Here is a 243,793-nt window from a genome sequence, read left to right on the forward strand (position 1 = left end):
ATAAAAACACCTCTAAACGCTTTTATTTTTATTTTTTTAGCAGCATCAAGTAAATCAAAATTTGATGCTGGAACATCTAACGTGGAAGCCTCAGACCTCTTCCCCAGCGAGATTCCGGTAATCTTAGACCGCGTCCCTTTTTATGTATCCATTTCCAGTTACTTTCTTTACAGCCATTCCAGCAGCTGTTCCAACAGCACCTAATGCGGTTGCTTTTGCTACAGCTGGAGCAGCAGCAGCTATTAACGCTGGAATAGCCGCAAGAAGTGGAAATATGCCACCTATTTTAACCATGTCCTTGATGGTGCTCGGAGAAAGATGGAACTGAACTCCAGTTTTTGATTCTAGGGCTTTATTGAAATGTTTAATCTGATTATTTGTCAACGATAATTTGTTCGGACCACCACCAATCTGATCTCGTTTTAGTGATATTTTAGTTCCACATTTGTTGGCGGTTTTTGATTGAAGCTTTTTGACCTGACCAGGAGTCAGAGTAACATTAACATGACCATACGACATTTTTATATAAAATATATTTTTCTAAATAACATGATTAAAGATTTTCCACTGGTGCATCAACGACTCTCATTCGACCACTACCACCTTCAAGTAACATCGCTTTATCGCTGAGTATGACCGCGATTGCTCTATAATTAGCACCACCTGTATTTAATGTTGCTTTAAGATGTATATCAACGACAGATTGTTTTGATAGATCAAGATGCTCCAGTGAAAAATAATAAATCGGATACAAAGTTTTGAAATCATCCTGTGATATTTGCAACCCAGTATCAACATTTTGATCACGTTCCATGAATGACATCAATCGATGATATACACGTCCTATACTATTTTGTTCATAATTTAGTTGCATATCTTCAGCTGGTTCTTGTTGTCCGTTTATCCGTAAAGACACCTAGTTTATCAAATATCATATGAGAGCGAGTTTGATCACCTAATCGATTAGTTTCCTGAAAAGCAATACAAATATGCCGTGGTGCAGAAACACCTTGTTGTGATGCTATATGCCATGTAAACTGACCGTTAACGTCAGTCTGTATACTTTGTTTGTTGTTAACCATGACAACAAGGATTAACAACCAGTGTCCATGAAAGAGATCAACTTTTGTTCTTCTGCGATCGTTGGAGTCATTACCTGCATCCACAGTGAAAGTTTCGATAATACTACTTTACCAGTATCACCAGCGGATCTCCACAGAGCATCGTTATCATCACCCTTTCTCACAAGAACCACCGTGTGTCTAGCTCCAATGTAAATCCCAAGTTGAAATCTAGATTAGAACCATGAACTACTGGCCACACATCAGCATCAGCGTTATCGGCAAAATTTCTTGGTCGTCTTATATTATACGGATCATCGTTGGGGTGACCAGAATTATCTTTCACAAACATCATTATGGGACCTGCTGATCTTGTGTAATCATCAGAATATCTTGCTAGACCATGTATTGTCGTAGCAACGTCGACATCATTCTGAATTGATTCAATATTTTTTCCATCGATCATATATGTGGCACTATTAAATAATGCCATGATCCCGTTGTTGACAAAACCAACTTTTACTGCATTTGCGTAATTAGCATTAGTTGTTCTTACAATTGTACCTTCTACCTCAAGAAAAGCCTCAGCGGGTATAAAGTATCTACTTGTGTCATGAACTTGAAGTTCAGTTCTTCCATGTTGATCTGGTACTCGTGCTTCATAAGAATAAAACTGATAATCAAGCACAGATTCATCTTTAAGTACAGGCGCTTCCATGTCAAATGCTGTGTCTGATATACGCTTGAACATTTATTATAATTATTTTCGTCTAACACGAAAACCGGGTTTGGAAACTCCACTTCCTGATATCATACTTGAAATATTATTCCCTGATTCACCGAGTCCTTGATCTGCTAACGCCGCTAGTTTTTGATTTGCAGCCTGATTTATTATTTTACTGACATCTGCAGGCATAATTTCAGTACTTGGTAATTTTACTGGTGGTTGTGATTTTCGTCGCAATAATCGTGCTAGTCTTTCTTTGATTGCCGAGAAAGCCCTACCAGCAACATTAACAATTGCACCTGGAGCTTTTTCACGAACAACATCGATAATTGTTTTGCAATAGGCGCTACTTTTAGGGCTAACCGTCTAAACAACCCCTGAATAACATCATCAAGTCCATCTCCGTAAATTGCTCTATAGGTTTGTAATCGCGAGTTTACCACTCTGACCGATACGGATTTACGATGATTATTGTGTACTATCATCTTATTTTATTTACTATTTATCTAACAACTAGTCATCAACAAGTTCATCGATAAGTTCTCGGTAAACGCCGACATCCATGATACCACCTTGAAATAATCGCCGACAAATATCAGATGCTTCATCAAGTATTTCTGGTGAATTATTTCCAGCTCGTTTTCCTCCTATGAGAACTTCTAACCGTGACACATCATTAATGATATTATCAGGACAAACAAAATTATTTTCTCCCGATGTAGTCAGAAAACCACTTCCTACAGCGCTCGGAGGATCATCACCAGGATCTCTTTCTTTATCCAGAGTAGTAAATGGGGCCACCCTAGGGACAATGGGACTTAGCATTAAAAACACCCCTGGGCCACTCTAGGGACAATGGAAATTTAACATGGAGAAAAACGCTGGGCCACTCTAGGGACAATGGGAATTTAACATAGAGTTTGGGCTTGTCTAGGGACAAGGGGAATTGAACATGGGAATAGAGTTTGGGTTTCTCTAGGGACAAGGGGAATTGAATATGGGATTTTTTTTAAAAAAAGTTTTTTTAAATTTAAATTTAAATTTAAATTTAAAAAAGGGTAGGCAATGGAAAGGCTATCTCTTTTCGAGAAATATGGCTGGCCCTGAAAAGGGCCTTTGGATTTTCTTCTTCTTCTTCTTCTTCTTCTTCTTCTTCTTCTTCTTCTTCTTCTTCTTCTTCTCCTTCTTCTTCTTCTGCTTCTAATTTCTTCTTTTTCTCCACCAAGTTCTTATTTTATCTCCTACACTCTTTCTCTTCTTCTCTTTCTTTTTTTTCTCATGCTCTTCTTTCTTCTTCTCTTCCTCCTCTTCTTTCTTTGTCTTCTCATTTTCTTCTTCTTTTTCAATTTTTTCGTTCCATTTGCTTATTCTTATTCTTTCCTCTTCATCCTCCTTCTCCTCCTTTTTCTCTTTCATGACACCACTAATCTTGTCCTTTACCTTTTTTAAGTTATTAATTTCCATCTTTACACGATGGGGACTATAGGAATAATGGTCTTCAACGAGTCTTACTAACATCTGTTCCATCATTCCTAAGTTGTCTAAAACGTCTTGCAATGTTTGTATTTTGTCCATTTGGTTAGAAGCCATCTTCTTTGTAGAATGGTTTGAACGACGAATACTGTGGATTCTTATAGTGAAAGCGCGGACGTGAAGGAAAACATCCCCTACTTTTCTCATTTCATATAATAAAACCCAAACTATACTCTCCACATACGCTAAGAAACAATAAACAAAATCCATAATCTACTATCCACACAATCGTACGTGATCGGTTACAAAACCCAAACTATACTCTCCACATACGCTAAGAAACAATAAACAAAATCCATAATCTACTATCCACACAATCGTACGTGAGCGGTTACAAAACCCAAACTATACTCTTCACATACGCTAAGAAACAATAAACAAAATCCATAATCTACTATCCACACAATCGTACGTGAGCAGTTACAAACACAAACACACAAACACATACCCTCGCACTATGAAAAAAGAGTTAGTGTTTATAATCACACTACTCTACCTACACACACACACACACACACACACACACGCACACACACACACATTGGCAAATCGATAGTTATTTCTTTTCTAGAGTATTGGGTAGCCCTGAAAAGGGCTGGTTTTTTTTTTTTTTGAACTCCAGATGCACCTATCTAATGGTTGCACCTTCCTGACATGGCGCCACACACGCATCTTCTTCCCCAGTCTCCTTTCACCTTTCTTCTGGGGAGCGCAGAGGGAGGATGATTCGCTTCAACACCCCAATCCTCTGTCTCGGGAATATTGTACGACATCCTCTCTTCTAGTTTCTTTTCCTCCTCTTCCCTCTGTCTTCTCTCCTCCTCTTCGTTCTTCATTCTTTCCTCTTCTACTATAGCCTCCGCGGCCAGTTCATTTAACAGGCGCTTGACATATTCCAGATGTATCTGGAGTTCAAGAAGTTTGCTTATTCTGCTATTCATTCTTGTGTTGATCAATCAACAAGGGTAGCTAGACTGCCCAACGAGTTTCAATTTATAGTGAAAGCGCGGACGTGATGGAAAACATCCCCCTAAAACATAAAATTGATCTTACCTAGATCATAACCAAAAAACAACAATGCGCGGACCTAAAAGAAACACTCACTCACTTTTTTATGCTACCCATCACTATTTTAAAAAATTTTTTATAAATCACTTCAATAGATTATCCACATACGCAAAGCAATCCAATCTAACCCCAAATTTACACCTCAAACACCAAAACAAAAAGACATCATTTTAATCTACTATCCATACCAACTTACTTAACCACTTACAAACACAAACACATACCCTCACATTTTTTTTAAAAAGAGTTAGTGTTTATTTTCACACTACTCTACCTACACACATTGGCAAATGGATTGTTATTTCTTTTCTAGAGTATTGGGTAGCCCTGAAAAGGGCTGTTTTTTTGTTTGCTATGGCATTCTTTTTTAGTTTCTAAGAATGCGATGTCCTCTGAGGATAGACTTTCTGGCGATAGGTCTGCTTCTTCGAAAAGAGAAGAAGAACTCTTTGGTTTCGATACGACAATCGACAAAGCCTCTGTCAGCTTCAGGTTGCTGCTGCTGTTGTTGTTGTTGCTGCTCTTGCTGCTGTCTCTGAAGTCTGTACTTCTTTGTCCATTCTTCTTTTTCCCTGTTCATTTCTTCTCTGAAGAGCTCTTCTATCAGGTCTTCAGTGATTTTTAACATTCTCACATTCTCTATTTCTTCTGGCTTCGGTATCAGACTGTGTCTGACCCTATGCAAATTCACGTAGGCTTCGTTGAGCTTAGCTAGTTTGGAGCACATCTTCTTAGGAGGATGAGTCGACAATGGATGGTTAGACTGGAAACAACCCCGGTTCTTAAAGTCAAAGCGCGGACGTGAAGGAAAACATCCCCCACACGGTTTTTGAGTCGCAACGTTTAGTGAGTGTCATGAGAGGGATAGTAAGAAATGAAAGAGCATCAATCCAACATTCTTATAGATAACCAAACCACAAAGGCATTTTTTTCAAAACACAACATTTTTATTCAAAAATCACTTAACACTAAACAACAACTCTAACATTTTTAACAATAATCCAACAATATAACATCAAACAATTTTTTCAAAACACAGCATTTTTTATTCAAAAATCACTTAACACTAAACAACAACAACTCTAACATTTTTTAACATTAATCCAACATTTCATGTCCAAAGTTTCTCCACTAGGTAAAGAGGGATAACAGTCTTCCATGGTTTCTAGTAATCTAGGATGACTTCTCTCAAACTGTTCATTTCTGTGGTATTATCGAATTCTGCATACAGGATGACGTTCACCGTTTCATCAGGGTCTCGGTCTTTAAACTGAATTTCCACACGAATCTGGCCGGATTTTATAGGGTGGAAATGTCCCTCGTCGCTGCCTTGGTCTGGAGTGAAATCGAAAGCCCACAAAGCGTAGCCTCCTGCATAATCCTCGTACGTAATACCGTGACTGGTATTGGTTCCTAACTGTCCGGTGGCTTCGTACAGGGACAAGTACGATCTTAAGTAATTCTTCTTGGTAAAGTCAGGTTCGAAAGGTCGGGTACACAAGGTCTTGCCATCGCGACTGACTTCGATTTTGGACACGCCAAAGTGTTGAAAGTAGAAAGGATTTTTTTCGGCAGCTCCGTTGAAGGCTGTATTCTCGACGATACCAACGATCAAACGTTTGGGTAACTGTCCTTGGAACAGATGATCTTCGATCATGGATCGCTGTCCCTTGGGAATGGTGAAGGTTTTCACTTCCACGCGTCGTATGGAATACTTGGCAGTCGTTCTGCTCAACGTCTGACTGATGTCGTTTCCCACTTTAGGTAACACTTCCACACGGCGTACGTAGAGTCTGGCTTCTAGGATTTTGGTTTTGTAACCGTCACTATCAGCCATCAAATGGAAAGCGGCACTGCTACGATTCAGTCTCAGGCGGACATCCACCCCGTTCAGCAAATACTTTTCTTGCAACCACATGTCCAAATGCAAACGATCCATCAGTTCTAAACTTGTGTCGGCTCCCGTGATTCTCTTTCTTCGTTCTACAAATCCATCATTGTTGTCTTTCTTTTCATCAGTTTCCAATATTTCAAACTTGGTAGGTTCGTCAGCTTCCCATACCATACAGGCATTGAGATGAGTGTTCTTGGCATCTATTCCGCACGTCAAGAGATTTTCCAGGTAGGCACGATAAGGGTAAGTATCCATGCTGCTACTGACCAGTTTGTTATTCAAGTACAAGTCCACTCCACTGAACAAGGAATGCATGAAATTGTTGACGGGAGCTACTGCTTCATCGTCTATAGCACCTCCAGTCTTATCTAGAATTTTGACTTTCATGTACAAGTAACTGCTATTCAGATCGATGTAATCTTCGGGCTGTCCTTTGATTTCAAACTCGATGGGAGCGGAATCGGTCAATGAGGAGACGGGGTGAAATTCCACCCACTGGGATTCTTGCATCGTCATCATCGTGGGGGGCATGGCAAACAGATCCAGATCCGTCTTGGAACAAGTGCAAGATTCTCGGTGCATCATTTTTTTGTCTCTTTTCTCAATAATCGAAAACGTCTAAGTCTCGAACAGTTCTTCTTTTCTTGGCCTTTCTCTCTTGAAGTCTGGTGAAAGGGTGTTTTCTTCGTCGTCTCTTTCTGCCTTGTCCTTGCTGAATGCCTGACTCGGTAGCATGCAGGGCATTTATAGGTGTTTCTCGTTGGCCTAAAATGCCTTTGCCCGTTTGCAGCAAGACATTTTTGCCTGCCCTCATGAAGGCTTCTTTAGGGTTTTGTTTGTCGATGATGACATTTTGGAGAAATTCTTTGCCTTGCGTCAGTGCCGCATCTTTCAAGGCGTGCAATCCGCGTGTCACCATCGGTTTCAACACCGGGGCCACCGAACGAAAGGCCGATTTTAACATGTCTCCTAAACCGTGTCCTCGCTGTCGAGCAACCCCTCGGTACACTGGATACATGACTTAAGAGTCGTGAGAGAACCGTTTTCGAAAATGGAGTTTCACCGTGACTTTTCCTTTGGTGAATGGAATATTTTGTCCCAAATCTCCTTTTATAGCAATGTTGACCGTGTCCAAATACGACTTGCTGACCGGCAAATAGTGAGGATGGACAAATTCGCGGTGGACGTGGTAAGTGTTTCCACCTTCCTCGTCAGCGTTCGTGGCAAAATCTACTTTGAAAGGAATGACACGCAGTAACGGTACGGAGGTGTGTCCCACCACGTTGTACTCCACCACATCGGAATACACGAACATCAAATTCAGTCCTTGGTTCAGTTCTACCGGGGCACGAAATAACTTGCTAAAAGACTCGTTGTCGTAAACGATGGGTAATTCGTTTTTCTTGATCATGGCCTTTCTCATGTCCATGTCTCCGCCCAACATGTCAAACAATTCAGGACAAAATAAAATGGACATGATTTTACTCCGTTCAAATTTCATCAAGAAGCGACGAGCTGCTTTGTGGTACTCCATGGTGACATTTTTGTTGACATGCTCCAAAGCTTTCAGAAACACGACATTAAACCTGGAGGTTATGGTGCTGACCAAATGTTGACCACTAAAATAATAGCCTGGGGGAATGAACAAGTGATAGGTGGTGTACTTTTGTGTACGGGTTTTCTTGTCATATTTGACATTGCTATCCATCCACTGTTGCATTTGCTCGTCATGAACTTCCACATCAAAAAAATTTTGATTGGGAAGGACATTGAGGACTTGGGTCGGGTGAATCATTTCTACTAAAGCCACTTCCTAATGGGCTTCGTGATCTAACTGGATGGCCTGAGGTAATTTGGCCGTGTAACAGCACAACGTGTTCTTGGGAAACACCTCCATGGAACTGTCACTGGGTAAAGTTAAGTAAAATTGGTTTTGGTGACTCATAATTCCAGAGTTCTGTGGCTGTCCGAGGGGTTACTGGACGTCAGAGGCGTGTCGCCGTCTAAAATGGGGTTCTGGTTGTCATTGAAGTGGTGACTGACACTGGCACTGGACACAAGGTTCCCGGGGTTCCCGTTCGAGGTGAATTTCAGGGAGGGATTAGGAAGCAGGTAACCGATGCAACTGCTCAATAAAATGGTCCACAATTGTTTGTCTCCTTGTTGCAAACTCAAATTGGCGATGGCTGCCCCGATGACACAATACACCACGAAGATTTGGCAGAAAAAGACGATTTGCGTTTTAGGCACACGTTCTCCACACCACACCCACAAGGGTTGTTTTTGTAAATCTTGCACAGAAGAACTAGGTGAAGGAGGAGTGGTCGACGTAGCTGCGTCTGCTGTGTGAAAGGGCATGATGGTCACTTCTTTTTATAGTCGATGACTTGCGAAGCGTCGATCCAAGAATCAAAACTGGGTGGATATCCTTTCCAACGTACTTTCACTTCTTTGACACGTCGTTTGCCCACTTTACGGGTTCTGCGTTCGAGAATGCTTTCGATGTCGTACACGTCGTCTTCTTTTTTGGTGACACGTTGTAACTCGGGCAAATAAAACGTTCCTTTGAGCACTTCTCCGTTCATGTCTTCCAATTTATAGACGGCAGGATGACGGCCATGCACTCGTCCAGTGACGCGAAACAATTCGGTCGTCCAGTTAGGTAAGTAACCTTTGTCGAAAGTGCGTTTGGTTTTGCCAATGCGCACCCAATCTCCTACGGCCAACTCTCCACTTTCTTGGGGACAGCCCTCGTCGGGGACGTACCAAACAGGCGCTCAAACACCAACACTTCGTTGTCGGGAGTCACGTCTTGCGGGGCACGTCCAATGCTTCGATGGTAAGATTGGTTGTACGCTTGCACCAGGTGCGGTAAGATGTCGATGTACTTCAGAGTGTGGTGATGCGTAAAATATTTCCACATGTGTTCTTTCAAAGTGCGTTGAAAACGTTCCACGATGCTGGCTTTGGTTTCGGGATTCTCGGTGGTAAAGTCACGTTTCTTTAATTCTTTTTGGAAAGCTTGGTTCAGAAATTCGGTACCTTTGTCCGTTTGCCATCGAAGAGGGTGACGACCGCTTTGTTTCAACACCCGTTGCAGGGCTCGCACTAACTCGCTGCTCGATTTGGAAGTCAAGGGCACGACCCAGGCAAATTTGGAAAAGACGTCGATGACACAAAATAAATATTTGTAGCCACGATTGTAGCTGGCCAAATGAGAGACATCGGCTAAATCGGCTTGCCATTGATGATCGATGCCTTCCACTCGGGTGCGACTTCTGGCAAACTTGCGTCCAATGGGTTTGTGTAAAGTGTAGGTAGCTTGTTCTTGTAACCATCGTTGCACTTGAGGTAAACGGAGACTTTTCAGTCGCGTTTTGGCATCACGATACAATTTTTGAACTCCTGCGTAACCTGCAGGATGGGAGGGATCGTAGTAAATGCTGGCTAAGACTTTTTCCATTTTTATTTTTTGTGTTAATAAGACACCCACTCTTGGAGGATGCTACTCTTTTTCTCTTGGGGTATTTTCTTGGATTGCAATGCTTTGCGTGTGCGGCCGGCAATAGGTGTCGAAGAGGAGGATGTCTGAGCGGGGGATATCGGTTCTTGTTTCACTTCTGTCTTCACTTCTGTCTTCACTTTCTTTTTCTCTTGTGATGAAGAAGGGGTGGCCATCATCTTTTTAATCCATCCAATTCTGGAGGTAGGTGGTGTTGTTAACTTGCGTACTTTCTCATGTGGAGTTTGAAACCCTTCCTCTTCTTCTTCTCCTTTTTCTGTCTTGGTCTCTGGTACTGGTGGTACTGGTACTGGTACTGGTACTGGTGATGGTGCTGGACTTTTCATCAAGGTCTTAAAATCTTTCAGAGTGGGTAGAGCTGTTTCGTCTAAAGCTTTCTGGTGAAAGAGTTGCAGTCGTTGCAAGAGTTGACCGTACTTTTGCGATTTTTCTGTTTCGGACAAATCTTGGCGATCCATCAAGGACTGCAATTCGTGTTGTAACTGGGACATCTCGCTCAAATTGGCATTGGGAGGTAAATGCGGGGTGCGTTGTTCTTGCCACCGATGGTATTCCATCCATCGTTTGTAAGGCACTAAAGCTAGTTTTCGTCCTTCCATGGGGTTGTCAGGGGTCAATTCTGAGATCTTGGGACTTCCGAGGGCCTTTTTATCTTGCTCCCACCAGTCCTCCCAACATGGTTCCCAAGACTCCTTTCAGTATGGGACCTAACAAGAGAGGCAAAATGCCTCCACGTTGGACCAACATCTTCTTTTTTTGACGAATGGGAATTTTCTTTCGAACCATTTGGCGAAGAACGTGACGATGCTTGCTTAAGCATTGTTTCTGGTGTTTGGACAAAGGGATCGTGCCTTTCAAAACGTTCAAACAACATTCGCACACGGTATCGATGACCTCTTTGGAGGCTATTTGAATGAGTTTTTTTCGTAGGGGTGGAGAAGCTTTGGACAGGACAGATAACATGTCGCCATGTTTGGCTAAACGTCATGGCAGTACTTTCCTTTTCTTTCCTTGGGGTTTTCTGGAGGGTGACATCTTTGAGTCTTCAGGAGCACCAAAAAAACACTGATACCCTACTTGGTCACAGGCCTTTTTTATACTGGAACGCGTCGCCACTGATTGTCTTTACGTCGTATCAGTTTGAGGACAGGCATGACACGTCGTGCAGGGGTACGCAACGGACTAAATCGAGCCAGTTCTTGCTTGGACAAATCCAGTAAACTTTGTAACATGCCCGATCTTTCATGGACTTTGATTTTGGGAGAAGGTACTTTGTGAGCAGCAGCCACTGCCACTAAATTGCAGGGTCCTGCCACTGGGGAAGTTCTTTTGGGGGTCATCAACGGAGAAGTTCTTGGTGTGATCAACGTCTCCAAGTACTCTTCAGTTCCTGGTGTCATCAACGGAGAAGTGGATAAACGTGAGGATGCCTGAGACGCAGTCACCGCCGTGGCAGATCGTGGTTTGCGAGTGTAAGGTTGCGTCCTGGCCGAAGTGCCTCTCTTGCGACTAGTTTTCTGTGGACTTTTCTTTTTCTGGGGACTTTCTCTCTGTTTCTTTTTCTGGGGGCCTCTTTTCTTTTTCCGGGGTGGTGGTGTCTGGTCAGAGGAGGGTCCTGCCACTGGAGAAGTTCTCCTTGGGGACCTGGTCTTTTCTTCTTGGGGCTTCGTTGGACTTTTGTCTTGGGTATAACTTTGGGGGCATTAGGATCCCATCTTAAGAGTGAGCGAATGATGACCCCTCCTAGAGTACCGCTCCCTCCAGGTTTCAAAATGATTTGTTTTTTGGTTTGAGTGTCGATGCGGGGATCGGCCAGTTGGACCAAAGCGACTTTGTTTCGATCGAAAAAGCGTTGGGTTTGATGAGGAATCTGAATGATTCCTTGGAGTAATTGACGTGCCGTCACCGTGAACCATCGTAAGACTTCTTTGAGACTAGCTTCTAAGACACGAGCTCGTGTTTTTGTGGATCTTTTCCTCGACTGATGCCATACAAGGCACGAATCAATTTGACGGGATGATGCGACTGAAGGGACGTCATGTTCACACTGTGTGAGACAGACGAAAAAGGGTCTGAGGTTTTTATAGATTTTTTGATGGGGAGTGAAATGAAGTCGAGGACGGAGACGTGTACAGGACAGGCCCTCTGTCTTGGCACCAGTGGTGAAACAAGTGGGTACGAAATCGCAAATCCTCGGGAGTCGTAGGTTTCAAATCGACGAGTAAATAGGCGTGTGGCGTTTGAGTGGCATCGTCGTACGCCTGAGTCAGCCAAGGCGTTCCTAACTGTTTGGCTAAGACTTGCACTTGCGATTTATCTCGAGGGCTTTTAAACAAGATCACGTAATGCGCATTGAGACTGATCGTGCGATGGGCTTTACTTTGTTGAAACAAATTTTGGGTGATGTAAACGACACTGGCATTACGGTGATGCCCTTTGCGCGTGAACCACAGTTTAATTTCTTCTTCGTCTTCTCCTAACATGTCGTCGAAAATGACCAAATGGGTTTGACGGGAGTCAGAGACGATGCCGTCGTCTTCTTTAGGAATGCCTTCCACAAACACGATGGAATCGCCTTGACTTTCTCGCAAGAGGTTTTACGCCGATTGCCACTCTTTGTAACACCACACGATCCGTTGAGGTGGCCGATCGATCAAATGATGTTTATGTTCGATCAAACGTTTGACGAATTCGGTTTTGCCTGAACCGCTAGGTCCAGCAATGAGCATGTTAAAGGGATGGCGAAGATACAAAGCCTCCCAACTGGCACGATCTAAGTGTTCGTCGATGACTTTGACAGTAGAGGAAGAGGGAGCAGAGACAGCAGAGGTAGCCATGGTGTGAGAAATGTCACTTGTGACACGAAAAACAAACAAGACAAGAGTTTATATACTTTTTCAGAACACGTTTATTGAATGTTTTTTTTTCAAACATGAATACGAAAGACAAAAATACATAAAAGCCAAAGGCTTAAGTACAAGAATAAAAGGCACATGATAACCATGAACGTGGAATAAAAACAAGTGTCTGTACAACAACCACATGTTTTGGGTAAAGTTCTAACCAGTTCTATAGTAGGGGGTAAGGTCACACAAGTGTCCTCCCGAAAGGGTCTTTCAGGCCTATCCACGACAGTCCTGTCCTGGGTGACGGGTTCTTCTGGCACCGTCACTAACACGGGTTGAAAAGTAACTTTTTTCCTTGAACAACTCTCGTGCATACTGGGCTACCTCTTGTGTCCAAGCCTCAAAACCCTGGTCTCGGTGATGTCCAACATTTGACTCCTAACCAGTCTGGTTTCTTCTTCGTCAACGACATGGTAACTTACTTCAATGAACAATGAACTATCGATCTTGCCTAGGGTTCCTTTTTATATACAGACCAATACCGACGTGACCCCTACGGCAACGTAAAGTGATTGGGAAGTCGCCCTCGCTTCTGGTATACAATTTGATAGACTTTTTCCAAGGGTCGACTGTCGATGTGGTGAGTGGGTAAACGTACAATCTTGTTCGGTTGATAGGTGGTCACTTTAAAGTTTCCATCCTCTCCCGATTGCAAGGCTTCCTTCAATACCCCAAAGTTGACCACTCGACTGGTACGATAATTCAGAGTCAGTCCTTTCACTTTGCACGTCGTGTGCACTTCTCCTTGTTTGTCCCGGTATTCGTAGCCGTGATTTTTGGGACCGCCACTGACGAAACTTAGAATCTTGTCGTCGGGATGCTCGTCTGTCCAGGCTCCTAAACGGTCTCCTTCGATGTCAGGGTGCTGTTGACTCGGGTGATGGATGTAAATGCAACTGTCCGTGTCAAAGTACAGGACGCGTTCTTCTAACAGTTCTAAAGTTTCGTACAATTTTAAGCGAGCATGAGCTGTCACGTAAGCCGCAATGATGACATTTCCAAAAGGGTCGTCTTGTACAAAGTCCAGATCTTCTTCGTAATTGACCAAGATCAAATCCTCTCGAACGACGTCCACGTGTTTCATGTATTTGGTTTTGTCGTGAATCATCTGGAAGTAGCGGGAAGGTTCTGTCAAATATTCCGTCTTGGGTAAACACGGTCGTTGTGCCATTTTACCCCACAAGCAATTTAACATCACTTTGGCAAACGATCGCCTGCCTTCGTTTTTTTCGATGTGGTCTAAAGAGATGCCTTCTTGTTCGTAGTATTTCTCTTTGAATTTTATTTGGTCTTCGGGAGTGTGACACCAGGAAGGATAGCCACTGGCTTCTTGTTTCAGTTTCAAAAAGGCATCCACGTAGTCGGCGAAAATGCCTTTCTGAGTAGGGTCACCCTTGTGGTATTGTTGTGTCTTGGGAAAGTGGCAAAATTCGTACACTTCTAACAGTTGGTATCCCATGTCCAGAGCTTTGAACAATTCTACGCTGACCCAGGTTCCCGTCAAGGCACGTTCTTCCTGGCTGTGCTGACAAGGCTGGTCTTGGTTGCACGTTTCGGCACAAGTACGGCACAATGGAAACATCAGTTTGCCTTGACAATGGTGAGGTAAGACGGGATGGTATAGGTTCGTGGGAGGCAAAACTTTACACTTGATCAAGCCTTCGTATTGTCGAATGTTTTTCAGGTCGATGTGTTCCGTTAACAATTGCGAGTGCCCTACAGGAAAGCGACAATATTTGCACACGTAGGGATACAGCGAACACACGTCCAAGTATTTGATTTCTTCTCCTTTCTCTTCGTCGGCTTGGTACATCAAACAGGTGGCATTGGTCCTTCCTCCGTACAAACTATCCCTCGGGTTCAGCGGGTCCATGAACTGGTAACTTTCCACGAGGCGTTTAAACTCGGGATCGGTTTTCATACGGTGATCGTACTCGTGTTCCCACATTTCCACCACTTGGTATCCTTCCTGTTCTAACTTTAGGAGCCGCTGACAAGTGTCCTGGTACAAGTCTTCCATGGTTCGTTGCAAAAACTGATTTTTAGTGCCACGGTCAGGGTAACAGACGGGACATCCGTGAAATAAGCAACCGTTAAACTCGTACACGATTTTGGGGTTTTCTAAGTCCCAGCCATCGACCGAATACGTTCCGATGGTCTTTTCGCCCCCTCCGTTGCGGGCATGCTGAATCCACTTGTCTTCCTTGTCGCACAAGTAATGTAACCAACGTAGGGCTTTGACCGAGTATTGACGTTTGACAAAGTGGGTCGTTTGAGGACTGATGACAGCCACAGTGTTTTCAGGCATGAATCGTTGTCGATACATTAAGGAACACGCTTTGGCAATGGTGCAAGCTTCTTTCAAAGGATCGACCCCTTCGTGTTCCATGAACAGTTCTCGAAATTTTCCACAGCAACGCCGTAAAATGTCCACGTCGGAACGACAATACTTTAGCATTTCTTCCTGAAAGTCGAAAGGGTCCGAGGCGTGAGCTTGGTACCAAGCGTAGAAAGCTTCTCGTTGTTCGGTACGCATGTTGTCGGGGTCGTAATAGTGAGCCTCAGGTAAATGGGGTAGAACGACATGTTGATTGGCTTCCGTATTGAAAAAGTGAGGAAAGTACCCTGTAGCCATTTCTGTCATTCCAAACGTTTTAGGCATTCGACTCAAAGGCATGGCCAAGTAACTCATCGAATCTTTAAACTGCACTTGTCCCACTTGCATGAAAATGATTTTGGCTCCGTTCAAAGTCACTTTAGGACGCTCGGTGCCTTGTTCCGTATAGTATCTGAGAAGAAACTGTCCATCGTATCCGGAGAAATTGTGAGCCATCACTGTGGCATGACGATGACAATCTCCGTAACGTTCGATGTCCTCTTGGCTCCACGTCTTGTCGATGGGATCTAAGACCCATTGGGCAAAATCGGCTAACGTGTTCGGTCCTCGAAAGATGTTTTCACGCCCTCCAGGAATCTTGCTGCAGTGAGGGCAATGACTGAAGATAGGTTCTTGAATGCACTTCTCGCACGCTCGATGAGCCACGCAGAAATTAGGAATGTGAATACCGGTCTCTTGCATGCATTCGAAATCGAAAAAGATGAAATTGCTTTTCTTCTTGTGACCGTCCGCTTTCTCTGGTGGGGGTTGGTATTTTTGCACGTAGCATTGGTGTTCCAAGTCGACGATGTGGTGACAAATGTGACATTTTTTCTTTCCTCGACATACGTGTGCCTTGGTACTGTTGGTACGTATGCCTTGTCTACACGTAGGGCACAATCTCAGGAGTTGACAAGCACATTTCTTCTGTGAACCTTGTGTTTTCAAATGTTGTTGGTAACAGGTAGGGCTGACAAACGTGCGCAGACAAGTCGAACAAGGCACTGGTTCTTCGCTCAGACAGGGTGGAGAGGCCAAACATCCTGGCCATTTCCATCCACAATGCTTGTGTTGCTCTCGATTATTATAACCATAGTCACATTTCTCACAGTAATATCTGTATCCCAGGAATCCGGTGATAGTGGTAATGGTATCGAAATGGTCATCGTGATGATAAACATGAATGTATTTTCCTTCCTTAAAGTCTTGGCCTCGAAACAACAGAGGTCCGCGCATTTCTTGAGGGTGTACTTTCAAGGTGTAGCGTGGAGCTAGGGCATCTTGCAATTTTTGCATCTCAGGAATGCCACAGGGTGTGTCTTTGGACAGGCCAGCTTGTTGCAACAGGAGTTCTGCTTCGTTTCGTTGTTTGGTTCGGTTCGATTTTCGAATGTTCTCCCAGGTTCTTTTCCATTCTACCGTGTCGTTCTTGTTGGCATAGGTTCGTCCCACCACGATGGCACGGGCTAAGCACATCTGGTCTTGAGGGTTGTTAATTCGGACGAGACTTGTTTTGGTGTTGCGAAGGTCGTCCACCAATAACATCTTTTTGCGTCCTGTCCCTTGAGGAAGAGAGACGTGAGCCATTTTCAGTGTGGCTTTTCCATCGGTGATGTCAAACTGGTCATTAGATTGTTGTACGTGTTGAATCTTGTCCATGATTTTGGAAGGGGTTAGTTCTGCGGGTCTGCTAAACTCGATCCAAACAGGGGATTTCAAACCGTCGTGATCTATGGATAGTGTCAAGCGATCGTCTTCTTTGGGTTGACATTGTCGCTTGAGTGAGGTGAGCAAAGAATCCCACATCTCGGTGATAAACCCTTCTGCTTTCTCCAAGGGTACGTCGGCCTTGAAATCTTTAAACTTCACCGTGTAGGTGTAAGCCGTGGTTCTAAATTTTCTAGAGGAGCGCTTTTCCGTCTCTCGAATGGAATAATACTTTTCAGGGTTGACTAAGGGTGGTGAACTTGGTTTAGAGGGTTCGGATTCTGGTTCACTCATGTCCTCTTCAAAATCACTGGCATGAATTTGTGCCAAGATTTCAGCCCTGGTACGAGGCGATAGAGCACGTTTCTGCCTCTTACTTTCTTCTTCTTCTTTCTTCTCGAATGAATAGGATCGTTTCATCTTGAGTGCAAAACGTCAAATGACTCAAGTTTAAACACCATAGACTAATTTATAGTCATGACAAACCAGCTTATATAAAAGGGTGTGTGTCTTGTCCTTTCACTATTCATTTCACTCTCAAACCGAGCACAACGATGGAAGAGACTACCCAGATGGAACGTTTCGTCAGAGCTTTGCGAGGGGTCATTAGAAAATTCTCTTCAGACCAGCCTACGGACTACTCTCCTTCCTTTCGAGATAAAAGTCAGGATACTTGCTATGTCTGTCAGAAGAAAGGGCACTGGTCTTCAGTGTCCAGACCGTCAAAAAAGAAAAAAAACAGGGGCTAAAAAAGACAAAAGTCAAGATACCTGTTATTATTGTAAAGAAAAAGGACATTGGTCTCCAGATTGCCCAAAAAAGAAACAAGAGGAGTCAGAAGAAAAGAAGGATTCTTCAGAAGAAGAGAGGGATTCTTCGGAAGAAGAGAGGGATTCTTCAGAGGAAGAAGAGGAAGAAAGAAGACAATTCTATTTAAAAGAGGCAAAGAAACAGGAGAAGAAAAGAAGAAGGGAAGAAAATGAGGAAAAAACGGTGAAGAAATTCAAAAAACAGAGAGACTAAATAATGAGAAAGAAGTAGTGTACGAACTTTTTAAAGTGTTCTGTTGTGAATTGTGAATTGGATTGTAAAAAATGGATAAAAGAATACATTAATGATATAAGGTAAGTGTCTTTGAGTTTTGATTTTAAAATAAGAAGCTACACTCACGCACTCATACACAGACACGTACTATAAGGATAAAATGGGTGGGGTTTATTTTTGAGTTATTTTCAAATTGAAATTGTATTTCTTTTCGAGAAATGTGGGTGGCCCTGAAAAGGGCCTTTTTTCTTTATGGTGTAGGAGTGAGTTTAACCAATCAACTTTAACTGCCTTAAGCCTCTGCCACGGCCAAGGCCTACTTCTGATGATTGGGTTGAAATCACTAAGGGTGGTACGACAGGCTTAGTCACAGGGTTGGCGTGTTTAGCTCGGGAAGGTCGTATTCTCTTCGGTCGTGATAAAGAAGTCTGATACATTTGTTTCAGACTTCTTAACTCCGCTAAAATGTCCAACAGTACCGTAGCCGTTTGATTTTCACCCTCTTGTTTCTTTGCTGCTACTTCTTCTTGCTGTTGTTGCTGTTGTGTTTTTTTTTCTTACCTCTTCTTGTTGCTGTTGCTGTTGCTGTAGGAGAAAAGCTTGTTCCGCTTCCTTTTGTCGTTGCATAAATTTCTCCAGTTCTTCTTTCTGTCTCTGTCTAAAATTCTCCACTTGCGGTAATGACGAAGGTTCCGGAACAAATTCTTGCGAGGTAAGAAAATCCACAAAATCCCAATGTACCTCTTCTGAAAGTAAGTCCGGGTTCCCTTGGGCGGTCTCCCCTGCTGGTGCACCCCAATGGATCGTTTTCTGAATTTCCGTCATGTTGAATCACTGTCGCATAGATTGACTGCACACAAGCGCTAGCGAATCTATATAGACCAACTGACGTCACAGACTAATCTCTTCGGATTGGATGCGGGCTGACTGAATTTTGTAACGCGTGTTTGGATTGGTGAATGAACTCAATCCGTTTCAATCCTACCTCTACCTATAAATAAGCGCAGTTCAGTGCATTGATTCACTTGTTCTCGTCGCTTCAGGATGTGGACCGATGTGCAATCTTCTACGCTTGTGTCTTCCATGATGTTCCGGACGGACATACCCATCTATGTCCGATCCAAGTGGACCGTTGTCCACAGGACAAACACCAGTCTGTGGATACGTAGGATCTACGTAGAAAGACAAGGATGCCTCAAAAGAGTCCTGATTTACGGTCCTACAGTGAAACGCAGCCTAAGGACAAGAAGAAGACCAATGCGGTGCCCTTTATGTTAATGGATACATTAACATAAACCCAAAGGCCCTTTTCAGGGCCAGCCATATTTCTCGAAAAGAGATAGCCTTTCCATTGCCTACCCTTTTTTAAATTTAAATTTAAATTTAAATTTAAAAAAACTTTTTTTTTTTAAAAAAAATCCCATATTCAATTCCCGTTGTCCCTAGACAAACCCAAACTCTATTCCCATGTTCAATTCCCCTTGTCCCTAGACAAGCCCAAACTCTATGTTAAATTCCCATTGTCCCTAGAGTGGCCCAGCGTTTTTCTCCATGTTAAATTTCCATTGTCCCTAGAGTGGCCCAGGGGTGTTTTTAATGCTAAGTCCCATTGTCCCTAGGGTGGCCCCATTCACTACTATCCAGTGAACGTAATTTTTCCCGTTGTTTAGTTTCTATATCTTTGAATATTTCTTCTTCTTGTTTCCATTTTTCTTCTGCTTTTCGCTTCATTTCTTTTGCAATCTGCTTCCTTTTCTCTCCAGATGGTTTTTGCGGTGAAGAAGATTGCTGTTGTTCTATTTGTTGCAGAGGTGGAGGAAGTTGATACTGGGCGAGTTGTTCTTGTTCTAGTTGTTTTACTTGCTCTCTATAGAGTCTTTTTACTTCTTCATCAAGATTTCTATACTCTAAATCATCATCTCTAGCTTGCTTTTTGTTTGCATATACTCGATATATCCATTTAATAAGATTATCATCATTTACTTTTTTATGACGGGGTTTTAAAATACTAGATTTATTAAATATACTAATTAATACTTTTTCATGTAATTTTTCTTTTTTAGTATTTCTAATATCTTTGACAAAACCTTCCTTAAATTTTGCAATTAATTCTACGTTTTCTTTTGCTGGTTTAGGTTCAGGTGTATGTTTTTTTCTCACGTCGGCGACTTCAGTACGAAGTTTTCCAATACTTTCAAGTATTTCCTCACCAACAGGTGGAGGTTGAGCCGCAGCTATATGAGTTGGAAGATCTCGTAAAATCTTCTTTGTCTGTTTAGTTCTTCTTGCTATTTTTTCAGCTTGTTCTGCTGCTTGTTTTGATACCGGAAGAAGATCTTCCTTGGTGACAGTTGTAACTTTTTCAGTAGCTGCAGTGACGGGTTTAAACAGTTTTTTAGTGTCTTCTTCGTACTCAACTTGTGCTTCTTGCTGCGCTTGTAAGTGCTCTCTAAATGTGTCTCTGATAGGAAGAAATTTTTTAATTGCTTCTAATCGTTCTCGTGATATTCTTGCAGTATGGGATTCTGGATGTATCATTATTTTGATATAACAATTTTTTAATTAATAGCAGCAGAGAGGGCGCGACCTCAATAAAGCGTCCACGTGGTAAAATAACCCCTCCTACGAACCAAAAAAAGACAACGACGGTAAAGTAACACCCCCGAGAAATCCTTTGGAAGATTTTATTTTTGCTTCAATTTGTGTCGACGCTTTTGGTTTAATTCGTGTCGACCCTTATATTTTTTATTTTTTATTTTTTTTTTGTTCGTAGGAAGGGTTAAAGGGTTATTTTTAGTTTTTCGACGCTTTTCGATCTTTGGTCTGTTCGCCCTCTCTACTGCTTACCTTTTGCAGTTATTAAAATAGGGAAATGAATTTTGCTAGACTAGACAATACCCATTTTTTGAAAGTGCAATAAATGTATTATTAATTATTTTATTTATTTTTTACAATTTACAAAATAAATGATTAAGCGGAGATAGCAGCTTTTTATAGATACAGAGCTAAAGGCAAAGTTGTACGCTCAATAAGCCATATAACACCCATTAACCATACACTAAAATAAAGGGAATTAAAAGTTCTTATAAAATACGTAAGATATACGGGTTTTTTTTAAATAATCAGTATAACCAGTGAGGAACGCCGCGGGATATTTTTTTTTCCTTTCAAAATCTATGCAAAATACGAAACTTTAGATCCTTACCATAGATTGCAGTGGAAAAGCTCAAAGATAATCCGATTGCAGTCAACCAAGGTTCAAAGATGCTTCTTTTTTCACGGCCTTGAGAAAAACTAAGCATTTAATTGACCCAGATGAACAGGAAACTAACTTGATCAGCGTTCTTTCTTGCCGGTAAATATTTTTTTATAAAGAAAAATAACAGCAACAAGATAATATGTTGTTAAATTTATGTATCTTAAAATGTTGTTTTTTTTCCAAACCACTCGAGTGGCAAAAGATGAGATTTTATGATTGCTTAGTTTCTAAAATTATTGGTACTGTAGTGACTAAGCGAATAGATTTGGTTCACCTATTTCTCGATAGGTGAGTAAAAAAATTCTCACCACACTGTACTACAGTACTTAATTGCAAATTATTGTGACCTTTCATATATATATATATATATATATATATATATATATATATATATATATATGTAGACACACACACACACACACACACAACAAGCATTAAAAATAACATGTCTTTTAAAGTGTTGGTATAAAGCAATTTTATATACCAACACTATTGGTACAGTGTTATTCGCCCATGACGCAATAATGCACATATATAAATTCTTGCAACTGTGTGCTGTCGATTCTAGACCTGCAGATAAACAATGAATTTCCACTCATTAATCATTAGCGATGTATGAAAATAACGATAAAAGGTGTTAATAATCCCCATTTTCTAAATGAATTCAATATGTTACGCAATTTCATTGCAATCCTTTCTGCTTTTCATTCCACCTCCCGTCTCATGCATATGGGACAAAATACACAGAAATCTGAAGTGACAGAAAAACAACATGGGCAGGATGAAAACCTTGAAACTTAACTTAGACCAAGTATCCTACAAGAATATGTTTCGTCATAAGAGTATGTGTGCACTTTCCTTGGGATTCATGTACAGTGTTTCCATAATAAATGAAACAAAGTTTCAAACCCTGTTGACATTATGTGGGAAAATTCTTGGTTATGTGGCACACATGGTATGACGTATTTAATGCTTTGATGTGGTTGTTTCTTAAACCTATTATCACATTGTAAAAATTTATTATTATTATTAATTAAATATAAAAATGCCCAAAGACCTCACCGTGTCTCCTCTCTCTCTCTCTCTCTCTCTCTCCTGCAAAGACAAAACGTACATGCACATGATACTTGAGTACAGTATCAAACTTTACAGTTTCAAGAGCAACAAGCGACAAAGAAACACAAAAACTATAATTTGCGTCTGTAAGTTTCAGAAACCTGTAGCTTATAGATCACAATTAACCACTCCGGTGGCCCAGTGGTTAGGTCGTCCACCTCGGATGCGGGAGATCATGGGTTTGATCCCCGGCTGAGTCATACCAAAGACTTACAAAAATGGTACTAACAGCTGCCTCGCTTGGTGCTCAGCATTAAGAGGTTAGTGTTAGAACTGGTCAGCCTGGTGTCAGGATAATGTGACTGGGTGGGAAATCATGCTACTTGTCTATGGCATGATGCCCCAATGCTAGACATCACTATAAACTGCTAAATTGCAGACATCCTAGCAATATGACTGAAATATTGTTAAAGCTACATTACAAGTCGAAATCACATACTCTTTCTGGACCATTGTAGCAAGATATTGGCGAAAATCCATGTAAAGATGAGCAAAGAAGAGAGAGAGAGACAGTTTTATGGTTGGTTGTAATGTTATTAAAGCAAAATAATGACTTAGATCAACAGTATATACATTAAAATGTTTTAATTACCGCTTGTTGGTTTGTCATTGATAAGTCAGATTTTCAGGAATATCTCACACTTTGCAATCTATATTATTGCTTTTCTACTAATTAAATTCAATGTTTTTGTAAAACTTTACTTACTCTGATGTTTTTTCTAATAAATTTAAATTCTCATACAAGCAAATTGATATGTTTTCAAGATCTGTTGGCCCACATTTCAGTGGAATGTGATGGAAGCTGGTTAAATGGATGAACAAAAAGAAAGCGATATAAACAATTTCTTTATTAATATATTTGTATTCCTTTTGTTAAGGAAACAAACTTAATAGAATTTTGACATTCCCAGCTTCTGTTTTATTCCAGGCAACAGAAATGTATGACAAGGGAACTTGAAAACAGGTCCATTTGTTTGTGTTAGAATTTAAAATTATAAGAAAAAAGACAAGGAACCAGTTACAGTCATCACCATTTTTTGAGGATTTATAATGCATTTTAAATATGGCCCAATCTCATAAACATGTGACTCTAGCTTAGAAATTTCAACTTAATGTTTGAATATATAAAATAGAAAATTCTTGAAAACTTACAGAAACATAAAGTATCTCAGAAATGAGTCAAGTCTCTCACAGTTACAGAACCTTCTACTGAAACCACTGTTATTCCTTGTTATAAATTGATATGTAGTTTAATTTTAAGATTTTATTGCAGTGCCATAATATCCTGTTTTGCAAAATGATAACTGATTTATGCAGGAAAGTTCTCTTCACACACAATAAGAAGTTGAAGCAAATGATGGTGTACACATCTGTAATGTTGACAGAAGCCAAAATAATGAATCATACATGATGTATTGCAATGATGTGATAAGCTTTCAGTTGGGTTGTCTCAAAATCTTACTTTATTCAAGTGTGGTTTAGATGATATCATACACAGCACATCAAATGATGTAAAATGAGAAATATATAGTTAATGTTTGTCCATAAAACCTTTTTAATGTATCGCCTCTACATCCTAATGATGACAGTGAACACTATTATCTGATGCTGAATAATGTTAGCCAAAGAGACCCCTGATGGATTTTAAATAAGATAAATAGAATAAACTGCTAACCCATTTTTACTGTTTCTTCTCTTGGGGTTTTATGCATCGCTATCTGATGAATTGGGGCTAAGTGGAAAATTAAATTCCACAGCAAGAACAATGTACATTGTAAACCTGGCATTGTCCACATGTCGATATGATTTTCACATGCATATTCAAGAGAAGCATTTTTGCCTGACTTTTATTGGATTGGAATAATTGCGTGATAATTTTGTAGATCATGAAAGCACTTGTCGGCATAAACTCTGGAATTTGGACCCATTATGACAATGGTAGCTGTGATATGATGTAAGTGGTTTTTCTTGTCACCAGTCACATGATTTAGCCACTTGGCTTAGGTATGAAGCTTGACATACAACATACACATACATATATATATATATATATATATATATATATATATATATATATATATATATATATATATATATATGTAAACCTTGTCTATTTGTTTGTTTACCAATGAACTCTATTTATATTATATTTACTTTATAGTATCTGGATCAGGAGGCACTTTGATCCTAGATATTGTTTCCTTGACATCATTGTTATGTTTTCAATGACAATATTGGTTGATTGTCATATTCATTTTGGCATGTCTTTGTTTTCACTTGCAGATCCACATTGCTGGATAAACTGATTATGTTAATTGACTCCACATTTACGACACGATTTAGCACATATTTGTTTTTGTCATGATTTTTCCAACATGATCCATAATCCATTTAATTTTTCAAGGTGGTCTAGATATATGTATGAAAAATTACACATCTTTTGAGCCTCCTTGAAATTGATATGATGCATTCACGATGCACAACTTTTTAGTTTTTTCTATGATGATATATATGCACCATTGATATAGCAGTTTATTTCCTGCTTTAAATGCAGATTCAAATTCTTTCATGATATTAAATGCATCTATTTACAGCATCTAAATGGCATAATATATAATTGTCTTCTACGACATTTTAATAGTGAATCACATGTATGTTTATGCCTATATTGATATGCTGATATCAACAGTACCTCAGCAAACTGGCTAATATACCAGTAGTGAATAATGGAAACATAAATTGACAACTAAAATATTCTATAACTGTCTGTGGATATATGTTGCAAACTGGCTAATATAATAAACTAATAAAGATTTGTCTGTGATATGGGTTTTTCACAGTAAAAACCGAACATATGCATGTGCAAAAATTTATCACTGGGAAATGGGTAATCTAAAAGAAGCTTTGGCCTGGGAACATTAATACTTCAAACAAGTTCAAAGTCCCATAATAAACAGTACTATGAGAAATTATAATGCCAGAAGACTAGCCTTATTGGAAGGATGTGCCAAAATCATACCAAGTGTCACCCGCCACCCCCCCCCCCTTACCCCCAGAATTATTGCTAACCCCAGAGAAGGATGGATAATTAAAAGGTTAAATAACTCCTAGCCCCCAGTCAGCAAGGCCAACAGTCTGGATGTGTAAAATATAAAAATAATAAGGTGAAAGGTATAATAGTTTAATAAACTGTATCACAATGTTACACAATTACAGGACAATTTTTCAATGCAACTGCTTCCAGCCATACAAGACCTAATCAGATTGCCAGTTACTTCATCATGCAAAATTAAAGATGAGAGTGTTTCCTTCCCGTGTCCCTTCAGTGTAATACTAATCTGTAACTTCCTCCTTGTTTTCCTTTGTACTTCTGGTACCCTTGTTTCTGTTCTCCTGGCCCTGCTTGTCAGTAATTCCGGTACCATTGTTTCCTGTAGTCAATGTCTTTGGCCCTGCGCCTTTGCACTACTGCCTATTTTCATAGCCCTTCATGTCTTCTTCTCTCTCTAATCATTGTGTGGCATCCTATCACATCTGGAACTCCTTTCCCACTCTTTTTACAAGTGCCTAGTATCTTAGTTCTGGTTGGATACCGGTGGTCTCTTTGAAAACTGTCAGGGGTAGTAGCACGTTAGTATGTTATAATGTTGGGTTTTCCTGTCTCTAAGCCTAAGTTGACCAGTGACATCACTGCTGATTGCAAAACAAAGTTTCTCACCACCATGGCAAGGTTCTCTTTGAAGTAACTGCAAATTTGACTGTAACACAATAGCTAAGGCATGGGCAGGTAGTTTCTTTTTTTCAGAACTGGTCTAAAGTTGTGATATTATATAACACATATTGACATTACCCAAAGTACTTTGAACTACAAATTCTATCAGAAGACATGTTTAACATGAGGCAGGGATTGTCAGCAAATTTGTTCACACGTGACACCAAGTAACAATACTTGATGTATAAGTATTGTTGACAATACTGGTTTATAAAAATGGTGCATGTCATTACTTAACCACATCAAGAAAGCACATATTCTGTATTGTTTCTACCTAGAAATCAGCAGAAAATGTTGGTAATAATACACTATATATCCTTTATTTTTGAGAGTTTAGAAAGACATATTAATTTGATCAAGTTGTTTTCATTTAAAGATTTCTCTTTTAAGGTGAATTATTCATTTAGACCAGATGGCAGCTGCTGCTCTAAAGCCACATTTGTCAAAGATAAAAGTTCCACTTGGAGGAGAGAAAGTGTACAAAGATGAATGTGCATATTCATTTGACAATCCTGTAAGTTTTAGCATGACCTACCCATGAATGAAATAATTACATTTATACCTTGACAGTGCTGTAAGTTTTAGCATCACTTGCCCGTCTGACAGTTTAATTACATTTGCATCTTGATAATCCTGTAAGTTTTAGCATCACATACCTGTCCAAAGGTTTAATTACATTTGTACTCGGACCATCAAGTAAGTCAGAGTGTAGTTTCCTTATGATGGAACATGGAGAAGCCCTTTCAAAGGCAAAACTGCTTATTTGTGGGCAATAATTGCAATAGGCTGAGGTTTGTATTTTTGACTTTTGCATTGAACAAAATCATAAATTCAGTCTGTAACTTACAAGCATAAATGCACAGTGTGAAAAAAAAACATTGATGCTAATGAAATGTTGATTTGTTCAAGAAAACCAACTTAAAAGTTGAATGGTTTGAATTTTCAAAGATGTATTTTCATTATCAGAGCAACAGGGAGTACTTTCAGTGTAAGAGGATGCACTGTCAGGTAACAGGTACATTATAAGGAGGGCAGGGTACATTTTCATTTCAAACAAGGACAACAAATACTGTTTACTACTGTTTCCTTGTTACAGAATTGTGTTCAGATCTACTTAACAATATAACTGTTTACCCCATCTAGATAAAACCAATTGAGATCTATACAAATTATCTATAATGCTTATTTCCTGAGTACATATTTTATTCTTCTGTTCTTCCAACATAAACTGGCCATGACAATTGCTTTGGCATTAAATGTGTCTCTAAAGCTTAATACAAAACAACACTGCCCTTCATATGGTTACAGGTATTATTGATGTTGTTAATTTATCAGTATGGCAATCACATCACAGCTATACTTAAACTACAGATCCTGGAGTAACTTGCTATATCGAGTTTTTTCTAATGGTTAACTTTTATGTATGTAGATATGTCCAGGAAGAGGGGAATCTTAAGTCTTATTCCTCTGGAGATTGTGCTGTTCTGTCGATATATGGAAATTGAATGGACATTAGAAATCACAATATCATGACATTTACAGAAAATTTTGCCAGCTTTTGTTATATTTAGCTTTTCTTCAGATTCATCTTTAAATTTTTCCTAATATTCTCATCTTTTTTTACAGGAGAGTCAAGACGGGCTGTATGTGTGCATGAACCAATTCATTGGTCTTGGAAGGAAATATGTTGAGCCCTATTCTAAAAAAACTGGAAACTCTGTCTTTTTAAATATTAAGAGAAGACGACGAGAGGTGAGAAGTTTTAAATTCTTAGATCAGTTTTTTAAAAGTTTGATCAATCATATCATTGCTTTTTCACAAAATGGAACAAAACCTGCAGCTACATTTTAGCTGAATTTAATAAATAAAATCTATCTTCATTTTATTTGCTTTTTTAAAAAATGTGGGAAAATTATGTATGTCTACTAATAGGTTCTTCAACTTGTACAGACAGACAGACACGTAAGCACCAATGAGTTTTTTTCGTCTTTTTAATTGCAGTTATGTTGATGTGAGTTTCTTTTTTGAATGAAACTTATTTTACTTTTGTGTCTTTATTTGTTTTGAGTACTTTTGGTAATGTAGACCCTGTCTTTGAGAGAATGTCCTGCCTGATGTATGTCCCTGGCCAGCCTTGTTATCTCTAACTCATCAGAGGAAATTTGTCTTGTTAATCTTTTTCAACTGATCCAGGCATTTCTAACCTCACTTTCTAATTTTATATGTACAGTGGAGCCTCGTTAATCCGGACTCCGTTTATCCGGAAACCTCGCTATCTGGACATAATTCAACGGGAATGGAATTCCTAAACGTTAATTTGCTCTGTTAATCAAGAAATCCGCGTTCCGGATCCGGAAATCAAAATCAGGGACCAAAGTATAAAATTACTTTAAAACTTGTATCGATAATCTGGAAATAATCTGTCCAAATATAAGAAAAATAGAAAAATCATATATGAAAATACAGTCAGTCAGAAAATACAGATTCACCTACGCAAATTTGGAGGTGTGCCAATGTATCAATCTCTGATTGTTAAAATTCTAGTGGTATGTTAAAGTTATCCATTAATCACGTGATCATGTGTGTGGAAAAACTAGGTAGCGTGACCATGTTGTAACCAGCGATTGTATAAACAATGTCTGTTTTAGCTAGTCGCCGACGGGGGTGTTAATAATTAAATAATCACACTGGGATCAAATTGTCCACGCTTTTTGACATAACATATGGTAAATAAATTAAGTGTGTTATTAAGCCTCTTTGTTGTTTACCAATTATATGTAACAATCATAGTTTATTGATGGCTGTACAAATACAGTTAATTGATTTAAGCTGTGGACAGTATAGGGCTTCATATCAGAATAAAATGTTGACGTCAATTATCAGCTCATTAGCAACAATAACAGCTGTAAAATATGACTAATAGAAATGACTGCATTTCATTAGTTTACCGTAACGTGAGATATCAGTTTGTATTCATTGTACATTTTACATATATTATGGCGACACCATCAAGCAAGCGTAGACGAGTAGAGATACTGGCCAGCATAAAAAAGATTTGCCAGCACAAAGATCACCCAAAAGCTACCATTCAAGATATATAAAAGCATATTATGGCTTATTCATCCTTAGTCATTGGCATGTCGACAGTTGCGGACATCATAAAAAAAACACGGGCAAATGATTTTCCATACCTGCCTACTCAGCAGACCTAACTCGCGCTCGCCACGCCAAATATCAACAAGTCGATGATGCCCATCTTCTTGTGGTTCTCAGACATGTGGACCCACCATGCCACCGTCACCGATGAAATGCTCATTGCCAAGGCAAAGATACTCGGAGACCAACTCTGCATCACTGACTTGGCCTATTCTCGTGGTTGGCTACAAAATTCCAAGAATCGGCGGGGCATCAAAGGCAAATTGTATGAGGGAGAAGCAGAGAGTGTCGACATGAACAAAGTGTTCATTGTCTAAACTTATATTTACTGTACATGTATGTACAATCGCTTGTTGTAATGATATGAAATAAACACACGTCAGTAGAAGTATTCATTAATTTATTTCAACCATTATTGAATGTACAGTACAATTACAGCTAGCATATACATGTACATGTAGACGGTGTGATGACATCATAAAATAAAAATGTGCATGATTCAATTGTCCGGAAAACTCGTTAATCCGGACATACTCACTGGGAACGAATGTGTCCAGATTAACGAGGCTCCACTGTATATATATTTAATAATATGGACTTTGTACAGTACCTAAGTTTTAGATAAGTGCTTTACAATAGTAGATAACACATAAAAACATATATAACAAGATTACACCATGAAATTTCAAAAACAAACACATGCTGGCAATAACTATGGAAGTAAACATTAGTGGGTCTTTACGTCTGTTGGGCAATAGAATGTCCATATGTCTTCATTTTAACAGTGGGAACAATGTGCATGCGAGTGTCAGAAGAGGAGATTAAGTTTCTAGATGGGGTGTACACGTAGGTGAGGTCAGATAGATATATTGGACTGGAGCCTGTCGACAAAATGTGGTATTGAGAACAAGTTTTGTATTTGATTCTGGATTGAATGGCTAGCCAGTGAAGTTACAGGGTAGGGGAAAGATATGTTCAGTTCTTCATACTCTAAGGATGATCAGAGCAACCATGTTTTGATGCATCTCACCTCCAGATTTGCAGTGTGTTCATTACATGTTGTTGTAATGAGATAGTAGTCAAGAATGACACCTAGTTTCATAATTTAATGTTGGTATTGCTGGTGCTTATTATTTGCAGTAAAGGTTATGAATATATATGTGTATATGTATATGTATGTGTATATATATATATATATATATATATATATATATATATATATATATATATATATATATATATGAGAGTGAGAGAGAGAGAGAGATGAGGTAAAGGTTATGGTAAAAATAGGAGTCCCACCATCAAAAGTTGCAGTCTCTTCTTTCTTACAGAATCAACACAGACATGAGTGCATCTCATTTTTAGATGGAGAGGTTTTTGTAATGTAATCACTCACTATAAATAATATAGCTTCATTACAACAGTCCATTGACAGGATTGCAAATTTATGGTTTATTTATTTGTATATGTACTTGTAGTAATTTTAGGCAAATAAATAGTATCTGATTTGCTGTTTTTTTCCCCGTATTTTCGCAAATAAGTATCAAGTCAGTAAACAGCATAGACCTTAAAGCGCATCTCGTGAATTCCACAACATAGCATTGTCCCATACGTTTCTATCTACATAAATTGCATTTTAAAGTTAAATCTTTAATAAAAATAATACCTAGGCTTTGGTTTCAATGATTTGTATATTTTTTTCTGAATATATTTGCTCGATGATTTAAGAAAACAGACAATCTAATAAACTGGTACATCCCAGATTAGCGAAGTCCGCCATTATTTCCTGTTAGGCCTACTGGTTCATTTACAGTTTCAAACTAATTTTATGACAAAATAGTGTATAAGAGGCAGTTAATATCTATCCAGATCACCGATTCTGATCTTAAAACACAAGTTTGTATGTTCTATCATCAAAGGATTGCATGCAGGAAATTGATAGTTGCTACCTTACTCGAAAAAGGGTTAATGGTCAATCAGTTTGCAAGAGTTTGTTTGTCAGTGTAATTGATATAAAAACTAGGCCTAGCTACTGATGCCTTGATGAATACATTTCGCTACAACACTAGATCTAACCAGGCTAAGGCGAGGGGCATTTTAAAAAATATGGTATGGTCAGTCAATGTACCTCTTAAATAATCACCAGGTGAAGTGGTTCTCACTTTCCTAACAGAAGAAGGTGAAGTTTACATTTTTAGGTGACTTGTCACCCACTTACAATGGCATTTTGTCTAAGTCTCAACATGTCTTGATTCTGAGGTCATGCACACTGCTTATTCTGCTGCATCTGGAAATGAACACAATAACAAAAGCTAAAGTTGTTTCTTTGATGTACTTTTATAAATGACCACATGTACATCTCTGAGTTTTTCTGCCTTTGAATTAAATCACTGTAAATATCTACATTTTCCCACCCGGCCGCCAGTCAAAGCCTTTGAAATTGCCACCCTGCTATTGCATGGTGTTCTTTTTTTATGTACTCTTATAAAATGGCAACATGTATGTACATCAAGTTGTCTTTCAGTCACTGAATTCTGTCATTGTAAATGTCAGCACAGCTTATTGATCAACACATTTTCCCACAAAGCAGTTGGCCGAAGCAAGACTGGCAAGTCTTTGAATTTTGCTGCACACCTATTACATGCGTATGGAGGACTCCCCACTCAGTGATTTTCTGCGTCCCAAATCAGTAATTGGCATCCAAATACACGTAATTAAGCGTTTCCGAGTTTTTAATGTGTGTGTGTGTGTGTGTATATATATATATATATATATATATATATATATATATATATATATACACACACACATACATACATACATGCCTACAGAGTTCTGTTCTGTTGATTGTGAAAAGTGTACATTGATGGAAGTGGAGGGTACTTAATGTCATTTGATGTAACTTAAGTATCTCAGGGATAATTGATATAGTCGTTAGGAAAAAATAAGATTAAGCTTGAAAGTAGTTGGTTCAGAAGAATCTACATTGTTTTATTGCTTTCATCCTGGACACTGGCAATGGGAAAATTTTCAACTTGACAAATTAAGTAAATGCTTTCCAAATGTTTGCCACAGATGACACAAGCAGTTTCTGAGGAGTAGGAATTTTATTTAATGAAGTACAACCAAATATCCAGGTTATACATCTCTCATCAACAATGTTTACAAATATTATTTTCAGATGAAAACAAGCAGTAGGGCGGAGTATCTTTGTATCATAATGTTATAGTACATAATGTATTTTTGTCACTGCTCTGTTAGTTCCATACTAAAATATTACTTTCCAGTGCTCTATTTGCAAATAACAGCCATAAAACTTTGAAAGGCCACTTCATATGCATTGACTTTGTTCAGATTGTGGGGAAAAGTCAGACTGGATAGTATTGTTTGGGCTTCAAAAAAGATATTGTTTCAGAAAGAGTCAAATTCTAGGCATTTTGCAAACCCAGTGCACAGATTGATCTCAAGACCACTTACAATTCTGCCTTGAAGCTGCAATGTTAGAGGATGTAGTCCTCTACTGTTTGAAGCTTGACATACTTGGATAGGATTTACCTGGTCTCTTTGTAAAATGAAAGCGTGTGGTTTGGAAATAACAAATACTTCTTGGTATTCATTAACCTGGTTGTCCAGTTTTCTTTTTTATTATTAGTGACACACTTTTCTAATGACTTTTTATAGAATAGCTAGATAGAAGTGCTAATGGAGTCACTGGGTTGGCATCTAACAAATTGGTATCCCACAAAGGGTATGGGTCAAGTTAAATTAGGATTGGAAGAAAAGACTGCATGCCTGTTGGCAGATTTTTCTGATATTATTCATGCTTTGCATCAAACTGTAGCAGTGTGCAGGACTATTTAGGATTCCTGGAACCAGAAGAAACACCACTCAGGTCATACTAATTATTGAGTACCTAGCATACAGAGTTTAACAACAGTGTACATTAAACAGTTATCAAGTTATCATCATTTCCTAATATGACACTTCTCCTTTGTCCTGGTTTATACTTGTGTAACATTTCTTACTGATGTTTTACAGATACCAAAATCAGATGAACCTACAGAGGAAAAGAAACCTACCAAAATGGCAATAGGTGTATAAACCTTTTTTTTCATTCACATAATGCAAAAAACTCCAGAAGATATGAGAAATAAAATGACTTGGTTGTGACTTCTGTGTCTTGTTAAATAATGAAAAAGAAAATTATTTTACAATTTTAATAATCACAATAACAAGTCATGTGACAGAAAAGTTATGAAAAGTTTGTGGAACTTTTAAAAATTACAAGTACAGGTTTTGCGGTTGCAAGTGGGAGGGCAGAGTCTGTGATTCACCCATGGGCAGGCATCAAACATCAAATGCAAATTTGGTTGTCAGCAAAGTATTCTATCAGTTTAGAAATGCATACAACTAGCTTAAAATAAAAATAAAAATTCTCCATGTGATTGTAACAACCAAATTTTGCTAACATTTCAGAATTTTTCATGAAATATTAAGATTGTTAAAATATCGCTGCATCATAAGAATCAAGTTACCTGATATGCCCATTTTTGTCAGGTGAAGTTGAATGGTTTATTTGAATTTGGAAAGTTTTGTGTTCTTTTTGACTAGTTTGCAGCAGTTTGTGGATTGATTTGGAAAGTAAAAATTAAACCTATGGAAAATTTCAACAGAATAGATAAAGAAGCAAGATATACCTTTTGTGTAAAATAATTAATTCTGCTTACAGGTGTGGAAGGCGGTTTTCAGGTGGATGACAAGAAGTTCGAGTTTGTGGAGGATAATTCCATCGTTGTTTTGCCTGCGTGGACCCAGATTAAACTGAATGATGCAGAAATCCCAGACATGGTCAGTGTAGATTGACAGTAGGCCTCATATTCACATATTTCTACATGTAAACTTATGCAGTATCAGTTTTGAAAATTATTATAATGGTTAAATGCCAGAATTTGTCAAACTATCAAAAAAAATTACCTGCAGTGCTTTCAAACATTAATATGCTGATCGTTTTATTTAGCATACATAGGTACGTTTCCATTGACAATAGCAGTGGCATCATCATCACTAGTCAAGCTTTGCTGGCAAATTTTGTGTCAAGTGTTTTAAAGATTTTTGTTTATGGATACAGTTGGGATACATCAACATATAGATACAGGAAAGACATTTGATCCTCTGAATTCTGAATTTTACTTTCCTATTTTACATGTATGTAAAAGATACCTTTCTATGTAGGAAAATTGTTGTGGTTCCTTGATTGTCTGTAGATTTCTCTGCACTCACATTAAAACAATTATCAAATCTTATTGCTATTTTTGGGGTAAAAATTAAAATACAAATAATAATTTCATATTTTCTTTTCATTTGTTGAGTTTTGGGTAGTTTATATTATAATGATACTTGTCAGTCTGTCCATCTGTCCAGTTTAGTTTTGACTTGAATCGTCCACTGTCTACCAAACATTTGTGGATGGTATGGAAGAATGATTTGACATGGGTCAAGAGTTCAGAAGTCAATGTCTTTAACTGAATGAAGAAATAATTGTTTCTACACAAGGAATTCTCCACCATCTACAAATATGCAAACTTGTGGATGGCTTGGGGTACAGAAGAACCCTATAGAATTTGAGGTCAAAAGCTTCAAGAAACACTGTCATTGTGTCTGAAAGAAAGAAAATGTTTTTTAGACAATAATTTCATTTCTTCACATTTCTAGTGTGCTGCAAGTGAGATATTCACATTTACATTGCTCTGATGTCCACAGTCAAATATTCATATTCTCCTGTGCCCAGTAGGTACGATATTTCAAACCCCTCTGTCCTGTGCCGTTCGGGTAAATGTTTACAATCCTTTTGTCCCATAATGAGCAAGTAAAAAAATCACATTCCCTTTATTCTGTGTCCTGCAGGTCCAGCTGTCCGTAAAGTGTATTCTGGCTGCAGAAGATGCCTGGAAGGCTGAGGAAGCAGCAGCAATGGCTGGTACTTGGGAGGGAGAACAGAAACAAGTGTCTAGGTTAGTGCAGGCTTGTAGTAGGATCCAATCCACTACTGGTATATATTTCCCTGTAATAGAAAGTGGCTATGTCAATTGATGGATCACCAACTCCACCCACCTGTCTTGTAAATGTTAACAGACTGTAACTAATCAAGGCTCACGGACCACTGTTATCACTGGCTAGGTTTTAGTGTTAGGTAAGCATAGCCAGGCAGAGTCTGTTGTCTGGTGTGTGACAGTAGCTCGGACACCTTCATTATTGCACATATGTAACATATGAAAATTAAACATTATCTAATATTCTTGAGTTTGTCAGTAGATACTGAGATTTCATTTTACTTTCATAGAATGGTTTTATTTTAATTTTTATATTGATTGTTATGAGTAAGAGGAGCTGTTTATGCCATCAATTGTCATGGACATTTAAGCATTTGGAATAATTGGGGGGGGGGGGGTTGATAATCAGGTTTGTATATGAATAAAATAGAATGGTTTTGTGACATGTTTTCATTCATTGGCAATAAACTGACAGATAATCAAGCTTGTGTTTGATTTGAATTATTTGTACCAACCTCTATATGTTTGTTATTTTCAAACTTCATTTTCAGAGCAGATAGATTTTGCTAACTGTATTCTTTACATAGCATATGGAAGAATTGTTGACCAGCTGATGGAAGACCTTTTATCCAGAAACAAACAAATATTGAATCCACCAGTCTGTTGAACAGTCAGTCAATAAATTAAACAGTTCATTGAATAAGTACTTGATTTTGGTAAATGTAATTGAACAATATCATTTATCTTTAACTTACAGTAAGTAATAATGGAATTTGACTGACTTTCATATAGAGGATCTGCTCTGGTTACTGTACATAACCAGTTACTGCACAATCATTATTTACTCCAGACTGTGAGCTGTATATTTTCATTTAGAAGAGGGAAACAATAACACATATTGCAAGGTACATTTGCATCTGTGACAAGCAAAAATACCATATACAGTTTGGAACGCTTGACAGTTATGCTTTGATTGGAAGCAACTGGTTCAAACCCTCTTTCTTAGAATTAATTATTTGTGCATTAGGATGTAACAATTTATTTTGCATTTTATAAAACAAATTGTTGAGTTATACCTGAATTATTTCATGGTAACTATGTATGAAAAGCCATTGCACTTAATTATTTGTAATTATCAAGGTAAATAATGATGGTGATGTTTATCATCAAAATCATCTTTATTCAATATTCTAGACATGCAGCAAAACTGGTCCAGCTAAACAGTGGCAAGAGGATACCTCCCAAAGGCTGGAAATGTGAGAAATGTGATCTTACCACTAACCTTTGGCTGAACCTGACAGATGGTAGCGTTTTGTGTGGACGACGTTTCTTTGATGGCAAAGGGGGCAACAATCATGCAGTGGAGCATTATGAGAAGATGAAATATCCTCTTGCTGTTAAACTTGGAACTATTACACCAGATGGCGCAGGTGACTTGGAAATAAACTGAAACCTTCCTGTGATCACCTGTACATAAAGTTACTCATTATTGCCAGTTTGTATTTCAGATTGAATCCCACTTAAAGACGATGGTTAGGGTCCAGAATGTATCATCATTTAAATGAATTGTACTGTATTGAGACAAGTTAGTTAACTGAATTAATTATGCCAAATGAATTATTTTGGCTGTTCAAGAATGGGGTGGGGATGGCAGGGTGCAAAACAGGCTTTAGTGATGCATCTACCTACTTTAATAGATATATATTAACAAAAGGCTTTAAAAACATTTGGCTGACAATAAAGCCAAGCCACGTGTATGAAAGCAGTTTACATTTCAGGATAGTTGATAAAGCAGCAATGGGTAGTTTCAACAATCATTTGTATAGTTATTTATCTTGCTGAATCAGTTTAGGTGACAAACCTATTTCAGCAGTGAGATTGAAAGTGTCCCAGGTGACTGGTAAAGAAGACATGCAAGATAGAGTGGGTGTTATCTTATTGAATGTGTATTAAGCATATTTTGTATAAAACTGTGGTGAATTAAGGACACTTACTAAGCAACCTAGCTGGTCTGGACCTTGTAACCTTGTAGTCTAGTGGTATTTGCATCTGACTGAGGGAAATATGAACCAGGTTCATGTCTGACTGTGACACTTAGCTTTTGCATCCTCTCCCATTAAACAGTCATGAGGGGCCCCAAGTCCAAAGCTCGGCTAGCATGGGTACGTGGGAAAGCCTGCCAGTAGCTTTTCATGGGTAGGTGGTTCTTCCCTAGGTTTTCCAAGGTTCTTCCTCACCAGTTATACTAGCCGCCATGTATAACCTATCTTGTGCTGAAAATGGCATTAAACCCTTAAACAACAACGGTCATGACCATCTTCAGACATAATCAGAGAATGGTTGACTCCAAATATAATGAAGCCTAAATGTGGTTGTTCCCAAAAACCAAATCAGTATAGCTGAACTATGTTATAACTAAAACAAGAACAAAATGTTATAAAAAAAAATAGAAAAAAATTCTAGTACGTCTCATAATATTTGATAATTCACCCAGTGTTGTTACATATTGAGTTTATTGTAAATTTAGTTTGCTTACAATGAAGCAGTGCTATCCAGCAATGATAATTTGTATTCCTTTGTCCATATTATATAAGCTCTTCCATAACCAGTCATGCCAGTGTGTCATTGGAACATCAGACCTGAAATTATTGTCTACAGTCATTGAGAGAAGGCAGTCATAGTTGAGTAGATGAGTCTTGCATATTAGTAGGTGATAACTGAGAAAGGAAGATAATGCTTGGTATAATTGTTTTGTGAGTTTGAGTAGATGTAAATTGAAGGTTGCAAATATTTGCTTCAGTCCCAAGAGTCTAAAGGTTGATTATTTGTGTTGGTTTTCTTTTCTGTTTTTGATTTTAAGAATGCAAGTATAACCTGTTGTATGGATTACATATATTTTTTTCTCGAAACATTATTCAGTTTCAGCAACAAATGTGTACTTAAATTTTGTTTGTTTCAATGAAAAGGAACTGACAGCTGTTTTTTGCCCTTGCTGCTTGCAGCGGGTACATCTTGTTTGAGTCCCAATCCATTCATACATCCTGAAAAGCTTTTCAGAAAGATTTTGCAAAACCTACTGAATGTAGACAAGTGAAATTTGGCTTGTATCTTTGTATGTTTATGCAGTTGACTTGAAGAGATTTTGAGCCACAATAATTCAGTTTTGATAAAAAAAACCTTTTTGCCCGGAGCCCTATTAGCACAATTAAGAAAAAATTACTTGATGCAGAGCAAAATGAAATTGGATAGTCATATTGCTATTTACATTTATATGACCTGATTAGATGCTTTAGTCTACAGTGCTTTAAAAGTATCATACACACTAATTAGCTTTTTATACTTTCATGTTTTTAAAATAAAACTGCCTTGTTTGCATGATTCAGTAAACCTAATTTGAGGTAAACGAATTAAATTTTGTATAGACAGTTGTATGCATATGTAGATGACCTAAATAGGTTTTCTGGCCTTTATAATGTACAAAAATATGATCTTTTTTGCCTTTGACTATTGTTCTAATTTACAAACATATTAATTTTAAATCTTAGATAAATGTCTATGTGATAAGTTTTAATGTAACATGTGTAAAAAAATGTTGTTCATGTCCATGTTTAATATTTTGTGTGTATGTAATTTTCTCATTTTTTTTTGTATATTTTTAATTAGATGTGTACTCTTATGATGAAGATGATATGGTGTTAGATCCCTACCTGGACAAACACCTTGCACACTTTGGGATCAGCATTACCTCCCTTGAAAAGGTATATTTTTATCTCTAGCAGATATTAATAATAGTGTTTTCGTGGGATTAATTTGTACAGTATATGCATACATGGGATTAATTGGTACAATATATGCCTATGTGGGATTAATTTGTACAATATATGCACTAACTTCCACTGATTTGGACATTCTTTAAAACAAGCTGACATAAATGAACCTGTCAAATAAAAAACCTGGTGAAGTTGATATCTTGCCAGTAAAAACTGAGTTTTCAGTTTCTGTGAGAGTTGTTCCACTGAAACATAACTGAGACCCAGGAAAGGCACATTCATTGTGATGTAGTCACCCAGTGATGCTATTAATATCTTTGTATTATTTTGTTATGAACTCTTTAAGTAATCCGAGTAGCCCAGCATATATATTTAATTTTAAAGAAATTACCTTCACTTGGTAATGTGTGTTTAAATGTAACGGCTCTGATAGACGTCGTAAAATTACTACTTCTGTTTTGTTTGTACTGACTTTCTGAAGAAGTTTCATTGTCATGTAATGTATTTAGATTAGACAATGCTTTCATGAGAACAAGAAATATGACTTTGTTCATGTTATTTGCTTTATGTAAGAAATTATTTTGATAAAAGATCAAGGCTGTTTTAAAATGGCTGTTGTTAACAGGAGTTCATTGAGTAAGGGTAACCATTAGAACAGATTTGACTATAATTTCATGTGTACAAACTACATTATCAACAGTATCGACAGTGTAAACCAGGCATCTGGCCCATGACCTGGTTTTATCTGGTTAAATTTACATCATAGGATGTAGCTTTAAAAATTGCTATCCACCGCACACCCTTTACTAAGTTGCACATACCTTTTGGTATACTGAGAACTACATTTGCACATAGCATGGACCCAGATCTTCAACTGCATGCATCTTAGAACCAGATTTACATTTGTACAAAGTGTACACACAAATCATAGATCCAGAAGTACAGTGTCACTTTGCTTAGATTGATATCTACAGCATCACAGAGCTAGACACAAAAGTACAGCTGCACACAGGATATAATCACATCTACAGTTGCACATAATGTAGACCTGGATCTACAGTGTCATGCATCATACACCCAGATCAACAATGTCACCCATCATACACCCAGATCTACAGTGTCACACATCATACACTCAGATCTACATCTGCACATAGCATGGACCCAGATCTTCAACTGCTTTTATCATAGTTGTTGTTGTTGTTGTTGTAGGGCTTAACGCCATTTTTCAGCACACGATAGGCTATACATGGCAGCCAGTATTAATGGTGGAGGAAGAACCCGGGAAAACCCCGGAAAGAACAACCAACCCTCGAGAAGCTACTGGCAAGCTTTCTTGCATATCCACATTGGCCGAATCCAAGACTCGAACCTATGCAGACAGAGGTGAGATGGCAGTGATCCGTAACAGAGAGCACTTTAGACCACTCAGGGCTCCACTTTCATCATAGAACCAGATCAAAAAATGCACATGGTATAGAACAAGATGTACAACTGCATACAGCATAGATCCACTTCTACAAATGCACACATTATACACCCAGAAAAAAAATGCACATGGTATAGAGCCAGAAGTACAACTGCATACAGGATAAATCCACTTGTACAAATGCACACATTATACACCCAGATCAAAAAATGCACATGGTATAGAGCCAGAAGTACAACTGCATACAGCATAGATCCACTTCTACAAATGCACACATTATACACCCAGATCAAAAAATGCACATGGTATAGAGCCAGAAGTACAACTGCATACAGCATAGATCCACTTGTACAAATGCACACATTATACACCCAGATCAAACAATGCACATGGTATAGAGCCAGAAGTACAACTGCATACAGCATAGATCCACTTCTACAAATGCACACATTATACACCCAGATCAAAAAATGCACATGGTATAGAGCCAGAAGTACAACTGCATACAGCATAGATCCACTTGTACAAATGCACACATTATACACCCAGATCAAAAAATGCCCATGGTATAGAGCCAGAAGTACAACTGCATACAGCATAGATCCACTTGTACAAATGCACACATTATACACCCAGATCAAAAAATGCCCATGGTATAGAGCCAGAAGTACAATTGCATACAGCATAGATCCACTTTTACAAATGCACACATTATACACCCAGATCAAAAAATGCACATGGTATAGAGCCAGAAGTACAATTGCATACAGCATAGATCCACTTGTACAAATGCACACATTATACACCCAGATCAAAAAATGCCCATGGTATAGAGCCAGAAGTACAATTGCATACAGCATAGATCCACTTGTACAAATGCACACATTATACACCCAGATCAAAAAATGCACATATAAACCCAGATCTTAAACTCTACCTATCATACAACCAGATCTGCATGCAACATAGACCCAGAAGTTCAGCTGCACACAGGATTTATCCACATCTAGAGCTGCACATGAATCTACAGCTGTGAAAACTGTACACCTAGATCTACAAATGCACACAGCATAGACCTAAAAGTACAGCTGTACACAGGGTAGATCCAGATATACATCTGCACACAATATGGGCACAGATCTACAACTGCTCACATATTACACCCAGATCTACAACTTCACACACTATAAACCCAGATCCACTAAAGCACACATACTGCAACTGGACACAGCATAGACCCAGATCTACAACTTTACACACACCATAGACCCTGATCCACTAATGCACACATAATGCAACTGGACACAGCATGTATCCAGATCTACAACTGCATACATAAACCCAGATGTTCAGTTTCACACATAATAGACCCACATTTGCAACTGCACACAGTATAAACCCAGAACTACAGATGCACATAGCATATACTCAGATCTACAACTGCACACAGCATATAGGGGACTTGAGTGGTCTAATGTGGTGGGTACATGAGAAAGCTTGCCAGTAGCTTCTTGTGGGTTGGTGGTTCTTCCAGGGGTTTTCCATGGTTCTTCCTCCACTAGTTATACTGGTAGCCATGTATAGCATATCTTGTGCTGAAAAATATTGTTAAACCATACAACAACAGGCACACAGCATATACCTAGAACTACAACTACATACATTATATCCCCAGATCATCAACTACACATCGTGTAGACACAGATCTGCAATTGCACACAGCATGGAGCCAGCTCTATGGTTGTACACAACATAGAGCCACATCTACAGCTGCACACAACATAGAGCCAGCACATTGGCAATTAGTATAGATCATGTCTACAAATCTACACAGAATATATTCACATCTGCAACTCCATGACATAGATCTGCAGCTCTTAACAACAATATAGTTGAAGATCTACATAAAGTGCTGATAGGCCAGGTTCTGCACTGCACTCTGGGATACATAACTTTGAACAGTGTAAACTGATACAGCATTATGTGTTGAATGGTCTGGTTCTGTACTGTTTACAGATGTCTGCCTTGTATGTGTGAGTCAGTATAAAGACAGACTAAAATTAGATAATCAAAACTTGGATATGCTTTTTCTTTTCTTTTTCCAGACAGACAAGACAATGGTGGAGCTTGAAATTGACCTAAACCAAAAGATTGCTGAGTGGGATGTCATTCAAGAGGCTGGCAGCAAACTGGAACCAGTGTATGGCTCTGGCTACACTGGAATACGCAACCTTGGCAACAGTTGCTATATGAACTCAGTGATGCAGACTATATTTACTATACCTGATTTTCAGAGGAAGTGAGTGTAACTATAGAATTGCTCAATCAGTAGTTTCTATTTTTATACCTCACAGGGGTGTGGTAAACATTGTGGTGTTTGTAATTAAGTTCAATTTAGTAAACCATTCATGGCTGAACATAAGAGGAATGTAAACTGAAACAGAAATTTTACTTTGTATCAAATTGATCAGTGTCTCACATTCATACAGGAAAGTCAGACAAACATAACTTTGCAAGAATTTATTTGATTTGTTACTTTTGATTCTCTGAAGCAATCAGACACCTGTATGCATTTTTCTTTTTGAAATAGATGAAGATGTGATATCACAAAAAAATGCAGTTTTGTATTTTTAAAGAAAACAAATTTACAGATTTTTCCTGACTGATTATCCTGATTTTAAAAACACCCCTTGTAATTCTTGTGTGTTGTTAAAATAACTTTTGGGTACCATTATTTTGGTGTATGATTGATGTGTGTCATTTGGGTTATAGAGTATTCAGCTTGGGCTTACTTCAGATGTGCACCTCTCAGATTGCAGCTAGATTATTTTAACTTCCTGAACTTCAAAGGTAAATTAGAAAAAAATGCTAAGAACATTTTCACTTTTTATATATTTATAATTCATTTATTGCACTTTAAGAATCTGGTATTTTCTAATCCTGGAAATTTAATTTTCCCTATTTTTATAACTGTAAAAGTTGGTGTACTTTAGATAAGCTGTTTTAGATTGTGTATAGTTTCATAATGAAATTTCAGATATAGTACATGAAAATAGCATTGAGGTATGCTAACATGTGCATGATCTGGGTGTATAATGTGTGCATTTGTAGAAGTGGATCTATCCTGTATGCATACATCTTCAACTTATAGTGGTCCCTCTCTCAAAAGCATAACTGGAGAGAAGAACAAATACCTGAATTTACATCAGTGGCTTGATTAAACTGAAACTGTGGGATACATTTCCTAAGTTTGTCCCTAATATACTAGTGTTCCTGTCTTGCCTGCATTAAAACAAGTCTATAGCATAGGCACATGATATGTGGCAAGTTTTTGTTTTGTTTGTTCAGAAAAAATGATTAAAAAGTTTAGTTTTTTATTATTATTCAAACTAATAAAGCTACATCAGATTATGTCCTTCATCTGTAATTCAGAAGAACTGTTAAGAAATTTGTGATTACAACTCATCAAAGTCTGAATTAATTTTTGGATTGCATCCATGCAAACAAAGAATATTTTTCTAGGAGTAATGAAATAAAATTAATAAATGTAATTAAAAAAGAGGAAGTTTGATCCAAATCATGGCAAACACATTGGTTTAAGTTACCTTTGGAGATTATTTAATGAGTTATAATTATTTTTGGGGGATGTGGCATGGTAAGAGTGTTGCATTAAATACTTGAAGTAGATTGTCATTAATAAATGTCCCCCCAACACATACACACACATCATATATATGTAATAAATGTAACAACATCATGGTTCAGGCAATATTTACAATTTACACAGGTGTGTCATTGGATTAACACTTTCTTTAGCAAAGGTTTGTTTTAGCTGAAATATGTAAGCAATACTAGAACTTCCTCCTGCTTTACTGTAGATATTAAAATGTATGCATACTGCATGCAAGCAATTGAGAGAGCTCAAAATCTGAACAAGTCTAGTTAGAACATGCATATTTTACAAGAATATATTCATGGTAAGTCATTCAAGTAGGAAATTAAGTATGTAGCCTAAAAATTTAAATTGGGGAGAGTGGGCACTTCTAAAGCTGGTTATGCTTATTTGAGTGTGACAATTTACATTGAAATGTGAATCTTTTTATTGAGTCACCATGTAATTGGTGGTGTTAGGAATTTAGTTGGGGCTATAATATTTACTTTGTTTCCTAGTAAATGTCAATAATTATTTTATAACTACTGTTGTTTACATGTGTTATGTTAATATTTAATGATAGTGTGTACAGGGCAATCAGTCTGTTATAGAAAACGTTAAGTTGTCAATGGCTTTTGTAGATACTTTATTTATTTTGAAAAACATGTCAGGTTACATTGTTAGCTTTGATTCATTTAATTACCTTATAAATTCTAGTTGTTTGATTACAGTTTGAAAAGAAGAAGAAAAAAATAGAAAATTTTCATTGTGATTTTAAAAACATATTTTTAAGACATAATGACTCAATGAAGCACCTTTTCATAAAAAGTTCCCCTCTGGTAAGAAATGTGCTTACTTCCTCCCCTCCCCCACACCAGATGGAACACTGATACTTGTGTCCAACCCATCATGTCATGTCCCATCACTTGCTAAGAGTAAGAAATTCAGATCTCTTTTACACTCAGCAAACTTTGAGGAGTGAAATAGATTATACAGCCATAATTTGCATACATTATTCAGTTCTAATCAAGAATTTTAAACCCTTTGGATCAGTTTTACGTGTGAGAAATAAAAGCTTGTTATGCTTATATTTTACAGGTATCTGCAGGATAGGGAAGAGATCTTCAATAGTTGCTCCCCTTTAGATATTATGTCTAATTTTGATGCCCAAATGTAAGTAGTTTTCTCTTTTCTTTCCTTTCTGTCTTTGTGTTTTTGCTACTTTATTCATTCTCATGATTGAACTTACTAAAAAAAAATTGCGGTTGTAGATCTAGTTTTATCAGGTATTGAGGATCAGAATTCTTGTTAACTCAGTGTATATGTCATTAGAGAAAAATGTCAAAGCAGAGTGGAGTAATTTTCACCCGGGGACGCTTGTGTAATAATGAATGCCTCTTGATTCATGTTAGAAATTTATAAAACTTAATTTCAGGGGAACTGCACTATCAAGTACTTTGTTATGACGTCAATTCAGATATAACATAGTCATATTGTCTTGGATATCCCTTGTTCCCTGACACTGCTCAAAACATCAGCATAGCTAAGAAATGGATAATAATAATTCATTTAAGTTTCAGAAACCTATAGCTTATAGATCATAATTAACCGCTCCGGTGGTCTAGCGGTTAGAGCATCTGCCTTGGATGTGGGAGGTCGTGGGTTCGATCCACAGCCAAGTCATACCAAAGACTTACAAAAATGGTAGTAATGGCATGTCTTTCTTGGCGCTCACCATTAAGAGATTAGTGTTTGGAATGGTTGTCCTGGTGTCAGGATAATGTGACTGGGTGGGACATGATGCTACATGTCTGTGGCATTATGCCCCAGTGCTAGACATCACTATAAACTGCCACACTGCAGACATCATAGCGATATGACTGAAAAATTGTTAAAGCTACGTTAAACAGTCCAAATCATACACACATACAGATTATAATTAATGTTCTTACATAGCAGTAATTAATCGCCATCAAACATGCAACTAGCAATCCTGATTGTTTTTTCAATTGGCAAGTAGAAATAATTGTTACATTCAACTCGACTGGCCTTTTGTCCCCCCCCCATTTATACATCGACATGTTCAATAGTGATCCCACTTTCCATATTCTAGCTTGTACATGTTCATTGCTATATTATTTCCCAAACCTTATAAGCATTATTTTAATTTTGTATCATTATTTCTATACCCCAATTTGGTACCTACTATGGTTGGAAGATATGAACTACAACTGCCAAATTACAGCAGGTTTAGTATGGGGGTATTGGTGTAAATAATAGCACAGATATGTCCACAATATATAAATATTGACTAAAATCATTTAGTTCTCACACTGCTCGCCTGATATCTTCATTTGCATATGTTCTTTTGCTTTTGGACACACTAGGTTAGAGAATTTTTAATTTGTACTCAACATAGATTTGAACCCAGCTCCACAGGTATACGGCACCCATTGCTTTGCCTGCACACACCAGCCCATATTCCATATTGTATTGTTTTATATTTCAGGGCCAAATTTGGACATGGATTGTTGTCAGGGGACTACTCCAAGCCACCTATTGAAGGAGTTGATGCAATCCTACAGGTTGTTTGAGCAAATCACCTCTGGAATTATATTAATTTATCACATTTTTATATATAGTTTGGATTAGGTGTCAGACCAAGCTTATAAATATCTTTTCCCATTGATAAATATATAAAAATTACATAAAGATCAAGGAAAGTAATGATAGCTTGTTGGCAGTGACTTATTTTTTAACATTGAATCAAACTGATGATGCACAATGTTACAATAGCATTTTCTTTTTTTTAATGCTAAATTTATTTTTAGCATGCGATGAAAATTAGATGTGAAATATGGAATATAAACAATGTACAATATGCAATATAAAAATTTACTACAAGTCTTTCCTAACTAGTTTTTACATGGTTATAACACTATGTCATTAGAAATATGCTTATATCATTTGAACCTCTGTGTGGACTGTGACCATCTGTCTAATGATACGACAGCAGCTCATGGTCTTTGTTGTTCATAAAATACTAATAATTTCCACCCAAAAATGTAGGTCCTGATTTTCTGGCTCATTATGCATTGCAAATATGGGACAGCCCCTTTTGCAGTTGAGCTCCTGCTAGACATACATTTCCATTTCATGTTGAGTTACCTCCCTTGCCAGCAAGAGATTCTGCCACACATTATCCTGCTGTCTAAGTGTAGTTTTGTAAGGTCAGAATGATTTTAAAGAATTAGTTATTGATAAATAGATTAAAGATTTTGTATTTATATAAAATGCACAAAAGACTCATTTTTTGTTTCATAATTGTCATCAGTAAAACATGAATTAAAACTTCAAATTTTTCAAGTTTTTACTCTGTGGTGTTAGAAAGTAAGTAATTTCTCAAAATGTTACCTCACATTCAAGGTCAAGATGAGAATGATGTTTTGTATTAGATTTGAAATAATGTAATAAGGAGAAAATGTTGAGTGAAAGAAAACGATTCTAATACATTTCGAAACACCTAACCTCTACTGTTGATGAGTCCAAACAGTTGAAAAATGAGAGTCTTTAATACATTATATCTTATCATAGACTTTTTAATATCGTTGAGAATATAAATTGTGTTTATACTCTAATAGACAAAATCTCATGCCTAAATTTTTAGAGAAAAATGAAATAGATAACAAAAGATGATCCCAGGTATCAAACTCATTCCTCACACCATTTACAGTTTCACACAGTTTAGTTAAACCTGCCAATAGGAAGTCATTTGCTGTTCACCTAAGAGTCTTTGCAATTTTTGATATAGTATCAATGTGTGCATCCATTTGTACATTCAAACTTTGCACTTTCATTATAAGAATCAATATCATGATCCACATCTGTGGATGGTGCATATCTTGAGGGCCATAGTCATTGTTCATTATTTTGAGTTTTCCGTCACATTTTTCCTTTTACTTTATAGCTTTAAAGCCATTTGAGATTAATGGATGAACTTGTACATCATCGTTAGAAAGTATATTGTTTGCCACAATGAGAGTCTACATGGTCAGGTTCGCAGGACAGTATTTTATACTCTCCCTCTTATTTTCTATTCTGCTATATATTTTAGAGCTAATTAAGATTAAAAAGAAAAGGGGGAAAAAACAAAAAACAATCTCTCGCTAAGATTGTGCCAGAGCGGAAAGTTTTCCACAACTGGCTACTGAGCAGTCATACATTTTGAACTTCCGATTGTATGAAGCCCGGATGTAGCAGTGGTTTAAATTTGAATCATTCACATCAACATGGCTGTCTGCCAATTCCAACTTCCATGGCTAGATGAAGAAAAATATAAAGTTTGGATTATGAGATCTTAGAGAGCTTTGCAAAATGCCATGTATGCCAGAATTGGAGAGAGTACTCCTCGTTCACGTGCGGCTGAAAAAAACCAAGCTCTTGTAATTGCGCTTATATAGAGGCAAAACAGAAGCCTTCAGCATGAAATCATTTTTGATGAAAGAGGTATGTCTGTGAACACAGAGATTAAAGTTTTAAAATAGAAACTATGTATAGTCTTAATTTGGACTGAGTGGAAATAGGACAATCGATAATTGCAATGAACACAGTAAATCTAAAAATATAGAATACAGCTAAGTTGAGAGAAATATTAATATGAAATAGTTTAAAATATCCATACACTTTTAAATAAACGATAATTTTAAAAAAAACTGTTTACTTGTTTTTGTTTATGGGGAGGAGTGAAGAAGAAAGGAAGGTACTGAAAAAGATATTGAGACAATGACAGCTGCTGCTGATGGCTATGCATTGAAACCAAAGAAAATTTCCTTTATCTCGACATCAAAATAATTTGAGGAAAAGTTAAAAGGACAGAGTTGCTAAACTTAGAGCTCTTGAGAAACAGCTTAATTACAAGCTACTAGAACTGAAAAATTCACTGTAAAATATTTTAGACTTTGTAAATAGTGTAGTGTAAACAGAGTAAAATGAACTTTGTTCAGTGACTACATTATTCTAATGCCCAGATATAGGATGTTTAATATTAATGGGAAAGATATCAATGATCATACTATTGACTTCTTGTTTTACTTTCGGTGTTTTAAAAAAATGTTTGCAAGAAATGTTCCTCGTATGAAGTAAAAGTAAGTATTAACTTGTGTTTACATACAGTTTCATTTATGTATCCTTTAAAATTAATGTAATAATGCATCTTGAAAAACATGGTTTTGAACCTTGGAAAACCTTGGAAAAAAAACCTTGAAAATTTTGAAAGAAATATGCTACTAACCCTAAGATCTGTAACTTTTGAGCCCTTTCAATATTAGGGGTAAAACTTGGCATGATTGCATATATCATCAAAAAGTGTCTAGTGTACCACATATCGAGTTTTATCTTCAACATCAGATCATGAGTCATGTCATGTGTAAAGCATTCATTTCCTTTGTGCTCTGTTGCAGCTTTGTATGCTTATTCATGATTATTAGCAAGTGATTTGCATACCACATTTGTCTGGTTATGGGTTAGTATATGAAATTTTCCTTAGCACTTGACTTTCTAATCTATAACTTTTGAACCATCTGAGATCGTAGAATGACATTTGATATATTTGTTGTGTTCTACATTGGGATCAAATCACAAACAATATTTTAGGTTTCACTAAAAAATTATTTCCCTTTCAGTAACTTTTGAGAAGTTTAGAATAAGTGGATGCAATTTGGTATACTAATAAATTGTCGCTTGAAATGTGTTGAATTCCATCATTGCAGTTCTTTTTTCAAGGTCAGGGTACCAGATCTCAATTTTATATTTGCTTTTGTTTTTGCTTTACAAAGCTGAGATTTAGAGTTGAACCATTGTACACCTATGTTTCTCTTTTTGATGGCATCTCTTGTATGACAGTCAAGTTTTATCTTCAAGGACGTCTTTTCTTCCCCTTTTTCTGCTTTTTAATGCCTTGTTAGGTTGAGACGTGATTACTTTTCATGTCTGCCCACTAATTCTGTAGCTATGTCACAAGAATAGAATGGGCCCTTATGTTGTAACAGGTGAATAACAAGACAGAAACTGCAGTGCAACAGAGATTAGAACTTGTGAATGAAAGGGTATGGGTTCAGGTCTTGCTACTGAATCAGCAACTGTGGTCTGTCTTTGGGCAAGGCAATTGGCTCCATTTGCCATAGCAGTCAGTAACATATTTGAGTTTTATAAACTTTTTATAACTTCACAATGGTAGAGGACATATATCCTTTAAGTTTGCTTGTTGGTCTACAGAAGTCTACATATTTGTCTGAAAACCTATCTTTCCAACTGAAGGCCTGTTATGTTCTTTTTTATTTTAATAATCGCATTATTTGTGATTCCTAGGTTTCACACACAGAGACTCACAAAGTAATCATTGCATTAGTTTATGTTGATACACACTGAAAAGTACACATTTCACAAAGAAAAATTGTTTAGTATGGTTGGAATAAAGGTCTTTTTGCTCCTTCGAAGCAATAGATGAAAGCTATTAAAGGAAATTTCTGAAATTAGATTCATAATGACATTATTTCTCTTGCAGCCGCCAAATGGAATCCGTCCACAAATGTTCAAGTTGCTGATTGGAAAAGGACATCCTGAATTTTCTACAAAACGACAACAAGATGCGCAGGAGTTCTTTCTTCATCTAGTCAATTTGATAGAGGTAGTTGCATTCCCTTATTGTTATCACTCATATTTCTATGTTCTTCTGCATAAATGTACACACCTTCACAAACATCATTGTACGTGCACAAAGACACCTATGCACAGTTAAATTTGCCTTTATGATGAGCCTCCATAGTAAACATTTTTCTGGGAAGCAAGATAAAGCAATCAATTTTCGGAATTTTGGCAGTACAGCATGAACAGTTTTCAGAATTTCTTTATAGTTTTTTCTTTGCACATAGTTCCAACACATCTAGAGAAACAATTCATCCTGTGGCATGCTGGCTCGTCCCTTTTACTTTTGGGTCAACGTTGCATTTCAAGAAAAGTTGTTATGGTTTCATTTGCCTACATTTTTTACATCCATGATAGTTTCTCACCATTCAAGGCAGGAATCATTATCTAGATAAGACTATTCATTCTGTGTCATACCTGCTTACTCCTTTGATCAGGCTTTTTATTGTGATAATAAATTTATGTTTAGGTTTTGGTTAAAATTTGTATTTATTGCTTTTATTTCTAAATGCTTTGATGGTATTGATTTATATATTTATATTTTGCATAAATTCCAGATTTCAAGATGGGTTATGTAAGTGGAGCAAATGTATTAACTATATATATATATATATATATATATATATATATATATATATATATATATATATATATATTGCAGTTTAACAAGCTTTGTTGGTAGTATATTTAAAATATAGCCCGAAGATTTGAAAAGAAGGATTAATTATGTATAGTGATTAAATTTATGTGGGTTTATCACAAAGCAGTTGTAGTTATTTAAAAGATGTGAGCTTTATCAAATAGTGTTTTAAGTTATCTTAAAATTAATTACTTTTCTAAGATGTTCTTTATGTTACACCTTAAAATTTAAATGGACTTTAATAATACTTAAGGCAGAATTATTACCAGATTCCACTGTTGAGAATTGGACAGGTGCTGTTGAATGTTATTCTTGTACTCAAATATTAATATTGTATTACCCTTGTCAGAGAAATTCAAGAGGGAGTTTCAACCCAGCTGACTGCTTTCGTTTCCAAGTTGAGGATAGAGTAAAATGTTCTCAGTCAGGAAAGGTGAAATATATACACAGAGAAGATTTTCTTCTTGCATTACCTGTGCTCGTAGAGGAGACTGCTGTTAACCAAGGTTTGTAATATGTTATGAAAATAAGCTGCTACAATTTTGTAGTTTTGAATTTAGAGAAATTATGGAACTGGGGGTATTAAGGGACTTTATTTCTCTTGTGCAAACCACACTCTGATGTATGTTTCAGTATTCAGTATAATGGGGACTATATAATAACCACCTTTTACTGAGACCACTTTATAATGCAGTACTTTATGCCTGCAATTTTATTAATGATATAGGATCCTTTATCATGTACACCTTATAAGAAGAACCATGTTACAATGTTATACAGAGGGAATGCTGTATATAGCAAACCAAAAGAACTTTAACATTGAATCATCATCTGGAGGACATGTGTGGCACCATTACCACTGAAACATTATACCTGTGTCACTCTGTCTTCTTATACAGGGAAAATAAATAACATAGGTACACTTCAAATGTCCAAATAAGGTTACTGTCAGATATCATAAATTCAAACTACAATGTTATTATTATGCATGTGTGATCAGTGGGGTGTAGGGTGTGAGGGTTCAAGGCACCCAGAAGCAATGTTCTTTTGTGGAACTCCTTTTATCAGTTGCTTGCTTCTGTCCACCTCTGCCCCACTTCCTCCTAAATATAACTTTAAGAATTTACCCTAACAATAGCACAATCTGAACCCCCTCCCTCTTGCCCTATCACTGCATGTGATTGGAATGATGAATTTGGTTACTGACCAGCAGTCAGCTATAGCAAGGAGAAATATTTGGTTTAAATCCTATTTATTAAGTCTTTGGTTTGTTTACTTTATGTTGTTTGGTGGTGAATTGTTAGCCCTGAAATTACACTGCAGTTCTTTATTAGAAATTAAATTACTGTACCAATTAGACTAATTTTGGAAATCCATGTGATTATAGATTTGGCAATTCAAGTCAGCATACAAACATTATGTCAACATAATCATAAATTATATAATTACCAGACATGAGCATACATCAGCTTGAAGTATCATTCAAATAGGCACCTTTATGCTTGATGTAAGGGACAAAAAACTATATGGCTTACATTTCAGTCTGCATTCATTTACTTCCTCTGATTTAACTTTCACATTGAGGGCAAGAGATTACATCATATCAGTCATCAAAGAAGAATAGTGGATGGTACCTTTACAGGTGCAAATGCAGTATTTCTCCTATGTTTTTCCGACCGCTCTGGAGCCTAGTGGTTCGAATGTCTGCCTCAAATGTGGGAGGTCGCAGGTTCAAACCCTGGCCGAATCATACCAAAACTTATAAAAATGGTACTAACGGGTGTCTCGCTTGGCGCTCATCATTAGAGGTTAGTGTTAAACTGGTTAGCTTGGTGTCAGGATAATGTGACTGGGTGGGACATCATGCTGCATGCCTGCGGCATGATGCACCAGTGCTAGACATCACTATAAACTGCCACACTACTGACATTATAGCGATATAACTGAAATTTTTTCAAGCCATGTTAAAAATCCAAATCACACACACACACACACACTCTATGTGTTCCCCAATCACATTAGCATAGTAATTTAAGTCTGCTATCTCCAGAAATCCAGCCCTACTAAAAGACAAAATATTTGTCTTTCTGTATAGATCATATAGATAAAGGGCAATAACTCTTGCCTTCCCTTGCTGCCACCAGGTGTTGCCGGCTTTTGAGCTTCACTTTTTTCATATAGAAATGTTGTATAAACACCTCCTGCGAATCAAAGCCATATTTGTTGTGAATTTTAACCATCCATGGAGGGTTTTTAATTTATTTTGTGTAATATTCATTCCTAAATGGGTAGTATCTATTATTTCTTAATTTGATGCTTTCTCAGACTTTTTCTTTATGTTAGACAACATGGTACAACACAGCATTGTACATGTATGTTGTGATTCAAGTTTCTGTGCACACTGACCATTGTTTGCTGTTTATTAATAAGAGATGTTGTTTTAAAAACTTGTTAACATGCTGCAGTGTTTATTTATTGCTTTTCTGTTATTTTATTGTTTCAGTAAAACATGGTAAATAAATGCTACAAGAAGTTTAAAGCTAGGATAAACATCCATAAGTTGTGACTTGTGTACCTAATATACACCTTCTTATGTCTGGGCACACTGGGTATTTTTACAGATCATGGGGATCCAGTATGTATCACTGTCTAGAGCTGACCTGGCCATTCAGTACCTGTACTTACAGAAGATACTGCTGTCAATTAGTGATAGTCTCATCCAGTTAGTCATGCCTGTGGCTTCATCTGTATATAATTATGGATATCTTGGTGACAGCTCCATCTTTATAGGCAGGCCTGCAGTGACACATGCCAGTCATGACAAGGATTTTAGTGAAAATGCATCCATCGAGCCATGTTTATGGCTACACTTGCCTATCATGATGGTGACTTTAGTGAAAAATCTGTATGTTGAGCCATGCTTATGGCACAGCCAATACCAGAACCAACCAGACAGCTTCTCCATGGCTAGCAACTGTGCTGACTGTTCTCCCAGCTAACCAGCATCTGTCCCAGTATAATAAAATCTTCTGGCAGAGCCAGCTATTTCAGTGTTAACTGCTTGCCTGAAGGGTATTTGCCACATATTATATAGATGGCATTGCCACCATGAATGGGTTATCCTGACATGGAACCAGACCAAAGATGAGACTTCACACAGTGAGTTTGAGGATATTACTGAGTAACAGACCTGCTCCAGACTGACCAGTTTATTTTAAGGCTGCCATCGAAATAGATATACAATGTGTTGCTTACTTTGGAATGCCCTCTACCCCCATGGATGAAGTCAAAGTTTTGGTTGACATTGACAGTGAGGAATACACCTCATCCTTCCAGCTGCTTCCCAAAGTCAACCAAAATCAGAGAGATTAACATGAGGTTGTCTGGTTGTATCTCTAACCTACTAAATACTAAGGCTTTCTTTTCTGAGAGCCAAGTAGCAGTGATGTTTTTGGTTAATATGTTTGCCCCACATTTTTATAAAGATGATAAGAACATGTTTCACACCACATCAGAGCTGGTTTAGAACATTGTTGCCATATCTTCAGCATTAGATTTAGCTTCATTGGTGATTTTCCAACTGATGGAAAGATTAGGCAACCAACATATGGGTGTCAAAAGCCCAGATTGCTTGGGTCATTAACAGGACAGCTTACCATTTTATGGCAAAGGTGTTGACTACCTCTGCCAGTCTTGATCAGTTACAACAAGACTTGCAAATGGATAGCTCACCCACGCACCACCCCTTCAGAATGGCAAGTCCTGAGTCAACAATATACTTGATATAGCGATAGGTTTTTTTTGCCTGGCTCTTATCTGAAGGTTAGAAAGAAATTGTGGAACTGTGGAGAGAATTTCTAAATTAGAAGGTCCACCACTTGGAGGTAAAGTCTGATTTTTTTTCAGGGACTTGTGCATAGGCAACAATTTCATCCTTTCAAATGCCTTAGTCCCTGAATTGGCATTTTTTTTTCTCTTACAGTTTTAAGAGAAAAGGTTTGAGTCCATTACTACCAAGGGCTACCTTCCCATGATTTCTGACACATTAAAATATCATGGTATTGGGGATATTGGCCATGACAAGGATCTATGAAACACACTGGTCAGCTTTGACCTGAATAGGTCAAAATCACTCACATTGTTTCCTCTGTAGAATCTTTCATGGTGTCTATATGGTTCTACCCAGATAGGATCTGATCTTTAGCCAGGACCTCATTGAATCTACAAAACATTTTATTTGTACATTTTTAGATCGACATTATGGGTGCGTGAGTTGCATTCCTGTGTCAATGGACCTGAATCATCCCCAGTTTAGATTAGATGGTTCCATGGCCCTAATGTGTCAGTGAGGTTTCATAGCTAAGAACCAATCAAAGAATGTTCACCCACTCTTTCTCTTTAATGCAAGATCGATTCTGTGCTTGCAAGCAGTACTTGAAATGCATGGAGAAAAGAAATGAGACCCAACAGTGACTTCTTTTACTGTTAAAGGTCAGAAAAGAGGATATAACCCCTCAAAAAACCTTAGCATCATGTCACTAATGAGTGCTACACTTAGTGTGTGTGATTTGGATTTTTCGTAACTTTAACAATTTTTCAGTCATATCGCTACGATGTCTTCATTGTGGCAGTTTATAGTGATGTCTAGCACTGGGGCATCAAGTTTGCTGCCCTGATGTGACGGGAGTATCTTATTGCTCATATAGGGATTCCATCCATATTTCCCTGAAGGATGTAAAAGGTTGGATGCTCAAGCATTTTCTCCTGCTATTACCTAGTCTTCTGATATTAATGTGATCAGGAAAAATGTTAAATGGAGAAAATACATTATTTGGGTTAACTATGTATATACACTGCATTATAATTAATCTTGTTTACTGTTGACAATAATGGCATAGTACTCATCATTAATCTTGTTTACTGTTGACAATAATGGCATAGTACTCATCATTAATCTTGTTTACTGTTGACAATAATGGCATAGTACTCATCATTAATCTTGTTTACTGTTGACAATAATGGCATAGTACTCATCATTAATCTTGTTTACTGTTGACAATAATGGCATAGTACTCATCATTAATCTTGTTTACTGTTGACAATAATAGCATAGTACTCATCATTAATCTTGTTTACTGTTGACAATAATAGCATAGTACTCATCATTAATCTTGTTTACTGTTGACAATAATGGCATAGTACTCATCATTAATCTTGTTTACTGTTGACAATAATGGCATAGTACTCATCATTAATCTTGTTTACTGTTGACAATAATGGCATAGTACTCATCATTAATCTTGTTTACTGTTGACAATAATAGCATAGTACTCATCATTAATCTTGTTTACTGTTGACAATAATAGCATAGTACTCATCATTAATCTTGTTTACTGTTGACAATAATGGCATAGTACTCATCATTAATCTCATTGTGGTTATGACCTAAATCCAGAAACTTAACCCAGTAAAATGTTAAATTTTGGGCTGTGATCTTTTGTTTGCATGGGAGTTGTACTACAGGAGATGTATACAATCAAATAGTTATCCCAAAATATACAGCATTATCAGGAAAGGTCTCGTGAATATTTTTGCCTCTGGCAAGCCTTGTTTGAGATTAAGTCATAAATGTCACAGTTGTAATGGGTGGCTGTCTTAAAGTAACTGTGGGCACCTGCTTCACAGTCATCAAAGTAATCTTTTCTGGAAAATTAAACATTTTTGATTATGTTTCTCTGACAAAAATTATTAAGTGATATTATAATTTAAGAAATATGCTCTGTAACCTCTTGAATCTAGCCTTCCTGGAATGATGAAATATATTTCATCTTTCCCATCTATATAACATACAAGGTTCTAACTTACTTCCCCTTTCCACTTGTTGGCTACCAGTATACCAGATGTTTACTAGTTTGAGCTACAGCATAACATAAAGAATGGTTCTCAGTGCTGGGAGCTGTGGGAGGCTTAACAACAGTGTCGTTGGGTCCCCTTCTTATACAGCCTCCCCTTCTGCACTGGAAAAGTGGCTTTATAAGATGGGTGGCCTTTCCATAGGAGGACTAAATTTTTGTGAGAAGTATATATAATGTACGTAGTAAAAAGCTACATACTTCAAAGCATTTAATATCTTCATTTAGTATATTCGTTTAAAAGTTACATTAATTATTAAAAAGTTTTTCTTTATGTCTTAAGAATAGACTTATTTCAATTGAATATGCATTAATAGTTCTTATTCTTCATGTAAGCGTGATATGTAAGTAGGTATTGTTGTCATTCACATTGCAAAACCATTCAACATCATTTAAATCTTGGTACATATATAATTCTCTTTCCATTTGCTCTATTTTCCCACTGCTGCTGAATAATCTCCTTATTGGTTATGATGTTCTTTTCAGCATAAAATTTATTATTCAAGTCTTTTCTACATTAAATTGTTGAATAGAATAACCGACTTTCTTCTCAGGTAATATGTATCCGTTTACGTGATGACCTGTTAAAGTTTGGTAATGATTTATTCGGATGTTGCTAACTGTATGCGATTAATTATACAGACAGAACTTCTGTTGAGTGGATAAAATGTCTTTTTGGTAAAGAAAGTGATACATGTCTTTGCCTGGTACCCACTTTTGTTCAATGTTAATTTCTGTATGTATGTTACTCCACAAAATCTATATTTAGCCTATGCTGACCATATTATGATTTTGACAATTATGTCCAGTTGTAATCGTCAAAGAGTAGAACTCAACAGATGTGTGAAGCCCAAAACACTCGCACAACATTGTTGAGCCCATTTCCTGTAAACATCGACTATGTTAGATAATGATATAATATTAATCTTAGTGTTACTTGTACTTTAGTCAACACTTCTTTCAGTAACCTGACATCAGGAGACAAGTATTAACAGTAGAGTTACTCTGATTACTTACCTTACCATATGAATTAATTATTGGTTCTGGACACATTTGAAATAAAATCTGGCCACTTGTGAGGGTAACATTTTACATTTTTGTCCTAAAATGCTGGTCGCATTAGAGGGGTGGCCATTCTTGAGGGGTACTTTTGAACACAAACTTGTGGATGCCAAGGGATTCTGGCTAGTAGAAGCAAGTCGCTGCTGGTCAAAGGGGCCAATCAGAGTGGACCACTGTATATCCTTGGTATGATATTGCAAATAGTGTGTTAAAAGTGCCATTAAAAACCAACAAAACAACCAAACTAGTTCAGGGGCCCCAAGTGGCTGAGTGATCTAAAGTGCTCTCTGTTACGGATCACTGCTATCTCACCTTTGTCTGCGTGGGTTTGAGTCTAGGATTCGGCTAATGTGGGTATGTGAGAAAGCTTGCCAGTAGCTTCTCGTGGGTTGGTGGTTCTTCCTGGAGTTTTTCTGGGTTCTTCCTCCACCATTAATACTGGCTGCCATGCATAGCCTATTGTATGCTGAAAAATGGCATTAAACCCCACAACAACAACAACAACAACAGCAACAGCCAAACTAGTTCAGGTGTGTGCCTGTGGCATGCCACTTGTGTGAATTATTGGTTGCTCAAATTATCAAGTTTTATTCTCTGTAATATCTTAATTCAAAAACGATAGTTATTCTGCCTTTGTTTTTATTTGCTCTAAGGATATTGTTTTGATTTTCTTTGTATTGTGAATTATTAAAATGCATGGATAATTGAAAGGTAAATAAAGTGTCTGCCATTTTGTTTCTCCACAGAGGAAGTACTGGCATATGAAGCCAAGAAAAAAGAGCTGGAAAGTCAAGGACTGAAAATGTAAGCAGCAGTGTTATGAGTTTTTCTTAAAACAATTCCGTTTTACCAGTCAAATTTGTTATATTCATTAATTAAGGTGTATAGAATTCAGCAAACTAGTTGGATTCTAAATACAGATCTCTCATTTACCCCAAAATGTACAATAAATTTGATAGCTGCAACTCATAACTGAAGTAGATTGCACTTAAATTCAATTTTTAACTCTGTTTGGACTGTGACTCTGCCTCACAACATTATTGATTCTGCATTAACAGAGCTGCCTTTCAGTCATACTGGCAATTCCCCCTGATAAATACTACATGCTTCCCTACGATCTAACCTCAACTAACCACAGGCAGAGGTGGGTCAAACACAAGGAATGCCAAGGATATGTATTGTTTGATATTAAACATAATAGCTTGAATTAAAATTGTATGTAAACTACTTCTATTATTTCTTTTTATGCTACACTGTTTCTCATCTGTAGGTTACCTGTCTGTCAGTTCATTTTGCTGTGCATGGGTGTTGTGTTAATGAGTAGTTTTCAAGTCACAGCCCACCTATTCATCATTCCATACATTTTATTATGTAAATAGGTATTTAATGTATTTAAATGATGTTTATACAAAGAATGGACCCTAGCCAAAACCTGTTATGCACTGCAATTTCCGCAGACATAACCAAAATATTGGTATCAGCTAAGAGCCAGCCAGAGATGGAGTCTCTGTGCTGCATTAGCTCAGTTAGCATCCATTCAGTTAGAAGTGATCAGCACTGAGAGTAGAAGTGCTTTGTTTACTTATCCTCCACCACCCAAACACCACCTACAATCTTGTAATATCTGGCTCACCTTCCATTTTCATGTCTTCACATAAAAAACCCACAGGTATACTATTCCATTATCCCTGGAGGCGGCATCTGGAACCCTTATACCAATGAAAACATAGAAGACAACTTTTAATTCCATTATCCCTGGAGGTGGAAACCTGACCCATTATACCAATGAAAACATAAAAGATAACTTTTAATTTCATTATTCCTGGAGGTGGCAAGATAACTTTTAATTCCATTATCCCTGGAGGTGGCAAGATAACTTTTAATTCCATTAATTCCATTATCCCTGGAGGTGGCAACATGACCCCTTATACCAATGAAAACTTAGAAGATAACTTTTAATTTCATTATCCCCGGAGGTGGTAACCTGACTCCTTATACCAAACCTAGAAGATAACTTTTAATTCCATTATCCCTGGAGGTGGAAACCAGACCACTTGTCCTAATGAAAACATAGAAGATAACTTTTAATTCCATTATCCCTGGAGGTGGCAACATGATCCCTTATACCATATACCAATGAAAACATAGAAGATAACTTTTAATTCCATTATCCCTGGAGGTGGAAACCAGACCACTTGTCCTAATGAAAACATAGAAGATAACTTTGAAACTGCATGCACTCATTCAAATCAAGTTATTTCCTGTTAACATTTAACACTGGATCAAGTCTATGATGTAAAAGAAAAATGAGCTGGAGCCCAGAGATGGTACAGATATAATTGATTTATGTGGTACAAATTTGCAAGTTTTATAATCTTGGAATTTTTACAGTTAATTTCATTTTAATGAAATGTGGAAATACATTCATGATACATTTTTTTGTTCAGAGAATAAATAAGGATTTCATTTAATTTAAGAAACCTACAAGAAGAAAAACTGAGTAAATAGCCTATTCAAATGAATGAGCAAATCCAATTCATGTAGTAATGTCTTTCGATTGGTTGAATACAGATAGTTGCATCAAGTTAAACTTATGGATTGTGTCATATACCATTCAAAAATTACAGTCATATTCACTATCACCCATTTTCTCCTTTGAATACATTCCCTAATCACATTAACATTAGGAATATAAGCCTTACAATGTCTTGAATCAAAGACCTCTCAAAAGACACAAATTTGTCATTCCTGTCTGTATTATACCAATGACAATAATAACTCCCACGGCCATCACCATGTGCTGCAAATTTTAAGCTTTTACTGTGAACTGACAATACATCTCTTACATTGCCTCCCAAAATTCATTGGAGATTTGTTCTAAATTTCATCCATCCATTGAGGATTTTGATTTTTTTGGGAATATGGTTATGTGCAGTTTTGCAGGCTCAGTTTCTGCCATCTCTGACCGCATGGTTCTACATGGCACCGCTAAGAACAGGGAGATGGGAGGAAAATGATGTTCTGAGTATTCATCCTAATATGGAAAATGTAATTTCTCAAATATCTACACCATCTTTGGAGTTACAGGTGTGTTGCTTGGTGCAGCTAGCAAACAACATGGTTAATTATTTTGGGCCAATTTTTCACATATTTCATATTTTTCTGTTTCAGTCAATAATTTAGACACTTGGGCATGCCCCTCCAATTCTGTGCAGCCCAGTGGGCATAAGTCCATCCCACATGGCTGAGCATAGTCTGGGTACATTGGGGGTTTTAGGACTTACTTGAGCCATGCTGTCTTGCTGCACATCAGTATGATGCCATATTAGCTTCCATCCATAATGGCTTCTTTAGCATATTGTCCTGTGCCTTGGCTCATAGAGCTATAGAATGTAACATTGCCAAGGATCTTCCTGATGTATCCACTCCTGCCAGCCTAACATTACCATTGCTCTGGTCGTACAGCCATCTATACTACTGTCCATATGCTACCAGACATACTGATTTAGATTTTGGCCATCTATCCATGCTGATTTGACAACTACATACTGTGGATATGGCTAGCCAGATGTTCTTGACTTAACCTTCTTAGATGGTACTGTTGAAATCTTACAGATGATGGTTATGCCTCTTCTATGCCTAATAGGATGTATTATCCAAGCATTGATCATGATACAGATCAGGACGACCCAAACCTCCAAGTATGGGGATAAGCATGTTGATGTCATACTTGGATCCACTATGGAGATGACTGATTACAGTTTTATGGTTGTATTAGAGGAGATATATCAGGTGCAGCCAAATTCAAAATGTCTGCTGTGCCCCTCTTGTATGATGTCCTACAGGGTCAAGGTCTTGGTTGATCTTGACAGCAAGGAAGTCAGCCCTACCTTCCATCTTCACCTGCAGTCTAGGATAATCAAAGACATTTGCCTAGTGGTTATCTACCAAGATCATGACCCAGGCAGTTATTCAGCATTTTTTCTGAGAGCCAGTTCTCAGCATTCTTTGCACCTCACTGCTATAAGACCCATTCCAGCACCTTTTTTCTACTGATCTCCCAGTGCTAGGTAAAAGCTAACTATGGTCAGTCAGGTTTGCACGTGTTTTACAAGATGGATGAAGGTGTTTTCCATGCTGATTCCAAGTTTGCAGTATAGTAGCCACATTATTTTTGGATTTGGCATCTCTGGTGATCTTCAGACTTGTAGAGAAGTGTGGTAATGAGAATGCTTGGAAGTCGGTGGACAGGATAGATAAGATGATCAACAGGGTAGCCATTCGATGGTGAAATTTTTACTGCTGCACCAAAAATGACCTTGAGTGAGTCATGGACTACCTCACTCAAGCCACATCATACACTCACCTTGCGGATCACTCCATAAGTTTACCTTTGCTTTTAAGTGGCAAAATAGTGAACAAATGTAGGCAGACAGCTCAAGAACTGCCCTCCACCAGCCACAATCACCCAATAAACCCTTTCCGACCCATCCTCGATAATGTGATGAGCAGAAATGAAATGATCCAGGATTGTTAACTGCACACTCCCAAAACCAGCCTCAATCTCAACCCTACATACAGAGACAACCTACTAATCAATCTCAGAGGCAGTCTTAAAGAGGGTATAGGAAACAAAGTTTCACCATTCCCACGCCTCTGCCCTCTTACCAAGGATGTGTTCCCGACAGTCCCCAGACAGCCATCGGTTGGGGGCCAGACTCTTGAAATTCAATGAATGTTTGATCATTCTTCTGCAAAGCAAGTGGGCAATCTAAATCATTTAAAAGGAGCTTTGTTTTGCCACCCCCCTCCCCTTTAGCCCTCCACATTCCTGATGGAAATGGTAAAGAATGTACTTTTTCAGCAAGAGATCAGGATGCTCATCTATTGTTAGGAATCCACAATCTCCAGGGTTCTACTCAAGGCTTTTTCTAATCAGGAAGGCCTATATCAAATTATGCGCAATCATCAACCTGAGTTGACTAATAAGATTGCTCTCTGTCTCAACCTGACATTTTCACATTTCCATCCGTCTGTCCTCACAGAAATTCCTTCAGTTTGCATAACAATGAACTTTTGATAAGTTTCACAGATTTTGGCTTTGGGTCTTCACGAAGCTATCCAGCAATGTTATGTTTCTGTTCCATACAACCTCATCTCCTTCACTGGCAGCGTACTTGGTCAACATATTCCAGAAACATATGGTAAATTTGATTCAAGTAAGGGAAGGAATGATCACCTGTCCGTTTTAAATCATTTCACCATCAGTCAGATCTTTGTCCATCCCAGTGGTTTGTCCATCCCAGTGGTTTGTCCATCTGTGTATGGAATTTCTCCCCAGCCACAGCTTTGTATGTCTTCCCCGCCTTCAAGTAGTCCTAATCGAGTCCAAAAAGAAATGGATGACAGTTTTTTAAACTTCTCGTATGTGTCAATACAGCAACAAACATATTCTCTGAGTCACCTCTACATGTGGCCTTGCTGTCTCACTTGTGCCCCTTTTCAGTGCTGCTCAGTTGCAAGATAAGTGTAACAAGTGAGATTGTATCATTCTTGGATCATAGGCTCAAAAAAAGTTGGCTCACAACAGAAATACATCTTGAACAACAGCACCTACATATGACCATATGTATGGCTGCAAGTACCTGTGGTTCAGAAGCCCATTTGTTGATGTGTACATTGCAGCATTGACATCCAGATAATAATAATAATAATGATAATAATAATAATAATAATAATAATAATAATAATAATAATGAGGACTTTGTATAGCTCCTAGAAGCTCTAAGTGCTTCACAACATTAGACAACACCTATAAGATAAAAAAACATATATAATGATAGGAGTACAAAAACAAACACCATGAAATTAGAAAAAACATGCTGAGAATATTTAAGGAGGGAAAGATTATTAGGTCTTTAAGTTTGTTCTTGCAGTCGAAATAAGTGAGTTTTGAGAACCTTCTTGAATGTGATCACTGTGTCTTTGTGTCCAAGTTCAGTGGGCAATTCATTCCACGTTGCTGGGCCATGGTATGCAAAAGAACGCTGTCCATATGACTTTGTTTTCATAGTGGGAATAATGAGTATACGATTATCAGAAAGAAGCGTAAATATCTTGCTGGTGTGTACACATGAGTGAGGTCGAATAGATATGTTGGACTAGAGTCCGTCAGTGAAATGTAGCACAGAGAACAAATTTTATGTTTGATTCTGGATCAAATGGATAGCCAGTGAAAGGTACAGAGCAGCGGGGAGGTGTGCTTTGATCGTGGTACTCTAAGTATGATCCAAGCAGCTGTGTTTTGAACTTTTTGAAGTTTTTGGAGTAGATATTGAGATGAACCAGACAGAATAGAGTTACAATAGTCCAGTCTTGAAAGTACTAATGAACACAAAATTATTTTAGTGGCATCAGCTGAAAGATATTTGCAAATTGAGCTGATGCGTCTCAGCTCAAGATATGCAGCCTTGCATATGTTCATGACATGTTGTTTAGTGAGAGTACTTTCCAGAGTAACACCTAGGTTTTGTACTGATTGTGTGAATTTAATGTTGGTATTCCTGATATTTATTGTTTGAGGTAAATTATATGAATGAGAAAGTCTTTGTGTTGTGATCAGAATGGCCTCAGTTTTATCAACTTTCATCTGCAGCTTGTTACATGTCATCCATGATTTCACATTAGAAATGCACCTCTCTACACCTTGAGTGGTAGCATCAACTTCAGTTGGGTGGCTAGATTTGTATATTTGGGTGTCATCAATATACAATTGGTGAGACACTGGATGATGATCTATGACACTTGAGAGTGACTGAGTGTACATAATGAAGAGAACAGGTCCAAGAACAGACCCCTGTAGAACACCACAACATAGATCAACTGGGCTGGAATGTATTCCATTTGCAGACACAATTTGTTTCCTGTTGACCAAGTAGGACTTGAACGGCAGTAAGGCAGTATCATGAATGCCAAATACATGCTGGAGACGGTGAAGTAATATGTCATGGTCTATGCTGGACGAGGACGAGGACTGTAATCTTTCCGTTATCCAAAGCAGATAGAATGTTATTAACTACTTTTAGAAGAATAGTTTCAGTACTGTGGCAAGGGCAATGTGCAGATTGTACATTGCTAAAAGGACTTTGAATTCAGATGAGATACAAGTGGGGATAGAACAATCTTTTCTAAGATTTTTTATATGAATGGGAGATTAGAAACTGGGCGGTAGTCTAGTGTTGGTTTCTTTAGCAAAGGCTTTACAATGGCAGTTTTGAAAAATGATGGGAATTCCCCTGATGAGAGATAGAGGTATTAATAACATCAGTTAGTGAGGGCAATACTGGATCTAAGCACTCAAGAAGCAGTGATGTTGGAATTGGATCAAGTTCACATGACTTTGGTGCACTCTTTATCAGGATTGTATGTACAAAATCCATAGAGACAGGTTCAAATGCAGCTAATGGTTGTCACTCAAATTCTGTATCCCAACTGTATGGTGACAACAAGTCAGTTGAAATTGTGGTGTCAAGCTTATCTCTAATGGTTTGTACTTTGTCACGGAAGAAATTTGCAAACATGTCAGGAAGGTCGACTTGAGAGAAGGTAGTTGGAAGTGGTGTAGATTTGTTCCTTGACATTATCTTGTTAGTAATCTCGAAGAGCTCTTTGCAGCTGGAACTTTCCATGATCTTAGTAGTGTAGTGGGTAGACCAAACATATTACCAGCAGACACAATGCCTTTTCACCCAGGAAGGACTAGATTCTCCATATAGAATGGTTCTTCCATCCATAGGTCTTTCATCAGATGTGTGTGCTATTGCCGCATCAAGTGTTTAATCTTTTTGTGACCAAGTAGAACCACAAACTTCTCACTCGTGTCGCTCCAGTACTGGATTCTGAGGCTTGGGCCAAAGATGCCTTTTCTGTCATTTTAGAGTGCTTGTAGGTCAAGGTACCAAATATTATAGAGAAACGGGGGGGGGGGGGATTCTGATGGGCCTTCTAATCAAATAAAAGTCTTGGATCAGTGATCTTTTTTCTGGTGATAGATCTGCCCAGGAAGATCCCGGAAAGCTAAATCTTCTCAAATAGCCTGGATCCAAGTGTTAATCCTTGTCCAGACTGATTTCTCTGTCATGTCCTGGCTTTTATGAGCAGAGCCCAGTAGGATAAACAATTTAACCATTTGATCATGGAATGAATCACACAAGCAAGAAGGACCTCTAGTTCTGAGGCTTATGATTGACACTGGTGCAAGGTCAGTAATATTGTCAATCACACAAGTATGTAATTCTTTTTTCTTTCTGTTAATGGAGAAAAATTGACTCTAAGTATTATTAAAAGTTACATCAATAGTATTGTCTTTTTGAGTTAGTCAATCCCACATTCTATTTGTACATGGAGAAAAGTTGGTCTTAATTATTATTAAGGATTACTTCTGCATGATATCTGACACTTTCTGTCATCATGGCAGAGATGGTCCTGGTCATGATGAAAACCTCTCAGACTTGTTGGCCAACTTTGATGGGCCTAAATTACTCACAGACTTGTTGGCCAACTTTGATGGGCCTAAATTACTCACACCATTTCTTAAGTGGAAACTTTGATATGCATGGGCCTAAATTACTCACACCGTTTCTTAAGTGGAAACTTTCATTACCTCTGACTTGGTTGAATTCAAGCCCTTAGCAGGGTCTTCACTGAAGCACCTTTCACACAAAACCTGTTCCTGATAGTAATCGTGTCAGCATGCAGTCATTGAGTTACATGCCCTCTCAGTTGATCAGCATCTTTTCAATTTCTATCTGTTGGTGCAGTGGCCCTAATGATGCAACCTGATTTTGTCACAAAGGATAGATTGCTGTCAGTGGACAATCAGATTGTCATCATACAGCCAAGAGGCATTCAGACAGAATCAAGTAAATGCTCTCAGGTTTCATCTGAACTGAGACAATTTGTGGAGCATCTCCTTCTTCCAGTTCTAGTTAAGCCTGTGAAATAGGATATAACCTGTCAAGACCTCTTATGACAGTTGAAGCTCACCAGAAGAGAGCTCATGAGTTCAGAGCAATCTGTGAGACTTGCATTTGACCACAATGCTTCTATCCTAGATATTGTTGAGACTCACTGTTGACTGGTATGCAGACCTTTATATCTTCAGAATCTAGCGATACACTCTAGACATGGTAGGCCCAACATGATCACTCTCTTGTCCATTTTCTGGCAGTTTGATTAGAACAAAAGAACTAATTGTCTTTATTTTGTGTTTTAAATGTTATGCTCCATAATGTTTTATTCTGTCATCCGTTATGGAATACAATAGTTGTCTCATTATTTTGTGCAGAGAGCTGCATTAAACATTTTTTAATTACATGTAGCTTTAAATTGAATGGACAAATTGTATATTAACATAATCTCTTTTCTATTTTGAGACTACAGAATCCCACAATAACTTATTTTTACATGTAGCAAATCAGGCCAATAGCCAGTAAAAAATAAGTTTACTTGTAGCAAATCAGGCTCACATCTTGAAGAGAGCCCTCACCAGCTATTATGTTCTTATGAGAGATTGATGTATGTAAGGTGAAGTTGTTTGCACTTAAAACATGCACAGTGGAGAGAATGTTGGCATACCTCTATGCTGATTTGATGTGATGCAGCTGACATTTCTTTGGATATTGTACTTGTGGAATTTGTACGTGATCTAAGCACACTGTGAACTAATATACTGCTCTTATATGCTGAAAAATTCCGCCTGAATTAGTCTGAAGTACACTTTCTTTAGCAGCTATAGGGAAAATTAATTTTGCCAGACTAGACAATACCAGCTTTTGAAAATGCAATGAATGAATTACCAAATATATAAAACAGAAAAAAAGTTATTGGCTCTTTTTTTTACAATTTACCACTGAAATTCAGGAAGTGAAAATGACCAAGTGGGGCTAGTAGTTTTTGAAAGGTATGCATCTGGAGTAAGGCCAAGCTGTATACTCTATAACCCATATTACACCTGTCAATCATACACCAAAATAAAGTGAATTAAAGGTTATTTGAACAATACCTAAGATATGCAAGTTCTTTTTTAAATAGTCAGTAGAACCAGTGAGAAAAGCCAGGGAAAATCTTTTTCTTTAATATTCTAACCCTACGCAAAATATGAAACTGTAAAGCACCATGTTTACATGTAGCAAATCAGGCTCACAGCCAGTAAGAAAAAGTTTACATGTAGCAAATCAGGCTCACAGCCAATGAGAAATAAGTTTACATGTAGCAAATCAGGCTTACAGCTAATAAGATACAAGTTTCCATGTAGCAACTCATGCTCACAGCCAATAAGAAATAAGTTTACATTCAGGCTCTCAGTCTATAAGAAATAAAGCTAAGAAAAGACTTGTTCAGCCACCTAATTCTGTTACAAATGTGAACATATCGCACTTTAATAAGCACTTGTACATATTAGTAACTACAATAATGTGATCTAGATTGATTGAAATTAATTACACTGTACAGCCTATCCTGTGCTCATATTGGTCATGTGGCCAAAATACAAAATGAACAAAGTTTGCACATAAACCTTAATATAAACTATTGTCGTAAGAAAATAATTCAGTAGCCTGTATCAGTGAATTTGAGTTGAGACATTATGTGGAGAGATGGTTTAGAAAACTTCGAATATTGAATTACTTTTGCTGGCTTGATGTTAAAGCAGTTAATAACCATTGAGAGATATTAAAGCAATTAATAACTGTTGACAGGTCTGTCAGTCAGATCTATATATACTATTATATATAACTTCATGGTTTGATGTGCCTATTCTAAAACCTTCACTTTTTCTTACCTTCTATCAATCAGTCCTAATTCAATTGATTTTTGGTCTCAGCAGCAAGCAGATATGGCTTCAGAAGTTTGATAGATCCTTGGAGCATATACCACTATACAATGCCACTTCAGAAGTGAGAAAGGGCCCCGGCTGGCCAAGTGGACTAAAGTTCTTGCCATGACTAATCACTGCCAGTTCATATCTATTGGCTTGGGTTCAAGTCTCAGGCTTGACCAACGTGGTATGTGAAAATGATTACCAGTAGCATCAAATGGGTCAGTGGTTATTACTGTGGTTTTCCAAGGTTCTTCCTCCACCAGTTATACTGGCTGCCATGTATAGCCTATCTTGCTCTTAGAAATGATGTTAACCACCCACCCACCCAAAAACTTACAAAAGCAAGAATCCACCTGAATAAAAACTTTCAATGCCATTTAGCAAAATATAATTTTGAATGTTCACTGCATGAAAAAGAATTATTATGCAATTTTATATGTAAAATAATTAACATCTTAACTGTAGCCTGAAGTTGTAAATTTGTAGCAAGTGCTATTTGTAAACCTCCTTAGTGATGTAAACAAAATATGGTTAGTTATGATAAGGAATTGGCAAACAGGCAGAAGCAGATGATAATTCAGTTAGTCTGTAAGGATTTTAGTGGTAGAAAAAATATGTACAATAACTGGAATATCTTATTAACCTTTGAAAAAGTTTATTTAAAACTGTCAATAGAAATCAAGAAAACAGTAAGAGACCAAAAGTAGTATTTATGTACCTTCTCATCTTGTTGATGACAGTTTCTGACAATTGTATACAGTCTTTGCAAAACCAGAGTGTAGCTTTTAATGAGCCTGTCATGTTTCTGAAAACATTGTCAAAAGAAAATAACAATTTATGATTCAAAAGGGGCACTGTTAGGAATCAATCTGTGATTTCTGAGTAGAATTATACATCACATATTTTGTGATTCAAAGTGAGAATAAACCAGCCATCAACATTATTTTTTATTTATGAAACTAAAGTAGTTGTCATTTTTGGAGAAAAGCTGCCTTAGAACAGCAACTAGAGTATTTGGATCTGAACAGCGAACACTTGCCATTTAAGAATATTTTCCCAATGTGTTAATTGGTGTATTACCTGCAACCATGCTGGAAATTGGATCACAAAGATGGGAAAAATTGACCGAGTTGAGTACATTAGACTTTTATTGAAATACTTGGTACAGATTTTGCACAGATTTTCCAAATGAGGAACAGACCTTCCAGGATGTTAATTGTTTGGTCTGTATTTGTACATGATGGTTGTAAATGAAAGTCAGATTAATGACAGTAGCATGTACTTTTGTTTCACAGAGATCCAAAGGAGGTAGTTCGTCCAAGAATTCCCTTGACTTCTTGTGTTGAAGGTTTTGCAGCCACAGAGAATGTTGATGATTTCTACAGTACAGCAGTCAATGCCAAAACAGTAGCTTACAAGTAAGGTGGAAATATTCATTTTAATTTTTTGTGTTTACACATGTATGATGCCTACTCATCAGCGGTACTCAGTAGAGACCCTGAGTTTCCCTTGCATAATACACTCAAATATCATAGTTTATGCTGTTTGCTTTAAATGAGATGGACCCAAATCTGCTATTGATATTGTATGCACTTTGCACCCAAGGACATGTTGTATAGTACAAGTCACATGGGTCATGTATGCACATTTACTCATTTTAAAAATTAAATATAAATTGTTCTTTTAAAATCTAACACAAGTTTTCTTTAAACAAAGTCTATTCAGTCCTGATTATTGAATGCTCTGCACCTTAACCATCACCAAGAAGCTTCCAGATGAAAATTATCTATCACTATGGACTTCTACAGTGGTGGCCATGTACTAAACTTGGGTCAAAATAAGAGCACATCAGGTAGAATCATCACAATCGAGGGTAGTAAGAATTTATTTATCAGTATGCGTAGCTTTCATTGTGACATCACAGTGCATGGCATTCAATCCAGATTGTACCGGATCACACCTTTAGGTTCATTTCATCCAAAAATGTCTACGTACTTTAACTTTGATTTTGCCATATGCATCTCTTGGGACGTCTAAGTAATGACCTTCCAAAGGAATATGGATGTACACGAATCCAAGTGAAGTGAATACTTGCTACTTAAAGATATTTAGTATCAAATTCTAAAAAATTACACCCCTTACTGAAATAGTCGGTATTGAGACAGACTCGCACAAGCAATAAGTCACTCCACTTTAAAGGTCCATGAGGGGCAAGGGGAAAAAAGTGATGGGGCAACAACATTTTTACTTGGAGTACCCCAGTCTCTCAGTTGGCTAACTCTATTATGTGACTTCTTGGAGGAGAAATTATTTAGCTCCTATTACTCCCAAAGACTATCATTCCATGATCTACAACACATTAAGGTATCATGGTTGAAGGGATATTAAGCCTAGTTTGGACATGAATGGGTCCCAACGACTACCATGTTCCTCAATTTTTTCATGGTTCAACTCACATAAGCTTTAATGAGAACTTCACTGAAACTCCAGCAATAAATTAAACAGTCTGCATTTGTGCACACAAGAGGTGGATTTATTGTTGTGATGTTCCCTTTTACAAACTGGTGAAAAAGTTTCTATAGTCTCATGAGTTTGTTCCAGAATTGTCATACCATATTTTGACATGAAGTTTTCTTTAGTTTTTTTATTATTTACTTCAAATTCATGTTGATTGTTACATTTTATAGTTAGACTGCTCCGGTGGCCTAGCAGTTAGAGCATCCACCTCAGGTGAGGGAGGTCGTGGGTTCAAATCCCGGCCAAGTCATATCAGAGACTTTTAGAAAATGATACTGACAGCTGCCTTACTTGGCACTCAACATTAAGAGGTTTGTGACGTGACAGGTTGTCATGCTGCCACTGTGGTAGGTGTGTTATGGTTGGGGCGGGATGCTCACAATATTCTGTTTAAATTATTATAGAAGTCTCACCCAGGCTTGATTTTGGTTGGAAGTTAAATTAGTGAAAGAAAGATTTTAAGCTTTGATGTAAAGCTCCGACCCCCAGTCAGCAATTCTGACAGTTAAATGATTGAATATACACAAAAAGTGAAATTCAATGAATAACAATTTAATGACAGTTCAATAGTTGAATGATTAAAATTTCCCAAGTACTCTCCTTCAGCTTGACCCTGTGATAGTCTACTGCATCATTTGATTAGTTGTGTGAGATAGCTTTCCACCTGTCCTTTTATTCTACTCGTCTGTGTATTCTTTCCTATTATTCCAATTCCTTCTCCTCTTCCTCCCGACTTTCTCCAAATTCGCTAGTCAGTATTAATAATCTAAATGAATTGCGCTCTTGAAACAATGTTTTGAATTGTAAGTTACTACTACGTTGTCGAGTGTTTGGATGGATGCATGCACCATGCAGCAAGTCACACGCTGAAGCAGCTTAGCAGCTGGGGTATCCAGGGGTAACGTCGCTGGTGCTGGCATGCCGATATCAATGCTGCATAATATTTGTATGTCAGTGTTCATCTGCTTCATCATATGACCATTACTCATGGATTAGCTGCATTGCATTACTATTTGGAAAACAGATTAACTATTGTGAGTCATAGTTTCATAGTAATTGGAAATTTCGCTAGCTATCTAATCAGCCTAGCTATCTGCTAATGTGTATGCTGGAAGTTCAACAGCAACACGAGGCCTCTTGGCTGGTTGGTTGCTGTGACTGTGATGACGGCATGAATGGTATTGCTAATTTGTTATGTGCAGACAATCATTGGTATTTTACAGCAATCGTGATAAAAAGAATTTACTTTTAAGAATATACTGTCTTTCTATTAAGATCCAAATCAAATGTTTATTCCTTAATTTCCACTATTTAATTCTGATTTTAAATTCAATTAAACTGTTTCCTTTTAATGAAAAATTCAACAACGAGCGGTATATCATTGATACAGTGTACATACTATACATATATTTTATTTATATCACATACAAATACACATATTTGCCCTTGAACATTGTAATATATGTTCCTGGCACCTGTGTATTGATCAGGTGGATGAACTCCTCACATCCCTGTGAGTGTCCACTTCAAAATGTAGCTCTGTGCCTTTTCTTTTTGTCCTCAATCACATTTGCATATTGATAAGTTGTTTTCTTTTTAAGTTCCTATTTTTAATCACATTGATTCAATCAGTATAAGACACACTAATGATTTAAACATGTTAGATTGTTTTTTTGAAGAAAGTAGAGCACTACGAAGACACTAGCTTCTTTTACACACTGAATGCTTAGGCATTCATGTACTGGTGTATGGAAATTAGTGTGGAATAGAAACTAAGTGAAATGGCGAACCAACAAGAGGTAACTAAAACATTTTAATGTATTTACAGTTGATCTAAGCTATTATTCTGCTTAATTAACATTACTACTGACCTTAAAATTCTCTCTTTCTCTCTCTCTCTCTCTCATTCCTTTTGCTTTGGACAGTTTGACAACTTTAAAATCATTCTAGGTCCAGAGGCATCGTATGACACAAGCGAAAATCCACAATGCTCTTATTTTTATGGATTTTCACCCATATCTTGCTACAATGGTCTAGAGAGAGAGAGAGAGAGGGAGGAGCTGCCATTTGGACATTTTCATATTTAATTAATAATAGATTTTTGGAACATTATAATAGGTTTAAGAAATATCAACAACAACACTAACACATTAAATATGTTACAGTATGTGTGCCTCGTAACTGACATTTGTAATGTAACTTCTAGTGTTAACCAGCTATTGCTACTAAGTATCATTGATATTATGAAAACTGTAGATAGATCTCAAGGAAAGCGTTAACATAATGTATGACTAACCATATTCTTGTAGGTTACATGGTGCAACATCAGTTTTAAGGTTTTCATCCAACCCAAATTGTTTTTCTCTCTTGCTCCATATTTCTGTGTATGTTACCCCTTTTGCATGATGAGGGAGAGGGAAACAAAAAAAGAAAGGATGATGACAATGTGTACCATTTTAAATTCATTTAGAAAACAGGGACTATTAATACTTTTTATCGTTACTTATTCATCAATGATTAATAAGTGGAAATTTATAGGCCTGCAGTTGAAAGAACGTTCATATATTCATATTATTGAGCCATGGGCAGATCACAATTTGATATACTAATAGTATTTGCTTTATACCAACACTAAATGCCATGTTATATTTTAAGTTTAACATACCCCAATATTTGTATTTGGGTTTTTTTCCAGAACAACACGTTTTGCAACTTTCCCAGATTATCTGATGGTACAATTAAAGAAGTATAAAATTGGAGATGACTGGATGCCCAAAAAGTTAGGTATGCATCAATACATATGGTGTATTATTGTTAATCGTTTTGTAAAGATAGTGTGGAACTTTGTTTAATGGTAAAATAATTTGATTAGCAAAGATTGGGATATAACAGAATAATAATTTAAGTTTTAATAATGTAATCCATGGTTTTCTTTCTGTTTTCGACAAATGTTTATTAAATGAACAAATTTCACTGCATTCAAGGAATAACTTATAAAAGTGCTGCACTTAATTTGCTTAATACAAATTAATGGGTAATGCCATGAGTCTTTTTTTCAAATTATATATGAAATATGTGTGTAATTTTCATTCTTTGTGTTATAAGAGACTAACTAACCTGATACCCATATAGAGGATATCTATGTTTTTAGTAGATATGAAGAAATATTTCTCAAGTGAAGTGAAAACCTTGTATTATCACAAGATGCAATGCAAAAGTGACAATTCAGAATGTTTGCAATCCACTTATCTTTCTTTATCTACCAAAAAAAAATACATTTTTGTTATTGTTACATACTTTTATGGCAAATATTGTCCAGTGTTTTCTCCATTCTGTACCAATATGATTTACAGTAGCATTACTACATCAGCAAAAAGAAGTTCCAAATTTTTACAATAATTTTACAACAGCAAAGTTGTACAATCTAGATTTTGTATGTGTGTCTCAGATATCTATTCTGTCAAGTTAATGACTGTTCTCACATGAAAATGAGGTGATTTATTTTTCTTCAACACATTTCTTATGCAGATTTTTTACTTTGTGGGTTAAGGACTTTTTGGTTGGCAGTGAAGCTATATGTATTCTGAAAACAATAATCTAGTTTTTAAATGATACTATATTCTGCAGTTAGCATATTTCTTATTAGACTTTGTGCAAGGTTCAGTGGGTATTGAAGGTCCCATGTGATCCCTTAGTAAAATGTTTTCCTCCAAAGGAAAAGATATGCAACTATTAATAGATTCTTATAGTGCATGTTTGGCACTGATATGTACTGATATTTACCCAACTCTGGCATTACAGATGTGTCAGTGGACGTCCCAGAAGAGCTGGATCTGAGTGCATTAAGGGCCAAAGGTCTTCAACCATGGGAAGAGGAGTTACCTGCAGAGAAATCTGGTTCTTATCTTACAGTTGTTTTATAAACTTACCCCAACCCCCAATTAGCAAACTAGTGTAACTCTATACCATTTCATCCACAGTACATTTTTAATTTTAGTTCTGCTATTATTTTTATTAAACACTACCAATACTAATACATACTGTTACTACTGCTACTATCACCACCACCACCATTATCTGTGGCAACTTCTGCCACCACTACTATAGGTCTGCTGCTATTTTTGTGAAATGCCTACTATACATTAACTTGTTCATCCACTTTCTGAAAGTGGTATTAGTCTGTCTCTCTTTTCTTGTCATTGTAGAAATAGAGTTGTGTCTGAAAACATCTGAAGAAATAATTTTTTTTATTGATTTTGAAAAATTCCACCTGTGAGCAATTAATGAAAATATTTTGGTCACAAAATTTTTTGTATGTAAGCAAACTGGGTCCAAAAAACATACAGAAATTACAGTACTTAGGATTTTAGATAAACAGTGTAGACCCAGACCTACTAGGACGTAATACAGGACTGTGTTCTTTTGCTAATAGGGGACTAATGCTGTTTTGCAGTTACTTTTGAGTTATGCATAGGTAACATGTCATGTATATAACTTCTTTCCTTTATCTGTTTCTCCTTCAGATACGTTCCCCAATCAAATTACATCAGGAATATTAGCCTGCTACTTTGCAAATTCAGCCCTACTGAAAGACACAGAGGTTTTCTTCTCTATCTCATATAGACAAAAGACAGTAACTCTTGCCCATTATATCCCCTTGCTATTGTCAGGTGTCACTAGTTTTACTGTTGTACTAATAACATCATGCATTTTATCAACAAGAATCCATGCCATTCTAGTGTTCAGTTTACACCGTCCAACTTTTGTTTTGGATTTATTGTGTGGTACAATCATTCTTCAGCAGGTTGTATATAATATCTTTACAGTTTCTAACTTTGTCTTCTTATGGACTTTATTTTTTTAAATAAACTGTTGTTGACCTCATATTGTTATTTACTAGATAGCTTGACACTAATTTTATATATATATACACACACACACACACACTCATGAATCCATGTATAATGCAGGGTCAGGGTCAGGCATGGATTCCATTTTTAAACCAGAAATTACCAAAACATTTATCCCTATTTGTTGAACTTGAAGGAAATGACTATAAAAACTGGTAACGGGAACTTTGATATATCACTCCTTTTATTGTCCAATTGTTTTACTCATCATTATGAAATATCAGCTTTTAATATGAAATCATATAGTTTGTTACATTTTTCTTTCCAAACAACATCCTCAGTACTCCATAATTAACCATATTCAAGGAAATTTAAATCAGTGAAAATGTCACTTATGCCTAGTGGAAGCAGTACTTTAATAAATAAATACCAATTAAATAATGTTTTATCAAGTGAAATATTGTGTTCTAGTTCTATCTTTTAGTTCCTTTTAAGTGTAGTTATCATAAATGCAATGTGTGCTCATGTAATTACAAGTAAAATGTGTCAATCTACCGTAACAGCTATGCCCACAAACGTTTTTCTGAGAACCTATAATAGTTAGGTGCCGACCGTGTTATGATACCTGACTAGCGGAAGTATTTCTTGTATGCTTAACTGAATTGAAAGCTGGCCTCCTTAGTAAGTATTATCACATTATTTACGTCTTTTGATTCGAATAAAGGAGGTGGAATTTTAAAAAATGTTAAAAGTCATGCAAATCCTACATCCTTAAGATCTAGCGGCCTCAGTCATATGTCAGGATAACTCACTTCATTTGATCAATCATACACTGTTGTAAATGTTATTGTGCATGTTATCTAATTAAACTACCAAAAAATAACCTACTCAATCATTGCTGTAATCAAAGATAGAAAGGCAACCAATCAAAATGAATACTTCATAAAATGAAGAGCTTTGTTTTAGAGATATGGTCCATTGTGGGGAAAACAGAGAATTTCTAAATTGGCACTTAAAGAAATCCTCATTGATGATAAGTAGTTTCACAATTACTTCATGGCATCAATATTTTACTAACCGAACAATTAAAAATTGTATTTCAATGTAAACAAATTTCTCATGAAATAAATGTTGCATGTTTTTGAAAAAAAGAATCTTGTTTGTATCAACAGTTAGTCTAGTTCACAGACTCCCTATTTCACAAAATGCTATCTCATACCACTCCAAGAACCAGACTAATCAACAAAACAAAAAGCAGTGATGTAATTCTCACATGTTTCATGTTCACATGGAGGATGTTGAAACCAGTTGGAGTAATGTAACGGTCTTTCAGATGTTGGACATCTTGAAAATAAATGTAATTTATACAAAATAGTGAACAACTTCATCAGAAAAAGTGCTTTATTGACAATTATTCCTGACATGATTATAAAACGAGGATTCAGTCATTAAACAGCCTAGTTCCCAACCTACCCCCATCCACCAGTTTTCTGGCCGTCTAGCAGATTATTCTGGGGAGCTCCCTCAGTAACTCATGTCCTAGATTATAGTGCTAATTTTTTTTACCCCATTATATATATATATATATATATATATATATATATATATATATATATATATATATATATATTGATCCTGTACCTTATAAATTCCATTCCCTGTCTTTATTATCTTCTGAAGAACTTAATGGGTTGGAACTAAATTTGTCATGGGGCAGAACAAAAACATTATGTGGCTAAATTAAGTTTTCACTTTGTTCCCCATCAAAATTGTATTCAGTCATGGACACACATACACACTCTTGACTTAAAGGTTTGCCCGTTTGATAACTTTGAGAGACTAATGGATTGTTTCCATTGTGTAGCATTTTAAGAACTCGATTTAAACAAATTTGGTTTGAGAAGAATGAAGTGAATTTAAGTCCATATTGATTTTCACCTTTAAACCTACATTTGGTTTGAGATCAATAACATTGAAAAAGATTTCAGTCCATACTGATTTTCACCTTTAGAAGCTAACTAAGCTGTGGTGAGAAACTTTGATGTTTACCCCAGTATCTTGAACAAAGGTTTCCTAAGTTATACCATATTGGCAGAAGCAGACACGTTGTCTTCAACAATTCTGTCAGTGCAAATTATTTTCCAGTGTGCAAGAAAAACTTCATTTTAGTGATGCATTTGTTTCTTTTTAATATTCCAGCTCAACCCCAGATAGATGAGAGTATAGTCAGTCAGCTGGTGTTCATGGGATTTGACTTGAATGGATGCATGAAGGCTGTGTTTTACACACAAAATAGTGGAGTGGAGGCAGCCATGAACTGGGTCATGGATCACATGGATGATTCAGGTACCATATCCAACCCTGTGCAAAGCCCATTTAACTTGAGATAGTGGAGACACTGATATACCATTATATATTCCATCCGCATTTATCATTCTGTCAGTGATAAAAGTGAATATTGATCTGCAGGTGTATTATTTAATGGCAAATCTGGCTCATGATGTTTGCAGTTGGGTTAGTCTCATTCAGCAATTGGGTTAATCTCATTCAGCCATTGGGTTAGTCTCATTCAGCAATTGGGTTAATCTCATTCAGCAATTGGGTTAGTCTCATTAAGCTAGATATCTCATGTGGCTTCAGGTGACCTCTACCTAACAAAGATCGGGTAAGAAATAAAATGTTTTGCTTGTAACACGAGAATGAGTCATTGTCTTGATGAGATTATGTTGTTGCAGGATTTAACGTCATTTTTCAGTACACAATAGGCTATACATGGCGGCCAGTAGTAATGGTGGAGGAAGAACCCGGAAAACCCCAGGAAAGAACCACCAACCCACAAGAAGCTATTGGCAAGCTTTCTCACATACCCACATTGGCCGAATTTGAGACTTGAACCCACGCAGACAGAGGTGAGATGGCAGTGATCTGTAACGGAGAGCGCTTTAGAACACTCGGCCACTCAGGGCCCCCTTGATGAAATGAAGTGATTTTAAACAAACTTCTGATGATGACGTGTCATGATAATTGTAAATATTAATGGAGCACAGCACCAGATTTGTAATCCAAGGTTGGTTCAGTACCAGCTGATGTCAGCCCTGATTGGCTTCCTCTGAGTGTTTTTGTTCTTAGTTCCCATTCCATTGTCTTGAGATATCTAATAATATGTTATAAAGTACAGTTTAACCAACAAACCAAATGAAAGCTTGTAAACACTTGCAGTTTTATTGACTGATTGAGACAAGACTTCTTTGTTAACATTTGAATGAAAACTGGTTTAATGATATTCTTAGTTTACAATAGAACAATTGTCTAAAGTATGCCAAGATGATTGGATATAACAAAAAATGTTCATTTAGCTCCCATTGTACATAATTTTGACCTAAGTGACTTCTGTTCAGTGAAACATTTTACCAGACTTTCAGACAGTGGAGATATTGTCATAATATTGTTTTGAACCATGAAATTATCTATATGTACATGATAAAATGATAATGCATTCAGACATACTGCCTAGACATTTGCAGCACTAACACTAGATACACCTTGAGCATGTACCTTTCAACGATTACTGCTTTTGTAAATGTGTACAGGCAGTAAACTAAACAAAATCACAGCCCTTGTTATGGGTGACATCCACATAAATTATTTAAGTGATATTTTATCTGATTGGCAGATTTATGAACACACTAGAATCTGTATTGTTATCAGATTTGGTATTTGTGAGTATATCATTGATTATAAGTGATATATATGTGTTTTAATGAGGTTATCTTGTATGTGATTGGTTGAACACTCCATAGACCAGACTTTGATCATATTCATCATTTCAACTTGTATCTTCCAAACCTCAGAATAGTTCAGTTATGATTGACAAGAACACATGTTAATAAGTTTATGTCATTGTGATCACAGATGAATTCTATTGTGAGTGACATATTTTGATCAGATTGGCTACACTTATGAACACTAAGGTGGCCATATTTCGGATTAGATTTTAATCAGATTTTGTATGTAAGCATGTATCTTCAAGATCTCAGATAAATTTGATCATGAGCAACGTTTAGGCATATTGTTGTGGTAGTCTTACATATGATGGCAGAGCTTGTGAATAATTAATCATCAGGTTTTGATTATATTTGGTATTTCAACTTTTACCATCAAAATCTCATCAGATGAGTTTGACCATGAATTAGATCCACACATTTTAATGAGGATCCAGGCTGTCCTTCTGGTTTTGAATACAATTGTCGTGGGGTTTAAAGCCATTTTTCAGCACCCGATATGCTATACATGGTGGCCAGTATTAATGGTGAAGGAAGAACCCGGGAAAACCCTGGAAAGAACCACCAACCCATGAGAATCTATTGGCAAGCTTTCTCACATACCCACATTGGGTGAATCCAAGACTCGAACCCACACAGACAGAGGTGAGATGGCAGTGATCCATAATGGATGTCGCTTTAGACCACGCGGCCACTCGGGGTCCCTTGAATCCAGTATGATAACCAATGACCTATTGGAGTTCCTTGGGTGGATATCTAAATGTTTTCCAAGTTATGACTCGAGGAGTAGGGCTTCAGAGGGGTAAGAACAGGCTCTGTGTATAATGTCAGGTAAATTCGGGTGCCTTAAGGGTAGGGCTATGAACAGTTTTAATTGGGGTCTAGTTCCCAGGATGATGTCCAGTGGAGAATTCCATTCATGTTAATGACTTGTCCTTGTTATGATTAGAAAGTGATTCAATATATATGGTCACAGAAAGAAGATAAATGACATCACTCTTAGTAGACAAACTTTTCTTTTCCATCCACAGATTTAATATGTGTGTGAATTTGCATTCACAGCTGACATGTGTCAGCTATCCAAATGAACTTGGCCCCTTATTAAATCAGCTTCAAATAGTATCACCTAGATCTGCCATCACTTAATGCATAAGCAGATCAGGATCTAAACTCAACACCCATCATTGTTATTATCATATTTAATGAGCAGAATAATACCAGAACATAAGACAGTTTTGCGATGTCAGATCTTTGTAATGCTGTTTGCAATCAGATGCACAATTTACAAGGGATTTTGTGGTAATTTGTTTCTTGACTTCATTAGTAGTAAATGCGATACTGATTTACATATATAAATTCCGTCATTAGTTCTTAAATACCCTTGATGCAAAGTTGATTTCCTTCCTGTGATAAGTTTACCAAGTCATAATGTTTTACTCATTTAAATTCCACCCACTATTATTTCAGATATGCATAACTATAAGCAAATTATTTCAACATGAATTATTCACTCACCAGAATGTACAAAATATTTATTCAAATTGCCTAGAATGTGTTCACATAAAAATGAAAAATGCAATTTATAACTACTATCTATTTACTAAAATAATTTTATTTCGACATCTACAAAAGCCAATAACTTTCAATGTATTGTGTTTCATTACTAGATTTCAGTGCTCCCTTTGTGCCCCCCAGTACCAACAAGCTAAACAGATCTTTTACCCCTAATGAAGACGCCATGGCCATGGTGATGTCTATGGGCTTCACAGTCGAACAAGCAACAAAGGCACTCAGAGCAACTGTGAGTTTAAAATTCATATTGACCTAAGTTAACCCGACAGCCACAGGTTGGATTTTTACTGTTTTTGGAAAGTAGCTGAGTATAGAAGATGACTCATGGGGATGGAAATTATGTGCACATCAGAACCTGGCTGAATTTTAGAAGAGGCAGTTATGGGGAGGATATCTTAATGGGAGTATGGATTTAGGGGACAGTGTCTTAATGGGAATATGAATTATAGGGACATTGTCTTAATAAGAGTATGGATTTAGGGGACATTGTCTTAATGGGAGTATGGATTTAGGGGACAATGTCTTAAAGGGAGGATGGATTTAAGGGACAATGTCTTAATGGGAGGATGGATTTAGGGGACAATGTCTTAATGGGCGTATGGATCGCATCAAATTTAAATGCTGAAACCTAGATTTGATCAGCAAGCCTAATAGTTTTAGCAAACTTTAACTGGAAAATACTGTCAATTTTTTATTTGTTGGATGTCAGTATTTTGGGTGGTTTTATGGTAGCCATTAACCATGCATTGAGAGACTCAACAAACAATGATCTGTTCATGAAAACCTTTCCATATCCAATGTATACTAGCAGTGATATACCAGTGAAAATGTCAGTCTTTGCAAAGCCACAAACGTTCATACAGTACAATCTTTATAAGGAAAATTTAACTTTGCAGAAGAAGGAAATAAATAATAATGGAACCTGCTTATTAAAAGAATAAAATGCTGATTTAACAAATTTCAGAATTGTAAGCAGTGCAGATTTAACAAAATACCCAATTGGAGATGTGCATGTATTTAATCCCATTTTTGTTTTACATTTGTTCCTCAGGTTGTGTTTTCTTTGGCCTCCATTGTATTTCTGACAGTAAAAATAAGCATCAAGTGCAGTAATTGTTTTTTACTACAGTAAATTCACCATTTATTTTGGGAGGTGGACATTTGTTGTGGATTTTCTTGATGCTTTTTATTTATTCACCAAAAAATGATGTTTCTTCAATGAAAGCAACAAAACCCTTTCCTCAATCTGCAAATGAAAGCAAAGATGAAAATGTAAGAATAAATTCTCCTAACACCACATAAACACATTCACAATTTTATTCAATTTGAAACCACATATATGATGATGTTTTCAATATTGGTCATGCCAACAAGGATAGAAGAAAACAACCTTAGGTACATATTTTTGGCCTTGAAACATCATTATACATGGCCTAAAGCAAGAAAGGAACTGTTGTTCACCCAGATTATCAAGGATGTTGATAATGGAAAAGATGGAATTTTGATTGCAAAAGTGTAAATTTCCAGTTTGGCATTTACCAAATGGAAATTCTAATCATGTGTTTATTGTACTGAAATGAGACACATAGGCAGTCCTTCAGATTAATTCTGGCCAAATAAATGTTTAATTGTAAAATGATACATCATACATTTTAGTTCCCTCTTTATCCCTTGAAGAGCGCAAGGTGACCTAGCTAGTAGTCCATTACAGGATGATCACACATCTCACCAGTCTGCATGAGGTTGAGGAGCTTCCCAGAGTTTTCTGGGTTCTTCCTCCAACAGATATACTGGCTGCCATATATGGTTATCATGTGCTTAAAAATGTCGTTAAACCTCACCAAGCCAAACCAAGCTTTATCCCTTGTAACTTAGTGAGTCTGTGCATCACTCACTATACAGATTGTTAGGGTTTTTTTTGTATATGAGTTATGCACTGCCAATAATCTAAAATATGCACACATGGTTATCACTGGATACAGTTATTTCAGGTTATTTTGCATAAAACAGATTGCATAGAAGGGTTGGTTACATAGAACAGATTACATAGAAGGGTTGTTTATATAGAACTGGTTGCATAGAAGGGTTGGTTACATATAACATATTGCACAGATTGGTTGGTTACATAGAACAGACTGCATAGAAAAATTGGTTACATAGAACAGATCACATGGAAGGGTTGGTTACATATAACGTATTGCACAGAAGTGTTGGTTACATAGAACAGACTGCATAGAAGGGTTACATAGAACATATTGCACAGAAGGGTTGGTTACATAAAACAGACTGCATAGAAGGATTGGTTACATAGAACAGACTGCATAGAAGAATTGGTTACATAGAACAGACTGCATAGAAGAATTGGTTACATAGAACATATTGCATAGAAGGGTTGGTTACATAAAACAGACTGCATAGAAGGATTGGTTACATAAAACAGACTGCATAGAAGGATTGGTTACATGGAACAGACTGCATAGAAGAATTGGTTACATAGAACAGACTGCATAGAAGGGTTACATAGAACAGGCTGCATAGAAGGATTGGTTACATAGAACAGATTGCATAGAAGGGTTGTTTATATAGAACTGGTTGCATAGAAGGGTTGTTTATATAGAACTGGTTGCATAGAAGGGTTGGTTACATATAACATATTGCACAGAAGGGTTGGTTACATAGGACAGATTGCATAGAAGGGTTGGTTACATAGAACAGACTGCATAGAAGGGTTGGCATTGGTTCAGGATAATGTAAGAGATTTTACATGGTACTGTGGCAGTTTACAGACTGATCATTTAGGAAAAAAACAGGATGTGATGATTTCAGAGTTGCCACTTTCCATATACATACCTATTTGAGTTTCTGCCAGTTCTCCTACTTTTTGTCCCCTTAGCGTCTTGCAGTATTTGTTAATAATTTCATAGCAGGTAGGTGAAATCCATTATAGTATCTTTGAGATGGCTAATATCAATTTTTTTTCCCCAGTAATTGTTCATTTTGCATTGTTTGAATAATAAACAAGACAGCCATTAGTCAGATATGGTACCATTTTTTATTTGCATTAAAAAATATTGGTACTAACATTAAGTTCTACTAAAATTGCCTTTGATAGTCACTGTCATGATTTACAGTAGCAGTGAGTTACCATTTTTAGTGTCATCCTTTTACACTGGTTGCATAAATATTGTTAGATTTAGCCAAGTTTTTGAATTTTATTATTAAATGTATGGAATGGAAAGAACCAATCCTTGACTTGACAAACATGACAGCCAATTTTAAATGTAAACCTTAATGACTGCACTAGATTTGTCCAAAAATGTAGTTACATTAAATTTTATGATTTAAATTTTATACAAGATGTTCTTTGTAAGCATGACCCTTTGAAACTTGAATTTATATTGTGCTTTCATGTTTTTGATGCTATCTTATTACAGGAAAACAACACTGAGCGAGCCATAGACTGGATCTTCAGCCACCAGGATGAACTAGACACACCCATGGAGACAGATGAAAATAATTCCAAATCATCTGGAGAATCAAAGTTCAGGGATGGACCTGGACGTAAGATTCTTTTTTCTTTTGCTTCCAACATTAGAAGAAGATGGGTATACTTTTCCAATGATGGTAGTGCATTGATCAAAACAGGGCACAGACCAAAACATCACATGACAGTATGTGTATCACTTCCTTTATAAACAAGGCATTTCATCTGCTCAACAAAACTTTCATCTGCAAGATTAAATTACAGTACTCTTCAGTTAGCAACATAAGAATAAATTGTCACAAAACTTTAACATATCAGTATATTACTGCAGTTTAATCATGCAGACAAAACTTTATCGAATAAATGAAATGCCTTGTTTATAAAGGAATTGATAATGTATCATTACCACATGAATTAATCATTGGTTCCAGATGCAGATACAATATGGCTGCTTGTGAGGCATAAATTTTACGTTTGGGTTTAAAATGATAATCGCATACCAAACAAACACGTTGGTATCGAGAAAACTGGCTGTGTACAAGATGTGACCTGTGGAGATTGGGGCTGTTTAAGAGGGGAACCACTGTACTACAAACACTATATCTGCATTAGTCATTCTGGAGTGTACCACATTGGTCAACATAGCAACACCACCCTCCATGGGGACAATGCAGAGCTTAATCCTTAAAGTAACTGAGACTCATTTAAACAAACATCAACAGATGCTGCCACTAGATCTTAAGCACAAATACCTAGTACAATCAACTGTTTTCAGTTTCAGGTCATTATTCAGACCTATGCAAGAAAATGTTCAGTGATAGTAATATATATAAGAAAATAGTTGCAAAAGAACAAAAGAAACCCCGCAGCAAATATAATAAATAATACAATTGTTGCTAGCAGTGTTGACAAACAAGTAATGGAGTTATGCCACACAAAGGTGTTTTTAGTCCTGATTGATGAATCTATGGAAGGAAGATAACAAAACTATTTCGATCCCAAGAAATGACCACACCATGAAGAAAGTTTATCTGCCTTCTGAAAAACCAAGATTTGATAATCCAACTGGGCATGTTTGTCACTCTATCATAGCGTTGCAGATGCTGAAAGATCATTTTATATGCTGTGAAAAACTCAGCAAGTTCTTAAGGAAAGTTTGAACAACAGTAACATCCAATCTCTAATGATATCTACCATTTTTTGTTTGTAATACAAATTAAACAAATACTTTGCTTCTTGAAATCATTTGGTTTAGAGACACACATTTGGATGGAGGAACAGATATGAGTTTTAAACCCTTGTACAAGCATTCTTATAGTAAAATTTGACTTCAGACCAATGTGGATGCATTTGTTAGCACTTATTTTTTCTGTTGGATAGCACTTATAGTTTCTGTTGAGAATGGAAGGTAATTTGCACATTATCTACCCAAGTATAACATGCAGCCAACTACAATAGACTCAGATCAATCATTGATTAATGTCTCATATAATCAGGGTCATTTCTATGGACCGATAATCCAAAGCTGCATACTGACACAATTTCACTCATTTTTATGGATTATTTCACAGCAGGCTACACATTAAGGCTGTTCATTTGTTAGACTCTTCACTGAAGGGCTTAAATGTTGTTATGCTGAATGCAGGCATGATTAAACCCACAAGATTATTGTTGTAATGAACACTTTTGAAATTCAGTGGGATTTGTCATCACTAAATAACATAAAAGATGGTTTCAGTAGCAGTGATAGTGTGCACAAACAATTGTACCTTGCCTCAGATAATTACTGTTGATAAAAAGGGTGTGGCAGTCTGCTAATTAAAGGATTTGCATTGCAAGAAATAGCCACAAGTTTGAATTTCTTGTAAATTGTTGGTGATAGATCAGCTGTCATTCTTGGTAAAGCCAGCTATGAACAGGTGGATGAAATTAGCGATTGGATGTTTGTAAACTCTTGATAGACATACATCAGGGTAAATGGATATGAAAGCCATACATTTATTAAATAACAAAAAGTCTGCACCGACGGCACATTGTGTGAACTTCAAAGTAGATTTGGGAAGCTGTGGTGTCGTTAGCATGCTGGACATGTAACCAGTAGTGTGTGGATTCAAATCCTACCATTGGAAAAGCCAGGATCAGCACCTGTGGTGTGTCATTTGGCAAGACCTTTTACTTCAATTGCCTCGGCATTAAATTACCCATACCCTTAAAGCACAGAACAAAAGGCATTTTGCAGAGGCATTATAGAGACAAATGTTGCGTATTTGTAGTTTTGTAGGATGAGGTAAATGTGGATTTTATATCCATGATGATTAAAGATGTTGTTAGATTTCTGTTCATACAATATATATTTTTTTCTATTTAGGCTACAAGCTGGTAGGATTTATTAGCCACATGGGGACATCAACAATGGTGGGCCACTATGTATGCCATCTTCTGAAGAACAATCGATGGATCATCTTCAATGATGAGAAAGTGGCGTACTCAGAACAACCACCCAAGGACCTTGCTTACATGTATCTGTATAAAAGGATATGAGCTGTGTACTCATTTCCAATACATAAGAGAATATAGACTGGATACTTGTATCCAATCAATGCTTATTTACAGCAGTGACCTGGATAATGGTGTCCAGTAAATGCATGCTCACCTCTCTATACAGGTGAATATGAGTTGGACACTAATATTCAATCAAGTTGGAGAAAGACATTTGAATCACTTGAAGACTAGCAACAGAAATGACTAATGAAACTTTACAAGGAGAGTGCTTTGGTTGATTTATTCATGTCATGGTGCTGTTAAAAATGCATGAGAAAGGAAACAAACATTTTTGTGCTTCATTTACATACCATATATTCCCACTCTAATTAACATCCCCACTCCATATCCAAGAACATTCGATTTAAAAATACCTGTGCTTTTTAATACCCATCTACTTCAGATCCATGATTACAACAAATTACTTTAGCAATCTCAATTAATCACATTCTTACAATATATTTATCAATGTATAAACTACTAAAGTCACAGGCACAGATGTACTGTTAAAAATGACAAAAAGCTGGATAGCAAATTCAAAACTTACCAGTCCTACTTCAACCAGCTGCTGAGTGAGAAAATTTGTAGATTGATTTATCATTTTAACTATGCTGATATTTACAATGACTGAATTCATTGGCATAAAGACTGCCAGATGTACATGTGGTCATTAGAAGAGAACATGAAGAAGAAAAAACAAGTTTACATTATTGTACTCTAATAAATGCCCCCCATTTGCAAAATATAATACCCCCAGGAGTGGTTAATTAGGGAATATGTAGTATGTGTTGCTAAACACATTCTTGAGAAGTCTTTCTAGATCACTTGTGTAGACAACTTTTTTTAGAGTAAAAAATCATTTACAGTCGATTAAAAGTATTTGTGAATTTCTTGTTGAGTATATCAGATTTAAAGTTCTTAAGTTCACATTTTTAGTTATTTTAAAAGATTGGAATAAATTGGTACCATTTCTGAGTCTGCAGTTTTAAGTTTTTCTTTCACATAGTTCATATTAATGCATATTGCATTGTTCCTTTTATTATGGTGACTGGCCTGTGAACAGTGTTAATACATTGTATTATGCTTTTTGAAACAAGACAGGATTTTGTAAGATCCAGTCACAACTGTATAGTAAGATATTTTTATGCCAAAGTTCAGTGGACTTGTAGAGAGAGGTGACTTTCAAAGATAGGAACTTAAAATATTACTGCCAGGAAAGTGAAACCTTTGATACTACCAGGAATTAGCTGGTGAGGAGAGAGTTCCACCTTTGACTTCTAACAAACAAATGGGGAAGAGGGCATATCATTAAAGTTACAGAGTGGTGTAATCTTATCCTTAAGACTGAAATCTATTCCATTCCATTGCCATTTTAATTCATAATTACTTTTTATTCTCTAACTTTTGATGGATTTGACACATGCAGTTCGAGTCTTAGCCAACTCGGAATCAGAATTACTAACTTCCTGAGAAACACAAGTATTCCACCATCTACAGCTAACAAACTTTCAAGTGGTTGAGTCAAGGAAGAAGTCAATTTTAGGGTCAGCAGGCCACTGGTAAAAATTACTGCAACTGAAAGAAGAAAAATGATCTCAGTACAATAACATGTTTTGTGTCACAGAATTGTGCCAAAATTTGCTGATGGTTTACATTTAGGGTAAATATAAAGCTTATTGATTTTAGGGTTCAAAGGTCAAAGTCACTAACTGGAAGAAGAAAAGTGGTTTCAGCACAATAATGTGTATTTACAGCATAAATCTCAACCAGTCTTTGCAGACAACTTACACTTGCTGTAAGGAAGTAGCATATTTCTTTTTGGGGTCTAAAAGTCATTATAACTGAAGGAGAAACATTATTTTTTGCACAAAACTTCAGTTATCTGAATGGAGGACCGTTATATAAGGCATATAGTGCTCCATTCATAGTTGACTTGTTTAAGTCTGTTGCATTTTAACATGCATTGTATCTGGGAAACACTTTTGTAAAATATATGCCACTGTACTCTTAAAATAATAACAAAATTTGTGTCTATGGGAGACTACTCCACACTATATGTACCTTTCCAGGATACCATATTTTCCTTTAGCAAACTAATGAGGTGTGACTGCTATAAATTTAAAATATATTTATGATTTTAGAATATCAGTATTTTTTTAAAATTCATATGCAACCCCCAACTTGAATCACATCGAAAAGATAAACGCTGGACAGAAGATCTGACAGTAACCATTTAGAGGTCGTGTGGGTGACCTTTGAATTAGTCAATGGAAATGCAGATTTCTGAAATATTGAAGTGAATCAAATTTGTTTGGCACACACTGATGCTCTCTAGCCAAACTACCATCTCCCAAAAGTGAAGATACAAGACTTAATATGATTAGCTGATAATATTAGGATCGTGGTAATAACAGGTCACCAGAACATGACCCCTAAGCAGTCGTTGTCAGATCTTAATGAAGGACAGTGGAGATTTGATTTTAATCACCTCGAGACAGACCATTCTTCTCATTTGTTCACAGTAATTAGATTGATCATGGCTTCTGGGAATTTCCAGTGCACAGGATATTTTGGTGAATTTTTCTGAAAATTTGTATTATGGTAGATGCAACCTTCCTGTTCTTCAAAATGCCGGAGAAAGTTTAATTGTTCTATGTTTTTGGTGGAAAATTTGCTGAAACGTCTTTTTTGACAAAAAAGCTTCATATGAAAATGAAATATATAAGCGTAATGATGCCAAACCAAAGCCTCTAACTTTACAGAGAGTTTCTCTAATTGGATTAGTTGTTTATTTTGTAACTTTATCTTTGTCGTTTGTCTTTTTCTAAATTTGTATGTGTCTTTTTGTTTACCCACTGGATGTTTCATTGAAGTCTCACCCTCTCTGCTGCTGTAATTAAATCATCATTATATCAACCAAATATTTTATCAAGTCCTATGTGATATCTTGTTTTGGGATCATGTAAATTTATTGTTATAAATCCGTGCGGAGCAGATTGTGCTTTTGAAAAGAAATTTTTGATCTTAATCATGTCCATATCCACACTACACCAAGTCTGATGAATATTTCGCAGAGTATGTGTATCAACTCCATTAAACACAACTAAAATATCACAATTATCTCGGATCACTTTAGGTATTTGTGTGTGCCGTTGAATAACATAAGTCAATCTGTATTTTTATGCCTACCTATAGAAACTATCCGAGCTGGATTTGTTTTGTTTGTCCAGCATAACATCATCATATACTACGAGAGTATTAATAAATCGATCTAATTCATCTACGGACGGTGCTTCATTAATATCAGTAATACAATTAATAATATCATCGCCATCTTCATTTAATAACTTTGCATTTTCATTAAAACCTTTAAGTACGTCAGAACATCTCTGATCATCAACTGCCAGAGCTACTAAATATAACTGGTCCAACTTGAGCCATTTCATTATCCAATTAAGTAATAATTGCATTTTACCAGACCCATATGGAACTATTATTATCATTCTGATGGATTTCGGTTATGCTGAAATATGTTTTACTGGCTCTTATTTTCCTATCACTGGGAAATCAATAACAACCATGTTTATCAATGAGGACCCTTGCGATGGCCACAGTTACTACAGGTTGATCCTGGCAAAGAATTTCTTGGTGCAATATCATCTCTGATGAAAAAAACTTAACTTAAAAATTTGATGACATACTGCAATTTATCATGATGAGGCAGTTGTTGAATGATTTAATCGAACACTTGCTGAGCAGTTATTTAGATATCAATATGAAAAGGAAATAATTCAGGAGGATACAAGATTTAGCGAGTGGGCTGCAAGATTACTAACTGTGATAAATACATTAAATAATGAAATTACTCAAACAACTGCCATGAAACCTATTGATGCAATTACCAAAAAAAAACATTTACCAATACAACAACATGACTTTTCAAAACAATGAGTATTAGGTAATGTTACTGTAAGATATTTATATGAATCCGGTGAACTTGAAGATGGTAAAAAAAGAGCGACTGATCCTATTTGGTGTATTACAACTCATAAAATTTCTAGCATGGTAAGATCTACAGGTAGACCTGCAATCTACAGATTAGATTCAACTGATCCTCAACATGGATTTAAATGCAAGCAACTACAAGTAATTCCTGAAGACACAATTACCACCACATTCACTTTTGTAAACTAGCACCTCGACGTTGATTACATTCAAGACAGGTCAGTATCACATTTTCGCATGTATGACCAAAATAACTATTAATTCTGTCTACTGTAAATTGTCTTGGATTATTATTTGAATACTACTACAACATTGCTGTGTTACAGCTCACACAATGATTATTTTGCTGTTGTTTTAATGTCATGATAAATTTAGCATCGAGATCAAAGTCGCGCTTATTTTTGTTTGTCACCCTGTTTACAACTAATTTTTTTCTTAATATATTTTTGTCAATAACATCACTATTACCAGTAGTTTCTATGAAGTTTATGACAGTTATCCACAGCTGAGATATTTTTCTGACTTGAATATTCTGCTGTCACGTATCAACCGGTCAATAGCACAATGGTACGGGTAGATTTGAATATTTTTCTTTATGTAACATAAATAATTGTTGTTGAAGTGTATCACAAACTATCTTTCTACCTGCATCTATCAAATCATTTGGTCTCCATAAATTCCAAAAATTGTTAATAGGAGTTTCTGAAGTTATTTCACGCATTATGTCACAAAGAATTTTATTAGGTTGTAGTCTAATTAATTTCTTAAACTCTCTTAATTCTGGATCAAGTGCTCTAAGATTATCAGTTATTTCTTGATAATAATTTACAAAATTCCTCAGGCATCCATTTGGAGACAATCCAACAAAAAGTGCTGGTTGACAATGATCACCACACATTATTGCAGCAGTATTTTTTGTCAATAACCAATCAAGAAATATTTATAAGTGTCTAATGAAACAGTGTATATTTCATCCCAAACAGTAATCCTTGGAATATATTTCTCGCCCATTCGTTCAGGAGTGTATTTATCTCCCTTCCATCGAAAGAATTTATATGTGCATGATTTAATATTTCTTTCTTTCGTTTCTCTTGCGAGTCTATTTCTGAACAACCATTCAAGAATAATTTGATCACACAAGTTGTTTTACCACAAATTCCAGACCAGTGTTTTACCAGAACACCCAGGCCCATTGAGATAAACTTTTATGTCTAGCTGCAGGATCAAATACAGATGGTGCTGATGATTTTTGGGGCAATAAACACCCTTAATTTCAATGTCAGCGGATTCAGAATAATTAAGTATATATTCTTGTTTTATTCTCCAGTTACCCCATGATGCATAAGTGCCGATATGTAGTTGTTCTAGCAATCCTTTATTTTTGTTTATTTATAAAATGAATCCGTAGCAACAGCTAACTCAGAAACTTATTTATCATCAATAATAGATTTATCAAAACATGTGCAAACATTAAAAATTTAAAATGAGTAAACTGCAGTAAGTCACCATCGATATAACTCACAAATGTACCTGATTTAGTTCCATCTGATAAAATAACATTACTTTGACTTATAAACGTATTTCCATTCGTTGTATCAGCAATTATAAAATCTAGTTAGCATCATCTATAATCAGTATTGTACAGTGTCGTTTATGATCATATGATCCTCCTTGCTTAAATTTACAGATTATTTTTCTGCCAAGATCTTTTGCGATTTTATTGTCAAAATCATTTATATCGGGATTTTCATCATGGGAATATTTCTTTTGTTGTGGTAATCAAACTTCTTTCTGCGGACGGTATGATATAATTGCTTCACTTACTGTTGTAAACAGTATTTTTTTATCGAGCATATACCATAATAATAATGTTGGTGCTCACATTTTTTCTGAAAAATGTTTGCCAAACCAGACATAACAAATAGGATGAAGATTTTAGGCAAACTTAAATAACTCGATACAAGTGAATCCAGTCAAATCAAAATCTGGTAATGGTCCATTTATGGATATTCTGGTAATTTCATGTGTCCAAATCGCTCAAAATACTTAGAACACTCTCCCATTCCAAGAAAACTTCCTCGATGACATGTAACCATATCAGCTGAAATAACATCTCTATAATCGTATTCATTATTCCATAATCCACAATGCCCGTATTCAACACAGCTGCATTGTATTTCTTCAAGAAATCCAATCATGTTGGTTCCCACGAATTTTTCTCCCTAACAAAATGAGCAGCAACTGACAGAACAGTAAAACAATTACTCAGTAATTGTTCAGTATCGGCCTGGGTGTCTTTTGACACAAGATTTTTCATTTCTTCATGGAGAGATTCTGTATGATAAATAACGCTATTAGGACATACAAACTGATCGTAATTTCCATTATCTGAACTTTGAAATAAGCACACTGATACAGGATCATTCTTACTTATTTCGTTAATAAAATCAAATATATCTCCTTGATAAAATGTAACAGTTAAATTTTGTGGAAATAGTGTTACTGCATTAGTCCACGCATGTGCATTATGATCAATAATTTCAATCAAAGCTCCTTTCGATTTATACTTTGATTTGTATAAAAGCTCTCTGGTTATTGTTCTTACCATTATCAGGAATTTTAATTTCTTTCCTAATTCAGCAACATCTCCGACAGATACTCCGATATCTTTAACTATTTATCCCCACTTGTTTATTATTTTGCATCTTTTATCCGTTAAACCGTTTCCATGTTTCGCGTTTGTAAAATGTTTCATTACTCGTTCGGCTGCACAATTTATTTTCAAAATTTCATCGGTTTTAGATTACTAATGCTGGGTTCCATAAATAACTGTGAATACTGTATAGCTCTTTCATATTATGGTTTTTCAATGCCAGTCAATGTTCCTGGTTTCGAACTTTTACTTAATACAGCATTTTTTTTTCATTATGAAGGACAGGGTCACGATTATCACTGATAAGTATTGCTTTTTTCTGCTAATACAATAAACTTTACTCTGAAAAAATATTTTTGATCGTCGAGATAATTAATAACCGTTACCGCTTGTTTTTCGTTCATTGTAGCATCGACGACTTTGTCGACACCATCGGTGTTGCATATCATTTTGAACGTCGACCACACATTGGATTCACCATCTTAGTTAAATTCTTTCTTGGCATCATGAATATTATCAATCAAACTTTTATTCATCGGCTCAGCCAGAGCTCACATCGGTAATTCGGGGGATATTCATTCAAGATTAAATTTATTTTTATAAGGCTTAATTTTAATCTCTGTCAATTTGTTCATATTATAATTAAGACAAGTATATATATATATATATATATATATATATATATATATATATATATATATATATATATATATATATATATATATATATATATATACATACACAATGATTACCAAAAAGGAATAAATGCAGGTGGAATAAGATAGGCTCTACAACTCCTTGTAACAGAACGTTTGTAAGTGAATTCTGCGGATATCATTTACAAAGTTTACGGAGAGGGAGTTTAGGACCTAAACCATGTCAGAAGTGTGGTGTTGGCATTAGAGGAAACATGCAGTGTGCAATATGGTGGTAAAAATACACAGAGCTCAATAGATATTATGATAAAGAAATAACAACAACAATAATGACAAAATATAAGAAAGGCTGAAGACTCTAGCAAGATTTTCAAATGACACTGTTATATAAAAATGGAACAAAATGAATTTATGGAACATCCTATCATCAAGAATTATCAAGCATCTCGTGATGGTATCATCAGACGCTGTCAACTAAAAAACCCAGTTGGCTATGTCATTAATGCTGGGTATCAGTACCAGGAGAAATAAAATATATCTTTGTCATAAATTTATTTACGAGTGTTTTCAGGGGGTACTCGAAGACGGTCTTGTGATTGATCATATTGATGGAGAAAAACTCAATAAGTGTTAGATAATTTTTGAGCCATTACATGCAGCCAGAACAGCAGTTTTGAAAATACTGGCAAACATTCAAAAATTGCAAGACTTGTTAAGTCTGTAAATGCAGATACTGGTGAAGAAATGATATTTCAATCAATGAATGCAGTGGGCAAATTTTTTGATATTTCAGGGCGTTCGATGAAATATTTGTAGATAATATTACCAGATCCGCTTTTTTGAAGAAATATAAACAAAAGATACCATTTTCATTATTTATGAAGGGATATAACTCTGTCTTTCTCTAGTAGAATAATTAAGTAGTTATGCCGCTTGTTCTAATATTGCTACATTTAATTATTTTATCATCATTCAATCATTAATAAATTCTGCTAGAATGTTTATTTCATCAAGTTGCGGCTTCTATCGTTGAAACTTTAGAAGAAAAAAAATACAAAAATAAATAAATAAATCTGTAGCTTATCTTTCTCCGGTAGAGCTTAATATTTTATCATCTTAATTAATTATTAACTATCTGTGTTATAATTGATATTAGTGGAGTAATAATAATAATAATAATAATAATAATAACAATAATGAGGACTTTGTATAGCGCCTAATCTTTAGAAGCTCTAAGTACTTTACAACATTAGACAACACATATAAGATAAAAAAACATATAATGATATGATTACAAAAACGAACACCATGAAATTAGAAAACATTAAAATAAAAAACATGCTGAGAATATTTAAAGAAGGAAACATTATTTAGTCTTTAAGTTTGCTCTTGCAGTTGAAATAAGTGAGTTTTGAGAGCATTCTTGAATGTGATCACTTTCTTTGTGTCTAAGTTCAGCGAGCAATTCATTCCATGTTGCTGGACCCTTGAATGCAAAAGAACGCTGTCCATATGACTTTGTTTTCATAGTGGGAATAATGAGTAATCGACTGTCAGAAGAAGAGCGTAAGTATCTTGCTGGTGTGTACACATGGATGAGGTCGGATAGGTATGTTGGACTAGAGTCCGACAGTGAAACGTAGCACAGAGAATAAATTTTGTGTTTGATTCTGGATCGGATGAATAGCCAGTGTAGGGTACAGAGCAGCAGGGAGGTGTGCTCTGATCGTGGTACTCTAAGTATGATCCAAGCAGCTGTGTTTTGAAGTTTCTGGAGTAGATATTGAGTAGAACCAGACAGAATTGAATTACAATAGTCCAGTCTTGAAAGTACTAATGAACACACAAGTGTTTTAGTGGCATCATCTGAAAGATATTTGCGAATGGATCTGATGCATTTTAGCTCAAGATATGCAGCCTTACATGTATTCATGACATGTTGGTGCAAAGTGAGAGTACTGTCCAGAGTACCACCTAGGTTTCATACTTATTGTGTGAATTTAATGTTGGCGTTGCTGATATTTATTGTTTGAGGTAAAGGATGTGAATGAGAAAGTATTTATGTTGCAATCAGAGTGGCCTCAGTTTTATCATCATTCATCTGCAGCTTGTTACATGTCATCCATGATTTCACATCAGAAATGCAACTCGCTACACCTTGGATAGTAGCATCAACTTCAGTTGGGTGGCTAGATTTGTATATTTGGGTGTCACCAGTGTACAATTGGTGAGACACTGGACGATGATCTATCTATGACACTTTAGAGCGACTGAGTGTACAGAATGAAGATAACAGGTCCAAGAACAGACCCCTGTGGAACACCACAGCATAGATCAACTGGACTGGAGTGTATTCCATTTGCAGATGCAATTTGTGTCCTGTTGACCAAGTAGGACTTGAACCACAGCAAGGCTGTATCATGAATGCCCAATATATGCTGGAGACGGCGAAATAATATATCATGGTCTATTGTGTCAAATGCTGCAGACAAAGAGGGCGAGTACTGTAATTTTTCCGCTATCATATGCAGAGAGAATCTCATTAACTACTTTTAGAAGAGTAGTTGCAGTACTGTGGCAAGGGCAATATGCAGGTTGTACATTGCTAAAAAGACTGTTTGAATTTACATGAAATACAAGCTGGGACAGAACAACCTTTTCTAAGATTTTTGATATGAATGGCAGATTAGAAACTGGGCAGTAGTTCTTTAAATCGTTATGTCTAGTATTGGTTTCTTCAACATAGGCTTTACAATGGCAGTTTTGAAAAATGATGGGAATTCCCCGGATGAGAGAGAGGTATTAATAACATCAGTTAGTGAAGGCAATACTGAATGTAAGTACTCAAGCAGCAGTGATGTTGGAATTGGATCAAGTTCACATGACTTTGGTGCACTTTTCATCAGGATTGCCACGTACGAAATCCATAAAGACAGCTTCAAATGCTGCTAATGGTTGCCGCTCAAATTCTGAATCCCAACTGTATGGTGATGACAAGTCAATTGAAATTGTGGTATCAAGCTTATCTCTAATGGTTTGTACTTTGTAACGGAAGAAATTTGCAAACATGTCTGGAAGGTCGACTGGAGAAAAGGTAGTTGGAAGTGGTGTAGATTTGTTCCTTGACATTAACTTGTTAGTAATCTCGAAGAGCTCTTTGCAGCTGGAACTTTCCATGATCTTAGAAGTGTTGTGGGCTGCTTTCGCTGCATGGGCTATATTTGTGATATTGTTCTTAGAGGCTTCATACATTTGCTTATGAATAGTGAGTCTGGCGGAAAGCCAAAGCCTCTCAGCTTTATGGCGGTGTCTTTTAGCAGCGCGAAGTTGGTCCCTAACACTGCTATACCATGGAGAACACTTTTGAATTGATACTCTGCACTTGGTAGCTGGGGCATGTTTGTCAAGCAATGAACGCAGGCAGTTATCGAGTTGTTCTGCGGTAGCAGGTAAGCAAGTTGTTAAGTTAGCTTGGATGTCGTGCATTAGATTGGTTCTATTTATCATACAGAGGTTTCTCTTAGTAGCAGATAAAGGAGGAGGGTTAGGGACTGATACGTCAAGATGGCATATAATGCAGAGGTGATCTGATTCAAGGTCATGGGATACCAGGGAGGACCATAGAATGTTATCATCAGGTCTATGGAGAATCCAGTCTAAAATGTGCCCGTGTTTATGGGTGAGTTGGTTAACTGTCTGTTTCAGGCTGAAAACATTAATGGAATCTTTGAGTTTTGAGGGGGCTGGTGACGTTTTCAAGTACCTCTTTGTCGTGTATGAAAACTCTCACATGTTGGTACTTTATATAATACCTCTTGATTAAATAATTAATTGTAAAACACTCTACGTGAACAAAAATCGTTAAGATCTTACATATAAATTTATATTCAAATGTTAATGTCTTAAATCAATTAAGTATCCGGATTGGTCAGTAAGTTTGAAATGTATTCTTGATAATAAATTATTATGACATCGTAGATAAACAGGATTAATAGGCTATTGTACAATCAAATATCCAGGAGGTAATTGAGGTGGAAATGTATATACAATATATTCTTGTTGAGTTTGTTTTGATATTTTCAAGATAACTGCCATCAGTTGCATCACACACAAGATTGACCGCAATCATTCAAATTATATTTTACAATTCTTGGTGAAATATGTTTACCGCCACCGTATGGATCATTGTTATATTTGAGAAGAGATGCTGGTGGTGATGTTTTCTTTATCCATACTTCAAGTATTTTAGGAAAGTTTTCATTGATAATATTAATGACAGATTTTTTTTAATTCGGCAGTTTAAAATCCGGGTAATATAAATTTTAATAAATTAGCTATTTTATAGTGATTAATATATAGTTGTCTATGTTGTTTTTTGTTGTTTTTTACTTCCTATATCATAAGTACTATCATTTATTATTTCGATAATAACTCGATTAGTAAATTGAAGATCTGATACAATTTGATTTAAATGTTGTATCGTTTCAATAATCTCCTTTTTTTAAGATCGTTATTAGGATACTCCAGGATATAAGTTTTAAAATAATTGCACTAATGTCGTGAATGAAGTTGTATATTCAGTTTTAATTTCATCAGCCAATGATCTGAACTATTTTTCATAAACAATATGATCAGAAGTATTTTTTCTTCAAGCATCTGCTTCATGACACCATGGCTATCCATCTCGATATTGTGGAACATTTACATAATAAAAAATTCGTTAATGGAGAAATCATCTTATTGAGGTTCCGTCAGTCTTTCATACTCTGGTTGCATCGCAGGCCAACCTAAGACAAATCTAATTGACGATAGGTAAATATCCACAACGTAATCTGGAGAATATATTTCAATTGCACATGATAAAATTGGCTGACGAACTGTTATTGATATTTTGATTATCTTTCGATTATATATTTTATTCTGCGCTAGAATTCAATCATTGATTGGTTCGATTTGATTCCGACAACTTTCCAATCGGGAGTTCCATCATCTTTATTTTTATTCGCCTGTAATCCATCGAATGATTGTGATCTGATATTTGGCCAAATATGGTATACTCATAATTGTGCGAGCGCTATTTCTTTTGCTGGAATTGCAGTTGGAAAATTAACATAAAATTCAGGATTAGTAGAGCTTACCGATATCATTGTATTATTTTTTGCTGGAACTGTGTTCGTTACAATTTTCGAAGTAATTTGTACGGAGTTGACATGATTTTAATCCCGATTGTTAAATCCCGATTGTCTAAATCAAACGTGGATTATATTACAGTCATTGCTCTTTGTAGATTTTAATCATATCCGTGAACTCAAATTCTGATTTTTTTTTATCACTAAGACTTGTTGATAATAATGAGGATAATTTGGATCATGCTAACGTCGCTGCTTGTAATTTTATTATATCATGCAATTTTGTGTTTGTGCACTTGCATATTGTTTTATTTTTGCAATAATATTAAGAATACCGCAATCGTTGTTGCAGCTGAATCAAAAATTGTTACACCTACTGGTGATGGTGTTATTGTTCATAATAATACTCCAGCTCCAGCAATAGCAGCAGACGCTGAATAAACAATTATGTCAACGACAACTACACGTATGCGATATTTTTTGCTTTTACTGTATATTCGTCAACGATATTTTTTAATTTTGTTCGCCATTCACGTGCTTGACTGTATCTAAAACGTTGAACGTTGAGCGGAATGCTCATTATATTTTAATTGGGTGGGAATTTAGCTACTAATTCAAGACATCAATAATAAATCAAGCCGATTTTTTTTCTTCGGGTTCCACAGTAAAAGTTTCATCGTCGTTTTTATCTAACATCACCAACATATATCGAGGAGATCCACCTGATGGAGTCAATGGATAACGCTGTGAAATCGTATTATAAACGTTACAACACCGAGTACTGAAAGCCTGTATATACCGGTAACCTCAGCGCGATGTTTAATGGTTTTATTGAGTGGTGACCATAATGCTTGGTCAGACGATACTGTATATACCACGTTGATAATCTGCTTGTGGGGAATTATAATCAGATTAATGTTTTAACGATATCAGGAATTCCAGTTATAAGATTTTCTATTATTTTTCTAATATCATCGATATTACTCTGCGCTAACGTGATTTACTCTGAAAATGATTTAAGATCTCTGATAACATCTAATCGTTTATTAATCGTTTTAATGTCTGACACAACTGTTTTAATATCGCCGAGTTTTGTGTTAATTTCAGAGTTTTACGTCGGCAGTCAACGGACATCCAAAGAAATCATCTGCGATTGTATTGGGTATTTGAATGTTTCTACGAAGATTTGAAACATATTTATGTGAACGAATTGATAAATAATTCCCGTTTCAATATTTTTTGGTTGTTCTGGTAATTGATCATGCATAAAAACTCCTCTAAAACTTTTTATTTTCAGTTTATTAGCTAAATCAATTAAATCATAATTTGACATTGGAAAGATTAATGAAGTGTTCCTGGAAGTCTCAGGCCTGTTCCGTATTGATAAGGAGTTTCTGGAAGTATCAGGCCTCTTCATCTTTTTTAAATCCTTTTCCTGTTGCTTTTTTAGTGCCATTCCAGCAGTGGTTCCAACAGCACCACGTGCAGCTGCTTGTGCTACAACTGGAGCTGCAGCAGCTATTATCGCTGGTAATGCTGAAAGAACTGGAATTATACCACCCGTTTTAATTGAACTTTTAATAGCACCAGCAGAAAGACTGAGTCTAATGCCTGTTTTTGATTGTTTGGCGTCATTGAAATGTCTAAGTTGACGTTCTTTCAGCGATAATCTATTTTGACCATCTGTGATTTGATCTTTTCTTTAATGTTATTTTTAATCCGCATTTCTTTGCTAAATTTGATTGAATCCTTTTAATTTGGCCAGGAGTCAGAGTAACGTTACCATGATGATATGGTGGCATCTATAAAATATCACGAGTGATTTAATTACATATTTTCTACTGAAGCATCAACAACTCTCATTCGTCCACTAGTACCTACAAGTATCATTGCTTTGTCGCTGAATATAACTGCAATTGCTCTGTAATTAGCAATGGCACCTGGATTTACACGAGCTCGAAAATGAATATCAACAACAGATTGCTTAGATAAATCAAGATGTTCCAAATGAAAATAATAAATTTGATACAAAATTCTAAAATCTGTGATATTTGAAAACCAGTATCTACATTTTGATCAAGTCCCATATATTTCATTAAATGATGATATACACGTGCTATGAAGTTATTTTCATAATTTAAAAGTATATCCTCATATGGTTCTTCATGTCCATTTACTTGTAAAGAAACTTCAATAACTCCAAGGTCATAAAATATCATATGGCTACGTTCTTGATTATTTAGTCGTTTAGCATTTTGCAAAGTGATAAATACATGTCTCGGTGCAGAAACTCGTTGTTGTGACGCTATGTGCCATGTAAATAACCCAGCAATATTACTCTGAACACTATCTGTAGTCACTGTTAACCACGATAACAATGATTATCCACCTGAATCTATAAAAGAAAGTAAACTTTGTTCTTCAGGAAGCGATGGAATCATTACTGGCTTCCACAATGAAAGTTTAAATATTATTTTACCATCAGCAACAGCATTTTGGTCGCCAAATAGCATAATTATCATTAATCTTTCTTACAAGTACAATTGTATGTTTTGCTTCAAAGATAAATTTTCTAATATCTCTACAGATTCCAAAAATATGTAATAATGGAATTGCACACGAAAATCTTCTACAACCATCTTTCAACACTGATTTATGCACAGCAGATCCTGGGTTATAGTTTGGATTGGTGTTAATGTTTTCAACATCAGCATCAGCAAGCCCTGCATTGTTTCTTGGTCATCTTATATCATACTGGTTACTTTCAGGATGATCAGTGTTATCTTTAGCAAACATCATTGATGGTCTTGTATAATCATCTGAATATCTTGCTGAACTTATTATTCTTGTAGCAACATCAACATCTTTTTGAATTGTTTCAATGTTTTCTTCGTCAATCATATATGTAGCACTGTCAAACAAAGCCATAAAACCATTATTAACAAAACCAACTATGACATCAGCTGTATTAAGAGGAACATCTGTTACAAGCTCCCATTCAGATGATTCTACTTTAATAAATGCTTCAGCAGGTAAGAAATATCTGCTTGTATCTTGAACTTGTAATTCAAATCAACCATGTTGATTTTGGTAAACGTGTCATAAGAATAATATTGATAATCACATACATATAATCTTTAAGAACTGGTGCATCTATATCAGATGCTGTATCAGATATACATTTATACGTTTAAACATTTTATTATATATATCTTCATTTAACACGAAGACCACTTCCTGAAATAAAACTTGTATGTGTTGGTATAATTTCTTCAACTTCGTAGGAATGACTTCATTAACAGCCAACTCTACTAGTTTCTCATTTGCAGCTTGATTTATTATTTTAATGATATTTGCAGGCATAATTTCAGTACTGGGTAATTTTACTGGTGGTCTTGATTTTTTCACACTAATCGAGCTAATCTTTATTTAATCGCTGAAAAGCCTTACCAGCAACATTACCAACAGCAATGGTGCTTTTATCACGAACAACATCAATAGCTTTCATTCCTATTTGTTTTGCAATCAACACTGCTTTTGGAGCCATTCCTTTAAATAAACCTACATCACCAAGTCCATCTCGGTAAATCATTCTGTAAGTTGGTATTCGTGAATTTACTACCCTACCCATAATCGGTTTACATTGAGAATTGTGTGCAATCATTTTTTAATTACATGTTGATTAAGTAGTTGTTTTTCAGTCGCTGTAATAATCATCAGCAATTTCATTAATGACAGACTGATAAACATTACTATCCATAATACCGCCTGTAATAATCTTTGACAAATCTCAGATATTTCATTAATAATTTCTGGAGAATTATTTCCTTCATGTTTTCCTACAATTAAAACTTCTAAGTGATTAACATCAGTAAGAACACTGTCAGACAAATTCCTAGACCACTTCCTTGAGTAGAAAAACCACTTCATGTGGTGCTAGGAGATGTGTCACCACTAGAATCCTTTTTCCATCTTCCTTGAGGAACATAAAGTCTTGTTGTGCTTTTAGTTTTTCCATGTCTTTTTTGCCTTCTCATTCCTCTTCTCGTCTTTTAAAAAATTCTACATCACATTTAAAATTGATAAACTCTGGTCATAATCACTGGGAATCTTATTAGCATATATAGAAAGCAAATATTTAACCCAATCCCTCTTACCTTCTATATAATCATCACTATATTCAGTTTTCATAAAGTTTATTGATTTTTATTTACATGCAGCAGTACTTACTAATTTTGTATAGTCTAATTTTCTTATTACCTTTAGGCAAAAATATATTCTTAATGTCAGTTAGTTCTGGATTTTCTTCTTCTTCTTGCTCAGGAGGTTGTGGTTGTTGTTCTTGGGGAGACTTTTTTTCTGTGGCCAAGGAATTCCTGACCTGGGAGATTGCTGTTGCCATTCTATCCGTTGCAGTGGTGAAGGAAGTTGATAGGAAGGTTCTTGCTGTAGAGATTGTGGTTCTTGCTGGGAAGATTGTGGTTCTTGTTGTTGAAATTCTAACTCCCAAAGACTATTTATTTCTTTAATATATTCATATGTTTTATCATTACTTTTAACCTGGGGTTTGTTATAATACATGCGATATATCCATTTAAAATAACTATCGTCATTTATTTTAACATACTTAGGTTTTAAACTTCAGACTTTTGAAAATAAGTGCAACACAAGGTAAATCTTCCTCTTCAACATCTTTACATTTTTCAATCAATCCAATATGATCTTTCCTTACTTCAAGTTTATATGTAAGATCTTTTTTTACACCGGCTATTTCAGTATGAGCTATTTCAGTCGGAAGATCTCTTAAAATCTTTTTTATCCGTTTCGATCTTTTTGCTGTCTTTTCAGTCTAATCAGCAGCTTGTTTTACAGCTGGAATAAGAGCCTCAGTAGCTTCTGCGGTTCTTTCCGTGACCTTTGTAATAGGTTTCAATAACTTTACTGTACCTTCTGTAAACTCAAATTGCGATTCTTGACATTCTTGAAGTTTCTGTCTAAAAGCACCACGAACAGGCAAAAACCTTTTGGTTGCTTCTAATCTTTCTCTAGCTAATCTAGCTGTGTAAGATTCCATAGCTGCGCCATTATTGACATAATAATGATTTAATTATAGCAGCTGAGAGGGTGCGACCTCAATGAAACATCCAGTGGGTAAACAAATGCATCTACAAATATAGAAAAAACAAAACCAACAAAAATAAAGTAACGAAACAAACTAACTAACCCAATTAAAGTTAGAGGCTTTGGTTTGGCGTTATTACGCTTATATTTTTCATTTTTAGCGGAAACTTTATAATCATTAATCAATATCAAGTGTTTCTCACCTATGAAATTATATTTTATAAGAGTTTTTCAACCAAATTTATTTGGTCACATGGTTGAAATGGTGGATGATCAAATAGAAAACAGCATTTTATTAAGATGCAATTTTATTCTGTATGAACAATTATGTGGAACAAATAATGACAATTCTGAGATATATGCATAATAGGTTAGTCTCAAAATATTGCACATAACCAAATCAAAACTAAAATTACAATATCACACATATTTGGCAAATTCCACAATTTAACATCGACACATTAAAAATGCATAATTATCAGGTACAGCATAAATCCATTTATTCAAACTATTTGAAGAAGAAACACAAATTCATTCAATATTGTGCCCCCACCCCACCCCACCCCAACTCTGTTTCAGCTTCGTCAGCTAAGTTTCTTTTTGTACAGCATTAAACAATTTGCCAAGAATAATTTTATGAATGTTTTAAAGCCTATTTTATGAGCAAGAATATTTTTCTTGATTCATATATTGTGCAAGAAGCTTAATAAAAGCACATCCCCTTCAATAAGCCACTTTATTTTTGCAGGCCAGCTTTGCAATTTTTAACAGCAATAGGACTAACCAAATGCCCTCACTCCATCCCTAGCAAATATGTATCAGCTTTACTGTTCAGCACCTTATTCTGGATATTATACACAGTCTGATGCCTCCAGAGTTGAAAGAGTACTGAGAATACTATCAAACCATACCAAGCTACTGGGTCTTTGTAGCAACGCAATTTTGTCAAGATCATTACCTCAAATTCTGAACACAAGGATGCAATTTTCATACCTAACACCAATTCATCTACAGGCTATTTTTCTCTCATTTCTAAAAAGAAAAGATTGGCTGAAAAAAGATGGCAGATAATTAAAAGGATTGATCTAATGGAATGGAGACTGAATATTTTCTTAAAGTTTTAATTCACCAGTAAGAAAATAAGTAGTTTATTTGCTATAAACAAAACATCTTACTTTATAAGCAAGCAAAAACGTCTTTTCCATATTAAATCGCAAGAAATATTTCCAATCTTCATTAAATTGTAAGCATAATGACTTTATGGCATCAATGAGTGCACTCGTGTGGAATATGGATATATGCATCCCACATGACTTTCTCACAGGAGCATGTTGTCACACATATATGTGCATTCATATATACACAAATCTTTTTCTTCTAAATTTTTTAATTTAAAATTTCTGATTTTCTAAATTCTTCAATGTTTATGAAAAAAGGGCCAGAAAGTTGGTTATACAGGCAAAAAATAATAATAAAACTGACCAACATGATAGAAACAAACCACATAGTAAAGATGGGCTCCAGCCATCACATCCACACCATTTTAACACCTCAGACTGACAAGAAAGTAATGGAAGATTTTCAATTTATAGCATCTTTTATCATGTTTATATTGCTTTACATGACAAATTTGTTTTTTTCCATAACTTTTATATTGCTTTTCCATGATAACAATTTCTGTCCAATATTTTCCATGTCTGGGAACCCTGTATATAAACAAGATTTCCAAATGATTTAAAAAAGATCAGGAATAATTGGTTGGTTCACGACTGAAGAAAAAAACAAACCCACTTATTTTGCAAATAATGGTTAAGGTTTGCCAGGGGGAAGGAGACTATGAATATTTATCTGCCATTTAAGATATATCAGTTGCTGAATAAATACAAAACTCATTTAAGTACTGCATAGGTCACTTGGGCCTATACAAGTCTTGGTGAGCACCTGGTCCGGTCAACTACAAATTATTGTGGGGGCCCCAGAGTGGCCGAGTGGTCTAAAGTGCTCACCATTACGGATCACTGCCATCTTACCTCTGTCTGCATGAGTTCGAGTCCAAGGCTTGGCCAGCATGGGTACATGGGAAAGCCTGCCAGTAGCTTCTCGTGGGTCGGTGGTTCTTCCCAGGGTTTTCCAGGGTTCTTCCTCCACCAATTATACTAGCCGCCATGTATAGCCTATATTGTGCTGAAAAATGGCGTTAAACCCTACAACTACAACAAAATTATTGTGATGTTGCAATTATCTTGACTGTCCATGCATGTCCACTTTGATTGCAGATTTTTTTCACATGAACATCTACAACAAGATGATCAGAAGTTGTACATTTTGTAGCGGGGATCACTTAAATATATGTAAAACCTGTCAAAAACTTGCCTTAAAATGTTAACACCTAAGTCACATGTTGTAGTCCAGTTCAAAGTCTATTTCAACAGTGTTTTGGTTAAGTTTTAAAACAACTGACTGCTTTACAATAACACGCAATGAAAATCAAGTTACATGAACAAATGTTAAGTCACTATTACACTTCTGTCATTCATAATGCATGATTCTGAGGACATGACAACTACTACATAATCACATTCACTGAGTAACAGCCTCATTATAAAATCCCCCCCCCCCACCTGAGGCTATAGCCCAGTCACAATGTCTTCAATCAACATCGGCAGTTTGCAAAATATCATGAAAAGAAAAGAAAATGAAATAAAAGAAGTCTAAAATCTGGTAATAAATTGGTGACTATATAGCACCATTCAAAGTATTCCATGAATTTTACATAGTTCATTTCCAAACTTTAACAACTCCATTGCGTGATGAGGACAGTACAAGACACTGTGAAGCCTGACAGATGTTGACATCTGTGATGATGTCAGTGTGACCTTGAGGAGGAGCCTCTGGGCCACGTCTGGGAATATCCTCGTTTGTAGTTTGCTTTTTGGAGTAAGTTTCTTCAATGACCTCAGTTCCTTCAACCAATCTTGACCTACAAAGAGAAAGAGAGGCAGGAAACATTAACAGTGCTTAGTAATATGACTGACCAATATACTGTTGGTGGTAATTGTTGAGGACATAATATGTAGAAATTCTCTTTTGCTTTTGTTTTTTAAAACTGGGATTTTAATTTTTGGCTGGTTCCTTCTTATACACTGCACATCCTCTTGACTAGTTAATGTAAATCGGGTTATTTCAGCACATTATTTCTTTTATATATATATATATATATATATATATATATATTAGCCACACAAGACTCTGACAATGGCCCGTATGTTGAGATTATCCCAAGGGCATGTATAAATATAACAGCTCATCAAAGTTTTATTCCAATACGAAGTGGGTGGGACCAAATGGCATTGAAAGTAAAAAAAAACTGAATACTGAGATTAATCATAGTCTTTCGGAGACAGCTAAATCACTAAAATGTGTAACATTATTATGACATAAGCTATTCAGTTACAAGTACCAGGGATATTTTATTGCTGGGCAAAACTGGATGGTTGATTTGTACAGAAACTACAAACTATCAAGGCCTGAATTTCACTAATAGAATACAATTTTGAAGCCAAGAATCCAGTAAATTTAATGGCTGTAACAATAGTTAATTTAACTCTTTAATCTCTATCACCACAGTAACTTGTTTTCTTTATCCACTTAGTTTCATGTGTGCCTCAATAAAGTGGTACAGTTAACTTTGTACCAGGCACCAAGTCTGATAGGTCTTTTTATTAAAGACCTCTATCCCCCATGTTCTGTACATCATGATCCACGAATTTATTTTCCACCATATGCACACATTATTTATGCAATCATAAGTAGAGTTACATGAAAGAAACCCAAAAATAGAGTCATCTGGAATTTAAAATGATGGAAATAAAGAGAATTAGCTATAAGTGAATTCTAGAACACAAGCACATTAGAACCTTCATTTGGAATACTTTGAATCATTTCCAGATTACTGTGAAACTGATCATACATCCAGGAAATATTACAGGAACTTGTACGATAATGTACATTATTTTTTAACTCTTTCACTTGGTTTGATTTATATTTTAGGGAAATAAATTTTTATTTTGGAAAATGAAATGCTTGTTGGGTTTTACCATGTCTTATTACATATGATTTATAATTGAAATACTCAAAAAAATCAACTTTTACCATTCTACATTAACTTTGTATTTCTTGCATAAAATTTTCACCATTATATCAATGAGCTTTGGAAAACAGCTTTGACAAATTTTAGTTTAAATGAAGGAATACACCCTAAAAAATTGTATTCCCTTCAAGGGACTGATGCTCTAGTGTGTGAAAAGAATTTTCAGGATTAAGATAAGACCATTTCTTCCTTTTATCTGTCAAGTGTTGAAACCATCTCTGATATTCTTCAACAATAACAAGAATTTTCAAATTAGCCAATGTGGTACAACATTGGATATTAGCTTGGCACCATTTTGATTTAGGACAAAAAGCACATTTCTTTTGTTGAAAACCCCCATGTAATAATCATCTTCCATTCAGAGTAAGTTCTGACAAAAAGATTTTAAAGACAGTGGTCATGTCAGCCATGATGAATGTACCATTTTCCGTTAGGACTGCCTAGGCATCATGCAAAGTCTGAAACCTCATGCTGATATAACCATCCATTTGGAGAGATAACATTATTTTCAAGATATGAACTTCCATTCAGGATTAAAAAGATTTTCAAGATCATTGCTTTGGTGGCCATACTTAAGGGCACATGGGCATCAAGGTAGTCATACTGGATCTAAGATCAGCCCTACTTTCCATCAGGATCAATTAGATATCTTAAAACATCTTTTGGTGAAAATGAAAGTAGTGGTAAGATTTGTAAGATGGCCTTCAAGGCAGTCATACTGGATGTCATATTGACATCATTTTCATTTCAAACCAACCTGACAGCATAAGAAATATAATGGTAAAAAGGCAATGCCATTCTGTTTAGGAGAAGTTGATGACTGTCATGGTGACTACATTAGATTTCAGACCAACATCTTTTCCAATCTGGACCAACTAGACATTAAAGGATTCTTTTGATAAAAATCCCAATGTCAATACAACTATCTGTCCAGGAAAAGTAGCAATAATAAAATTCAAGATTGACTCTAATTATTGGCCATAGTCAATTCTGAGTGGCAAAGATTTCATTTAGGCTCAACAAGACCCTGGGATGAATGTGTGCATCAGGGCAATCAAAACAGGAGTGAACAGAAGGACAATAAACTATAAACTCCTATAAACTCTTCTGGTCTATGACCTGTAGACCCAAAAAAGACTGAATACTTAAGTCATTGGAAAATCACCATGGTGATATGCTTAATGATTTATCATCAAAACTAGAACAAAATATTCTAATATGCATTATGATTACTTTCCTCCCTTTCTTTAAAGCTTAAAATATGCACCAAAATATCTGCTGTTTTGCGATTTTGATGTATGAATTGTTTTAACTGAAACAGCATTTTTCTTTCATGATGAATACATCATGATCTTAATTACAAGCATTAATTCAATATATTAAGCAGATAACAAAATGAGAGGAAAAAAATCATACAGGTGTGGAGTTGCAGGTGTTTTATATACCTGTAGATCTCTCCAATTTTTTTAATTTTGTTGTATTGAAGACTCATCTGTGTGTAAAACAGCTTCACTGATAATGAAAATGTTGAAACAAACTGAAATTCTGTGATTATAAATGGGACAGTATTCATTTATTGTGTAATGAAATAATTGATATTGAAAAAATATCATTAAAAAAAATTGATGGGCAAAATAGTGTATCACTTTTAAGTCTTCTGTTCATTAGAAAAGCAATCTGACATTCTTTTATGTACTGAACAGTGTGTGTGTGTGAGTTGGATTTTTAACATAGCTTTAAAAAAAATTCAGTCATATCGCTACGATGTCTGCAGTGTGACAGCTTATAGTGACGTCTAGCACTGGGGCATCATGCAGCAGGCATGTAGCATGATGTCCCATCCAGTCACATTATCCTGACACCAGGCCGACCAGTCCTAACACTAACCTCTTAATGCTGAATGCCAAGTGAGGCAGCTGTTAGTACCATTTTTGTAAGTCTTTGGTATGACTCGATCGAGCATCGAACCCACGACCTCCCACATCTGAGGTGGACACTCTAACCACTAAGCCACCGGAGCAGTCTACTGAACAAAATTTTACTTAAATGACAAATAAATTAATGTAAGTATTAATTCATTATTTATTTACTTTATTCATTTTCATGTTTATTTATATTCTAATTTAGGTTGTTGTTGTTCTTGTGGGGTTTAAGACCATTTTTCAGCACACGATTAATGTTGGAGGAATAACCCTGGAAAACTCCAGAAAGAACCACCTGCCCATGAAAAGCTACTGTCAGATAAGCTATCTCACATACCCACATTGGCCAAATCCTAGACTTGAACCCACACAGACAGAGGTGAGATGGCAGTGATCCATAATGGAGAGCGCTTTAGACCACTCAGTCACTCTGGGCCCCCTCTGATTTAGGTACCAAATTAAGAAATTAATTTAATAAAATTGAAAAATGTTATGATCAAAAAAATAAGTAAATGAAAGTGAAGGTACAAAATTTATTTTCTGTTCTTATGCTAGCTTTTGTGAGTTATGGGCAAAAATATTTTATAAAATTTTTGTTGTGGAAACAACTGGAAGAAATTCGCAAAATTAATTCAAAACTTGAATATCAAGAACTGAGAGAAAGATAAATCATTCCATGAATTGCTGCCTCAAGATACCAAAAACAATCCCACAAAAAACAAATTAAACTTTAAGGTACCCAACTCACTAAATACTGTTTCACAACAATGCACTGTTAACTTGAGATATTTGTGCAAGTAAATGCAAATTACTAATAATCTCTTTAGTACCATATGCTGGGCAACATCTTTACCATGATAGCAAAGGTCACATGATACAAAGAAAGCCATTAAGACCATTATAAAATGGTCTAAGCTGCTGGGAAGAAAAAGACTTGCCTTCAGTTTTCACGGTTTCTGCCACAGAACATTGTCAGGAGTAACAAGTTTCAGTCTCTGTTGTAAAAATAACTTATACACGTACTTCCTTATGTACCAAACATGTGAATTCCAAATTCTGGATTTTATGCAGAATTTATTCTTATACTAACCTATAGCTGACTGCAGTCTGGTGGGTGGAATCCCCAGCAGCTCCCGCCATGATGAAGGAATTGGCAGGGTAACTCAGGTCCCAGAAACGAATCCGCATGTCAGAGCCACCAGTCAAAAGAAAGACATTACTGTCTGTCACAGACATGTGCATTCCATACACAGCATGTGGACTTGCCTACAACACAAAGCACAGTACAATTCATCAAACCTGTAGATACGAGTTGTTCAGGAAATTACTGCATGGTCTATCAAGTATCTCAGAAACTTTTCAACGACCTCCAAACATGTCAGGGAAAATTCTTTCTCACAGAAATTTAACCCTTTTCCATTTGTCGCTTTCTTTATAAATCAATACAAAAGTAAAAATAAAAGAAACAAAGATAACTGGTGTGCCACTACATGAAAGGGGTGATAATCCATGTAGCAATCACATGCTGTTTCCTATATTCACCATTTTAACTTTACCCCATTTTATTATTTTTTATTGGAATTGAATAATGTAACCCAATGAATTGCAGTAATTATTAAGTTGCATAAATTAAAACTGAATTGATATACTCATTTCGTTTGGGTAATAACTGCTTCCAAATATAAAAAATATCAAACTTTAAAAAAAAGAATATAACAGGTTCTTTTATGCATCTGTTAGTCCAAGGAAACACAGAATGCAAGATATTTAGATGAAATGAATAATTCTGTCATGGCCTCAACCAAATTTCATGAATCATTGCCTATACCTTTTGGAAGTGAACTAACACTATTAAATCATACAAGCAAGTGCTTCGTTCATAAACTAAACTTTTTGCTTCAAGGTTCATAAATTATATAATGGAACAGAGTTATCTATAAGGATGACTATCCAACAGAGGTAGATGTGCTCGCTTGTTCAACGCCAAACTAATATAACATATGAATCTTACTCTTTGAGAATTCTTTTGTTTTAAGCTATTGTATGAATGCTACTCAGTAAGAATTTCACTGCTCCATTCTATCATAAAAACGCCATTTAGCGAGTATTCCACTGTTTAATACTGTCACATGAACACTACTCAGTGAGAATTCTACTGTTCAATACTATCATATGAAAATTGCTCAGTGAGAGTTCCACTGTTTCATACTATCGTATGAACACTACTCAGTGAGAATTCCACCATTTCATACTATCATATGAACACTACTCAGTAATAATTCCACCATTTCATACTATCATATGAACACTACTCAGTGAGAATTCCACCATTTAATACTATCATATGAACACTAATCAGTGAGAATTCCATTTCATACTATCGTATGAACACCACTCAGTGAGAATTCCACCATTTCATACTATCATATGAACACTACTCAGTGAGAATTCCACCATTTCATACTATCATATGAACACTACTCAGTGAGAATTCCACCATTTCATACTATCGTATGAACACCAATCAGTGAGAATTCCTCCATTTCATACTATTGTATGAACACCACTCAGTGAGAATTCCTCCATTTCATACTATTGTATGAACACCACTCAGTGAGAATTCCTCCATTTCATACTATCGTATGAACACCACTCAGTGAGAATTCCACCATTTCATACTATCGTATGAACACCACTCAGTGAGAATTTCACCATTTCATACTATTATACCAATGATATTCAGTAATAATTCCACCATTTCAATCTATCATATGAACACTACTCAGTAAGAATTCCACCATTTCATATTAACATATGAACACTACTTAGTGAGAATTCCACCATTTCATATTAACATATGAACACTACTTAGTGAGAATTCCACAATTTCATACTATCATATGAACACTACTTAATGAGAATTCCACAATTGCATACTATCATATGAATGCTACTCAGTGAAAATTCCAGTGTTTGTTACTTTCTTACAAGTGCTACTCAGTGAAAATTCCTGTGTTTGTTATTTTCTTAAAAGTGCTACTCAGTGAAAATTCCCATGTTTGTTATTTTCTTACAAGTGCTAATCAATGAAAATTCCCATTTGTTACTTTCTTAAAAGTGCTACTCAGTGAAAATTCCTGTGTTTGTTACTTTCTTACAAGTGCTACTCAGTGAAAATTCCTGTGTTTGTTACTTTCTTAAAAGTGCTAATCAATGAAAATTCCCATGTTTGTTACTTTCTTATAAGTGCTACTCAGTGAAAATTCCCCTGTCTGTTACTTTCTTACAAGTGCTACTCAGTGAAAATTCCCGTGTTTGTTATTTTCTTACAAGTGCTACTCAGTGAAAATTCCCGTGTTTGTTACTTTCTTACAAGTGCTACTCAGTGAAAATTCCCGTGTTTGTTACCTTCTTACAAGTGCTACTCAGTGAAAATTCCCGTGTTTGTTATTTTCTTACAAGTGCTACTCAGTGAAAATTCCCGTGTTTGTTACTTTCTTACAAGTGCTACTCAGTGAAAATTCCCGTGTTTGTTACTTTCTTACAAGTGCTACTCAGTGAAAATTCCCGTTTGTTATTTTCTTACAAGTGCTACTCAGTGAAAATTCCCGTGTTTGTTACTTTCTTACAAGTGCTACTCAGTGAAAATTCTCGTGTTTGTTACTTTCTTACAAGTGCTACTCAGTGAAAATTCCCGTGTTTGTTATTTTCTTACAAGTGCTACTCAGTGAAAATTCCCATGTTTGTTACTTTCTTACAAGTGCTACTCAGTGAAATTTCTCATGTTTGTTACTTTCTTACAAGTGCTACTCAGTGAAAATTCCCGTGTTTGTTACTTTCTTACAAGTGCTACTCAGTGAGAATTCCACTGTTTCACACAATCTTATAAATGCTACTTGTTGGGAATTCCACTGTTTCATACTATCATATGAAAACAACTGTGATAATTCCAGTTTCATATAATCATATGAACACTACTCAGTGAGAATTCCACTGTTTGATATTATCATGCAATATTTGTATTATCATTTAGTACCTAAAAGGTTCATGCTTAAAATGGAATCAAATTGGAATAGATAGGATCATGACGAGTTGACCAAAGAATTTTCACCTCTATGCAAGATTAAAGGGTTAGTCCACATCCTGTCACAATTTGCACACATTGTAAATTTCTTCCTATTTATATTTATCAAACTATCTTTGACACTCTCTTGCAGGAGAACTTTGAATGTTAATCATCACACAGTGAAAACAACTTGTAATCATGCAACAAGGCAATAATTTTCATGGAAAGGTATCAAAGCAAATGTCATTCTCCTGTATTATGCATTTTTAAAGTGTAATCAAAATTATGGCATACATAACTTTAAATGGATTAATCTCAATGCCCTATTATTTTATTTCATATTTCACTTTCATGTTTGTTAGATTAATTATGTAATTGCAATCAGGAATATGGCAAATATTTGTCCAATGGGCAGAGATTTTGTTTAAGTTTTACACTAGGCCAGCTAAATATATTTTACTTTCTGGATAGATTAAGTCCATTTGCTACATATGAAAAGTACATAGTGTCACTTATGTACAGTTTGTAACATGCAACTTGATGTACAGTTTGTAACATGCAAACTGATCACATACTTTTGATCAAGATACATTGCTGAACCAAAACACAAAATACAGAAAAAAAATGTTTCCTATGTATTCAAACTAAAAAGAACTTAATTCTCAGGAAACAAAAATATATCTGAGCCTCTGCAAGCTTTAAACTTTATGAAAGGCCAATCCTACTGGGTTAATTTTTCCTACCCAGCCCACATGGGAACAATTATTTTTGCCTAGGTCACAAATTCTATGAAAATGCTTTAGATGAAAGAGAGCATATCTTTGTCAGTTTTGTACCTGTGTTTTGGAGAAAGTAGGTAAAGAGCTTGCCCACACTGTTTTTTTCCTTGACCCTGTCTCCATATCCCACAGTGACACCTCATTGTTCCCCTGGGTGGCTGAAACAATCCATGACTGCTCTTGAGGGTGAGCCAACAGCCTTCTCACTCGTGCAGCTGCAGGGTGTGAACAGAGTCAAGTCCATGTTAAAAGAGGGAAAAAAAGTGTCTTCTCAAGCAAAAAATATATATCTTACTGTATGTTTGTGTGTGTGTGTGTGATTTGGATTTTAACATAGCTTTAACAATTTTTCAGTCATATTTCTACGATGTCAGCAGTGTGACAGTTTTATAGTGATGTCTAGCACTGGGGCATCATGCCACAGACATGTAGCATGATGACATGTAGCATGATGACAATGTAGCATGATGACATGTAGCATGATGACAATGTAGCATGATGACATGTAGCATGATGACAATGTAGCATGATGACATGTAGCATGATGACAATGTAGCATGATGACATGTAGTGTGATGACAATGTAGCATGATGACATGTAGCGTGATGACATGTAGCATGATGACAATGTAGCATGATGACATGTAGCGTGATGACATGTAGCGTGATGACATGTAGCATGATGACAATGTAGCATGATGACATGTAGCGTGATGACATGTAGCATGATGAGAATGTATGTGTAACTTCATAAGAGAGGTGATTACTGAAGAGAGCTGACCTCTACAGTTGGTATGATGAGATTATATCAATATTTAACTCTGTTTGGGTATCATAAGTTGATTCTAGATACTATAAAGTGTTCCATTTATTTTAGTTTAATGTTCAAAGTTTAAGGTCCAACTATTTTTTAATCATGAAACAAGTTAATGATCCTGTGACATTTTTTTACATAATACCTTGAAATAACACAAAAATTAGTCTATGTGCTTGATTATTGTTAATAACTACATCTGCAATGCATTTAGTTGTTGTTGTAGGTTTTAACGCCATTTTTCAGTGCACAGTAGACTATACATGGTGGTCAGTATTAATGGTGGAGGAAGAACCCGGGAAAACCCCGGAAAGAACCACCGACCCACAAGAAGCTACTGGCAAACTTTCTCACATATCCACATAGGCTGAATCTGAGACTTGAACCTATGCAGACAGAGGTGAGATGGCAGTGATCCGTAATGGAGAGTGTTTTAGACCACTTGTCCACTCGGGGGCCCCTGCAATGCATTTAGTAACATACCAAAGGATGGTTGCTTGTTATAAAAACTTTGCAAGTGACAAAACAACACTGGATTTTTTTTAATTAACAAACTCCGGAGCTAATATCACTATCAACAGTAGAAAAGATTCTGAGACTCCACACCTGATTGACAGTATGCTATACACATTTGATTTGTCAGATGATTTTCTATTTCAGTAATGACAGCCATATTGGACGGCCAATTGGCATCATTGGTACAAACTTGTCTGCAATAATTAATGCTGTCAAGAAATCATTTAAAGGTTTCTCTATTTTTAGTAATAATGTTCATACTGATTAGTGGATTAGCATGAATGAGCAATGCTAAAAGGCCATCATGCCAGGATGTTTTATGAAAAACCTGGTCAAATTCTCTTATGAAGTTTAAGCAAAGAAGTCATTTGAAGATTTCTTATTTGTAGCAATGTCAGTGTAACAGTGTAATTTGCAATACACGTCTCCCTCAAAAACTCATCAAGGTCAGTTGTGGATCTTGGTTTTTTTCCTAAAACTACCAAAAGAATTGGCCCCTATTTGTTGAATGTGAATAAAACTACAAGTAAATGGAACTTTGATATATCCCTCATTTTATAACTCATAACAGCAATTAGTACTTGGAAATCTGAAACAATATAAAAAGTATTAACTTTTAAAAATAAGTCATATTTTGTAAAGTTTTCATACCTAAAAATATCAATACACTATAAATAACAATATTTTGATCCATGAAAAGGTTAAGTAATACCTACAGAACTTTAAGAAATAAATACTAATTAAATGTTTTGTCAAGTGAAATTCACATTTAGTTCTATTTCTTAATTGGCTTTCAGTGTAATAATCACATATGCTATATGCCCTTTTGTATTCAAATGTGTCAACCTACCACCACAGCTACAGCTGCAAGTGTTGCTGAGATCCTAATTATGTCTATTTATCCCTGATTACTGCACAATTGTTTTCTGTCCTGTTACAATAACAAAAGTTGACCTAATTTGTATTATCATGCTAACTATTTCATTTGTATCAAATCAGGAGGTGAGTGGAATAATTTTTAAGACATGCAAATCCTACCCATGTAAGAGCTAGCAATCATGATGGTGTCAGCTCATTTCAGCTGTCAGACCAATTGCAAACTGTTATAAATATTCATAGTATCCAACATTAATCAGTGATTTATCGGCTAAGTCACAAATGTAACCAATGATAAGCATTCACAGATATGATTCATTATGGAGAAGCAAGTTTCAAAGATGAACTCAACTTAAAATCAGCAATCAGAGGTACAAATGAAATGTGTCTAAACTTCCTAGAGTAATATTAGTAATCTTTCATCGACTGGTTATCTTGAAGAAAAAAAGTAATTTATACAGCAAAGCAAACAACTTCATTAGAAAAAAGCACTTTTTTGACAATTATTCCCAATGTGATTATAGAACGAGTATTAACTCAACTAATGTCCCCCTCTTCTTAATATAAGAAACCAGCAAGGATGACATCCCCTTTTTAAATTTTCTGATGTTCCTTGATAACTCACATCTTTGATTATACTGTGGTCTGTTTTCTTTACCTGATTGTGCTCAAGCTATCACAAAACAGGTTGGTGTTTTATGATGAAGCTATAGAAATATTATTTATCATTCATTTATACTGCTCAAAATTTCTAACCAATCAACCTAGAATATTCTTTATCAGCTTTGGTGTAAAACTGCCACATATGTCCAGAGAAAAGCTATCCATTCCAATACATCTTAGATGGGCTTCTTATAGAACCAGTAAAGAAGGACCAGTTATAATAACTGAATGCTCATTTAGTTATTACTTAAATTTTGAGTGACAATTTGTGAAGCCCAAAGATACAACGTAATACTGCAGTGCAGGCATTCAATAATGTAATACCAGAGGGCAGATACGCCAATGATATAGGTACACCAATGATATAGATACACCAGTGATCTAGACACACCAATGATATAGGTACACCAGTGATCTAGATACACCAATGATCTAGACACACCAATGATATAGGTACACCAATGATATAGATACTCCAGTGATCTAGATACACCAATGATCTAGACACACCAATGATATAGGTACACCAGTGATCTAGATACACCAATGATCTAGACACACCAATGATATAGGTACACCAGTGATCTAGATACACCAATGATCTAGATACACGAATGATCTAGGTAAACCGGAATTCCAGGTACATCAGTGACCTAGATTAGTGATGGGAATCGGTCAGAAATTCATAATCGATAATCGGTTCCACTTAACCAACTGATAATCGATTATAATCAGTTACTAAGAGCAAATTTTAATTTTTGTTTGTTATTCAGTTATATCTTTGATCAATAGTTCAAGATGTTAGTAAATGTACAGGAGTAATCTCTTTTAATGACATGTATACTTTAACCTGATAATAATATTACATTTTTGTCTATTGTGTTGTGTTATTTTTGTTCTACATCTTTGTTAAATGAACGCAACTTTTTATGGCTTATAAGTCATATGCAACTGAAATACTGCTACAATCCCCCAAAAACCTTTCATTCATATGTGATGTGTTGGTAATTTTAAGTGTAGAAGGACATGGTTTTCTTGTTTGTCATTGTTTACAAATACTACAAATAATGTTGCATTTAAAACTGAAACAAATCAACAAAATGTGTTTAAATTTATTAACTCAACTATTTAACAACTTGATCATGTAATAATGGCTATATGTTCCTAATTATGAAATTTTGCACCTATGAAATATAATATGGTTTTATATTTTTGGTTATGTTCTTAATTATTAAATTTTGCACCTAAGAAATATCATATGGTTTTATATTTGTAGTTGTGAAGGGAATTAATAAATTTCAGGTCAACTTTAGTGGCTGGGAGTTTTTCTAACCTTTGTGCTTTGCATACAACTAAAAAGTAGTCTCCCTTTGGATACAACTACAAAGTAATCTCCCTTTATATATAATCGATTATGGAGTTTCACAATCGATTATCTTATTGGTTCGCTCAACCAACTGATGATCGATTATAATCGATAATCGGAACAACACTAACCTAGATACACCAGTGATCTAGATACACCAATGATCATATACACCAGTGATCTAGATACACCAATGATCTAGATACACTAATGATATAGGTATGCTAATGATCTATATACATCAGAAATCTAGATACACCAATGATCAAGATACACTAATGATCAAGATACACCAGTGATCTAGATACACCAATGATCTTGGTAGACCAGAAATCTAGGTACATCAATGATCAAGATACACCAATGATCTAGATACACCAATGATCTAGACACACTGATGATATAGGTACACCAATGATCTAGATACACCAGAAATCTAGATACACCAGTGATCTAGATACACAATGATCTTGGTACACCAGTGATCTAGGTACACCAGAAATCTAGGTACATCAGTAAACTAGATACACCAATGATCTAGATACACCAATGACCTAGATACACCAGAAATCTAGATACACCAGTGATCTAGATACACAATGATCTTGGTACACCAGTGATCTAGGTACACCAGAAATCTAGGTACATCAGTAAACTAGATACACCAATGATCTAGATACACCAATGACGTAGATACGCCAGAAATTTAGATATACAAATGATCTAGATACACCAATGATCTAGATATGCCAGAAATCTAGATATACAAATGATCTAGATATACCAATGATCGATACACCAGAAATTTAGATACACCAATGATCTAGGTACACCAGAAATCTAGGTACATCAGTAAACTAGATACACCAATGATCTAGATACACCAATGACCTAGATACACCAGTGATATAGGTATACCAATGATCTAGATACGCCAGAAATATAGATACACCAGTGATCTAAGTACACCAGAAATCAAGATAACCAGTTATCTAGATACATCAGTGATCAAGTAGCGGTTTGAGTACATACAATTATTGTGACCTGAAAACTTAATATGAAAAAGCAAAACTGAACCTGAAAACTTAATATATAAAAAAAACACTGAGCCTGTGTAAAAGATGAAAATTAAGTGAGTCACCACCAGAAAGCAGCATTCATCATCCAAAGAAGAATAAATTTAAATGGCCTAAGATGCAGCAACAGTTCTGACCTCAAAGGCTTTTAATTTCATAAAAGAAACATCTTTCTGAGTGAGAGATTGACTAGCTCTTTGAATAGTCTGTACAATCTGGTTTCCAATCATGTGACACAATATTGAGCCCAACACTATATGTTATTTGGTGGGACCAATTAGGGACTAAATGACAGTTACAATGCATAAACTGACAGCACACAACAAAATTGATATATGATTAACTGAGTGATGACCGAAGGTGACTTTGTCAGAAATGTTGACTAGTATTTTAATGGGTATGCACTAATAACAGTGACTTCTACAAATTATCTGATTTTTATGGAATCAATTTCTACCATACATTTGCTATGGATATATGACTTAAAAGATGGCCGACATGTGAAAACAATGTAAACAACATAGCCCTGTAGAAAAACCAAACTTACCTGTCGGGTGTACAATAGAAGTTATTGGCAGCTCAAATCTAAGGTCCCAACAGACGTGTGTACCACTGCTTGTACCCAGTGCCAGCCAGCACTGGGACTGATGGACAGCAAAAGAGGTGATCAAACCTGAATGCAGATATGCCAGGAAATGTTAAGTGCCAAAAACTGAACTTGAAAAACAAAATGCCGTTAAAAGCGGTTCCCACTGTTTGGGTAATGAATCACTGAAATCCCTATGTTTGCTTTGAGCTATACAATACCATCGAGTAGTAATGGAAAACAAATTATGCCCGAGTATGCAAGATCAGTTTTTAAATATTTCCCCAATTTAGAGAGGTGAATTGTGTCACTTGAAACTTAAAATAGTATCACCCTTTCATAACAAGATTAATTCAGTTAGTACATGACTTCATCACCTTGCCTTTCAATTATATGCTAGGAACATCTCGAAGAAAATACAATGCCTGTTGTGAAACACTAATTTACAAATAATTCTGAAATGCAGTTTGGGAATAGTTTGCTGCAGAATGACTAACCCAAGTAATATATCCATGAAACATAAGGTATGATAGCGGGTGACTAACCCAAGGAATATATCGATGAAACACAAGGTATGATAGCGGGTGACTAACCCAAGGAATATCTCGATGAAGCATAAGGTATGATAGCGGGTGACTAATCCAAGCAATATATCCATGAATTATAAGGTATGATAGTGGGTGACTAATCCAATCAATATATCCATGAAAAATAAGGTATGATAGTGGGTGACTAATCCAAGGAATATTATCCATGAAACATAAGGTATGATAGCAGGTGACTAATCCAAGCAATATATCCATGAAACATAAGGTATGATAGCGGGTGACTAATCCAAGCAATATATCCATGAAACATAAGGTATGATAGCAGGTGACTAATCCAAGCAATATATCCATGAAACATAAGGTATGATAGCAGGTGACTAATCCAAGCAATATATCCATGAAACATAAGGTATGATAGCGGGTGACTAATCCAAGCAATATATCCATGAAACATAAGGTACGTTAGCAGGTGACTAATCCAAGGAATATTATCCATGAAACATAAGGTAACTGCTGATGTTGCTGTTACCATAAAAACTTTGTGATGAATAATAGCAATACTTTTCTACTGTTATTCTGGTCTTCATTATGCTAAATAATAGCATCACTCAAAAATGTTCAGATGAGAGGTCAATTTGTGATATGAAGAGAAAAACTTTGGGTCACCATTCATGATGACAGAATACTGACTTACCAGTTTTTGGATCATTCTTCAGCTTCCATGCCAACTCAGGTGACCTGTGGTCCCAGCCAATCAGAAAGCCACTCACTGTGGCATATGCCAGAACAGACTGTGAGCCTGAAAAGAAGAAAGAAACAGCTATTCATGTAGAGTCTGTAGTCAAGTTTACTCTGATCCAAAATATAACCAGTCAACTATTCAATGTAGTTCTATTCCCTTTCATTGGTTTGGTTCAGTATCAGTTACTCTGAGTAAAATGGCCAATCAATTATTATTTGATTATGATTTCTGTGATTAAAGTTCTGCACCAATCCTGTTTTTGTAGTCTTCAGGTGATATATAGTCCCCATTATTGTGATATATAGTCCCCATTATTGTGATATATAGTCTCCATTATTGTGAAATGTGATGCAGACAAATTTAATTATCCATTTGAATACTGATCAGTGAACATAAGTTTGTGATTGATTACACAATTTTATCTGATGAGACATACTCCCTTTAAATTACCTTTAATAAATTTACAAAATGTTATCATATGATGATGATGTTTCCATCACTGCCAGAAAGAGATACCACATTCCCTCGCAATAAGCTCCTTCATTATAATACGTCCTGTTATACAGTGGGTAAAAACAACACTCTCTCACTGAAAAGCCCATCTTTATAACACTGTTCCTGTTATACAGTGGGTAAAAACAACACTCTCTCACTGAAAAGCCCATCTTTATAACACTGTTCCTGTTATACAGTGGGTAAAAACAACACTCTCTCACTGAAAAGCCCATCTTTATAACACTGTTCCTGTTATACAGTGGGTAAAAACAACACTCTCTCACTGAAAAGCCCATCTTTATAACACTGTTCCTGTTATACAGTAAGTAAATGCAGCATTCCATCACAAATAAGTTCCTTCCTGATAACACTATTCCTGTCATACTGTGGGTACATACAGCATTCCCTCACAATAAGTCCCTTCTTTATCAAACTATTCCTGTTATGTTATGCAGTGGGTACATGCAGTATTCCACCATAATAAGTCCCTTTCTTATAAAACTATTCCTGTTATACAGTGAGTATATACAGTATTCCATCACAATAAGTCCCTTTCTTATAAAACTATTCCTGTTATACAGTGGGTACATACAGTATTGCATCACAATAAGTCCCTACATACAGTACATACAGTATTGCATCACAATAAGTCCCTACATACAGTACATACAGTATTGCATCACAATAAGTCCCTATCTTATAAAACTATTCCTGTTATACAGTGGGTATTGTCATGGATCCCAATTCATTATGTAGTGTAATTATCATCTTTACTATGTGGTCACATTATAAGGCATTATAATTTCATGTATGATATACTTCATCATTATGTGCTCAAACATTAAAGCAATATAATGAGTGGTTCCCAGGGAAATTATTATTATAAAGGAGTATTGATCTTGTGTCTCAATGACATGTTCTTTATGAAATAAGTCCCTGGTTTTAAAAAATATTTTAGCAGAGTCAACTGGACCAGTGAAAGGAACATGCATGTCTTTTAGTAAACACAGACAACAATTTTTTTATAGTAACTGGTCCATTTTAGGGGACAAACTGTGTTATTTTTGATATGATGCACATCTGAGTCATTCATTTTTTCTATATCTGTGTAGTTCCACACAATGGTGGAAGAAAGGAACCTTAAAAAGTCTGCGTTATGTCAAGCCGTACCTGTATCAAAGTGGGTCATGTCAACCACTTGTCCATGTCCTTGTAAATCTACCATATGAGTGGCCATCTGTGATGCTTTTCCAGAATCAAGTCTAGAAAATGAACATAATGAAATACAGTGCAATGAAAGATTTCTAAATAAAAATGTTATGGGAAAGGTACCACTGATGACACACACAGTCTTGACATTTGGGAGAATATGGCAGAGTAGAATGTCTTCAAATTGATACATACATAGATGTTGCTAGAACAGCATTAACATGCAAATAATATTGAATAAACAACAAGCAATGTAAAAATGACTTTTAAAAATATTTGACATTCCTTGTAAACATGACAAAAGAACATTAAGCATGGCTGTGGAAGAGCCCCTAATGCTAATTTGCACTGGTAAGTGAAACCACCTTTCAAGTAATATAAATAAAGCACACACAGGTCACAGAACAAAAGTTATTACACATCACAGTCTTGAATGAGAAAGTTTAAGCCATCTGTATTAAAGATTACTGACAATTTCATGATCAGCAACAATGTTTCTTTGAAGTTGGATTTTACAACATATATGAACTTGGTTATTTCAAAAGTAGGAATAGTGTACAAGTGATTCATTTTCTATGGCAAAATGGCGAATGGCAACTGCGATTCTGTGAATGAGTAGCAATATGCAAAACAATCAAAACTAAATGTCAAAACTCCTGGTTGACAGCTGTGACAAGTCTGAGATATGTCTATTTTACAGCTGTGACTAGTATGAAACATGTCTATTTTACTGCTGTGACTAGTATGAAATATGTCTATTTTACTGCTGTGACTAGCATGATATACGTCTATTTTACTGCTGTGACTAGTATGAAATACGTCTATTTTACTGCTGTGACTAGTTTGAAATATGTCTATTTTTCAGCTGTGACTAATACATGTGAAATATCTTACAGTTGTGACTAGTGAGTATGAAATGTCTATTTACAGCTGTTACCAGTAAGTATGAAATATGTCCATTTTACAACTGTGACTAGTAAGAGGGAAGAACAGTTATCAATATCTCATGCCTACCAAGGTTCTAGATACTGGTGGGGTGTTTTTCACTTTCACATGTGAGGCTTTATGCTTCAATAGTGCGAGGGGTGCACGATGCATGAATTTATAATTTAAAAAACCTGAGTTAACATTGTTAACTGGACATAACAGCTAAATTGTTTTCAAGATTTTAAATGTATGTTGAACTAGATACCTGAATGAAACTGCAATGGACTTTACACAATACAAAAGTTAGTTTATAATGCCAACAGTTATTACAGGCATACAATACATGACACAACAGACATAGGGCCATACACAGGGCTCACTTCGCTTTATGGCCAGGTGTGGAAATAACAGACACAGGGCCATACACAGGGCTCACTAAGCCTTATGGCCAGGTGTAGAAAAAAACAAACATAGGGCCATACACTTTTTTTGGTGGTAATTTGCATTTTTCCAAACATGGTCATGACAGGGTTTGGTTGTTCAGAACTGTGCTTTTCTAAACTTGTAATGCAACATACATTGTAACCAAAATGATGTAATCTCTATTGCTCTATTGTAGTAAACTTTCTTGACTAAATAAGGTAGATGTGCAGCACTAGTTAATGGGAACCAAGGATAAGAACTTGCAAATAGTTTCCCCAAGAGCAACAAAACTACCATCTTTTCTGAATTTCCACCTGGCAGTTTCAGAGATGTGGTAACAGACAGATGGATGGAAAGACAGACAAAAAGCATCAAAACAGATCTTGGTTTAACAACAGCACTGTTGTCCAAAAGCTATGTGCAGATTGACAACAAAATTTTATACTTACGCATATATTAAAATGTAACCGTTATCTGAAGCTGAAGCCAAATTTGTGGAACCTTCCAGGAATGCCAAATGTTTGATACTTCCACCTGGAAATATAGGCATAGATATTTAAATGTTTTTCAAAGCTCTATAATTTATTATTGTAACAAAAGCTTTTTTTATTTCTTATCAAAAACTGAACTGTAGATGGATGATTAACAAAAAATTACTGCTCCCAATGAATGCTTGAAAACAGATCTAAAGTTTACATAAGGCAAATAAATTTTGCTATTCCTCATAAAAAGAATATTTCAGTTAATACATTTTATGAATCATGTGTGAATAAAACATTTATTTGTTATATAAAACTAATTTATTTGAAATCCTTGAAGCTAACCAGAATGTAATCACCTATTACTCCTACAAAACTTTCATTAGTCTGAAGCAGATGCTGTAAGCATTAAGTTGTTGTTGTTGTTTTAAGGTTTAATGCCAATTTTCAGCACACAATAGGCTATATATGGTGGCCAGTATTAATGGTGGAGGAAGAACCTGGGAAAACCCCAGAAAAAACACTGACCTACGAGAAGCTACTGGCAAGCTTTCTCACATAACTGCATTAGCTGAATCTGAGACTTGAACGAACGCAGACAGAGGTGAACCCATGCAGACAGAGGTGAGATGGCAGTGATCCATAACAGAAAGTGCTTTAGACCACTCAGCCACTCGGGGCCCCACAAGCATTAAGTATTACACGGAAAATAAATTCAGATTAAAGCAATCTTAATCAGTTAAATGTTGGCCCCTGTAACAGGGCATAAATATATCATAAAATTCAAAGAATTTTCTTTTCAATATCAAAGCAGAGGTACTATAATGAGATGATAAAAGCCAGAATAATCTTTTTCTCAATTTATTGTTCATACTTCAGCAGTATTATCCTTTTCCACCCTTAGATACCATATTTTAATGGCTGAAAGTCACAGGGTTTAAATACCATGGAAAGACAACCAGTTTGCCTATTACCAACATATTTCATGCATCAGTAATCATCTTGATTGGCCAAAACAGACATGGAGGCTTAGAGACAGTAAAGTAGAATTGGACCAATACACTTCTTACATGTCATACAAGGCAACTATAATAAAGGCCACAGTGTATCGTTGGAAAGCTTGCCAGACTTGCATCCAAAAGAAGTAGGTTTAAATCCTACCATCAATCGGGCAGGCTAGCCCCCTTGGGCAAGGTACTTTAATCCAATCACCTGAGTATTAAATGACCTACTGCTGTGATGTGAAACACCAAACACATCAAATGAAATGTATGCTGTCCGATCTCTATGGTCTTATAATAAGTAATAGAAAAAGTGAAAACCAACCAACAAGTTTTTTTATAATTCAACAAATAATTTATTTCAATAAAATAAAAGATGAAAATGTTATATAAATAAGTAACTAATGGTACTGAAAATTAAATCCCAAATAATCCTAGAATTACTGACACAAGACTTAATGATTAAAGCTCTGAATAAACTTTAAAATTAAATTATATCCACTCCAGGAAGTGTTGATGTGCCATTGGTGGCCTATCAAGCAAGTGATGATGTGTCAACACTCTTTTGTTGGATCACAATAATATAATCCAAGAATCTATCCTTTTTTGAAATTTCGCTTTAAATTCAAGTCTCCACAAATGTTATTTTTGATGTATACTTTGTATTTCCAGTGAATAAATTGAATAAATTAATAAATGAACTACTGGACACCACAATAATACAACTGATTCTGTTAAGATCTTAAAGCATGGATGAAAAAACTGTAGAAAAACAAGATGTTAAGATTCCTAATGTTTACCAGATAGTTAACATTAGAATATAAAATGTGGTAAACACAATGTCCTTCACTCAGTCAAAAATAATAATCCTAATAGTGAACCCATACTTATTGGGAAATTAATGTATTAGTTGTTTACAGAATTTTAAAAAGCAATGACTTGGGTAAAGTAGAAACTAAACTCAATTTGGACAAGGTTAATGTTACATTATCAATAACATAACATAAAATGATATAAAATGTAAAAAAAACAAATGTAAATGAAATATACATAACACCTCCCCTCATAAAGAAAAAGAATGATTTATGCAATAAAGCTTTCTTTTTACTATTAGTCAAATATACATGTGATAATTTTATTTACATAACATGAAATCTTGTGAATAACAAAGTATACATGAAGCATTATAATATTTTTATACATATGACAATAAATCTGGACAGTACTCTCACAATGCACCAACATGTCATGAACATATGCAAGGCTGCATATCTTGAGCTGAGACGCATCAGCTCAATTCGCAAATATCCTTCAGCTGATGCCACTAAAACACTTGTGTGTTCATTAGTACTTTCAAGACTGGACTATAACTCAATTTTGTCTGGTTCATCTCAATATCTACTCCAGAAACTTCAAAAAGTTCAAAACACAGCTTCTCGGATCATACTTAGAGTACCACGATCAGAGCACACTTCCCCGCTGCTCTGTACCCTACACTGGCTATCCATTCGATCCAGAATCAAACACAAAATTTGTTCTCTGTGCTACATTTTACTGTCGGACTCCAGTCCAAAGTACCTATCTAACCTCACCCAGGTGTACACACCAGCAAGATACTTACGCTCCTCTTCTGACAATCGTTATTCCCACTATGAAAACAAAGTCATATGGACAGCGTTCTTTTGTATACCAGGGCCCAGCAACGTGGAATGAATTGCCCACTGAACTTAGACACAAAGACACAGTGATTACATTCAAGAGGGCTCTCAAAACTCACTTATTTTGACTGCAAGAACAAACTTAAGGACCTAATAATGTTTCCTACCCGAAATATTCTCAGCATGTTTTTTATTTTTTAATGTTTTTCTAATTTCATGTTGTTTGTTTTTGTAATAATATTATTATGTTTCTTATCTTATAGGTGTTGTCTAATGTTGTAAAGCGCTTAGAGCTTCTAAAGATCAGGCGCTATACAAAGTCCTCATTATTATTATTATTATTCGATTTTCTTTTCACTTGATATCAATATTGTATTCCTGTAACTCCACCTTAAAAATGATTGTTATTTTTCATCCTGCCAATGAAAGTAAGGATGTTGTGATCACTAAAGACAAAAATCACAGAAGAAGCTTAACTAGTATACACTTTAAAGTGTCACAAAGCCAATATCATAGCCCATCATTCCTCCTCAACTGTGGAATAATTTGTCTGGTGCTTATTTAATTTTTTCAGAAAAATAGAACACTGGATGGTCTACACCATTTTTATATTCTTGAATCAATACTGCACCAACCCTAACATCACTTGCATCAACAGACATTTTAAATAACTGACTGAAATTTGGAATTGAATGAACTGGTGCACTCTTAAGTATGGCCTTTAACTTACTAAAAGCTTCCTGTCATTTTGCATCAGCTGCTTTTTACCGACAGGCACAGGGAATTCAGAGATAGCCATGACCTTAGAATCTACAGGTTTAATTTGTCCATGTCCCCTGATACATCCTAGAGATGTAACGCAAGCACATCAAATTTCACTCTTGGATAAATTAATTGTCAAATTTGCATCAGTGAGTCTGTCAAAGAATTTCCGAATTGTCTCTAAGCAATCTATCCAGGTGTCATTATGGATGATATCATCGATGTAAGCACTGAAATTATCAAAATCAGAAGTAACCATGTTCATTAAACGTTGAAAAGTTCATGGTGAACCTTTCTTCTTAAATGGCATCACTTTATACTTATAAAGTCGATTTGGAGTCACAAATGCTGCAATTTCCTTTGCCAGAAGTCTTTAAAAACTTTACATTTGGTGAAATATTTTGCATTTAAAATTTGATCCATGTAGTCATTTATTCTTGGCAATGGAAATGAATCTCTTTTAGGGACTATTCATCTTTCTATACTCAATGCACATGCAGAAAGAATCATGTGGCTTCAGAACAAGTATACATTATGAACTCAAGTCACTTTTACTTGGTTCTATGAAATCATTCTCCAGCAGATAATGAATTCCTTTTTTCAAACATTCCCGTTTGAGAGATTTTATCAACAGATGTTGTTTAAAAGGTGTGAAATCTGTAATTTCAACGTCATGATAGATTTTATTTGTTTATGTAGGAACTTCTGGAAACAAGTGCTCATATTCGAGTAATAGCTGTTCCAAATCATTCTTTTCTTGTTGCTGCAAATGTGAAAGTTTCTGGTCCAGATTATTCATAATTTCTGAATTCCAGTGACTGGTTACACCAGACATTACAGTCCAACTGCATTCCATCACTAAATCCTCACTGTGAGGGACAGGTATAACTAAATTGCATGATTAACATGGCTATCTCTATCAACATAACAGTATTCCTTTAATATATTTCAATCCCAGGAGTATTAATATTGTAATTTAACTCATTTTCTTTCTAATTTTGTAAGGACCAAAATACATAATCTGAAGAAAATTTGGAACAATGAGCAAGAGAGACAGAACTCTATCACCAGACTGAAAAGTTCTCAACATTGTAGTTTTGTCATACCTTAATTTCACTTTTGACCTGAACTGCTGTATGCCCAATTCAAGTATTGCTTGCTGGAAAATTCCAGACATAAAATTTGACCCTTACTGTACTGTAAAACAGCAAACATATCAGATGAAATGTATGCTGTCCAATCTTAATACAATGTCATTCATATGTACAATACACAGCTAATTTGTTCAGGCTAGTATAAATCAAGCATGTGAAAGTCCATAGGGTCAACACAAACACTTAAACTATGTTATGTACAGCATCAAATATAGGTCACAGTGACCTTTTGTACTAACATCCAATTTTCTCATTGGATGTTATATGTCCTGTGTACAATAAACAGCTAACTTGTTCAGGCTAGTATATATCAAGCATGTCCATAGGGTCAACACAAACACTTAAACTATGTAATGTACAGCATCAAATGCAGGTCACAGTGACCTTCTGTACTAATATCCAATTTTCTCATTGGATGTTATATGTCACATGTACAATACACAGCTAACTTGTTCAGGCTAGTATATATCAAGCATGTTAAAGTTAATAGGGTCAACACAAATACTTAAACTATGTTATGTACAGCATCAAATGTAGGTCATCGTGACCTTTTGTAATAACATCCAGTTTTTTCATTTTTATAACTCCAATTTGAACAGTAATAAAGAAATGAAAATGGACCCAGTATTAACAACAATGCATATCTTCATAGTTTTGTGATTCTAAAAAGAACAGTGTCTGAGAAATTAACTACAAAAACAGAAAATGTAACAAAAATCAGTGCAGCATAAGAAATGGGTCACAGTTTCCAACTTTTCATGATTCCAGTTAAGAAAGTGTGCAAGATATCCTTATGACCATGTGCTCAATGCAAAAACATAGCTACAGCCAGCAAAATATGACCTACCTTCCTAACAAGGGTGTACTTTATCCAGGTGCATCCCCCTGCCAATTATCTTGATTCTAAGTCAAAAATCCTATGTCACGAGCTAAATGCAAAACATTAACCCAAGCCAGTAAAATGTCAATATAGGTCACAGTGTCCTTTCTTTGTTGAAAGGGTGTGGTAATAAGAGATGTTTGTTTGCATCAAGTTTATTATATTAACTGTAACATGAACAATGCTTGAGAAATGAACTTTAAAAATAATGCAATCAATGCATGAAAAGTGGGTCACAAAGACTTACTTTTGAGATGGTGTGATACTCATAAAAATGCATTTCCACAGGAACTTTCATAATTCCATCTATAACAGTACATACACATGTTACAAAGAGTCCAAATGGTAATGAGTTATGAGCAAAAATGAAACCACGACTGTACAAATAGTGTCCATGTATGTTGAAAGTTAATCCCCTTGGCCCCTCCTCTTGGGGTAATTGTACTGAAACCCGCTTTAAACAATTGTCTTGAACCTAGGCAACAAGAATGACTGAGATGTAGTGATACTGTGCAAATATGGACGCCTCTTCTACTTAAATTGATGTAAGCTAAAATAGTAAGCCTGGCAAAATCTGCAAGGTCAATTGCAGGACTTGCCAAAGGTATTTAAGTTAAGAGTTCATCTTACAATGTATATAATTAATACCTTGTTTGCTGAGAGTTTGCTTAGATCTGTTGGCCACATTTTTGCCCTCTAGTCGTCCACATTCCCATATTTTAACTGTCCCATCATTTGAACAAGTAGCAAAGAAACTGTGATTATGACACACTGCAATCCTGAAAAAAGAAAAAAAGTGCTAGCTCCACTTGGTCATTTTCACTTCCTGAACTTTAGAGGCAAACTGTATAAAAAAATAGGCGATAACTTTTTTTTACATTTGATATATTTGGTAATGTATTCATTGCACTTTCAGAAGCTGGTATTATCTAGTCTGGCAAAATTAATTCTCCTTATTTTAATAGCTGCTGTGGATAGTGTACTTTAGACTAATTCAGGCTGATTAGCACAAGGGAGCATTCATTTTAGTTAGCAGTGTGTTTAAATCATGTACAATTTCCAAAAGTACAATATCCAAAGAAATATCATCCACATTACAATAATGTAGCATAGAGGTATGTCACCATTCTCTCAATTGTGCATGTTTTAAATGCAAACAACTTCACCTTATATACATCACTCTCTCAAAAATACATAATAACTGGTGAGTGCCCCCATAAGTAAATACTAAGTGTAATTATAATTTTTTAAAAAGGGGAGATAATTCTAACAGTGCTAATCTGTCATTACCAAATCCTCATCATGATACCAAGTTTCATGAAAATGTCATAAAAACCGTTCTGGGTATATTAACTGGAAAAGAGTATAATGGATGGACAGGCACAACTTGCATTATAAATGGGGGACAACTTTTAAAATGCTGATCAGAAAAGAATATATTAACATTGAACTTTCGTTTTGCATTACTCATCTACTGACTGGTGCAAAGTCATATCAAGTTTCATAAGATGTTTCAAAGGGTTTTGAAGACATTAAATAAACAAAAGTGTGACAGACTGAATGATGTTCAACCTGACTCCAGAATAACCTAGACTTCATTTACAAGGAATATATTAACATTGAACATTCTTTTTTCATTACTCACCTATTGACTGGTCCCCTGTGCTCCTGAAGATGGGCCACAAGCTGTCCCTTGGGTTTCCAGTTAGTGGGTGGGGGTCGACTTTCCCAGGATATCACCTCCAAATCCTTTGAGGCTATGTCAGCATGATATTGGCCCCGGCGTTTGTGTACAAGTGTCCGCAAGTCCAGCTTACATGGGGCATACCTCGCTGTAATAGACATAAGATGATATTTAACCATAAGCTTTAAGATTACTCCACTTAATGACCAAATGTCATCATTAGTTCATACTTGTCATCATTAGTTCATACTTGTCATCATTAGTTCATACTTGTCACTCCGGATTAGAGAAAAAGGACCACCTTAATCCTGCAAAAGGCATCTACATCTTTCCAATCAAAACTGAAATAAAAGCAAATCCTTATTTTTACAGTATTAATTATAACTAAATACCATTCATTATAATTTAATAGCATTCATTATAAATAACAGCATTACTTACTAATGATCAGCATTAATTATAACTGAAAAGTATTAATTATAACTGAATAGCATTAATGATAAATACAAAAGCAATTTAATAATATAACTTTAATTCAGAACATTTTATATCAACAGTACAACATCAAAATCAGGTGTCTCAGTTTACTTTTTTAATATATAAAAACAACGGAAAATGTGCATTGGCCAATTAATCAATTACTACTGCTTAAAGCAAATCCATCTATTCAACTTGTAAGAGGAACTTAATCATATATGTAAATTTTATTTTCCTTCATAGTGACCAAGCTTCAACAGTGAGTTTTATTTTCTTTATTACTCCCAGCATTTTTATTTGGGTCATTTTTCTTTAGGTCATTTTTATTTCTAAAACTTCATTTTGTGAAGTATATCCCACTTTAACTGGACTGATCTAGTTATTGTCACTTCATTTACGTTATTTTTTAAACCGTAATCTTTTATTATCATCTTTTCTTTTCTTCAAAGAATCTGATTTGACTCCACAATGGCATGAAACTTGATATTTATTTGTAATGCGAAAAGCATTTATTAATTTTAAATTTATATTTCAAATTTACAAGAAGATGTCTCTTTTTTAAATATGGAAAGATATGTCAGGTTTCAGTGAAAACATCCTAATTAAGCAAGAAGTATACAAGTGTTCCAAGATTATGCCAATATCTAAACAATTTTGTTACCTATAAATCTAGATCTGTAAAACAATGTTCACATCAAAATGCATTATATTACGTTCAGTTATTCTTGAGCTGTGTTGATCCCATTCAAAAATATGAACATAATCAACATAAGTTGCAGCTCTGTCCAAAATGAAATAAATGAGATAAAATCTAAACAATGCATGTCTAGGTATAAGAGACAATCTTATCTTATCAAATTACATCTGAATATGTTAAATGGTTCTTGAGCTACAATGACAGCATGCAGCCTTCCAAGTTTCAATGTGAAGGCAAGAAGACTCTTAACATGGGTGATAACTCTGTCAAAATTGGAGTAGATGAGACCAAACCCATCGATGGAATGACAATCATAATAAATTGCATAAAAATCTAAGCCAGTTACAAACAACATCACATATGAAATTTTCATGGGCCATAACTCTGTTGAAACTGGAGATGACGGGACACAAAGCACATTTATTTATATGTGGAAATGTACATGCATAGATATCTGATGATCTGATGTAGTGAAAATTTAAAACTGATATAAAGATTGCACTGACTTTATTCAAACTGGACCAGAAAAAATCAAAATCATTAAATGGCACATCTGCATGCAAATGTCAGTTCACCAACTCAATGGCATTCAAATATACATAAGAATTGTACAGTTGTGGTAGTTACATGAAGTTTGCATGGACACGGACAAACAGACAGACAAATCAATAGATAGATGGATGGAAATTCTGATTACCATAGGGCTACTGAATCTCAACACAAGTTACATAAAACTTTAGAACTTACTCTGCTGCCCCTGCTGTTGGGAGTTGACCTTGAGAGAACCATCAAGTGACACCTGCGAAACGGCTACTATACTGCTTTGAGTGGAGCTATGGTTTAAGGTGGCAGTGGAGGCTCTGCGATCCAAGGGATCCAATTTGACTGAACGAGACTTGGGGGATGAACTGAGGGATTTATCTGACTCTGTGGAACCAAACATTCTCTTCCAGTCTTCATTCTATTGTTATAAACAACATTTCTGTCAAACCAAAGGATGAAATGCTCATCATAAACTACATACAATGGAAAGTAGAATTAATTTTAGTAAATTTCCAGTAAACAAGACAGACTTGATTTGTTTTCCTCTGCATAATAGCTTAACTCAATTTTCATCTAGGAGAACATGGGGACTATCAATCACAACACCCCATCACTGAATCCACTTTAAAAATACTTTTACCAGAAGGGTACATTATACAAATTGTCAGAAAATCATGAACAATGGAGTTACTTGTTGCAATGTGTCTTCCTGGAACTATCTGCACAAGCTAAGCAAAAAGAAAGGTTTCCACTAAGTTTATAGCTTAAATTAAGAAACTTGTGAATGTTTCAGTCAAGTATCTCATTTTAAAATTTGCTGAAATGAACACTACAATATAGTGTGCCATGCACATGACATCATGTATTATGAAATGAAACACTACAATGATGTGTGGCAAACACCTGACATGATTTGGTATAAAATGAAGACAACAATGGTATGTGGCATATACATGCCATGATTTGGTATGAAATGAACACTTCAATTGTGTGGCATGACATCATTTGGTATGAAATGAAATGAACACTTCAATTGTGTGGCATGGCATCATTTGGTATGAAATGAAATGAACACTTCAATTGTGTGGCATGACATAATTTGGTATGAAATGAACACCTCAGTTGTGTGGCATGACATAATTTGGTATGAAATGAACACTACAATTGTGTGTGGCATGACATCATTTGGTATGAAATGAAATGAACACTTCAATTGTGTGGCATGACATAATTTAGTATGAAATAAACACTTCAATAATGTTGCATGACATCTGGTATGAAATGAACACTTCAATTGTGTTGCATGACATTATTTTGTATGAAATAAACACTTCAATGGTGTGTAATATGACACCATCTGGTGAACCTGGTACATGTATATACAATAGTGTCTACTATTTCCAAGGTGTTTTTATAACTAATGGCAGAGAAACATTTTCTGATGAAGGGTTTACATGGCACTGCCTGTCTATTAGTACTACTGTTCCACTCACTGTCTGTCCTTTAGTACTACTGTTCCACACACTGTCTGTCCTTTAGTACTACTGTTCCACACACTGTCCGTCCTTTAGTACTACTGTTCCACACACACTGTCTGTCCTTTAGTAACTGTTCCACACACTGTAGGTCCTTTAGTAATACTGTTCCACACACTGTCTGTCCTTAGTAATACTGTTCCACAGTCTGTCCTTTAGTACTACTGTTCCACACAATGTCTGTCCTTTAGCAATACTGTTCCACACAGTCTGTCCTTTAGTACAACTGTTCTACACACTGTCTGTCCTTTAGCAATACTGTTCCACACACTGTCTGTCCTTTAGTAATACTGTTCCACACACTGTCTGTCCTTTAGTACTACTGTTCCACACACTGTCTGTCCTTTAGTACAACTGTTCCACACAGTCTGTCCTTTAGAAATACTGTTCCACACACTGTCTGTCCTTTAGTACTACTGTTCCACACATTGTCTGTCCTTTAGTACAACTGTTCCACACACTGTCTGTCCTTTAGTACTACTGTTCCACACACTGTCTGTCCTTCAGTACTACTGTTCCACACACTGTCCTTTAGTAATACTGTTCCACACACTGTCTGTCCTTTAGTAATACTGTTCCGCACACTGTCCTTTAGCACTACTGTTCCACACACTGTCTGTCCTTTAGTACTACTGTTCCACACAATGTCTTACCTTTAGTACAACTGTTCCACACACTGTCTGTCCTTTAGTACTACTGTTCCACACACTGTCTGTCCTTCAGTACTACTGTTCCACACACTGTCCTTCAGTAATACTGTTCCACACACTGTCTGTCCTTTAGTAATACTGTTCCGCACACTGTCCTTTAGCACTACTGTTCCACACACTGTCTGTCCTTTAGTACTACTGTTCCACACAATGTCTTACCTTTAGTACAACTGTTCCACACACTGTCTGTCCTTTAGTACTACAGTTCCACACACTGTCTGTCCTTTAGTACAACTGTTCCACACACTGTCTGTCCTTTAGTACTACTGTTCCACACACTGTCTGTCCTTCAGTACTACTGTTCCACACACTGTCCTTTAGTAATACTGTTCCACACACTGTCTGTCCTTTAGTAATACTGTTCCGCACACTGTCCTTTAGCACTACTGTTCCACACACTGTCTGTCCTTTAGTACTACTGTTCCACACACTGTCTGTCCTTTAGTACAACTATTCCACACACTGTCTGTCCTTTAGTAATACTGTTCCACACACTGTCTGTCCTTTAGTACTACTGTTCCACACACTATCTGTCCTTTAGTACTACTGTTCCACACACTGTCTGTCCTTTAGTAATACTGTTCCACACACTGTCTGTCCTTTAGTACTACTGTTCCACACACTGTCTGTCCTTTAGTACAACTGTTCCACACAGTCTGTCCTTTAGAAATACTGTTCCACACACTGTCTGTCCTTTAGTACTACTGTTCCACACATTGTCTGTCCTTTAGTACAACTGTTCCACACACTGTCTGTCCGTTAGTACTACTGTTCCACACACTGTCTGTCCTTCAGTACTACTGTTCCACACACTGTCCTTTAGTAATACTGTTCCACACACTGTCTGTCCTTTAGTAATACTGTTCCGCACACTGTCCTTTAGCACTACTGTTCCACACACTGTCTGTCCTTTAGTACTACTGTTCCACACAATGTCTTACCTTTAGTACAACTGTTCCACACACTGTCTGTCCTTTAGTACTACTGTTCCACACACTGTCTGTCCTTCAGTACTACTGTTCCACACACTGTCCTTTAGTAATACTGTTCCACACACTGTCTGTCCTTTAGTAATACTGTTCCGCACACTGTCCTTTAGCACTACTGTTCCACACACTGTCTGTCCTTTAGTACTACTGTTCCACACAATGTCTTACCTTTAGTACAACTGTTCCACACACTGTCTGTCCTTTAGTACTACAGTTCCACACACTGTCTGTCCTTTAGTACAACTGTTCCACACACTGTCTGTCCTTTAGTACTACTGTTCCACACACTGTCTGTCCTTCAGTACTACTGTTCCACACACTGTCCTTTAGTAATACTGTTCCACACACTGTCTGTCCTTTAGTAATACTGTTCCGCACACTGTCCTTTAGCACTACTGTTCCACACACTGTCTGTCCTTTAGTACTACTGTTCCACACACTGTCTGTCCTTTAGTACAACTGTTCCACACACTGTCTGTCCTTTAGTACTACAGTTCCACACACTGTCTGTCCTTTAGTACAACTATTCCACACACTGTCTGTCCTTTAGTAATACTGTTCCACACACTGTCTGTCCTTTAGTACTACTGTTCCACACACTATCTGTCCTTTAGTACTACTGTTCCACACACTGTCTGTCCTTTAGTAATACTGTTCCACACACTGTCTGTCCTTTAGTAAAACTGTTCCACACACTGTCTGTCCTTTAGTAAAACTGTTCCACACACTGTCTTTTAGTACTATTGTTCCACACAATGTCTGTCCTTTAGTACTATTGTTCCACACAATGTCTGTCCTTTAGTACTACTGTTCCACACAATGTCTGTCCTTTAGTACTACTGTTCCACACACTGTCTGTCCTTTAGTAAAACTGTTCCACACACTGTCTTTTAGTACTATTGTTCCACACAATGTCTGTCCTTTAGTACTATCGTTCCACACAATGTCTGTCCTTTAGTACAACTGTTCCACACACTGTCTGTCCTTTAGTACTACTGTTCCACACACTGTCTGTCCTTCAGTACTACTGTTCCACACACTGTCCTTTAGTAATACTGTTCCACACACTGTCTGTCCTTTAGTAATACTGTTCCGCACACTGTCCTTTAGCACTACTGTTCCACACACTGTCTGTCCTTTAGTACTACTGTTCCACACAATGTCTTACCTTTAGTACAACTGTTCCACACACTGTCTGTCCTTTAGTACTACAGTTCCACACACTGTCTGTCCTTTAGTACAACTGTTCCACACACTGTCTGTCCTTTAGTACTACTGTTCCACACACTGTCTGTCCTTCAGTACTACTGTTCCACACACTGTCCTTTAGTAATACTGTTCCACACACTGTCTGTCCTTTAGTAATACTGTTCCGCACACTGTCCTTTAGCACTACTGTTCCACACACTGTCTGTCCTTTAGTACTACTGTTCCACACACTGTCTGTCCTTTAGTACTACAGTTCCACACACTGTCTGTCCTTTAGTACAACTATTCCACACACTGTCTGTCCTTTAGTAATACTGTTCCACACACTGTCTGTCCTTTAGTACTACTGTTCCACACACTATCTGTCCTTTAGTACTACTGTTCCACACACTGTCTGTCCTTTAGTAATACTGTTCCACACACTGTCTGTCCTTTAGTAAAACTGTTCCACACACTGTCTGTCCTTTAGTAAAACTGTTCCACACACTGTCTTTTAGTACTATTGTTCCACACAATGTCTGTCCTTTAGTACTATTGTTCCACACAATGTCTGTCCTTTAGTACTACTGTTCCACACACTGTCTGTCCTTTAGTAATACTGTTCCACACACTGTCTGTCCTTTAGTAAAACTGTTCCACACACTGTCTGTCCTTTAGTAAAACTGTTCCACACACTGTCCTTTAGTACTATTGTTCCACACAATGTCTGTCCTTTAGTACTACTGTTCCACACACTGTCTGTCCTTTAGTAATACTGTTCCACACACTGTCTGTCCTTTAGTAAAACTGTTCCACACACTGTCTGTCCTTTAGTAAAACTGTTCCACACACTGTCCTTTAGTACTATTGTTCCACACACTGTCTGTCCTTTAGTAAAACTGTTCCACACACTGTCTGTCCTTTAGTAAAACTGTTCCACACACTGTCCTTTAGTACTATTGTTCCACACAATGTCTGTCCTTTAGTAATACTGTTCCACACACTGTCTATCCTTTAATGTGTGCTAGAATATGTACATTAGGTTCCACACACCTTGCTGTAGCACACAGAATGCAAAACTAAATTATGCTTTCCACATTTTTAAGGTTATGTTTTGACAATGCTGAAGATCTTGGACTAGTTAAATGTGTAAGTTTGTATATGGTGGAAGATGGAGTGCATGCTTAGCATTATAATGTACATTTTTACTTCTAACAGGAATAAAAATGGTTTCACTGCTTGTGAAATACATTTTAATATGTTAACATGGATGTAAGTTGGGAAAAACCACAATACAGAAAAGTAGTCTGTAGGTCAATGGTGCCACATAGGCCCGTTTATAGGTCCTGAGCAAAGCCCTGGTGGGCAGGTCATGGGGAGGAGAAGCCCCACCCACCCCCAACACTAAACAAGAAGTAATTTTGACACTGTATTCCTGCATTAAAATTTTAACTGAATAATCCAAAATTATGATTATTTAATATGTAAACATCCTTTGAATCATTAATAAATACATTTTTAATGTGAAGTTTGAAGAAAAACGTGCTTACTTTAGTGCAACACAATATTTCCATTATTATTCTATAAATGATTATTCTATAAATGTGAAAATTCAGGAGCTGAACGTAAAATTCAAATGGAAATGTTTGATACACAGAAGTTACTTCAATTACATAGTATATATATATATATACATATATATATATATATATATACTAGAACCGAAACTGAATGTAACACACAACATAACAATAGTTCTATGAAACTTTCCTTTTGTTGCATAAATCCTTGACTCTCTTTCAGTTAACAAACAATATCAGTTTCTTTTTTTTAAAGGCTGATATTATTAAATAATTTCATTTTCATTCACTTAGTCAATAAATAATATTTTCTGTCTTTACTGCACTGATTTTATATGTTGGCTGCCTTTTATGTGTCAGAAAGTCATTCTTCTGTTCTGACCATGAAAGTCGATCAGCATATATATATCATATAAAGTCTGTCTGCATACATTCATTGTATGAAGCTGCTGAAATAGACAATGCATGTTCCTCCATACAGAACCAGCAGTCAGAAGTAGTACATGGTTACACTTTAAAGTTTCAACTCAAGAAAAAGAAGCGTGATGTTCTTTTAGCCATTTATACATCTGTATCTGTAATGAATTGGCGAGAAGAAAAAAATGCAGTTATTGTCTGAAAATTAAGCATAGGCGAAATTCCAACTGTCCTGACTGATGACTATCAAGCCAAGAAAATGAAAAAAATTATTTAAAAAAAAAATAATAAAATCTTACTTTGAAGCAAAGTTGGATAGAGAAAACAACAGCAGAATGATACCCATGAAGGTGCCCTCTATCCGCTATCATTCCTTTGAGGAATCGAATGGCAGTGGAATGTAATGACTTGAGTTGTTCAGATTTCCAAAGAGAACACTGAATTATGGAGTGAAAGTATGAACTTCACAATTCAGCATAACACATCCAAGGAGACTTGAGTGAATTGAATACAACAAGATAACATTTGCTTGCTTAACAGTAAATCATAAGTTTAAAATTTAGTATACCTAAGCATTGGTTTCGTTCCTACTAAATGCATTCCAACCACTTTAACCTCCTTACACTCTCCCCTCCAGAAAAAAATAAAAGGATTTGCACAATTTGGAAGATTGACCTGTGGGGACATTCATATGACAGTCTTTCTGAATACTGATCTTTATAAATGATATAGGTAAAATTGTGTAATTATGTATGAATGGGATCAACAGAATGTGATCTTTATACACAAAGTGGTCCTTGTATAGTTTTCAGGTAGGAAATCATTCTTACCATGCTAACAGGAGGAGTCTCCAGAGCCGGGCTTTTCTTTTTTCTCCTTCTGAAACAGTAATTACAGAGAATGTCACCATTTTAAAATTCTCAGTATGTACATTGGATATCCAGCTCTTCTGAAATTGTAAACTATTAGTCTTTAAAAGGACATCTGAATTGTAAATGACTAAAAATGCTGGTAATTATACCTAATACATATCTAATGTAAAACAATTCTCAACAAAAGCAACATAAGATCACAGACTATACTGAACAAAGTACTCAGTAGATTCAACAAAGTACTCACAATATTCATCAAAGTACTCAGGAGATTCAACAAAAATCCAACTAGATTCAACAAAGTACCATCTATACTTGCATATAAGCCCACTCGCATATATGCTGACCCCCAAACTGAAAAGGTATAAACATTAAAAAGTGCATGACCAGCGTATAAGCTGACTTACAACCCTGAGGCATCTCAAGAGGAACGAGGTAAGTTCTAAATGCATTTATTTTGGCAAACTTGTATTTTAAACAAATTACATATATACATATCTCGAGGTTGGAGTGCAGGATTGTTAAAAAGAAATGACATAAACTTGTTTGAAAAGTAATTTAATTTTATCAAATTGTATCACCTGTGAATTATTGTTGTGACTAAATAATTATTTTAGTATAAAGAATTTGCTTCTTCACTAAATTGAATGTTAAGTTTAAACATTATTCATGTAAATTAATGCTTTTTTTAAAAAACTCTACAATAATACAACAATAAAAATAAAAAAACCACAACAACAAAATCATCCATAATTCATTTCAATCCCAAGAATGATGACTAAGAATGCTGTAACTCCATATAGTATAGCTTCATTCCCACGAAAGAAACTTACACAAGTGAACACCTGGCATTTTTGTATGTTAAACTGGTATAGTTACCAGTCAAAATTCCCTCTTATCACAAGCCAGTTTCAGGGTTTTAATGATAAACTGACCTGTACAGTTGTCACAAAACGAAAGACAAATTCTCCGACTATCAACACAGGAGACGCTGAAACAAAAACCTTTCCACTGTGTAGCAAGTTATGTTTGTTCAGCTAAAACACAAAACTAAAATTGACTGATGTTGATCTTAGTTGAACTATATGAGAATTTTAGCTTTATTATTACCACCCTTCACGAACTTGTAAATTACTACCTCACGCTGTATGATCACTTATATCATTGAAAATGAGTAACTCGCGATCACTTGATTCAATGTAAATGAAACAGCTATTAAGGACTAGCAGAAATTTATCTGGAAAAATGCAATTTGGTTGAAACAATGAATAAAGCAAAATCTGCATCTATGTTTGGGAATAAGTAAGGATTTAAGTGATGCTATGCATGCTTTGCACTGTGTAAGTAACGTACATTATAGTTCAGAATGGTCTTCCTGGTAAACTCAACTGACCCACAAATTATGAAGTCTGTATTTACCTTATTTAACTTTGTGTTGGAGAAATCAGAAAATATGCACATGCAAAACAATAACAAAATCAATCATAGTACTTTATAACAGTCTGATAATTGTCAGGTCACCAAAAGTTACTTTTTTTACATGCCTATGTCTTAGGACACAGAAAATTTTTTTGTTTTGTGTCCCAGGATTTACAGCCATTACAGTAGTCAACAAAAAAGACCTAAAAACTGTCAAGTTTACACACTGACCCATGGATAAGCCGGCTCCCCTTCTCCCAGGTCTTTATTTTTCCTAAATTATTTGACTTATACGCAAGTATATATGGTACTCACTAGATTCAACAAAGCATTCACTAGATTCAACAAAAGATTCAACAAAGTACTCACTTGATTCAACAATGTACTCTCTAGATTCAAGAACATACACACTAGATTCAACAAAGTACTCACTAGATTCAACAACATAATCAACATAGTACTCACTTTATTCAACAAAGCATTCACTAGATTCAACAAAGTACTCACTAGATTCAACAAAGCATTCACCAGATTTAACAAAGTACTCATTAGATTCCACAAAGTACTCACTAGATGCAAGAAAGTACTCACTAGATTCAACAAAGCACTCACTAGATTCAACAAAGTACTCATTAGATTCAACAAAAGTGTCAACAAAGCACTCACTAGATTCAACAAATACTCACTAGATTCAACAATAGAGTAAACAAGCTACTCACTAGATTCAACAAAGCTTTCACTACATTCAACAAAGCACTCACTAGATTCAACAGTAGATTCAACAAAGTACTCACTAGATTCAACAATGTACTCACTAGATTCAACAACAGAGTCAACAAAGTACTCACTAGATTCAACAAAGTACTCATTAGATTCAACAACAGATTCAACAAAGTACTCACTAGATTCAACAAAGTACTCACTAGATTCAACAACCTCTATTGAACAAATTTAACTACTGAAGATTACCCATCTCCAATTGGTAGTTCTTTCAAGCCATGCTGGGTTTTCCCCGAAAGACAATTCACTGCTACTAAAAATGTGTCTTCAAAAGAAGGTTGAAGATTAATTTAAACTGTTTTACTCACATGCTTGGTGATGTTTGTCCATCAGTCTTGATGTCCTTTTGCTTATATAGATCTGCATGTCTACGTACGATGCGCAACTTCTGGATGTCTATTTCTCCTGCTTTTCCACCATCATTGCCTTCATGGGAAGTACTGTTTTCCGTTGACCTAGCAATATATGAATTCACACACCGATGACTTGCTGAATGCCATGAATGCAAAAAGCAAGTTACAAAAAGTAATGCACAGGATTTTTTGTCACTGAACATGGTGCATGTACTCCTGGTATCAAAGCTACAGCAGTAATCACAAGTTGAAACTTTTCAACTAATATTAAACATTATAAGCTGTATAAGGTGCAGGTTAGGGGTTAGGGTTAGGCTTCTGAAGAATACACAAGTACTGGTATTAGTAATAGCTGCAGCTGATAAATGACTAAATCTGATCACACGACTACTGTGTTGTTAGCATTAATATACACAAATCATAACTTTCATGACATCCCAAATGACATAATTTTTGCAAAGAAAAGGTGTAACAACTGTTGTATCTAAATGTAACATCCATGGTAACTGAAGGTAACATCTGGGTATCTGAATGTAACATCAGTGGTATCTGAATATAACATTGGTGGTATCTGAACATAACATATGTGGTATCTGAAAGTAAAATCTGTGGTATCTGAAAGTAAAATCTGTGGTATCTGAATGCAACATCAGTGGTATCGAAATGTAACATCAACAGTATCTGAATGTAACATCAGTGGTATCAAAATGTAACATCATCAGTATCTGAATGTAACATCAGTGGTATCAAAATGTAACATCATCAGTATCTGAATGTAACATCAGTGGTATAAAAATGTAACATCATCAGTATCTGAATGTAACATCAGTGGTATAAAAATGTAACATCATCAGTATCTGAATGTAACATCAGTGGTATCAAAATGTAACATCATCAGTATCTGAATGTAACATCAGTGGTATAAAAATGTAACATCAACAGTATCTGAATGCAACATCAGTGGTATCAAAATGTAACATCATCAGTATCTGAATGTAACATCAGTGGTATCAAAATGTAACATCATCAGTATCTGAATGTAACATCAGTGGTATCAAAATGTAACATCAACAGTATCTGAATGTAACATCAGTGGTATCAAAATGTAACATCAACAGTATCTGAATTTAACATCAACAGTATCTGATTGTTGTTGTTGTTGTTGTTGTGGGGTTTAACGCCATTTTTCAGCACGATAGGCTATACATGGCAGCCAGTATTAATGGTGGAGGAAGAACCCAGAAAACCCCGGAAAGAACCACTGACCCACGATATCTGATTGTATTTCAAGATCATTTCATTATACTATTCACCTGTTTGGCACAAAAAATCAGCTTTATTTTCATATAATAAACAGATTCTTACATTTGTGTCCATTTCAAATAAAATTTAGTACAAGCCTTAGCTGAATGAGAATTAACATAAGGTCCTCTATTTAACAGATCATGCTTGCCATTACTAGTGCCATGATTTCACATTATAAAAACAATACGCCATACTGTGTTGTAACACTTTGCAATACCACACAGGAACATCAAAGCATTCAATGTTATGCAATAAAACAAAATTCAAACTTGTGTTCATCTGACACAAAATAGATGAAACTCAGGGAACAATATATTTAATATCAAATGAGCACCCATGTAAGATCCTCTATTTCAATGAACCACTTTTAACCACAACTGATCTATGATTTCAATCTACTTATTTCTAAAGCACTGTTCAATGTTCTTTGGTAAGTAAAATTTTTTGGGGCTACCATCAAATATGGAATAGCAAAATCACCGAAAAGGCAGAAAATCTGAGAAATGTTCATCATATTCTTAATAGCTTCTATTAATATCTTTGAAAGTTCTTCTTTTCTTCTGTCTGAGCATAGGTCCAGAAATTTTCTTTTCTCATCTTTTTCTAATAACCACCCAGCATTTACCAATGATTTTAATTTTAAAAAAACACATATCTTCCATTTTAAATTTTAACTCCTAACTTAAAGAACAGGTGGCAAACTGAAATCTTCACTGGCAAATCTTCTATTTGTGCAAATTATGAAATCTGTAAATAAGACAAGATATAAATACTGAAATATATTTTCTTACCCTGCCCGGGCTTTGTGTAACTTCAGCATCAGCTCTTTCATCGCCTGACAAAAAAAGAAGAGAAACCTTTCTAACTACAGGTTCAGCTATAAATGTATTCACAGAATACAAATTCCAACCAAGGTGCCAGAAATAACTTGAAAAGAAAAAACATAAGTTGTGACAAATGGATTTAAAAAAAGATTTTTGATGGATGGACCAGGTCCACACTGTATGTCCATACCACTTTCAAGGTGGGACATACAGATAGATATATGGATGAATGGACCAGGTCCACACCAGATGCCCATACCACTGTCAAGGTAAGACATATCAATATGTTGATGGATGGACCAGGCCCACATGTATGCCCATACCACTGTCATGGTGGTACATACAGATATATAGATGGATGGACCAGAGCTACACTATTTGCCCATACCACTGTCAAGATGGGACATAGAAATGTATAGATGGATGGACTAGAGCTAAACTATATGCCAGTACCAATGTCATGGTGGGACATACAAATAGATATATGGATGGATGAACCAGACCTAAGCATATGACCATATCAGTGCCATGGTGGAACATAAAGATTAATTAACCAGTGCTACATGCTAACCATCCATGAGGTATAAGCATAATTATTGCTAATACAAGTGGCAAAAAAAAAGCATAATTTAGGCATAAAAAGTTCAATCTATATATTTATTACATGCCATAATTACAGTACACTTATGACACCTTTTCACAATAGGCCAAATCCAAGTGGATTAGAACCAGAATACAAACACAAAATATACTGACAAATTATTTACATTCAGTACTCATTTTAACTAGTCTAAATGCAGAACTTTTGCTGAATGATCAAAACCCTGAAGTCATGAATTCTGCCATGAGGCTCATGAGCTCAATCTGCAGTACTCTCTTCTTTTAAAGTTTGTAAAACAGTGTCGATTTGTCCTTTTGTCTGATCAGACTTGTTTTAAGTTTGGAAAGATTCATCTGCTCTAACATTTTCAGTCATGTAAGTCACACCACAAGCCTGTTTTGCTTAATAGGTGGCACCATTTTGTGTAAAAATACAGACTGTTTGCTACCTAACTGACCAAACTATCTTATCAATATAATGAATCTGTGAAGAAACCTGTCTGTTTTCTTGGAAACATGTAATGTATATTTGCTACAAATAGAAAATAAGGAAAGTACATGTACATCTATGACATCTGGAACTCTTACACAATTCTTACACAGCTGCCATCTTTTAAAGAATATTCTCAAATTTATATGAATGGAATTAAAGAGATGACAATAAAATGATAAACACAAAAATGTATTACTTTATTTTAATTTTATTCTTAATGTACCAAAAAACTGTAATCCATATACAAACAAGCAACCTAAGTTGGCAGGCAAAGAAATGCATAGTGATTACACCAAAGTGTTATGGTTGACATGTATGTATACTGTATGCCCATACCAATGTCTAAGTGGGACATACAAATAAACTGATGGACAGGTCAGGGCTACACTGTTTGCCCATACCACTGTTTGGGTGGGACATAATGACATGTATAGATGGATGGACCAGGTCTACACCACATGCTGATGCCACTGTCATGGTGGGACATACAGACAGATATATGGGTGGATTGACCTGGCCTATACCATATGCTCATACAACTGTCAACGTGGGACATAAAGACAAATGCATGGATGGATGGACAAGGCCTACACCATATGCTCATACAATGGTCAAGGTGGGACATAAAAACAGATGTAACAATTGATGGACCAGGCTTACAATATATGCCAATACTGTCATGGTAGGACATACAAATAGATGTATGGAAGGATGGATGAAGATTACACTATATGCCCATACCACTGACATGGTGGAACAAAAAGACAGATGAATGGATGGATAGAACGGATAGATGGACCAGGCCTATACTATATGCCCATGCTGCTGACATGGTGGAACAAAAAACAGATGAATGGATGGATGGACCAGACCTACAGTGTATGACCAAACCAATGACAAGGTGGAACAAAAAAATAGATGAATGGATGGATAGACGAGACCTACAGTGTATGACCAAACCAATGAAAAGGTGGAACAAAAAAATAGATGAATGGATGAATGGATCAGACCTACATTGTATGACCAAACCAATGACAAGGTGGGACAAAAAAAAAACAGATGAATGGATGGATGGACAGACGAGACTTACACTGTATGACCAAACTAATGACAAGTTGGGACAAAAAAAACATAGATGAATGGATGGATGGATGGATCAGACCTATAGTGTATGACCAAACTAATGACAAGGTGGAACAAAAAAAACCAGATGAATGGATGGATGGATCAGACCTACAGTGCATGACCAAACTAATGACAAGGTGGAACAAAAAAACCCAGATGAATGGATGGATGGACCAGACCTACAGTGTATGACCAAACTAATGACAAGGTGGAACAAAAAATACAGATGAATGGATGGACAGACCAGACCATCAGTGTATGACCAAACTAATAACAAGGTGGAACAAAAAAAACCAGATGAATGGATGGATGGACCAGACCTACAGTGTATGACCAAACTAATCACAAGGTGGAACAAAAAGACACGCTGACCTATCAACACTGACTAAATCATCATCAGGAGTTGGCCCCCAAATCATCATTACAAATCAGGAGTTGGCCCCCAAATCATCATTACAAATCAGGAGTTGGCCCCCAAATCATCATTACAAATCAGGAGGCAGGCCCCCAAATCATCATTACAAATCAGGAGGCAGGGTACAAAATTCAGGAAGAATAAGATTAAAGCCTATATATCAAGATATATATATCTACTTTTGTCTTTTTATGCCATTTTATGTATCTATCATAATCATGTTGAATAAGCTTTGAATAAGAATAAAATGAATGGCCAGAGAGATAGAGAGGAACAAAGAGATGATAAGAATTAGGCAAAAAGAAAACTTTTGTAGAATAATAACATTTCCTGAAGCTGAATATGTTTATTTACAAAAATTACACAATTCTCTGGAGGCAGATAAAATAATTATGTATTTATTATCAGTAAATTCTACTGGAGGTAGGTGGTTTAATCATATTTCTCAGTGTGTTGTACTCACCAAAATCTTGTCTTCATGACTTTCTGTCATTCCCAATGAGGACAACTTCCTAAAAATCTGCAAAGAAAAAGATAAAAATAAAAACAGAAAACTGAAAGGGCAAACATCTTGAAGTAAAAAAAATATATATATTATTAATTTTCATTAGATTTTTATCACTACTTTACTTGCACCAATACAGACACTAACAGAAATGTTACAGGTCAGAAACTGCAGCTGAAAAGTAATCAGTTAAATGTACATTCATACTTCTGAAAATGTGAAACTGTGATTATTCATGTTAGCATAGCTTGACCTCCTTGATAAGAATATTTATTTATAATTAGAAGTATAAACAATTCCTATCCTATTTCTTACCAAGTAAACTACAATACTACTATTTTGTCCACATTTATCAAGTAAATTACAATACTACTACTTTGTCCACATTTATCAAGTAAATTACAATACTACTATTTTGTCCACATTTATCAAGTAAATTACAATACTACTACTTTGTCCACATTTATCAAGTAAACTACAATACTACTACTTTGTCCACATTTATCAAGTAAACTACAATACTACTACTTTGTCCACATTTATCAAGTAAACTACAATACTACTACTTTGTCCACATTTATCAAGTAAATTACAATACTACTACTTTGTCCACATTTATCAAGTAAATTACAATACTACTACTTTGTCCACATTTATCAAGTAAATTACAATACTACTACTTTGTCCACATTTATCAAGTAAATTACAATACTACTACTTTGTCCACATTTATCAAGCAAACTACAATAGTACTACTTTGTCCACATTTATCAAGTAAACTACAATACTACTACTTTGTCCACATTTATCAAGTAAATTACAATACTACTACTTTGTCCACATTTATCAAGTAAACTACAATACTACTACTTTGTCCACATTTATCAAGTAAATTACAATACTACTACTTTGTCCACATTTATCAAGTAAATTACAATACTACTACTTTGTCAACATTTATCAAGTAAACTACAATACTACTATATGGTCCACATTTATCAAGTAAATTACAATGCTACTACTTTGTCAACATTTATCAAGTAAACTACAATACTACTATATGGTCCACATTTATCAAGTAAATTACAATACTACTACTTTGTCCACATTTATCAAGTAAACTACAATACTACTACTTTGTCCACATTTATCAAGTAAACTACAATACTACTACTTTGTCCACATTTATCAAGTAAACTACAATACTACTACTTTGTCCACATTTATCAAGTAAACTACAATACTACTACTTTGTCCACATTTATCAAGTAAATTACAATACTACTACTTTGTCAACATTTATCAAGTAAACTACAATACTACTACTTTGTCCACATTTATCAAGTAAATTACAATACTACTACTTTGTCCACATTTATCAAGTAAATTACAATACTACTACTTTGTCAACATTTATCAAGTAAACTACAATACTACTACTTTGTCAACATTTATCAAGTAAATTACAATACTACTACTTTGTCCACATTTATCAAGTAAATTACAATACTACTACTTTGTCCACATTTATCAAGTAAATTCCAATACTACTACTTTGTCCACATTTATCAAGTAAACTACAATACTACTACTTTGTCCACATTTATCAAGTAAATTACAATACTACAACTTTGTCCACATTTATCAAGTAAACTACAATACTACTATTTTGTCCACATTTATCAAGTAAATTACAATACTACTACTTTGTCCACATTTATCAAGTAAATTACAATACTACTACTTTGTCCACATTTATCAAGTAAACTACAATACTACTACTTTGTCCACATTTATCAAGTAAATTACAATACTACTACTTTGTCCACATTTATCAAGTAAACTACAATACAACTACTTTGCACAGATTCATCAAGTAAATTACAATAGCACTACTTTGTCCACATTTATCAAGCAAATTACAATACTACTACTTTGTCCACATTTATTAAGTAAACTACAATACTACTATTTTGTCCACATTTATCAAGTCAACTACAATACTACTACTTTGTCCACATTCATCAAGTAAATTACAATACTACTACTTTGTCCACATTTATCAAGTAAATTACAATACTACTACTTTGTACACATTTATCAAGTAAACTACAATACTACTACTTTGTCCACATTCATCAAGTAAATTACAATACTACCACTTTGTACACATTTATCAAGTAAACTACAATACTACTACTTTGTACACATTTATCAAGTCAACTACAATACTACTACTTTGTACACATTTATCAAGTAAAGTACAATACTACTATATGGTCCACATTTATCAAGTAAATTACAATACTACTACTTTGTACACATTTATCAAGTAAACTACAATACTACTACTTTGTCCACATTTATCAAGTAAACTACAATACTACTACTTTGTACACATTTATCAAGTCAACTACAATACTACTACTTTGTACACATTTATCAAGTCAACTACAATACTACTACTTTGTACACATTTATCAAGTAAACTACAATACTACTATATGGTCCACATTTATCAAGTAAATTACAATACTACTACTTTGTACACATTTATCAAGTAAATTACAATACTACTACTTTGTGCACATTTATCAAGTAAACTACAATACTACTACTTTGTCCACATTTAACAAGTAAACTACAATACTACTACTTTGTCCACATTTATCAAGTAAACTACAATACTACTACTTTGTCCACATTTATCAAGTAAATTACAACACTACTATTTTGTCCACATTTATCAAGTAAATTACAATACTACTACTTTGTCCAGATTTATCAAGTCAACTACAATACTACTATTTTGTACAGATTTATCAAGTAAATTACAATACTACTACTTTGTCCACATTTATCAAGTAAATTACAATACTACTACTTTGTCCACATTAATCAAGTAAAGTACAATACTACTACTTTGTCCACATTTATCAAGTAAACTACAATACTACTACTTTGTCGACATTTATCAAGTAAATTACAATACTACTATTTTGTCCACATTTATCAAGTAAATTACAATACTACTACTTTGTCCATATTTATCAAGTAAACTACAATACTACTACTTTGTCCACATTTATCAAGTAAACTACAATCCTACTATTTTGTACAGATTTATCAAGTAAATTACAATACTACTATTTTGTCCACATTTATCAAGTAAATTACAATACTACTACGTTGTCCACATTTATCAAGTAAACTACAATACTACTACTTTGTCCACATTTATCAAGTAAACTACAATACTACTACTTTGTACACATTTATCAAGTAAACTAGAATACTACTACTTTGTCCACATTTATCAAGTAAACCACAATACTACTACTTTGTCCACATTTATCAAGTAAATTACAATACTACTACTTTGTACACATTTATCAAGTAAACTACAATACTACTATCTTGTCCACATTTCTCAAGTAAACTACAATACTACTACTTTGTCCACATTTATCAAGTCAATTACAATACTACTACTTTGTCCACATTTATCAAGTAAATTACAATACTACTATTTTGTCCACATCTATCAAGTAAATTACAATAAAACTACTTTGCACAGATTCATCAAGTAAATTACAATAGTACTACTTTGTCCACATTTATCAAGCAAATTACAATACTACTACTTTGTCCACATTTATCAAGTAAATTACAATACTACTTCTTTGTCCACATTTATCAAGTAAACCACAATACTACTGCTTTGTCCACATTTATCAAGCAAATTACAATACTACTACTTTGTACAGATTTATCAAGTAAATTACAATACTACTACTTTGTCCACATTTATCAAGTAAACTACAATACTACTGCTTTGTCCACATTTATCAAATAAATTACAATACTACTATTTTGTCCACATTTATCAAGTAAACTACAATACTACTACTTTGTCCACATTTATCAAGTAAACTACAATAGTACTATTTTGTACAAATTTATCAAGTCAACTACAATACTACTACTTTGTCCACATTTATCAAGTAAACTACAATACTACTACTTTGTCCACATTTATCAAGTAAACTACAATACTACTACTTTGTCCACATTTATCAAGTAAACTACAATACTACTACTTTGTCCACATTTATCAAGTAAACTACAATACTACTACTTTGTCCAGATTTATCAAGTAAATTACAATACTACTATTTTGTCCAGATTTATCAAGTAAACTACAATACTACTACTTTGTACAGATTTATCAAGTGAATTACAATACTACTACTTTGTCCAGATTTATCAAGTAAATTACAATACTACTACTTTGTACACATTTATCAAGTCAACTAAAATACTACTACTTTGTACACATTTATCAAGTAAATTACAATACTACTACTTTGTCCACATTTATCAAGTAAACTACAATACTACTACTTTGTCCACATTTATCAAGTAAATTACAATACTACTACTTTGTCCACATTTATCAAGTAAATTACAATACTACTACTTTGTCCACATTTGTCAAGTAAACTACAATACTACTATTTTGTCCACATTTATCAAGTAAACTACAATACTAATACTTTGTCCACATTTATCAAGTAAATTACAATACTACTATTTTGTCCACATTTATCAAGTAAACTACAATAGTACTACTTTGTCCACATTTATCAAGTAAATTAAAATACTACTATTTTGTCCACATTTATGAAGTAAATTACAATACTACTACTTTGTCCACATTTATCAAGTAAATTACAATACTAATATTTTGTACACATTTATCAAGTAAACTACAATACTACTACTTTGTCCACATTTATCAAGTAAACTACAATACCACTACTTTGTCCACATTTATCAAGTAAATTACAATACTACTACTTTGTCCACATTTATCAAGTAAATTACAATACTAATATTTTGTACACATTTATCAAGTAAACTACAATACTACTACTTTGTCCACATTTATCAAGTAAACTACAATACTACTACTTTGTCCACATTTATCAAGTAAACTACAATACTACTACTTTGTCCACATTTCTCAAGTAAATTACAATACTACTACTTTGTCCACATTTATCAAGTAAACTACAATACTACTACTTTGTGCACATTTATCAAGTAAATTACAATACTACTACTTTGTCCACATTTATCAAGTAAATTACAATACTACTATTTTGTACACATTCATCAAGTAAATTACAATACTACTATTTTGTACACATTTATCAAGTAAACTACAATACTACTACTTTGTCCACATTTATCAAGTAAATTACAATACTACTATTTTGTACACATTTATCAAGTAAACTACAATACTACTATTTTGTCCACATTTATCAAGTAAACTACAATACTAATACTTTGTCCACATTTATCAAGGAAATTACAATACTACTATTTTGTCCACATTTATCAAGTAAACTACAATAGTACTACTTTGTCCACATTTATCAAGTAAATTAAAATACTACTACTTTGTCCACATTTATCAAGTAAATTACAATACTACTACTTTGTCCACATTAATCAAGTAAATTACAATAGTACTACTATGTCCACATTTATCAAGTAAATTAAAATACTACTACTATGTACAGATTTATCAAGTAAATTACAATACTACTATTTTGTCCACATTTATCAAGTAAACTACAATACTACTACTTTGTCCACATTTATCAAGTAAATTAAAATACTACTATTTTGTCCACATTTATCAAGTAAATTACAATACTACTACTTTGTCCACATTTATCAAGTAAACTACAATACTACTACTTTGTCCACATTTATCAAGTAAACTACAATACTACTATTTGGTCCACATTTATCAAGTAAATTAAAATACTACTACTATGTACAGATTTATCAAGTAAACTACAATACTACTATTTGGTCCACATTTATCAAGTAAATTAAAATACTACTACTATATACAGATTTATCAAGTAAATTACAATACTACTATTTGGTCCACATTTATCAAGTAAATTACAATACTACTAATTTGTCCACATTTATCAAGTAAACTACAATACTACAACTTGGTCCACATTTATCAAGTAAATTACAATACTGCTACTTTGTCCACATTTATCAAGTAAATTACAATACTACTACTTGGTCCACATTTATCAAGTAAACTACAATACCACTACTTTGTCCACATTTATCAAGTAATGTAAAATACTACTATTTTGTCCACATTTATCAAGTAAATTACAATACTACTACTTTGTCCACACTTATCAAGTAAACTACAATACTACTACTTTGTCCACATTTATCAAGTAAACTACAATACTACTATATGGTCCACATTTATCAAGTAAATTACAATACTACTACTTTGTCCACATTTATCAAGTAAATTACAATACTACTACTTTGTACACATTTATCAAGTAAACTACAATACTACTACTTTGTCCAAATTTATCAAGTAAACTACAATACTACTATATGGTCCACATTTATCAAGTAAATTACAATACTACTACTTTGTCCACATTTATCAAGTAAATTACAATACTACTACTTTGTCCACATTTATCAAGTAAATTACAATACTACTATTTTGTCCACATTTATCAAGTAAATTACAATAGTACTACTATGTCCACATTTATCAGGTAAATTAAAATACTACTATTTTGTCCACATTTATCAAGTAAATTACAATACTACTACTTTGTCCACATTTATCAAGTAAATTACAATACTACTATTTTGTCCACATTTATCAAGTAAATTACAATAGTACTACTATGTCCACATTTATCAAGTAAACTACAATACTACTACTTTGTCCACATTTATCAAGTAATGTAAAATACTACTATTTTGTCCACATTTATGAAGTAAATTACAATACTACTACTTTGTCCACATTTATCAAGTAAATTACAATACTACTATTTTGTCCACATTTATCAAGTAAACTACAATAGTACTACTTTGACCACATTTATCAAGTAAATTAAAATACTACTATTTTGTCCACATTTATCAAGTAAATTACAATACTCCTACTTTGTTCACATTTATCAAGTAAATTACAATACTACTACTATGTACAGATTTATCAAATAAATTACAATACTACTATTTGGTCCACATTTATCAAGTAAACTACAAAACTACTATTTGGTCCACATTTATCAAGTAAATTACAATACTACTACTTTGTCCACATTTATCAAGTAAATTACAATACTACTACTTTGTCCACATTTATCAAGTAAACTACAATACTACTATTTGGTCCACATTTATCAAGTAAATTACAAAACTACTATTTTGTCCACATTTATCAAGTAAATTACAATACTACTACTTTGTCCACATTTATCAAGTAAACTACAATACTACTATTTTGTCCACATTTATCAAGTAAACTACAAAACTACTATTTTGTCCACATTTATCAAGTAAATTACAATAGTACTACTATGTCCACATTTATCAAGTAAATTACAATACTACTAATTTGTCCACATTTATCAAGTAAACTACAATACTACTATTTGGTCCACATTTATCAAGTAAATTACAATACTACTACTTTGTCCACATTTATCAAGTAAATTACAATAGTACTACTATGTCCACATTTATCAAGTCAACTACAATAGTACTACTTTGTCCACATTTATCAAGTAATGTAAAATACTACTATTTTGTCCACATTTATCAAGCAAATTACAATACTCCTACTTTGTCCACATTTATCAAGTAAACTACAATACTACTACTTTGTCCACATTTATCAAGTAAACTACAATACTACTACTTTGTCCACATTTATCAAGTAAACTACAATACTACTACTTTGTCCACATTTATCAAGTAAACTACAATACTACTACTTTGTCCACATTTATCAAGTAAATTACAATACTACTACTTTGTCCACATTTATCAAGTAAATTACAATACTACTACTTTGTCCACATTTATCAAGTAAATTACAATACTACTACTTTGTCCACATTTATCAAGTAAATTACAATACTACTACTTTGTACACATTTATCAAGTAAACTACAATTCTACTACTTTGTCCACATTTATCAAGTAAATTACAATACTACTACTTTGTCCACATTTATCAAGTAAATTACAATAGTACTACTATGTCCACATTTATCAAGTAAACTACAATACTACTACTTTGTCCACATTTATCAAGTAATGTAAAATACTACTATTTTGTCCACATTTATCAAGTAAACTACAATACTACTACTTTGTCCACATTTATCAAGTAAACTACAATACTACTACTTTGTCCACATTTATCAAGTAAATTACAATACTACTACTTTGTCCACATTTATCAAGTAAATTACAATACTACTACTTTGTCCACATTTATCAAGTAAATTACAATACTACTACTTTGTACACATTTATCAAGTAAACTACAATTCTACTACTTTGTCCACATTTATCAAGTAAATTACAATACTACTACTTTGTCCACATTTATCAAGTAAATTACAATAGTACTACTATGTCCACATTTATCAAGTAAACTACAATACTACTACTTTGTCCACATTTATCAAGTAATGTAAAATACTACTATTTTGTCCACATTTATCAAGTAAATTACAATACTACTACTTTGTCCACATTTATCAAGTAAATTACAATAGTACTACTATGTCCACATTTATCAAGTAAACTACAATAGTACTACTTTGTCCACATTTATCAAGTAATGTAAAATACTACTATTTTGTCCACATTTATCAAGTAAATTACAATACTACTACTTTGTCCACATTTATCAAGTAAACTACAATACTACTACTTTGTCCACATTTATCAAGTAATGTAAAATACTACTATTTTGTCCACATTTATCAAGTAAATTACAATACTACTACTTTCTCCACATTTATCAAGTAAATTACAATACTACTACTTTGTCCACATTTATCAAGTAAATTACAATAGTACTACTATGTCCACATTTATCAAGTAAACTACAATAGTACTACTTTGTCCACATTTATCAAGTAATGTAAAATACTATTATTTTGTCCACATTTATCAAGTAAATTACAATACTACTACTTTCTCCACATTTATCAAGTAAACTACAATACTACTACTTTGTCCACATTTATCAAGTAAACTACAATACTACTATATGGTCCACATTTATCAAGTAAACTACAATACTACTATATGGTCCACATTTATCAAGTAAATTACAATACTACTACTTTGTCCACATTTATCAAGTAATGTAAAATACTACTATTTTGTCCACATTTATCAAGTAAATTACAATACTACTACTTTGTCCACATTTATCAAGTAAATTACAATAGTACTACTATGTCCACATTTATCAAGTAAACTACAATACTACTATATGGTCCACATTTATCAAGTAAATTACAATACTACTACTTTGTCCACATTTATCAAGTAAATTACAATAGTACTACTATGTCCACATTTATCAAGTAAACTACAATAGTACTACTTTGTCCACATTTATCAAGTAATGTAAAATACTACTATTTTGTCCACATTTATCAAGTAAATTACAATACTACTACTTTGTCCACATTTATCAAGTAAACTACAATACTACTACTTTGTCCACATCTATCAAGTAAATTACAATAAAACTACTTTGCACAGATTCATCAAGTAAATTACAATAGTACTACTTTGTCCACATTTATCAAGCAAATTACAATACTACTACTTTGTCCACATTTATCAAGTAAATTACAATACTACTTCTTTGTCCACATTTATCAAGTAAACCACAATACTACTGCTTTGTCCACATTTATCAAGCAAATTACAATACTACTACTTTGTACAGATTTATCAAGTAAATTACAATACTACTACTTTGTCCACATTTATCAAGTAAACTACAATACTACTGCTTTGTCCACATTTATCAAATAAATTACAATACTACTATTTTGTCCACATTTATCAAGTAAACTACAATACTACTACTTTGTCCACATTTATCAAGTAAACTACAATAGTACTACTTTGTACAAATTTATCAAGTCAACTACAATACTACTACTTTGTCCACATTTATCAAGTAAACTACAATACTACTACTTTGTCCACATTTATCAAGTAAACTACAATACTACTACTTTGTCCACATTTATCAAGTAAACTACAATACTACTACTTTGTCCACATTTATCAAGTAAACTACAATACTACTACTTTGTCCAGATTTATCAAGTAAATTACAATACTACTATTTTGTCCAGATTTATCAAGTAAACTACAATACTACTACTTTGTACAGATTTATCAAGTGAATTACAATACTACTACTTTGTCCAGATTTATCAAGTAAATTACAATACTACTACTTTGTACACATTTATCAAGTCAACTAAAATACTACTACTTTGTACACATTTATCAAGTAAATTACAATACTACTACTTTGTCCACATTTATCAAGTAAACTACAATACTACTACTTTGTCCACATTTATCAAGTAAATTACAATACTACTACTTTGTCCACATTTATCAAGTAAATTACAATACTACTACTTTGTCCACATTTGTCAAGTAAACTACAATACTACTATTTTGTCCACATTTATCAAGTAAACTACAATACTAATACTTTGTCCACATTTATCAAGTAAATTACAATACTACTATTTTGTCCACATTTATCAAGTAAACTACAATAGTACTACTTTGTCCACATTTATCAAGTAAATTAAAATACTACTATTTTGTCCACATTTATGAAGTAAATTACAATACTACTACTTTGTCCACATTTATCAAGTAAATTACAATACTAATATTTTGTACACATTTATCAAGTAAACTACAATACTACTACTTTGTCCACATTTATCAAGTAAACTACAATACTACTACTTTGTCCACATTTATCAAGTAAATTACAATACTACTACTTTGTCCACATTTATCAAGTAAATTACAATACTAATATTTTGTACACATTTATCAAGTAAACTACAATACTACTACTTTGTCCACATTTATCAAGTAAACTACAATACTACTACTTTGTCCACATTTATCAAGTAAACTACAATACTACTACTTTGTCCACATTTCTCAAGTAAATTACAATACTACTACTTTGTCCACATTTATCAAGTAAACTACAATACTACTACTTTGTGCACATTTATCAAGTAAATTACAATACTACTACTTTGTCCACATTTATCAAGTAAATTACAATACTACTATTTTGTACACATTCATCAAGTAAATTACAATACTACTATTTTGTACACATTTATCAAGTAAACTACAATACTACTACTTTGTCCACATTTATCAAGTAAATTACAATACTACTATTTTGTACACATTTATCAAGTAAACTACAATACTACTATTTTGTCCACATTTATCAAGTAAACTACAATACTAATACTTTGTCCACATTTATCAAGGAAATTACAATACTACTATTTTGTCCACATTTATCAAGTAAACTACAATAGTACTACTTTGTCCACATTTATCAAGTAAATTAAAATACTACTACTTTGTCCACATTTATCAAGTAAATTACAATACTACTACTTTGTCCACATTAATCAAGTAAATTACAATAGTACTACTATGTCCACATTTATCAAGTAAATTAAAATACTACTACTATGTACAGATTTATCAAGTAAATTACAATACTACTATTTTGTCCACATTTATCAAGTAAACTACAATACTACTACTTTGTCCACATTTATCAAGTAAATTAAAATACTACTATTTTGTCCACATTTATCAAGTAAATTACAATACTACTACTTTGTCCACATTTATCAAGTAAACTACAATACTACTACTTTGTCCACATTTATCAAGTAAACTACAATACTACTATTTGGTCCACATTTATCAAGTAAATTAAAATACTACTACTATGTACAGATTTATCAAGTAAACTACAATACTACTATTTGGTCCACATTTATCAAGTAAATTAAAATACTACTACTATATACAGATTTATCAAGTAAATTACAATACTACTATTTGGTCCACATTTATCAAGTAAATTACAATACTACTAATTTGTCCACATTTATCAAGTAAACTACAATACTACAACTTGGTCCACATTTATCAAGTAAATTACAATACTGCTACTTTGTCCACATTTATCAAGTAAATTACAATACTACTACTTGGTCCACATTTATCAAGTAAACTACAATACCACTACTTTGTCCACATTTATCAAGTAATGTAAAATACTACTATTTTGTCCACATTTATCAAGTAAATTACAATACTACTACTTTGTCCACATTTATCAAGTAAACTACAATACTACTACTTTGTCCACATTTATCAAGTAAACTACAATACTACTATATGGTCCACATTTATCAAGTAAATTACAATACTACTACTTTGTCCACATTTATCAAGTAAATTACAATACTACTACTTTGTACACATTTATCAAGTAAACTACAATACTACTACTTTGTCCAAATTTACCAAGTAAACTACAATACTACTATATGGTCCACATTTATCAAGTAAATTACAATACTACTACTTTGTCCACATTTATCAAGTAAATTACAATACTACTACTTTGTCCACATTTATCAAGTAAATTACAATACTACTATTTTGTCCACATTTATCAAGTAAATTACAATAGTACTACTATGTCCACATTTATCAGGTAAATTAAAATACTACTATTTTGTCCACATTTATCAAGTAAATTACAATACTACTACTTTGTCCACATTTATCAAGTAAATTACAATACTACTATTTTGTCCACATTTATCAAGTAAATTACAATAGTACTACTATGTCCACATTTATCAAGTAAACTACAATACTACTACTTTGTCCACATTTATCAAGTAATGTAAAATACTACTATTTTGTCCACATTTATGAAGTAAATTACAATACTACTACTTTGTCCACATTTATCAAGTAAATTACAATACTACTATTTTGTCCACATTTATCAAGTAAACTACAATAGTACTACTTTGACCACATTTATCAAGTAAATTAAAATACTACTATTTTGTCCACATTTATCAAGTAAATTACAATACTCCTACTTTGTTCACATTTATCAAGTAAATTACAATACTACTACTATGTACAGATTTATCAAATAAATTACAATACTACTATTTGGTCCACATTTATCAAGTAAACTACAAAACTACTATTTGGTCCACATTTATCAAGTAAATTACAATACTACTACTTTGTCCACATTTATCAAGTAAATTACAATACTACTACTTTGTCCACATTTATCAAGCAAACTACAATACTACTATTTGGTCCACATTTATCAAGTAAATTACAAAACTACTATTTTGTCCACATTTATCAAGTAAATTACAATACTACTACTTTGTCCACATTTATCAAGTAAACTACAATACTACTATTTTGTCCACATTTATCAAGTAAACTACAAAACTACTATTTTGTCCACATTTATCAAGTAAATTACAATAGTACTACTATGTCCACATTTATCAAGTAAATTACAATACTACTAATTTGTCCACATTTATCAAGTAAACTACAATACTACTATTTGGTCCACATTTATCAAGTAAATTACAATACTACTACTTTGTCCACATTTATCAAGTAAATTACAATAGTACTACTATGTCCACATTTATCAAGTCAACTACAATAGTACTACTTTGTCCACATTTATCAAGTAATGTAAAATACTACTATTTTGTCCACATTTATCAAGCAAATTACAATACTCCTACTTTGTCCACATTTATCAAGTAAACTACAATACTACTACTTTGTCCACATTTATCAAGTAAACTACAATACTACTACTTTGTCCACATTTATCAAGTAAACTACAATACTACTACTTTGTCCACATTTATCAAGTAAACTACAATACTACTACTTTGTCCACATTTATCAAGTAAATTACAATACTACTACTTTGTCCACATTTATCAAGTAAATTACAATACTACTACTTTGTCCACATTTATCAAGTAAATTACAATACTACTACTTTGTCCACATTTATCAAGTAAATTACAATACTACTACTTTGTACACATTTATCAAGTAAACTACAATTCTACTACTTTGTCCACATTTATCAAGTAAATTACAATACTACTACTTTGTCCACATTTATCAAGTAAATTACAATAGTACTACTATGTCCACATTTATCAAGTAAACTACAATACTACTACTTTGTCCACATTTATCAAGTAATGTAAAATACTACTATTTTGTCCACATTTATCAAGTAAACTACAATACTACTACTTTGTCCACATTTATCAAGTAAACTACAATACTACTACTTTGTCCACATTTATCAAGTAAATTACAATACTACTACTTTGTCCACATTTATCAAGTAAATTACAATACTACTACTTTGTCCACATTTATCAAGTAAATTACAATACTACTACTTTGTACACATTTATCAAGTAAACTACAATTCTACTACTTTGTCCACATTTATCAAGTAAATTACAATACTACTACTTTGTCCACATTTATCAAGTAAATTACAATAGTACTACTATGTCCACATTTATCAAGTAAACTACAATACTACTACTTTGTCCACATTTATCAAGTAATGTAAAATACTACTATTTTGTCCACATTTATCAAGTAAATTACAATACTACTACTTTGTCCACATTTATCAAGTAAATTACAATAGTACTACTATGTCCACATTTATCAAGTAAACTACAATAGTACTACTTTGTCCACATTTATCAAGTAATGTAAAATACTACTATTTTGTCCACATTTATCAAGTAAATTACAATACTACTACTTTGTCCACATTTATCAAGTAAACTACAATACTACTACTTTGTCCACATTTATCAAGTAATGTAAAATACTACTATTTTGTCCACATTTATCAAGTAAATTACAATACTACTACTTTCTCCACATTTATCAAGTAAATTACAATACTACTACTTTGTCCACATTTATCAAGTAAATTACAATAGTACTACTATGTCCACATTTATCAAGTAAACTACAATAGTACTACTTTGTCCACATTTATCAAGTAATGTAAAATACTATTATTTTGTCCACATTTATCAAGTAAATTACAATACTACTACTTTCTCCACATTTATCAAGTAAACTACAATACTACTACTTTGTCCACATTTATCAAGTAAACTACAATACTACTATATGGTCCACATTTATCAAGTAAACTACAATACTACTATATGGTCCACATTTATCAAGTAAATTACAATACTACTACTTTGTCCACATTTATCAAGTAATGTAAAATACTACTATTTTGTCCACATTTATCAAGTAAATTACAATACTACTACTTTGTCCACATTTATCAAGTAAATTACAATAGTACTACTATGTCCACATTTATCAAGTAAACTACAATACTACTATATGGTCCACATTTATCAAGTAAATTACAATACTACTACTTTGTCCACATTTATCAAGTAAATTACAATAGTACTACTATGTCCACATTTATCAAGTAAACTACAATAGTACTACTTTGTCCACATTTATCAAGTAATGTAAAATACTACTATTTTGTCCACATTTATCAAGTAAATTACAATACTACTACTTTGTCCACATTTATCAAGTAAACTACAATACTACTACTTTGTCCACATTTATCAAGTAAACTACAATACTACTATATGGTCCACATTTATCAAGTAAATTACAATACTACTACTTTGTCCACATTTATCAAGTAAATTACAATACTACTACTTTGTACACATTTATCAAGTAAACTACAATACTACTACTTTGTCCACATTTATCAAGTAAACTACAATACTACTATATGGTCCACATTTATCAAGTAAATTACAATACTACTACTTTGTCCACATTTATCAAGTAAATTACAATACTACTACTTTGTCCACATTTATCAAGTAAATTACAATACTACTACTTTGTCCACATTTATCAAGCAAATTACAATTCTACTACTTTGTCCACATTTATCAAGTAAATTACAATACTACTACTTTGTCCACATTTATCAAGTAAATTACAATACTACTACTTTGTCCACATTTATCAAGTAAATTACAATACTACTACTTTGTCCACATTTATCAAGTAAATTACAATAGTACTACTATGTCCACATTTATCAAGTAAACTACAATAGTACTACTTTGTCCACATTTATCAAGTAATGTAAAATACTACTATTTTGTCCACATTTATCAAGTAAATTACAATACTACTACTTTGTCCACATTTATCAAGTAAACTACAATACTACTACTTTGTCCACATTTATCAAGTAAACTACAATACTACTATATGGTCCACATTTATCAAGTAAATTACAATACTACTACTTTGTCCACATTTATCAAGTAAATTACAATACTACTACTTTGTACACATTTATCAAGTAAACTACAATTCTACTACTTTGTCCACATTTATCAAGTAAATTACAATACTACTACTTTGTCCACATTTATCAAGTAAACTACAATACTACTACTTTGTCCACATTTATCAAGTAAATTACAATACTACTACTTTGTCCACATTTATCAAGTAAATTACAATAGTACTACTATGTCCACATTTATCAAGTAAACTACAATAGTACTACTTTGTCCACATTTATCAAGTAAATTACAATAGTACTACTATGTCCACATTTATCAAGTAAACTACAATAGTACTACTTTGTCCACATTTATCAAGTAAACTACAATAGTACTACTTTGTCCACATTTATCAAGTAAACTACAATACTACTATATGGTCCACATTTATCAAGTAAACTACAATAGTACTATATGGTCCACATTTATCAAGTAAATTACAATACTACTACTTTGTCCACATTTATCAAGTAATGTAAAATACTACTATTTTGTCCACATTTATCAAGTAAATTACAATACTACTACTTTGTCCACATTTATCAAGTAAACTACAATACTACTATTTCCTCCACATTTATCAAGTAAATTACAATACTACTACTTTGTCCACATTTATCAAGTAAATTACAATAGTACTACTATGTCCACATTTATCAAGTAAACTACAATAGTACTACTTTGTCCACATTTATCAAGTAATGTAAAATACTACTATTTTGTCCACATTTATCAAGTAAATTACAATACTACTACTTTGTCCACATTTATAAAGTAAACTACAATACTACTACTTTGTCCACATTTATCAAGTAAACTACAATACTACTATATGGTCCACATTTATCAAGTAAATTACAATACTACTACTTTGTACACATTTATCAAGTAAATTACAATACTACTACTTTGTACACATTTATCAAGTAAACTACAATACTACTACTTTGTCCACATTTATCAAGTAAACTACAATACTACTATATGGTCCACATTTATCAAGTAAATTACAATTCTACTACTTTGTCCACATTTATCAAGTAAATTACAATACTACTACTTTGTACACATTTATCAAGTAAACTACAATTCTACTACTTTGTCCACATTTATCAAGTAAATTACAATACTACTACTTTGTACACATTTATCAAGTAAACTACAATTCTACTACTTTGTCCACATTTATCAAGTAAATTACAATACTACTACTTTGTCCACATTTATCAAGTAAATTACAATACTACTACTTTGTCCACATTTATCAAGTAAATTACAATACTACTACTTTGTACACATTTATCAAGTAAACTACAATTCTACTACTTTGTCCACATTTATCAAGTAAATTACAATACTACTACTTTGTCCACATTTATCAAGTAAACTACAATACTACTACTTTGTCCACATTTATCAAGTAAATTACAATACTACTACTTTGTCCACATTTATCAAGTAAATTACAATACTACTACTTTGTCCACATTTATCAAGTTAATTACAATACTACTACTTTGTCCACATTTATCAAGTAAATTACAATACTACTACTTTGTCCACATTTATCAAGCAAATTACAATACTACTACTTTGTCCACATTTATCAAGTAAATTACAATACTACTACTTTGTCCACATTTATCAAGCAAATTACAATACTACTACTTTGTCCACATTTATCAAGTAAATTACAATACTACTACTTTGTCCACATTTATCAAGTAAATTACAATAGTACTACTATTTCCACATTTATCAAGTAAACTACAATAGTACTACTTTGTCCACATTTATCAAGTAATGTAAAATACTACTATTTTGTCCACATTTATCAAGTAAATTACAATACTACTACTTTGTACACATTTATCAAGTAAACTACAATACTACTACTTTGTCCACATTTATCAAGTAATCTACAATACTACTATATGGTCCACATTTATCAAGTAAATTACAATACTACTACTTTGTCCACATTTATCAAGTAAATTACAATACTACTACTTTGTACACATTTATCAAGTAAACTACAATTCTACTACTTTGTCCACATTTATCAAGTAAATTACAATACTACTACTTTGTCCACATTTATCAAGTAAACTACAATACTACTACTTTGTCCACATTTATCAAGTAAATTACAATACTACTACTTTGTCCACATTTATCAAGTAAATTACAATAGTACTACTATGTCCACATTTATCAAGTAAACTACAATAGTACTACTTTGTCCACATTTATCAAGTAATGTAAAATACTACTATTTTGTCCACATTTATCAAGTAAATTACAATACTACTACTTTGTACACATTTATCAAGTAAATTACAATACTACTACTTTGTACACATTTATCAAGTAAATTACAATAGTACTACTATGTCCACATTTATCAAGTAAACTACAATAGTACTACTTTGTCCACATTTATCAAGTAATGTAAAATACTACTATTTTGTACACATTTATCAAGTAAATTATAATACTACTACTTTGTCCACATTTATCAAGTAAACTACAATACTACTACTTTGTCCACATTTATCAAGTAAATTACAATACTACTACTTTGTGCACATTTATCAAGTAAATTACAATACTACTACTTTGTACACATTTATCAAGTAAATTACAATAGTACTACTATGTCCACATTTATCAAGTAAACTACAATAGTACTACTTTGTCCACATTTATCAAGTAATGTAAAATACTACTATTTTGTACACATTTATCAAGTAAATTATAATGCTACTACTTTGTCCACATTTATCAAGTAAACTACAATACTACTACTTTGTCCACATTTATCAAGTAAATTACAATACTACTACTTTGTCCACATTTATCAAGTAAATTACAATACTACTACTTTGTCCACATTTATCAAGTAAATTACAATACTACTACTTTGTCCACATTTATCAAGTAAATTACAATACTACTACTTTCTCCACATTTATCAAGTAAATTACAATACTACTACTTTCTCCACATTTATCAAGTAAATTACAATTCTACTACTTTGTCCACATTTATCAAGTAAATTACAATACTACTACTTTGTCCACATTTATCAAGTAAATTACAATACTACTACTTTGTCCACATTTATCAAGTAAATTACAATACTACTACTTTGTCCACATTTATCAAGTAAATTACAATACTACTACTTTGTCCACATTTATCAAGTAAATTACAATACTACTACTTTCTCCACATTTATCAAGTAAATTACAATACTACTACTTTGTCCACATTTATCAAGTAAATTACAATTCTACTACTTTGTCCACATTTATCAAGTAAATTACAATACTACTACTTTGTACACATTTATCAAGTAAACTACAATACTACTACTTTGTCCACATTTATCAAGTAAATTACAATACTACTACTTTGTCCATATTTATCAAGTAAACTACAATACTACTACTTTGTCCACATTTATCAAGTAAATTACAATACTACTACTTTGTCCACATTTATCAAGTAAATTACAATACTACTACTTTGTACACATTTATCAAGTAAACTACAATACTACTACTTCGTCCACATTTATCAAGTAAATTACAATACTACTACTTTGTACACATTTATCAAGTAAACTACAATTCTACTACTTTGTCCACATTTATCAAGTAAACTACAATACTACTACTTTGTCCACATTTATCAAGTAAACTACAATACTACTATATGGTCCACATTTATCAAGTAAATTACAATACTACTACTTTGTCCACATTTATCAAGTAAAATACAATACTACTACTTTGTACACATTTATCAAGTAAACTACAATTCTACTACTTTGTCCACATTTATCACATAAATTACAATACTACTACTTTGTACACATTTATCAAGTAAACTACAATTCTACTACTTTGTCCACATTTATCAAGTAAACTACAATACTACTACTTTGTCCACATTTATCAAGTAAATTACAATACTACTACTTTGTCCACATTTATCAAGTAAATTACAATACTACTACTTTGTACACATTTATCAAGTAAATTACAATTCTACTACTTTGTCCACATTTATCACATAAATTACAATACTACTACTTTGTACACATTTATCAAGTAAACTACAATTCTACTACTTTGTCCACATTTATCAAGTAAATTACAATACTACTACTTTGTCCATATTTATCAAGTAAACTACAATACTACTATATGGTCCACATTTATCAAGTAAATTACAATACTACTATTTTGTCCACATTTATCAAGTAAACTACAATACTACTACTTTGTACACATTTATCAAGTAAACTACAATACTACTACTTTGTCCACATTTATCAAGTAAACTACAATACTACTACTTTGTCCACATTTATGAAGTAAACTACAATACTACTACTTTGTACACATTTATCAAGTAAACTACAATACTACTATATGGTCCACATTTATCAAGTAAACTAAAATACTACTATTTTGTCCACATTTATCAAGTAAACTACAATACTACTACTTTGTACACATTTATGAAGTAAACTACAATACTACTACTTTGTCCACATTTATCAAGTAAACTACAATACTACTACTTTGTACACATTTATCAAGTAAACTACAATACTACTACTTTGTCCACATTTATCAAGTAAACTAAAATACTACTATTTTGTCCACATTTATCAAGTAAACTACAATACTACTACTTTGTCCACATTTATCAAGTAAATTACAATACTACTACTTTGTACACATTTATCAAGTAAACTACAATACTACTATATGGTCCACATTTATCAAGTAAACTAAAATACTACTATTTTGTCCACATTTATCAAGTAAACTACAATACTACTACTTTGTCCACATTTATGAAGTAAACTACAATACTACTACTTTGTCCACATTTATCAAGTAAACTACAATACTACTACTTTGTCCACATTTATCAAGTAAACTACAATACTACTACTTTGTACAGATTTATCAAGTAAATTACAATACTACTACTTTGTACACATTTATCAAGTAAACTACAATACTACTACTCTCTCCACATTTATCAAGTAAACTACAATACTACTTCTTTGTCCACGTTTATCAAGTAAACTACAATACTACTACTTTGTCCACATTTATCAAGTAAATTACAATAGTACTACTTTGTCCACATTTATCAAGTAAATTACAATAGTACTACTTTGTACAAATTTAAAATGACAGATTTTATTGAATAAAAAAAATCATGCTTACAACATTTTTCTGTTGTTTGTTATATTTTCCAGAAAGAAGCAATGGTAAAATAAACACTAACATAATAATAAAATTCATAATTTTTGAAAATGTACTCCCCCTACAATAATTTCAAAAAGCTAAAAGTTTCTACTTGATTTGACCCACTTACGCATCAAAGTGAAAATCACCCATTCTTTGAGAACAAATTCCAAATGACATTCAATTTCTTATTATATTACTTTTATGTTAAAGTACCAAGTATGAATTATGATATTAAAAAGTGACGTGTTTCTTTTGAGATTAGTATTATTTGTCTTTCAGTGTTTTATCATGGGCAAGAGCTAAACCTGTGCCATGGTGTCATCCAGCTCTGAGTAGACTGGCTTGTGACCCTGCCTCTTTATCTCTCTCATGTACTTTCTCTCCTGCAGAATACTGAAGACTCTGTCTATCACCTGGGATCGCAAGATGTAATCATAAACTGAACGTGGAATAGGGTCATCAAGTGCGCTGAGCAGCAACATCTAATGAATAAAAGTTACCCATTAGAGTCCACTATCTGAACTTACACTCGTAGGGTTTTAAACTATTAATTCATTTCCCACTGAACTCCATGTTAATGTATTAAAAAAAATATTAAAATAAATTGCATTAGATTGGCATGCAAACCATACATGGTTCCATTCATTAGAGTTATATAAATTTGACAACCTTGAAAAATGGGTGATTTGGGGTCCATTTTGAGAGGATGCTCTGGTCTGCACCTCATAATGTAGACTCACACTGAGATTTAATATACTATTTTGCAAGTAGGAGATTAAATACATGATATCAAAATAAAAATATATATTATGTTCAACATATATTGAAGTTTATGAAATGAATTTAGTGGAAATAAATTAAATCCATTTACTATCCAATGGGTGCATCTCAAAATATTTAGTACTGTATCTTTTCTTCCCCATCTATAGACTGGTTTTCTGGTTGTAAAATACATGTAGCCCAATACCTATACAAAACTCTCTCAAAGTACATAGTCACTGGTAAGCACCCATTTACTGTGTGGAAACAAAAATGGATTAGTCTCACAATTATTACTTTGCTAAAACAATTGCAAAGAATGCCTACTCAATCAAGCTACATATCAGATCTCAAGTGCATTAGCAATTAAGGATATTGTTGTGCAAAAACAAAAGTGGACATGTCTGACAATAAAACGACATCTCTGTAAATATTTTGTTAATATGCACTAATAATCAAGGGGGATTAGTGTGCATAATCAAAAGATCGTGGGTCTCACAATCAGGGGTTTGATAAACTACAACATAAAATGCCAAGTCAGCTAAAATCTGATCACTATCAAGCTGCTTAACAAATGTAGCTGATATGCAATAATGAATATGTAATAATATACTATTTGGAAACTTAAAAGGCTTGGATGGACAGATGGAATGAAGAACAGACAACTAATTTAACATCCCATTTTCTGACTGTGTATAACAAGATGGCCACTATCGCTTAACTGGCTTGAAGCAGCTGTTCTGTTTTTTAGTGCCCGTTTCATGACATTTGTGCTTGTTGCCTGTTTTCATCTATGTTATTGTGTTCATTATGTATTAGCTGTTAAATCTGCATGTGTTTCTTCATCTCCATGTTTTGAAACGAGAATAATTAGACTTTTTCTCAGCTGTCTTGCTCCACTGTTTTTGAACAAGCTGCCATCACATGATACTAGCCAGTCAACCCATTTATGCTACGATGGACCATCATTAATTGCTTTAAATGATCACTCCTTGGCTCTAAACACTACATTGTGCTCTAAACTAAACAAACTGGGACTACATTCATCACTACCTAAATGTAAACAGAAGCGAAAAAAGAAACGTTTTTCAAAGCTGGCCAGTGTAGAACAGGAAGAAGAATTCCAGTTATCTCCCTTATTTCAGCTCAACAATTTAAAAAAGATTTGACCATTAATTTAGATAATCTATTTCAAATCCCTATTAATTCGTCAACCTTTGTGTCAACTATCCAAGAGATACCTCTGCGTATTGCATTATTCGATGCCCATTCAGTAGGGCCACCAGAAAAGCACACAGAAATAGGTAATTTTATCAACGACCAGAATACTGATGTCTTTTTCCTGTCAGACCAAAAGATGGCTAAAAACATCAGGCGATGAGCCCAAATGTGTGGATCTAACACCCACTGGTTACTCCACCAAGTAATTCCCTCGTAATTCTCGCAGAGGTGGAATTCCTGTCATCACAAAGAACTCAAGAACACCACAACATTCAATTTCGACCACACATCGTTTGAACTAGCCAAATAACACTCACACTGGAGCAAAGGTCAGTCCATTTTTTCTGCCTATACCACCCTCCTCCTTGTAGAAAAAACAAGCTGGCTGACTCTCTCTTTTTGGAGCAGTTTCCGAATCTCCTGGACTATGAAAATTTGATAGGTGGCAACCTAATTATTCTTGGAGATTTCAACTTTCACTTCGACTGTCCCGGAAACTCAAATACATCAAAACTCAGAGATTCCATTAATGTTTTCAACCACAATCAGTTAGTTAACAAACCAACAAATAAACATGGTCACATTTTAGCCTGGATTCTTCATAGACCTGATAACATTCTACGGTCCTCCCTGGTATCCCATGACCTTGCATCAGATCACCTCTGCATTATATTGACGTATCAGTCCCTAACCTCCACCTTTATCTGCTACCTAGAGCAACCTCTGTAAGTTAAATAGAACCAAACTAATGCATGACATCCAAGCTAACCTAACAACTTGCTTACCTCCTACCGCAGAACAACTCGATAACTGCCTGCGTTCATTGCTTGACAAACATGCCCCAGCTACCAAGTGCAGAGTATCAATTCAAAAGTGTTCTCCATGGTATAGCAGTGTTAGGGACCAGCTTTGCACTGCTAAAAGAGACCGCCGTAAAGCTGAGAGGCTCTGGCTTTCCACCAGACTCACTATTCATAAGTAAATCTATGAAGTCTCTAAGAAGAATGTCACAAATATAGTCCATGCAGCGAAATCAGCCCACTACACTACTAAAATCATGGAAAGTTCCAGCTGTAAAGAGCTCTTCAAGATTACTAACAAGCTATTGTCAAGGAACAAATCTACACCACTTCCAATTACCTTCTCTCCAGTCGACCTACCGGACATGTTTGCAAATTTCTTCCATGACAAAGTATAAGCTTGACACCACAACTTCAACTGACTCATCGTCACCATACAGTTGGGATACAGAATTTGAGTGGCAACCATTAGCAGCATTTGAACCTGTCTCTATGGATTTTGTATGTACAATCCTGATGAAGAGTGCACCAAAGTCATGTGAACTTGATCCAATTCCAAAATCACTGCTGCTTGAGTGCTTAGATCCAGTATTGCCTTCACCAACTGATGTTATTAAAACTCTCTCTCATCCAGGGACTTCCCATAATTTTTCAAAACTGCCATTGTAAAGCCTCTGCTGAAGAAACCAACACTAGACCATAATGATTTAAAGAACTACCGCCCAGTTTCTAATCTCCCATTCATATCAAAAATCTTAGAAAAGGTTATTCTGTCCCAGCTTGTATCTCATCTAAATTCAAACAGTCTTTTTAGCAATGTACAATCTGCATATCGCCCTTGCCACAGTACTGAAACTACTCTTCTAAAAGTAGTTAATGACATTCTCTCTGCATTGGATAGTGGAAAGATTACATACCTCACCCTCCTTGATTTGTCTGCAGCATTTGACACAATAGACCATGATATATTACTTCACCGTCTCCAGCATGTATTTTGCATTTATGATACAGCCTTACTGTGGTTCAAGTCCTACTTGGTCAACAGAACACAAATTGTATCTGCAAATGGAATACACTCCAGCCCAGTTGACCTATGTTGTGGTGTTCCACAGGGGTCTGTTCTTAGACCTGTTCCCTTCATTCTGTACACTCAGTCACTCTCATGTGTCATAGATCATCATCCAGTGTCTCACCCATTGTACCCTGATGACACCCAAATATACAAATCTAGCCACCCAACTGAAGTTCATGCTACCATCCAAGGCGTAGACAGGTGCATTTCTGATGTGAAATGGATGACATGTAACAAGCTGCAGATGAATGATGATAAAACTGAAGCCATTCTGATCACAACACAAAGACTTTCTCATTCACATCCTTTACCTCAAACAATAAATATCAACACCAACATTAAATTGACACAATCAGTACGAAACCTAGGTGTTACTCTGGACAGTACTCTCACATTGCACCAATATGTCATGAACATATGCAAGGCTGCATATCTTGAGCTGAGACGCATCAGCTCAATTGGCAAATATCTTTCAGTTGATGCCACAAAAACACTTGTGTGTTCATTAGTACTTTCAAGACTGGACTATTGTAACTCAATTCTGTCCGGTTGATCTAATATCTGTTCCAGAAATTTCAAAAAGTTTAAAACACAGATGCTCGGATCATACTTAGAGTACCACGATCAGAGCACACCTCCTCTCCGCTCTGTACCCTACACTGGCTATCCATTCAATCCAGAATCAAACACAAAATTTGTTCTCTGTGCTACGTTTCACTGTCAGACTCTAGTCCAACATACCTATCCGACCTCACCCATGTGTACACAACAGCAAGATAGTTACACTCCTCTTCTGACAATCGTATACTCATTATTCCCAGCAACATGGAATGAATTGCCCACTGAACTTAGACACAAAGACACAGTGATCACATTCAAGAGGGCTCTCAAAACTCACTTATTTCAACTGCAAGAACAAACTTAAAGACCTAATAATGTTTCCTACCTTAAATATTCTCAGCATGTTTTTTTTAATGTTTTCTAATTTCATGGTGTTTGTTTTTCTAATCATATCATTAAATGTTTTTTATCTTATAGGTGTTGTCTAATATTGTAAAGCGCTTAGAGCTTCTAAAGATTAAGCGCTATACAAAGTCCTCATTATTATTATTATAAAAAGTGATAAACAACTTTCAAGATGTTGATATCATCTAATGTCAGTTGGAACATTTATGGCCTTTTTCATCAAGTCAAGAAAGAAACCTAAGATGTGACGTACCAGAACTGAGAACTATATTCAGAACTACTTTGTAAACAAGGAAGTGGTGGAAGAAGACAAAATCAAAACTGGAACATTGCCAGCCTTTTCTGTCAAAATATGTAATACACTTTACTGGAGGCAACTCACAAAACCCACATTTATTTTCATTCCTATAACAACATCTGATGTCATTTCTCAGCGTGACAGAGACAGGTGAATGATGTTCCAGTTGCATGTAATCGCTCAGGTAAAGAAAACCTGAAACCGTGAATGAAACCACTAATCTTGGATAGCAAACCAGATACACTTGTATGAGATGAAATCAGAACTATTAAGGAGCAATGTGAAAATGTTACTGCTAATGTTAAGGACTCAGTTAGAAAGTAGAAGAATATAGAGCAACCTGCTTTAGTGGTCACCTCATTATATACTGGACACATACATCATACAGTTATAACGTTCAAGAACCCATCACTTCATAGCCTTCATATTGTAACTCTATAAAGAAAATCTATCCAGAAAGAACCTTAGGTATCTTATATAATCTAGATTGGCTGTATTATAAAAGACAGGTTAAAGATGTGCATTTATTTATCAAAACCTAGTTCTAACCTCATTCTGTATTTGTAATATCTTCTGTTTCAAGAGAGGCTGTAGAGCTGGCAGTAGGTTACAATGGATATCCGCTATATTCAGGGTTTTTGCCACACTGGAGATGAAACCCACACTGCCCTGTCTAATCCAAACACCCTGAAAGTGAGGACATTATTTGATGAGTAAAACTGCATTTACCTGTTTAAACAACATACTATTTACCCAGCAATACAGGGCACATTTGATTGAGTTATCTGGGGATGATGAGTAGTCAAATTTTCACATGGAAAAAAATACATTTTAATTCTGAGACTATTTTCTCTACATCATCCGACTTGGCAAGATAAAAATAGGAATGATACCCACCAGCTTTCCTTTTTAGACCCCTAGCGCTAATTCAAATCCTGAAATAAAGGACACCATTTAATTTATATATTAATCTACATACTCTGACATAGTTAGGACTGGGTAGTAGGCCATGGTACTACATGATGACACCATTGGGTCTATACAATTTGGGACTGGGTAGTAGGCCATAGCACTATGTGATGACACCTTTGGGTCTTTACAATTTGGGACTGGGTAGTAGGCCATGGCACTATGTGATGACACCGTTGGGTCTTTACAATTTGGGACTGGGTAGTAGGCCATGGCACTATGTGATGACACCTTTGGGTCTTTACAATTTGGGACTGGGTAGTAGGCCATAGCACTATGTGATGACACCTTTGGGTCTTTACAATTTGGGACTGGGTAGTAGGCCATGGCACTATGTGATGACACCGTTGGGTCTTTACAGTTTGGGACTGGGTAGCAGGCTATGGCACTATGTGATGACACCTTTGGGTCTTTACAATTTGGGACTGGGTAGTAGGCCATAGCACTATGTGATGACACATTTGGGTCTATACTATCTGCTTTGCAATTAATTTCAAATGAACAGTACTGACCTATATCTGCATTGGCACTATACAATGATAGCTCTGGGTCTATGCTGTTTGCTATCGTGTGAGTGCATTCTACACAAAATATGGTAGAGAAAAAGTACATTTTTACTGACCGGATGTGCCAGAAGGGGGACTACAATCTGTACAAATTCATGAAGCATGCTCTTCTGCAGCAGACCGAGTTCTGCCAGGGACTTCAGTGCACATACACTTTTGTGGACTACATATTCCTCTGAATCACTCAAACCCTGAAAAACAAGAAAGAACAACATTATGTTTCTACAGAGCACTAAACTATGCCATGAAAATACATTTTACAGTAATGTAAGTAATGAGACTTTCTATACAAGGACAAAATCTTACAATGTTGCAATTACTGCAAACACTGCCGTCATTACTGCAAACACTGTTGTAATTACTGCAAACACTGTTGCTAATAAAGTGACATCTCTCTCTCTCTCTCAATCTGCTTAACCAAGACAAAAGCATTTGTTTATACTGTGGACGTACCAGTAAATATGTTGAGAAAAAAAAATAACTTGGTCTTTACATGACAAACATTACAAAACATTGTATAAAATTGTCAGTTTTCTACAAAAAAAAGAGGAATATTATAACTTTATTTTTTGTGACCTGCTAGGGCAAAATGAGGACAACCATATAAAGATAAGAAAGATAAGATGTATAAATTGATAGCATTGCAGGTAATATCACAACCTATGTATTACTCAAATAACATAGCTGTTTAAAAGTTAAAAGTATGAAAAAGGTTTACAATTGATTTGATTTCTGCACAACGGTCTTTTTACACATATAATATTGTCTCTTTTCTTTTCATTCTGTGAGTTAATGTAGCACAATAAATAACCAGATGCGAGTATAATAACGAAATACTTTAAATACCAAAGGTAAAGTTCAAAACATTTTGTCAAAATAAACACTTAATTTCTTTACAAAATGCTGCAACAGTGAGTCAATGGAACTAATGCTGGTCTAGCAATCAACTGAGTTAATGTCAGTTGGCCTGCTAGACTACAGCATGTCTAACAATACGTCAATTGAGTTAATGTCAATTTACTTGCTAGGCTACCGCCAGTCTAACAATAGGTCAATTGGGTTAATGTCAATTTACTTGCTAGGCTACCGCCAGTCTAGAGATAGGTCAACTGGGTTAATGTCAATTTATCTGCTGGACTGCAGCCAGTCTAGCAATAGGTCAATTGAGTTAATGTCAATTTACTTGCAAGGCTACAGCCAGACTAGCAATAGGTTAACTGGGTTAATGTCAGTTTACCTGCTAGACTACCACCAGTCAAGCGATATTGGGTTAATGTCAGTTTACCTGCTAGACTACCACCAGTCAAGTGATATTGGGTTAATGTCAGTTTACCTGCTAGATTACTGCCAGTCAAGTGATATTGGGTTAATGTCAGTTTACCTGCTAGACTACCACCAGTCAAGCAATATTAGGTTAATGTCAGTTTACCTGCTAGACTACCACCAGTCAAGTGATATTGGGTTAATGTCAGTTTACCTGCTAGACTACCGCCAGTCAAGTGATATTGGGTTAATGTCAGTTTACCTGCTAGACTACCACCAGTCAAGTGATATTGGGTTAATGTCAGTTTACCTGCTAGATTACTGCCAGTCAAGCAATATTGGGTTAATGTCAGTTTACCTGCTAGATTACTGCCAGTCAAACGATATTGGGTTAATGTCAGTTTACCTGCTAGACTACCGCAGGTCAAGCGATATTGGGTTAATGTCAGTTTACCTGCTAGACTACCACCAGTCAAGCAATATTGGCTTAATGTCAGTTTACCTGCTAGATTACTGCCAGTCAAACGATATTGGGTTAATGTCAGTTTACCTGCTAGACTACCACCAGTCAAGTGATATTGGGTTAATGTCAGTTTACCTGCTAGACTACCACCAGTCAAGTGATATTGGGTTAATGTCAGTTTACCTGCTAGACTACTGCCAGTCAAGCAATATTGGGTTAATGTCAGTTTACCTGCTAGACTACCACCAGTCAAGTGATATTGGGTTAATGTCAGTTTACCTGCTAGACTACCGCCAGTCAAGTGATATTGGGTTAATGTCAGTTTACCTGCTAGACTACCGCCAGTCAAGTGATATTGGGTTAATGTTTACCTGCTAGATTACTGCCAGTCAAGCGATATTGGGTTAATGTCAGTTTACCTGCTAGACTACCGCCAGTCTAGCGATAATGGGTTACTATCAGCTTACCTGTTCAATTAGAGGCTTTAAAATTGCAGAACTCTGCCAACCGATATATGCAGCCACACCCACAATGTTATCAAAGAAAGATCCTCTCAAATACCAGTCATCCTAAAGGAAATCAACTTTAAATATGAAAAGACATGGAACAGAGCTTTCATGATATGAAAAGTAAATTCTTATATTTTAGCATCTCTTGATTTTTGTAAATCTAGTAAATTCAGCATAACTTGGTCCCCCTCTTGTAAGCCAGCAGCAGTGGCCTTATTAGAATGGTGACCTTTCCTGAGTGGGATCACAGTTGTAATATTCAGAAATGAAGTATTAAAGTCATATTATGGAATCAATGTAATGAAACATATATCGTGTTAAAATGATTAAGAATAATCATCAATCATTGTAAAATATCACCATGTCAACGAGATCAGGATACAATCATCTTGCTGTAACTATCACTGTCCAGCCATTCCATTTTACCACTTCTGTAGACAATACAACAAGCAATATTTCTTTAAATTATTCAGACATCATATTTCTACCTTTTGGTTTTGTTTAGCTGAATTGCTTTCACATTTCATTTTAATTTGCCTGATGACACTGTGCACTTTTTGCAATAACTTATTCCTCGAAATGGTAATTTGCAACTGGTACACAAAATACTGTATTTACAATGGAGGTGAGCTTGTCACATCATAATCTGGTTTTCATCTAGCTCTTTTAAGTACATTTATTTCATCATCTTTGAGAGAAAAGCCACAGTGGCTAAACATATCATTTTTACTTTATGGCAATTGCTTTCACACTGGTTTATTCTGAACAATATTGTGCTTCTCAGCAGTTACCTTTTGTCACCTTGATAATTATCAGTGGTAATTATAGTCAGTAATTATAGTCAGGAATTAACAAAGTGACAAAACCTAACATTGATGGAACACACAGCTGTAAGAATATTCAGATTACTTATCTCACTGTATGGACATTGGAAGAAATGTCAATGTGCTAAATATAACAAATGAAAACCCAGTAAGATTCAAAAACCCATGGGAAGCTACAGGCAAGGTTTCTCACATATACACATTGGCCAAGCCCAAGACTCAAAACCACATGGACAGGGGTGAAATGGAAGTGATCAGTAGGCTTAAGATGAGTGCTTTATCCCCTTGGCCACCCTAGGCCATAGCGGACATTAATTCAGTGAAATGACTGTATACTCAAAATGCCTGCAATTTCTGAAAGAACACTAAATATGTTGTCAAATTAGAAAAAGATATAAGTTACAATATATGGCTTAAATGTTGCAACATTGCGGACCATGATAAACCAGGATTTTCAATAGATTTCAAAATGAAGTCATTTGACCTGAGACACCAAAATCTCAAGTCAAAACTGAAATCTCAAGAATCATTTGTTTCTGAGTCATGATCTGGGATTATTTCTTATTTGCTGAGCAAACCGATGCTTATGATTTCTTGTCTCATGTTAAATAAACGTAAACACTTGCACTGTACTTTGTAATGATACTTAAGATTTCTTACAACATTAAGAGATTTATTCTACCTCAACTCAAATTTGTTACTGTCTCTTTCTTTGGTATCTGAGGGTCAGAATAATCATGATGGCAGGTTGTTTCTGAGGCAATAACAAATAAGAAAATATACCTTTTGAGGCATTGTGATTACTTACATTCAGCCAGTGTATGACAATTCAGTGAAGAAGGAAAAGGTGTATATCTTGTAGTTCAAAAATAAAATCCACATTTGGTTTCATTCATATGATCATTAATGGTGACCACTGATGAAAATAATTTTATTATCAAGTTTCGCACTTAACACAATAGTTCTCTGGTTGAGATTTCCTCACAGTTAATTTTATTTTCAGGAGAATATTTTCCCTCTATCAGCATTATAATGTCCAATCATAGATTGCATCACATGTATGTTGATGGGCACACCGATATTTAATTTAACAGTTAATCCAGTCTTGTCCTAATTAATTTCATCTTCCTGTACCACAAATGTCAAAGATATTCTCAAAACAATGTAACTCTGATTCAGCTATGCCCACCTCAGCATGAGATTAGTGACATGTTGGCTATGCCCAAATTATATTGGTTCTGCATTGGGACTGATAAGGTGTAAACAGTAGTCTTGCAAATATCATTGGCATACAGTCAGTTAGTCATGCACAGCATATACTAGTGTGGGGTAATTAAGACTGATCCTCCATCAGCAATAAACAATGTCTTCCATAAAAATGCACAGGTTGGAATTTCCATGCTTTAGAAATGGGTAACATTTAAACTAAAACCAGATGGTACATATCTACTGAGAACCCTGTAAACTAATAAAATTTGTGAATTAAAATTTTGGCATGGGGTAACAAATTTTATGGATTTGTGGCTGTTGCAGACCGAACAAATATCAATGTTTGTATGAAACAGCTCTTTCTCCAATCACCAAACTGGAGTACCAAAGTAGTGCCATTTTCCACAACAACCTTGAAATTTGATTTCCATATTTTTAATTATTAATTTAAGAATATTCCAGTTTTAAGAATAACAAAAAAGAATTGAAAATTCTTCAAAAGAAATTTATTTGCTATACTTCTTTTGAAAAAACCTAAAATGCATCTAATTACTGTATATATATATTTTTTTTTTAAAATTCAACCATGAAAACAGGTGACATTATTAGTATTATGTAATGGGATTCTCCTTCAACTGATTAATATTCATTTATACTGACTTAAAGTCAACATATACACTGACTTATAAGTCAATATATATATATATATATATATATATATATATATATATATATATATATTGACTTACAAGTCAACATATACACTGACTTATAAGTCAATATATACACTGAATTAAAGTCAATATATATATATATATATATATATATATATATATATATATATATATATATACTGACTTACAAGTCAGCAAGTAGATTTAGTTACCTGAAAAATTCTTGGCATCAGTGTCAAAAGCTTTTAACATAACTGGCTCATAATTCAAAGATACTATCAGTTAATTCCCTATCTATGACTGTGTCCTCCAAACACATATTTAAGAGGCAAAGGAAAACTGAACACAGTCTGTAATGCAGTACCAAACAAGATAGTCTTATTTTCTAAGACAGTTTCAAAACTTTAATTTTGTCATCTGCACTGTACCATCGTCTTTTCTTTCGGCCCTAAGTAGCTGAGTAGTCTAAAGCACTCACATCTAACCTCCGTCCCCATGGGTGGGAGTCTCTGCTCAGCTAATATGGGTATGTGAGACAGCTAGCAATTAGCTTCCAATAGATTGGTGTTATTCCCAGGGCCTTTCCAGGTTCTTCTTTCAAGAAATATGCTGGCCTCCACTTACAGCCTAGCATGTGCTGAAAAATGGCTTTTAATTCCACAAAACCACAAAAAAGCAATACTTACCCTATGCAAGAACAAAACCAACCCAGATCTTTGGAAACTTCCACTAATGTAATGACTTTATGTTGTTTTTTCTTCAATTTTAATTTCTAAGTATAAGCCTTCTTATATTGAAAAATGACAAAAAATTAATTTACTACTCGTATTTTCTGTGTGAATGTACACAAACAACACAGCAAACTATCAATGTTAAAGAGCTGATATTACCCAAGAAATTGGATACTTAAATGTGTTAAATCATTGTAGGTAATCAAAACAGTTGAGCATAAAATATATTTTAAAAATCTATTTCTTTCCAGTGAATATTGTACATATTTCATCTGGTGGTTGACAAACTATTGTTTTCATTAATGGCTTTATCACTTAAGAAAATACTCAGTTTTGTGTCTGACCTGATGAAATATATCCATTATTCACTTCATGCAAGCAAGTATCTATTACAGAATTTATCAAGTCAAGCTATGGGCTATAATCAAATACAAAATTAAAGAATAAATGAAAGCAATAAGTGTGTCTGTGACTTGGATTTTTAACGTAGCTTTAACACTTTTTTAGTCATATCACTACAATGTCTGCAGCATGGCAGTTTATAGTGACGTCTAGCATTGGGGCGTCATGCTGCAGACATGTAGCATGATGTCCCACCCAGTCACAATATCCCGACTCCAGGCCCACCAGTCCTAACACTAAATGTCTTAATGATGAGTGCCAAGCAAGGCAGCTGTTAGTACCATTTTTGTAAGTCTTTGGTATGACTCAGCCGGGGATTGAACCCACAACCTCCCACATCCAAGGCAGACACTCTAACCACTAGGCCACCGAACGGCCTATAATCAAATACAAAATTATAGAATAAATGAAAGCAATGAGAGAATGAAACTGTACCTTGTCATTCAAGAAGGTGATCATATGTGAAAGCAGGACATCATTTGCTGAAATGGAAACAAAATCATACTACATATAGGCACCCCAATGCCCAATACGGGGCACAATGGAAAAGAAATCATACAGATAGGCACCCTAAATGCCTGATACTGGACACAAATGATCACAGAAAATGCATTCTAAAATGACCATAAATTTACATATAAGTAAAATCGATGTAAATCCTCGGGTTTTATGATTGTAACTTCAATTCAAGTTAGGCTATCTGTAATTTAGCTAAGTGCACTAAGACTGACCATGATGCTCAAAAGGTTTTGAGAAAGTCAGACTTAACAAACAGCAATAGTGACCACATGTTTATGGGAACCAATGTTGTTTGAATTAAGTTACTGCAATGCAATTCATTTGCATATTGTAATCCCTGACCAATGGAACCCAATTATTTAAATGGTCAAGCCAAGATGGAAAGAAGACTGCCTCCCCTTTGTTTGATATGGCAAGATACAGCCATATTTTCATGGTTGAAGTACACTAAATTTTACACTGACTGATAAAAAACACAGTGATCAAACTATGAGTAGTAAAGCACAATTTTGAGATCTTTTGTAATGACTCTGGAAGAAAGATGATTCTAATAAAGTACTTATCACAAAAGCATAGCTATAAATGAATATGCATTATCAACATACCTTTTTGTCTTCCAAAGAACACACAAAGTCTTGTTATGCCATTGGTCATAAGCGTCTGCTTGACTGCATTGTCTGGATCACTTAGAAGCCCAACAACCTTCTGTTGGATGATTTCTTGAAGAGACTGAAGTTCTGTATCATAGCTTGACTACAAAATACAAAAATGGAACAAAAAGAAATAATTGAATCAAAACATTTACTTTTAATATACATAAGAATAATCTGGGTCACTGAAATGAAAGACAACAATCAACTCATGATTTCTTTATATGACTGAACTTCACTATTGCAGCCTAGCTTAACAAATTATTCAAATTCTATATTTTATCTTTTAATACCTATTTTAGGGGTTTTTTTCACTCAAAGAAAAACAATACTGACAGTTTTATCTTGATTGTAAAAGTACGATGTAGTTAAGACACAGATGTTCCAACTCTACCATATCAGTTGCCTCCCCTTCTTCACTCTCACCAGACAGGTCATGAAGCTGAGTCATCTCTAGTACTCTATAAATGTAAAATGAATTATTTCTATGAGTCATCTCTGGTACTCCAGAAATGTAAAATTAATTATTACTCAACAAGTGAGTCATCTCTAGTAGTCTGTAAATGTAAAATGAATTATTACTATGAGTCATCTCTGGTACTCTATACATGTAAAATGAATTATTACTCTACAACTGAGTCATTTCTGGTACTCTATATATGTAAAATGAATTATTACTATGAGTCATCTCTGGTACTCCAGAAATGTAAAATTAATTATTACTCAACAACTGTGTCATCCCCAGTACTCTATAAATGTAAAATGAATTATTACTCTACAACTGAGTCATTTCTGGTACTCTGTAAATGTAAAATTAATTATTATTCGACAATTGAGTAACCTCCAGCACTCTCTAAATGTTAAATGATGTATTACTCCACAACTGGCTCAGAAACAGAAAAGAAAAACATACTGAAAATTACCTAATGTGAATAAAGTACTCTATAAAAGTAAAATTAATTATTACTCTAAGAACAAGCCATCTCTGGTACTCCATAAATGTAAAATGAATTATTACTTATTGACTTAGTCATCTCTAGAACTCAATAAATGTAAAATTAATTATTACTCTACAATTGATAAATCTCTAGTACTCTCTGAACATTAAATGAATTGTTACTCTACAACTGGCTCAAAAACAAGAAAGATAAATATACTGAAAATTACCTGATGTGAATAAGTAGAGCAAGAAAATTTTGCATAAAAATGTTACTAATGTCACATAAAGCTCCAATTGTAAAATAAAAAGATGGTGTCATGTGTTTTAGATACCATTCCTTCCAAATGGAGTGTCACATTCAAAGTGGCATCCTCTTGGGGGCTCTCATTTGATATATTTTAATAAATTCAATTTGGCATTTTCTCCCCACTCTTATGCTTTAGTAATAATGTAAAGGTCATGCCCATTTAATACTTTTCCTTTACAGTTTAAATAGGAAAAAATAAGAATACTTTCTTCATGCTGGGATCAGCCTAGCTCAATTCCACTAATCTGGGATCAACCCCGATTACATTTTTATTCAGGGATCAGCCTAGCACAGATTCAGTTAAAATGGGATCAGCCCAGAATACACTTGCATGCTGGGATCAGCCTAGCACAGTCTGCAGAAGCTGGGATTAGCCCAGAATAGACTTTAATGCTGGGATCAGCCTAGCACCAATTATACTTGAGATGGGATCAGCCCAGAGTATACCATAATGCTGGGATCAACCTAGCATAGATTTGCTTTAAGATGGGAGCAGCCCACCAGAATACACTATTATAATGGGATAAGCTTAAATCAACCCAGAATATATACAAGTGCTGGGAGCAGCCTAGCACAGATTTTACCTAAGCTGGAATCAACCTGGCACCAATTCTACTCGAGCTGGGATCAGCTCAGAATAAACCAATGCTGGAATCAGCCTAGCACTAATTTGGGAATCATTGTCTTGTACATTCAGATTAAAGTATATGAATAGTCCACACAGAGAGAACCAAATATTTTAATTAATTATTGATGTTATTTTCATTATGACTTTGATATTGTAGAATATTGGTAATAATGAATAATGGCTTGTTTGACAGAAAGTCAGAGATAGAATGAATGCATATACTCATGTCTCCTATATTTTCTTACAATGCATGTAATACATCTCTCCTCATACAATTTGGTATGTATTGTTGTGTGGCTAACAATTATAAAATACTAATAATGACATCATAACAGTTTAAAAATGAAGTTCACACCATACTTTTTCATCTTCTACATTGAAAGAAATTCTGATGCTAAAACATTTGTAAAAAAAACTTATTTGTCTTTAAACAGCTGATCACTGTATAAAATATTTGGAGAGAAAAACAATTTGGTTCACCTTAAAGCCGTCTCAGCAAGCTGTGCTATATTCTCAGCATAAGCAGCCCGGACTAAAGATACTCTGTCCTGAGTCAGTGAGGCCTGAAATCAGAGAAAGCAGGTAGAGAAGTCCTTATTATACGGCATAATTAGAGCTCACGAAATGAAATGGCCCTACAAGACCGCTGGAAAACCCAGTTTTAATGCATTAGTTGGGGTCCATAACTGCCAAGTCTTTTATGTACCTACCAAGTTACAGCAAGAACAATTGACAATTTCGTATACTGAACCATGTTACAGCAAAAACAATTGACAGTTTCATATAATGAACCATGTTACAGCAAGAACAACTGAGAATTTCATGTACTGAACCATGTTACAGCAAGAATGACTGACAATTTCATATACTGAACCATGTTACAGCAAGAACAATTGACAGTTTCATATAATGAACCATGTTACAGCAAGAACAATTGACAGTTTCATATAATGAACCATGTTACAGCAAGAACAATTGACAATTTCATCTACTGAACCATGTTACAGCAAGAACATTGACAATTTCATATACTGAACCATGTTACAGCAAGAACAATTGACAATTTCATATACTGAACCATGTTACAGCAAGAACAATTGACAATTTCATCTACTGAACCATGTTACAGCAAGAACAATTGACAAATTCATATACTGAACCATGTTACAGCAAGAACAATTGACAGTTTCATATACTGAACCATGTTATAGCAAGAACAATTGACAATTTCATCTACTGAACCATGTTACAGCAAGAACAATTGACAATTTCATCTACTGAACTGTGTTACAGCAAGAACAATTGACAGTTTCATATACTGAACCTTGTTACAGCAAGAACAATTGATAATTTCATATACTGAACCATGTTACAGCAAGAATGATTAAAACTTTGCTCAATGTGTTATGTACTGAACCATGCTGTAGCAAGAACAATTGACAATTTGACGAATGCATTATGTACTGAACCATGTTACAGCAAGAACGATTGACAATTTGATGAATGCATTATGTTCTGAACCATGTTACAGCAAGAATGATTGAAAATTTGATCAATGCTATAGCAAAGATGATTACAAATTATCTTGATGCATTATGTACTGAACCATGTAACAGAAAGAATGATTGAAAATTTGATCAATGCTATAGCAAAGATGATTACAAATTATCTTGATGCATTATGTACTGAACCATGTTACAGCAAGAATTATTGAAAATTTGATCAATGCTATAGCAAAGATGATTACAAATTATCTTGATGCATTATGTACTGAACCATGTTACAGCAAGAATGATTGAAAATTTGATCAATGCTATAGCAAAGATGATTACAAATTATCTTGATGCATTATGTACTGAACCATGTTACAGCAAGAATGATTGAAAATTTGATCAATGCTATAGCAAAGATGATTACAAATTATCTTGATGCATTATGTACTGAACCATGTAACAGAAAGAATGATTGAATTTTTTTTAAATGCATTATGTACTGAACCATGTTATTGTAAGAATAACTGAAAATGAATGTTATAGCCAGAATTAATGAAAATGTGATGAATTTTACATCAAGAATGAATGAAAATTTGATGAATGTTATACCAAGAATAAATGAAAATCTGATGAATGTTATAACAAGAATGACTGAAAATTTGATCAATGCATTACCAATTGTATGCTGATGACACCCAAATATATAAATCTAGCCACCCAACTGAAGTTGAAGCTACCATCCAAGGTGTAGAGAGGTGCATTTCTGATGTGAAATCATTGATGACATGAAACAAGCTGCAGATGAATGATGATAAAACTGAGGCCATTCTGATCACAACACAAAGACTTTCTCATTCACATCCTTTACCTCAAATACTAAATATCAGCAACACAATCCACACAATCAGTACGAAACCTAGGTGTTACCCTGGATAGTACTCTCACACTGCACCAACATGTCATGAACATATGCAAGGCTGCATATCTTGAGCTGAGACGCATCAGCTCAATTCGCAAATATCTTTCAGTTGATGCCACTAAAACACTTGCGTGTTCATTAGTACTTTCAAGACTGGATTATTGTAACTCAATTCTGTCTGGTTCATCTCAATATCTGCTCCAGAAATTTCAAAAAGTTCAAAACATAGCTGCTTGGATCATACTTAAAGTACCATGATCAGAGCACACTTCCCTGCTGCTCTGTACCCTATACTGGCTATTCATTCGATCCAGAATCAAACACAAAATTTGTTCTCTGTGCTACGTTTTACTGTTGGACTCTAGTCCAACATACATATCCGACCTCACCCATGTGTAAACACAAGCAAGATACTTACGCTCCTCTTCTGACAATCATATAGTCATTACTCCCACTATGAAAACAAAGTCATATGGACAGCGTTCTTTTGCATACCAGGGCCCAGCAACGTGGAATTAATTGCCCACTGAACTTAGACACAAAGACACAGTGATCACATTCAAGAGGGCTCTCAAAACTCACTTATTTCGACTGCAAGAACAAACTTAAAGACCTAATAATGTTTCCTACCTTAAATATTCTCAGAATGTTTTTTAATGTTTTCTAATTTCATGGTGTTTGTTTTTGTAATCATATCATTATATGTTTTATATCTTATAGGTGTTGTCTAATTTTGTAAAGTGCTTAGAGTTTCTAAAGATTAGGCGTTATACAAAGTCCTCATTATTATTATATACTGAACCATGTTAGAACAAAAACGATTAAAACTTTGCTTCATGCATTATGTACTGAACCGTGCTGCAACAAGAACGATGAAAATGTGTTGTTGTTGTTGTTGTAGGGTTTAACGCCATTTTTCAGTACATGATAGGCTATACATGGCAGCCAGTATAAATGGTGCAGGAAGAACCTGGGGAAAAACCCTGGAAAAAAACACACCGACCAATGAAAAGCTGTTGAAAATTTGAAGACTGCATTATGTACTGAACCACATAAGAGCAAGAATGATTAAATATTTGCTTGATGCTGTATGTAAAGAAACCATGTTATAGTAAGAATAAATGAAAATCTGATGAATGTTATAACAAGAATAAATGAAAATCTGATGAATGTTATAACAAGAATAAATGAAAATTTGATGAATGTTATAACAAGATTTAATGAAAATCTGATGAATGTTATACAAGAATAAATGAAAATCTGATTTACAGGATATAAAATAAATGGAATGGTGGACAGGTGGATCATATGCACCTCTAGCTGGACTGACAGATAGGTGAACTGCATATATGATATTAAGCATACGAAGAACTAATAGAGAGGTAGTGTCAACTCTTTAATCAACTATTTAGCATTATAAAACAGTACATATTATACATCTTTGGCATTCCTTGGGTCTCACCCTCCACTGCATGAGGTTAGTAGTGGTAAGATGGTAGTGAAGCATGCAGAAACTATGAGGTGGAATCGCCAGTCTGACTGATGTCAGGACCAAATGGCCAACATGCCCTATCTATGAGGCAGAATTGCCAGTATGACTGATGTCCAGGCAGAATTGCCGATGTTTTGAGGCGGACTCGCCAGTATGACTGACTGACATAACTGTTAAGGCAGAACTGCCGCTGTATTGAGGCAGAGTTGCCACAACTTGTTATGTCTGTTAAGTCGAGTGGATTGGGGACAGAATGCCCGATGACGTAATAGTGGCGAATACCACTGGAGAAGATATGGCAAGAGCAGCCTATTAGTATGAGGGGTCTGGTTGCCACCTCCAGAGATAGTGCAATTAGTATGCTGGTGGGAGATTAATCATAAGACCTACAGGTGAAGGGTGAGCCAGATATAACAGAACTGCAGGCGGCGGTTGGGGCGGTGGAAGATACAAAACAAAACAGACTACTCTCGATGCTGATCACTTGTAAAGTGAATGACTGCTGTCAGCTACCTCAGCGCAGCAGACCCTTGTCTCTGATTGGCTGATCGCTAATCCAACTTAGTGTGCATGTCCATTGACCTGACCTTGAACTGACCCATAACTGGCCCTGGTTGGACTCCATTCTTTGTGTAAACATCATTTAATTACATTAAACACCTATTAATGTTATAACAAGAATGAATGAAAATCTGATGAATGTTATAACAAGAATAAATGAAAATCTGATTAATGTTACAAAAAGAATAAATGAAAATCTCATGAATGTTATAACAAGAATAAATGAAAATTTGATGAACGTTATAACAAGATTGAATGAAAATCTGATGAATGTTATAACAATAAATGAAAATTTGATGAAAGTTATAACAAGAATAAATGAAAATCTGATGAATGTTATAACAAGAATGAAAATTTGATGAATGTTATATCATGAATGAAAATCTGATGAATGTTATAACAAGAATGAATGAAAATCTCATGAATGTTATAACAAGAATGAATGAAAATCTCATGAATGTTATAACAAGATTGAATGAAAATCTGATGAATGTTATAACAAGAATGAATGAAAATCTCATGAATGTTATAACAAGATTGAATGAAAATCTGATGAATGTTATAACAAGAATGATTGAAAATCTCATGAATGTTATAACAAGAATGAATGAAAATCTCATGAATGTTATAACAAGATTGAATGAAAATCTGATGAATGTTATATCAAGAATGATTGAAAATCTGATAAAAGTTATAACAAGAATAAATGAAAATTTGATGAATGTTATAACAAGAATGAAAATCTGATGAACGTTATAACAAGAATGAAAATCTGATGAATATTATATCATGAATGAAAATCTGATGAATGTTATATAGCAAAAGTGAATGAAAATCGGATGAATGTTATAACAAGATTGAATGAAAATCTGATGAATGTTATAACAAGAATGAATGAAAATCTGATGAATGTTATAACAAAAATGAATGAAAATCTGATGAATGTTATAAAAGAATGAAAATCTGATGAATGTTATAACAAGAATGAAAATCTGATGAATGTTATAACAAGAATGATCAGAAATTTGATGATTGCACCATGTACTGAATGACATTATATACAAGAGCCTGAAAAATAAAATGAATGATCAACAAAAAAGGTGCTGAAAGCATGCGCGAATTGAGAGTGGTAGGAAAAGGAACAAAACATCATTCAAAAGTATAGTAACAATTCAACTACCACCAAATTTATAAACAATTATGACCATGACAGCCACATGCCAAAAAAATTAATAAATACCATCTTTGAACATTAATTATTAGTTCTCGACATTTTTATTTTGCTTCACTAATGTGCATTTCTATTTTTATCCAAGTAATGCTACTCACCCATGGCCAAAATTATTAAAAATATTTTTGTTTTCTAGAATTTTGGAACATCCATCGACTTAAAATTTGACATTAAAACCAGAACATGTTTTACAGGCAGAATTCGACTCTACTGAGCCTCTACTGCACTTAGTCAATGGTAATTTTCCGATATTGTATTCTTAACATGTTACAACATCCAAAATTACAAGTGTCTCTAAAGAGTCCCCATTGTAATCAGTCGGTGTTCAATGTTGGACGTTGTATGCTAAACATGTTAAAACACCCATAATCAACTGTTTATCTAATCAGTCGCTACTGTAATAAGTCAGTGTTCAATGTTGGACATTGTATTCCAAACATGTTACAACACCCAAAATCACCTGTGTATCTAATGAGTCACTACTGTAATCAGTCATTGTTCATTGTCGGTCATTGGATTCCAAACATGTTACAACACCCAAAATTACCTGTGTATGTAATGAGCCACCACTGTAATCAGTCAGTTTTCATTGTCAGACATTGTATTCGAAACATGTTACAACACCCAAAATCACCTGTGTATCTAATGAGTCACTCTGTAATCAGTGTCCATTGTTGGACATTGTATTCCAAACATGTTACAACATCCAAAATTAACTGTCTCTAATGAGTCACTACTGTAATCAGTCGTTGTTCATTGTTGGATATTGTATTCCAAACATGTTACAACACCCAAAATTACCTGTGTCTAATGAGTCACTACTGTAATCAGTCAGTGTTCAATGTCGGACATTGTATTCCAAACATGTTACAACACCCAAAATTACCTGTGTCTCTAATGAGTCACTACTGTAATCAGTCGTTGTTCATTGTCAGATATTGTATTCCAAACATGTTACAACACCCAAAATTACCTGTGTATCTAATGAGTCACTACTGTAATCATTCAATGTTCAATGTTGGACACTGTATTCCAAACATGTTACAACACCCAAAATTACCTGTGTCTCTAATGAGTCACTACTGTAATCAGTCAGTGTTCAATGTTGGACATTGTATTCCAAACATATTAAAACACCCAACATTACCTATGTATCTAATGAGTCATCAATTCGTAACCTGGATGTGATGAAGGAACCAAAAGGGAGAGAGCACAGGGTTATGCATTAAGTGGCTTTAACAAAGGACACAGGAGAGTATCCCTTATGATAAGGCCAAAATTGCAGGTGGACATTAGGGCAATGTGTGGTGACCTGCCCTATTGATGACCTTGGTGATCTGGCTGAGAGCATCCCACAAGTGGTCATTTCCAGCCTCATCTGCGAAACAGTATATAGCAATGGAAGCCAAACTGAGTAAGAAGTGGAAACCACATTCCTTGCCAATATTGACATGGCACTGAACACTTGTCTGTCCACTTATAACATTGTCAGAGAGACAAATTCATGGCAGTGAAAGTTTGAAAGATCTGTCAAGGCAAGGCACTTCAACATAGTTGGTAAAAGACATATATCAGTGCAGGAAGAAGGTGACAGGAAGCTGACTAGCTGATGTGATTGCTTTACTATTAGCAGGTCACAGATCTTATCTAAAAGACACATAGTAATGTCCGTAATCTTTGATCTAAAGGATGGAAATTCATCATCTTGATTTAATAGGCTGTATTTACTGACATAGAAGAGCATTCTGCTGTAGGCAAGGTTCTATAAATTTCCTAAAAGGTGGTTTTGAAACTAAAATTCTGTGTGTTCTATCGTTGAATCAGAATTATCAAGCAACAAGTTGGAATGTTCCTTGGCTACAATATTATCCTCGTCCAATCTGCAAATCCAAGGGTAGGTCATACCATATATCAACGATGACGCTATATCATCAGTATGCATATATCAAAGATGACGCTATATCATCAGTATGCATATATCAACGATGACGCTATATCATCAGTATGCATATATCAATGATGACGCTATATCATCAGTATGCATATATCAATGATGACGCTATATCATCAGTATGCATATATCAATGATGACGCTATATCATCAGTATGCATATATCAATGATGACGCTATATCATCAGTATGCATATATCAATGATGATGCTATATCATCAGTATGCATATATCAAAGATGACGCTATATCATCAGTATGCATATATTAACGATGACGCTATATCATCAGTATGCATAAGTAGGTCATGCCATAAGGAAATAGCCAGTCTTGAAGCATCCTGGTCTGAAGCGGTACACTGTTCATGAAACCAGTCTGCTGGATCAGCATGTATGGCTGGATCAATATTGGTGTTGCAGGTATGTTCCAGTCGGCTGGACAGATGGAAAGCTGGATCAATATTGGTGTTGCAGGTATGTTCCGGTCAGCTGGACAGATGGAAAGCTGGATCAATATTGGTGTTGCAGGTATGTTCCGGTCGGCTGGACAGATGGAAAGCTGGCTCGTCCATTGATTACATTCTGTGTATGACACTGTTGCAGAAGGTGAAGTCAATCAAGATCATTCTCCAGTTTTGGATGCCACCATGATTAAAACCCAGACTCAAAAGTCCAGATGGCTGAATGGATAAAATTAACAGCCAAACACTGTATAATGAAATTCTTGCAGGCCAATATGGCTGGCAACGTCAGAAAATACTCACATATGCCCATCTTAATCATCAAAATTCATTAACAAGTGAATGACAAATTCATTAAGAACTTGAACCGATATCTGTTACATGCAGAACATATTTGCTACATACAGACAATTAGGACTAAGGAAGCTGGTTAACATGAAGAACTACTGCACTCTGCTTGTTACATGCAAAAAATTAGTACTAAGAAAGTTGGTTATCATGGTAACTACTGTCCCATATTTGCTACAAACAGGAAATTAGCACAAAGAAAGTTGGTTACAGTGAAGAACTACTGCACTGTGTCACATAGAGAAAACTCATACAAAGAAAAAACTACTATACCGTAATTTTTCCAAACTGAAAATTGGCACTGATAAGTTGTTTATCATGAAGAACTACTACACCCTATTTGCATATTATATGCACCAACTTGTAGCATCAACCCATATCTGCCATAAGGTGAAGTTAAGCAGATCAGGATCCATATGACAAGTGCTTTGACAAGAACAAGGTTATAGGACTCAGAAAATCTGGGTGGAGTTGGATTTGAGTGTTATCACTGACCCATAATGTTTGCTAACATCATCATGCTGAGTCCAGATACATACCAATAGCGATACATATGAAACACCACTACTGTAGACCCAGATCTGCATGTACATAATGAGATGACAGACCCGTTTTTACAATGCTGCAAATGGGTGCACACTATTTTACAGGTAATTTGGTATTTTGTACACATTACATCAATGTATGAGGATCTAAAATTCATAAGAAATCTTACCTATTATCTCCAGGTTGTCATAGCATACCCAAAGCTCATTAATTTTCAGGTATTAGTTGGTATATTGAATCTTAAATGTTGTAAAGTTCATTCACACTGTATGAAGTTTTCACAATAAGCACAACAACTTATGATATTTTAATCCAAAATGAAAGTCAGAGGTATTTTTAAAAATAATAAGCACAACACCCAGATTTTTTAATTGAATGTCAGTTAGTTTACAAAATAAGCACAACACTGAAGGCAAATGGTAATTACCACAATTATTCTAGCTTATGCACCTTTTCAGCCCGTTTAAAATTTTGGACCACCTAAATTTTGCAAAGATTAATTTTGGAGGGTAAAACTTTAGAGGTTTCTTTTTTCAGAGATTGACAAGAACCATTTTCGAGGTGCACAAATTGATAGTAATTATGTGACTACATATAAGTATATTTAGTTGTTCTTAATAGCATGAACAATTACATTTCTTTATGGTTTTCATTTATCCAGCAGTTACACCTCAAACAATTGCATTTCTTTATGGTTTTCATTTATCCAGCAGTTACACCTCATACAATTACATTTCTTTATGGCTTTCATTTATCCAGCAGTTACTCCTCATACAATTACATTTCTTTATGGTTTTCATTTATCCAGCAGTTACTCCTCATATCAATACTTACCTAAGCTTCATTGGAAAATATTTCATCTGAAGCATTGTAGATAGTTGCTACCAATCACTCCCAAGTGTTAATTTTCGGTGTATAAAGCACATTGACAGAAAGCACATTGCCAGATTTCTGGTCAGTGTGAATGATGGTTAAGACACATCTACCATAATTCTGGTCAGTGTGAATGATGGTTAAGACACATGTACCATAAGTCTGGTCAGTCTGAATGATGGTTAAGACACATGTACCATAATTCTAGTCAGTCTGAATGATAGTTAAGACACATCTACCATAATTATAGTCAGTCTGAATGATGGTTAAGACACATGTACCGTAATTCTGGTCAGTCTGAATGATGGTTAAGACACATCTACCAAAATTCTGATCAGTGTGAATCATGGTTAAGACACACATACCATAATTCTGGTCAGTGCGAATGATGGTTAAGACATATGCTGCCAGATTTCTGGACAGTCTAAACAATGGTTAAGATACATGCTACCAGATTTTTAGTCAGTCTGAATGATGGTTAAGACACATGTGCCATAATTCTGGTCAGTCTGAATGATGGTTAAGCTACATGCTGCCAGATTTTTAGTCAGACTGAATGATGGTTAAGACAAGTGTTGCCATATTTCTGGTCAGTCTAAATGATGGTTAAGACACGTGCTGCATTATTTCTGGTCAGTCTGAATGATGGTTAAGACAAGTGTTGCCACATTTCTGGTCAGTCTGAATGATGGTTAAGACACGTGTTGCATTATTTCTGGTCAGTCTGAATGATGGTTAAGACACATGCTGCAAGATTTCTGGTCAGTCTGAATGATGGTTAAGACCAAAAAGACTATTAATGCTAAGACACCTTGGACTGATTAAGCTTTCAAACAAATTGACTTATTATTAACATTTAAGTTCTTTTGAATATATGTATTGTATCAGTTAACTTCAGTGTTTCCTTAGTTATGCCACATTTCTATAACAGATTCATCTATAATAAAAGATAAAGACTATTAAATGGTCCTCTAAAGCAGAGATTTGGAACAGATTGTTTGGCATGTTTTTTTTACACATTCTTTGTGAGCACCTATATTAAAGAAAGGTTTAAAAAGTTCTAATGAAAAGAAACCAATTTTAGAATGCCCCTAAATTTAAAAAAAGATAAGGTAACTAGACATTTGCAGGAATTTTGATTGATTCATTAGGAAAAATTGTTTCCTCTGTTATGGGCGCATTTGCAGAAGTTATAAAAGGAGTGCTAAATATAAATTTTTTTCAGTCTGAAACAAATTTAAGCACTTACCAGGTTTGGAAATATGTATTCCAAGAAAACATTTGAATCACTGAAATGAAAAGGAAAGCAAGGATTTTACTGTGTAAAAATCATTACAGTTAACTTTATTTACCTGTTAATGACATATATCAAAGCATAAAGAACTGGAAAAATCAGCAATGGCAAATTTTTTGATCAAGTGACTTCTTATCTTGGTATTCTAAAGAAGAACAATGACAATGAAAATTTCACATGTATTCAGTGTTTAGGTATACAGCCGGATTTTTTTATTTCCTGGTTTTAAAGTAATCATTCGAATTCATGACATAAAACATATTAATAAAATAAAACTGTATTTTAATCCCTAAATATTAATTAAATTCTTCCAGATTACTGAATAAAACTTAATCATCCAAGATTTTACCTTCTGGGAACTGACTTCAGGTTTGCTAGACACAGGGTTACACTGCGAATAGTCAAGGCTCTCACTTGGGCAAACTTGTCAGAAATAAAATTTATCTACAATGAAATAAAAACATATCAGATACTGACTTAAATTTTACAGACCTTCAGTTCTTACCTTGCATTTCTAAAATTGCTTATATGGTTTGTGCATCTAAGAGTGATGAACTGGCTCCATTTGCAATTGTATCATCACAGCATACACTATAGCTTTTGGTCTGACAGTAATAGCAAATGTGATCCAGATGTGTAAGCAATTGTGTCATTTTGGTCTGATGGTAATAGCAAACATAATCCATATGTGTAAGCAATTGTGTGTCATTTTGGTCTGAGGGTAATAGCAAATGTGATCCATATGTGATGGTAATAGCAAATGTGATCAAGATGTGTAATAAAAAAAAGATAGAGTTTAAAGCAGCAAAGGCCAAACAGGGCTGATTAGGATGATGATTTAACTGAAATATTTTTGCCACTTGGTTGTTGTTGTATGGTTTAACGCCGTTTTTCAGCACACGATAGGCTATACAGTATTAATGGTGGAGGAAGAACTCTGGGAAAACCCCAGAAAGAACCACCGACCCATGAGAAGCTACTGGCAAGCTTTCTCACAAACCCACATTAGCAGAATCTGAGACTTGAACCCACACAGACAGAGGTGAGATGGCAGTGATTTTAACAGAGAACGCTTTTGGACCACTTGGCTACTAGGGGGCCCCCGTGACATTTGGTAAGCCATTTTGATACCAGATTATAAAGGCAGCAGCAAATATTTGCTTACTGTTGCTAACTGTTTACTTCTAACCCTGCAATACTCTAATGATACTTTTATCTTCATCTCACTGCAGACACAGCCATCTACAATTCACACACCGTTTTTTGCTCTACATATACAGAGCTTTTGTTCAGCACTATATACCACAGCAGGGATCGTGCTGATCTTGCAATATGCTGCTAAACCTGTTTCATATATGCTTTCATTTTTAACATAAAGAGACAACAATCTGTACAAAAGAAGATTTGATCAGAGGTCATACTTTATGACGGAGTTATATTAACCATTTATGGCACAATTTAACCTGACTTGAAAGAACAACTGGCATGAATGGCCACATCTTTTCTGTATGGATTAGTTGTATTATTTAATTGTATGGCTACTAATGAGAGACACCTGTCTCAGAAAATCTCTTTTCTCAAGTCAGATCTAACTGTAAAAATTGGTGGTAGTTTCACATATGCAACAAAAAACAGCAATAATTGAGTCAACAAACAACTTAATAACATTTTTGTCTCTCAGGTACATGTACAATTTTCTGTTTCGTATGTTACATGGAATGTCATCTCCTAATTATGATATTTTTCAAGCTAATTTTTGTTGTTGTGGGGTTTAATGCCATTTTTCAGCACACAACAGGCTATGCATGGTGGCCAGTATTAATGGTGGAGGAAGAACCCAGAAAAAGCCTGGGAAGAACCACCAACCCACGAGAAGCTACTGGCAAGCTTTCTCACATACCCACATCAGCTGAATCCTAGACCTGAACCCACGCAGAGAGAGGTGAGATGGCATTGATCCGTAACAGAGAGCGCTTTAGCCCAATCGGCCACTCAGGGCCCCTTTTCAAGCTAAACCTTTCCCAATATTCAATTCATCATAATACCATCCACCATGATACAACTGCTCACAACTTTCTCCTAAGTTTAGGTTGAAAAAGTTTTCTTAGAATGCTGACAGTTCATCATCACATCATTAAAGAAACTATACATATTAAAATTCACCATTAAAGTCACCAAAACCTATCTGAAAATGAAACCAGTCTTGCTAAAAGAAAATGAGACCAGTCTTGCTAAAAGAAAATGAAACCAGTCTTGCTAAAAGAAGATGAAACCAGTCTTGCTAAGTTTTCTGACCCATCATATTTCCTCTGGAAGCAATCTATTCTCATAATCAGTTTCCTTGTCACAGTAAAATGTTAATTATCCAGATACTAATTATCCTGATTATTCACATATAATATCTCCTAAAGACATTTTTTTGTATTTTTACCACCAATAATGCAAATTTCACAATGACACCATCATAGAACAGAAATACCCAAAGGATCGAGCTACTAATATATCTGGCTGTTACATAATCCAGCATATAACAGGGCTATATTTAACAGTATAAAACATACTGTGTTATATGTAACATTACCACCATAAATGACAGATTGTTATGTGTAGCATTACTAACTGACAGATTGTGTTATGTGTAACATTGCTAACATGAAATTTCAAGTTTGTTGTTGTTGTTGTTGTTGTGGGGTTTAACGCCATTTTTCAGCACACGATAGGCTATGCATGGCGGCCAGTATTAATGGTGGAGGAAGAACCCAGGAAAACCTTGGGAAGAACCACCGATCCTCGAGAAGCTACTAGCAAGCTTTCTCACATACCTACATTGGCCAAATCCTAGACTTGAACCCACGCAGACAGAGGTGAGATGGTAGTGATCCATAACGGAAAGCGCTTTAGTCCACTCGGCCACTCGGGGCCCCCTCAAATTTGTAATTTTGTGCTGACTTCAGATTGTTTTTGCACATCACCATAGCACTTCCTACTGCCTGGTTCTGCTTTTCAATTTTCTTCCTTCAGGTCTTGTAAATGCACAGACTGGTACCGATGTCCACATCGTATGGACAATGCAATTCAGATGGGTTCATTGGAAGACATGACCATCTTACAACACATTCTTCCACTGCATAGCTGCCAACCTTCCAGGCTCACAATTAGTGAAAATAGGGATAAAAAGTCATGAATTTGGACATGAATTAGTGAAAAAATACCATGACATTAACTCCATCCACTCTGACCATCAATACTATACTATATCAAGATCGCAATATAAAACTAAGCACTACATATATGCAGCAATATATCTGCATTTCTATTTATTATGGTACTCATAAACTTCACTTGTTCTTGTAGTTATTTATTGATACTTTGGCAGACTTGAACTTCCTCAACTGCTTGATTGTAAATTTGTTTTCTAAACAGTTCAGACTTCTTGCCTGCTGGTTGATCTTGGTGACTAAAATTGCTGACAAATTTTCTGCAGCTAAGGAGGCCCAAAAGTCTGTCTTATTTTTCCTTACTAGAGAAAATGCTCTTTCGCTGTCACTGTTGCTGTGAGGAATGCACATGAGCTGCAGCACTTTTGGTTCCTCCACAGGAAAATTTGGAAGCGATTTTAGAGTCCAGGAATATTTGTCGGAACAAATGTTTAGTATGGTCTCCAGCCAATAAAGGTAGATTGTGTTAAACACAAAAACTCACAAATAATGCTGCCGCGTTGGTAGCTTGCAGGTCTTCTGCTGATGGCTTAAAATATTCCAGAGCTGAAATCTGTGAATTCTTAATTTTCCCAACTTCTATGTTTTTATTGCAACCGATGTGCTTCCTCACATCGTCTCTGTGACTTAGCTACAATGTCGTAGCCTCAACTTGATTTGTTGTGGATGAGGCTACGAACTGATCCCATATCATGTATATTCCAAATTAAACTTCACTTTTTGAGCAATACATTTCTTTTTCCTTGGTGATGAAGACATTTTCAAAATATTACATGCGATGCTGAACGGTAACTCAAATCAGTGTTGGTGATGCATGTGTGGAGCAAAATTCCGGTTAGGCCCCAGTTTCTCTCAAAAACATTTGTAAAACTACTCTTATATATATATATATATATATATATATATATATATATATATATATATATATATATATATATATATATATATATATATTAAAATGGCTAAAATGCTAGCTACTGAGCCAACTGTATTAATCAGCTGTAGTTCTACTAATATCGCAACCAGCAGTACCGGACCATTTTGGCAACTACGATTATCACAACTAGCGCTTAATGGGAAATCAGTTATTTTATTAAAGATTTAAACTAATTGAGAATTGGAGAATTCATGAATTTTTGGCTTGCAGTGTGAATCCACGAATCGCTGAAAAAGTTGTGAAATTCACACCAAATTTTGTGAGGCTTGGCAGCTATGCCACTGGCATTCCGTGACAGGCAAATACAAACATGTTTTGGATAGTGTGTTCACAGCTCAGCAGTCTCGTGCGTGCACAGACCGATACGGCCCTCCACATTATATGGCACTGCTCTGCATATAGGTTTAATGGAGAGCACTTCATATGGGTTCATTGAAAGCATGACTGTCTTACCACACACTGTTCTTCCACTGTCATGGAATACAAACATTTCTGGATATTGTGTGCCATTTTGACACAGCATGTGCAGGACTGGTGGGAAATCAGAGGCCAAAAAAAAAGAATTCTGGTGACCCATGACAATTCTGCAACTGATGAAATCATTAACAAAGGCTGATGTGTCTGATGGCATTTTTTGGATTCTTGCGATATGGTGAATTCACAGTTCGATCACTGCAGAGCATTTCATCAAGCAATTACCTGAGGATTTGGGATGTGACATTTTCAACAGACAAATCTATGTCTATACTGACATTGCCATCTTCAAAAATGGAGCCATTTCGTTCATGTGTCAAGATTTCTTTCTTTCGGAATTTGCGCATGTGTCGTGTGCCTTGTAAGGGGTGGTATTTGAGTCAGCGGCAAGGGGGTTTGGTTTGAGGTCATGGGGCAAATGCTCCTTTATTTGTGGATTCCATGGGCCATCCGTTTAGTAGGGAACTTTTTCTGTCGTACTTGAAGCTCCTGCGGGCACGCATGGGCTATGATGAGCAAAACTTTTCTGCTCATTCATTTTGTATTGGAGCAGCCACAATGCAACTGCAGTTGGTATGGAGGACCATCTAATTCAGACTTTAGGAAGATGGTCTTCATCATGTTATACACGCTACATCAGAGTTCACCCTAACCGACTTCTTTATGCTCAGGAACAGTTGTACACATATATTTAGTATCATGTGTTTTTGGACATCAGTCCTTCCAAATGGATTTTCACATTCCAAACTGGCATCCTCTTTGGGGCTTTCATTTGATATATTAATATCAAATTCAATTTGGCATTTTTCCCCCAATCGGACACTCATAATCTATCAGCCTAGCATAGATTTAGTTAAGATGGGATCAGCCCATAATACATTAGCATGCTGGGATCAGCCTAGCATAGATTTAGTTAAGATGGGATCAGCCCATAATACATTAGCATGCTGGAATCAGCCTAGCATAGATTTAGTTAAGATGGGATCAGCCCATAATACATTAGCATGCTGGGATTAGCCTAGCATAGATTTAGTTAAGATGGGATCAGCCCATAATACATTAGCATGCTGGAATCAGCCTAGCATAGATTTAGTTAAGATGGGATCAGCCCATAATACATTAGCATGCTGGAATCAGCCTAGCATAGATTTAGTTAAGATGGGATCAGCCCATAATACATTAGCATGCTGGAATCAGCCTAGCATAGATTTAGTTAAGATGGGATCAGCCCATAATACATTAGCATGCTGGAATCAGCCTAGCATAGATTTAGTTAAGATGGGATCAGCCCATAATACATTAGCATGCTGGGATTAGCCTAGCATAGATTTAGTTAAGATGGGATCAGCCCATAATACATTAGCATGCTGGGATTAGCCTAGCATAGATTTAGTTAAGATGGGATCAGCTCATAATACATTAGCATGCTGGAATCAGCCTAGCATAGATTTAGTTAAGATGGGATCAGCCCATAATACATTAGCATGCTGGGATTAGCCTAGCATAGATTTAGTTAAGATGGGATCAGCCCATAATACATTAGCATGCTGGGATTAGCCTAGCATAGATTTAGTAAGGATGGGATCAGCCCATAATACATTAGCATGCTGGAATCAGCCTAGCATAGATTTAGTTAAGATGGGATCAGCCCATAATACATTAGCATGCTGGGATTAGCCTAGCATAGATTTAGTTAAGATGGGATCAGCCCATAATACATTAGCATGCTGGGATTAGCCTAGCATAGATTTAGTTAAGATGGGATCAGCTCATAATACATTAGCATGCTGGAATCAGCCTAGCATAGATTTAGTTAAGATGGGATCAGCCCATAATACATTAGCATGCTGGGATTAGCCTAGCATAGATTTAGTTAAGATGGGATCAGCCCATAATACATTAGCATGCTGGGATCAGCCTAGCATAGATTTAGTTAAGATGGGATCAGCCCAGAATAAACAATCATGCTGGGATCAGCCTAGTATAGATTTACTTGAAGATGGGATCAGCCTAGAATATACTCAAATGCTGGGATCATCCTAGCACAGATTTTACTTGAGCTGGGATTAGCCTAGCGCCAATTCTACTTAAGCTGGGATCATCCCAGTGTACATTGTAACGCTGGGATATGCATAGCTCCGATTGGGAATTAGTCTTTACATTCAAATTCTATCTCATGAGTAGCCCCCACAGCCAAACTTTGTTTAAATATTTTAATTAAGTGTTGATGTTATTTTAATTATGAGTTGATGCTATAGAATATTAATAAAATTAAAAGCGGCATTTTTTAGAGAGAGTGAGTGAGAGAAGAGAATATATGCATTTACTCATGTATCCTATATTTTTTACAATCCTTGTATTAAATCATTTTTTCATACACTATTATGTTGTGCATAAATGTTAACACTGCTAACATGATTAACAGATTGCATTATATTTAAGATTACCACCATAACTGACTGATTGTGATATGTGTAACAGTGCTAACATAATTAACAGATTGTGTTATGTGTAACACTGCAACATAATTAACAGATTGTGTTGTGTAACACTGCTAACATAATTAACTGATTGTGTTATGTGTAACACTGCTAACATAATTAACAGATTGTGTTATGTGTAACACTGCTAACATAATTAGCAGATGGTGTTATATTTAAAAACTCTAAAATAACTGACAGATGATTTTATGTTTCATATTATTAACATAATTTTCTCAGCAATAATATCCAATGTTTTTTTAGCTGAAAGAGGCACTAATAGTTAAAAGTGTAAATTCATGCCTGAATAAGAGTATTATTTGTAGGGTCATGACAAAAGGATGCATGTTAAATTTTATGTGAACTGAGATACAGATGATGGGTTATGCGAAGGTTGTAAACTACTTTTATCAAACGTAGGTCACAAGATCAATTTAAAACAGATTCTGCTCAAGTAAAAGCAATCACTGTATTGTTTAATATTTGTGACAAAATTTACACAGACAACTTTTTCAGACTGAACAAATGCATTATACTAAATATGATAATAAATTAAGAATAGGTGTATGTCAATTCATTGCATAAAGCACAGCACCAATGTTACACTATCTCTTTCAACCATTGCATTAGGCAAATCACCAATGTTACACTATCTCTTTCAACCAATGCATAAGGCAAATCACTAATGTTACACTATCTCTTTCAACCAATGCATAAGGCAAATCACTAATGTTACACTATCTCTTTCAACTACTGCAGAAGGCAAATCACTAATGTTACACTATTTCTTTCAACCAATGCATAAGGCAAATCACTAATGTTACACTATGTCTTTCAACCAATGCGTAAGGCAAATCACTAATGTTACACTATCTCTTTCAACTACTGCAGAAGGCACATCATTAATGTTAAACTATCTTCACCCATTGCACTAGGCACATCACTATAGTTACACTATCTCTATTAAACACTGCATAAGGCACAGTGCTAATGTTACACTACCTCTTTCAACCATTGCATAAGGTACATCACTAATGTTACACTATCTATTTCAATCATTACTAATGCATAACTCAAGCTACACCACCTCTTTCAACAACTGCTCTACGCACAGCACTATTGTGACACTTTCACCTATTGCACTAGGCACATTACTAATAATAATAATAATAATAATGATCTTATTTAAAGATGGCAAAACATATATAAGCTATAAATGTTACTTTATCTCAATTAAACACTTCATAAGGCACATTGCTAACATTACACTACCTCTGTCAACCATTGCAAAAGGCACATCACTTATGTTACATTATCTCATTCAACCAATGCATAGATACAGCACTAATGTTACATTACTTATGTTACATTATCTCATTCAACCAATGCATAGATACAGCACTAATGTTACATTAGCTCTTTCAATCATTGCCAAAGGCACTGTGTCTAATGAATACTACCTCTTTCCATCAACTTGGCACAATACTGTTACAAATGAATGAAGCATACTTACCATATAGGGTATTATCCTGTCAAGGACAATGTCTGGAGTCACATACTTGGAAAGGTCAAGGAGAAGGTTCAGAGCCAACAGCTTGGAATGACAAAACTAATGGGGAAAAAACACCAAAGAATCTTAAAAATAAAAGCTATAACAGCTTAGAAATAGTTAAATGGAAACAAGGCAATGAATTCATTAGTTCATAAATTTAAACAATTATACATTTATATCGCCTACTATAAATAGTATTTTATCATTTTGTTTGTACAACTTTAGTCAAATTTAATAATTTTTTCATAAACAAATTAATCAAAATCAAGACCTGTAATGCCTTGTGTTACAGACTTAAATTTAAGAACACAAATTCAAATTAATGTTGGTGAACAATTTGTCATTTATAGTATGATAGAAAAATATCAAATTGCCATACTGGATTTATTAGCAAAAGGTTTTATCTGTTCAATAACAGTAAAGTTATAAAACTGATTACTAATTTGTTTATAGGAAATTAGAGACCCAATAAATATATCTAGACAGGTTTTTGAATCTGATGGTCTTTATCAACAGCTTACAACTATCAAATTAAAAAACCCATTGGGCAAGATTTATTGTTTTACAGAAATTGATGATCTGTTAGGTATACCGGGAAGAAAAATAAGACTTACATGTGCTTCCCGTGTGCTTGAAGCAACAAGGGAGATAATCAGAACCAGTCCCATATTTTCCTCTGGATTATTCTCATTAATCCCTAAACTTTTAATTATCTGGTCCATATCTCTCTTTATCCTGAAAAGTGTACACATAAGATACATCCTTACTTTTAATTATCTGGTCCATATCTCTCTTTATCCTGAAAAATGTACACCATAATGATTGTAAGTCTTGGGACATGAAAATATATTTATTTTTTTGTGTCCCAAGATTTATGTGCATTAAAAAATTATAGCATTTTCAGCGTCCCAACACTTATTGATGTAAAAAAAAAAGTGAAGACAAAATCAGCCAGATTGCCATACTGCACAAACCAATGACCTGCTCTTGTTGTTCAAGAAACTGTTATAAAAATTACTATGATTGTATTTATGTTATTATCTTGCATGTGCATATTTTCCAATATGAAATAAAGTAAAAGTAAATAAAATCTTCAATAATTCATGGGACGCTTAGAGTTTACCAGGTAATAATATAGTGTACCAACCTTTATTTACACTGTGCAAATTGTACAACCTTGTTTATTCCCAAAAATACTAGACACAGATTTTGCTTTATTCATCGTTTTTACCAAATCTAATTCTTGTAAATCACATTTAAAAAAGACTTTAAGTGCAATTTTTTTTAGACCCACATGCTCAAGAGTTATTATTTTTCAGAGATATAAGCAATCAAACAACATGATATAAATCATATGAAACGACATGTCTTTAATTATGCAAGTCGCATAACCAGCATACAGTATATTCATTTAACTGATCATCATTGATACATTTCAGTTTTGTGTTCTGGCTTACCGTAACACAAATTCATAACTTTCAACACAGTATTCATTCCACCTTTGATTCTGGACAGCTGGTTGTCTCAGTATTTCCTTGTGTTTATAACTGCCAGATTGTTTTTTTTGTTTTCTGACAGGAGACAAGTTAATTGTTTGATCCATGAAACTGGAAGCAACGCAGTAATTTTTTGATCGACAAGATTACTCTACATAAACTAACTGATGTAAACTATAAAGTGGATTGAGTAGGATGAGATGCCCTGCATAATAGCAGTATTAAATTATTTGGACCCAAAAAATGATACTGGACTGACAAAACACTGATGTCAGTATCACTGTCAATCAAGGTATGAACACTTGCTCTGTTGAGTAGTTTGACTGCTGTAGCCAAGTACTTATTGATGGTCACTTACATCAAAGCAAACTACATCTGAGTGTTAAGGTATTATAATTATTTTCAAAGCATTATTTCTGAAATTTCTTTATTGTTATTTGGAGGGATTATTTCTTTATTGTTATTTGGAGGGATTATTTTAAGCTTAGCACAACTGTGCCCATAATTCAAATCCAAGTGATTTACTTCATTTATTGCAAGTCAAAATCTTCAATGTACAATGTACAATGCACAAACTGCTACTGTTGTTCGTTCTTGTCACAATGGGAGCAGTCTTAGATGGTTAGGTATTTACTTTTTCAAGGCAAAATAAAATGTAATTACTGGTACACTGATACAATATTCTAATGCAATAATGCTTAAACAAAAAAACTCAAGACAAAAGGGATAGGTTACTGGTGTAAATGCTTACAGCAACCCACTAATGCTCAACTCTTGTCATCAAATTATACACATTTAAAAAGGACAGAAATAAAAAGGAAACAGATGAAAATTAAATATAATTATTGACTTTTTAAACAAATTATATCAATTTATAACATTCCTATGTAACAATTCATGATGACAGTCCCTTAAACACCACGGTCACTTTTAAAAAATGTCATTATGATCGAGAAAATACATCTTTTTTTTACAAATGTTGAAGGTGTCCCAAGAACACGAGAAAATTGCTTTAATTTTGTGTCCCAAATTTTATAGGTCATAAAAAAATAACTTTTGAAAATAATTTAGGGTGTCCCAAGACTTAAAGTCATTACAGTTTAAAAGATACAACCTTGCTTGTTTTAAAAAATTTATATACAATATATAACCTTGTATATTTTAAAATCAACCTATTTAGACTACCAGCTTATAGTTGCATGCCAGGTATAAGATCACTGACTGATAGCTGATGTAAGTAATATTTACATATTTTGCTTCTTTAGCCCATACACTTGAAATTGGTACACAAATGCTAAAAAATTTAAAGAAAAATCACTTATTTGCAAGCTAATGATTAAAGTTCACAGTCTTCATAAAATTTTACTTTCTGGCATAGATGCTGTGTGCTCAAAGTTAAATATTTACAGTGGAAACTGATACAAATATGATTCAACACACAATTCTCTATCAATACAGCTTATGTTTTATCATTTTGCTCGGAAGACATGTTTTTGCACCTATATCAATCCAACTTGTGAATCTACAAAACTACCTTTATAAAGCAAAAATTTAGTATATTTGCCTTGTGTCTATTTTGACAAATAAATATTACCCCACCTAAACCTGTATGGTAATTGAATTTACCTCAATTTACTTTTCTCAAGATGATTTTTTAATTAAAAAAATTGCATTCTAAATCATCTTAATTTCATCTCACACTTATTACACATCTCAAAAGTGGGTGTTTGCTCTGAGTACAAAGTTCCATATCTCAACCACAGTTATAATCACACTAAGTTAGAAACCTGAAGCATTTAGTATATTTTGATAATTACTGTAATTGCATATAATATTTAACAGTGATTTCATGATTAGAATAATTTATTCTTAGTCATTAAAAATCTTATCTTTGTATCTAACATTCTTATAAATCAGATTATTGTAAAAGGAAAAGGTGTGTGTGCACATGTGTGTACACATGCATGCATGTCTCTATATGTGCATGTATCTACGTATAAATGTAGAGGTCCTAATAATGTATCAAGGACTGAGTAAAAGGTAGGTATAAAAAATATTGAAGGTAACAACCTTGCAGAAATTATCAGCAAGATAATCCACCCAAAAGATCCCTAGGATGACAAACCTCTCAAGCAAAAGCTGGTTGGTTGGTTGTTATGGATTTGATGGTGGCCAATAGATTTGTGGAAGAAGAACCTGGCAAAACACTGGAAGAACCACCAACTAACCTGAAGCTACTGACAAGCTTGATGACATACCCACACTGACCAAGCCTGAGACTCAAACCCATGCTCAAAAGTGAGATATCAGTGATCTGTAAAGGTGAATGCCTTTGACCACTTAGCTAAATGGGGCACTTCCAAGCAAATAGATAAAAAGTCACTATGTTCCAAAAATCTCTTCATAAATGCATACAAAAATGATAAGGGCAAAATATTTAAACTACAAGGTCAAGAATTTTCTATGTAAATCAAACTCTTGTAAAAAGCTAAAAACAGTTCAAGATATCAGTTGGACATAAGCACAAAATGCATTTCATTGCTGCATCCATCACTCACCTCTTATGACCTGCAGAAAGGTGCATTACGCTTATTCAACACCAGTTAGCTTGTAAAAGGGGGCGTGGAGGGGAAGGGCAGATAAGTAAAATCAGAATATACCTAGCTATCCTATCATCTGGTGTAAGTATAGGTGGTGTAGCAAATCTCTGAATGTAGATCTTCAGAAAGGTGTAGAAATACTCAGGGAAAGATTTTCCTCGCTGTTGAATCAAGTATTCCTCTGCAGAGAGACGATGGGCGGGGTCCTTTTGCATCATATGCCTCACCAAGTCCTAACACATTAAAAAAAGAAACAAGTTTTGCCTATATACTGTCCTGCAGAATAAATGCTACATAATTATAGAGCATTCTGTGTTTTAAAATACAATGATACAATTTTCAGAAATTCATTTACATCAAACTTATGTAAGAGCAAATTTTTACCAATTTTTAAAAAGATGTACTACTATAATAAAATTCTTTCTTTTTGCCAGCCACCAAATAGCAGCTCTCAACCAAAACTGTAACTATGGTAACAAATTTTCAAGCAAACTAACCATGCTTGCATCTAATTAAAATATCAGCAAGGGACATGTATACATTAAAGTCAATTTACATTTGCCTACCCGAATATTAACATCATCAATTTTCTCCAGCACTTTCCAGGGACTGTAGTCTTTGCTTCTGTAGGAGAGCAGCTGTGACAGGTCAAAAGGTGGGGTACCTTCTGTGAAGAGTTCTGTAATCACACATCTGAAGATAATAGATAAAAGATAAAGTTTGTAACTTCAGTAACTCATAATACTGTGAAATCATTTTTTAGTGGACACTCACCCATACCATTAAAAAGAGGGACAGACAAATACCATCACCTATGTATGGTGATGGTATTTGTCTACCATAAAGTTTGATTTGAAAAAAGAAAATAATTGCAAATGTCGTTGCAATTTATATAAAAAAATCTCATCCATGAACCCCTCCCAGGTTAACGATAACACACCCTCTTGCAGGTAATTACCACAGGGCAACACAACCACTTAGTTTAATGAATTTCCACCCAGCAATTTAGAAGACATAATGATGGAAAGACAGAATGATGGATTGATAGGTGGATATCCTATGAATAAAGTATGCATTTACAGAAAGTGTCATTAAATTTTTAAGGACTTCACGATGTGTAGCATATTTGTGACATGAGATTATTTTAATAAGTTTGATATTGATACACTGTATAGTCCCTTCTAACAGTCTTTACCAAATAAATAATTGTGATAATTAAGTCTCCACTCCAATTTAAAAAAAAAATTTAAAAATTTCTCAAGATTAGAAAAGACAATTCATGCATACACCCAGTATCCTTCCTTTCATCTCTCCTTACTCATAGAGAATAGGCCCTTATTCATAACTTAGAAACTGTTTATGAATGTCATCAAAGTAAATGTACTTTCTTGGCATTGTAAGAGGAGTTAATCTGTGCAATCAGCAGGGATCCCATGGAAACCATTGAGATCCCACCCACGAAACATGTGGTGGCTAAGTGGTTAGGGTATTGGACTTGTGATCAGGAGGGTCAAAGTATTTGACTTGTGATCAGAAGGACACAGGTTTAATTCCCAACGTATCTGACAAATCAGCTCATCCTCATCTTGAAAACATGGGAAGGATTATCAAAGTACATCTAGAAATGTGATCTCTACAGTGTTCAAAACCTCAGAAAGGTGATTTCTGGAGTGTTCACAAGCTCAGGAATACTCAGTAGACACGAAAATGTAACCAAGTCATCTTGTGCATACAACAACCAATCAAAATTCACCTCATTAGCACAACAAGTCAATTGTAATACAACTCATCTGGGGTCTTGTGCATACAACAGCCAATCAGATGCAAAATTCACCTCATTAGCATAACAAGTCAATTGTAATACATCTCATCTGGGGTCTTTATATAACCAGATCTGACCAGTCTCAAATGGTTTCACAAGCTCCGCCTAACTGACAAAAAGTCCTTGGAATGAATAGGTATGCACAGTTCACAGCAATCCTCCAAGAAATTTGGAATGAGTAGTGATAACAAATTTGTGTTAATAGAGCAATGCATATACTGTGAAAATGAAGAATGGCACAAAATATTAGAAAAATAAACCTTTCTAAATAAGTGCGAACTTTAAGTAATACAAGATGCAAGGTAAATATGCTAATGTTCTGTAAAATAGCTATCTCATAATCAAAGTGGGAAATGTTCTTCCATTCAAATTGCATGTGCTTATTGTGCTATTTAGTGCAAAAACTGTAAATGAAACCAGTCTTGCTGAAAGAAAATGAAACCAGTCTTTCTAAAAGTAAATGAAACCAGTCTTGCCAAGTTTACTAACAAATCGTATTTCCTCTGGAAGTAATCTGTTCCCTAGCAATGATTATTCTTTATGTCTAACAGAATTTATCCAGAGTATGTTTTTCAAAAGAGTAACTCAAGTAAATCTGCTCTTTTCACATTTACAGTGGATTCAGATGCAAGGGGACATAAGAGGGGTTTGTAAATGAATATTGATCTTATACAAGAAGACCTAAAACAAAACAGAAATTATTTAACCCTTGATTAAACATGTATTCCACTAACTCTCCACAAGGGTTCAATTGAATGCAATCTTCTAATACATGCCAGATAATAAGAGTGAACATTTCACATTAACATTAGCAAACAATAAATATCAGAAAATATTTATTATGAGGAGGCACTAGTGCATTGAGAAGTGTCATCTTGCTGACTCGGCAAAAGAGAAAGTACCTACCCAGCAGAGAAGATATCCATTGCAGGGGTGAGGTCACCAGTTTTGACCTCACTGGATGTCAGGTCAAGGTTATTTGTCTGACCTGTTATATCAGGACTTTTATAACTGCTCTCCACAAATCTCTCTGGTGCTATGTAGCATGTCCGCCGGCGTGAGGTGTCAAAGAAGTAGGAGAAGTCAGAAGGGTTGTCCTGAAAAAATGATGTTTCCTCCAATTCATACAGTAATTAGTCATAAGAAAACCTCAACTCTGTAAATCCTTCAGATATCGATAGCACTGTGTACAATCCTACAAATATTCACAGCACAATGTAAACTCAAAAAAATATTAATAGCAATGTGTATAATCCTACAAATACCCACAGCAATGTGTACAATCCTTCAAACTATTCACAGCACTGTGTACAGTCCTACAAATATACACAACAATGTGTACAACCCTTCTACTATCCATGGCACTGTGTACAATCCTACAAATATTTTCATCACTGTGTACAAACCTATAAATATTCAAATTACCATGTACAATCCTTCAAACATATTCACAGCATTGTGTACAATAATACAAATATTCACTGCATTGTATACAATAATACAAATATTTACAGCACTAACACTTTCTGACAGTAGGAAACATAGTGGATCTAAGTGAAGGACATATAAAGATGTTAAACATTTCAAGTTCTCATTGTTAAATATACTTCTAAGAAAATTACACGAATTATATGTGTTGTGATGTGATGTGATTAGGATTTTTAATGTAGCTTTAACAATTTTTCAGTCATATCGCTACAATGTCTGCAATGTGGCAGTTTATAGTGATGTCTAGCACTGGGGCATCATGCTGCAGACATGTAACGTGATGTCCAACCCAGTCACATTATCCTAACACCAGACTGACCAGTCCTAAAACTAACTCGTAATGCTGAGCACCAAGCGAGGCGGCTCTTAGTACCATTCTTGTAAGCCTTTGGTATGACTTGGCCAGGGATCAAACTCACGACCTCCCGCATCTGAGGTGGATGTTCTAACCACTATGCCACTGGAGCGGTCACAAATTATATGTAATGTGGAAATTTAAACACTGATCTGACAATGACGCTTGTATCATTTACAATTCTTTATCTTTCATGATTTCATGGCTTTAAATTTAGAGATGTCTCCTCAAAATTGATATCCACATGTATTTCTGATTACTGACCAAGAAAGAGCTAAATTGATATCCACATGTATTTCTCATCACTGACCAAGGAAGAGCTAAATTGATATCCACATGTATTTCTCATCACTGACCAAGAAAGAGCTAAATTGATATCCACATGTATTTCTCATCACTGACCAAGGAAGAGCTAAATTGATATCCACATGTATTTCTCATCACTGACCAAGAAAGAGCTAAATTGATATCCACATGTATTTCTCATCACTGACCAAGAAAAAGCTAAACTGATATCCACATATATTTCTCATCACTGACCAAGAAAGAGCTAAATTGATATCCACATATATTTCTCATCACTGACCAAGAAAGAGCTAAATTGATATCCACATGTATTTCTCATCACTGACCAAGAAAGAGCTAAATTGATATCCACATGTATTTCTCATCACTGACCAAGAAAAAGCTAAACTGATATCCACATATATTTCTCATCACTGACCAAGAAAGAGCTAAATTGATATCCACATATATTTCTCATCACTGACCAAGAAAAAGCTAAATTGATATCCACATATATTTCTCATCACTGACCAAGAAAGAGCTAAATTGATATCCACATGTATTTCTCATCACTGACCAAGAAAAAGCTAAATTGATATCCACATGTATTTCTCATCACTGACCAAGAAAAAGCTAAATTGATATCCACATGTATTTCTCATCACTGACGAAGATGGGACTGTTGCTCTACTTACCAAAAAGAATCACCCAGAATTCATGATATTCCTTTTAATGCTGAATATTCTTCAGCTATAACAAGATTTTCAAATTAGCTGCTATCATGGCCATATTGGATGTCGTATTTTCATACTGAATGTCATATTTTCATCTAGGACAAAGCAGAAGAAGACATCATTAAAAGTCTCCTGGTGAAACCCATATCAATATGACCATGCAGCCAAAGTGGTGAAAAGATTAATACTATTTTCATTTACCACCAACCAGACATCGGAAGAAGTGTTCCTGCAAAAGTCCAAGCTGACATTACCATTCACTAAGGAGAAGTAGTGTCTACAAAAATCGTCAAGATGGCCTCACTGGATGTCTGAGAAAAACCATTTTTGTTTGGGAGCAACTAAACATAAGAAGTCTTTCAGTAAAAGCTCATGCTCATCCATTCAGGAGTATCACTAACAAGGTATCCAAGATGGCTGCTGTGGAGGCCATATTGGATGTCCCAGCAGTTTCATTGAAGATCAACTAGACCATGGAATGAATGTCTGCACGAAGTTTCACTACAAAGTAATTTAGAAGTATCTGTAACAAACTACAATGGACAAGGGATGGATCCCAAAGGATGACACAGTTAACCATCCCATAAGCTCTCTGGTTTATGACAAGTTGTTATGTATATTTAATTTGCATTGTTTCTTCATTATTTTTTTATTTTTTTATTTCATAATACTGTATAATCATCAATTTTCATAAAGGGGGGGGGGGCCCAATTTTCATGGATTTCATTGTTGCCCTGAACCACGACTTTAAATCCCAAACAAAAAATGAGCCATGTAGGATGATGATCCCCCCATTTTCTTAGTGTTTTATTCCTAGAGATTAACACAGCTACTAGTATTTGATAAATCAAGGTCAATACTGTAATCTGGTAAATAAATATTAACTTTTGTGTGTTTGTTTTATTTTTTATTTTAACCTTTTGAAACAAGAATTATAAATCATTGTTTCAGTGCAGATGTTCGATAAGGAATTTGATAGCCATAATTCTACACTCACTGCCTTAAACAGATATGTGAGGTAAGTAAGGATAGAGAGTTGTTGTTTTTTTTTTTTTTTAGGGTTTAACGCCATTTTTCACCACACGATAGGCTATACATGGCAGCCAATATTAATGGTGGAGGAAGAACCTGGGAAAACCCCAGAAAGAACCATCGACCCACGAGAAGCTACTGGCAAGCTTTCTCACATACCCACATAGGCTGAATCCGAGACTCGAACCCACGCAGACAGAGGTGATATGGCAGTGATCCGTAATGGAGAGCACTTTAGACCACTCGGGGCCCCAAGGATAGAGAGAAAATAGAAGAAAAGCATAAGCATTCAAACAACAGTATTACTGAAAATTAATACAAAATAACAGCATATGACAATTAAATTTAAAACGTCTTCAAATCGATCCTTCATTTGAGTATAACTGCTGCTGAAACATTTATATCCTTCTGAAAGCACATTTCATTTTATCCATGCATTTTTAAGAACAAAAATCCTGTAAAATACTATAACTATTTCTTGAAACACTGTTATTAATGAAACTCTACGTATATACTCTAATTAGAGTGGAGTATTAAAGCTCACACTTCACAGATTTTTGGACAAAGCCACTGTATCAACATTGTGTCAATCAAGTCTCATGGTACTCACAAATGCTTCTCAGGTAAATAATCCCCAAATTGATGAATTAAACAAGTCCAGCTTTCTCAAAACCACTGACAATTAGGTCGATCTTTGTCTCATTGTTGCATGAGCTGCAATTATCCATTCGGCATGAATTTGCTTGATTAATGAGTTTGCAGGGTTTACTAATACTGTGCATTGATCATCACCAGCAACACCTTTTTCCATAATGGCATCCAAGACTTGTTTAGCATACAACTGTGTTACACTTTCCTCGCTCGGCTAGCGTGGGTACATGGGAAAGTAACTGAAGCAGGGTTTCTTCTGGGTCATGAGGTAATGAACTGCCTGGTACATGCACCATGTTCACACCTTCTGGCGGGTTAGGAAGTCCAGGAACCCGGGGGGGGGGGGGGGGGTGTCTAAGTTGAATTTTACCACTCTTGAGCCACTGTGTTAATGCCATGATGGTACAACTTGATGGACAGTGGTTTAAGTAAGAGATCAATCATATGTACTTTAATAACAGATTGGTCTAGTGTTTTTGCATGCGTCAGCTTTCTTTGATTCAGAGCACTCAAATGAAAACATGGCAAAAGTGATCAATCATGACGTATTTTATTTGTGCTCATAGAGATGGAAGCATTGTATTTATGTTGTTGGCTGCGTCAGTTTTGACTGATGTTATTCACTTAGTCAAAAACATGGTTAAGTATTGAACTTGCCAGGTCTTTGATTTGTGCTCACACAGGTGGTAGTAGTTTTAAACACTAAAGTGACTGCCGTTTGCATCGGCAAAGTTTTATTATTTTGTATTCTTTATTTTGGGGTATTTGTAGATGTTAAACCATGAAATTAAATACCTACTAATATGTAAAAGTTTATAGGCAAAACCATGAAAATGACATTTTTACAAAACCACGAAAATTGAGCCCAATGCAAATAAATGATACTACAGTATGCTATTGTAATGTTGTTGTTGTTGGGTTTAACGCCATTTTTCAGCACAAGATAGGCTATACATGGCAGCCAGTATAAAAGGTGGAGGAAGAACCCTGGAAAACCCAGGGAAGAACCACCGACCCTCGAGAAGCTACTGACATGCTTTCCCACATACCCACACTAGCCGAGCCTTGGACTCGAACCCATGCAGACAGAGGTGAGATGGCAGTGATCTGGAACGGTGAGCGCTTTAGACCACTCAGCCACTCAGGGCCCCTCAACTGTAATGTAAGATTGTATATTGGACTTAATCTTGTCCAAAATCAAGTTTATTTTCTACTTGACCTGAACATTATTAACAGAAGTAAACATGTTTATTTGGGTCCGGGTCTAGGTTATTGGAATTCCCCATTACCTGGCGTATCTCGCACAGTCCATGTTATATATCATAATTTTAGTAACAGACTTTCTAACTATAAATAACAGTTTACTTTGTAAACATTGAGAAGTTTCTTGAGGGTTATTTTGCATGTTTGTTTTTTTTTAATAGAAAATGTTAATTGTGGCCTGAGGTCAAGTAAAGGACTGTATAATCTTGTTAGTGGAAAGATTGTTTATTTGTGCTTTAACAAACGAGCAGGATCAAGTTATTGTTGTTACAGTATTTGATTCTGAATCATTCACATTATTTCTTCTCTGGAAATACAAAAGTGCTCTGATAACATTCAGGGAAAGAGACTTGAATTAATACTAGAATTTCTAATAAGGATTTCTTCTTGGATTGTATCACTGTAATCCAACAAAAGACTGTTGGAACATTAACATTTGACAAGTCATCACAGGCACATCAACACCTTTAGCATTGGACTTAATTTGGATTTCCACTAAAGTTTATTCACAATTTTAAATTATTAGGATTATTTGGGAATTCACAATACCTGATTTTCTTGGGATTTTTTTTACATTTTAACTTTTTATTCTAGGAAAATAAATTTATTTGTTGAATTCTGCAAAGCTTGTTGCTTTTCACTCTTTTCCGTTACTTATTTTAAGAGCATAGATCCCTAACACCAGGATAACTAAAAATTTAAAAGCCAATGAACCCAACTTCAAAATATTTAATGCCCAACATCTGAATAATTGTCAATTAACAATGAGATACACAAGAGTTTTAAAACATTGGGATTTACTTATGACTTAGCACAACAGATCATCACTAGGTCTTGGTTCAACAGTGCACTGTGGACAGCTATGTATTTGTTGTTTTGGGGTTTTTTTGTGTGTTGTTTTAACATCATTTTTAACACATTACTGACTTACCACATCAAATGAAACATATGCCATGTGCCTATTCTAAAGATACACCAAGGCAACCATCTCAGCCTGGCATGGGCAGGTATCAAAAACCCAAACACTTGGATTAACACCTGGATTATGAGTAAGATGATCTACTAATCGACCTACAAACCTAAATGCATGAAAAATCATATCATATGATCATCATATACAAGTAAATGAGCCCCTAAAGGTCATTACTTTGCAGAGCCAATTTTGTCAAAAAGGTTTACTGCACTTTACATGAAAAAACCAGGTAAGAATTCTGTTGTACAACCTGATCATATTCCATCAAATTTTTATGACATTTGAAAATTTAACTGAACAAAACATGACAAAACTATTCTTTATGTAATGGGTCTCTCTATCTTACCTCAGGCAGGTATGTAGGTTTGAAACTGGCAAAATCTGTCAGCAGTAACCAGTTCCATCCCGTAATCATCACATTTTCTGACTTGATATCTCCATGACACACCTGAGAAAAAAACATTTCTCCTCAATACAAAAGTACATCAATGAATATAATCTGTGTTTGCAGCAGAAAATATATTTCTGAAATTACACTGTATTTGAATTTACCCATAACCTGTTGGAAAACAATGATACATTCTGTTTCATTAAAGGCACAAAAACCAAACTGACACTTCTATTATGCTACCAATAAAATTTAGCACCTTCCAGGTCTCTCTTCTAAAGAACATGCAACTGAAAATAAAATATAAAAGAAATAAGTCAAAATTAAATTAAACATCACCACATTTACAAATATACAAAGGCAACATATTAATGTTCCTATCTAATTAACTCCTGTATCTGCACCCACTAAAGCATTCCTACATATTTAGGTTGTGATTAATGTGATTTTTTCTTCTCTCTTCTTCTTATTTTTTCTTTCTTAGCTAAAGCATACAAACAGGTACTAACAATTAAATTTATGCAAAAGACATAAAAGACAAAACTGCAATCAGAGAACACTAATCACTCCTGAACAACTATAACTATTACAAAAGTAAAATTAACATAATTTTGCAATTTCATATCCTGTTATGGCAGACACTGACCTATGACCTGCTGCCCATCATCAAATTTAAAGCAACTATAAAGATGATAATATATGGGTGCAGGGAAATTTAGATAAGTAGATTTATTAAGTGGAACCTAAAATTAAAGTTTTTGATCCTGTGATCTTGATTTTTGACACCTGGCATCATATGGCTGATAAATCTACCCAAGTGTAGACCACCAATGAAATTTGATGAAAATTGGATCCAGGATATTTTACTCTAAGTAGAATGCCTTTCCACTAATATCAGCTCCAGTGACTCTGACCTTTCATCTCCCTATCTACAAACAGTCATCACCATCACTACATCACCCCATGGGGATCAGGGAGAATAAATGAGGGAGGAATCATAAGAATGGAGCTATTATCAATGGGTGCATCCCATCCCATCCACTACAATTTGTTCCTATGGTTACTACACACCTGGGAATCCAAAGAGACGTGAAGATGGGCATTCAGGGGGATAACTCCTCTAAATGATTGTGTAGAACGGTTCAAATCAACTCCTTCAAGGACTCATCAATGTATGTATTTGCAATACATGCAACATCCCATGTAAATATATTACAGTGATCAACAAGGGCCATAATCCTCTCCAAATGGGTTAGACAAATCAAACCCATAAAAGACACATCTAACTTTTTAAAAAAAGGTATAAATAAAATTGCTGAATGGTTCCTGAGCTTTGCTGATAAAAAGCAAAATCTCGAGTAAGGATAAGAAGTTTAGTTAATAGCTAAGGGACGTAACTAGATCCAAAATCGAGTTGAGAATACGAAAACTCAAAGGCATATAAAAGGTCAAGGAGACAATGTACTTACCAGTTTCATGCAGGATATGTTCAAAGGTTCATGACATATGCTATCTGCAAGCAACATCCCAATTTTATATGAGCAGATAAGAATTTGATTCACAAGGGAAATAACTGTCTAAAATGGTGCAGATGAAACTATGTCAAAAATAGACACATGTAAAGTTTATAAGATAGTGTTCACACCAAATTGTATCTGTTATATGACGACATGTCACAGGCCATACCTCTATCCAAATGAGAATAAATGAATCAAATCATACCAATTTACATCAGAATGTTGAATGGTTCTTGAGCTATTCTGGTAATCCCATGCAAAGTTAATTGTCAAGGGCCATAACTCCATTCAAAATGGGGTTGATGAAATTAAACAGACAAAAGTCTAAAAGCCAATATATACATCAAATTGCACCAGATTATGATGCATATTTCCTGAGCAATGCTGGTTACAAGAATATGAAATTGGAGATTTAACATTGGAAAAGGGTTAACCCTAATTATATCTATGTATTGCATTAAATTATGTCTAGGTGTTCCATTCATTTATGTCTAGGTGTTGCATTCATTTATGTCTAGGTGTTCCATTCAATTATGTCTATGTGTGTTTACAAGATGTGTGAACAGATGGACTGAAAAGGTAATTAATGTAGTACCTTCAAACTCTGATTAAACAATTAATAGAAAATTCATCAACAAAAAAGCCTTAAATTATGCACAAGGGTTGCTGAGCTTTGTTGGTTACAATAAGTCTGAACAAATGGACAGATGGAAACGTGATTACAGTAGGACCCCAATTATTATCAGTTCAGTTTTATTTCCCCGAAACATTTCAGGGTCGAGGTTAAAATGTAGGTTTCCCGGAATCTTCTGTCCTGCTAATCTTCACCACATGTGGCTCCCCCACCTCCACTGCGCATTTTCATAAGATATACGAATCGAAAAATAAGCCTACAGCTTGCATTAGAGGATGCCCACCCTTGTCTCTGTTGGCATTAGCATTGGGCATAATAACAAAAGGTGATGGCAATTAATATCTGCCAAAGTTTGAGGTTTCAATGTAAAGCTTTTGATGACCATTAGTGTAGCGAATTTTAAATTAAAAAATATGGACAGAAAGAATAAATTTATTTTCAGGCTTAGATAATGACAAAAGACACTAAATTTATACAAAGGCACTACTGGTAATTTAATTAATGATTTGTTTGAAAAGAAAAGTAATTCAGAAAATATAGGTATTTATATTTTTAAATGCTGGTAAATTAGTGTACACTAAAGTTAAACTACAGCAGGATCCAGAATACAGAATTCCATGGTGCAGCTCATTTCAGTTTAACCAGATCTTCAAACATTAATGTTTTCATGAATTACTTGTACACATGATAAAATGTTAATTGCAGTAATGATAAGTGTTCACGAAAATGTGATAGCACAATGCTGGTCAAAAAGTTATGGAGGCAAAACTGTCAAAGTAAAATAGATTATCTCATTTGATATCACTATTGGTGCATTACGTACCACCATAAATTGGCAAAGATAACATATGTCCAAGTATAACATGCACTCATGTATTACCCGCAGTTTTACTGCTGCAAACATGCTTAACTCACAGGTTTTCATAAAGAATAATAAACAACCACAGCCTGTGTTGGCTTCTTTTCATTATAAAAATATAAAATACTAGGGTGTGGCAAATCATGCGTTCTGTTTACCCTTGAACCATAGCTGAGCCATTTCAACCAAATTGGGTCAATTCATAGTTAGTTTCCTAACCTCCAGCCACCTCAAACACTTCACAAATATGCCTCAGACTCTCTTTGTTTAAATGCAGGACCAAACCTGCACCTACCCATTACCAGTGGTTCGAAATCAATAAAATAGTCACCTACCAATAAATAATCACTGGCAATAACTACACACATATAGATTTTACAATAACAATGCAATGTATTCCAGAAATGTGAAATTCTTCTGAAAGTCAACTCATCTATGGTAACTCTGAATCTATTTATGACAATGACAGCCAATCAGATGCAGCTTTGGCACTGTAAGAATTTTTGTAACAAAACAACATTGCCACTCTTCATAAATTAGTAAATTATTGAATTGAAGATGTTGATTTTATTATGTTAATCTTGTATTATTATTATATTGTCATTAAAGTTCGAAAAATTTAGCTGAAATGTAAAACATAACTACATAATCAACATTACCCTTATTTAATATTTCAAACTTGGGTGTTGTTTGAAACAGAAAATGAGCCTTTAAAAAAAACTACCGTATATACTTGCATATAAGCCCATTTGCATATAAGCCAAACCCCAAACTGAATAGCTATAAACACCAAAAAGTGCATGACCCGCGTATAAGCCAACCCCAAACTCTGAGACATCTCAAGATGCACGAGGTAAGTTCTAAATGCGATTATTTAGGCAAGCTAATATTTAAAAAATTACATGTATACTTATTGAGGTTGGTGTGCATGAGTAATGCAAAAAAAGGTATAAACTTGTTTGAAAAGTAATTTATTTCATTTTCTGTTTTCTTATTGTTTCTGCCTAATTTAAATTTGTGCATAATTTGATCGAATGATGACAATATTTTAGCAATCGTAAGTTGCTGTAACGCTCTCCCTTTTGACTCGACTATTGTTTGTTTGTGTATTATTGGACATTTTATATCAGTGCACTGGTAGTTACATTTTTACTTTGTAAATACCTAACTGAATTAAGTACATCCCTTGGAGTCGTATCATGGGCACCATTGTGCTAAACTTTAATGATATCTCCAAAACACAAAAATGAAGTTTCAGAAATAATGCTTCGAAAATTATGCAAATGCAGTAAAAGCTGAGCTGTTTTGGGGGTTGCTCCATGCCTACCTCCCGACTGCATAATATCTTTTGATTTTTTGCAGAGAACTCCCGATTATTACATTATATATTCAATTTTCATTTCTTCTAAACAAGAAAAGTCTTACATGTTCTGTTGTATCACCTGTGAATTATTGTTGTGACAAAATAATTACTTTACTAGGAAAAATTCTCTTCTTCACTAAATAGAATGTTAAGTTTAATCATTATTCACATAAATTAATGATTTTTTTACCGCTACAACAATACAAAAATAAAAAATAAACTAGAACCAAAAAATAAACCACAACAATAAAATCATCCACAATTAATTACAATCCCAAGAATGATCACTACAAATGCTGTAACTCCATATGTTATAGTGCCATTCCCACAAAAGAAACTTACACAAGTGAAAACCTGGCATTTTTATACTGTATATACCAATGTGACTTAGCATCGTTAAATTTAAAAGAGGAATGAAAATACATACAATGCAGCAATTGTGTTCTCAAAAAACTTATTCAGACTACATGTTTTATGGTAAAGAATACTTATTGCTTTACGAGTTGATAATAAGGGAATAAGGTCTGATATACAACGAGGGGATAATAAGGGAATAAGGTCGGATATACAAAGGGATAATAAGGGAATAAGGTCAGATATACGAGGGGAAAAGTTGCCACATGTACGGTACCATTAGGCTGCCCATTTAGTTACCATTATTTCAACAAAACTGGTAATCCTTTTTTTGCCAATCAATTGCTGGTGCATGCATAAAACACATTAGAGTAGAACATGGTTTCTTTGCATTATGACGGAGGGACAGTCGTTTAAAACAGTTGCATCGATAAGGATTAACTTTAATTAGTCGTGCTGGCTTTCTTGCCTGTTTATTTAAGACTAATCATTAGCTATTGTACAGTCTGACCACAGCTGACGAAAGTATGAAAATTGGGCATGTCCTGGGGGAAAATAGGGCATGTCATAGGAAGAAACGGCTAGTCTTCTTGTGAATTTTACTCATATTGGACCAGGGAGATCTATCAATATTTAGTGAAAATAAGGCTTTAAAAATGCCAAGAAAAAGCTCCCAATTTTACGTCCCAATCCCTATCTTTTTTATTCAGTCTCCCTACTTGGCTTTTTAAAAGTTCATAAGTAAGCCTTACACTCTATTTTGCAAAACTATGGTAATCATGCTAATATTATGGAGTAAAAGGCACATCAATGTACTGGTATAGTTTGAAAATTTCCTCTTAACACAAGTCAGTTTTAATAATTAACTGGCCTGGACTGCTGTCGCAAAACTAAAGACAAATTCGACGACTATCAACATAGGAGACACTGAAACATCAAGCTTTCCATTATGTGTAAAGTTATGATGTTTGTTCAGCTAAAACACAAAACTAAATTTGATTGATGTTGATCTTCGTTGATCTATATGAGAATTTTAGCCTTTATTATTACCACTCTTCGGGAATATGTAAATTATGCTGGTTATGTGCCTTGTACAATTAAACATGCGTACCTTTTTAAAAATAGTACCTACATTTGTAGGACCGCTTTTATAACTGAAAATTAGTAACTCGTGAATGCATGATTCAACGCAAATGAAACGGCTATTTAGAACTAGCTGAAAGGTGATCTGGAAGAATGCAATATTGGTCGAAACAATGAATAAAGCAAAATCTGCATCTGATATGTCTGGGAATAAAAAGGATTTAAGTGACACTATGCATGCTTTGCTCTGTGTAAGTACTGTACATTATAGTTCAGCCTGGTCTCCCAGGTAAACTCAACCAGCCCGCGAATTATGAAGTCTGTATTTACCTTCATTTAATTTCAAGTTGGAGAAATGAGAAAATGTGCACATGCAAAATAATAACAAAATCAATCATAGTACATTTTAACAGTTTAATAATTGTCAGATCACTGAAAGTTGTTTTTTATACATGCCTATGTCTTATGACATGGAACAAATATTTCTTTCGTGCCATCAAATAGTCAACAAAAAGACCTAAAAACTGTTAAGTTTAGACACTGGCCGGCAGATAAGCCGACACCCCCCCTTTTTCAGGCCTTTATTTTTTCCTAAATTGTTTGGCATATATGCGAGTATATACGGTAATACAATGTGGAAATAAGAATAACAATCATAATGAATAACATCCAGACATATATGCCTGGGGTGGTGTGCATAGATGAGAAAAAATTATATAACCCATGTGTTATATTCACTAATTTATGGTATTATTTTCTAACTGTTTTTCTAATATATTGTGCACCCCCACCCAGCTCGAGAGAGAGATGGGCCCTGTTTCCCCTACCTATGAGAGCCCATATGCAACACTGAATTGTCAACATCCTAAACTCTGACAAAGGTATGGGATACAATCATACAGGATTTTCATATTATTTGTTTCTGAGTACTGATCTACTGGTAGGGCTGTCAATGGGTACTCGGGTACCCGGGTACCCGACCGTATTGAAAAACCCGGGTATTGAAACGTAAACGCGGGTACCCGTAAAAAAAAAAAATCGCCACACTCGCCAACCACTTCAAACATGTGTGACAGCTATGGCTTTAATTAGAAACCAGATCCCCGCTTAATATAAATAAACAATACATCAGAGAGTCTGTTTGGATAAATAAAATTCATTGGCATTGTGCAACAGGACAAACCGTTATCCCCGAGGCATTATATACCAAGGTTAAAACATAGCATTGTTCTACAGGTAATAAACCTCTTTGTAGACAATAACTATTGATTGTGGGTGCTAAATGATCGGTACATTGCGTGCTCTTTTAATGAAATCCAGATGGATACCTTTGATTTCCGAACACACATGTCGAAGAAATCCCACAATTTATATTATGAACAATTATCACCTAGACACCTTGAAATCTTCGTACACACACACACACACACAAAGACGGTTTTAACGCATTACTCTTGACATGTGGTAAAGCTGCTTTACACGCATGCATGGGTAATTCAAATCTGCAGTCAAAAGCCGATGAATAAACGTGGTCTGTTCTAACAAGGACTTATACTTAAAAAAAGGTGAGTGTTCTAAAGGATTTAACGCGGCTGATCACAGTGATCATTAAAAGTTGGATTATACCTACCATCTGTGTACAAAGGTCTTTCTAAATAAATTTATTAATTAATAGCGTACGGTCAGATCATTCGCAGCTACATCGGTGCGGACGCATCAGACCGAGTAGTGCATTACACGGTTAGCCTCTATCGCCATATAAAATATTAAAGAAATGGGGATAACAATTAGTTGGTCTACGGTTGTACATGTCATTCATGTGCTAACGGGTACCCGGGTACCCGTTAAATTTCGCAACGGGTACCCGGGTTGGTTTTTCGTGATTTTTGACAGCCCTATCTACTGGCATATGAAGTCACATGATAACGTGCACTAAATCTGCTCATTAGGTCACCCAGCAATCTTCCAGATTAAATAAACACATATATAAAAGTTTACCCACCCACCCATTTACCATGAGAGAAGTGAACATAGATACATAGGTATGTATGTATATACTGGGACAGGGATGAGGGTGTTTATTGTTGCAAAAAGCTACATATTTAAAAATGAAATTAGGAATGACACTCTTCACCAATCAATGAAAATGTCAATTAATTTGTAAAGCCACAAAATTTCATATCCAAAAGAATTATTGAATTCATGGTATACTAATAATTACCTTTAATTTATGACATTGGATTCATGGTAATTACCTTTAATTTATGGCATTGGATTCATGGTAATTACCTTTAATTTATGACATTGGATTCATGGTAATTACCTTTAATTTATGACATTGGATTCATGGTAATTACCTTTAATTTATGACATTGGATTCATGGTAATTACCTTTAATTTATGACATTGGTTTAGGGCACAGAGCAGCTGAAAGGCAATCCACTTCTTCTCAATCTTGTTGAGGAATGGACGAGTGCTGATTCTGTCATACAAGCTGTCTTTTACATACTGTCTGATTAGCAGTGCAAACTTCTCAAATGGCTGTAATATACAATATATGAATTGGTTTTATACGAAACAAAGAATTATTTGGGTTTCATGGTGGGCTATAATAACTGTATTATGTGCCAGTAGTTTTAATTGTCACTAGCCATACAATAAAATGCACAAATTCTTGGGACTTCCTGTATTAGTTACATTTAAAATCTTGGAACATGGACTACACAGAAAACATTTCTCTGTTGCTTCTTATGCTGCCAAAATAGGATTTTTTTTTTACTTGCAAAAAGTTAACACTGCCATTAATGCCTGAGAACTGATGTCTATATTTCATTTTTAATTCATACTTAATATCATTGAAGAATACAAAGGCATAATATTTTTTTCAAAATCTAAAGTCCAACTTGCATTCCAGATGCCAAGCCAAATCGCTTATGATTTTCTTTGTTTTGCATAGGCCTAGAGAGCATAATGATTTTCTTGCTTTGCAACTCTGCAGTCCTGGGTACATTTCCCAATTCTGACTTATCAGAAGTTTGTGTTCTCCTCTTCATTACACATCAAAGACCATCAAGAATACATTAAACTTAAATCTATTTCACAATTATAATGAAAAATAAAAAATTTAAACTGAAGAAAAAGAATTCAGCTAATTTATGGTTCAAACGTATGTACCAGAACCTAATGGATCATTCTCATCTCCTTTTAATGAAAGCTGAGTAGTTTAATGAGATATCTGTAGTGATACTTACCAAATGTTTTTGGTGGATGAATAGTCAGGTAAGATATGCAAAATATTATATACCCTCATAAAACATAGTCTTGCATGAGTTTTTTCACTTTTAAGCAGATGGTACAAAATAACTCTTAATTTAAACACCTTGTTTCCGAGGTAATCAACATGATTTTCACATTATAATTGTAGCATATATTACAAAACTTCGATCCCTCTTCTTGATATTTGTCCCAGTTGTGTTCAATAGACTGGTCATGAATAGTAAACATTTATGCATAGGCAATAAAAACTTTAAACCAGCCATTAAGGCTGGTGAATTTACCCAATCTTAACCACGCTCTAACAAAGGGTTCTCAAACATGTGGCCCACCAAACTGTATCATGTGGCCCCCAAAATGATTGGCGTCACAAGGTGAGAAATAACAAATGTGGTTTTGAGTTTAAGGCCCCTGCTCTAACAATGTATACTCCAGCTTAATTCGGAACCAAATTTTGGTCTCTGTCTTAGCCACTTTATGATGATTATAACCAATGCCTGTGAAAATCTATCTATAACACAAATCATACGGACATAAAATATTATAAGATAACACAAACCTCTGCTTTTTGAAATGGCACACAGTTTGATGTTCCCTGGAGCCTGGAATAAATATCTGGAGAAAAAAATGAAACAAGATGACAGGAAACATAATTACCAAAAACTGAGCAAATTCTTTACCAGAGGTTTTGCATTAACCAGTTACAATCTTAACATGCTCTGGAACCAGGCAGAAAACACCCAGGCAATCTACTGTATCACTGTGGCACAACGATGGCCCCTATATATTCTTAGATCCAGATTATGTTTCAAGAGCAAATGCCTTTTTTAAAACGTCATAAATGCTTATATGGATTCTAATCATGCTGAAGATATACAAATGCAGTAATGTATCAAATATAAATTTCCCTGTATGTAATGATGTGTTCCTATCAACATCACTGTTAAAACTCTATGGTACAAAACAAAGTAACAGAAACGAACAAAACCAACAAGTTTAATAAAATTAACAAATAGTTTTATTTCTCTAAGTTACAAAAGTTAAAATTTAAGCTTACCTTAGTCTTGTGAATTAAATTCCACATAATCTTAAAAGTTCTACCACAAGTCCAAATTATAGTGTATTATGAATGAATTCCAATACTGAATGTGCTGATATACCAAGAATCTTGATAAGGTTGATGTACCAACAGTCTTGATGTATCACAATCACATAACCCAAAATGTCTTTCACTGAATTCAGAATAATCCCAAAATAGTGCTTTTGTCCAAAATGTCTATGAGTACTTTGTAATTCCAATGAATAATTTTTAAATAAATAATTCCTCTTAAATTATATCTGAACATAACAGTAAATAATTCCATGGACTGAAGGAATTAATAATTTTGTTAGTACAACCTTATATAAAAACCTAAGACCCAATAAAATGACTAGGATTTGCATAATTAAATTCACTCAAGAACATTCTACGCTTGCAAATAAGGCTATACCTTCAGCTCAAATATCAGTAAACAACTTTTTTTAAAAATGATAAAAGTCAGGTAGGCCATAACCACTCTATCTTTAATCATGGAAAAAAATCATGCATACAAAATGAATATGCAAAACAATTACCATTTGTATTTATATAGTAGATTCACTGCTATAAACAAGTGATTCATACCCAGACTGTACTCTTTCAAGATGCAGTTTATCCATACATGGAAGCATCCTATTGATTTCCCCCATCAGACTTCTGATTATCTATCGAAGTAGCTGACTTAAAGTTAGTCTAAGACACTGCAATAATTTGTTACAGTCTTGTAAAAGCTGATGGCTCAGCTAGACAAGTAACTTCAGCTGGTGACCAGTTAATAATGGAAGACAGCCTTGTACATGTGTGCCATCTGTGAGTAGCTGACGAGAATGGCAAAACAAATTCTAACATATCTTCCTTTCTCTCCTTACATGATATATGCAGAGAAACAGCTATTTTTCTTACACATCAGATGTCTCTTCAGAGGTCTTGTGTCACAACAGATACCTCTTTAGTGGTCATAACTGGAATTACTGAAGGATTTAAATAAATATAAATTAAAATGTGCTGTTGAATATGATGAAGCCCAAAATGTGTATCAATAATACTGAATTATGTGGTTTCACTATTTTTGTGGGTATTACATGTTTAGGCTCAAATAAACTTTAATACAAGAAAGAGTGAAAATAACAAGCTTTGAAAAATATAAATTATTTCCTTGGAAAAATTCTGTAAAAATGAAAAAATATGAACTTACAGTTTTATTTGTTGTTGTTGTTGTTGTTGTGGGGTTTAACGCCATTTTTCAGCACGATAGGCTATACATGGCAGCCAGTATTAATGGTGGAGGCAGAACCCGGAAAACCCCGGAAAGAACCACCGACCCACGATACAGTTTTAGAAATCAAATCCAAAAATAATCCAAGAATAATCCAAAAATAAAGAATTTTAAGTCCCAATAATAGAATGTTCTAATGATTTCAAGTTAGAGTTCTGCCAAAGAATCCAAGATAGAAGATGATGCAGTATGCTGTAATCTGCAGTTTTGATGTCTATAGTTCCAGTAGAAACAAGAAATATCACTCACAGTCACAGTCAAAGTTTGTTCTTGCAGTCAAAATAAGCGAGTTTTAAGAGCACTCTTGAATGGGATCACTGTGTGTTTGTGTCTAAGTTCAGTGGGCAATTCATTCCACGTTGCTGGGCCCTGGTATGCAAAAGAACATTGTCCATATGACTTCATTTTCGTAGTGGGAATAATGAGTATATGAATGTCAGAAAAGGAGCGTATATATTTTGCTGGTGTGTATAAATGGGTGAGATTGAATAGGTATGCTGGACTGGAGTGTTTGATTCTGGATAGAATGGATAGCCAGTGTAGGGCACAGAGCAGCAGGGAGGTGTACTCTGATTGTGGTAATCTAAGTAAGATCCGAGCAGCTGTGTTTTGAACTTTCTCAAGTAGATATTGAGATGAACCAGATAGAATTGAGTTACAATAATCCAGTCTTGAAAGTAATAATGAACACACAAGTGTTTTAGTGGCATCAACTGAAAGATAAAGTGAAAGATATTTGCGAATGGATCTGATGCATTTTAGCTCAAGATATGCAGTCTTACATGTGTTCATGACATGTTGGTTGTGTCAATTTAATGTTGGTGTTGCTGATATTTATTGTTTGAGGTAAAGGATGTGAATGGGAAAGTCTTTGTATTGTGATCAGAATGGCCTCAGTTTTATCATCATTCATCTGCAGCTTGTTACATGTCATCCATGATTTCACATCAGAAATGCACCTCTCTACACCTTGGATGGTAGCATCAACTTCAGCTGGGTGGCTAGATTTGTATATTTGAGTGTCGTCAGCGTACAAATGGTGAGACACTGGATGATGATCTATGACACCTGAGAGTGGCTGAGTGAAAAGAATGAAGAGAACAGGTCCAAGAACAGACCAATGTGGAACACCACAATATAGATCAACTGGGCTGGAGTGTATTCCATTTGCAGATACAATTTGTGTCCTGTTGACCAAGTAGGACTTGAACCACAGTAAGGCTGTATCATGAATGCCAAATACATGCTGGAGACGGTGAAGTAATATATCATGGTCAAATGTTGAAGACAAATCAAGGAGGGTGAGGACTGTAATCTTTCCGCTATCCAAAGCAGAGAGAATGTCATTAACTACTTGTAGAAGAGTTATTTCAGTAATGTGGCAAGGGCGATGTGCAGATTGTACATGCTAAAAAGACTGTTTGAATTCAGATGAGATACAAGCTGGGATAGAACAACCTTTTCTAAGATTATTAATATGAATGGGAGATTAGAAACTGGGCTATAGTTCTTTAAACTGTTATGGTCAAGTGTTGGTTTCTTCAGCAGAGGCTTTACAATGGCAGTTTTGAAAAATGATCTGAATTCCCTGGATGAGAGAGAGGCATTAATAACATCAGTTAGTTAAAGCAATGCTGAATCTAAGCACTCAAACCAGCAGTGATGATGGAATTGGATCAAGTTCACATGACTTTGGTGCACTCTTCATCAGGATTGTACATACTAAATTCATAGAGACAGGTTCAAATGCTGGTAATGGTTGCTGCTGAAATTCTGTATCTCAACTGTATGGTGACGACGAGTCAGTTGAAATTGTGGTGTCAAGCTTACCTCTAATGGTTTGTACCTTGTCACGGAAGAAATTTGCAAACAGATCTGGAAGGTCGACTAGAGAGAAGGTAGTTGGAAGTGGTGTACATTTGTTCCTTGACATGAGCTTGTTAGTAATCTCGAAGAGCTCTTTGCAGCTGGAACTTTCCATGATCTTAGTAGTGTAGTGGGCTGATTTCGCTGCATGGACTATGTTTGTGACATTCTTCATAGCGGCTTCATAGATCTGCGTATGAATAGTGGAAAGCCAAAGCCTCTCAGCCTTACGGTGGTATCTTTTAGCAGTGCGAAGCTGGTCCCTAACACTGCTATACCATGGAGAACACATGAATTGACACTCTGCACTTGGTGGCTGGGGCATGTTTGTCAAGCAATGAACGCAGGTAGTTATCGAGTAAAATGAAATCATCCATATTACATGATGTCAGAAAATATTGATGGTCAAATATGGTGAATTAAACAATAGATCATATAGATATGTTGGCTGTGTTTGCAGTTTGAGGTTGAGACAAACAGTGTAAGGAACTGATATTGACTGGTGTTTGATTTGTACTCATGCTGGCAGTTTTTTTTAACCATTCAAAGAAACCACCATTTACTGTTGGTAACTGGGCTTTTTTTATTTCATTATTTGGGGGATTTATTAATCCATGAAATAAATTACCTATAAATATGCAAACTCTGACATTTTTTGAACAATTTAAATACAAACATGAAAATTTATACCCACAAAAATAAATGAGACCACACTGAAGCACAACATTTGAATGTAATTGCAGCCATATCCCACCTGTCAGTTTCTCTTTGTGTGCTGCGAGTGGCAGAGAAGGATCATGAATTACAAACACTTTTACCACCACTGAGCCTTCCTTGGTCCGTGCCTTGGCTACTTTAAAAAATCTGGTACTACCCAAACTGCAACAAAGCAAGACAGAAACAATATTAAAGCTAAAAAAACACATGGCAAAGCCAGTAAAAACTAAACATTTGGGAACAAATTTGAAAACAAACATTTATTTAAAGAAATAATTTCTTCTGTACATATTTAAACTTCTGGTCTTCCTAAAAAAAAAATTGAACTGTAACATCGCCAGAGTTTGCATGCATAACCTCTTGATCAATAAAACATCTAACCATGATCTCAATATCAAAAGATTGAGCAAGGTTTGAAAAAAAGTGTTCATTCCAGGCATGAATCCATCAAGAGATTTAGGAAATAATAGCAAAATTTTAATCAAAACCTTCATCCAAATATTCTTTGTGACCTTGACTGAAAAGGTCAAAGGTGTGTGTGAATGAGCATTTTGCAAAGTGATATGCCTTCACTTCATAATTATACATCCCAAGTATGAACAGAATCCATGAACAAAGAACTGACTTAAAGGATGTAACCCAGAATGTCAAAAAGGTGTGTTGTAGAATGAATCATCTATGCAACTGAAAATCTTTAAGCAAAATGATCAAGAAACTTGATAGCAATGATATTTCTACCAAAATAGGCCTATCTACAGATCCCACTAATGTGAGCGTCACTAACATTTAATACCTGTTCCAACAATGTTTTTTTATATTTATATAAAATATATTTAAATAAAAAACATACCACAAAAAAGTTTCACCAGAGCTAAACTTCAGTTATGACTCAATTCAAAATAATATCTATTTTTTCAATTTATTTCATAAAATATAAATCTACAATTGCATTTACTATGTTGATGATGGCTAGAGATTTCAAAATTTTCGAAAATTTCTACCAGGCACCCGTCAATCCTAACTATCGGTTACCTGGGTACCCCATCCAAGGGAACCTTAATTGTAATGTAGTAAATTTATACAGCCCAACCCCCAAGAGAGGAATAAACATAATTTATTAATAATATAACTGGCAAAATGAATAAAAAGAGCAATCTATGTATTACATGCTATAATTGGTGGCGCTCTGCAGTTTCATATTTTGCATAGGGTTAAAATTTTCAAGAAAAAGAATTTCACTGGCTTTCCTCACAGGTTATACTGGCTATTAAAAAAAAAACATGTATATCTTAGGTATAGTTCAAAGAAACTTTAATTCCCTTTATTTTGGTGCATGACTGATGGGTTGGGTGTAATATGGGTTATAGAGTATACAGCTTGGCCTTACTCCCGATGTGCACCTTTCATAAAACTGCTAACTCTCCTTGGTAATTTGCACTTCCTGAACTTCAGAGGTAAATTGTACAAAAAAAAGCACTGAAAAAGGTTTTTTTTTTAACCTTTTATTTATTTGGTAATTCATTCATTGCACTTTCAGAAACTGGTATTGTCTAGTCTGGCAAAATTCATTTTCCCTATTTTAATAGCTGTTATGAATATTGTACTTTAGACTCATTCTGGCTGAATTTTTGGCACAAGGGAGCAGTCATTTTTGTTAGCAGTGTGCTTTGATCATGTACAATTTCCAAAGAAATATCAGCCATATTACATTAAAGTAGCAAAGAGGTATGCCAACATTCTCTCCACTGTGCATATTTTAAATGCAAACTACTTCACCTTACATGTCACTCTCTCAAAAGTACAGAAAACTATGAAAAACATACATACACCTCTCCCTTGATAACTCATGCACAATGGGGTCCACAAACATAGACTGCACTATAAGCGAGGCACAAGTTACAGAGGGACCTCCAAAAATTGAGAGAAAAAAATCGCTTTGACATCGAAAAAAACTGTCCGGGGGGGGGGCATTAGGGCACTGGGATGTTTATGATTGAATCCTCATTTTATATTCACGTCAATAATAATTTTTAATAATGCACTTTTTCTAATGAAGTTGTTTACGTTATTCTGTTTAAATAACATTTTTTTCTTCAAAATATCCAACATATCAAAGATCGTTCCAACTGGTTTGAACAACCATCACGTGTACGTGAAAAATCTGTGTATTACGTCACTGCTTTTTGTTTTCTTGATGAGTCTGGTTCCCGTAGTGGTGTTTATAGCATCTTACCAAATCGAAGTCCATATTTTGGGAACTACACTAACTATTGGACCACCAAACAAGATTCATTTTTTTCTCTTCAAAAACACGCGACATTTATTTCGTGACATGTCTATGTCGAAACTCAGTTTTTTTATTGTTCAATTAGTACAATGTTAATGTCATGATTTCATTGGACGTAATAATGAAATTTCTTAACATCCCTGAGGATATCTCTAAATGCCAGTTCAAGAATTCTCTGAAACTCGCTTGCTCACAAACGGTCTGTATCTGTGAAACCAAGCTCTATATTTTATGAAGTATTCATTTCGCTTGGCTGCCTTGTCATCTTTGATCACAGTTATGAAAGAGTCGGTTAATTTAAGATTGTGGTGTACTAGGAATATCGTTTTGAAAGAAAATGTAAAAATTGTATGTGCTATTTTTAAATTTGATATTTCATAGTGTTGATTAAAATTTCCAGGTCATATCTTCCGTTTTCAACGACAAAATGAGCGGTACATCAAAGTTTCTGTTACCAATTTTGATCGCGATTTTCTTCAAGTTCAACAAAAAGGGATAAATTTTTGTGGTATTTTTAGTTTTCAAAAATGGGATCCACGCCTGACACCGCGTTTTAAGTGGGTTCGCGAGTTATCAGGGCACGAGTTATCGAGGGAGTGGTGTATTTATTTTTGCTACTTACCTGGTTATGCACATCATCAGAGTAAATCAACAAAGAGATATCAAACATATTTTACATATATAAAAATAATTAGTCAAAAACCATTATTCCACCTAGATTAAACAGACTATAGTTTTGGCTATAACTTTTGACCAATTTAGCTTCCAGACATTATCATTTGGCTGTGACCATAAATGTGCTAGGATTTATTGCTATTATATATCTTCCCTCTAAATCTAATAATGATCCATTTGCAGAAACAACTGGATTACTTCTAAAAGCCATCAATTAAAAGACCAAACCATGATACTGTAATAAATGAATTCATTGCATCTTTTTTTATAAAAAGAATAGAATTTTTTTCAATTATGTGATGTTTAGTATGCTGTACAATGACTGACCTTCCCTCAAACTGGTAATCTGGTACCTCTGTCAGATACTGTTCCACAGGTAGAATCTGGGAGGGGGCAATTCCTGTTAATTGGTTCCCCATGGTAATCACAAAATTGGCTGAAATCAATGAAAATTATAACAAAGTAATAGATTTTACAGTTATTTCTCTTCATATTATGAATAGGGGTTTCAACAATACAACATAAATAAGTTTATTAAAGATGCTCTAACTAGATTCAAGCTTATACTTATATTACCTGTATCGATCTTGATTCCTTTCAACAGGTGGGAGGAGGGGTGAAAACAGGTGGTGTCTTCCTAAACATTTCTGATTATTATATAATAATGATGATGTAATTTTAACTTTTGCACTTGAGGAAATGTCAGAAACTCTGCAGCAGCATTTTAAAAAATGAAATCTACTAAGTTTAATGTGGACACTGATGAATTTAACTTCATGTACATGCAAATTAAGAACTGACTCACATTCACAAGTACTTAAAATTCCAACAAAATGTTTTACTTTAACCAGAGCTTTTAATACAAATTCAAAATGGAGACTCAGAAATACACAGAATGTTGTGGGGAGTCAATTCAAAAATTTAAAGCAACATTTCAGGAGTCAAAAACAAAGACCTCAAGAGACTGATGTTCTACTTGCTAACAAGAATTTAAAAGAATTCAGACCATTTCTTCCTTTTAACTGCTCAAGTGAAACCATCTGTGATATTCTTCAGTTATGATAAGATTTTCACATTAGCTGCAGTGGTGGGCATACCGGATGCCATATTAGCACCATTTTTTATTTAGGTTCAATACAACATCATAACAGGTCTTCCACTGGAAACCCAATGTTGATGTAACTTTCCATTTTGGAAGAATAACAACAGCACAATTTGCAAGATGGATGCCACTATGACACTTTTTGATATCATATTCATACTGTTTCCATTTAGTACCAACTAGACATCATAAGAAGTCTTGTGGTGAAAGTATAACACTGACATGACCACGCATCTGGTAGAAATAGTGATGATTTATTAGATGGCCATATTAGAAGCTGAATCAGCAACATTTTCATTTACAACCAGCCCCGAGTGGCTGAGTCATCAAACGCTCTCACTGTTACAGATCACTGCCATCTCACCCTTGTCTGTGAGGGTTCGAGTCTCAGGCTTAGCCAATGTGGGTACATAAGAAAGTTTGCCAGTAGCTTCTCATGGTCAGTGATTCTTTCCAGTGTTTTCTGTTTCTTCCTCAACCATTTATACTGGCTGCCATGTACAGCCTATCTTGTGCTGAAAAATAGTGTTAAACCCTATAATAAGAACCACTTAAATACCAGTGGAGAGACAGCCATTCATTCAGGAGTAACAAGATTTTGAATGTGGCCACTTTGGCAGGCATATTCATTCAGAACCAGCTAGATATTGTAAGTTGCTTAGTAAAAATAAAAAGCCATTACGAGTAATGTAGTGATAATATTTTCAAGATGGCAGCTGTGGTGGTCATACTGGATATCAGACAGCCACCATTTTCATTTAAGACCAACTAGACATCAGAAGAAGTCTTCATGTAAAAAAAATAATCCCATTGCAATATTACTCTTCGTTCAGGAGAAGCAGCAATTAAAAGGTTTTCAAGATGGCCACTGTGAAGGTCATAATTTGCATCATTTTTATTTAGGACTAACTAGATATAAGAAGTCTTCTTGTAAAAAAAACATGAGAATATGACTTTACATTCTGAAGGAGTAACAATAGCAAAATTTTCATGGCCGCATTTAAGACCAACTAGATATTACACAAAGTCTTTTAGTGAAACTCCAACTTCACATGACCATACAATCAAGAGTAGTGTAAACACGATTTTCAAGATGGCCACTGTGGCAGCCATATTGGATGTCCAAGCAGAACAATTTTCATTTAATACCAACTAGAGTATCTGATTAATTTCAAGGTAATCCTCCAAGTAGTAAAGACAATCTTGTGTTCAAGGATGACCTACACCAGAGGACAGATGATGGGCAACCTGTTATCCCTTAACCTCTTCTAATATATCACCAGCAGAATAACAAATTAATCTTTCAAAAGCTATTTATAATTATATGTGTATATTAATGCTTATAAATAAAGAGTGTTAAATAACATGGCCAGGGCTTGTATGTCAAGCCAATTATGCATGTCAAGCCCATAATTAACAAAAAAACAAAAAACACTGCAATGAGAACATCTCATATAGCCAGGCATTGAGGACAAAAGATCTGAAGAATTATCTGAACATTTGATTAACCAAGACTATGACAAAGACCTGATAGCGGAAGCAACCAAAAGGGATAAACAAATGAACCACAATGACCTACTAAAATACATAAAGAAGGAAAAGGCTGATCGGATACCCGTTATGCTGACCTCCCATCTAAACAACCCCAAAGTAGGTAAAACCATCAGGAAACACTGGCACATCATAGAATCATGTGATAAACTGCAGTTAATCCTCCTGAAGAAACCAACAGTAGCCTCAAAGACTGAAAATCCTCAAAGCCATCCTAGTAAGGGCAAAGCTAATGCCAATCATTAACCAAGACCAACCTAGCAAAACCTGTTAACATTTGGAGACCAGTACATTTTCTAGCATAGTGACTAGTGAAAAACTGAACATACATGGTCAAAATAAGACATGCAAAACAGATTTGTACTTTTTTTCATCAAATGTAAGATCTGTAGCCTTCACTATGTAAGAGAAAGTGAAAAGCTACACAAAAGGATCAACCTTCACCGATCTAATTTGATGGCAAAGAACCTGTACAGAAGTCCTTTTGCAGAACACTTCTTATTCTGTGGCCACACTTTCAGTGATATAACACTTATTATAATTGCTCACAACCCCAACTGGAGTTCCAAAGCCAGAAAAGAAAAGGTGTGTGTGTGATTAGGATTTGTAACGTAGCTTTTAACAATTTTTCACTCATATCGCTATGATGTCTGCTGTGTGGCAGTTTATAGTGATGTCTAGCACTGAGGCATCATGCCACAGACACGTAGTATGATGTCCCACCCAGTCACATTATCCTGACACCAGGCCAACCAGTCCTAACACTGACCTCTTAATGCTGAGCACCAAGCGAAGCAGCTGTTAGTACCATTTTGTAAGTCTTTGGTATGACTTGGCCATGGTTCAAACCCACGACCTCCCGCTTCTGAGGCGGACGCTCTAACCACTAGGCCACTGGAGCGGTCAAAAAGAAAAGGAATCTTATTTGGATATGCTGCCTTTGAACATTGAAACCAAGCGATTTTAAACAAGACTAGAAAAAGATATCCATGCACATATAAAATCATCATTTTGCAGTTGGCAAATTTTCTTTAAAACAATCCTCTAAATCTGCTTATTAATTATAATAATGAGATATCCAGGATGTAATTTGCGGTCACATAAATTTATATAAAATAACAGATGTTGGCTCATCAATGTTTAGGTCAATAAAAATTATTTTTCAGCATCTGCAAAGTCCAAACTTTTATTCATGCAAAAATAGTTATGTAAAGTTTTCTAACCGTAACGATTTTTCAGTTTGTCTTGTCTCTGTTTTGTATTTGCCTTTGAAAAAGACTCATTTAGAGTAAAAAGCGCTAATGTTAGTTAGGAACTAGTTTCACACTGTTGTCAGTTTATTGCATTTGTCTTAATCAATCACTGACGCAGGTAATCATTTGCTGGATCCAGTGTACATGAAAGGACTGTTATTTGCTATATGATTTGTACTCTTTATAATATATATATATATATATATATATATATATATATATATATATATATATATATAGACACATACTACAATGATAAGGATCAACTGTTAGTCGTACTGACTTTATGCCTGTTTACGGAAGTCTGGCCCGTCGCCATTCTGCTGACTGACCACAGCTGACCAGAATATGAAAAAGAGGGATCATCCAGTGAAAAAAAATAGTTACATCACAAAGACAAGTTACATGGGTGAAGCAGTGCATCCTACGTGGATTTCAAGCGTATTTGACTGGACACGAAGGTGCACGAGAAACCTGGGAAGTCCTCCATAAAAAATATATACAAATCGAATGTAAAACTCCTGTTGCATTGTTGTGAGCACTGCGTCACTTACCTTAAAAAAAGAATAAAAACCCAAACACTTTTTCGGGAAGGTTCATCTGATTCTACCGATATAAATGTACGTAAAATTGTTTTATAAAGTTTTCATTTAAAACAAGAGCTGCACATTCTTTGGATGGAGTCTTGTCTACTTTTTTGTTGAAATTCCCCAACAATAAAGGGGTGACAGAAAGATGAAAAAAAAAATCACAACATTGCATTAGCTATGAACCCCAGACACAGCCATTGTTTTACTTTCTTTCTTTTTCCTTCTCTTTTCCTTCTTCAAACGAAAGAAATGCACTAAATTTAAACTGAATAAAAATAGTTGTTACAATTTTAAAAATAGAACGTTACGTGCAGATTCACATTTAGGGTCCGATATCGAGATTATGATTTCTAAACGGTCCTGTAAGGAGTGTGGCCAGACTGGTCCCTTTCTGTGTTTTGGATAAACTAAAGACAGAACGGTTAAAGCTGACTCGTATCTCATTTCGCAGCGATATAAGCAAACTGAAATATGGGGAAGAATGTGCGGCTAACATTTTTTTCTTCTTCTGAGAACCGGGCTATTGTTGCAAGCAGCATTTAGAAACGGCCTTGCCGAATGAGCTTAATGAACCAAAACATAACGAAAAAGTACCTTATCTGAATCAAAGTAACGAATACTAATTTAATTTATTTTGTTGCAAAAGAATTTTCTTGTTAGGTTTATAGTATTTTGTGAATGCGGTTATGAGTGTTATTGTGAAATATCAAATGGGATGAATTGTGTGAGGGTAATTAAACTGTCT

General features: G+C 34.9%; 2 protein-coding genes across 4 annotated transcripts; one reads left to right on the plus strand and one right to left on the minus strand.

Moving 5' to 3' along the window:
- The first annotated feature begins 21,086 nt into the window (after positions 1-21,086).
- LOC149781199 (ubiquitin carboxyl-terminal hydrolase 5-like) lies at positions 21,087-88,960 on the plus strand. 2 transcript variants are annotated; one of them, XM_089935258.1, is made up of 21 exons: positions 21,087-21,195; positions 26,378-26,501; positions 27,614-27,739; positions 33,182-33,236; positions 33,873-33,991; positions 35,048-35,154; positions 36,388-36,623; positions 38,857-38,951; positions 42,498-42,691; positions 45,143-45,217; positions 46,554-46,629; positions 50,607-50,729; positions 51,736-51,892; positions 59,107-59,164; positions 70,535-70,657; positions 74,452-74,540; positions 75,558-75,653; positions 78,806-78,952; positions 82,056-82,189; positions 85,395-85,521; positions 87,813-88,960. In XM_089935258.1, the coding sequence occupies exons 2-21, from the start codon at positions 26,400-26,402 to the stop codon at positions 87,983-87,985; spliced, it is 2,412 nt and encodes an 803-aa protein (XP_089791384.1). In that variant the 5' UTR covers positions 21,087-21,195; positions 26,378-26,399; the 3' UTR covers positions 87,986-88,960. The 2 variants fall into 2 exon arrangements, with proteins under 2 accessions (XP_089791384.1, XP_089791385.1); XM_089935259.1 differs by lacking the exon at positions 21,087-21,195 and adding an exon at positions 21,363-21,387.
- A 16,879-nt stretch (positions 88,961-105,839) lies between these two features.
- LOC149781200 (phosphoinositide 3-kinase regulatory subunit 4-like) lies at positions 105,840-243,418 on the minus strand. 2 transcript variants are annotated; one of them, XM_089935262.1, is made up of 35 exons: positions 243,357-243,418; positions 238,880-238,988; positions 235,628-235,752; positions 231,213-231,268; positions 229,772-229,921; positions 221,529-221,630; positions 215,308-215,498; positions 213,146-213,272; positions 212,640-212,812; positions 209,098-209,218; positions 208,445-208,540; positions 200,172-200,266; positions 199,778-199,817; positions 189,136-189,218; positions 187,175-187,241; positions 186,736-186,883; positions 186,047-186,093; positions 181,730-181,831; positions 179,593-179,727; positions 178,551-178,688; positions 173,191-173,367; positions 151,111-151,167; positions 147,982-148,025; positions 145,841-145,987; positions 143,292-143,340; positions 136,247-136,460; positions 134,287-134,473; positions 133,290-133,420; positions 127,157-127,241; positions 125,319-125,410; positions 123,606-123,710; positions 122,325-122,450; positions 116,524-116,681; positions 112,712-112,887; positions 105,840-108,529 (listed from the first exon to the last, which is right to left on the minus strand). In XM_089935262.1, the coding sequence occupies exons 2-35, from the start codon at positions 238,969-238,971 to the stop codon at positions 108,328-108,330; spliced, it is 4,038 nt and encodes a 1,345-aa protein (XP_089791388.1). In that variant the 5' UTR covers positions 238,972-238,988; positions 243,357-243,418; the 3' UTR covers positions 105,840-108,327. The 2 variants fall into 2 exon arrangements, with proteins under 2 accessions (XP_089791388.1, XP_089791387.1); XM_089935261.1 differs by lacking the exon at positions 243,357-243,418 and adding an exon at positions 243,013-243,239.
- Between the last annotated feature and the right edge of the window lie 375 nt (positions 243,419-243,793).

Source organism: Sinohyriopsis cumingii, chromosome 15, assembly GCF_028554795.1.
Source record: "Sinohyriopsis cumingii isolate HCF-2022 chromosome 15, ASM2855479v2, whole genome shotgun sequence".
NCBI lineage: Eukaryota > Metazoa > Mollusca > Bivalvia > Unionida > Unionidae > Sinohyriopsis > Sinohyriopsis cumingii.

Coding starts and splice junctions, on each gene's coding strand:
- LOC149781199 (XM_089935258.1), top strand. CDS start 26,400: ATGGCAGCTGCTGCTCTAAAGCCACATTTGTCAAAGATAAAAGTTCCA. Junction 33,237..33,872: donor ACCTACCAAAATGGCAATAG/GTGTATAAACCT, acceptor TTCTGCTTACAG/GTGTGGAAGGCGGTTTTCAG. Junction 33,992..35,047: donor ATGCAGAAATCCCAGACATG/GTCAGTGTAGAT, acceptor TGTGTCCTGCAG/GTCCAGCTGTCCGTAAAGTG.
- LOC149781200 (XM_089935262.1), bottom strand. CDS start 238,971: ATGGGGAACCAATTAACAGGAATTGCCCCCTCCCAGATTCTACCTGTG. Junction 229,922..231,212: donor TGCCATTTCAAAAAGCAGAG/GTTTGTGTTATC, acceptor TGTATATTACAG/CCATTTGAGAAGTTTGCACT. Junction 112,888..116,523: donor CTACTTTCTCCAAAACACAG/GTACAAAACTGA, acceptor TTTGTGTTGTAG/GCAAGTCCACATGCTGTGTA.